This window comes from Setaria viridis, chromosome 1 (genome assembly GCF_005286985.2).
Source record: "Setaria viridis chromosome 1, Setaria_viridis_v4.0, whole genome shotgun sequence".
Taxonomy (NCBI): Eukaryota; Viridiplantae; Streptophyta; class Magnoliopsida; order Poales; family Poaceae; genus Setaria; species Setaria viridis.
This window is the reverse complement of record NC_048263.2, coordinates 35,585,642-35,857,152: the sequence shown is the minus strand read 5'-3', so window position 1 is coordinate 35,857,152 and position 271,511 is coordinate 35,585,642. Positions and strand designations below refer to the sequence as shown.

The following is a 271,511-nucleotide window of genomic DNA, read 5'->3' as shown; positions in this document are numbered from 1 at the left end:
CGGCGGTGCGGCGGCGCCATGGGGGGGTTTGAATTGGCTGCTGCTTTTATGCGTTGGGTCTCCGCAGGCCGCAACGAACCAAACTGCTAGCACAAGTTTCCTCCCTGTCATCGCGCTCGTCAGGTTGAAGTAGGTTGGCGATCGCTTTTTCGCCAGCTTAACACACATGGTGTTGGGCATAATCTAGAGGATTAGTAGAGATGTAAAGCGGAGAGGAGCACTCGAAATGGACCAATGGGTTTTTTAAAACGGCCGGTCGGCAGGCTTAGTTTCTATTTATTTCGAAAAGTCTCTCAAGTCTGAGCTGAACAGCTCCCCTTTCTCTTTCATCTAGCAGCTGGCAGACGCAACTTGCTGCTTCCCCGTAGACAAGTCGCCGATGAAAATCTTCGGGGATTTATCATTTTTCCCGGGTTTTGCAGGATCATCGTCAATTCGTCACCGGTCTTCTTACGTTCTCTGTGAAAAACTGAAAACTAGACTGTCTTCCGAACCTTCTGAACTACCGGAACCGGATATCGTGTCGCAACAGTACAGGGATGCAAGTTACCGCGCTGTTTCGCCGGCGACGAGGACGAACATCTGACAAAAATAGCAGACACGTCACAACAGAACGTCAACCAGAGCCCAATTTTCTTCCAAAACTAACACGCAGCTACAACACGCAAATAAACGTGCGCGCCTGATGACTATTAGCAGATCGAAGAAAGGGGACTCGTTCAACTTCGATAACGAAAGCGCAACGAGCCACGCCACGCGACCCGTTCGTCTCGTCTCGTCTCCTCCCATCCCCCGCCGCGAGATGACCGCCCAGCCACTCGCCCGCTTCGCATGCACATGCAGGCACGTAGCGGGCGCCACCACATGGCGGCCCACCCACTCGCGATCGCCCCGCTCAGAGCTCCCCTCCGGGGATTAGCACCCGTTAATCCCAGCTATAAATCCCCCACCCCGCCCATCCCCTCGCTTCCCAGGCAAGCAAGCAATTTCGAGGGCGCAGAGGCAAGCCAAGAAAAGCAGCAGCAGCCAAGCTCGCCGCAGCTCTTCTTGTTGCTCGCCTCCGTTCCGTCGTTTCGCAGAAGAAGGGATGGAGATGAAGAAGATCGCCTGCGCCGTCCTCGTCGCCGCCTCGGCCACCGTGGCGCTCGCCGCGGACGCCCCGGCTCCGGCCCCCACCAGCGGGTCCTCCGCCGTCGCGCCCGCCCTCGGCGCCGCGCTCGGGGCCGCCGTGGCTTCCTTCTTCGCCTACTACATTCAGTGAGCCGCCGGCCGGCCGACCGGAGGAGGAGGAGAAAGAGACGGAGGGGAGGCATGATGGCGGCCGCCGGTCTTTGTCTTCTTCTTTTTTCCCCCTTCTTCTTCTGCTTAATTTAACGAATTGATTGATGATGTCGCTGATGCACCAGTTTAATTTGGTGTCTTGTTATTTGTTGTTCAATCCCTTCGAGAGAGGGATCGACACATGTACTTGTCATTTGTTTGGATCAATTCAACAATTCGATTTAATCATCCTGCGTAGATGTGTGCTTAATTTTGCATAAATGTTCCCCCCTATGGTTGTTTCTTCATTTCATGGTATCTTGTTATGTCTTACGCGTGGTTGAGGATGTGCGGCTTGTGATTCGTACGATGCTATAAAGTGTTCTGCTTCTTAACCTAGCGCGTCTTCTTTCCGGTACGAATTGCCGCACAGGCAAAGTTCATAGGGAAGTAATACTCACTGTTACTTTTAGAACACCATTCCTCAAACAAGGTTGGGGAATGGACGATCACCTTCTAGTTGAAGCGACAGTGAATGAGGTGCCAGTACATGGTACTACAAAGTAATACTCCAAAAAGTAACTGAATTGAACGAACTTGCAAGGTGGTACGGCTGTGCTATGGAGACTCAAGTAATCAAACTCCTCACTGTACTCATCCGGACTCCGGAGAGAACTGCTGCAATTTCTGATCCCTGCAATCAGCTCGCGGTTGCAAAAATAAGTACTGTAAAAGCTGCAACATGATGGTTAATTAGAGGCACAGGCGATGCATCCAAAAAGGTATCGATCGCTGTGCAGATCGACTCTCAGCAGGGTCCCAAACTCCCAATCCACCCCAGCAGGCCCAGCTCCTTCATGGAGGAGAAGAAACTGCTTTAACATTCCACAATTACACGAACGCTTCAAGGAGTACTAACACAAAACGCTGTAAAAAAGCAGCACAGGATTTTGCAGAAACGAGAGAAGAAAAATGGAGAGGCGACGTGCAAAGCAACTCAGATCCAACAACTGCAAAAAGAATGGCAAGGTAAAGACGAGATACTCTGTCGCCAAAGACAAGTAGAAATATCTCACTACATCGACATTCCAGGCCGTATCTTACTTTGCAACTTGCACTTGCACGCACCGGAAAGGTTCAAGCTCAAGCTCACAAAAAACTCCAGAAAGGCTGCAAACCCGCATCCCCAAGTGGCCAGCAACACCCAACTTTGTGCGATGTTTCTGAATGTTGGTGTAAGCAGCATGTGATCGAGCATGGCCGCAAGTGATTTGTAAGCATTCATTTCAGAGAAAATTAGACACAGCATTGCAGCAACAATGCAGCATGACACCAACCAGATTCAGATGCAAATACATGTTATTTCAGGCACCCATGCCGGATTTACCAGCTGGAAAGAAACAAAACGCATTTTCCCAGCACACAAAGGAAAAGATCAATCCATAGATGCAGAAGATATAATATACTGGTCTGCATGTTGAACAGACATTAGAAAAGATCAATACATAGATGCAGAAGATAGTCTACTGGTCTGCATGTTGAACAGAGATTAAGCTGAGAAGGACAGACACTCAACAAAGATGAGTCTCACTTTCACGGACCAGCCAACAAACTTCCCCAGCTTGCAGCCAGCCAGCCACTGTGCCTTGGCCTTGCAAGGTCAAGAATGTTATGGGCATAACATAAGGATTTCCCCATCCTGGTGCAGGAAGAAGAACGTAGCAATGTTTGCATAGGCTTGATCCTATGCTCAAGGAGGTTAGCACAAATCAAAGAGTTGAAGAACTACATGCAGCGCTGAACCACTGATGCCCAAGAATGCATGTTTCCTTGAGTGAAAAGAGACCTGAAACTCAATGGACTCTGAAGTTGAGTGAGATAGGTGTGCATACTCCTTGCATTACAGGTGCCTATTTATAATGGCAAGAAAGAGCACCAATAATTGCCAATTCTTATCCAGTTGTTGACACAAGCGCTACGTTTATCCAGCAGCTAAGACAAGGCCTATTGGTGGTGGACAATGCTGCCGGTGAATCTGTACTATCCAAAAGCATGGTGACAAGCTATTTCACAGTGTTGTCTAAAAGAAGCATAAAAGGCAACGAAACCTACACAGTAGAGAATGCCTGGTGCACATCCTCTACAAAAAGCTCTGCTTGACCTAGTCTAAACAACAAGGTAAACACAGTGCAGTATTCTCTGTTTTTTCTTCTATTTCTTATCCTTGTCAGGTGACTTGAGGCCAGTAAAAGAGTGTGTGAGAAATGGGGCTCTTCAAATGAAACATCACTCTCTTCAACAGGAGAAGACAAATCCCTTTATTAATGAATTAGAAATCCATGGCTTTTTAAGAACCATCTGGTAAGAGTTGTATACTGTCATGTCTTAAACTACATACTTAGCTAGACCATGATGTATCCATCATGAAACAATGGACATCAAGTTAAATCCAAATTATACAGCTCAGCGATTTCAAAAGCATTTAGCCAAAAAAAAAATCCAATCGCTTAGCTCATGTCAATATTGCTAAAGACCGGTAATATTCAACTAAGCAATCAATCCAAGTTGTTATCCCTACAACAGTGTGAAAAAGAAACTTAGGTAAACAAACCCAAGAAGTATCTCGATTTCTTTAGCGCGTTCGTATAGGACCCAATTGATCTGTGAACTGGGGTTGTAATTTGACAAGAACATTACACTCATCTCTAGACTCTAATCACTTCATAGCAATCAATAAGATTGGGTGGTTATTTGGTTAGATTTGTCAAATGATTACAAATTGCTTATTGTCTTAAACTACATACTTAGCTAGACCACGATGTATCCATCACGAAACAATGGACATCAAGTTAAATCCAAATTATACAGCTCAGCGATTTCAAAAACATTTAGCAGAAAAAAAAAAGAAGCTTAGCTCACATCAGGATCGCTAAAGACCAGTAATATTCAGCTTATCAATCAATTCAAGCTGTCATCCCTACAAGGCTACAACAGCGTGAAAAAGAAACTTCGGTAAACAAACCCAAGAAGTATCTCGATGTCTTTAGCATGTTTGTAGAGGAACCAATTGATCTGTGAACCTGAGTTGTAATTTGAAAAGAACATTACACTTCATCTCTAGACTCTGATTGCTTCATAGCAATCAATAACACCAGGTGATTATTTGGTTAGATTCATCAAATGATTCCCAATGGCTGATTGGCTACAAGAGACACATATGCAGCAGGAAAGATAGACCTATAGAAAAAGTTATCTGACCTAAAAGATATTAAACTGAAGTTGGCTTGTCCAAATTTCATGAGAATTCACCTATTCAAAAAGAAGATTAAACAAATTTACTGGTTCAAAAAAAGACAAACAAATCTTTTCTACCATACTTGGGCATAAAATTGCCAATGCACATTAGAGACAACAAACTAGAGAAAAATGGTTTGGAGCATAGATGCAGACAATGGTGCTGTAATGCTTATAACAAAGGGTACAGCAAGTGGAGAAACACTGTATTACCAAAACAAAGATCCAGCATTTAATAGAGATATGGGTCTTTAAGTACCAAAATGAAACTCAAATAACTGCTACTAAAGCTGATTAAAAAAGAAACTTTGTGATATCAAATGTCCCTCCTTTCAAAATCTTGATCCAACTACAACATTACAGAAGCAAGTCAGGATTAAAAGTGGGTACACTAATGCAAGGATGTGGATAATATGCAGTAATGCAAGGGTGCTTACCTTCCATCCAGTTCTTTTTTTGGTAAAAATATAGATAATATATTTTGATGCCTAACTAGACAGTCACCAGTGAATCACCAACAAGATAACCGACGTTAACAAGCAGCAAAAATATTGAGTCCTGTTTGTTTAAACTATTTTTTCTTCTTGAACTGACAGGAGGACTGACACCATTAAATTAAGAAGGGATAAAAGAACCAAAAACAAGGTCCGAAGGCCAAGGGCCCAAAAACAAAAGAAAGAAGAAAAAAAGGAAAGAGAAAGAAATGAACAAACACAATCAGAAAACAAAAGAAAAATCTGGAACTAGATTTAGCGAAACTATTGAAAGATTATGATAAATCCATTTTCTCAACCATTAACAATGAAGGTAATCTTCGCAATAAAACACCACTCTAGTCGACTCCCAATACTGTATTTAATACAATGCTATTTCCATTTACCTCCTACTTACTCCTTGACATCACATATCTACATAAGGTAATCTTGGAGAAACATCTAAGAGACCAAATCTGACTTCTGAACTAAGCACATGCCACAACCAGTTTGCTCTGATCTCAGTATCAACTGAATCAGGAATAGTAGTCTTCAAGCAAAAGGTGATCATAAAACCTTGCCAAATCACAAAGGTCCATCTGCTCTCACCTCTCAGTACTGATTGAACCAGGAATTGTAGTACTCTAGCGTAAGATCATATAACCTTGCCAAAACACAGAGTTCCAAAATATAGTTCGGCTGTAAGAGGGTTAGAAGACGCTCCGCTCTAAGATGTAATTATTGGGGCTACCTAGCTTGCGCTCGAGTGTTTCAACTTCCCCTCACACCCGACCAACCGTTGGATCTGCATCTGACGTCTGCTGTTGTTTCTTCTTCCTCCCTTCTTCTTCCTCGGTCCTTCTTTCTCCTCCGAAACAAAACAGCGCAAGCTTCCTCCTCAACGAGTCAATGCCGGTGCCCCCACCCCACCCTCCTCCACCCCGTCTCCGGCGGCTCTCGCTGCCGCTCCCCACCCGCACGCTAACCACTCCAGATTTGGTGCCCCCGCCCCCACCTGGCCCAACCGCCATCCTCCACTGCCCGGCCAGCGGCGCCACCGCCACCGTGCCTCGCCGTCCCCGCGGCCACCATCACCGCCTGTCCGGCCTGCCACCTCCAGACCCCCCTCTATGCCCTGCAACACCAGGAACCCCAGGGCCTGAATCCCCCATCCCCAAACCCAAATCCCCTAAGGCCCTAACCTCTTGCCTTCATCGGAGCTCGCCGGAGATGGATCAGATGGAGCTGGGTCTTACCGGAGATGAAGAAGACGGATCAAATCTCGGTGAAGACGCAGAAGATGGGATGAGGAGAAAATTCAAGTGTGGGAAGCCAAAGAAATGCGCGAGCACAGTATAGCTTTCCCCTAATTATAACCATGTTATTAACAAACAGGATATCAACATGGAGCTGGTTCATCTAAAATCTAAGGAAAATGCTGAATTTCGCCCAACTGGTTCGATCCAATTGAAGAGGAATATCACTCACTGTACTAGAAATATCTCAAACAATGACAATCACATTATAATCTCCTTTGTTTCGTGTACAATGACCAAAACTAAGCACAGTCCAACATCCAAAAGCACCAAATTTTCCAACTTCGAAGTCTATTTGCCTATTAACAGTTCATTATTATTCCTCAGTTACTGATACTAACCATCCTTCTCGACGAGATCTGAGCTTTAAACTCACCGCATCAATATCGCAGCAACTGACGCGACAGACACCCCGAGAGCACAAGAGATGGTCATCACCCGCGTCCGGAGCAGCATGAGGTTAACGTTCTTCGTAGCCTGGAGGCACAGAGTGAGCACCTGCAGCCTCGCGTTGGCCTCCATCTTCTGGAAGAAGGCGATGGGCTTGATGGCGCGGCGCAGCACCAGGGCGACCGCGAAGGGGAACGCGAACGCCGCCACGCCCTGCACCGCGGCTGCGGTCTCGACGCCGAGGGGCGGGGCACCGTAGGCGATCCACGAGCCGGCGGCGAGGTGCGCCCCACCGAGGAGCGCGAGCGAGCCGCTGAGGCGCTGCACGGTGCGGCGGAGCGCGTCGATCTCCCGCCGCGTCTCGTCGGCCAGGGGCGACGTGTCGCGCTCCACCGTGGGGCCCTCGATCTCCTGGTGCCGCATCTCGTCAGGCGACGCGGGCGCGGAGCCGGGGGTGCCGGGGCCGGGCTCGGGCTCTGACGGCGTGGAGGAGGAGCTGGGGTATGCGGACGCCGAGAAGAAGCGGCGGCCCGGGTGGATGATCATGAATGGATCGCGCCCATGGGAGAATGTCTTGGGGAGGCGCGCCGCCGCGGCGGCCGTCGGGCTCAGGAGGCGGCGGGAGAGGTGCGAGAGCGCCATCTGAGCCTGACAAGGAAAGGTCGCGGGTCACGGTGGCGGCTGCTCGCCTGGTTCGGAGTAGTCTTTCTCCTGTTTCCCAAGTCAAGCGGAAGGCGTAAACATAGAATACGTTTTCTCCTCACGGATGCACTGAGCTCTGGGGTACGCTTTGCCAGCACACGCGGCAGCACAAGGAAACCGCTCGGGACACGCGGGCGGGAGGAGGTCAGAGTCGGGGACTCGGGGTCACGTGCCGACCGCACCACTCGGCCTCGCCGGCAGGTTCGGGCTGCCTTCCTCCCCACGACCCAAAAATCCAGCGGCGGCCGCACGGCTCGATCGGGCTCGGGCCCTACAAAAACCACCTCTCCTCCTCCATTCCTCCTTTCCTGCCTCTTCTTCCCCTCCTCGTCCGTCCTCGCCAAGTCGCCAGCCACCCCCTGGAGGCCCAAACCCTCGCCGCAAGAAAGAGGAAATCAATCAAATCCAGCCAAAACCCCCGCAGCCCCACGAGGCCAAGACCGGCGGCCGGCGCCATGGTGGTGTACGCGCAGGAGCACGTCTACCGGCACCCGTGGGACCGCGTGACGGCGGCGGTGTGGCGCAAGTTCACGGACCCGGCCTCCCGCACGGCGCTCTCCCACGTCGCCGACGTCCACACCCTCCACCGCCGCCTCGACTCGGACACGGGCCGCCTCCACGCCGCGCGCTCCATCACGGTGCGGTCCCCGCCGCTCCCCTTCATCCTCCGCCGCCTCCTCCCGTCCGCCGCGGCGTCCCCCAACGGCGCCGCGCTTTGCCACTGCGTCGAGACCTCGCTTGTCGACGCACAACGCCGCGCCATGGACGTTGTCGTGCGCAACGTCAGCCTCCGGGGCCTCATCGAGGTCGAGGAGAGGGCCTCATACAGGCCCCACCCGGACCGCCCCGACGAGTGGACGCAGTTCAGGCAGGAGACCACGATCCGGTGCCGCCCGCTCGCGGCCCTCGCCGCCGTCGCCGAGAAGGTCGAGACCCGGTGCGCCGAGAGGTTCCTGCAGAACAGCGCCAAGGGGAGGGAGGTCGTCGAGCGGATCTGCCGGTATCTCGAGGCCGAGTCCGCGGGCGCCGCGCCCTCCGCCGTCTGATCTGACCTCTGGTTTGCCTCTTTGCTTGATCTCATCGGATCGAAGGGTTCGCTCGATCTGTACTGCGTGCGCGCGGACAAATCGAACCTCGCCTACTAGGCGCTTGTTTTTCTTTTCTTCTTCTGTATGATATGATGAGCTGAATCCGGAATGGAATAAAGCTTGAGGACTTAATTCTTCTGTTAGCTGTGAAATCCATTTTAACCCCCTGATTTTTGTAATATGCTTTGCCAATTCTACTCTTGTTATGAAATCTCTGGTGCGTATTGTGCTAATTTGACAGATTGGGTAGTGCTCATGCTTTGATCGATTAGATTTATCTAGTGGGCGTCCTGATTCTTGGGAAAGAGCGAATGGTGAAGGCTATCGATGAACAATTAATGAAATTGGTCACATAGTTCTGTTGTTCTAGCTCAGGCTGTCCACTTGATTGATTGGTAATAATAGTATATCGTTCCACTTTATTGATTGGTAAGATCAGTATTGCATTGTGAAGTACAATGTTTTTCTAACAGTTGAATTGTATCTTGAGATTTTTCATGGTTCTTCTAAATCTTGTATCTATTAAATAATAGATACTGTGCCTAGTAGGTACTGTAGACTTTTTCTGTTGTCTGTGGAACCATTTGAGCCTCTATTGCGCTTGTCTTTGTGAATTTGAGCTATTGGACAATAGCGTTGCTTTGATCTATTGATGTCTGTGCTTTGTAGATGACAGGCAAAAGTCATAAATGTGTCATTCTTGAAGCTTGTAGTTCTGTCATTTTTTGCACAGATTGTCCATTTGGTTTATTGATAAGAGTGGCATGGCATATGTTGTGATTGCGTTGCATTCTTCTATTACAAATCTAGAGACTATAGTCAAACTGGATCATGAGTTTCTTCATGGTCTTTTAAATCCTGAATCTATTAACTAATATTCTGCATGTAGTTTGGCACTTTGTATACACTCTTCTGTTCCTTCATGGTCTGTGGGTATGAGGTTATGTTATTAGTCTGCTTGTGCTTGTTCAGGTGTGGCTAAGTAGTTAGTAGTTACATTAGTTTATATACTCAATTAGCATAAATTAAAAGTTGAGGTAAGCCACTAAGCCAGTCATAGCTTAAGTAACTAGAATACCTTTTCCAACCGTTCCATTATGCAGTGTTTGTTAATATTAAAACAAATATTGAATTCTGTCTGTGTTTTCGCACATCAGGAACTACATTGTTGTTGTCTTGCAATCACATTTTTACTTCACCAAGCCACTGCATCCCTTACATGTCAACATCTTTCCCTAAAGCTCCAACTTTCTTCTGACCGTTTATTTCACTCCATGGATTGTGAAGATACTTGAGATGATTAGATTCGCCATCTTTCAGAGCAGATCTAGTATCCTAGCTAATTCTCTACTGTAAACTAACAATGTGGTTGTGGGCAACTGCTATTTTCAGAAATCTGCCACAGTTCGGTCTATGTTGTCCTTATTCTTTTGGCAGGAAATTGTAACTAAGTCCTGCTAATTTCCTCTTCCTGCTGCTGGAGGCAACCTGCTTTCACTAGGCCCTTGTTTACTTCCCTCCAAAATTCCAACTTTGACACTATGCAAAAAGAAGATTCCCCATCACATCAAACTTGCGGTACATGTATGGAGTACTAAATGTAGATGAATCAAAAACTAATTGCACAGTTTTGTTGTATTTTACGAGACGAATCTTTTGACCCTAATTAGTCAATGTTTGGACAATAATTCATAAATACAAAGTCAATGTTTGGACAATAATTCATAAATACAAACGAAATGCTACAGTTGCGCATTTATGGCAAAATGCCAATTTTGCCACTCCCAAATTGGGAACTATAGTTTGTTCCCTGGCTATGAAATGGTTGCAAGAATATCTTTCCCGTACCAAATCTGTCCTCTTTGCTTGTTTATTATTTCTTGCCTAGCATATTTGATGCTGATTACATTTTTTTCACTGCTCCTTTGTCAACCCATAGGCTACTACTTCTTTTATCTCACTGATATTTATCAGCTAGTACATGTTTACATGATTGGTCACTGTGATCACATTTCTGTACTGGTTTTGTGGCGTGCAACAAACATTTGCTGAAACCCAAATAAAGTAATGTATCATGCTTCAATGCTACCTTTGGCTTGTTTGCATGTATGGAGTATTGCAATGGCAAGCGTTCTCTGGCCTATGCTGATGTCTATTGTGATTAGGCAATTATTAAGCCGCCGGTAGTGAGTCGTGACCATGATGTAATCGATAAGCTTAATGTTTCAGTCTTCTCAGAAGACCGACAGAGACTGACCGATATTTTTCAGTAGTTGGTCGAACTGACTGGTTTATCGGTAGCTGTTACTTGTCAAATGACGGGGCACACTGCGAGGGTCGTGGAGTTGGTCGTTTTTCGTAGCTTCCGTTTTCAGAAGATATACAAAAATCTGGTCATGTTCGCGTTGGAGATATTGAATTGCTCAGCTAAGGGTGATACTGTGAAGGAAGTGTATCATCAAAGCCAAAATAAGATCTCAATCAGCTAGCCTCGAAAGCGAACGTTTCCAAAAGAAAAAAAAAGCGGACATCTAACTCCCGCAACCTCCACTGCTACGTGATCACAATTCACAGCTCTCAAGCTTCTCACGGGCGGGATGAACAAGGTATCTGCAAGCATTAAAAAAAAGATGAAGAAGAGGAGGAGGAAAATGAGACGGTCTACTTAAATGGGCCTAATTCTGTACACATGGGCTGGTCTCGTATTCGGGAGGAGAGGCCCAAAAGGGTAGGGAGCCCTAACTCGCGCCGCTATAAAAAGGCGACCCTGGCGGGCGCGGTTAGGGTTTATCTCCTCACGCCGCAACCTCCCTCGAGCTCGAGCAAAGGAGAAAGGCGGACGCGGCGGCGGAGCGGAGATGTCGGAGAAGAAGCGCGGCCCCGGCACACGCAAGGACGAGGTGGTGACTCGCGAGTACACCATCAACCTCCACAAGCGCCTCCACGGATGGTATCGTCCCCTTCCTTCCCCTGCCCTTCTGTACCATTCCCAAACTTTGCGGTAGCAGCTGAGTAGATCTGTGTGTTGGAGAGTAGTATCGCTCTTCGACGACCTGTTCTGTGAGATGCTGGTGCGGAGGGTTACGGCCTGCGAGCACTCTGTGGGCTCGCAATTGGTTGGTACACCTGTTTGGATCAGTATCCTTTACCAGCTATAGTACAGTCGGAATCATCTGACCGAGCGGGATTAGATTTTTTTGGATCCTGCTCTTGTATTTGATCCCACATTTTATCTCGAGTTTGTCTTGTTTTAATTGATGAGTAGTGGTATGAAATAGCTATTTGTTTTCGTTAGTCCCGTTCTATTAGGTGCTTATCGGGTATAGTCAGGTGTCTGCCTTATCATTCTGTGGCTGCACACAGTTACATGCCCGGGATATGTAACCTGCTCATCGTTACACGTTTTGCTTCTCATCGTGCTACTATGTGTTCCATTTGGGCAGTACATTTTTCACCCATTCTAGCTTCCATGTGTAATTTGATTGGTAGTTACTGTATCATCTACATAATATTGTTTGCGATTTCCGGACATAGTCAGGTATCTGTCTTATACAATTGTGGTTGATACAGTTACATGCCCGGTACAAAGATGTCACTCATCGTTACTCATGTTGCCCTAACATGCTGTCATGTGTTCCATTTGGGTGCTACATCTATATAGAAGTTCTATGTTTTGCTGTTTTATGAATATGTTGCCATCATATGTTGGGAGTTGCATATCTGATCCATAATCATTTTTTGTTTGTCCGGACATAGTCAGGTATCTGTCTTATACAATGTAGTGGTTGATACAGTTACATGCCTGGTAGAAAGATGCCATTCATCGTTACACATGTTGCCTTGACATGCTGTCATGTGTTCCATTTGGGTGCAACAATCACACAGAAATCCAATATTTTGCTGTCTATTAATTCCTGTAGTTGAATCTCTTTTAACTCTCAAGTTTGAGAAGTCATGTATAGCAAATTGATATATAGTGATCAGTCATTGTAGTGATATCTAATCTGCCGTTGATTGTATACAGCACCTTCAAGAAGAAGGCACCAAATGCCATCAAGGAGATTAGGAAGTTTGCACAGAAGGCCATGGGTACTACTGATGTTCGGATCGATGTGAAGCTCAACAAGCACATCTGGAGCAGTGGTATCCGGAGTGTGCCAAGGAGAGTCCGTGTCAGAATTGCCCGTAAGAGGAACGATGAGGAAGATGCCAAGGAGGAACTCTACTCTCTGGTCACAGTTGCTGAGATCCCTGCCGAGGGTCTCAAAGGCTTGGGTACTAAGGTTGTTGAGGATGAGGATTAAGTCCCACCGTGGATTCAATCAGCTAGCACTTAGTGCGTATCATGAGAGCAAATTTGATAATGTTGCTTTAGCTTATTGTTATCTACTGTTGATGACTTATGTAATAGAAGATTGGAGACTTCGCTCATTTCTTTCAAGTGCTTGAAATTTTGACTACTTTGCCAAGTTAGTGGAAACCTTATAGTGTGCTGTGAACCTACCTACAAGCGTGTGATGAACCATCAGCATATGTTTTCTTGCATCAGTGAATGCTCGCTCTCTTCACAACGTGTTGTGGGTATCAAATGTCAGATAGTACCAGTTGTGTTTAAGCTGCATGTTGTGGTGTGTTTTAGGCTTATATAGCCTAGGTGGGAATCGTATCATTCTCTTCAGTTTAATGATGTCCAGCTTGGGTTTCTGTTTGAGTGCTCTTTCAGTTTGTTGCACGCTTCATCCTACAGCCTCAGCAAATTGCAGGCATAAGCACCTAGGACCTTTTGGTGGCACACGGCAAGCATTATGGGTCTTTCCAGACCCAAGGCGTGTCATCTTAACATCTGATGCAAACATCTGGATAGAGGGAAGCATTTCTTTGTGAACTCACCATAACATAGCAGGAAAGCTAGCAGGCCTGATAACTGTTGGAAATTTATCGTCCTTATAAAGAATTAGTGATCTTAACATCTGGTGCAAACATCTGGATAGAAAGGGGAAGCATTTCGTGGTGACCTCATAATAACAAAGCAGGAAAGCTAGCAGGCCTGATAACTGTTGGAAATTTATCGTCCTTGTAAAGAATTAATAGCTCCAAGGAAATTTCTCAACGTCAAAAACATCAGTAAAAAAAAAGCACAGCATATGGTTCATACAAATGCTGCCATGCTGAAATCAGAAATTTCTGGATGGGTCCCCAGAGCAGAACAAGCGCATAAGCGGATAAGCCCATCAATCTTCAGCAATGACTCTGCAACAGAAAATGGGATGGACTGTAAGATCTTAAAATCAATGAGGCAAAAAAGGAATTGTAGCAGCATAGAGCAGAAGTTTCAAAAATTCGACATTGATTTTTGAATAATGACACATAAAGGAAATGTTGTCAATTCCTATTAGCACAAAACAATGCTGCATCTGAACCTAGCCGTAGCTCTAGTAAGAAGAAAATAAGTGATCTGAGTTGGTAAGATGGCAGAAAGACAAATGTAACACGTTGTAACGCTAGGATAAATATCAATCTATATGAGTTAGGCAAAGGATGAGAAAACCTTAATTGGCGACCTCGTAGCTTGAAATAACATTTTGTATATGTAGCAAAACATTAGTCAGCATGCATGATAGGATTTTCATATGTCTGTTCAGTGGTATATGAATTATAATGGAATGGTAAAATGTAACAAGCTTAAGCTGCAAAACAGATTGACGGTTGAGAGCATATATAAGAAATGAGGTGTACAAATGACTGCACTGCACCAAACATCCTCAACTGGTTCAGTTTTGAACTCAAAACTCAAGTTTATCCTTAGTTCTAGAGCTCATCTTCCATCACCAACTTGAGCAAGCCAAATTAACTCCAGATACAGAATGGTACGCACATCACTGTTTGGAGTGTTTGCGCAATTGGTTCAAATGCATTTGAATCTTGTTACACCTATGCTGCTCTACTACAACCAAATGCTAGTGTATTTTGCCAACGATCAACTACAGCATTTCTTTCAGCACTTCCAGAGGAGCCATACCTCTGAAGTCTGGTTCAGAAGTAGACAGCCATCTGAACCCCCTTCTCCACAAATCCGCACTTGGCGTAGTAGGCGCGCAGCTCGGGTGTGCAGTCGAGGATGACCTTGTAGCAGCCGGCGTCCCTGGCGATCCCCACAAGGCGGCGCACGATGCGGAGCCCGAGCCCCCTGCCGCGCGCGGCGGCATCGACCACCACGTCCTCGACGTGCCCGACCTTGCCGCCGCCTCGCAGGAACTTGCGCTCCACGAAGAGGCACCCCGTGGCGAGAATCCTCCGCTCCGGGGCGGAGGGGTCCTCGGCCACCAGGATGACGTGGTCGTCGCCTTGAGCCGCGAGCTCGGCGAAGCGCGTGGCGAACTCGGCCGGAGTGAGGTCCGGGCAGGTGGAGAGCTGGGAAAGGAGATCCACGAAGCCCCTCTCTTGGTCGGACAGCTCTAGGCGACGGATTTGGATGGGATCGTTGGCATCCCCGGCGGCGGCGACGGCGGATTCCGGTGAGGTGGATGCCATTTCGGTCTGCTAGCTTGGGTGGGGACAGAGTTTCCCTTCGGCTTCGGAGATCTTCTTTTCTGTGCTACGCATCGCAGATGCCGTTGGATGCCGTATCAACGTTCTGGATTGACCATTGAAGAAAGCAGGGTATGGGTAGGTTTATGCAAGTCAAATGGTGTTTTGACCATGGTGAAAAACAGGTTTGCAGGCTCTTTAATGGTTAAAGCCGTAAAGGGCAAATTTAATCTCGGAGTTGCATATCAGGACACATGAAATTCACGTCAAATTTTCATGTATCGATTCGATTACTTGTTTTCGGGGCAAGAGATTGCAGGGACCGTATTCCGAACAGTTTAAAAGGTCAATCCAAATTCCAAAGTAATGATTTCAGCATAAGCAGAACTTGCTCGAATTGTGATGTTTGCTCTCATTTTCAACCATACTTTGCAAGCTTATAGAAATTCAAAAGCACTTTTAATGCTGCGATGAAGTGGATATGTCAACATCGCAACTTGCTCTGACGTCAACGAAGATGGCTAATTTATCTGCTTCTCCGTAATCCATTCCTACGATGTTATTTCTTCCCAGCGCTCATCCCGTAGAAATGGAATTTTCACGTCCTCTAGTACACCGCCATTATTGGGCACCGGCGCATGAACGCGAAACTTGACTAGCAATTACGCGTGGAAGCCGAGACGTATATTTCTTGGTATTTCCCTGTATGAAATGGACAAATGGTCACCGAGAGCAGTAGGCAACTGTTCATTTCTTTCCTTTTCATGACACCGGACTTCTACAATCCGTATACTGAATCTATATTATTATACACTTTTTTTTGTCAGACGGCGGCCTTTGATTGGTGGATCCATGTAATATAGAAATGCCACTTGATTGAGTGGCCGCGCAAGCTAGATCCACTTGGTTTGATGATTTTTAAATTTCACTGGACAAGGATCGATTGGCGTACCGTATCATGTACGGGCCATCCGTTTGAATTTCTCTTCCGGGATGATGTCATGGATATCCGACGACGACCTAGAAAATGGTATTTAGATTCATCGGCGGTGTTCGGAAAATTTTGGATTCGGCGGTGGCGGTATTATGATACTCGCGCGGTCGTACTCCCCCCAGGTCCTCCAATGAGAAGGCGTGAGCCGTAACAGACAAGCCTTGACCAATGGGTACAGTTGAGGTGGCGTTGGAAAATCGGGTTCGAGTCTTCTTAACAGGACAGATCGTGTTAAGAGCTGTGTTCAACATGTTGGTTCACAGTCAATGTAACACTGTGATTTCGTTTGATGTCCGGAGAATAAAGCCCGAGGGGTGTCCTGACGTGACACGAGCCCATCGAAGCTGCAGTGCCAGTGCGTGTGCCGTTGTTCTGAATTCCGATCCGGCGAGGCCGCCGGAATCGCACACCTGGGATCTGCCGATCAGACTTGAGAGGCACTCGCGCCGGCCGAGGGTCGAGCACTCAACGAAAATTCCGGGCCCGGCTCTTCCTCCCCACGACATCCACTCTGCTAACAACTTGTCTGACAACGGAGGGCGCGGATTCACCTACCGGGCCGGGGGGTTCTTTTCCGTCCGGTTCGACGCGTGGCCGTCGTGGCATCGTCCCAGTGACCATCACGCGCTCGGTCGCTTCCATTCCATCCGCACCCTCCTGGAAAGCGTCTCCTATTTCTACCGGCCGCCGCCGGCTCGGAAGAGGCCGAGGAATCTGCGCGAGGGAGCCGAGCTGCTCTGCTCTTCCTCCCGGGTCCGCGTCGCTCGAGCTGCCCTGCTAGATCCTCCTCCCCCTCGATAGATAGGCCACGCCCACGCTCGCGAGGAGGAGACACACAGAGAGAGGAGGGGGGGCATGCCCATGGAGAGCGGGAGGAGGCAGGGGGTGGTGGTGGCGATCGAGTGCGTGGCGGGCGGGTCGCGGGCGGAGGAGTGGGGGCCCGGGAGCAGCGAGACGGTGCAGACGGGGGACGTCGTGGAGGAGCTCCTCATCGGGGTCGGCGGCCGGGGCGGACCCGCCGCGCACGCCGCGCCCTTCAAGGGCGGCCGCGCCGCGCTGCAGAAGCTGCTCCACGCGGCCTTCAAGCGCGGGGACACCTCCGTCGAGGTGCGCGTGCGCCGCCACGCGCAGGGCGGGCAGCAGCAGCGGCTCGTCGCCGCCGGCGGGGATGACAGCGGGGAGCTGGCGGCGCCGGGCGCGGCCGCCACCGCCGCCAGGATGCAGGCCTGCATCGTGCCGCAGGAGTCCGTTGGCGGCGGCGGCGGCGGCGGCGGCGGGGGGATGATCGGGCGCAGCCGCCAGTACGTGCTCCGCTCCATCCGCGACCCCAACTACGCCGTCGGCCTCGTCGACAGCATGGAGAGCGAGTGCATCGCCATCAGAGGTAGCATCACAACCACTACCAAGCATATGCTTATCCTCTTCTCCGTGCAGATTGAATTTTAGATATTTTTGCATCATTTTTTGATCCACCCTTAGACCGTACATCAATTTGATTTAGTTTGTGGAAAGTAAAAGTCCGCGACGTAGTTTTCGTTGCATGCCGGGTTGGACTTGGGAAAAAGGATAGGTGCGTGCTTGTGCCCTCTGCATGCGGACTTTGGTGCACAGAAAGTTGAGCAAGTAGGCTGGCTTTGATAGGTGACAGGCGCTTTATCGTTTCCTAACATTTGGGCGTGTTCAGGATAGTGATTTTGGTTGCTTGGTAGTGTGCATAGGCTGGTAGGTAGGCATATGCTTGGATCGGCACAGACTACGACAGTCAAAAATGATCACTTCGAGGAGTACAAACATGATCCGATATTCGTCCTATCTGTGAATATGCTCAGAATATCCAGGATCTGATGGGATAGGATTGTAGAGGGTGCTTATATCATTGCTGCTCTTGTTTTGTTGACTGTTCAGACTGCTGGTTAATTTGTTGGGAAGTTTTTGGAGTAGCTTCGCCTGAAAAATTATAAAGGTAGTCTATGATCCAGATGATGCATACAAGCAATGCTATGTAGTCGAGCATATTCTTGGGAACAATACAAAAGCACTAGGTCTTGTTACTTCTCGCATTTGCAAGCTTGCTGAAAATACGATGCAGACTATGGTAGAATTCTAACCCGGATATTAGGTTACTGTAAGTCATAGTAGTAACTAGTCAGATTGGCACGCCATGCGCGCCTGCACAAAAATATTATTTTAAAATAATAATGAAAAGAAAATCTACTATACTTAAAATAGTACCGCATTTATGTTTTTGAATCAAATTTGAGGAACCACCGTAAATACGTTTTAGCATAAAATTTAGTAGTCTGGTCTGGTGTAGAAATTATATGATATTAAAAATTATGTAAAATTGATGTTAGAATAACAATTCAAACATGGCCCCTCGTAAGATATGGTGGGTAAGTACGATGAAACCTGGGAGGTCCGCATGCAATGTTTTAGATCCTGTCAGTAAAAAAATAAGAGTATCCAATTGCTTAGTCTAGCTCAAGATGCATACTTCCAGGCAACAGACACGGTGATGCACGTTCAACGGAATCAGCATTTAGCCAGATTCATTATTCTGCACCGCGAACCACTTGCTGATTGCTGAATATTCATCTGACTTAAAGAACCTGTCTCGAATTATTAACGCAATTATTAGGAGATTCCCCGGTTGACTTTTATCGGTCTGATCGTTCAGTTTTATTCTACTAAGTCAGAAACAAAGAAAAAAGACATGCATAATTTCAGAGATCCTGGAAAATCACTGATTTGAGTACTGTAACTCTTCTGCATTTCTTCAGGGTCGAGGAGCTCGAGGGTGGTGTGCGCGCTGAGCAAGGCGCAGCTGCAGGACGGCTACGTGTCCTACCCGTGGGAGAAGAAGATGCGGGAGGTGCTACCGATCCCCAACTCCAGCAGCTTCCTCTCCTTGCTCATCCTGCCCACGGCGCTCGACCGCGCCGGTTCCCGCTACAACTCCGTCGAGGACACCCTTGCCCGCGCCAACGCCTGGATGCTCTCGTCCCAGGCGGCCGGCGTGCCCATCGTGTTCTTGAACGTCCAAACTGAGGCCCTTCTCACCAAGGTATGGGTACTAATAATCAAGTCTGTATGAACGCTGTTTGTTCCAATCCGTGTGCGTTTTCTCCCATGATCTAACGTTCTTGGTGCAGATCTCCGGCGAGACAGCCTCCGCGACGGTCAACTCGGGCTCACTGGCCGACCTCCCGAACCTCGCCAACGCCAGCCTCTACGGCTTCGAGGACTACCACGGCGTGGACATTGGCGTCGTGAAGGCGGTTCGCGTCTGGTACACGGCCGCGGGCGGAGAAATGCCGGTGGAGATCACTCTCGAGGAGAGCGACACCAGGCTTGGCTTCGCCATCAGCCGTACCGAAGAGGTACACGCGAACCGTCTCGCACGCTATACAATCCTTTTTAGAAGCGGCAACACACGCTATACATTCTCCCAACCTGTCCTAGTGCATGTATTTTTATGTGCCTGAACTCTCAAATCGATTGTGACTCTGAGCAGGGATTCATCTACGTCTCATCCGTCATGGAGGACGACGGCGACCTCCAGTTGCCGTCGACGCGGTCGGGGCTCCGCGACCTCTACCGGGAGGCGAAGCGCGCGTCCAAGCTGCTGATCATCTCGAGGGTGTCGGGCCACAAGGTCCTGCCATGGATGGTGTCCACGTCCGGCGCCATCCGGTGCTTCGACACCGTCTCCCTCAGCCAGAAGCTGTCCCTGCACCGCCACGCCCTGCGCCCGATCTTTCTCCACGTGTTCATGTGGGACGGCAACTCCGACGCGAAGGCTCGGCCGGGGCGGGAGCCCTGCCCGCTGCCGCTGCCATTGCCGTCCCCGGCGTTCGACGAGTTGCCGCGGCAGAACTCGTTTGCGCACGTCGAGCAGCGGGTGCAGACGGAAGTGGACCCCGGGATCATGCACGAGAGGGACACCGCCGGAGACGTGTCCTTCAGGTTCCATAATTTCTCGCTGCCCAACAACTGGGTCTGATGAAAGGGGTACGGTATCCGAATTGGTCGCTGTACATATGTAGACTTCTGTGAGTCATTTGTGCTGAGAACGAGCAGCTTGCAGTGTAACTTATTGCTTGAGGTGTAATTTTGATCGAAGGAAAGACTTTTCTCATTCAGAACTACTTTAGACACTACAGATAATGGCATACTGCACTAGGAGGAGAATAACAGTTTCAGGATTGGTTTTCTGGAGGTCATTCCTGGGCAGCAAGATAGATAACACAGGCACACTTCATTTGCAAGCTAAGCATTTTTTTTTCCTTCAATTTCCACAACATCAGTGCGGTACACAATAGTGTATCCAACATCTTAACAAAGGGAAGAACAAGCATAGTTTATATTGACATAAAAGGGTGTGTTTGGAAGAAGAGAAGCACCCTCAGTATAGAATCATTTGGAAATGAAGACAAATGCCAGTTTGGATAATTTAGTTTTGCGTTATGATATCTGTCAGTCATGATATCCAGGTTTATCCACTGCATAGTCTACAATCCATCCTTTCCTTTCAGGTTAATCACTGAAAGCTCCTGTTCAACATAATCCCCGGCACATATTGGGGGATATGAATCAGCATTGGGTGTTTCAGCGAAGTGACCCAGTGGCTTTAGAATTGCATCTGAAGCAATGTGTGCGAACAACTGTTTTACAAAAACAGACAACGGGTTAGCCAATGACATGTCAAGCACATAGGATTTGACTGCCAACAACTTCTCATGAAGTTCTTGATCAAACTAACACGGTATGGGAGTCGATGGAACTTACTGTTGACGAAACCCGCCACAAGCTTCTATTTTGCTCCTTCGCTAATGCTATGGCCTCTAATGTTCTCTTTGTCACCACCACCTCGTGCATTCCAGCCAAACACTCACCACCAGTAAGCCATTCCAGCTGTGCAGAATGAAACAGATCTAATCAGGGAAGAGTAGTAAAGTACTTCTTTTCTTTATTTCACAGCCACATCTAAGATTCCAGAATTAGGCCCCGGTTCTCTCTTGTTTACCACTTTTGTGGAAGCATAAAGTATTTGATTTTTCAGGAAAAAAAAGAGTCATATATAACAGTAGGGCTGATTTCTATGATGACAACATCGTGGACTATGAAAACAAGTGCTCATAAGATAGAACAAAGCAAATATGATACCAACAAACGGAAAAAGGTTGATCCCCAAACAATTCATGACGATAAGTTCATTAAAAGTGGAAAAGCTAACCTGTTTCCCCGATTGAATGAGGAGGCAGCCAACAGGGACTTTCACCTCCATCTTTTTACCGTTCCTTAACCAGATGTTCAGGCCTGGAAATCTACTTCGGCCATGTATAGTCAAGAAATTAAGATCATAATGGAACCCAGCGAAAACAGTGCCCTCAGAACCATGATGCTGCAGGTCACTTCCAGTTGGGGCTAGAAGGTGCGGTCCCTAGTATCCACAAGAATAATTGAGCAATAGCAATCAGATTATCAAAGAACTTGAATCCCATACTACATCTTTTTAAGGGGAATATGGAGCAGACACTAAACCTTAGAACCCACTAGGGTACTTTTAAGTTACTAAGTAAACACAACGAAGGGACCTGGCATTTTTTAAGAGCATGCAGTTCAAGTAGATTTAAAAATTACAACAGAACTAAAAAACGCAGAGAATAGAGTAGAATAGTACCTCCTTCATCAAAGAAGTAAATGCATCCTTTGGCAAGCCAAATCCAATTGCAGCCATCTCAGCAACAACCTATGAAAACCATATGGCACAACTAAGTGATGTATGATACAGCAGCACCGTACAGTGTGCAAAGAATGCAGAAAACATAGATTTATTCAGAAAAGTTGCTAAGCAAAGCATATATCTACCTCAATTGCAGAAATCATCTTGGAACCCCAGGAATCCATGGTCTCTTTCCACTCAGGCAATCCATCAGGGATAACAGGTTCAGAGTTCAGCTCCTAAACAAGGATACTTACAGCTCAGTGACCAGAATAACCAAATCACCAGTTTACCATCCAGCACACAGCAAAGATCACAAAGGAATCTCGACCTTAAAGCAAGTATTTTGACATCGCACGGAAAAGGTCACAGAGGAATTGCAACCTTAAAGCGGGTATTTGCGGGCCGAGGACCAACTCTCCACATGTACCGCCATTTCGGGTCTGGGCCTTTAGGGGTGGCTGGCTGAAACTCCTCGGGCATACTCCTGATCTTCTCCTGCATGTCCTTGTCGACCAAGCTGCGAGGAACCTCCACCCCTTCTGGTGTCACGCCAACCTTATCAGGAACAGGGACAAATCAGGTTTTTCGGTTTTCACCACATACATTGAGCACAATCATAGGATGGATCGATAAGCCATAGGACGGATCACAGTCACGGGGATCACCCTGGTGGTCTTGATTCAACACAAGCAGTGATGATCCTCCTTGCCAGAGGCAGAGGGGTGAATTTTGGGTTCAGAACCTTCCGAATTCCCAAACTTTCGCCCCCGATCCGCACCAAACCGAATGCAGAGTCTGCCTAGTAGGATACAGAGAAGCGACAGGGAGGGGCTACCTGGTAGTGGAGGTGGGGCCGTTCCTGGAGGCGCTTGGCCTCGGCGGATCGGGAGAAGTAGCGCTCGACGACGTCGAGGAAGCGGTCGTTGTCGGCGGCGGAGCAGCGCGGGTCCTTCACCAGCAGCGCCCCCGTGTCCCGCAGGCTGGCGCTCACCGTCGCGCACAGGGCGCGCACCTCCTCCCCCACCTCCGCGGCCCCGCCGCCGGCGGCGGTCCCGAGGAACGGCGCGAGATCCACCACGGGGAGGTCCATGCGGCTGCGGCTGCGCGGCGCGGAGCGGGAGGGGCGAGTTGAAATGCGAGGGAGGATCAGGCACCCGCGCGGTGCAGCGGCGGTGATTGGTGCGGTGTGGTGTGGGAATGGAAAGCCTGGGGCAGGGGAGGAGTGATGCGTCAAGTAACGGATCGGAGAGGGAGAGCCGGAGCCGGAACGCCAAACCGGGTGCGCACGAAACCGGCTTGGAATTTGGATAGAGATCCTCGCGGTCTGGGCCGCAGCTGCACACTAGCGCACGCGATTGGAGGTGTGCGTCCAGATCGACAAAAAGCCTTCTGTGTATCCACTCGCGGTTGCTTTCTGACTTGACATTTTCTTTTTTCCAAAGATCAAAAGTATGCTGAATTGAAGAAGGAAATGCAATACATGCGCTAAAATTAAACATGTTTCCCATTCGAATAAATATATGTGCACTATCGATTGTCTCCGCTGCGTTGCCAACAGGCAATATCTTACATCTACCTACCGACGCATGAATCAATGTCGTTGTGAGACAGATAATTCTTATCCTAGTTAAATGGTGCAAGATCTGTCCAATTTATTATGTCATGGACCGGTAAAATATAGCTATATATAAATATACATGAATATAGGATACATAATACATGGATCATTATTCACTGCTCCCTCGGTCCCCAAATATTATTTATTTATATTAAACCAAATTTGTCATTTTTTCTAAATTTATAAAAAAAATAATATATACTAAAACAAATTTATTATTAAAATATCCTATAGTAGATTTAATAAAAATAATTTGGTATCGTAGATGTTATTGTATCTTTTAATAAATTTGGTTAAAGTTGGACAAATTGAACATGTGACAAACCTAAAGTTAATGATAATTAATATTAGGGCGGAGGAGTATCTTTTTAGCTCAAATAATAAAATATAACACAAGGTGCCGTAAAAATTTATAGGAGATGGTCAATTTTCGATAATTTTATATGTTGATTCTACAATCGATTTTGTATTTGGATGGATCTCAAATCATGTACTACCTCATTTTTTTTGAGATTAGAAATGTATGATAAAGTTCGGTCCGTTACTCCCATGGCTAGAACGTTTCTAATTCTACGTAGATTGAGTAGCAACACTAGATGCTATGAGAACCTTTTTTCTACACGTGTGGATTCCCACGCCGTAAGCCTCACGCAAACATTGGTACATCCATTCACACCATCCACCATCCGCGTACACATCCAAAACTACATTTACACATGACTTGAGGGTCAAGTTCCTAAACAGGTCAATGAAACCACCACAGGTGATGACACGTCAATAAAACCACCACAGGTGATGAGCATGTCACAGTTATTATGGCCATGTGTAAGAAGTAACGGAATCTACATAGCACACACCGATTGATTAGGGAATAAAAACAACCAATTTTAGTTCGATGCATAAAGCATGAGCATGACTTTCCAAAATATATTTTTCTCTGAATTTCTAATGCTATGCTCCTATATTGCCATGTACTCTTTCTATTCCAAATTTAGGTCGTTTTGACTTTATTAGATTTATAAATATTTATAAACGACCTACAATTTAGAACAAAACGAGTAATAAAAAGTTAGTCTAAGATGATCAAAGATGTCAACAAACACAAACGACACTACACTCACGTGTGACAAGATATTACAAACGCTAACATAGAAGAAGGCAATAGTTACTTGACATCTTCGTTAGTCAGCGTTCGCCAGAGTCTTTGAGCCGCCTAAACCCCACGCAAAACCCTAACAGCCCTCCTAAATCCCACGCCGAGGTGGGCTCCCACAGAAACTACCAAAATTACCCCTACCGGACGCCAGAAATATCACCGCCTCGCGTGCGCAGGCGCGGCTATGGGAAAACAAGAAGAGAAAGCCAACCCGACGCGACGGGAGCGCCTCACCGAGAGCCCCAAGAGGCCAAGAGGCCAGGTGCCCACGGGGGGATTAGGAGGGTCCGCCCACCCGTATAAAAGGAGCGGCCGGCGAGGGCTGCAGCCTCCCTCCTCCCGCTTTACCCAAACAGCCCCTCGCCCAATCATTCCCTCAGCGCCTCGCCCTCGCGCCGCCTCTCATCCTCGCGGAGCCGAAGCTTCCGTGCCGGCGGCGGCGGCGGCAGCGGCAGGTCACCCTCGATCCCCCCACCCGAATCCCCTCTCCGTGCATGCTACTTCGATCGAATCCGTCTGGTTCGCGCGTTCCGCTGAGCTCGAGGGGTCTCGATTTGGTGGGAGGGGTTTAGGGTTTTGATCCTGCTGCGGATCGTGCGCTCGACCGGGGCTTGGTTCCGTTGGGGGTTTAGTGGAGCTGGCGATGTTTCTCGGCCGCTTTAGAGAGCCGCGGTGTTTGTTGCGCCTAAAAATTGTATTTTTATGGGGGCTGATTAGATTTGCTATTGCTGGTTTCTGGCTTGAGCAGGAATATGGCGGGGAAGTCCAAGGGTGGGAAGAACAAGGGGAAGGCACAGGGCACGGGTCAGTCCGTTCCGGCCGAGCCAGAGCTGACGGTCACTGACGGCGGCGAAGTGGTCAATCCAGAGAATGGGGAAGTAACTGAATCCCCTGCTGCAGAGGGCGGTGTTGCAGATGCCGAGAAGTCGGAGGGGGATGCGCCAGTGGCTGCACAGCCTGCAAAAAAGCAAGCTGAAGGTGAGACCACGGCTTGTTTGCTTCACTGATGATACTGTCATACTGTAGTTGTATTGTAACACTCAATAATGAATAGCGATACAGTGAACACCTTGGTGTTCTACATGGATGCAGCTTTACAAGTGGCCCAAATACTTTTCATTTAATGATTATGTGATTTGGACTGAACCTATGCTAAATGAGTGGCATGTTGTATGCTGCTGCGATGCTTTATGTGGCTGTGCCAAAACTAACAATTCTGGATATAAATATATTGAAAATAGTAAGAAGTCCCTTGTACTAATATAATGGTCTAAAAATTTTCTGGCCTAGCTCTGTTAGAGTCGTCATTTTAATTAGATTACACATTCCAGTTGGACTATGTGAGCTTCTATCTATGGAATTTTAGCATTTTTTATGTGTTGTTTTTTGCTTTAAATTCCTTTCTTGCATGCTTTTTTAATGGAAAATTCCTGCACATATGCTGCTTCTTTAACAAGGAAATATGTTGTCTGGAGCAGGAGAGCTTTATCTGTACTCTGTTCCTGTCAGGACACAATCCGGTGAAAAGCTTGAGTTGCAGGTACTGTAAAAAGCTTTCTTTGTTTCTCTATTTTTCTTTACTAGTTCAATGTATTTCATTCTATGCTATTATTTACAGCTAAGCCCTGGAGATTCTGTCATTGATGTCAAACAATTCCTCTTGGATGCTCCTGAAACTTGCTTCTATACATGCTACGATTTGATCTTGCATACTAAAGATGGTTCAACTCATCAGTTAGAGGACTACAATGAAATATCTGAAATTGCAGATATAACTTCCGGTGGCTGTTCATTAGAGATGGTTGCGGGTATGTAACATGTTTCAGTTTCTTCTCTATTTTTCCATCAACATTTATTTCATGGAGCTGACGCAAATCTTCTTTCAGCAATATATGATGAGAGGTCTATTAGGTCGCATCTCCGACGTGTGAGGGAGCTACTATCACTCTCAAGTCTTCATGTTTCTCTGTCCACATCCTTAGCTCTGCAGCAGGAGTCTGCTCAGGGAAAATCTGCAGGTGCATCAGCTCCCACTTTTTTGGTCTGCAGGTTTACTCATATTTTCCATATTTGGTGTTTCACAACTGTAATGTTTGTTAGTGAAACTGTGGTTTGCATGCAAATCTTAAATGAACCTGATGTGGATGTTGACTTTGATTCTAACCCTGCTGAGCAGATTCTGAGAAAACCGTTATTCAGGAGCTTGATGGTTTAAATTTTATGGAGGATACTGCTGGTGCTCTCACTAATTTATTGGCATCTGCACAAGCAGAGATAAAATGCGTTGAAAGCATAGTTTTTTCGTCTTTCAATCCTCCACCAAGTTACCGGAGGTAATTCTGATGTCTGGCATTTTTATCATTGTCATGTTATCCTTGAATATCTTTTTAGACCCATTGTTATAATTTATAAAAATAAGTCAGCTAGGTTTCGTAGTTGGCCCGATTCAACGGTTACTTCATTCTGTTGTAATCAGTCAATGTGATCTGATCCTCTCACTTTCAATATAACTGTGCTGTTATCAAGCCATATAAGTTCTGAAAGTTAAGACCTGTTTGTAGAACTCTGGAAAGAGTACAATTAGCTTTTTAATCTATGCTACATTGCAATGAAAAGATTATAGCTAGTACTTTGGTGCTATATACTTTCTGTTTTCCACAAATATTGGAGTGCTTGATAAGTTAAGTCAGCCTTTAGCTTGTCTGCCTGTGCTTTACAATTTTATTAACCCAAAGGGTGAATCAAACTAGCATAGAAGCATCATTCAATATTTCCTTAAGTTTGGCCAACTCTGGGCATGTGGCTAAAGGTTTATTTGGGCTAGGATGCTTCACCTTCCTTCCTTCCTTTTTTTTGTTATGCAGTAATTCTGGATAATGTAGTGTTTGGTTGTTCTGTGTATTCCTTTTCTGAGGATGCATTTGTTTCTTGTTAATAGATGCATGTATGCCTAATGGGCTTAAGACCCTGAACGCCTGTAACATTGTCATAAGCTTGTCACCCTTGAGTAGGGATTTTTTTGAATTAACTCCTGCTGATGCTTTTCCTCAGGTTGCATGGAGATCTCATTTATATTGATGTTGTCACATTAGAAGGAAACAAGTACTGCATTACAGGAAACTCCAAATCTTTTTACGTGAACTGTAGCAATGGAAGTATATTGGACCCAAAACCTACAAAACAAGGTCTGGAGGCCAGCACTCTTGTAGGTTTACTACAGAAAATCAGTGCCAAGTTTAAGAAAGGTTTGCTATTAATCTAGGCTTTATCTGTAAGGTGTTGGTCTCACCACACTGTTTAATCTATGCTGACAATTGGACAAAACTTTTGAAGGTTTTCGTGAAATCTTGGATCGTAGGGCATCGGCTCATCCATTTGAGAATGTTCAGTCTTTGCTTCCAGTGACTTCTTGGTTAGGTGCTCATCCTGTTCCAGGTAATTTTGCCAGCAGATTTCCTTGTTGACCATGTTATTGATCACAACTCTAAAACAGCTATCCAATACTGTATTTTTGGATGCTTTGGTGCTGGCATGGCTTAAACTGTTATATATCCTTGCCTAATGTTACTTTCCCCCTACATTTCTGTGGCAAGAAATTGGCCAGATAGCCAGCCTTAGGCATGCTTCAGCTATAACTCTAGTATACCAAGCACTATCTATATCTTGTTTCAACTTGTACTTTTGGCTTTATAAACTACATAGGCATTGCCGCCATACTGATTCCTTTTCAGCCAGTGCCTGCCATGTCTTGGAACCTCTTACCCTTCTAATTTTCTTTATTAATGATATTTGATATTGATATAAATATCTTGATATAACCTTACTAATATTAATCTGGTATGCACTCATGTCTTATGAGATCTGAAGGCACTCCACATTCGTATGTGTAACAGAGCATAGAAGGGATGCCGCCAGGGCTGAGGAGTCTGTGGTGTTATCATATGGCACTGAACTGATTGGCATGCAGAGAGACTGGAATGAAGAATTGCAGTCCTGTCGGGAGTTTCCGCACGGGAATCCTCAAGAAAGGTTCTTTAGTTAATAGTTACTATTGCACTTTATGGATTGCCTGCTTTATACATGTAGGAACTCATTATTTATTGCCCATTTCAGGATATTGCGTGGCAGAGCTCTCTACAAAGTAACATGTGATTTTGTTGATGCTGCTGTGAAAGGGGCAGTTGGTGTCATTAATAGATGCATACCCCCAATTAATCCAACTGATCCAGAATGTTTTCATATGTGAGTAAATACAATAGCCTTCGAGAGTAGAATAATGTTTCTCATAGCACCTTTGTACCTGCTTCTGCCTTAAGATCAGACTGCTTGACCTCAAAAGATTATTTGCTGTACTGGATTAGTAAGTTTATAATCAGTTGCTGGCAATATACTTTTATATATGATGTCTGGATTTGCGTATGTTTTGATATGGGATTTGGGTACCGGTGTAATGTTGAGTTTATATATGATGATGATGATAGCGCGTAGTGGGCACGAAGCCACCTTGTTCCGATGTATATATGCCTGATCAACTCTTATTTGAGTAACTTGATAATATTGTTTTACTTTCTTCTTACCTGTTTTATTTTTATGTTCCAGGTATGTTCACAACAACATTTTCTTTAGTTTTGCTGTCGATTCTGACTATGAACACATTTCAAAGGATCAAAAGCCAGACTGCCAAAATGGGCCCAGCAAAAGCACTAAAGTTTCTTCACCGGATGTGGGGGCTAAGCCTGGTATGAACCATGGTGGATCCATGGAGGTATCCAACAGTGTTTCAGACATTAGTTCGGATGCATCTGCAGAGGCACAAATTGCAGATAGTGAGCAGGCGACCTATGCTTCTGCAAACAATGATTTAAAAGGAACTAAGGCTTATCAAGAAGCTGATATTTCTGGCCTTTACAATCTTGCCATGGCAATAATTGATTACAGAGGTCACAGGGTTGTAGCTCAGGTCTGTATAGTAAACATTTTCTGGTATATAACGCTTTTAGAATCTTTTGCTGTTTGAACCATGCATTTCTGTAATTTTAATATATTATTTTAAGATGTCATAAACGACAAGCTAAGCTGCTACTGATGTGCCTTTTCCAATTATTCTGGACTTGTAGAGTATCATTCCTGGTATTCTCCAAGGAGACAAGTCTGATTCCCTTCTGTATGGTTCTGTTGATAATGGCAAGAAGATATCTTGGAATGAATCTTTCCATTCAAAGGTAAATTGTAATGCAAGAGTGGACAATTTTCTCTGTTGAAAGAAATCTGAAAAGTCATTTTTAGTTTCTTTGTTAGGGGACTCAAAGTTTGGTGTGAACCTCAACATCTAGTCCAGTTCAAATTTATGTTAACTGATGCCGCAATGAAGTATTATGATAATTGATAGGAGTTGGTTTAAAGTACCAGCACCGCAACTAAAATTGCATGATATACTTAGTATTGCTTACTGAGTTACTATTTTGCCTGTTTCAAAATTGTTGGTGACTGAGTTCCTTGCATCTTGGGTTTTGTTGGGCATCTTTATTTGTTTCTGTTGAAGGTCTTTACTAGAATTTCATTAGCGAGTATAAGAAACTTGCAATGATCACACTTGATTCTTAGTTCTTTGGTGGTTATCTGTCATGGTACGCTACATATTTATTCTATTCTATGTACATGTTTCTACCCAGCTTTTGGCAATGGTTTTTTAATTCAACATTCCTGTTTACACTCCAAGCTTATATTAATATAATTTCAGTTTTTTTTGTCGTCCTTGTCCTTCGAGTATTTATTGTTAATTCTATGTTGGCTATTGCTGCTTTAGGTAGTCGAGGCTGCAAAGCGGCTCCATTTGAAAGAGCATGTGGTTTTGGATGGTTCTGGCAACCCTGTAAAGTTAGCTGCTACAGTCGAATGTAAGGGCATTGTTGGAAGTGACGACAGGTAATTTTATTTTTGAAGAAAACTGGTCTCTGTTCAAACATGAAAACACTTGTTACATTTTAATTTTTAATGCTTAAAAGGCTCAGCACTTGGTAATTACTTTTACATTTTTTCTACGAATGCAAGGAGCAGGTTGGGTTCTGGCAATCCTGTTAACATTACATGAACTGTAAACAATAAAAAATTCTCTCTCTCCATTTTTGTTGTTACTTTGTTTTTCTTGCGAGCTATTCCTTTTCCTTTTACACTAATAGCATGAGGCCTTGTAGTCATATCAATATATTTGTTTAAATTGTTTGGATTATTCCTTTATGTAGGCATTACATTTTAGATTTGATGAGAGTGACTCCGCGAGATTCTAACTACATTGGGCAAGAGCATCGCTTCTGCGTGTTGAGACCTGAACTTGTAGCCTCATTTGTTGAGGTCAGCTCATCACATATTCTTTTAACCTTATTTGTCAAGCTGTTGCATGGTTTCATTTGTGAAAATTTCTAATTGCATTTTATTTATATTTGAGCAGGCTGAATCGACCAAGCAATCCACCAGGCAGAAAGTTCCAGATGCTTCGGAAGAATCCAATGACCAAGTTGCGAGTACTTCTGATGCAAAGGTTTGCGCTCATAGAATCTAGTTGTTCTGGCTGTTTGCTCAGAAGCGCTGTACTTAAATAAGCTACTGATCATACGCAACTCCAATAAAGCAAGATCGTTGAATTTGTCTTATTTTGTGCTGTTCAAATGTCCCTCCAGTTTTGCATCCATGATCATAATTTGGTTATCTAAAGGTCACATATCCAGTGGTGTATAACAAATCACTGTTGCCAGTTTAACCCTTGATGATTATTGAATTAGTTTGTGCTCACATAGGTCGAAGGGACTAGACAAGATGAATAAAATAAGGTATTGTTTCACATTACATTTGTAAGCTGGAAATTTATTTCCATCATTTCAGGCTTCCTCTGTTGAAGATGATGACAAGTCTGAAGAAAGTTCTGCTCCTACACGTGAGGAAAATGACAACTCAAGTGCCGAGATCTTTTTCAATCCGAACGTGTTTACAGAGTACAAGCTTGCTGGCAGTCCAGAGGTTGGTCTTCAAAACTACTTTTTGTAAAATAACCATATTCCAATTTGATAACTTTCTACTGTTTTCTATTACTAGGAAATTTCTGCAGATGAAGAGTTGGTAAAAAGGGCTGGTACATATCTTTTAGAAATAGTGATCCCGAAGTTTGTTCAGGACCTTTGCTCCCTTGATATCTCTCCTATGGATGGACAAACTTTAACCGATGCACTGCATCTCCATGGGATAAATGTTAGGTACCTGGGCAAAGTGAGTCTCCATGCTGATCCAGCTGACATTGACATTACATTTCATCTATCCTGCTCATAGTATAATTCTTCTCTCAGATTGCAGGCATGATCAAACATTTACCACATCTGTGGGATTTGTTTTCTGCTGAGATAATAGTTAGGTCTGCAAAGCATGTGATCAAGGTAGTATATCTTTTCTTATTATGCTAGCTCCTGAGTTTGTTTCTTTCGGGGTGTTATATGAAAGGATTTGCTGCAAATTTTTATAAACATAGGAATGTGTAAAATTATAATAAATGTTTGGTTTTCTGACTGGCATACATCCAGTTAATGCTGTCTTACTCCTGTAACGTGAATGATTTATTTTTCTGCATAGTTTAGTGCAGGCTGCAAGATATATTCAATTTGTTGTACCAATCCATTCAGTTCACGTCATCTTGTTATAGTTATTCATGTCTACTTCCTTCTATCGTGGTCGACATCTACTTGTATGCTTACCCAATTGTTTTTTATCACTCAAGGAAATATTGAGGCAAAGCCTGGATCATGATATTGGACCAGCTATTGCTCATTTCTTGAACTGTTTTGTTGGGAAAGTTTTGGGTGCATCTACAAAGGGTAACCTTGGCAATGCCCAGTCAAAGAAGGTATGTGATCCCAAGCGTGGCAATCTTGTGACACTTATATCTGCAACAAACTCTACTCTCGAGTCTTGATATATCTTAGTAGATATGTTTGGTGTTTTAGCTCATATTGTAACTGTAAAACCTTTTGGTATTTTCAGGGTCATGAAAATAGCCAAACTCAAAAGTCTACGAAGGGCCAGAAACTAAACAATTCTGCTGCTTCAAGAAAGGGCTTATCAACATATTCCCATCTAACATCTGATGGAATTTGGTCTAGTATTAAGGAATTCGCAAAATCTAAATATCAGGTAATTCATTTATTTCAGGCCTTAAAAACTTTTCTATTTGAAGAACACACTAATTGTAATGGTTTTCGTTTCTTTTAGTTTGAAGTGCCTGATGATGCAAGGCTTTCAGCCAAAAGGGTTTCTGTTCTCCGCAATCTTTGCCAAAAGGTTGGTACCGTTCTACCTTGCCATGGTACTTCTGTTTGTAGCATTGTTATTGTATTTACTGACAAATTGAAGTAGTTTGGCATTCAAGGAATTCCAGTGTGCGTATTTTACTAAATAATGACCATTGTTATTCTGTTTATAGATGGCATGTTAAGATTATCATATGTCGCTGTTTGTACATCCACTAATTTCTGTCACTGTTTCTTCTACGCATAACAGGTAGGGATAACTATTGCAGCCCGCAAATACAATCTGGATGCTTCAACTCCATTCGAAGCTTCAGATATATTAAATCTCCAACCAGTTGTCAAGCATTCGGTTCCTACCTGTACTGACGCAAAGAATCTTATGGAAGCAGGGAAAGTCAGGATGGCTGAGGTATACCTCTTGTGGTTTTATGGTTTTTGCCAAAATTTACCTTTGTTTGTTATTCTTTTCTCATCTGTGGAAAATTTATTAATGCACTTGAGCATTTCAGGGAACCCTGAATGAGGCCTATGCATTGTTTTCTGAAGCCTTTTCACTGCTTCAACAGGTATGCACATAAGCTATTTATGACATCTGCAGAACTTCTCGTATTTACTTGACCTTTGAAATTGCAGATAACTGGTCCCATGCACAAGGATGCTGCGAACTGTTGCCGGTAGTATGCTAACTTCCTAATACATCGCTATTGTATTGGTATTGTTCCATAAGGAAGGCACACATTATGAGAACTTCAACTATCTAATGGATATTTTACGCTGCATTCTCCATTTTGTAGATCGTGCTATATGCCACTCTTTAGTGTGTAGTTGTGTACATGTCTACTGTTTTCACCCATATGAAGTGCCTTGTGCTGCTGTGCATGTATGTCCGAGGACTATTACATGAGGGATATGATGTCCAGTCACATGTAGAATATGTTTAGAAGTCAAGCAGTTACCACTTTTCTTTTCTTTTTTTCGCGACTCACTATTTGCTTTTATTGCTCTGTACAATAAGATTCAAATTCTTAAAAGAAATCTTTGTTCTCGTTTCGTTATAGGTACCTTGCTATGGTTTTGTACCATGCTGGTGATACAGCTGGAGCAATTGTGCAGCAGCATAGAGAACTCATTATAAACGAGCGATGTCTTGGTCTTGATCATCCGGACACAGCCCACAGGTATGTGCTGCTTTTTAATTCGAACATACTTCTAGAATTTTGATGCTGTCTTTAAATCTCACATTAATTTGATGTTTTCGTTGGAGAACTTGCAGCCAACGCTAAATCCCATCATTCGTACTAAATTGTGAAGGAACAAATGGAATTTCACTGAAAAGTTTCCATTAAGTTTGTTCTGGAAAATGAACATCTGCTAGAAAATTTGAATGTTTAGGTTAGTTGCTGGGCGAGTAGGTCATGCAAGAAATTAAGTTGTCAGATTTTTTTCAGCTTCTTCTTAGTGTTTGTGCATAACTTCCATGTTATATTTTTAATGTTCATTAAACAAAGAGCATACTATTCTTTATTCTTTGCTTTGGCACATGCATTTTACTATCTTTTATCGTGGAAGTCTTACTTTCTTTGGAATCCATATCTTTTGCAGTTATGGTAACATGGCTTTATTCTATCATGGGCTCAATCAAACTGAACTCGCACTGCGACACATGTCCCGCACACTGCTTCTTCTAAGTTTGGCGTCAGGTCCTGATCACCCGGATGTTGCAGCAACACTCATAAATGTTGCAATGATGTACCAGGATGCCAGTAATATGAATACTGCTCTTAGGTATCTCCAAGAAGCACTTATGAAGAATGAGCGGCTTCTTGGTCCAGATCATGTTCAAACAGCCGTTTGCTATCATGCCCTTGCAATTGCATTCAGTTGTATGCAATTATACAAGCTTTCAATTCAGGTTAGTTCTGACATAAAATATTGGCTTATACAAATTTATACAAGCATTAATTATTAGAAACTGTTGACCTGACGTGTTGGCTTTTCATGACAGCATGAAAAGAAGACTTATGATATACTGGCAAAACAATTAGGGGAAAATGACTCTCGGACTAAGGACTCAGAAAATTGGTTGGGTACATTTAAGGTTCGAGAAGAGCAGGTATAATTTCTGGAATTGTTTGATTAGCTAGCGTTCTACTTTTCTGAATATTGCAAAGGGGGGTGTATTGCATAATTATCTTTAGGAGAATGATGGATTGTGATTTTGGCTAAATCGTTCAGTATATTTGTGTTATGCGTAGGGCTGGGCATATTTACATTGACACAGAAGAACTGAACCGAACCTGAACCATTTAAGTTATCGTTTTTTTCGTGGTTTGGTTACCGTTGGGGTTCAGTGTTTTCTTCAGTTTTCAGCCCTTGAAAAAACCCAAGCACCGAGACAACCATTTCACACGTCAATTATACAACCTAGTTTTCTTCAGTTTTCAGCCCTTGAAAAAACCCTAGCACCGAGACAACCTTTTCACAAGAACTTGACAACATGGATCTCAGTGCATCTTCGTTGATTTCAGTGCTTGTACATTTTGGTTGCTGATGGGTTGTTTACTGGGGATTTTCTGTTGGCTCGTTTTGTGACAGAACTGGTTGTGAAAGGTTGTTGCCTGTTGGTCTTCCTGTTAGGAACCTTGGTGCATTTGGTGCAAACTGAAAAGCCTAGGTTTTTGCGATTTTTCCCCCAGCACGATCCATTTTCATTTTCTGGAAGCTGAAGTTTACAAACACTGGATACAGTTTATAAACCAACTGTCTAGGCCTAGTTATATAAGCTTTGCACTCAGCGAGAAATTTTACTGGTCGATTAACTTATGACCCTAAGATTCCTGAGTGTTTCCTAATATTCAATTATAATTGTACTGGTACTGCAAAATCTTTCCAAAAATGCACTGTTTTTAGTCTGATGCTCTGTATACCTTTTATATGCTTGCACGACCAATATTTTATCGTCTATTTGCACAGGTTAACGCCCAGAAGCAAAAGGGCCAGGGAACTGATGCATCTGATAATGCTATTAAATTCTTGAAGGTAAGCAAATTTCAACATTCCTTCTACGCTAACTGAAATTCATCTGGCTTTATTGCCTTTATCCATATGCCTCCAAGAAACCAGGACTGTTAGGTAGTAATGTTTGATCATAATCCTTGTTCTTTTTTACTCCCTCCGTCCCAAATTACTATTCGTTTTGGCTTTTCTAGGTCCATACCTTTTGCTATGCACCTAGATATATGGTATGTCTAGAAACGTAGTCAAAATGAACAGTAATTTGGGACGGAGGGAGTATTTTATATTACTATGCTTGTATGCTACTTCTACTCTGCATATATTATCTCATTCCACAATTTCTTTTTTAGTATTCCTGATGTGGATATCAATTCCAGTATTTTGATTTATGGTGGCATTGAATTTTTTCCATGCTGCATCTTCAGGCAAATCCTGCATTTTTACAAGCAATGAAGGCTGCTGCTATCCAATCAGGTGATGGATCAGCAAATGTCAACAGATCACTTAATGCTGCAGTTGTGGGAGAAGGTCTACCACGATTGAGAGGGGTTGATGAGCGAGCTGCTCGAGCAACTGCAGAAGCTCGGAAGAAAGCTGTTGCAAGAGGCCTTAATGTGCGCAGTGGGCCTGTTGCAAACAATGCATCCGATGAACTTGCTCAGATTCTCAAACTTATCAACTCAGCTGCTGCAGCGTCTACCGCCTCTGCCACTGCAAACACTCAAGAATCAGCATCGCAAGGTCAGGCATCTAACGGACCTGCTCAAAACGGAACTGCTTCAGAAGTGAAGGCCGCAGATACCAACGGGCCATCTGTCAAGTCAACTGGCAACACACCGGTTGGATTGGGGACGACATTGGAGTCGAAGAAGCAGAAGTCAAAACAGAAGTCATAGGGGCTAGAGAAGTTCTTTTTTTGTAACAGTTTTGGGCTTCTAGGGTGATTTCAGTTTTTACTTCCATAGGGATTGTCACGTCCACATGGTGGCAAAGAGTGAGTTCATTTATTTTGGCGAGGTTCCTAGGGGTTCAATAATCTTTACGAGAAACAACACAATTGTTTCGTCATTGATAGACCACTGATGTAAAGGTTAATCCATGCAACTAATAAGTTTGTAGTCGATACACATTTTGTCCCAAGGTTGTTACACAAAATTGTTAACCAACAGTGGCGTTACAATTTCTGGTTTCTATTGACTTAGCGTGTGTTCGTGAGTAACTGCTGCTCTAAATTACATGTGCCTTTCCCGTGCATAGTGAAATAACATTCATCTATAGGTTGTTAATTTTGGTAGTCTTCTTTTTAGCATTGGTATGCACAAACTTAGTGTTGTTAACATTGAGGAGCTTGCATTGTGTTGATGGTTTTAAGCTTGCCCTACTGCAATTGTAATTATTTATCTACACTGATGTCTGGCGTATCCGGTTCCGGCCATCGTCCATCTTCGTTGCCCTACATCACTGAGCTACTAAAAAAAGATAAACACTAAGCTACTAAAAAAAGATTATCCTAGAGACTGCTTCTTGTTGTCTATATCACTATTTATAGCCCGCTGTTTGAGGTTTCTTTTTTTTCCTACCAACTATTGATGATGAATTGTCATGCGTTCTTGTTCTGAGGCATTATCACAATAAAGGAGCTGCATTCCATGTTCTATCAAGGGGGAAAGTAGAGAATTACACATCATACTGCGCCACGTGCGTTTATACTGATCAATGATCACAAGAAAGCAAATCAAAGATTTATTCTGAGCGTTATGTTCGTCCCTCTCAAGCATCAGAGGCAAACAAGTTGCCATGGATTTGCAAAGGAACTAAGTGCATCAGCAAAACAGACATAAAAGCGCGCATCAACTTCAAAATTCACCGAGCTGATGGCTTGCATGATTTGTGCTACAAGTACACGAGCTTAAATCAATGAGCAGGCTTCTTCTCGGTTGTGTAGGCATAGTATTCTTTGCCGTTGTCCACTCTCGTAGTATTGCCGCCAATGTCCAGTATAGCAGATGTGAAAGCCAGGCAGGAGCCTCCAATTAGGGCAGACTGAATGCTCTTTCCTGCCAAAGAGGCATTTACAGATTAAGGTGGACATCAGACTTGATAGCCAACATAATAGATACAAGCACATGCTTCAGTCTGGACTAAGTTCTGTTGACAACTGACAGTTTTTTGCATTCCATCTTGACCAATAACTAAGTAATATCATAGAATTATAACCAGTTACAAATTTGTAGCATACCGTGGGCACCAGAATTTGTATAAACTATTCATCAACTGTTGAAATGTCAAGCTTCCATCAAGGAAGTTGGTTAGAATTATGTTTATCCAAACAGGGAGTTAATCCAAGCATAAGCATGACAATACTGCTACTATGAAACACATGATGTTCAGTTATAAGCTATATCCCTCATAAGATAGATTAAGTGCTTTGCAGCAGATGGTCAGATCACACCTATCGCTGTGTTAACCCTTATTGTCTAATTAAACCTAACTGATGCTACAAGCAAAAGCTATGGCATTATGCCAATTTATCACCACACACAATGATTCATACACCTAGGTCACGATTCCTTTACGAATACAGGCTGTAGCTCATGACTAGATTTTCCGTCGTGAAGCAATTCAGAATGAATAAATATCATACAAAACCAGCTCCTAGGTAAATATACATGCTACCGTTTTATTGTATGATATATTAATATGTAGGTTCCAAGCACTGCATACTTTAGCCTAGCTTGTAGCAATCACAAAAGCTATATTAATAGTCATTTCTCTTCCAAGAAAAAATGTTTATCCTAGCTTAAATACTTATGGCATGTTGTTCAGTGAGATCGCTGTTTAACCAAGGAACCCATTTTGTGAAGAATAGAGCAATTATCATGTGAAAGAAATGTTTGACCCGTATCTGTCCACACAATAACTCTTATTGCATAGTCACCAGAAGTCACTGGATATAGGAGCACAAACTATGCCATCATCCAAATTTAGGATGAACTAATCCAAAATGCTCCATCATATAAATCATATAATTCAATCAAGAGAATCGTTTTCGTTTTTCAAATCATGTATCTGTCATTTACAAAAGAAAATCAGATGCTCTGGAAGTGCATATGATTGAGCCACTGGGCTAGACATGCATAATTTACTGGGTAACTTCGATTTCCATTGTTATCTATAAATACAATGCTCATGGAACTATTCCCAAAGTATATCACTACAAGAACATGTTTTCTTTTGTGTGAAATTGCTACAAGAGGTGTGCCTATTCAGTGACATGAATATGGCATCTTTTCGAATCACTCAGAAAAAAAAGAGGGTATACTTAACAATGAAACAATTAATCCCAAAATCCCATTCCTTCTGATTTGAGCTTAAGACTCACTAGTTAAACCTGACAAGCAGCCAGAACCTAGCTTATGTATATCACTACATTATGTCAAACATAGCACAATGAAAAGACGGCGATCCAAATTCCCAGTTAATCCCTACTTGTCCGCACACCAGTACTATCGACCATAAGGAAGAAGGGTAACGCATTAGATTGAACAGAAACTTAAAACCAAGGGTCTCCGAGGTGCATTTGTTGCAAACGGTTGGAGTTTCTAACCTCTGTAGCCGCAGACGGAGGCCCCGGCGACGAACGCGCCGACGGCTCCGTTGACGAAGTCGTGCTTCTTGCGCTGGGCCTGCACGAGCTGCTCGACGCCGATGTAGAGCCCGCCGATGGTGGCGAAGGTGGCCCCGTAGGTCCCGCACATCTTGAGCGTCCGGATGAGTCCCGGCAGCGCGACGTGGCGCTCCACCCGCGGCACGTCGTACCAGGTGGCGACGACGGTGCCCCAGATGGTCCCCGCGGCGAGCCCCGTCACGGCGCCCTTCACCGTCTTCGTCACCGGCGAGTCGTCCTCCATGGCTCGATCCCTCCTGTTCCTGCGGACAGGCTCAGCGAATCAGAGCCGCGGCCGCGCGCGTGACGCTCGATCCGGCGAGCCCAAGGCTGGGCAGGACGGGATCGGGAATTCCAGGGATCTAGTGACGGCGTGCGTTCGGTTGAGGTCGGGGTGGGGGTGTCCCCCGTGGTTGGGAAGGGAGCCGAGTGGGAAAGAGAGTGGCTTACCTCTGGAGACGGCGCGGTGTGTGCCGGCGGCGGCGGAGAAGGTTGGATTCAGGGGAGGACGGCCGGAGGTTTCGGGGTGGAAATGGGGGAATCGCGGCGTGGGAGACTGGTAGGAGTGAGCCGGGAGAGGTGGGTGGTGCCCGGCCGCGGCGTTGATGTGGGCTCTGGGCCTGGTCTCGCGCGTGGGCTGATTCGGCGTTGTTGTTACGTGGGCCTTTCACAACAACAAATGACACGAGTGATCTTGTTAGCCCAACACAAGTTACGAGTCCGTCCGTGCTGGTCGAGTCTCCGGAAAATTGTTCACAACACACTTTCAAAAACACTCTAAAAATAATAAAAACAATTGCTCACTACACTGTTTCTAAAAAGTATGGTCAGTTTTCACTACACAGTACACGTAGTGTCAAGTATTTCACCATTCCGACCAAAAAAGAAGGAGATTTTGCCATCGATCTGTCTCGGGTGTGCAGTTTCATACATTATCGGAGTATCGACCTGTATAGCGCAGTAGCTGCGCAGCGATACGCGAGGTCACAATGTCAATCTCAATCACAGATGAACTTCTGAGTAATCAATAAAGTTCTCTACATTTTCACAAAAGAAAAGAGACTGATCCAGGTCGTGTGGACTCCCGGGCTTTGCTCGCTGGCCGGCCGTTGCGTTCGAGTGTGACCCAGGGGCCGGGGCCCGCGGACATGTGCAGGCGCCGCCCTGGACGACGCGTCCACTCCACTCTGCTCCACAAGAGCAAGGTCCCGCTCGACCGCACAACGCCCGGGCAGCGGCCACGAACCGCGCGGGGACGCGCAGCGCCCAGGCGCCCGCCCTCCGCGCGGCGGATGCGACGGACCGACGGTCACCCGTCACGCTCACGGCGAGTGCCTAATGATTCAGCGCTGGAACGAGCGGGCGGGCGGGGCCGGCCCCGCCGCGGGCAGACAGGCCGACGCGGCGCCATCGGCCGACCGACGATGTCGCGCGAGGCGCCGTCGGGCGAGGCGAGCGCGAGACCGCATGCGGCAGCCGCGCGGCGGCAGCGGGCAGCGGCAGGCCACCACCTGGGGCGGGTGGCAAAAGTGGCGCAGCTTTTTGCCGAAAGAGCCCTCTGCCGACCTCGTCCCGTGTCGGGTTTGAACAGGGGAGAGGAGGGGTGGATGGATTGCTGCGAGCTTGTTGATAAGGTGATCCAAGACAAGAAATCCATAGCCAACGAGTGGAGTCCTGTGGTAGTGCCATGCCACTCCATTCCGCATGTCAGGGACTCGGGATCACGATATGTTCTTGTGTTTTATACTCGTCCATAGAATTATAGGTATTGGCTAATAAAAAAGGAATTTCGTAAGGAAATATAATGCCCAGATTGCAGTGCAAGCAAACAGAAGCTATTTGACTTCACGATGGTAAAATTCCACCAAATATGGATGCCTGAGCTTGAAGCCTTGAAACAAGTCATCAAATTAAACTGCCATTTTAGTTTTTAGATGTGTTGCTTGTCTCGTACTCATATGGATACGAATGATCAAATCCGAGCATAGTCCAAGTTGAGCTAAGAGTGCCCAAATACACAAATGCTTATGCAAACAAGAAATTTCTAGATTAATATAACAAACTATCTCCCTTTTCACATTCGCTATGCATGACCCTCGTCAAGAGTAGACAGCTCCTGTGTTCCAATTTCATTTCCAGAACTTAATAAGCTACTAATAAGTACAGCAAAGCAAAGAAGAAGATGCACCAGACATATCAAAATTGCAGGAACACCTTCTAGTATCACCAGTTGTTGTAACAGAAAGGTAAATCTCTGCTACAAGCAGCTCAAAGTAGAATCAAGGCTAGAGCAGCTGAACAAGTAGCTGTACCATTAGTTCATACACTTTGCATCAAACGAAAAAATTGAGGCATGCAATCAGAACATGCTAGTTTACACATTTTTTTTCAGCACTGGGGAGCTACTAGACATGAGGATATAGCAAAATTTTGTAGGCTACCTGGTACTGAAGATCAGAAGATCGCAGGGATGTTTCACTTGCATTCTAGCCCTGCCTCTGCAGCTCGCCGGGGCTTGTTTTTCCTCCGGCTTCCAATCTGCCTGAACCCATTAGTCCTCGTTGATTCATCGCTGCTTGATCGAACACTAGAGTTATTCTCTTCTAGGACAAGGTTAGAGCCTTCTTTCAGCGGCCTGCCCCTCTTGTTACCAACAGATGAAGTGCTGTTCTTCAGCTTCACGTCATCAACTTCTTCCCCATCTCCATCAACCTTTTCGACTAAATTTTCGACATCTGTTTGATCGATCTTATCGGTGAAGCGCTTTTGGGGCCTTCCTCTTCTCTTCCTTGCAGGCACAACTTCTTCGCCACTGCTTCCTTTGTCCTCATGGCTCCTGACAATGGTTAGCTTCTTCCCTCTGCCTCTTCCTCTACCCATCGATTCGATATCAGCAGTGCCAATCACTGGAGCTGGCTCTGTCGATGCTGCTGCTTCTGTTTATCTTATTGCTTTTTTGTTGGAACTTGGAAGATGAGTATTTTCAAAGAGATGACTTGTGATTGAATAGTCCAGCCAAAAACATATGCTAGAAATCTGCATAAATCGCAGCAAGAGCATGCTGTGAATCTAATTAGTTCAGGACTAAAAGTATCATTGGAGCGTTGATGCAACAATGAACTTATTTATCCTTTGCAAGAAAGGAAAAAGTGGCAGTGAGAATAGACCACGAGGTCAGATGAGATCCATATCAATCAAGAATCGATAAATTCAAATCAAGCAGCAAACATATATCCAAACGAAGGCTATACAAAACAGCAAGCAATACGCATCTAATCAGATAAACTAAAACAAAAAAAAAAGAGAGAACCTTTATCAATATCTGGACGAAAACAAGAAACAGAAACAGGGGCCGATTCAACAGCCGACCGTTCCATAGATTAATGGATTGATGACGAACAAGAATCTGACCTTCCATAAAGCTTGCGTCGACTCCAAGCAGCATCATGCACCCCATTTCTCCAAGTCCGTTGGCGAAAAGATGGATGCTTTGCTGGTGCTGGAGGAAAAGAAATGCCTAGCACCCAATGGATCGGCGGCAATCTTCGGCTCGCGATGCCGGAAGTACCGCGGATCGGGAGGTCGCAGCAAAAGAGATGTGGCGTTCGGGACGGGAAGCGGGAAGGTTTCTATCAACGAACAGCTAGCGCTCTAGAGTTCTGGATGGTTGAGCTCCAATAGCAGCTGGGGCAGCCGCAGCTGCACACCGGCTTGGGGTTAGGGAGGAGAGAGAGATTTGGTTCCTGCTTCAGGACTTTTTAAAATATATAGCTTGTTGAGGGGTCATTTGCTGTTTGTTTATGCTTTTATTTACAGTCTACCAACCGTTGAAAAATAAGAGAGAGGGGGAGAGAAGAGAGTGCTTGGCCTGTTGCTCATTCAAAGAGATGGGAAGAACCGAAGAAGGATCCCTAGGGACGCGGTTAGCTTTTACCGTGATGGGATTTTTGTTCCATGGTGGAAGTTCTTTTTCACCAATAGGGCTACTTGCCTCGATACCTGACATCCTGACATCCTAGGCCATTGCTTCGTTCCGAGAGAAGATGGCAGCCACAGCTCTATCTGATGAACCAACCTCCAGGTCCAGGTGAACCATTCTCCTGTTTAAAAGGAACAGCTTTCTTTTTTAAAAAAAATGCTCATCATCAAACCAAGTAAATTTATATTAGACATCACCCATTTCTATAGCTCAACAAAGGCTAGCCTCTTAATTTCGAAAACTGTCAGAGGTTATTTATTCAGCGTTTATATTTTTAGAAAAACTCTACCCCTAGTGTAACCCAATGCTAGTCCTGTTCAATTTACCATGCTACTAGTGTTTAGACTCTATTGTAACTGATTCAACAGTATTAGTAAGTTACAGCGATTAGACAAAGCAAAGCCCACTTCAGCTATTTCGGCAAGTGGCCGTATTAAACTGTACTGAATCCTGACACTATGATTGTTTTTCCTGCCCTTTACTCTGAATCTGAATTCATCTTCTCCCTTTCACAACTGCTGTGTGCTGGCCCTGGTACACGAATTTACTTAAGGCCTTGTTTAGTTGGCCAAATTGGGATGTGCCAAATTACTGTGCTGCCACTGTAGCACACTGTAGCGTTTCGTTTGTATTTGTGAATTATTATCCAAACATTGACTAATTAGGCTCAAAAGATTCGTCTCGCAAAGTACAACAAAACTGTACAATTAGTTTTTAATTTCATCTACATTTAGTACTCGATGCATGTACCGCAAGTTTGATATGATGGGTAATCTTCTTTTTGCATAGTGCCAAAGTTGGGAGTTGAGGGTGAAGTAAACAAGGCCTTACAAACATGAAGGGTTATTTTATCCAGACCAAATGCCCCACCCCAACCAGGACGAGCTCTTGTCTGTGCCTGTAGCCCTGTACCACTGGCAGCTGCAATATGGCACTGCCGTATTTCTGAATGAATATACTGTATGGCATACTGTATACTGAGTATATCGATACGCTGTTTAATCGTTGCAGAAAATGTACTTGCTGCCCTTTGATGTCAGGTCCTTCCTCCTTTACTGGGCCATGTCCGTTTCTCTCCTAACCCTTGCTTGTGATCTGAATCTGATGTTCTGCTCATGCTTGATTGGACAGCTGTTGGTTGACCCAACAAAATTAATGGACATTTGTGCATCCTGCACTAATTCAGTACTGCAGCTGAAAGATGAAGTAACTTACACGAAATTCAACAGTGCTTTCGGCAGGCCCCGTTTTTTTTTCCCTCCAAGAGAAATTCATTTCCAGTTATATGCCAAAGAAAAGGCCTCTGTAGTTTGACAACTGTGCTGCATCAAAAATTCAGGAATCAGGATACATGGGATGAACAAGGGAAAGGCCTGCATGTCTCATCACTTTCTCTGTGTCTGCATGTGCGTTTCATCAGCGTGGCATCAGCTGGATGCAGATTACGCTGAGCCTGAGCAGAAGATTTTGCTAAAGAAAGCGAGACAGATTTGGACCACAGCCTTGAAGGCACTGCATTTTTTTTCACCAGCATGGCATCTGCCGACAGAAGGATTAAGCAAACCAGATCCAGCTCGGGCAGCCTATGCTAATTCACATTCAGGACGTTACCCTCTAGAATTTGATCATGTACTTGTGATGCAAGGATGGCAATGCAAGGAACAGCAGGATGAAAGTAACCTAGAAAGCTTCCCGGCATAATCCAGGTGTTCATCATATATGTTTCCGTGGTTGATGAAGCAATCCCTTAAAACCAACTTTTTAGCTGAATATATCGCTGTCTGTACCAGATGGTTCTGAAGAATATATTCTGGATTTACAGGGTTTTCTGTGCATCACAGTTCTTCAATCATCATCCTCCATGAAGGTCACTGCTCACCAGTCACCAGCTTGACAATGAAGGAACAAATCATGAAATACATTAGTATAACCTATGACAAAGGATCTCAGGTAATGAAGGGTTTCAGATTTCAGAGTGACAGACGGTATAATCCATGATGAAGGCCATACCTGAAACATGTAACATGCTTGGATCGGTTACCATAACACCATGCAGATTTGGACCAGTAAGGATAGTGACTGCTCACAAATAGAAGCATAAGTTCATAACCGTCTTGGCCATGAAATATCTGGAAGAAGTTGATGAGAATGATAATATTGTAGTACAAATAGCAACTAGATGACTATGTCATGATGAAGATGAGATTTTTTATATAAAGCCTGAATTTAAAGTCAAGGTTACATCAGTTTAAATGAAAAAAAAAGCAGAATACATTATAATACAACACACGGTGTACAACTGTACACCATTTCAGAAACAACAGACAGGGCACATGTGCAACATAAGAAAATACACAACAAGAAGGCACTAATCAAATACCATGCTTTGCTCATCACTACAACTTCTGCAAACTCTCATACAATCACACTAAATGCTATTTTGGCAAGGAACCAATGAATTTAACAATAAGATCTACCATCTGGGCATCAAAAGCAGGGCCCTCCATTTGGAAGTGCCCAGCTCCTTCAATCAAGTGTGTATCAACCCGTCCAGCTGCAGATTTGAGCTTGTTTTGCAACTGTTTCACGCTTGTGAATCCGTCTTTGGTTCCCATGATGAATAGCTTTGGTTTTTGAGACTTGAGTATAGCATCATGATGCCTGCCGAATAGGACCGAGGCCAAAAGACCAAATGGGTACCCGATACTAACATAACCAATCACCTCGTCAACCTTATCAACTGCAGACCCTGCAATCGGCGCACCTGCATCAGGAAAATACAGTTAGGTACATGCCCAAACACAATGCAATAGTCGCCACATCAATGATTTTAACTCCCTCTTGATCCTTCTATGCAAACTAAACTATCTGACTGATCTCTGTCCAGTGTTTCAGTCACAATTAGACTGCACAGGGCACAAGATTGGCATAGATAAATGAATACAGTGCACCAGCGATCCTTAAACTTTTTTTTTTTGGGAAGAGCGACCCTTAAACTTGTAAGGGGTGTCATACTGTCATCTAGGTCCCCAAACTATTAATTTGCAGTTTTAGGTCACCGAACTTGCTAAGCATGTAACTCAAGGTCCAAACCTCTAATATGTCTACTTGGTATCCAGAAGATGTTGCTCCTCCATCGCAGGCGTTGTTCGATTCATTGGAGATGAGAGAGAAGATAAATGGATGGATCGTTCCCATGTAGGTTGCTAGCATGCCACGTGGGAAGTTACTCACCAATGAGAAAAAAATTGGACCTTGAGTGACACACCTAGCAGGATTAGGGACATGGAACTGCAAATTAATAGTTTGGGGACCTAGGTGAAACCCTCGAACAAGTTTGGAAACGTTGGTGCACTTTACTCTAAATAAATCTTGACAGGGGTTTAAGAAACCTGACCGGGTACAAGTCAGTTAAGGAATTTTTTCTAGGAAAGGGCAGCCGTTTCATTAAGACAGGAAATGGAAACAAGTAAGCAAGAGGTTTACAGTAACCGGTTCGCCCCTCCCACAATCGATCCAGCTAAATAAACTGATTTAATGCTTATTTTACCTTAATCTAAGCCATCAGTAAGACGAAGTGAGCACAGCATTACCGAGACAGGAAATACACCACATTACTCCAAGGTCAGAACTAATCTTTAGTCTATAAGAATGTCGTTGAAATATGTATGGCACGTCTAGTGGCGTTTGGCAACCACTACCTAGACAGACATTCAAGCAATTCACAATTTCTACAAGGAGAATTTGCTGAAAATTATCTTTCAAAAAAATTGCTGAAAAATAGTATAGGTTGCTTGACAAGAGACCTTTTGACACTATGTTTCTTTAAGGATAGTTGGCATAGTTTCAGACCCCCAAGTAAAAATAAATGAAAGATCAATGCCTATCTGCTAACTCCAGATTCATGTTTGAGTATACGGACAGAAACACAAGCTCCATGATGCCAAAAGTTTGACCTTCCAATTTTAATGAAGCACATTCATCCAAAACTATTTGCTTACAGGCCCCAAAGAGTATCAAGTGAATTGTCATTTGCACATTCCATTTGACCGAACACAGCTTCGATAGAACTAAAATTGTTCGGTCAATTTGACTGATTACCGCTTCCATGAACTGAAAAAGAAAAAGGTACGGATCGCGACAAGGTTTCGCCTTGGGGAGAACTGGCGGAGTGGACCTACCAGCGGAGGATCCGACGAGGAGGATGCCGCGCGGCCTGATGTTCTCGGTGACCCACCGGCAGACGGCGGCGACGTCCCCGACCTCGGTGGAGCCCGTGAGCGAGGCCCGCCCCGTGGACCGCCCGGCCCCGCGCATGTCGAAGGTGACGGCGGTGTACCCCCGCCGCGCGACGCCCTCCGCCATCCCCCGCAGCAGGCCCTGCACGCCACCGAGGATGGTGTAGGGGTGCACGAGCACCACCGCCACGTCCCCCGCCGCCTCCGGCTCCTCCCCGGACGCCGGGGGCCTGAAGACCCGCACGCTGAGCTTCGCGCCGTCCCCCGTCTCCACCGTCGTCCACTCCATCTCGCTCGCCCAGTCCACCTCGGTTCAGCTCAGCAAGCTCCCTCCCCTGCCTCCTGTCTCGATTTGATCTGTCCGCTGCTCTGCAGCCCGGCTCGGGTCTCGCTCCCGGTGGTTCTGGTTCGGCTCCCTTCACTCCGGTTGGTCTCGGAGGGGGCGGGTGCGAGTTGCTGCTGCAGTTATTGCCGCATGGGCCATAACATCTGTTTACTGGGTCTCTTTGAGTTCGAGTTTCTTCTGTGGGCGCCTCAAGATTTTGGAAGAGGCCGGTCTTCTGGTGTGATTTGGAAATATGGGCCGGCCTGGCCTTATACAGGCTCGTATTCTGTGGGCCTGTGACTGTCGGGTAGCGGGACTAGTTGGGTTTTTTGGATGTGCGTACCCTCGTTTTAGGCCTCTGGTCTTGTAGGGCCCGCGCACTAGCAGGTGTGCCGGCGCCGACCTACGGTCCCAGTCCCAGACAGAATCCGAGGGCTCAGAGTCATTGGCATCCAGCCGAAGTGTAGCGACAGGTGCAGTGCAGACTGCTATATAAACATGGTTGTCAGTGACACAGGTGCAGAGTCCTGCAGCTATGTTGTTGCTAAACATGGGTGTCATCCTCCAGTTAACAGCTGCTACCTCGTGGCTCACAGCTGTGAATCTGTAATCTGTGCGACTATAGTGCTAGGTCTGCTGTACAATGAACCCCACCTATATTTTGTCTCTAGTTAGTACCCCACGCCAGGATTTATTTTAACCTCCAGATTTTGGTTGGTCAGCCAATAACACACGCAGGCTTGATACACACACATCGACAACCATGAGTCCATGACACGCTCAGCTCAAAATACCAAAGTTCGTCCCCTCTTGTCCGTCTCTTTTCCTCACTGTCGTTCTGTTCTCGGCCTCTCAAGTCTGAACCATGCACTCACGTTGGCGACGTCAACATCTTATCCACTTCGATCAGGGTCTTTTCACGGCGAATTCATCGCATACCTTTTGCCTCAGTCTCAGGGGTGGCGTCCAGGAAAGTTCAAAGGAAGGGAGCAACAAAAGTTAGGCATGAACGAAGAGAAGAAACCACACAACGCCGCCGCATGCAGGCATGCTAGTCCAAATTCAGTGCACTGCCTACCGCCGGTCCCGACGCCCACAGCTGCGATCCACACAACCTACGTACGATAGCAGCAGTACACTACACGGAGAGAGACCGACCGGGAGAGTGATCTGGATCCAGTGATAGCTTATCACTTTTGCCTCCATGCAGCGATCTTTTTTCCCAGCTCGGTGATGATGACCAGCCGCAACCGCAAAAAGTGCCGCCTTTCCGCCGGTCTAAGCGCGCGATGACAACAAAACCGAACTGTCCGTAGCGAGGCCTCGTCCCATTATTGCTCGTGCGCGGAGCCTCACGGTCACGGCCGCTCTCTGCTTGTATTTTCTGCGAGATTCCTTGTACCGTCACGATGGTTTGGTTTGGCAGTGATGGGTTTCGCTTTGGGCTCTCCATAGTACACGCTCACTGTCGCGCAGCGTGCTGCGCTACCGCCTGACGCCTAGAGCCCCTTAGACGCCTAGGCCACACCGTGCCGTCCGTGTCACCGACACGACAGCGTCCGGTGCGTGCGTGAGCTAGCTGTGCCGCGCAACACGCCGACGGAGGCCAGAAGAATAGTCTTTGCCAGCGTCGTCGTCGTGCCGTGTATGTAGTGAAGGATCATGGAGGGCGACAATGCATGGCCGCCCGTGTACGTAGTTACGTACGTGCCGTGAATCCGTGAAGCGCGACCCTTTTTCTTATTCCGGCAGCACCGTTCGTGTGGCCGTGCGTGTAGGTTTTCTGCTGGCGCGCGCCCGTCCTGAGTGTACGCTTCTGGAATATAGATAACATAATATAAGACGACATATGGCTGTCGGTGTACACGTCACAGTATTTATTTCTCGATCGACGTAGGAAGCCAAATTTGCATGAACTACTCGTAGTAGCTATAGTAATTCAACCTACCCGTAGCTTAAACTAGTAGTAGAACCAACAACTACCGACGACGGGGACTGAAAATATATGAATCCTCTTGACATTTTGATTTGATCAGCAATCAATGACACCACACCACAACCGGAGGAGGTGGCACACCGCTTGGATTTTCAGTTTTATTCGGGCACATTTTATCAAGTATATAACTGCTGTCTGCTGGCAATAACCAAAGCGGAGATACGCATCCCTTCTTTTCATCTTTTTTTTTTCTTAAGGGAAAGATACGCATTTCTTCTGGCAACACAGACAATGCGATACGCGGATCGATCGGATCGCCGCAGGTCGCCTGGCCTCTTGCTCGAACGTGTGCGCCTGTCCTGTATAAACAACTAATGCGCGTTCGCAGTTTGCCCGATCATCAGAGGATCGTATCGGCGCACAGCCTGGGGGTCTAGTCCAAGCATTCGTGCTGCCAAAAATATCGCTGGTGCACCTGTTGACTCCTAGCTAGGTCGTGTACTCGTGTGCAATACTGAATACTCCCAGCGATGATGCATCAGTATCACGCAGATACGCCTCGATCTGGACCTCACCGAGAGGACCAGAACCAGTACTACTTGCTGCAGGGATATATACCCACTGTATATACCTTAGTCTAGGATATTTCGAAGAATAGAATCCAAATTGGTAGCCACATGACCGCTCAGTCACGGCCGCGAACACGTCGTCGTCGCACCAAAGACATCCACATCAACGTACGCCCATCAATTGATTTCTCGTCTCCGGAAGCATCTAGCTCACCTTATTCTCACGTGTTCAGCTAGTGCTTACGTACTGTCGCGGCCTTCCTAGTTTCGACGGCTCGCGAGGGAGACATGGAGGACTTGAGGTACACGATCAAGGAAAAAAAAAACGCCTTTGACAGCGAGCAGGGGGAGTGGTGGAGCATTTTTCTCCCGGCCTCCCGAGCTTTTCTTTCGGAAACGGATTCTCGGAAGTACTTACCTCTCTCTAGTTGAGTCACTTACACGTGAATCCAACCCACACACATCAGAAGCTCAAGTGCAGCACAGTACTGCAGAGAAGGCTCATCACTTCTTTCCTCCCTACTAGCCTGTGTGGTTGGCCGGACAGTGACGATGGAGCTCCGGCTCACAAGATCTCCGCTTTTCCTAGGGGGGAAGAAAGGTGGGGTCAAAAAACAGCTGGCACGGCCCATGCATGCCGCCACATGTGTCGGCGCGCGCGCTTTCCCCAGCCCCGCCGCGCAGGAGGAAACGAAAACTGCCACCAACACCTACGGCGCGACCTGCCGGCCGGTCTCTCCGTCTCGTCTGGCTGCCCACCCTCCTCCGGCTCCCGGCCGGCGTCCATAAATATGCGGCCGCGCCACCCCCAAGAACCCCGCACCTGCTATCCATCCCTCCTCCAATCCTATCCCCTCCCTTCCCCTCCTCTCGCATTGCCGCCGGCGCCACCCGGTAAATGACTGGAGGCCTTGCTGGCGTCGTCGAGGTCGAGGTGCTGGCTCCGCTCTGGTTCGTGGCGTGCCTGTCGTCCCCGTCGCCGGAGCCGTCGTCGTTGCAGCGCGCTCGCCCCGGAGGGTTTATCAACGAAGGTATGCTTCATACCATGTACAGTACTGTGATCATTTCTGCCATCTCGGTCGCCTCATGCATCGTCATGATCAGTTCTTTGCGGTAGGCACAAGATAGAGCGAGACTAGTGTTCTTTTAATAATTAAGATACTTGTAAAAAGTTTCTACCTTAGGGAACTCGATCGGTGCATGCACGGTGTTTGTGGCATCCTTTGATGTCAAGCCTACATGCATGCGCACGGGTTACACGTACGAAGCCAAATTAAAGCTATGGCCTGGACAGCTTAGCTGCCTGTACCAGCAGCAGTAGTTTCCGATACGGATTTGTGCGGACCAGATCAATCGTGACAGCACGGAACGCCTATGTCACGGTACACGATGACCGTCCATACTTGGTTTTTAGCGCCTGAGGAGTAGAAAGTGAAGTTTTGCATGCTCAGCTGTTCCACTTTGATGATCATCGAGGATGAAAAAAATTATAACCTATGCTTTCGCAATGGATTGTTTAATTTGTTCATCCCTAGCTAACACGAGGTGTTAATGTAGGGTATATCACAGGCTAAATCTTGTTGGCAATATATACGATCTTTCAACGCTTCCATACAGAAAGACTGAAGAAATTTCTTAACAAGCTCCAGCGAATAGATTAAGCAAGCAAGGTATGCCGTCTGATTCTATGAATGGATTGGCAAATAACTGCAATAATCCATATGATTTAATGAATAGTTTTGAACTTTTAATTCTGCTAAATTTTGCCAGGAACTTGTGAAAGTCCCAAAGTATCGATTCTTTTAACTAACTGTTTTTGGATAAGGTCTTTAACTAACTGTCGGTTTATTTTCTTAATCGTTGATGAAGCAGGCTGAAAGCGAAAGTTCAGGAAACCCATTGGACAAGGTGATGGATCCCACTACTGTTGATTCGAAGTGGATGTCGCCCGTCACTGAGGACGGGTCCATGGATAGACGAGGAAAACCAGCTGTCAAAGCAACCACTGGAAGATGGAGATCTGCCATCCTGCTGCTAGGTAAAACTTACTGTTTTTATCTAAAAAAATCGCTGCGAAACATCTCACGTGTTTCAAAAATAAGTTGTGTAAACAGCTACAAAATATCGGTGAAAGAGCTTGTTTGCTGATGCCTAATTGCTTACTCTGTAGTCCGTAAATGATTGATACTTCCTCCATTTCAAATTGTAAGTCATTCCAACTTTTTGAAAAAAAGTCAAAGTATCTTAAGTTTGACCAAATTATACAATAAAGTACTAATATTTATGATACCAAATAAGTATTATTAGATTTTTTATTAAATATATTTTCATAGTATATCTATTCGGTGCTATAAATCTTTGTAGTCCTCTCTATAATTTTGACTCTCCAAGAAAGTTGGAACAATGATCTGCAATTTGGAAACGGAGGGAATGGAGGGAGTAGTTACTGATTTCAATTTGTAAAGTGCTCTAGAACCGGACTATCCAGAAGTGTAAATCCATCGATGTACAATTTACCATTTGATAGAAAAGGTCCGTTTGCCTGCCCATGTTGAGTGCAGTTCAGAATCCAAACTGGACTCTTCAGGTTCTGCACTACGTTTGGCCCTCTCGTCGATTTACTCCGCCACGAGCAGTAAACTCTGTTTATATTCTGAAGTCTAAACTCGGATGTTTTGGTTGCTGGGAACTATTTTTAAGCTTTGTGGTGAACTACAAACAAACCACATGAACCTCTGCCTTATTCTGTCAGAAAACTGCGGATCAGATAGATGATTGAAACTGACTCGAGATCACATCTCTTTTGCTTGTGTGCAGCTAACTACGGCCTGGTCACGTGCGCCTTCTTCGGCGTCGGGGTGAACCTGGTGGTGTTCCTGCGGCGGGTGCTCCACCAGGACAACGCCGAGGCGGCCAACAACATCAGCAAGTGGACCGGCACCGTCTACATCTTCTCCCTCATCGGCGCCTTCCTCAGCGACTCCTACTGGGGCCGATACATCACCTGCGCCATCTTCCAGATCATCTACGTCACGGTACGATCGATACCATCATCTTCAGCCACCGATCAATTATCGTCACAATCCTCAGATCCTCTTCTGTTGCTGCACTGTTCTTACTGGATTAATTAATCAACTGTTATTGTTTGTTCTTGATCATCATCAGGGCCTGGTGATACTGTCGCTCGCGTCATGGTTCTTGCTGGTGAATCCCACTGGCTGCGGCGGCGTCAACTCGCGCTGCGACGAGCCGTCGGCGCCCGGCGTCGCGCTCTTCTACCTGTCCACCTACATGATCGCCTTTGGCAACGGCGGGTACCAGCCTTCCATCGCCACGTTCGGGTCGGACCAGTTCGACGAGACGGACCCCGAGGAGGCCCGCTCCAAGGTCGCCTTCTTCACCTACTTCTACCTGGCGCTCAACGTCGGATCCCTCTTTTCCAACACCGTGCTGGTCTACTACGAGGATTCCGGCCGGTGGGTCATGGGGTTCTGGGTCTCGGCCGCCGCCGCGGCGCTGGCACTCGTGCTCTTCCTCCTCGGCAACCCCAACTACCGGCACTTCAAGCCGAGCGGCAACCCGCTGACCCGCATCGCGCAGGTGCTCGTCGCCGCGTCCCGCAAGTGGCGCGCCGAGGTGCCCCGCGGCGAGCTCCTCCACGAGGTTGAGGGAGAGGACCCCAAGGTCTCGGGCATCCGCCGGATCCTCCACAGCGACGAGCTCCGGTTCTTCGACAGGGCAGCGACGGTCACCGAGGAGGAGCGCAGCACGCCGGAGACGATGGAGGACCCGTGGCGTCTCTGCACGGTGACGCAGGTGGAGGAGGTGAAGTGCATCCTGAGGATGCTTCCCATCTGGCTGTGCACGATCGTGTACTCGGTGGTGTTCACCCAGATGGCGTCGCTGTTCGTGGAGCAGGGTGCCACCATGAACACCACCATCGGGTCCTTCCGCATCCCCGCCGCGAGCATGTCGCTCTTCGACATCCTCAGCGTGCTGGTGTTCATCGCCGTGTACCGCCGCGCGCTGGTCCCGGCCATGGCTCGGGTGTCGGGGAACCCGCGGGGCCTTACGGAGCTGCAGCGGATGGGCGTCGGGCTCGTGATCGGCATGGCGGCCATGGTGGTCGCCGGCGTGGTGGAGGTGGAGCGCCTGCGGCGCGTGGCGGCGCCGGACCAGCCGAGCTCCCTGAGCGTGCTGTGGCAGGTGCCGCAGTACGCGCTGATCGGGGCGTCGGAGGTGTTCATGTACGTGGGGCAGCTTGAGTTCTTCAACGGGCAGGCCCCCGACGGCGTGAAGAGCTTCGGGAGCGCGCTGTGCATGGCGTCCATCTCCCTGGGGAACTACGTGAGCATCATGCTGGTGAGCGTGGTCACCAGCCTCACCGCCGGGGAGCGGCGGCCCGGGTGGATCCCGGGGAACCTCAACTCGGGACACCTCGACAGATTCTACTTCCTCCTCGCCGTGCTCTCGCTCGTGGACCTCGCCGTGTACATCCCCTGCGCGGTGTGGTACAAGGGAATCAGGCTCGACGGCGGCGACGAGGTGAGGAAGGCCTCCGCGCACGTTTAAACACTGGGCCTGGGCCTTTTGCTGGTGTGCTGGTGGCTGGTTTCATTGAGAGAGACGGACGTGGGCTGGCCCGTATAGGAAATAAAATGCCACGCTCAGCGGTGGATGGCCCATGTTGTTCGTGTCAAGCAAGATTCAAGAAGCAGTAGTCTCTGACTCTCTGATCTCAATGTGAAGTACAAGTACCGATGCTACTACTCCTATGTACGACTGTGTGTATATGTTTAGGGTTATGTACGGATCTCGGCTGAAGTGGCATGCAACAATCCTCTAAAAGGCAGACTTCTGTTATTGTGACCGATCCAAAATTCCAAATGGAAGTAAAAACGCCCGATCCATGTCAGATTGCCATCTTTGGGTAAATCTGGCTTCCAGCACGCAACACTCTCGACGGGCGGAGAAGTGGTTTCGTTTACCCGCGCGGTGGCCGGACGAGGCAACGAGTTCCCCCGTCCCTCCGCGCCACTGCTCGCGCGCGTCGGACGGTCGGAGCACCACCGCTTGGGAACTCTGCACGCCACCGCTTGGCTGTCTCGCTCGCACCGGCGCACCGCCCCCGCCGCCGTCTGCTACCCGCCAGCGCGCGGCCGCATCGATCCGAGCAGAGCATCCGTTGGTGACACCTGCAGAGCATGCTCGCCACTTGTCAGTTCTCCCTCAGCAAGGCGCCAGCGCCGAGCTCGATCGCTTTGGCTGCTCTCGCCGAGGCAGCGGTAGACTGTCCGGTAGCTGATCTCTCGTCATGGGACGTGCGCTCGTTGCTCGTGCCGGTTGATTTTTTCGGAGAGCACGATGCGTGCTACATGTTGGCTTTGTTGCTAGTATGTGTGGCAGACATGAGACATCAGCTGACGAAGCTGAGAGCCGCGCCATGTCCGTAGATGGGTATCTTTCGGTTCTTGGAACTTGATTCGCAGGTGGGTGTCGCGTGTCTGCAGGACGGTTGATGTTGCTGGCGCACTTGGATCATCAGCGTCGCCTGCATGGTTGCATGCACCGTCACCTACTCCACTGCAAGAACCACGCCAGAGACATTTTCTGTTGCCTGTTTACATGACCTCTGAAGAGGAGGCACTGTGATGAGTGATGATTTAGATGGGGGGCTGTTAAAAGTGAAGATGATGGAACAAAACGAAATCGTGGGGAACACTAATCATCACAAGCGCAATGAGTCGATGACGTAGGCAGAAAATGGAGATCAGGCAAAGCTATAGTAAGCACAATATTTCAGCCACTGCACGGGGGACACAAAATCAAAACTGAATGGAGATGCATGACAACACTGCAGACAACACACTGACATTTCAGAATGTTGAATAGTAAACATCGGATTATGGAGAAGTGCCGGATCACAAAAAACGTTGAAGAATCCAATTGGCACCTCATATCAACAAGCGCTGTAGCACCGTTCCTTTTCTGAGCTGGCCGTAGCATCGTTTCGGATGAGAAGGGCTGGACCATCGCATTTCTTGTGGTCTCTGTTGAGTTTCTCCTCTCAGCTGCAAAGCACATGAGCTTGCGGGGATCACATTCACATGGATATGGATCATTGCATGAACATGCATGCATTTCTCGCCACATAACATGCTTGTTCCTTCGACACTGGTGGGAAACTTCGATCTTAGTAACGGTTGGTTTTTAACTCCGTACTTAGTATCGGGCTTAACGGCTAATGGACGAGGAGCCTCCCGTGATCTCCTTTAGTACCGAATGGAGGCCCCTTTAGTACCGAGTGGAGGCTTCACCCGGTACTAAAGGTTACCAATTAGTACCTGAGGACCTTTAGTACCGGGTGAAGTCTCCACCCGGTACTAAAAGCTCTCTCCTCTCTCTCCTTACCTCCCCACCCACTCGGCCTTATCCTTTATGGGCCTGTTCGCTTCAGCTTATAACCTGGCTGAAAAGCTGAAACGGCTGATTTGTTGTGAGAGAAAACACTGTTTGGTGGCTGATAAGCCGGCTGAATAAGCTGAAGCGAACAGGCCCTATCTCCCCACCCACACCACCAGCCTTATCTCCCCACTCTCCTCTCTCCACCAGCCACTCCTCCTTCCACACAGCCTCCTTTCTCCTCCCTCTCCTCTCTCACTACCGCAAGCAGGGGGTCTCCCCAGCCGCCGGCCACCGAGGGCGTAGGGCCTCCCCAGCCGGCCACCAAGGGCGCTGGCCGCGGGTGAGGAGGCCCGACGACGCTTGATGGCAAGTATGTAAGGAGATGCAGTGGAAGGCTCGACGGCACAGGCGAAGCTCCCGTGTGAACTCTATGTTTTTAATTTTTTATGTGATTCTTGTGAAATGTGTGATAGTGATTCTTGTGAAATGTATTCTTATGATTCATGCTGTGATTCTTGTGAAGTCTGTTATTGTGATTCTTACTGTGATTCATGTGATTGTGAATTTTTTTTTATTCTTGTGAAATCCATGTGCGCGTAAGGAATTTGTGATTGTGATTCTTGGAGAAACAGGTGCTTGTGATTTTTGGAGAAGCAGACGCTTTTGGAAGCTGGAGCAGTGGTATAGATAACCGTACTATAGAGGTGGTTTTAGTATCGGTACTAAGACGTATACCTCGAGTACCTGAAACCAATCTGCATGGTTTCTTGCCGGTCCTTTCACAACCATTTCATTTTTTTAGATAATCACCACCATCACCATTCCACATGGGCATATATGTGGTCGGCAGAAACATTTCTGATTACATCTAGGATACGGATGCATCGTGTGCCAATTCCATCCATGTCGCTGCTGCACTATGGCGACCCATACTGCTGCTGCTGTAAGTAACTGTTTTCTTCAGATTGGGAAATACGGGTTCAGACATTTTCAGCTACACCAGGGAGTAAAGGGCAGCCACATGAATTCCATAGACATACAAAAAAAATAATTTAGAAATTGCAGATTTCTAACAGAGTAACACGGTGCGGCACGGATGCCAATATTGACTCTCTGCGCACCTGCATGTTCGAACACTTTCAGCTCGAGAATATAGTCAAACGCAAGAAAAGAAAAAACATGGAGAGAAGCGATAGAACTAGAACCGCTTGAATGCATGTACAAGCAGCCCACGGTCGGTCCTGCACTGCGCGTGTAGTTCACTGACCATGCCTGTCTTCGTGCCTGCTCGTGGTACGGCTTGCTCCGCCTCTCTCTGGTCGACGATGCACCCACGCGTTAGGTTGAACAGCGCGCACCAAACCCTGAAGAAACCACACTAGTTGCCAGCACGAGCACGACTTTCTTAACGTTTCAATTCAGCGGCTTTACACCGTGCGCCGGTGAAGTTTAATTTTGAGCCTCCTCCTATCTGTAATATAATGGCCGGCCGTCTGAAGGCATAGCTAGCTGTAATCGATCCGTGCGAGTTCACTTGATTTCGTGCTGATTTCCCAACCAGTTGCGTCAACCTAGCTAGAGATGCCTGGTTAGTGCACCTAATCCGTGGGCTAACCCCCCCCCCCCCCCCCCCCCCCCCCCACACACACACACACACAATTTTTGTAGATGATCACGTCACATGCTTGATCCCCGTCACGGGTTGTACAACGCCACACCTCGCTGCCTGCTTCGGCCGATCGACACCGTGGGTTGGTAACCGGTGTTGCGCTACTGAACGAAGGTTATCCTGCATGGCTGCACCATATGCAAAAGATCAGCCAAAAATTCGCAGGGATTGAAGCTGCACAGGACAAGAATCTCTGCATGTACATGTAGCCGCCGCCCGACATCGGCGTTGCAGTTTTGTAATGCAAGTAGCCAGTTGATGGACAATGCAGCGGCGAGGCGAGGTATATGTGGTAGTGGTGGGTTGTAGTAGTTACATTTTTGTGGTGGTAGTTGTATATGGCAACTTGGGCACATGCTCACAAGTTGCCACCGATATCGTAATTTTCAAATCTCCAGCAAACCGGATATACTAACTCGGTGAGCTTTGTCCGGCCGCGAAACGGAAGAATATCTCCACCTCACCAATGGTTTCACGTCGACAAAAGCAGCTGAAAGGCAAAACCTCGCATGCCATCCATCCAGTAAACAAAAAGAACAATTAATTAACAGAGGAGGGTTTCGTTTTCGCATCTCGTCGCTGACCGCATCAGTGTTATCATCGGAGGGTCCCAATCAGTCGCCGATCACCATCAGGGTCTCTGAATTTTCTGTCTCGGCGTGCATCAGCCACCACTGTGACAAAACGGAATGATCTGTGGACGCGACGTTTTACCTCGTCGGGCGCAGTGAAAACACGAGCGGGCGCGCGGGCGGATTGCCCGAGGGCCGACGAGGATGCCGACCTCCCAGAGCATCCTGCAGCCACGTGCGCGCGCGATCCGCTGATCGAGTTCGCCACACGCCGTCACGTGCTTACGGCCCCCGGTTCACCGTCACGTCGAGGCGTTTAGGGGCGTCGGCTATTTGATAACTAAAAACTTCATGTCACTAATTATAAAATTAATTATCATATTATGGACTAATTAGGTTTAATAGATTCGTCTCGCAAATTAGCCTTCATTTGTCAATTTAGTTTTATAATTAATCTATATTTAATACTTCTAATTGATATCTAAATATTTGATGTGACATGAACTTTAAATATTTGATGTGACATCGGACTAACAGGCCTAACTTGCGTGTGCTAGAAACTAGAAAGAATCGCAAGGCTACTGCAGCAGCCCTACTATATCAGGGATGTAGCTAGGTGCGTGCAAACATGTAATACGTGTGTACAAGTAAACCAACCATATCTAATGAGAGTTCTTGTTTTGAAACCTCCATACCAAATACGATTGGGTTGACTCGTGGGGGAAAAAATATCTACACCTAACCACAAATGCTGCTACGTGTAGCTCAACGCCAACGGTCCTGCAGATGACGCTGCATTACACATTGTAAATCTTGAGAACAAGATTCTAAAAAATGCTGAGGCGCGCGGCCGTCCGTCGGATGCGAGGCACGGACGGCCCGCGTCCGCCGTCGCGCCATCCGGGTCACGCCCCGCCGGGGGAGCCAGCGAAACAGGGCGCTCCACGTGGACGGGGCCGGATTTCCCACCGTCGCCGACGTGGGTTAGTGCGTCCCATCTGGACAGAGCCGCGGGCGGGCCCACTCTCCAGGGGGGGTGGGGTGGGGGGGGTGGGGGGGGGGGGGGGGGGGGGGGGGGGGGGGGTGACGCTTTTAAATGGAAGGCGGCCAGGCTCCCTCCCCCCGCAAATCCCCGCACACCACAACTCGTTTTCCTCTCCAGGAGAGGAGGGGAGGGACGAGGGCCGCGGCGTCCGCCTGATCTGCTCCGACCCGAAGCGGCTGCGTGTGCCGTCCTCCTCAGTCTCAGGTGCCCCCCGCATTCGCCTTCCTCAATGAATTCCCCCCTGCCACTGTTTCCTAGATTGCTCTGATTCGGTGTGGATTGGTGAGGAATCGATTGCCTTTTCGTTTATCCGGAGTTTGGTTTTGGGGGCGTGTTGGGCTCGGGAACATGCAGCCGGCTCGCCGGCGTGGGATCGTGGCTCGCTGTCGATTCCGCCGGGGGCTGGCGGAGCTGGTCGTCGATCCGCAGCGTTCGGTTTTGGGGGGATGTAATGGGGACGCGGTAGTTCTCCGTGGGGTCTGCCGTTGGAGCTCGACGTCGATCTCGCCACCGGGCACCCGCGACACCTTCCGATGTAGATTGGCCCAAATGATTCGTGACGAAGCACGCTCGTTTCCCACCAGATCTGTAGGATTCAGCGAGCCATGCCGCTCCTCAGATATTTCCCCGCGGTATGGGACCATGATATCCGCCCCTCGTGCCGTTGCCACTCGTTTTGGGAAACCTGACATGCCACCTTTCGCCGCAAACTTTTTGCAGTTCCCGTTAATCCTGTGGAGATAAAAGCAGCTACCTTCACAACTTTTTTTTTTGGCCAACAAAGGCAGGCCTCCTTTGGTCCTTTCGCCTTGGCCCCTCCATGTTGGGCGTCAATGATGCTCAGCCTCTCTGTTTTTTTACTGATGACTGATGCGCTAAGCGCGGAGTTGGCGATGACTGCACTCAAAGAATTGACCTTTCCGCTGCACGAGCAATCGTCGCATCGACGAAGCAAAATGTTGCTTTGGTCATGTATAAAAAACTCTTATTTTCCTTGCCCTAAAAAAAACCTCTTATTTTCCAGACGAAAAAGGCATATGCTTTCTCGTGCTAGGAACTTTGAATAGAAAAGAAATAGCGGGTGTTTCTTTCAATCTCAGTTACGGCGTCACGCGCTCCGCGGCCGGCGGGCGGCGGCGCGTAGTACGGTGGTGCCTGACCTAGAAAAGATAGCATCGTGATTAACGACGCGCCGCCGTCAGATTCCGTTGGATGCATCTGGACGGTGGGGATCGTCTCTTTCCTCCCCGCGTAGTGCCAAAACCGGCGCAGAAAGATTCACCTACTCCGCCTCACTGCTACTGACAATAGTTGGATGGAGTACATTATGATATCGTGCGGCGTGCGCGCCTGGGCTCTGCCGGCGCAACGGTACAAGGGCGCAGGGGTCACCGCCGGCAGGGGTGGCAGTGTGGCACCGAATTCCGGGACCACATGATGGCTTGCCTCACCGGTGCGCGGATTTCTTTTTTGGCAATTCCCAATTGCTAGACCATTTTTAGCCGTAGAATAAAATAACCTAGCTGGATTCGGACAAGTGTCCAGGGGCGTGGATCAGCAGATCCTTTTTTTTTTGTTTGGAATAATTGATCAGCAGATCTGGGCGCGGTGAGATTTGAAGACTGCTGCAAGGGCCCTCTGGTTACTGGTGACTGGCCTTCACCTTGGCCTGGTCTGCAACTTGCTGTGCTATGCTGCCATACTGGTGCTGTGAATTGTGAATTTGTGATGCTCTCTACTATGCTAGGAAATGGCCATGGCAGCCGCCATGTGCCGTTTGCCATTTGCTCGTTTTGCCTCGCTCTTGCTGTCCAATCAGGAAGTTAGGGATCCTAATCAGTCGGGCGACCTCGTCTAGTCGGAATTAATGCGTAGGATCAGCACAGCCGAACGTCTCCATCGACAGATCAGATTTGTCTCCGCCTGGACGGCATAGTTGGCCGGTAGACCGGACACGTTCGAATCATTTTGGCCATGGGAGACAGACAGCATCTGAGTACGCCTTGTGGAGCACATGTTCACTGTTCACCATAACCATAGTGGATGGTGCACTACCAAAGGTTTTGGACAGGGACAACGATTTCATGAAGAAAGACTAAAAACTGAATCTTTCTCTTTTTTTTGCGCAGAAGCTAACGGTTTCTTAGATTTAGTAACGTTCCTTGATCTCAACCACTGTTCTGTAGCACCTAGTGAGTAGTTGCACGCGCAGATGAGTACTGGCTGCATCTGAGCTGAACTCTGAATGGTTGGTGGATAGAGAAATGAAAGCCTTAAGACTTCAGATTCAGATTTGCTAACTTGTCAAAACTGACCGCTCGTACAGGGGCAACGATTTCCTTGCTGCTGGATGGTTATTGGGCAGCTTAGATTTGACCATCCAATGTGTGTGGTAGGATTTGATGACCTTATCATATCAGATGTGGTACCATTTATTTTCGTCCCAACTTGCCATGAATCTCTTCTCCACACGTTTCTGGTGCTTGTAATATCTCTTGCGTGCTGCTTTCCTGGGGTTCATAAGTACTTTGACAAACAAAAAGCTAGCCGTCCAATTATGTGAACTTGTGCAGCCTCACATGTTTCTCAAGGGGATTTTAGGATTGGTCAGTGGCACGTAACATCACAAGTGACAAGGCCTTCCACTTATTTGATCGATCAACATCGTTTTTTTTACCATCCTGGGTCTTGTAAAACTTTTCATTTCGTTAGTTTTGTGCGGTATAATTCAGAAGTACAGCTTTAGGCAGATCTGAAGCAGAGCGCATGTGAACTCATGGTGCACTCAGGAAAGCGAATCTGAATTCTGAACAGAAGCCATGGGCTCAGCACATGCTGCTGCGATGGATGCAATCCCCAACTTGCTATGTCACGTAGGAATATTTTTAATCATGTTTAGCCAAGAAAGTGTCAGCATCGCATCATGTCTGGCATCCCTGCCACCTTTGTGGATGGAGACGCCCTCGTGCCTTGTTTTCTTTTTAATGTGTCTGTGTGGTTGATGCTCCTCTCGTGCACTCTTAGAATCTAAGCGACTAAGGGAACAAGAGCCAGGTTGCTAGATATTTTTCGTTCATGGCAGTTTTGGTTCGGTTGATGTCATTACAAAATTGTTCTTGATTCACACTTCCCTGGGCATAATTTAATCTCAAGTTGTCGTCTGATCATCTGTGTTTTGTTGTCTGCAGCAAAATGGGTGCTGGTGGCAGGATGACGGAGAAGGAGCGGGAGAAGCAGGAGCTGCTCGGCCGTGCTGCCGGTGGTGCTGCAATGCAGCGCTCACCAGTGGACAAGCCACCATTCACGCTGGGTCAGATCAAGAAGGCCATCCCACCTCACTGCTTCGAGCGCTCGGTGATCAAGTCCTTCTCCTACGTGGTCTATGACCTCGTCATCGTCGCTGCGCTCCTGTACTTCGCGCTGGTCTTCATCCCAGCGCTCCCGAGCCCTCTCCACTTTGCCGCCTGGCCGCTCTACTGGATCATGCAGGGCTGCGTGTGCACCGGCGTGTGGGTCATCGCGCACGAGTGCGGCCACCATGCCTTCTCCGACTACCAGCTCCTCGACGACATCGTCGGCCTGGTGCTGCACTCGTCGCTGATGGTGCCGTACTTCTCATGGAAGTACAGCCACCGGCGCCACCACTCGAACACGGGCTCCCTGGAGCGTGACGAGGTGTTCGTCCCCAAGAAGAAGGAAGCTATGCCGTGGTACACCCCGTACGTGTACAACAACCCCGTCGGCCGGCTGCTGCACATCGCCGTGCAGCTCACCCTCGGGTGGCCGCTGTACCTGACGACCAACGCGTCGGGGCGCCCCTACCCGCGCTTCGCCTGCCACTACGACCCCTACGGCCCGATCTACAACGACCGGGAGCGCATGCAGATCTTCATCTCTGACGCCGGCGTCATGGCCGTGTCGTTCGGGCTGTACAAGCTGGCGGCGACGTTCGGATTCTGGTGGGTGGTGCGCATCTACGCCGTGCCGCTGCTGATCGTGAACGCGTGGCTGGTGCTCATCACCTACCTGCAGCACACCCACCCGGCGCTCCCGCACTACGACTCGAGCGAGTGGGACTGGCTGCGCGGGGCGCTGGCCACCATGGACCGCGACTACGGCATCCTCAACCGCGTGTTCCACAACATCACGGACACGCACGTCGCGCACCACCTCTTCTCCACCATGCCGCACTACCACGCCATGGAGGCCACCAAGGCGATCAAGCCCATCCTCGGCGAGTACTACCAGTTCGACCCGACACCCGTGGCCAAGGCGACCTGGCGCGAGGCCAGGGAGTGCATCTACGTCGAGCCCGAGGACCGCAAGGGCGTCTTCTGGTACAACAACAAGTTCTAGCCGCTTGCGGAGCTGAGGCGATCGCCCATACTTACCGGCAGGAATGGGAGGAAAAATCAGGAAGAGAGAAGATGGTAATCGTCCTACCAAGTCCCCATCTACCTATCTATGGTTAGTCATCAGTCTTTAGACAGGAAAGAGAGCATTTGGGCACAGAGACGGCTTAATACTGCAGTGCCATTGCTAGATCGAGGTGCCATCAAGTACAAGTAGACGAATTTGTCAGTGTAGTGTGCGTGCCCATGGCGCTGATCTCTGGGCCGTCCCCGAGTTGTGTTTCCTTCTCCGTGTTCTAGTCGTCGCCGGCGTAGGCTTGCCGGCGGCCGTCGTCGTGGTTGGCGTCAGTGGCCGTGCCTATGCCTGGCCGCGCGTGCGTGTCTGTCATTGCGTTGGCGTCGTCTCTCCGTCCCCCCCTCGCGTGCTGTTGTAAAACCATGTCATGGTGCTTTTGGCGGAAATAACATATCGTCGAACGGCAACTTTTTGGGTTAGCTGACTACCTGTGGTGGTTTTCTGACTCGGCGCACATACGGCTCTCGTGTCGCGTTTGCTCGCTTCTGGGCTGCCTGCTCGCTAACTGCCCCGGCCAAGATTGTCCCGGCTGACCCCGTACAAACCGATTCACACAAAAGATGTGGCGAGCAAGGGCGAGCGTGCTCCTCTCTTTGCTCGGACATCATGCCTTGGCGCTGCTTGGCTGTAGTGCCAATTTGCAACACTGGTCCCATGCGAATTGTGTGGTTGGAGAAGAACTGATTTCCGTGGCAATCACCTTTTTCTGGGAGGACCAGTGTTGCTCTCGGCAGTCTCAACTGTCCTTACGGATGGAAAGCTAATCCAAAACTTGCACATACACGAGCCCATCAACGTGCTCTATGTTGAGTTCATCGCTGTACAGTATGTGTAGCTCATCCCGTAGTGTTACAAAATCTTGTGCCTTGGCATGAGATCCACGGAAAAGAAAAATCTGGATCGGTCTGCATCCGCCCGTGTTTCCTGCCGGAGGACCCGCTGAAAAGTCGCTAGCGCCTAGCAGGAGCGCTCAACATCATCACCGGCGGCCGGCGGCCGGTGCCACCCATCCATCTCCCGGCTACAGCGCGTGGCACCGGTGGCTAGCAGCAGCGGGCGCACCCTAGCCGTGCAGCAAACAGTGCGTTCCCATGTGAGCATTCGGTTCGACGCCATGAATTCGCGGGAATGGGCACATGGCCAAATCGGCCAATCGGCAGACCACACCCTTCGTCACAAACTGTTCCTTTCGAGTACGCGCACACGCCACTACAGGTGCACCGTGCACGCTCGTACTGGTCCAAGTACGAGCAACTATTCCTCCAATCATCGATGGTTCGGCCGGCATAGCACAGATCCGTTCGGGGCCACCGACCACCTGCCCAAGTGGAGTCGTGTCGAGCGATCAGATATTCTAATGGCGCACGGCTCGGTCGGCGACGGCGACACGACGTCGTGCCAACCAAACCAAACGCCCCGCGCGCGCGGGTGCGTTGGACACGAGGATGCCGTGGCCGGGCAAGCTGAAACCGGCTGCCGAGCAGAGGACCCGCGCCGAGCCGAAGCGCGGTTTGCCACTTGCCAGGATGGGCATGCTCACCCGCACGTACGCGCGGGGGAACACGACGGCAGGGGTGGGACAGATGCGGCCGGGCATGGCTAGTATGGTATGGGCGTATGGCCTTGGGCCGTGGCGCCGTGGCGGTGGCGCTCACGTGGAAGCAACGTTTGTCTAGCGCTAGCAGGTTTGTGCGCGTGGTGGGTTGGCTCCACGAGAGATAATGTACAGTACAGGGTCTCCTGCTAATGAACTGGGGCATTTGTGATGACCTCGACATGACAAATATGCGTAACCGATGTCGTACCTGTGCCATATAGTGTTTTGAAACCCGACACTTCCTTCACGAACGATCCTTTTCGGGGCCGATGCAAGCAGGCCCGAGTTGACACATCGGTCGTACGCCGGAACAGCGATAGCTTCCTTTCGTCTGCAAGAAACTAGCATGTGCAGCGTCTGAAAACTGTACGCTGTTGATGGCAATCAATTGCTTGTTGGCAACAATGTACGCATCGCTTTCTCTAGTTCCGAGTGGAAGAAAGGCGTCTCTTGATCTTTTTCTTCAAGCGAAGTTAACGAGCTGCCATACCTTTTTTTAAGTACAATAAGGACGCACACGACACAGCCAACACAGTTCACATGCACACCACACGCGCACACATACGTGCGGTCTATACACACGTTTGTGGAAGAGATTTGAAGGTCTAAATCTTCAGAAACACGCAGTTCCACTTATACACACGCGTGTGTACCCTAGCGAATTCAGAACTAATCTGAGCGCAATTGGAGCGCAATTGGAGAAAGGTTCCAGTAAGGCATCTAGGTCCGATGCGGGATCGAACCTAGGCACGCTTGGCGAACGCCCTCGCCAGCAGCGTCTTCACAAGCTGCCCATGCCTGCCCCAGCTGTTCATTGATGGGACGCATAGTTGAGTTTCTGGGCTGGGCCATTCCACCATCAACCACGGATCTCTTCCTTTTTCACGGGGGCCACGGCGGCAGCATAGACCGGCCCAACTGTTTTGAGGAAATGGACAAATCACTAGGTCCAATTGCTGTTATGACCGTTGTTGGCCCATAGTTTGAAAACGTTAATGGGCCTCAATGACAAAAAACCCCAAGCCCAACATTTACGGAAATCCGGAACTGTTTTATAATGTTAGAGCGAGGAAAAGACATGGCAAGGCGCTAGAGGACCGTTTGTCTCGGTTCCTTTTTGTCACAGTGATTTTTTTCTTTTTTGGGATTGACAGGAACCACCAAGGAAACATCCTCGACGAGGGAGGGAGGGTTCGACGCCTGAGCGAGCAGGAAGCTTGCCAAGAGGAACCCGGCGCTCCGGCCATCATTGCATATAAAGCCGTTTTCAAGCGTTATTTAATATTGAAACGTTGGCGTTTCAAGGATAATTAATCACTACCTAGCATACATGTAGGTTTATAGTTTTTTTTAAAAAAATCTTGGCGTTTCAAGCATAATCAATCACTACCTCTAGCATGCATACGGGTTTATAGTATAATATCGAAACATTGGCGAGTGTTAATAATCAGACCCATTATTCCTCATTATTTTAAGCTTGAAGAACCATGAAAATGTTAAACCTACAGTGGTGTAGCAAAAACTTTGACCAAGGTATATCTCACTGTGATCGATTCTTATTAAAACGGTTACAAGAGATTCATCATTCATGGTTCATTTCTATATTCAAGTCTACACATTCATATATCACTATGATATTTCTTTTGTGGTTGCCGTCTATTTGGCTTTGGAAATGTTTGCATGGTAATCGATCGACATTTCCATGAAGTTGATCTACCTAATGATTTGTTAACAGGGCCACAACTCCCCCCCCCCCCCTCCCAACACACACATAGTTCATAAAACTCTACAGTATGCATGAATTCAACTGCCTAGTTAATACACATAACTGAAGATTATACTTAAGATCCTGCTAATGGCCACCCCAATCATTTCATCCTGGCTTCGTCCCTGTTTGTTAATACAAATCTCATTAAGCCTAGAGATAAATCGATACAGGGGCAATATACAAGGTGTTATCACCTAATATATGCAAGCATGGTAGCCAACCCCCTTACCACCCTCATGAAAAAAACGAGTCAAATCTTGGCGCCGCCTTGGCAACATAAACACATGGCAATATATAGGGGAAATGCACGTGCGTGCATGGAAACATGTGATAAAAGACAAGCACAAAAACACATGGAATAAGCGTGTGCATGCCAACGTGCAATAAAGGACAAACATAAGGAAGTTAGTAACCGATAACGAATTAGAACTGCAAAATTTTTAAGAGAGTGTCATCATGAGGTTCAAATGGGCTAGAAATCAAAATACTTGGAAATAACGAGCATCTGTTGCTGAATGATACCGAAACATGTTAGGCCAGTTCTTCCTAACGCACAGTTTCATTGCATAGTTATCAAATGTGAGAACTTGGTAATTGTGCATAATGAAACTCCCCTCACATCTGATGAATTTGACAACCCATCAAATGTAGTCAACAACAAAAAAAATAGAATTTAGAACTATGTTGCATATGCATGTATGTAGCCTTGGAATGAAGAAACACATGGACACAAACTAAATACAATGAGCTAGATACATCATCACATGAAGAAATGAACATCTACTTCGAGGGGGTTGTGCATTGACTGAGGAAATGATCCTGCTAGCCTTGAGGAAATTAGCCATATGCTACACAAAAGAGTCCAGTGATGAGTGAAATAAAGATGAGATTCTCAGTGTCGAAGAATACAAATTTAAACTTTACTGGTTATTGTCAAGTATAGATTATCCAGTAACATATATAGAGAAAAAACTTGGATTTATCGTATAGAAATATATAATACGAAAGCACACATAAATATTTTATTTTATTACCATTTTTGCGAAATGAAGTACATAGCCGCTAACATAACATACTCGCACGTTCAGATGAATATCGAGAAAGGCATTGCCCAAGGTTGTTAGTCGCTCGATATGATCAACAAGAGCTCACTCCTCATCCACGGTTTGAGGCTTTGAGCGGCCATCATCGATCCAGTCCCCAAAGGAGGGTGACGGCGACTCCGGCCTGCCGCCGAGGCCGAGCCCCAGGAAGTCCAGGAGGCGTTCCAAGCCCATGCGGTACCTCGCCCAGAAGGCGGGGTTCGGATCAAGTGGAGCCATCCGGATCGGGGGACCAGCCACCGGCACCGGCGCCGGCGGCGAGTCCGGACGCTGCACCGGCGGCGACGCCGGCGCCATCACCATCGTCGTGCACGCAGATGAGCCCCCAAAGCAAAGCACAGCTCTACTCAGTACTCTCACACACAAAGATCGATTCCCACCTATACGGGCAAAGCCACCGAGCTAGAATTAACGGTGGAGCTCGCCGGGGATTCGCTCGCTGCGGCTGTGGTGGCCCGTTACATATAGGAGCGTCGCCGGCAGGGGTCGATCGGGAAGGGTCATGCGCGCCATGCATCGACACAGGTTACAGGACCACCCCACAGCGCGTACAAATTTTAGCAGGAGGCGAGAGCTGTGCTTATTTGTTGCGTGGGTAATTTAGCAGCTTTTGATGTCCGAGCTTATCTTTGTCATGTAACAGGGGCGGACTTTTCATGTGTGCATGTGACCACATTAGCTATTAGGATCATTTATTTTTGAATTAACGGTGAGATGAATCATGAGTAGGTTTGAAGTATAAGGGTAGGTGAGGAGATCAACAGTTGGATGTAGAGAAATCAACGACTAAGATAATGCATGTGGTCATATATACATATACATATAGGGCGTGCTTGGTGCCCGGCCATGGAGAGCCACGCATGGCCTGTGGCGGCGATTTCCACCGCCACAGCATGTGGCGTGGCGAGGCTAGGGACCAAACAGCCCCATAGTTTTACATTTTTCGTCATGCAACGTACGTGACTATTGATGACCACCATTCTTTTCTTTTTTAAAAAAAGGAGGTAAAAACTTTTCTTTGATTTTTATTGGAAGCTAGGGGTATATTAAAAATAAGAGTTGTTTCCTCAAAAAATAAAAATAAGAGTCAGTCTATTTTTTAATTGAAAACTAGTCCTAGAACCACATAAGGACAATTCCACGCAACTTCGGTGCCACGACCGTTAACTGACCACTCTCCAACACAACTAAGCCAACTCGGTCGAAATATGATGACCAAACAAACTAATCAACTCAACTCAACAACCGACTATACGGTTTTGAGGGGAAGAAAATTAAACCCAGCAAAACCCTCTTCACGAATCACGACTACAACTTCCTCAGGACCAACTCACCGGAACGACCACAACTTCCAGTCTTCCCTGGGAGCATGCTGCATGGCTATCGTTCGCCATGTCTTGGTGGCTCCTACCTGCTTTAGTTCATCTGTTCCTGAACCAAAGGGCTATGCGCCCAGGCCTCCTGTTTCCAGCAAGTACGTGTTTATGGCTACCAGGTGAAGTGGTAGGTTTTTTTCCCCGTGTGTCTTAGTTACTCAGAGGTTGGAATGATGATTTTGATTCAATCGTATCATTTGATGTAATGGTTTTAGACTCTTTATCGATAAAGTTAAGTCGTAGTACTCGTAGGAGTTACATAGGAAGAATTTGCATCCCATTTTTTTTCCAAATTAACTTGATGCCACTCTGAAAATAATAGACTACCAACCATAAATGTTTCCCAATAACTAGTTAACGAGGATATCATAATATTTTTTTTATTTTTATTGAAAAACTTGCTTTTGCAGTCGTCCAATAATCTCATCACAATACAACTACCGTATCAGGAGAGTCACAACTCATTTATTTGGGAAGAGTTGTGGTGAATTATTGGTTTATCCTAATAATTACTGGGAAAGGGGAAGGTAGATACTGTTTGACCACTCTCCCAATATGGAAGTTAAATTGGGCATTTGCTAATTTTTTTTGGGGTGCTCTAAAAGATTTTCTGATAATTGTAGCCTATTCTTTATCGTCAAATAGTCTAACAACCCTACGTTGACTAGGAAAGCACATCGGTAATTTATGCATAGATGAATTATCATATCAGTGTTTCTGTCTGTGGGTCGTATCTGAAATTTCTTGGGTGGACGTCAAATGAATCTTGTTACTATTGGGTTTATGCGTGTACAGCTTGATGTGTCAATGCATACAGCATACAATTAAATGAACAGAGAGACAATCCTCAATCGATGACCGATTTCGTCAAGACTCCAGTTATCATTTAGAACCCCATAGAGTATATTTCACCGATAAAAGCTGACAAGAAACATGGTAATGTCGCTGATATATAGTCCGATACATGCTTGACAGTCACGACTCGACAGATGGTAACAAACACAAATTGAAATTTGAAAGCTAAAAATTTGGAGACTGCAGAGACGAAGATGATGCTGATAACACTGAGATGACCATAGGAGTTGATTCTGGATAGCTTCTACCGCGCAAGAAGATGTTAATTTCATGCATGCGTTCACAAGCGCCACCGGCCGACGACGACGACTCCGGCCAGACTCCGCCGCCGCCTTCACCGCCAGCCAAGAGATAAATTTAGAGGGTTATGATTGTGACGCAAGCTGAGTTGGACCATGTCCTCGTCCCCGGGCATCACGAGGTTCCTGCTACTGCTAGCGCCAGCGGAGGAGGCCCGCGGCTCCGCCGCAGGACGCGCCGTGGCACGGCGACGCTGCTGCAGGCTACCACCGCCAGCTCCGCCCACGACGGCGGGCAGAACGCCCAGGGAAGAAGGGCGCCTCCACACCAGCGACGGTGCGCGGCGCGCGAGCCTCAGCATGGACATGGCGACCATGAAGTGGTGCTGATTCGAGCAGACCAGCAGCCGCGCCGCCACCGGCGGCGTCGCACTGCTCGGGCCCGGGAGCGCGCCGCGGCCGTACAGGGGCTCCACCGCCGGCAACGCGACAAGGTCGGCGGTGGCCGGCACGGGGAGCTCCGCGCAGACGTACCCCGGGGGAGGGATGAGCCAGGGGACCTCGTACACGCCGAAGCAGAACCCGCAGTTGCAGTAGGCGCAGATCAAAGGGAAGCCGCCGCCGCCGCGCACCGGCGGGGGCAGCTGGGTGTCGTTCGGCGGCGCGGCGGCGGCGGCGTTGAGGTCAAAGGAGTCTTCCGGGCATACCATCGGGATCCGGCCGCAGGCGCGCAGGTAGCTGTTCATCGTCCCCACCACCAAGCCGCGGACGCGCCCTCGGACCGCCAGCCGTTGCCTCTCCTCGGCGCCGGCCGGGTACCCGTCTTCGAGGACCGCGATGACCGGCGCGCCGTAGACCAGGGCGCGGAGTACCTGAAAGACGGAGTACGCGTTCCTCCTCGGCTGCACCGCCGCAGACGACGACGATGAGCCGGCGAGTCCCGGGATCGGCGCGACCGGCAAGTCGCCGGCCGCCGGGATCAGCGCGATCGTCAGGTCGGCGGCCGCCGGGTTGCTCCCCATCTCTTGCACCTCTTGACTCTTGTCACCGTGGAGGCTGCGGCTCGGGTGCCAACTGCGAATGCGGCCGGGGGCTTGTCGTGGTGTGGTGGCAGCTGTGCACGCAAGATATAGCGCGTGGAGCTCGCTTTCGAAGGGCAAAACGGCGGGCTCTCTCTGCACTAGTCCAAAACCAGATATCTGCGTGCAAAGCAGCAAATCTTTGCAAGTTCACTAGGCATTTATTCGAACCCAGCAGAGTGTCCAACGGGCCATATCAAATAAAAAAGAAATCGTCTACTACTCTAGGAGTATAATGTGTATAAATGAGCCATATCTTCTCCTTGCAAGTTCACTAGGAGTAAATGAGCTGGAGAAAATACAGATACGCTTTCTTTTAAAAAAATACAATAAAATAAAATATAGATACGCTTCGTCTCAGTGAAATGAATTTGTAGAGGCCGCCGGTTCGCGACAGCGCTGGACGCCCAAACGAAAATTTCGATAAAAATATCGTTTCCCTCCAGATAAACGGCAAATTGTGCATAGAAATCAAACGCAGCAAGTCGTCAATATTTACCCAGCCTCTCTTTTCACTCAGGTGTTCCATAGATGTCGTTTTACGTGTAGAAATGGTGTCACCTGGAAGCAAAATTACGCACAAGATTTCTATTTTCGAACAAGAACTCAACGACAGAAGTTCATTCTACCTTCGGCCAGTCAGGTGTCAACTCCTTGTTTCAAAAAGGAAAAAACAAGTTTGGGATTTGCAATATCGATGCTTGCTACCATCCATGAGATTGTTTAGACACAATGCATAGTCCAACGATCTTTGGATTCAATAACCAATTTAACCAAGTGAATCCAAATATTCCAATACAATGTTCAGGTCATTAACCATGCCATAGTATCCGTAAAAAACTTGTGAATTCACAAACGAATTGAACCTAAAAAAACTCTAGACATCACATGCCAAGACAGCAATAGGACTAATAAACCATTCAATCAGAACGATGAGCTATAGCAAAGCTCCATACAACATACTGTTGCAGTTCTAGTTTACAACAAATGCAGACAGTAAGGCATTGCCAGCTTCAAAACAGATACTGGTGTACTGGTCACACTGTCACGGTGACCCGAGAACAAAATGCTCTCTCATATACATCAGAACCATGCTGGGACACATGCCATCATACAAAATTGACAGAACATATTTATCCAAAAAGGCACTTGGAATCTCAAAATCTACTTGGCTAGCATCTTCTACAAGGTTAACCATTATCACCTATATTTTATAGTTCACTAAATAAGAAATCCAACAGAGTCCAAGCCCGTAAAACAAATAAAGTGGCCAACAATCACAATATATACAGTTCCCTCATCTGGCAAATCTTAATATTTCATTCTCTGGAGAATGTAGCTATTTTGACATGTAACATGCTGAAACAGTGCAAGAACTCATATTCAACGACATCCTATGCGATGAACCAATGACTAAAAACAGTGCAAATCTTAAGTTTTTTTCTGCTTTCAACATGGAAAAAACTATCTTATGTTTATAATGGTCTATTATCCAACACAACTAAAATCCAGAACACAACAGATATTTTTGGCAAGCAATAATCAGTCATAAGACCATTGACCATCTTCCACGGGATTGTATCTAATAAAAAAGAAGATACGACAGTGAACATATGCAGGCATTAACAGTTACGCTATGAAACGGCCATCCATTTCCTATGGGTTCCTACTAGTTGGCACATGGATGTGCCTGGAACAGTCACTGCATGTTAAAACAGAGGAACCAAAGGTCACAAGCTGTCTATAAGTCAAAAGAATTTATCAGTTATAACAATACGCAAACAGTCAATGATTAGGTATACAATAGCAGCACTAAATGAGTTTGAAAACAACAGCATGATTTTGTACTTCATCATGACATGCTTAAACAAATGCCAAAATCACACCTATTGTCAAGTTTTTTGTAGTTCTGTGTTCTGCCATCACATGTAAATCATTGTTGTGCAAGAATTTATGTGAAATTTCACAATTCAACCATATTGTTCTGAATAAAAAAATTGCATCATATAATTTTCTTAGAAACAGATGCTTCAAGTGCAGCAGTTAGGATCTAGAGATCAACATAGGTTAACTGTTGAGCCAAGGGCAACACAGACGAGCCAAGTGGGAAGTAGAAACCATCGGACATGCAAAAGTAAAATGTCAACAGTAGAAATTTAAACAGCAGATGATAGAGGATTAATCTTAGAGAGACATCACATGCATAGTGAATGAAGTCTGAAGTTATGGCTTAACAATGCTAATAACAAAGTCTTCTCCATTTTTTGACGCTACACCCAACACAACTAGTGTTACTGTATTAAAAAAAACTCACAAGACCAATTATTAGTTATAATGCCACTTCAATTCCAAAATTTAACATCCAGCAACTAGTATTGATTGGGCGCATCTACAATCCACTGCTCTGTATTTACATTTATAACTTAAACTGCTGTAAAAGCAGAAACCATCACAACTTTATCAAAATGTAATAGTACAAAAAAAATATCAATAATATGCTATCAATGAATGATGTGTTATGCACAAAGCTATAATGCAAGACCAACAAATGTGATCATGCAATGCCTAATATACCTGTACTCGATGCAGTCAATGATGTGTTATGCACAAAGCTATAATGCAAGACCAATAAATGTGATCACACAATGCCTAATATACGTGTACTCAGATGTCGTACCCAATAAGCAAATATAGCCCAGGAAGTTCGCAGGAACAAACTATAAAGCTAACCATACTTATATAACGTTAGTTCCGTTACAAACGGCAATATACAGCACGTGCTGCATCCTAATCACATCACTAGCTTTGCCCTGGCACATATAATGATACATCATGGCTTCTGTCATTAGTTATCCTTATCCATACATTGTGCTTCAATTATTTTATTCCATATGTTCTAATAACAAACTGTGCCCCGTGCACAAACTACAGTGCGGCCATGCTAAATTATCTGGCATTGCTTGTGCTTCAATTTGATTTCTATGACATTGAACTATTAGCAACTTGCATAGCCTCTGCAGGTGAACTAGCAAGGAAAAAAATTAACCCTGTTTCCAAGCATCAATAACATGTATAGACATAAAGGATCACATCAATAACATGAACAAAAAAATCAATAACATGGACAAAACACTAATATAGACAGCAACCACACAGCAAGATGAACTTAGTACTAAACACGGGTACTATTATAAGAATTCAAACTTTGCAATTTGCATCATCCATGACACACAACAAAAAGGAAATAAGCATAGAAAATATAAACAGAACTAAGAGTAACAGAGTAAAAGTATTATTCAGAACTAAAGCTAGTTGGGACTTCATCGCCTGAAGTGCCTATCACACAGCACGGATGACAATACAAACAAAGGAGTGGCACATAGCATATAAATCTCTAGCATTCCCCTTACCAATTGGACACAGCAGATCGGAGAAGTAAATAGGCCGTAATAACATGCAATCACCGTATACTAGCATAACAATGATAAGAACTGCACTTGGTAGCAAACTTCTGTACTGAGTTGAATCTCAAATTTTAGTGCTTAATCAAGTAACAACATTGAGAACTATTACTTGGTTTAACAGAACAACTACTTCACTTGGCGTAGATATTATAAATTCAGAACAACCTGAGCAACAGAGTTGCTCAATCCTAGAGAGACATTGACCATGTACAAGTGCATGAACATGGAGCCTACGACTTAATCATGTTAATACCATAGCCTTACCTGTGTTTTGACACCACATCCAACACTGAATTGCAGGAAGAACTCAGGAGAGTAGGAGACCAATTATTAGTTTACTAAAAATAACACCGCTTCAATTTAAAATTTGACATCTAGCATTTAGTGTCCATTTCTTGGGTGCATCTACAATCTGCTCCTTTTCATTAATGCCTATAACTTCTGTAAAATGTAGAAAGGCTGCAACTTTATAAAAATGTAGTGCCCCAGAAATTATAGTTCCAGACATGCTATTAATGACCTATGCGTATGCATGAAGCTATAAGCTTATAATGCAAGAATGCAAGAACCGGATATTAAATATGATCATGCAATGGCCCAACAGTCTTAGGCTGCTATATCCGACACAATCAAAAGCACCACTGCAGCACAGGAAATTCACAGTAACAAACTATAAAGCTTACTATAACAAGCTATTTTCCATTTCAAACTTCAACATCGCGTGTGCTGCATCCTAATAGCACAACAGTTTTTCCCTGGCACATATAGTGATATAAGTAACAAGAACATTATGGCTTCTACACTAGTTATCCACAAATTGTACTTCAGTCATTTTAACCAAAATGTTACTAACAAACTATGCCCTGTGCATGAAACTGCAGTGCTAAAGTTATCTGTCATTACTCGTGCTATAATTTCACATTTATAACATTGCACCATTAGTGATTTACATGGAATTTGACCACTCCATCACCTTTTGCACATTAGGGCTACATCCTTCTAGACTCTGGCAGGTGAATTTGCAAGGAAAAATGTAAGCCTAAATCTAAGCATCAATAACATGTATAAAAACAAAGGATCACATCAATAAGAAGTCAGAAACACTAATATAACCAACAATCAAACAGGTGAGTTGAGTTTGGTACTAAATGTGAATGCTGATATCAGAATTTAATTGTTGCAATTTGCATCGTCCATGACACATCACAAAAGGAACAAAGCATAGAAACAGAGGCAACAAGCTTATTACCGAGGAAACATAAGCTACCACTAACTTCTTCACATGGAAAATGAATGCCTAATTGCATATGTCACAGGATGGATGATAGAACAATTAAATGACTGATGCACAACAAATAAACCTCTAGCATTTCCCCACCAAATGGACAAATCTGATCGGAAAATTGAAAAAACTTAGTAATAGCACGCAATCACCCCCCATACTAGCATAGCAAATGATATGATATGACTCAAGCACCTGATGCTGCAAAAGACAAATCACCACTATTTTAATAAAAAAAGCTGGCAATATCACAAGTAAACAGTCAGCAGTCACACAAACAACATGCCATCACATCAAACCATCAACGACAGTACTAAATGGTAGCAAAAGGCCAAAAACTAAAGCAGGTACATAGCTAAAGCGAGACGATTACTGATGGCGCTGGTACTGAAATTATGCGGTTCAAACTCTGCATCAATCCATGATTCCATGACAACGACAAGCTCCGAAATCACAGAACAGATTCACAGAACCAACAGCATACTATTCAGAAGAGGAACAGGACAGGGCGGCATCCCCTTCACTCGGCCTTGGCGGCGGCGGCGGCGGCCTCCTCCACCTTCTCCTCCAACTCGGCCGCCTTCTCCTCGACCTTCTCCTCCACCGCGGCCGGGGCCGGCGGCGCGGACGGCTCCGCCGGTGCGGGCGCCTTCTCCTCCTCCTTCGCCTCGGCCGCGGCGGCGGGGGCCTCCTCCTGGTCGGGGTCGCCGGCGGGGTCGGTGTTGCGGGAGACGGCGCCGCGGAGGCGGTCGAGGAAGGGCTTGAAGGCGGTCTCCACGGTGACCCACGCGAGCGCGATCCCACCCGCGACGATCACCGCCGTCTTCAGGGCGCCGCCCTCGCGCGCTCCTCCTCCCTTCGCCATGGGTGCTCGCGGGCCGCGGGTGACGGATGCCTGGATGGGGTGGGCGGGCGGTGGCGTGACGCACGCGCTCCGTGCTGCGCTGTGTGATGGGTGTTTGCGGCCGCGCGCTTGGGGGGTTTGGGGGTTTTGTGCGCGAGTGGGGGCGGCGACGGAGGAGGGGTGGGGGAGGGGAAAGCGTTTTGGCTTGCACTGTACTGCACGAAAGGGAAAGCCGGAGGAAGAGGACAAGCCGAGGGGGCGGCGTGTGGCTCGTGAGCCGTGACCTGGATTGGGGTGGACCGCGGGCCGCTGCCTGATTGCTGGCCGCGCCCATGGGCTTGTGGGTGAGCGGTGACGTCTGCGTGAAGGACAGAGACCGCTTTAGGGAAAAAGTTGTTGGGCTGGATCTACCAAAGGCCGTGAAGATTTAAGGGATTGGGCCGGCGTTCACTGATTAGCCTGGCCCGATAAGAAAACGTCGGTGGCAGGCCGAGGGAGAGAAAAAAGAAAGAGGCAAGGTCGTCGTGTTACGCGTTTCCCATTGTGGATCGCCGCCCGCCGCCGCCCGCCGAATTTTCATGTCCTGGCTGGGCGCCACTGATTCATTGGACCGCGACCGAACGAACCATCCATGGCTCGTGGAGTCGTGCGTGGTGCACGGCACATCTGCAGGGTCCATCCAGACTCGTTGTCGTAGAAAAGGCACAGAATTGACTGCCTACCTGTTGACATGCGACGCTTCACCTCCTCTTCTCCTTCCTCCCTACTCCCGGTAGACAAGGCACAGCAAAGAGAAGAGTATGCGTCGTTCTAGTAGAAACGAAATTGGGGTGAAATCGGCGTTCGAATCCACGTCTCGAATACCATTGTCAACCCTTCCTACGACGAGAATTTTGCGTTCTAGCGATACGCCCAAATCGTGGACGAATTCACTCGTAAAACTGAAAAGTCTCCTTAGCTGGAGTATTTGCATTGACGACCATTTTTCGAAGCTTCTTTTTCCAGCTGTTTTCGAGCTGCACTGACCATTAGCTTCAGCAAACGCGTGCACCGACACCGATAGATGGCATCATGGCAAGAATGTAATGTTACAAGGTTGGTAGGTAGCCACAAGCCAGCCACTGACAAGACGTATCAGATCTGAGCAGGAACTCTGGAAGGCATCTTTCTTCTTCTCAAGAACAGAGAAGCACGGCTTGCATTAGTTTTATTTACCGCGGGGGGAGGGAGGGGGGCAAAAAATCAATAGGAGTACAAGATCAACCAAACATTTTACATTTTTACATCGACCAACCAACCCAAAAAAGAATATAAAGAACGAGAGTACAAATTCACCTCTACAGGACAGGGGGGCACTAGATCTACACAGAACAGAACGGTAATGCTACGTTTCATTTCAATCCTCAATTCACCGGGCTAAATTTCCACTTATAATCGTATTACGATATCTTCACCTGGAACCTGAATCTTCTTCTTTTTCGGGCATCTCTTCATCCCCATTTGGATCTCACGGAGATCGGTTGCGACGGCCATCGTCCGCAACCGGCGAGGGACGCTCTCCTAGTGCGCCATGGCGTGGCCGTTGTGGTGGAAACTCTGCCTCTGCACGTAGGCCAACGCGGCCGCCGGCTTGCACTGGGCGTTGTGCTGCTGCACCGCCGACGACGGCAGCGACGACTGCTTCTGCGTGGTGGGGAGGGAGTGCGTGGACATGACGAGCCGCCGGACGCCGGCGCGCACCCTGTAGAGGATGTGGCCCCAGCTGCCCCGGCTCTGGCGGCCGAGCGCGGCGACCTCCTCCTCGTTCATCTCGAGGTCCCCCGCGAAGCCGGGCTTCTTGGTCAGGAGCCAGCCGACGCCCCACTGCCACCACTGCCGCAGGGAGCCGCCGCCCGCGGCGAACGCGGCGCCGAGCGACGGCGCCGACTTGGAGCGCCGGAACGCCCACTCCGCCGACGCGGAGGAGATGGGCTGGATCTTGCCGGAGAAGGAGGACAGCCGCTTCCTCAGGCCCATGAGGTGGCTCTCCTTGCCTCCCCCGCCTCCGCCGCCGAGGCGGCCCTGGAAGGTGGGCAGCTCGTCCTTGAGCGGCCTGGTCGGCAGGAACCTCGTCTTCTGGATGTTCTCCAGGATGGTGGCCATGGCCGGCGCCTCAACCAAGCAAAGCAAGAAGCAAGAGAAAGAAAAAAGAGAGGAAACTCGAGCCTTCAAGTGACAATGGCCAACTCCTCTCCTCTCCTCTTCTCCAGATCTCCTCCCCTCCCTTCTCCTTTTGGTGTGGACAGGGGATGGAGGAGGAAGGCGAGGTATGTGTATGTGATGGCGCGGTGTTTGTCTCGCAGCCACAGCAGCCGCCTCCCCCGCCTGGACAGGCTGGCTTTATTCATGCATGAGGGGGACACGAACGAGGTGTGCGGTTGAAAGTTCGGGGTGGTAGCTTTGTAAAACATGTTAGCGCGAGGCGACGCGAACTGCTACTAGAACCTTTTTTTTTTTTTTGGGGGGGGGGGGGGGGGGGGGGGGGGGGCTTTTCCTCCTTTTTTTTTTTTTTTGGCCTCCAAGCCAGGCAGCTCAAATATACTGGAGTCGTGTTGGCAAAAATGATGGGTGGCAGCTGCCGGTGCGTGCGGTGTGTGCCTCTGCAAGGCCACCTGGCGCCTGGGCTTTGACGTCCACCAACACCCAAGTGGCGTGCTGTCCGGCCGTCTCTGACCCAGCTCAGCATCTCTCATGCCACCAACTCATGTGAACTCTGCAACAGCAGCCGTCTGATTATTCTGGTAAAGAAACCTTGCTCATTTGGGTTAATAGTTTGAACTTTGACATTGATACTGTCCTTCGATGTAATTAAATTGCATTGTTTTTAATCCTTTCTTTTAAGCGCGCCGCCATAGTTAGTTCTGAGACAATGTATCTTTCTTTCCTTGAAAATGCAGTGCCATCCAGTTCTGCAATTGCTACTCTTTCTACCGAAGCCTTGCCAGTTCAGGAAAAAAAAGGAACAGCTGAAGCTTCTAACGATTACCTCATGGATGGAATGAAGGAATGTGGCTGATTAACGTTTACTTAAAAATGGGTAGCTCGGCTGCGGCCGCACCAAAAGGATTCACATCACATGCGAACATGGGGGAGGAAGAGGAGTCAATCATCCAAATGGCAGCCCGGTGGCCCATAAACCTTGTCTGTCCGGCTGTACCCGCCTCCAACCGGAACATTTTGTCATGTTCCGGCTGCTCATCATAGGCTAGGCTTTAAGGTAGAGCTTTCCAGCAATGATTTTTCCCACGGCAGATGCACGCCAATCTACCTTCACGAGAAAAACGTCATTCAGAGTTTCAGACAATGAAAAACCTGAACTTTTACAAGGTTTACAAGCTACTGCTATTGCTACCATTTATATCCTGAAACTGCCTGATCAAGTTCACGCCTTGCTTTAAAGCTCTGAATTCCTGTCAAGATTGGCAGGGAGAGTTTTTTTTGGTCGAGAGGATGGGGTTAGGATTGTTGATGAAGAAGCGCAACAGGTGCCAACTCGGCAGTTCGTGCGGCTCATGTACATGGCTGCAGTTCAGCAGTCCAACTCCGAGCGTGACACTGCACTCGGCGCTCACCTGTTCCCTTCTCTTCCTTTTCCGGTTGCTTCCGCTCGCCGACACTCACTTTTATTGAACGCACGGCATGGTAGGTCGGGAGGTTGGTGGAAGAATCAGCAGAGCAGGCGGGAGTGGTGGAGCACAACTGAAATCTGAAGAAGCTGGAGCTCAAGCTCATTTTTTTTCGTGGCAGTATTCGGTTACTCCGTCGGCACCCCTGTGACATGCCTGTTCCAATGGCAATTCTCCACAGATGCTAGAAAGAGTTGGTGCAGATGTACATGTACTGCTGGCGAGCAAGGGAAACCAGATGTATTTTTGGCTTCCGCGATTATTATACAGTTCATGCTCAGAGTATATACGGTGCTAGATGTGCGACAGCCACCAAATTTCTGCTCTAACAACGACTTGCTACGTTACAGCTCATCTAGGAAAAAGACCTGCTAAAATTTCATAATTGCATCAGGAAGCATATGCCACCAGTGTTCGAACCTGCAACCAACAGATCGACCATGTGTTGCACGATGTATGTGCTTCCGTCAGAAAACAGCGATTACAGAGGCGGCTGGCTTTGCCGGTCTGCCCTCCTCCGATCACTGCTGCCTCCACTGCATTTTCCTCGATCCGCCATCGGAGGAAAGAGAAACATTTGATTTTGATTGAAACATTTTGTCTCCAAATAGGTACAGATTGCCAGATTGGTGACTACGCTGTGGCCACCGGTGGCCAGGCAGGCGCCGGATGGCAGGGGACCGTGGTGTGAATTGGCGATGACAACGCGCGGCGATAGATGATGGGCTGAACATTGGATTTGGTGGGCTGCGCAAAGTCCTCTAAAAGGGCCCACCATAAGGAGCATGGGAGGCCCAACTAAGGTTTGTCTTCGTCCCCACCGGTCTACCCTTCCGATTAGCGGCGGGTCGAACAAGTCTCCCATGTGACGGTGGTTTCCTTGCCTCCTTGGCAACCGACAATATTGGACTCGGACGTGCGTACGATTCTGAGCTTTTCCGTTTTTCAATTCAGATTCGAAGCAGATCTTAGCAGTGTAGGAGTAGGGATTGCGGCCACAGGAATTGAGTTGAGTTCAGATACGAATTGCAGGGCTCCAAGATTAGGGAGGACGGGACGGAGAGGACCACATAATAAGGAGTTGATGAGCGGCTGGACAACCAAGACTACGAGGAAAGAACAGAGATGCCGAAGCGGCCGGCCGACGCGCGTGGCGGCGGTGGCCGTTCAGCCAAGCTCCCTACTCGGCAACGGAGTCACCTCTACCTTGTCCTGGACGACTGGGAGATGGGAATACCTCCGGGCGCGGTGACGACAGCAGGTAACGGCGGCAGGACGATGGAGGCGAGCTTCACCGGCCGCCGCAGTTTCCCCGTCTGGGTAGCCGCAGTTTCCCCCGAGACGGCGGCGTGGTGGTGGGCAACGGGGGATTGGGGAATGCGGAGCGTGGTGGATTGGAGCAGGAGGGAGGGGGATTTGATCTCTGCGGGGTTTGGAATTGGCACTTGAGCGCGAGGAAGCACCGACCTACCGTTGGGGCAAGCGCAACGCGGGGCTGTTTGCGGGTCCACAAGTCAGTCACACAAGTCTGGTGGCGCCAGCCCATATAGGCACAATATCTATTTATCTTTCGCATTTTATCTATTCTTTACTTTGTTCGTTTGTTAATTAATTCCACATTATTATCTACATTAATTCACATATATGCATGTAAGTACTCACTCATGTTTGGTTACTCCTCCATCAGTTTGTAACATGTGTGTTCCTCAGTTCAAAAGGCATGTTCCCAGATTTCAATTCAAAGGCAGGTAAAAATATACAAGAATGGAAAAGGAGCTAGTATAATTTTTTAGTTTCCAATTCATGCCTCTACGGCTCTACCACACCTGCGTACGCTCAATACAGCTCGGACTCAGAGGTACTGTGCTAAATGTGCAACACCCGTTAAATTTCTGCTGGAGGTTTGAAGGCACCGCAACAAATAGAAAATGTCCTGCACACTGTGATTTGCTTCCTTGTCAAAACTCATACAAAAACATCGATTACAGCAGTGGCTGCCTCTGGTTGATCCGATCACTGATGCTACACACCTTAGAATGGACAACTTTTACAGCAGCAAGGAGCCAAATTAGGAGGTAAACCTCCTCAGTAACAGGTATCACACTAGAAATCACTATTACAGAATTTGCATTGAGAACGTGTGGTAAACAAAAAGTTACCCTCTTGCTCTCTTGAGAAAGAGAAAGAGAAACCCAAGAACAAAGGTTTGCCAAATCCGAAACCAGCCTATAGCATTCCTTGGATAAACCATTTCATCAATAACCAGGCATATATATGCCATAAATGACACCGAGCGAAAAACAAATAAATAGATGCCAAGCACCTATTTGGACGAGCCGACTGGTGGAAGAAGGCAAGCAGCAGAAAACAGAGTCAGCATCCAAATTGTTACATCCAACCAAGTAAATATGGTCGGCCATCCAGTTCTCTTCTCCTCCTTTCATGCCAATAGGACATGATTTAACATGATCTTGGGACAATGGGACTGATTCCGCGCCGCCGCAGAGCAGCTCCCCCGATCCCCACGTTGGCGCTCAGATGCATCATGCATCTCCACCCGTCTCTCCCTTGCGGGCCACCCACCGGGGACATGCGGTGTGGAGCGGATGAAACAAGGGTGGCTGCAAGTCGCCGCGCCGCAGCCAACCTTCGCCGGCTCTGTGTCGCGCACATTGATCGCAAGTGGCCGGCTCGTCAGCTCTGCCCAATCCGATCACGGTTCACGGCAGAATGGGAAACTTTTTACAGCAGTATAAAAACCATTTGCGGGTACATCTCCTCAATAACAGGCATCAAGCTGGAAATCACTGTTACAGAATTACAATGTGTATGTGAAAAAAAATCTACCCTCTCGCTCTCTTGAGCAGATACCGGAGAGAGAAGATCCCAAGAGCAAAGGTTTGCCAAAACCACCCTGTAGCATTCCTCGGATCGACCCTTTTCGCCAAGAACCAGGCATAAACGCCTTCACCAAAATGCAATACAACGGCTGTTGCAAAGACTAACCGAATCACCAACATTGAGCGAAAGACAAATAAATGGATGTCAAGCACCCATTTCAACGGGCCGATGGGTGCAAGGCAAGCAGCAGAGAATATAGCCAGCATCCCAATTGTAACAGCTAACCAAGTAAATATGGTCGGGCCATCTAGTTCCCTTCTCTTCCGCTCCTGCCAATACGAGATAGTTGCAGCCAGGCCTTCCCGAGGGCTCACCATGGGTACATAGCCGAGCTCCTCTCTTGCTTTCAAGAACGAAAAGTAGTGTGTAACACCAACCTGCCACAATTAGCAAGCAACATCAGATGTATTATTTACATATCCTTGAACAGCGGGACTAGTATCTTAACTTTTGTCCAACATCAAACAGAAGTATTATTTTGCAAGTCGTCAAGAGTAGTTCAGTAGAGATATCCCTTAAAACGGTCTGATTCCTAAAAATTAATGATGAAATTGGCATGACCGTTGCACTTGCATCTGACTGTTATATTCAAATTTCAAAATTCAAACTATGCTGGATTAGGTAAACTGGCAATATAAAAGAGAGTAACACAATTGGAGGACAAAGAGGCTGACCTTATACACTTCAGCAGGAAGAATTAGAGGCTGAGGGATCCATTTGCTATCAAGCCACGGATAGAACATTGTAGATATGAATAAAAATATTTTTGAAATGGAAAGGGCGACAGAGGTATCGAGCGTCACTCGAGGAACTGCATAACCCAAACTTCGAAAGAGAGGGCTGATGATAAATTCAAAAGTGTTGCATGGTGATCCTGCGAAACAGTAATAGCTCAATAAGGCAATGAAATGTATAATTGCATATATAATCACCGTGCTCTATATCATAGCCATTTGAAACAAACAATTTTTCAGGGATACTTCCCTTAAGGAAGAATAGTCTAAATCTAGCCTAGTTCAAGGGTTCAGAAATTACTGGGTGTAATCATATCTCATAGAACACTGTGTACTTGTATTGCAAATAATTATGTTATTCAAGTAATAGAATCCTGGAATACCTCAATATGGGGAAAAAAAAGAATTGTGTGCACTCTCTGTAGAGCATTAAACTTCAAACTTTTAGTGTTCAAAAAAAGTGAGGAGGAAAGTAGCTAAATAATTCACTTTTTTTTTGGCATTTCTGCAAACTTCAAGACAACGAACCACGAATGTCTTCTCTAACTAGACTCATCAAGAATTTTCCAAATTCAAGTAACAAAAAATTGGCAAAGATGGCACCTGCATGAGTGTCATTTAGGCCTTGTTTAGTTGCCCAACTTTGGGGTGCCAAAATTACTGTAGCAACACTGTAGCGTTTCGTTTGTATTTGTGAATTATTGTCCAAATATTGACTAATTAGGCTCAAAAGATTCGTCTCACAAAGTACAACAAAACTGTGCAATTAGTTTTTGATTTCGTCTACATTCAGTACTCCATGCATGTACCGCAAGTTTGATGTGATGGGGAATCTTCTTTTTGCCTAGTGTCAAAGTTGGGTTTTGGAGTGAACTAAACATGGCCTTAGTAACACATCACAAAGGCTAACAGTAATTACCATCACAGATGAAATACGCCTGACCAGCTGCTACAGGGATTCCCTTCCTGTCAGGAATGTCATCTAAAAGTCCCATGCTTGCCAATATCAGAGCAAGAACTAGATTGTCTATGTATACCCAATCTGTCTTCACATCTGGGCCCCCAATCTTGAAGAATGCTAATCCCAACTTTGCCATGGACATGATTCTTGGAAGATGGCGCTCTTCACCTGGCCCATATATAGCAGCAGGACGAATTGCACATGTATAAAGACGAGTACTTTTATCACCCCTGTAAGATTTCACTAAATCAGCAAGACAGACTGCATATTATCAAATGCCACTCTGAGTTACAAACTGAAACCAAATGATTGTTGTTATTGCAGGTCCATCATAAGGAGTGATTGTGCATGACATCACAATCTAAAGAATTGTGCAACGAGTAGCATTAGCATAAACTTTTGTTTCTAATTGTCGTTTTGGACGCCAACATGGTCTCCAACAAAATATAAAACATTTACAATACTTTTTCAACTGTGCACCCGCACAAGAATATTAAAATTATAATGATATCGAAGTACTTTGATGGCAAATCCATTAATATAAATTAATTATTAACAACCTTGGCTGCATGTATTCTAGGGTCTATCTATTTTGAGGAGCAGGTTGAATTTAGCTTATTGTGCACACGGCATTCAAGCCTAGCAAAGGAGAAGGGTAAACTTACTTAGCTGGCCGCCCATTACTCTTCAGCACCAACTGTTCAGCAACTGATTTGCTGCGCCCATAAGCGTCAACATGGTCTTCGATCGGGAAATAAGGCAAAGCCTCATTTCCATTGACAATTGGCTTTCCTCCAAACACCACGTTGTACGTGCTTACATACACAAGCCTTCTGACACCATGCTCATGGCAAGCGTCAAGTACATTGCAGGTCCCGTTTATATTAACCTCATCGGCCCTACCAGCCTGCACCATTTCCTTCCCTGACATGCCATAAGAAGCAAGGTGGAAAACACAGTCCACTCCACGGAAAGCCCTCCCCACATCATCCTTCTTTCTAATGTCCCCTGTAAAAAAGAGGACATCAGTTTAAGAGACTGATGGTTAATTTTCGGAAACCATGTATCGGTTACCAATGGTTGCTCAAAGTAAATATATGGGTAACCAATTGCATCAAAGGGGGGAAAATGAGAAGGTAACTGGGTGATTGTAGGCAAGACAGGATGGTTGATATTGATAGTGCTACTGTAACTATGTCCAAAAGCAACTAAGCAGGAGCCGCTACCTATTTAGATACACAGATTAAGCAGAGATTAAACAAGTAATACAGGCAGTGTTATCTCCTCAGCGTGGACACACTAATTGCAACTTGATTCAGAAGCGGAATTACAACATATTAAGGAATGACAGCACTCGAGAAGCATCTACTCTTAATAGCAATCCATCTGCAACTTAGGATGGGGGTAAATCACATATAGTTATCCTCTATGTATATTATAATTGCACTCGACTCACGGCCACAGCCACAGCCCACAGTGAAGCAAAACAGTGGTGATTTGGATTTGGTGATGCATCGATCTGAACCGAGGAGATGGGCTAAGGAAGGACCTTGGAAGGTGCGGACGCCAGCGTCGAGGAGCTGCCGGGACCAGGGGGAGGCGGCGCGGAGGTCCAGGGACCGGACCTCGCTGGCGCCGCGGCGGAGCAGCTCGAGGCAGAGCGCGGCGCCGACGAAGCCCTGTCCGCCGGTCACCGCGAACCGCACGCCCTCGATCCCCTCGTTCGCGCTCAGATGCATCTCCACGCGCCCCTCCTCTCGCTAGCGCGGCGACTCGTGCGCAGTGGACTGTGGAGCGGAGAAAACGAGGGTGGGCACACAAGTCGCCGACGACGGCAATCACCTGGACCAGCTATTCAGAAATAACTTTTTTTTTGCGAATATATAACTTTTTTGTTTTTATTAGAAAGACATCACACAACACAACCTTCGGAATTGGAAACTTTTAGAGCAGTAAAAAGCTTGGAATCACTGTTGCAGAATTTACAGTGTGTATATGAAAATAGTTCGACACAAATTCACTTTCTTGCTCTCTTGAGCAGGTACCGGAGAGAGGAGATCCCTGGAGCCAACGTTTGCCAGAACCACCCTGTAGCATTCCTCGGATCGACCCTTTTCGCCAACGTGCAGCGCGACGGCTACGGCAAAGACTACCCGAGTCACCAGCAATGAGCGGAAAACGAGCGAATCCACTTCAACGGGCCAACGGGTGGGAGACAAGAGGCGGAGAATATAGCTAGCATCCCAAGATCTGAAGCCAGCCAGGTAAATATGGTTGGGCCATCTAGTTCTCTCCTCTTCCGCTCCTGCCAATGGGAGATCGTTGCAGCCAAGCCTTCCTGAGGGCTCACGGCTCACCATTGGTACATAGCCGAGTTCGAACCACTGCTTCTCATTCCTGAGTGATTTTAGGCTCAGACGTATTTACTGATTAGTGCTACTATTGTTATGTCCAGAAACAACTGTGTAAGACAAACTGCTTAATTTGAACCACGTAGATGCGACAAAGAACTACGGAAATGGGCAGTTTCCTCCGAGAGAGCACCAACTAGCAGCTTGATTCTGAGCCTCAGAGGTGATCAGGTGGAACTGCATACTAAGTAATCTGAGCGTCTTATAGCAAGGATTGAGCAATCCAACGTGCAAAATCAGATGGAGTCAGTATAACTTCTTGCTCCCTCTGTTCCAAATTCCAAATTGCAGCTCGTTTTGACTTCTCTAAATACACTTTTACCATATATTAGATACCCACTCTTTCATAGATTCAGCTTCTGCCTCTGGGGAAGTGCTCACATCAACTCCAAATTATATCTAGATACATAATTTTTGTCGTGCGTCTAAAAATTAAAACAACCTACAATTTTAAATGGAGGGAGTAATACATATGAGGAGTACACTGCCACCAACCAATGTGATTGATGATGGAGCCAACTGAAGTTTGAGAATTTGGCGAGGGGTACTACCTTGGAAGAGGTGGACGCTGGCGTCAATGAGCTGCTGGGACCAGGTGGAGGAGGCGCGGAGGTCGAGGGACCGGACCTCGCGGGCGCCGCGGCGGAGCAGCTCAAGGCGGATGCACCTCGATCCTTGCGAACCACACGCCCTTGATCCCCTCGTTCGCGCTCAGATGCATCTCGTGCGGTGGCGGCTGCATTGGGGATTGGAGAAAACAAGGCGGAGTGACGAGTCGCCGGCTCGCTGCCGCCGACGACCAGGGCGCGCTGGTGCAGCGCAGTGGGCGCGCTGGTGCCACTGCGCTGCGCTGCTTCCTGGTGAGACAAATGTATGTATTTCGATTAGGATCGTATTCTATGGTTACGATTCTACCATAGAATATGTCTTTTTGATTTTGTCGTAAAATATAGACGCTTATGACCTCCCCTCTATGTCTTGCGGTAATAATTCCGCCAGCATTACGACCTTTACCACAACGGTACCGGATCAATTTATTTTGTGAATTGGATTTCACTTGCCTAGTTCTGCACTTCTGCACGATGCGGACGAAAACCGTAAAACGACACGCTTGTATTTTCTTTCTCTACGAGTGCCAAACACGTTCTTTGACGCTTTCACTAAAAAATCTGGAACGAAGTACCATTCTTTAAAAAATTCAGGAGATGAGAATATGAGATAAACAAGCAGCAGTTTGCATAGCATTGTGACTACCATGCCCCCCCAAAAAAAGTCGCACTCGCTCAGGAAGCTCAAAAAATAAAGGTCCCACCGAGATTTGAACTCGGGTTACTGGATTCAGAGTCCAATGTCCTGACCACTAGACCATGGGACCTTTGCTGCTAGCGGAAGAAAAAGAACTTATTTATCAGGAGTAGAGAACCGAGCCTGTTTTCAAAAAGACGTTTGGGTACGCACAAAATAGTTCCTAGATCAATCCTTCTACAAAGTTCAAAACAAAAACACAAAATGGAACCAAAAGAATCGATATGTGGTTGTGTGATGTCGAAGTCGAGATCTTATAGAATGTAGATAGGATTTTGACCTACCGCCTATGGCAGGGCCATTTTCACACGGAGAATATGGTAGGCCTAATTCGGACATTAGTACTCGACATTCCAGCCTAGTCCAGTGTTGCCACCATCAGGGTTAACCAACGATTGATTAACATATTGTTTGAGTAGCGCGTTGCTTTCGTGCAGATTACAAGATTGGTTACAAAATTAGGCCCCCCACCCCCAGCGTGTTGCATTTTTGACAGGGTAGGAAGCCATCGTGTAGATTGCACAGACGCCCTCCGGCTTCCCGGTGCCCCTCTTTATCCTGACGTACCCTTGCTCTCCCCAGTTCTTCCCCCATGAGTTCTTCATGACGATGTAATCCTGGCCGTACGATGAGCCATATCCGACGGCCGTCAACGCGTGGTCAAGCTCGTCGCTGCAAGCCCCGTCAAACACCCCCTGCAGTCAGACGACATGCACAAAGTTACTTCTATCTGTGACGTCATCTGAAAAATGCAGGCAGCCAATGTTGTTTACCCCTTTGTAGAACTGGAAGTCCCTGCTCCCTGCAGCTATCCCAACGCTGACAGGCTGATGAGCCAACGCTTTCAGCAGGCTGATCTCACTGTTCTCCGGGACATCCTCGTATCCAGTTATAGTGACCACACTGGCATGAGGCTAAGCACGCCAGAGCAAAAGAAGAACCCTTGTTAGAACTTCATGCGATGCAGTTTACATCTGAACATCTGATGAAGGAATTTTGCCCTGTACGAACCTGTCTTTCTTTGCAGTATCCCTCCTCCATGAGGTACGGGTAGTCTTCCTCGGTGTGGATGCCCTGGTTCCCCATTATGAAAGCGAATGCGAAGTCCATGATCCCCCCTCCGCAGCCATGATCCAACGTGGTGTCGCAGTCCATCAGCTCCTGCTCTGAGAGCGATACCAGCTTGCCCGTGTCGATCTGGTTGATGCCTTCAACTGCTGCCACCGTTGAGAAGGCCCAGCAACTCCCTGCAAGAAATTTTCTTCTTGTTATCGTCGAATTACTCTTGCTCAGAATTCACCACATTTCGGTTGAATTGGTACTGAATGTATGCTGAAAAAGGATTGTGTGCATTGTTCAGAGACTGGACTCACCACATTTTCCTTGGTTCTTGACCGGCGTCACAGCTCCCTTGTACCTCCAGTCCACTGCCCAGGGCAGGTCAACCGCATTCGCATACCTGAACGTTGTTGGAGGGCGTGGTGGTGCACCTATTTTTGACAAACCTGGCTTTAATCCCTGATAACTGGTCTTGAACTCCTCATGATCAATGTCGGCAAACTGATTCAGGCCCAGCCAGTAGCTCCCGTTCTTCCTGTTCGTTTCTGCAATGTGCATCAGGTTCTTCTTGAATACCTCATACCTCTTCACCTTCTCCTTCGGGCTGGCGTAGATCTTGCTATGCTTGACCGACCAGGAGGTGAAGAGTTCAGAGAGTCTGCTTGGCAATGCGAGATCCTCCTGAGAGTATCCGACGACGGAGGGGTCATGGTGGTGGCTGGCAGAACATGCTGCAAATGCTAGGCACAGGAAGAGCACTAGGAGCTTGGATTCCATGGCAAGTGGCTGCTGCTATTTGTCTATTTCTTGTCATGGAAGGTCTAGGATCCATGAACACATTTATACTCGTCATCTATGTTTCTTGCACGTAATTCACTGCACCTGATATGGCTCTTCTGGCTGAAGCTTTGGAAGAGCAGTGCCTTGCTTTACCAGGAAGCTGCTGTTGCGGGTATGCTTCTGTTCCACAAGTTCATATGAGAACGCTTGCAGTGCTTCTCCGATGCCTGTTATGATGTTTACATCATGATTTAGGTAGCATGCATGATGGCTTAGAATAAGGGTATCTTATGTCTAAATCTTGCAGCTATACACACCAGTTGGAGATAACTTGTTCGACCATGCAAAGCAGCTGTCGAATGGTTTTTTAGAAGGATTGCTAAGCATCTTTTGCTCGTGTGCTCAAGCCATCACCAAAGGAAAGTACATCATACTATTTTATTCTCTAACCAACTACTTGCATTTTTTGCTTTCACCCTGAAGAAGCAACGCAGGAAGATAATGGAATGGTGCTGCTTCAGTAAACGCATGGACGAGTTCAGCCGGATGGATGGAAATTGGAAAAGGCTGCCAGCAATTAGTGGGTGTTAATGTTTTTTTCTTCGGGTCAGGCATTTTGTGTTCTGTTTGGTACTGTCTTGTTGTAGGATGCTTTGCCTTTGCCTTTGCCTTTGCCTTCTTTTTCTGAGGTTTGTTGGTCGTCTGTAGGTGTGGTATCTTAATCAGGTTCGGCCCTCGGTGCTGCTTTCCTGATTAAGTGGTGGTAAGGTATGAAACTAAATTTTGGAGGTGTCTCGCTGTAATTTCATTACATGAAGTAATGAAATTCGGATTTGCCCGGAGAGAAAAAAAAACTGCTTGCGTTTTCTGGATTGACTTTGGTGTAAATGCCTATAGGCCAGTGACGAGATGCCAGATAGCCAGATTCACTGAAAAGAGTTGCCAAGTTCAAATTCCTTGAGCGTTGTCTGAAGCTTGCAGTTCAAACCCACAGTTTGAGGAGACTAAAATGTACCACCCGGCCAAATCAAACTGAAAAATAGAAGCTTGTTTTACAATAACCTGGATACCTGAAAGAGGCAAGAGCAGGGGTAGTGCATATGCAGGCTAGCTCCACATACCAATTACCTGGGTGCATCCATCGAACAGTAAATTTCAGGGCGACCAGGAGGTTTTGACTGCAACGACTTTCATGATCATTCATTCAATCTGATAGAAATTCATTAATTCAGTTGAAGCTCAGGTATATTGAAGCAATTTTGTAGTTCACAACAAAGCCCTAGTAACTGAAAGCTTAGGCTAAAGTACTCAGACAGATCAGGAAACTAAAGCACCGATCTTGCGCCCTTGAAACAGAAGTTAACACTGAGAAATACACAGATGTGAACATCCAAAGCCTGATTTTATTATCACATCACAGGGCTGTTTATGGAACCTTCAGATACTTCCACAGCAAACTTACTCCACATTATTTGTTTTCCAGAAACTGGAATGAACTCTTACATTTAGGTCAAACAGGAGCAGCCCATCTCCTAGTACCCTTTTAATATGATGGGCAATTCAAACCCCTCTACCGGTCCAAGCTCATATCTGAAGAGCATCCGCAATCGAGCCAGCAAGGCTCAGCACCTCAAATGGAGGTCTTTGGCCAATGGCTTTCACTGTGTGAGGGCATGAGTCCGTGATCCAGAAGTAAGCAAACTGGTCACCTGGTCCAGCTGCAAGGAACAAAATGATAAGCAACAAGAAATCTGCATGGCTGCAAAACTAGAAAATGCTAAGTTGCATGAACTGCCAATTACCAGAATTAGACGTCATGAAACGTTCATATGATTGCTTAGGGAACACAGCATGAGTCACATAAGCGCTAACTTTTGCAGCACCATGTGAAGCCAGAGCTTTCTGAAAAACATGACATAATTGGGGGAGAGAAAAATCAGTGGCAGGTAAAACAAGCAGAATATGAAATTCTTTATAGAGGGAAAAAAGGAGCATATGCCACTACTGCAACATCATTAACACTCAGAATTTATCAACATGACAGTATGATAAATTACAGTAGTAAAGATGGGACGCCAAGTCTACCAACAAAGAGAGTTCAAAAGGAGTGAAAAAAAAATACATGTTTGACAACAGAAGACACTAATGTTTCTTTTAGCTTTTTTTCAGGACTCCTAGTTTACTGGCTGCAGTGTTTAATGTATATTAAGGAATACATTATGTTTTTTCCTTTGCCAGATGACCCAAATAGAAAGAATGGCATGCAATGTGCCCCTCTGTCATTTCAATTATATGACACAATATCTCCTTCCAAACTGAGTATATACTAAGAGAAGCAGCTATGTGAGCATTGACATAATTGTGGGAGAAAAAAAAATCAGTGGCAGGTAAAACAAGCAGAATATGGAATTCTTTAGAGGGGAAAAAAGGAGCATATGCCACTACTGCAACATCATTAACACTCAGAATTTATCAACATAACAGTATGGTAAATTACAGGAGTAAAGATGGGACGCCAAGTCTACCAACAAAGAGAGTTCAAAAGGAGTGAAAAATGGGATCTTGTGAGATACATGTTTGACAACAGAAGACACTGATGTTTCTTTTAGCTTTTTTTCAGGAATCTTGGTTTTTCTGGCTGTTGTGTTTAATGTATATTAAGGAATACATTATGTTTTTTCCTTTGCCAGATGAATCATAGAAAGAATGGCATGCAATGTGCCCCTCTGTCATTTCAATTATATGACACAATATCTCCTTCCAAACTAGTAAATACCAAGACAAGTAGCTACGTAAGCACTGACAGCTACTATCATGAAGAAGCAATAGAATAACATATCCACCATACCTGGCATTCTCTAAGAGTTCCCCCAGATTGCACTAGATCATCAACAATAACAACATGGCGCCCTTCAGGATTTCCTTCCTTTATTCGAACTATTCTCTTGTCACCTTCACGAACCTTATTACAGACTATCTGTAAAATCAAACAGCTCAACATGAAATTCATGACAAGATCATTAAAATTGGGCATTTTCATGACTAAAGGCCCTCTTTAAAACAAGGCATTCAAAACTTGAGTAAGATATATCCAAGCGTGAAAAGGGAACCACTGACCATTGGAAAGTGTTGCAACATCTTGTGGAACCGCTTCCAAGCCCCATCATCTGGGAAGGCAATGGTGATCTGCACGCAACATGCCAACGGTCAGGACTGCCACAGGAATTTTCTAGCACAAAAAGTAAATGTTCGAATATGATAATGGATGCCACAACGCACATTGTCTGCGTCCGGGAGCTGGCGGAGGCGCTGCAGCAGGAGCGGGATCCCTGTCTCGAAGCACGGCAAGACGTCGTCCCCAAAGTAGAACCTCTCCTGGAGCGCGTGGATGTCGTAGATGACGACACTAGTCGGTCCACCGCGCGACTTGGGGATCATGGAGAGGATGCGCGCGAGGGTGAACGCGGTGGCGACGTCCCCTTCCTCCTCAACGCGCTCAAAGGAGCCCGTGGGGAAGAAGGGCAGCACGAGGGTGAAGGAGGCGATGAAGAGCTTGGGCAGCGCGAATATGACGGAGATCTGCTCGAAGATTACCGCCGGCGAGCTGAAGGAGGCCAGGAACGCCACGTGCTGCCCCCGGATGTCGTGCGCCTTGTTGATGAACAGGTTCGGGAAACCGTCATCGAAGCTCCTGGCGGCGCAGCGTCACAGAACATAAGGAATCAGTTTGTTATTTGCTCCGCGAAATCGGTGGAGCGGGAGGGGAAAGAGGAGGGGTCGCCGGGGCGGGGAGGGCGGCTTACCGCCAGTTGATGGACTGGAGCTCGATGGTGTCAGAGCTGGCGGCAATCTTGAGGGCGAGCTCCTCGCATTCGGAGCAGTAGAAGAGGTGTATGTGCTTCTTCGGCTTCTGCTTGGCGGCGGCGGTGGCGACTTCCATCTCGTGCCGGCGGGTCTCCGCGGCGGCGGCCGGGACAGGGGAATCCCAGAAAGAACGGCGCGGGGAGGGGCGGGCTCTGCTCTGACGGGACAGGTGGTGTCGGCTTTATCGAGACGCGAAGCGGGCAGGGCGGCGAATAATTTCCCTCGACTTTTTTTTGGGGGAGCCTACCGCTCTAAACCCTAGACCCCAGCCGCACTACGAACCGGAAACGGCCCGTGATGTGAACACGGAAACGTCGAGGCAAGCAAATTTTGGAAGAAGATGTTGCAATTTATAGGAGGACGCGACGGCGCGGGGATATGCTACGCCGAGAAGGATTCGGCATGGAGCGCGCCGCCGGCTGAAGGCGACGGCTACTTTGCTCGCGTTGTTTTTCCCCTGCACGGCGACCATCATGAAGCACGCAGCCATCGTCATATGTCAAGAGTCACAATAAAGAAGAGCCTTATCCCATCATGTTGAATTGTTAATCTTGAAAAGGCAGCATAAAGTATTGTTTTGCCCAGTAAAATGTTGCTTTAGATAAACTAGAAATGGTGTTTTCATTCGAATAAAAACGATGTACAAGGCGGGATTCAGCGGAAGGGGCTCAATCTAGTTTGAACAGAATATACAGAAACCATGGAAGCAATCTTAAGCATCAGGAACCTGAAACAAAGAATTAAACCTTGTACTGAGACATGGGGGCTGTTTATTCCCCACTTCACTGGTGGGATATGGCGATTTACAATAGCCCATCCTGTGTATGTATTATCCTTGGGCCAAAAACAATGAAGCAATCATAAGTTACAGACATGTGGTTAATCCAAAAGGACTACAAAATCGACAACTCAAAAGAATGCCAAAACTTTTGCAAGGCGCCAATTGCTTTTCGCCGATGGGAATCTGATTCTAGTCTCTTCAGCATCGACATCAAGGTAAAACTGATGGTCTTCTCAGTTCTCAGTAGCATACCTCCTTCCAGCCTGGAGCCAAGCTGTGAGTCAGGAGTGCGGAGGCCTGAGGTTCTCTACAAATCTTTTAACTCACACACTGGTCGGATGCCGAACAGCTAGTTTCCAAATTGAATTTAGGCTCACTGGGATATACAAAAACAGTCGCTGCTGAGGCTGAAGGAGTCAATGCAGCAGAATACCTCACAGAAGTTACTGTGATCTTAGGCAGCTGTTGGGAGCCGGAACCAAGCGGGACAAGCTTATGACAAACAATGTGCTCTGATTTTGGCAGAATGAAAGCAGCATGATTGTGAGCACCGGAAAAAACGAAATTCTGGGAATCCACAAGGGAGTACTTGATTTCTTGAAGTAAAGGCGTTGAATTGTGGATCTTCACATAGAAAGTGAAAGGGATTCCAAGGATAACATAGGGAGGGCATTCCATGCTCACAACAAGCGGTGGCTCCTCAACGCTGACCTCAGGTAACCTTTGTTTCATAATAACACGTCTCTCTTGAGCCTCGCCAGGTCTTGAATCCCTTGACCAGTTCAGGCAAATTTCACCTAAATGGAAGTTTGAATTGCTAGCCCGTGGATTGACTGAAAATATTCCTTTGTATTCTTCACTAGGAGCAATAACTGCATGTCCATTGGAAATTCCACTGACCTGTTGCACTGAGCAGAGCTGCTTACCATCATCATCAGGTTCAATAGTCATTGAGTGTAATCGTAAGGGAACCTCAGTGCAATTTCTAGCATTCACAATAAACATATTAGACTCATTCATAGCAAGAGAACATTTCTTATCACCGTCACCTAAGGATCTGATTTCGGACAGCAACAAGGGTTCTCGCCTAAATGGTCTCAAAAGCTGGTGAGTAACTAACAATGGGATCTGCCCTTCAATTTGTAGGCTTCTATGCACATTAAGCCGGTGCAGTGCTTCTTCTTCACTTGAGCCCAGGGAGTAACCAAGTGAAACATAGAGCATGACTGATTTTGCTCGATGCCATTTGATTTCTAATTTGCATGACCAGGAATCACCCACGCTCAATGTGGGAACAGATACAACCCCAAATGAGTACTGGATTTTTCTTATGCTATCGACCTCTTCCTTTGACTCTTTGCCATCTGACACAGTTGAGACACCAAGAAGTTCGACATGATGACTTTCAGATTCTTCTGCTTCCCTCGGACTCATCAACAAACCACCACCGCTGGCATCGACAAGGTTAATTTTCAGCTCACCAGAATGAACTGTGTGCCCTTTTGAAAATACGGTCACTGGTACAATAAATATCTCTCCAACTAATGCAGGACCAGCAGAATTTAAAACAACATCGACTTGAGCATCTGGCTCTTCAACTTGGATAAGTTTCTGCCCAGAAAAGGCAAGAACATTGTCCTTTGTGGGCAGTGTCTCTACTTGGTCCTCAAATTTCCATAATGGGAAGTCTTCCATCGAGGCAGGACTTTCAGCGTGGCAGCAAATCACAAGGTGTTTATTTATTGTCGCCTTCACTAACAAACATTCTAGCTTTCCACTCTGTCCTGCAGAATGTACTCGTAATATTAGCTCTATTATGGAATTAGTGCTAGGAAAACTATGACAAAAACCATATGCAAGGAAAGGTTCAGCTCAAATATTCGAGTACAAAGGAGCAAATACGCAAACCCCATGAAAAGAAAACAAAGCAAAAAAAAAAGAGCCATAATTGTGGTTTCAGCTTTCAAGATGGCATATAACACGAAAATCCTTGTTAGAGAATGCCTGCCTATTACTCAAAATGGATGTACCCCATTTTTACCGCAGCTAGATAAGTAGGCCACATATCGCATGGCTAGTTCCTCCATAGCTGACAGTTTAGTTCTATTTCCTCCCAAATTCTCATTCTTATACAATAATTTTAAGCACTTGTTCTCACCAGATTTCATTTCCAACATAGGTACGCCTTAGCATATGACTCGATCAAGGGGAGAGACGTCCCCTTGACTTTCACCTTAAGATAGGGGCCCACCAAACCCGGAAAGCAGGCAGGGATCTCACGCGCGCTCGCTTCATTGGCGGCCACGGAGTCCGCTGCTCTGTTACAGCCAGGAGGTGGGCGCACGACCCTGCAGCGCCAGGATTCGAACCCTGGCGGGGAGCGCCACACCTGCGCGCTCTACCATCACGCTAACAGCGCGTCTGCTACACCTTAGCATATGGGCATATGCAGACATCACATTGCATGCTAAGAGTACACATAGATGAAGATGATATACCTTGGCTTACACTATCATAATATACCATGGGCATGGAGCATGTTATTTTAGTTGTAAGGAAAATATCTCATCTGACTATAACCTACTTCCTTGCATCACAAACTCCATCCAGGTAACTTGTGTCAATCAGTAATGTCAACCTTATGATATCAATCTATATAAATTTTTAGATATCAATGGTCAAAGTTAAAAAAAATGACTTAGGAGAAACCTAGATGCAATTATATTTACAATAGGAGGAAGTATGGATTAGATCGCTCTCTTCAACTGACATTATATTATTTACTTTCCGTCTTACCCTGACTAATGGTGATTTTCATAGGATTTTTATTCTCCCCTTGACATGGGAAGTATGATCCCAAAAGAAATAACTTTGATTGAAAATAAATCAAATAATATTTGTGGGCTTTCTGATATTCGTTGACTAATGCTAAAATATACAAAGTATCTAGCTTTTGCTAATCCAGGTCTCCACATGGAGATTCTAGTCTCGCCTATTATATTAATATACAGGGTCAACCAGCACGATTTTTTACAATATATGCTAGGACAGCAAGTGGATAAACAGTTAATAAAATGAAGCATATATACTGATAGTACCTGATTTTATTTCACGTGTCAACCGCATCCATTTATTGGTGAAGAGTGTAAGAGAAGTGGCTTCAACAACTTGGCCATGCAAATTCGAATCCAAAGGAGGAGAATCTTCCTGTGTACTATGTATGACAAAGTTACAGTCAGATTGATTGAATTGAACCTCCAACTGATCAACCACAACTGGGGAAGGAAGATGAGATAACAGTGACACACTGATAAGAAGAGGTGAACCAGGTTTTACAGATTGATCATGAAAAGCAACAGATGCAGTAAGCACCATTCTGAGCGGACTTATTTGATCAATATCAAGGTGAGTGGTTTCTTCCATTGCATTACTAAACCCATCATCATTTCCTTCTGGTGGCTGTTTTCTTTCCAACACATTAACAACTTCCTGCAGTATATTTTCTCTCCTGGAAATGGTAGGAGAACCTGCAGGCCCGCTCTTAATTTTGTTTTCTCGAGTTTCCTCTACACTGCCAGAAAACAAAGGTAATGCAGCCATCTCTAGAGAATAACTGATAAAATCCTTCGGGAAATTAAGTTTCCTAGAGCACTCTCTCAAGTACCCTAGGTTCTCCCAAAGCAAAGTGGTCCAACCCTCCTGGCGGTACAGACCAGCAACACCATCAAAAAGTTGTTTTGCGTTGCTAAAGTCCCCAGCTGCATAATATTCTATGGCCATTCCACGACTACAGGAAGAAGCCATTCTTGTAGCACCTAGGCTCTGAAATGATTCATAAGCTTTTCTGAATAATGCTATTATCTCATAAGAATCTTGAAACCTTTCTGCTTCTGACAAAGCATAGCTGGTGTATTCAGTATCAGAAAGGCTGCAACCAGTTTGAGGTATAAGTATTCATATAAAAAAATATGTTATAATTTTCTGAGAACAAGTATCAAGGAACTTACGGTAGCACACTAACTGTATCTCCTTGCTCAAACAAGCGCACATACTGGCCAACATATACAGAAGGCATTACTGACTCAGGTATTCCATTAGCTTCCGTTGTAAGGTTTGCCGTTGACGATGAGCACTCAATGGCATACCTCTTCTCTCTCAAGTAAGTTGCGGCTAACTGTCAGAAGCAAATGTATGAGAAATCATTTATTAGTGCATATCAAGTAAATGGAGTGTCTCTCTGTCGTAGTACTGTGCAAAGATGTAGGTTGAACCTGATAGTAGTAAGCTGGCTGAAATTCCCACTCAGTCAATGCATTGTCTGCAGTACCAAATCGAGGAGATAACGTATCTGGCACAGTAGCAGATGTTGTTTCTATTAGCTCACCAAAGACGAGGAACTGCCTGCTAAACCATTCCCAATGAAGAAAAGCAACTTCTGGTGTTCCGACAACCCGTTCATAGCTTCTGATATGCTTACGGAACCACGTGATTGCTTCTACCACTTTCCCAGCATGAAGTAGCAAAGTTGATATCTTAAAGTGAAATTGCTCAGCAACTGCTTTGATCTCAACTAGGCGTTGGGTTGGAGGCAACCTTGTCGAAGTTCCAATCATCTAAATATGAGCACACTATCAATGGATGGTGCAAAGCAAATAGAAACTGCTTATGAAATGGTGATGGATCAACCAACTTTTTTTTGGATGAATGATAGCCCTAGTTTTTTTATTTAAAAAATCTGAGAGAATTGATTTAGTTGGACAATTGTTGATAGTGAATACAGATAAGGATAGGATCAGACCTCACGCAAAACGCGAACACCTTCCTCATAGAACTTTAATGCTTCTGGCCAATCCCTTCTAAACTCCGCATAGACAGCAACCTGGTGCATCAAAGTAATGAGGCAAATAGATAGATCAGGCAATGTGGAAAAATCACTGACTAAATTATCAAGCAACTGTAGGTAAAAGTTATGTATGTTTCCGTGCTTTTACCCTGCACCTAGAATGATTAACAGCACTAAATTGAAGGAGAGAGTGGCTCTTACCTTGAAGCAGTAGCGGATGCTCAACTCAACGGAAGAAAAGTTTCTCTTCTCAATTCGAGCCTTTATCCTTCGCCCTTCCTCTTTATAGAATGCTGAACATAACTCTGCAAACACATTCTTCAATCTGCAGATAAAGAATATTACACTAATTATTGTGCACACCTCCAAGAAAATCGGCATGTTGGCATGAACAAAAAAAAAGGTTATATTTGTTCTACAAAGTACATCAGTAGAATCACAGGAACAAAGAAAAGTTACAGACTTGCTGAGAGATCTGTTCCATTCTGCTTCATCGTGCTCAACCAAAACAACCAGGTGCTTAGAATCAATCTCCGCACGTTTTCTCAGCGCAACAGTAACATCCTCACTCAGCTCATCTGCAAAAATATAATTAGGTTGCAACTTAAAACCTTCACCATAATTGGTATTCAACTAGCCAAAAATAATCACAATGTCTGCTAGCCATTGCAAGAGAGAAGAGACAACACCAAATACTCTAAGCAGGCACTCCGTACTTACCACTAGCTTGAGCCTGTACCAGAACCACCACTAATTTAGTGTTTATCCCCTGAATTGCAGACCTGTGCAATAAACGAAAATTACTTGGTGTCAACTTCGGTTATATTAGCTGCTGTCAATTAACTGAGTGATGCTTCCTAAATTCCAAATGGTTGATACTTGATAAATTACCCATTTGCATCTTAAGACTCGTAACTAAACCTCTAGCTGTGCAAAAGTCAATTTGGGGTCAACAATGCAAACGATTCAGATAACATACTTGAGGTTCTCGAGATCGGAGCAGGCCTGGAGCCACTGGGCGGGGTCGCCCGAGACCTGGTCGGCACGGAACAGCGCGGCGACGGCGGCCGGGACCCGGGTGCGGTGCTTGAGGAGCCAGTCCTTCTTGAGGATTCCCGCTGGGGCCTGCGGCGGCGCGAGCGGGTCGCGGGCCTTGCCGCTGCGGGCCAGGATGGAGGCCTTGGTAAAGTCCGGCAGGGCCAGGGTGTTCATGGGCGGCTGCTGGGAGCTGAGCGCCGCCGAGATCGAGGGGTGTAGCTCTGGGCACCCCACGATGGACACGAGCGATAGCGGCGGCGTCCGCAGCTCCTCCGGGTAGTCCTCCATGGCCACCCCGCCCGCGGCCGAGGCAAGGCTACCGGTTTAGTGGCTCGGGCGTGGGTATGGGCGGCGCCGCGGCGGTTGTGATCGCCGTGGCCCGAGGACAGAGGGGGAGCTCGGATCTGCGGTGGCTGTTGGGTTCGTCTCAGAGGAACGGGGACGAGTCTGCGGTGGCTGAAGAGCAAGACACGTGTAATAATGAGTTCAGTAGGGGTGTTTTCTGCAAAGGTTGGAAGGACCGTCGTGTGATTTCAGTAAATAAATTACTGGGCTAAATAGCCAAACTCGTCCAGTTAAAGAATGTCTGCCAAATCAATTCGACCTAATTTGGTCAGAAATTATCACCTTGATCACACAAATTCTCACCTCCCAAACTCATAGAGTTTATTTGGTAAAATAAAGAAAAAGTTACTCTAACATTGTAATTTATCCACCCACGAGGCCACGACGCTTCTGTTCGTTCTCTTCTTCTTCTTTTCGAGGTGAAGTATACGCTGCCATTGCTGCTGACTGCTGAGTACTGCCGATGGATGACCAATACGAATTTCCATAGCATAATATGCGCAAACACATGCATGCATTGTCCAGTTGATTCAACCATTGCACTTTCACCATCAGGAGCAAGCTTCTTTTAACTTTCAACCATTGCACTTTCTCCTTGTATCTGAGAAGAACTTCCAGAGAAGAACTTTCAGGTTAATAGGGAGGATGTTTAATCGGAATAAATATAAATTATTTTCTTATTTCTATTTTATGATTGACCAATATAAACATAAATAACTTCAAATTGGACTCGTTTCCCTCAACAAATAAGGGCTTGGGCTAAAAATTTCCTACCTAACGGGGAAGTCGTTGGCGAAGTCACAAGGCCCTCCACTTTTCATTATAAAACCGATAAACCAGGAAAAGATGGATTGTTTTGCGAAATAATCTTTGGACCCATAAAAAGCGGAATTTGTGCTTGTGGAAATTCTCGAGCAAGCGTAGCTGAAAACGAAGATGAAAGATTTTGTAAAAAATGTGGGGTAGAATAGTTTATTTCGATTCTGCTTCATGCTCTGAAATACAACCAATGCCAACAAATGGCTTGGAATTTTGTTTCTCGTATTTAATGCAAGACAGTACATGCAAATGTGATGAAAAATTTCTCCAAACCAACTGATGATAGGTTTCATTTACACAGATGCTCAATATTACAAAAAGAAGATTCGGATGAAGGGTAATAGATATTGAAACTGCAGGCCTGATGAGCTAATTTACTAAGCCGGACTAAACTCATATGCTCATACATGCCCCCGTGAATAAAGTTGAACAAACACACTTTCAATACAGATCTCACAGCCATCAGAAGAGATCACTCTATAAGCCAAGCTGTTTGGACTGATTCCCATTGGCAGAGCTCTCCTTCTTTGAACCACAGAACTGCAAATAGGAGAGGAGGGTAACTTTAGCTCGTCATCTCATATTGCCACTTATAATAGCTAGCAGGCGTAAACAAATTTAGGTCCAAGCCAATATACATGCCATATCACTAAGTACATGACCCATTTATCTTAAGACAATTTAATCTCGCTCCTGATTGCCACGTTAAACACTCCAGTACTCAGTATGCTTCTCAAAGGTTGAAGATAAAATTTGTTTACCATTCAATGTAGTTTGTCAATTGTTTAAAATGATTATTCACTCAGAACATCACCTAACAGCAACATAGAACCATACTCAATTATTGCTGATCTTACCGATTTCACGCTTGCCATTATCAGGACTATCACTTCCATGGACAACATTCCTGAAACATATATTCCATCATAATTTATTTGATATATTGGTAAAACAGAGGTGCACTACAACTAAATATCAGGGGGCATGGTACAGTAATCACGTATAACAACATAAATACATGAAAGGGTGGAGGGTATCGACCTTCCTGTTTGAACTGCAAGGTCACCCCTTATGGTTCCTGGTTCAGCTTGAAGGGGATTAGTAGCTCCGATTAATTTGCGAGCTGATGCAACAACACCATCACCCTCCCAGGCCTTACAAGACAGAATAACAAAATTCGTAGCTGTGAACTTTGTATCTGGTCAAAGAATAGAGCTGCAGGTATGTCTAGTTCTTAACGAAAATATATACCATGCAAACAACAGGGCCAGAAGTTATGTAATCAATCAGAGTGGGAAAGAAAGGTTTATCCTTCAGATCCTTGTAATGTTCCTGAGAGAAAAGGAACGACAAAGAAGACAGTATATGAACAGCATTAACAGCAAGTTGATTCAACATAAAGAAAGGTAAAATAGATTTCTTTGATGTTTCCACAAATGGTGAATATGTGAAGTAGACGCAAAAGAGGAATGTGAGTAATGTATTTATCAATGATTAGTACAAAAAGAACAAAATAAAAGGCAGAGTGACTTACTCCCTCTGTCCCAAATAACAAATCATTATGTGATTCAAAATTTATCCCAAAAAACAAGTCATTATACTCAATCTGGCATGTGTGCATGTGGGCATGCAGCAGTCAATTAGCACCAAATATGGCTAATAAATAGGGGCAATCGAGGTCATTTTACTCTTTATTAATCTGTCCTAAAATTCATAGGATGACTTGTTTTTTGGGACAGAGGGAGTAAATAAGAAGATGTTTTGATGTAAGAATGAGATGGTTGGGACAATAAATCTTTCAGTCACTTAATTGATGTAAGAACGAGATGGTGGAGGTAAGAGAATAACTGCACATGAATAGCATAAGCACATGAATAAACATGAGGCACTGGAAAATATATTTAACCATAAAAGATGATAATCTTTCAAGTAATCAAGAAATAGACACAAATGAAGATAAAGACATGTTCCTTTAGAACAGTGTTGCCTAACACAGATTCCACCCCCCCCCCCCACACACACACACCTCGATGACTAACTCTGCAAGAAACACATTAGTTTCCCCAAGTTCATAAGCAAACCTGAGCCAAGTCTTTGGAGCACTGAAAAAGCTTTAAGCCCTTCAACAAAAAGCCTTTCTTCTCAAAGCGAGAAATGATCTCCCCAACCTATATGCACCAGATATGTTTTTTATCTGAGATCAAACTTGAAAGAAGGAAAGAAACTAATAGTTGGGAAAAGTAGGAAAATTAAGGCGTACCAGGCCACGCTGAACACCATCAGGTTTTACCATAATGTAGCTTTGCTCAACCTCCTACAGATAAATTTCTTGTCAAGAAAGATTTCATTTTTTATAAGGGTCTTGATGCATGTAGGGTCCTCAACTCCTCTTAATAGAGTCAGGGGATATTGAAATAATTAATTTTTTCTGACATGGCATGAGTTCTATGAAAACAGAAAAGATGACTGAGTTTCATTAAACGAAGGGTTAAGTGTGACATCTTCAAGCCTCAGGCACAGTATGCAATCCAGAGGACTACAGAAATTAAACATTTGGCAGGTTCGTGGTAAAGCCGCTAGCAGACAACAGTTATGATAGCGATTGTGGCATAGGGCTATGTTTGTGTGTTCTAAGCATGTTCACTAAGTTTGTTTCCCTGGGTATCTTTCTACTAGAGTTCAACAGCAAAACTGAATTAGCTGCCCCACATGAATTATTGATGATCTGAACCTGGAATTAGCATATCGTTTCCTTTATCATTTTCAACATTTCCATCTAGAATCGAGCCCAGCCACTACAACATTAAAGTAAAGCAGTCGAACCAAGCTAATTGCTCTCGCAGTAGAGTAGGTCCGAATCCTCCAACGCAGAACTGGAAGCACTGAAAATCGTCTGCTTTGCCATTTCCCCCGTCTCCTAGCAAATGCAAGTATCCAACAAAACATGCATAGGAACCAACCGCGGATGCGACGATGCCGGGAGGGACGGCGCGAGGCGCCCCGGCCGCCCTCCCGCTCCGCGCCCTTAGTCCCACCCCGAGCCGGGCGCGGGGCCTCGCAGAGGCGGCGCAGGCGAACGATAGGGACGGCGAATGACGCACTGCGACGGAGGTCCGGCGCCCGGTCCCGAGGAGCGGCGCCGCCGTTCTCGCGCGCACGGCCATGGTCTCCATCCTTTCCACTAGCCCGTCGGAGCAGAGCACGCGGTTTTTTGGATTCCAGGACCAGTACGCGGCAGGAGTACACCCCCTGTTCCGCTTTTCTTGAAGGTTTACGTATTTACTCGTTTCCGTCTTTAAAGCTGAAATGTAGCATTCTTCCGGAAAAACATCTGTTGTCGTTTATAATGGTTTGCCTCGCGAGAGTCTACGGGGTGCGGCTGTGTGGGACTAGGCCATCCTATTGCCACCTTGCCTTCTCGCACTGCACGAATATGGGTTACCATTTCGCATCATCTGCCCTATTATATTTTGGTCCCATATATTTAGATCCTCACCTGCCTCGCTTGCATAGGCATATTGTCTATGACGGAGAAGAGTGATGCTTTGGCAATAGTTCTAGTTTGTTTTCTAATTTTTAGTGGCATGATCGAACTTGAAATATGAGTCGACTCTTCTCTAAGGTAAGAGTTTGCTTTTGTAAAGTGATTACCTCCGGGATGTGGAAGTGACCTTGTCCCTCACGAGCTAGACGAAAAAACTAGCAACATTGTAGTCACGATTGGACGGTTGTGTCGTATGTATATAGCCACCACGCGGTGCATGAAAACAACATGCTATCTATGCTTAGAGAAACTTTATAATTTCGTTTAAACCACTTATTTCAACATTATTGTTTTATGAACCATTTCAGATAATTTTAGAATTAATTTAGAAATATGTTATGAAATATTTGTCACATGGATTTTACAATACTATTTCAACTTGTTCAACTGAATGTTTTACTTGCCAAATTTTTAACAATAAAACTGAAGCTAACACTTTTTTTTTAGCGGAGGAAGTATGAGCATAGGCAATCTTATTCGTCGGACAAAAAGCATAGACATTAGACAATCTTTGCAACCAAAAAGGCATATAAAGAGAAAAAAGGGCCCAGCCCAAAAAGGATTAATGCACAAACGGCCCATGGTTCATATTCCTTCCTCGAGCGAGGCCCAGGTTAGGCGGCCCGTGGGCGCGAAGCGGCGAGGGAAGAAGAATCCCTTCCTCCGCGAGCCGCGAGCCGTGGAGATCCGTCCCACTCCAACTCCTCCAGGCCATCCCCTCCGCCTCAGACCTCGGTGCAAACCTGCCGCGAAAATAGCAGCCGCCCGTTCGCTCTCCCCCCCTCCTCCCGCTATGAGCGACCCGCGGGGCGGCGGCGCCGATCCCAACCCCGACGGGGACGACCCGCACGACCTCCGTCTCGCCGAGGAGGCCAACGGCGACGAAGCGCGGCACACGTCCGATAAAGAGGCGGCTCCCGTGTCTGAAGAGACGGCCGCACGGGGTGGGGACACGACCCCGGACGCCGAACCGGAGAGCGATGACGGAGAGGGAGGAGTGGGCTCCCCGGATCAGGCGGAGCCCAATGCGGACGGGGAGCGCGCAGCGCCCGCGGCCGTGGCCGAGGAGCGGGAGGGGATCGTTGGCGGCGCGAAGGTGGAGACGAACGGCGAGGACGCCATCAGCCACGACGCCGACGGGGAGGAGGACGAGGATGACGATGGGGACGAGGAGGACGATGACGACGACGACGATTCCACCCCGGATGCGTCGCCGAGGGCCGAGGTGAAGGTGGAGGGCGAGAGCTCCACCGGGATGGCCCAGAGTGGCGCCAGCCACCGCGCGGAGCCGGAGCCGGACCCCTTCCTCGACGGCGACGACTCTGGGACGGAGGAGGAGCAGGCCGCGTTCATGGCGGAGCTGGAACGCTTCCATAGGGAGCACAGCCTCGAGTTCAAGCCGCCCAAGTTCTACGGCAAGGGCCTCAACTGCCTCAAGTACGCAACCTTCTATTCCTCTCGCTCTCTGAGCTACGCCAGTACCATCTCTTGTCGTCTAAATGTGCTTGCCGTCTGTACGCTCTGTTGGAATCCAGGTTATGGAGGCAGGTCGCCCACCTCGGTGGCCACGAGCAGGTACGGCTGATTTTTCCTTATCAGGTGCTTGATGCTGTAGATACCACGGAGTGAAATTTTCTGTAGTACCAAAGACATCCATCCTCCAGCCATTGAAATCACGAGCTAGTAAAATACTGATGATCTCTAACGAATGATGTTTCAGTTATTTTCATGATTGGCCGCAGAGCACTTTGTTTTCCTTCATGTCATAATTTGGTTTTCCTCCTTGAATCTGGACATTTGTTTCATTTGAATTTTGCTTATTCAGGTAACGATTTGTAAACTATGGCGTCAAGTTGGAGAGACTTTCAGGCCGCCGAAGTAAGGGTCTCTTTTCAGAATACATGTTAAATGCGACATGACAGAGGATTCTTTTTATGCCATGTAATTACTTTTGGGTCACATTCTTTTCCAGGACGTGCACTACTGTTTCTTGGTCGTTTCGAATTTTCTACGAGAAGGTGATGCGTTTGCTGCAGGATTTTTTTTCAAAAGTATTTTGTTATTGTTCTAGGAAGGTCTTTGTTTACTTTGTCCTTGTAGTGTAGCTGAGGAGCATTTTATCCTTCGACAGAACTTTAGGCACTCTCAACCTTACATCAGTTAACTCGCAGAACAAAAATTTACACCATTCAGACTTAGTTTGGTTTGTATATAAATATAAATTGTTTCTGGACTTTGGAGTCGAGAGTAGCCTAGCAAATACAAATATGGAGCTAGAGGTCTTGCATTTGTTAGTGAATTAATTTTAACCTTGAAGTGTCACATATTTTTTTATTCATTTGTGAGATGATGATACTTTATGCTGTTAATAGTTTAGATCCAAACAAATAATTTTTTTTTCTTTTCTTGTTGTGTGGGAACAAATATGACGGCTGTTTGACATGCTTTGATGCAAGCGCTACTTCTTTTACTCCTTTAAATCCTTCACGTCCTTAATGCTTTAGATGCTAGATTTTTTATTGAACATGTTAATAATCATTGCTCTAAGGTCTAAGCTCATGTGTTTTCATGTTGTATTTATTCATTGGTTTCCTTGGTCTGTTAACTGATCAATTTAGGCACTTCTTGAATACGAAAAATACAAAGTTCGGACTGGTCAGCTTCAAATACCACCTCCTGGTTTACCACAGCCTAGTGGTACTGACCGCGAGGTAAACCTTTTCCTTTTTCAAGAATTAATTAATAGGGCAGTTTTAACTTATGTAATATTTTTTTATTACTTTCTAGTTAGCACCTAGCAGATATCTATATGTTGTTCAATATAGATATTCATTTTTCATTATATGTGTAGAACTAGTACTTCAGTATCATTGAAGCTTAAGGTCATACTCAATCTAGATAGACCTAGCAAATTTAGTTGCTGGCTAGCTGCCTTGTTTCTAGCAGGAAACCTGGTGTCTGTTATTAATCTGGATTTTATTGTAATCCAAGGTTCCCATCAATATGTGTGAAACTGTGGAAAGTATTTTGTTGTTGGAAGGTGAAAGCGGCTGTATTTAGTTTGTTTTGACAAGTTCCATGATGGTTTTATAGGTGGTTGTGAATCAATCATCTTCCGCCAGAGTTAGAAGGGATGCTGCAACGCGTGCTATGCAAGGTTGGCATGCTCACCGCCTCCTTGCGAATGGCACTTATGGAGATAACATTTTGAAGGTAATGGAACCTTTACGTCATTCATTTTTTATTTGCTTACTATTTTCATTTAAAAATGTTAATCTTTCTTCAGGATAAAGATTCAATGCCACTTTCAAGTCGTGATAAAAACCTAAAAGGCTTTGGTATGATTCACGATTTTTCACTTGCTACTGTGCACTATACTATTTTTTTTTTCACATGTATTCTTCATTATATGTTTATTAGGGGTGCTCAAGAGAAAGAAAGCATCTAGTCCAGAGTATGCTCTCAAGTCGTCCCGCACGAAAGTAAATAAGTCACAGTAAGGCTTCCTGTCCAGTCATTTGGTTAACTTTAAGTATTGGTAGACAATATGTTAGATGAAGAGGGCATTGCTGTCGAACATGCTACTATGCAATTAACAGAAGATATCCTAAATCTTGTAGCATCATTTAGTGTAACTGAGCTCGTCAGGAAGAAGTTTTGTCCATTCAGATGTTGTATGGCAGTATCTTTGGTATGATGATTCCTATTCTTACATGCATTGAAATGCTTAATTTCAGGGAAGATTCTATGGTCATTGACGTTGGAGAACCAGCCGACTGGGTGAAGATCAATGTGCGGCAGACTGTAAGTTCAATACGTTTGTTTTGTTTAATCACATGGTGCACAGCATTATGGATATATTTTGGAGTCAGCCTGAACCATGAAATAATTGCATATAAGGTAGTTTTGCTAGTGAACTTCTGCTGAGTTCTGAACTGAAAATACGGCATTTGGTTGTTGCTTTCCTGCAGAAAGATTGCTTTGAAGTCTATGCGCTAGTTCCTGGACTTCTACGTGAGGAGGTGAGGAATTATGCTGCCATTCGTGTTGAGAGCATCACTTTGAATCTTTTCATTGACCTACAATAAATCCTTCCAGATATATGGCAAATAACCAGAAGGAATTTGCCTTATGAATGAGATCATGCCACAGGGGAAATTGCTAACTTTTTGTTCTAATGGTATCAGGTGCATGTTCAGTCAGATCCTGCTGGACGTCTGGTTATCACGGGTGATCCAGAGCAGCCTGATAATCCTTGGGGGATCACTCCATTTAAGAAGGTAATGACTTTGCTCTGAGCACTAACACAGGCACCTTTGGCAATTCAGTTTAAAAGGAAGTGACTTTTCTGTCGCAGGTGGTTAACTTGCCATCTAGAATTGATCCCCACCAAACATCAGCTGTTGTCACGCTTCATGGTCAGCTATTCGTGCGTGCACCATTTGGGCATGCTGATATGTAGATATGGTATCATGTTTACTTCAGTTCCCTTCCGACTGCAGTACCTCTTCGCCAGTGATATTCCTTGATATTTCTAGGTCCGTGATTTGTGTTCTTTCAGCCATTGATTGCTTCAAAACTCATCTTGTTTTGTTTGATTCCAAGTATCCTGTTTATTGTGCAGGGTCTATAGCAGTTTCTGCTGAGGAAATAGGATCTCATTTGAGCAGATACATGATGTCAAGCTGACATAGTAGAACCTCTGCAGTTGGAGGCCGGTGTTGATTTGTTATCATCTTGTTTATTATTACAGTGGTAGTCATAAAACTAGCTGGTTCATGCATGTATTTTAATTTTATGGTGAGATTTTTTTTTCCAGAGAGAGAGGAGAAATACAGTAGCGGTAGGGGGCTAAGTTAACATTATAGCTACTTGTTATTCTTTATTATTTTCCTCATATATTATAAATGCCTTTCTGTGTCACCCCAAGGCGCAATAGAGCGGCACTCCGTATTTGTGTGCATAACGCCGCGTCGCAAGGCACTGGTTTATGATGAAGCTATTTGCCGGCTATATTTGGTTATAAAAGTCCCAACTGTCTTCACTGCCTTGATTGTATATTTGTATTGCGTCGCATCAGCTTTGGTTCGTTAAAGAGCTTATTTAGAAAACTGAATCCATTTGTTAATTGAAAAGCTTATTTGGAAGGCTCATTTCTATGGCTGCAACATGGTAATCGCGAACTGATCCTTGTCTTATGTCTGAGAGCGTAGCTCACCAAGCTACAGTGATAAAATGTTGAATTGAGCAAAATTCATCATGAGCCCACCCGGACCAGTGGTCCGGGAGCTCTCAGAGCCCATTTGACTACTCGCCGTAGTACGGAAAATCCGGTCGGTCCGATATTGGTCCTGTTTGTTTCCGCTTATAAGCGACTTATCGGTAAAAATAAGTGAGAATCCCACCAAACGCTTTGCTTATTTCCACCGATTCTTGTTTATGTGGTAAGCCGCTTTAGAAATTTGAACTACAAGAAGCGACAAGCGAGAAGTAAGAAAATTTTCGTTTAGATTATAATCAAAGCGTGATTAGGAGAGCTCGGGACGACACCACCGGACACGAGGGCGAGGGCGCGAGGTGAGAGCGCATCGCATATTCGCCGCATTGGCCGATTGGCGTGGGCGAGGGGTTGCAGGCAGGGGTCGCCTCCGGTATAAAAATCCTCCCGCTCCGCACCCACATCTGCCCCCATCACAGTGCGCCACCCTCACCACCACCGTCACCAACAAAGCCAATCGGACCGGACGCTGTACCGGCGACGAGGAGCAGCGCTCGCCGGCGATGGATTCGGACTACGGCGTGCCGCGCGAGCTCTCGGAGGTGCAGAAGAAGCGCGCCCTCTACCAGCCCGAGGTCCCCCCATGCCTGCAGGTCCGCTCCGCACCCCCCCATTGCAACTGATTCAATACATTGCGTACGCCATTGCATTCCCTGCCGGCTCCTCGGCCCAGATCTGCTCACCGGCGGGTAGCGCGGCGCCAGATCCCGCGCTGCCTTGTTCGGTCGGCGCTGATGTTTACGGTTCACCGTTCACCTACTCCTGATTTGTTTTCGGGGGGTCAGGTCTTAGCGTGTGTCGCTGTCACAGATTGATGCGGCCGTCGCTTTCGTGGCGAGACTGGATCTGAGTCCTGGTGGACGTCACATGCGAAGTGCGGATTCTGTCCCCTACTCCCGTTCTGCAGATCGTTCTGCTTGCCTGATTTCTGATGGATTTTATACACCAGGATTTGAAAATAATAACGCTAGATTGCCTGACTAATGAGGGATTTTATACACCAGGATTTGAAAATAAGAACGCTAGATTTGCTGTTTTGATGTTGTCCTTGTGTTGTTAGTGTTGCAATTGGGAGTAAAATGATGTATTCGTCTGTAGCAATTATGGACCTATCTGCTTAGTTTTTATGGGTCATGGAATTGTTTATGTTTAATTTGACTAGATGATCCCTATCGAATATTCGAATAGACCTTTATCATGCTTAGGGGTACTTGCACTTTTTACATGTCCCTAGATGGTTTGAATTCTCAACAGCATTTTGGACGAATTTCTTGTGTGTTCTATTGTTAGTTAGCTCAATTCACACACTGATTCTATGCACTATATATAAATCAGGGCACTACTGTGAGGGTGGAGTACGGTGATGCTGCAATTGCTGCTGATCCTGCAGGCGCTCATGTGATCAGTCAGGCGTTCCCTCACACCTATGGGCAACCCCTTGCACATTTTCTCAGGAAGACGGCTGTTGTCCCTGATGCTAAGGTCATATCTGAGCACCCTGCAGTCAGGTATTACTCTATTGTCACGTTCCTCTCCATGAAAACCTATTTGCCTTGTAAAAGTTATCTTTCTGTCTTTTCTCTCACCACAAGCACAACAAAATCTAATCATTTTGTTCCATGTGCAGGGTTGGCATTGTCTTCTGTGGAAGGCAGTCCCCTGGAGGCCACAATGTCATTTGGGGACTCTATGAGGCTATCAAGGCCCACAACCAAAACAGCAAACTCATTGGTTTTCTTGGTGAGTAATTTGATATTTTGCATGCACTACCTAGGAGTATACGATCATCGGCTTTTTTATTCACTTGTTACTAGCAACTAGAGTTTCTGCTGATTAGCTCATGCTTGCATGTGAGCCCCACTAGCCCATTAGTGTGGTTGAATTTTCCTGGCAATTGCTGATGTTTTTGCTTATATTAATTACTTTGTACGGTAGTTACATTTCATTGTTTGCACTAGATTTGCAGATGATCAGCTCAACACTAATGTATCGTAATGAGGTTTTGTTGTAAATGCAATTATGTTTGAAGGTCTTGGACCAAACTTGGGTTCATTTCATCCAAACTACTTAAAGTCTGTAGCCCAAAACGAAATAAATTAGTATACACAACAAAATACCAACTTAGACCCCCAGTATTTCTTGCCCTTGCTTCCTGTTGTCTGCCAGAGCTAACATTTAGATGCATGCTCGACATGAACTGAAATTCTGTAAACATTTAATTTTAACATCTCTCTTTTTATGTTGAAACAGGTGGATCTGATGGTCTGCTAGCACAGAAAACCTTGGAGATCACCGATGAAGTTCTTTCTTCATACAAAAACCAAGGTGGTTATGACATGCTTGGTCGAACAAAGGATCAGATTAGAACAACTGAGCAGGTCAAAGGTGCAATGGCTAGTTGCCAAGCATTGAAGTTAGATGCTCTGGTAATCATTGGAGGTATGCAATAAATCCACAAAGATTTTTTAGTACACTGTACTTTTGTCTCACAAACTTAAATATTTTCAACTTATGAAGGTGTCACATCCAATACTGATGCTGCTCAGCTTGCTGAAACTTTTGCTGAGGCAAAGTGTGCAACAAAGGTATATTGAAAGATTTTCTTTTATATCATCACCTTTTCTGGATCCATCTTTCTAGAACTCTAGTGCAGGTGATTATTCCCTGTATGCGGATTAACTGACACCATCAATTTTTAACAGGTTGTTGGTGTTCCTGTAACTTTGAATGGAGACCTTAAGAACCAGTTTGTTGAGACTACTGTTGGCTTTGACACTATATGCAAGGTAGGAATTACTGAATTCACATCACTATGCATTTTGTTTATGCCTTTATGGCACTTCAATTATTTCTATAGTTTGTATGATGTTATGGTGGATTATGGCCTTATGGGCAATTAATTTCAATTTTGAGGTCATCTTTGACTTTGTCCTTGATATATATGTTACTGCATTTGGTAATAAGTTCATTTTGTTGTCATGTTCCTCCATATAATATTTAATATATTATTTCGAAATTGTAATGGCCCCTTCAACTTCTTTGTTGTTCTATCAGGTGAACTCTCAACTTATCAGCAATATGTGCACTGATGCTCTGTCTGCTGAGAAGGTAATTATAACACATGATAGATAGCATTGCAGGCTTCTGTCTTGCACCTTGTTCATTCTGATATATTCCTGGCCAAATTCTACGATTTACCTATGGCTCATTCCTTTTTCTTTAGGCAATCCATACATTAGAAGTAGTTAGCGTTAACGGAAAGGAAACAAATGAAGTTCTGCTTAATGCTGTTAAGTCTGAGTACAGAAAGAATTATTAAAAGTGGAATAGGATAGGCACTATTGTTGGTTCACCCCTTATTGTAGCGATTGAGCCTGCATGTCAGGTCCCACATGTGAGATATGCTGTATACACAGACTTGACATAGGTTTTCAAGGATGCAATCATGCAATGCTAGCTGAGCATCCAGCACTGCATCACTAGTGTCTGTAAATGCTATGTGATGTATGTATTTGAATTACTGAATCCTATTTCTGATCTTTTCTTGTGTCTGTAAATGACAGTATTACTACTTTATTCGCTTGATGGGACGGAAGGCTTCTCATGTGGCATTGGAGTGTAGTCTTCAATCACATCCGAACATGGTTTGTATTTGCTTTCTGCCCGTACCTGCCTATTGACCTGTGTCGCAAAATGTGCTTATGTTCTTTTGAACTTGTATCTATGCACAGGTTATCCTTGGTGAGGAGGTGGCTGCATCCAAACTTACAATTTTTGATATTACAAAGCAGATATGTGATGCAGTTCAGGCGAGGGCAGAGAAAGGTAGGTCTCTATCTCTTGTTTATGAGATGGTGAGACATCATGTAGCATTATGATCTTTTAAATGACAATCTGTTGATGTTCCCCTCATACGTTTTGCAGACAAGAATCATGGGGTGGTTCTTATTCCAGAGGGCCTTGTGGAGAGTATTCCTGAACTATATGCTTTGCTTCAGGTACATTTGCTTGTGTCTTCTGGCAAACCAACAGCAACAAAATCCCAAGGAAGTTAGGGTAGGCTAGTCTTATGGCAACCCATTTACAATTTTTCTGACTGAAGCTACTTGTTTGTAGGAAATTCATGGCCTTCACGGTAAGGGTGTTTCCGCTGAGAACATCTCTTCTCAGCTTTCACCTTGGGCATCTGCACTATTTGAGTTTTTGCCCCCCTTTATTGGGAAGCAGGTATGTATCGATTTATTAATGCTAGCATATGCATAGTTTACATCAGATTTCAGTTGCTACAACATCATTGTTTCTCTGATGCAGCTACTTCTCCATCCTGAATCTGATGATTCAGCTCAACTTTCTCAGGTACAGTAGAACATGGAACCTGTAATTGTCCATCTGTTTAAATTATTGCTTCTGGTTGGTCTCAGCTTGTTTTTCTGTGCAGATTGAGACTGAAAAGCTTCTAGCCCAATTAGTGGAGACTGAGATGAACAGGCGCTTGGTATGCTTCTTTGAACTTTCTTGTAGCTTCCAGTTTAATTGAGAGGCATATATGCATGTCTTTTGATGGAGCTAGCAAATGGTGTTTTATCAGAGCGCCAGTTGATAATGTTGACCACTTTTGCAGAAGGAAGGCACTTACAAAGGAAAGAAGTTTAATGCAATCTGTCACTTTTTTGGCTACCAAGCTAGGGGTGCACTGCCTTCAAAATTCGACTGCGATTATGCCTATGCAAGTCCCTGCTCAGTTCATTTTTTAATAAAGTTAATTGCCTGGTGGTGATTAATCATGTATGTTGTTGGTTTCAGGTTTTGGGGCATGTGTGCTACCACATCATAGCTGCTGGTTTGAACGGTTACATGGCTACAGTGACAAATCTGAAGAGTCCAGTGAACAAATGGCGATGTGGTGCGGCTCCTATTTCGGTAAGATCTGTGTTAATATGACTATAATTTAGGATAAGTATGACAGTAGCACCTAAACCATGTCTGTATCCCTGCAGGCTATGATGACTGTGAAGCAGTGGTCACGTGGCCCTTCTGCCGCTCAAATTGGCAAGCCTGCTGTTCATATGGCTAGTGTTGACTTGAAAGGAAAAGCATACGAGTAAGTTTGTGAAATGCCTTGTGCTAATGAATACACGCACCATTTGGGCCCCTGCCACAGCTTATCTGAAAGTATCTTGTGGCGATGGCCTTTGATCTCAACTACACTTGTATTTTGCAGGCTGTTGAGACAGAACTCTTCCAGCTTTTTGTTGGAAGACATCTACAGAAACCCAGGCCCACTCCAATTTGAAGGACCAGGTGCTGATTCAAAGCCTATTTCGTTGTGTGTTGAGGACCAAGACTACATGGGCCGGATAAAGAAATTGCAGGAATACTTAGAGAAGGTAATTTAATGCTCCTGATTTTTTTTGTCCATAACCACAGAGCCTCAAATGTAACAAGCTTTGCCTTGTTTGTGTCTAATTCTTTTTGCTACACGCCATGCAGGTGAAAAGCATTGTGAAGCCTGGATGCTCACAGGATGTTCTTAAAGCTGCCCTGAGTGCCATGTCTTCTGTGACGGAGACACTGAACATCATGACTTCATCGTCCACTGGCCAGGCACCACTCTGAGTTAAACAAAACCATTTGGTGTGGGATTCACATTTTCCATGGTCGACTGTCACTGTTGGGGTTAGAAACAGCGGCCCTGCTATCCCACGGGCTATTCTGTTGTAGCTTTTGGGGAGTTCAATCAGTTTTGACTAAAGTAGTTCCGAGGGTTTGTTGTTTGATTGAGCTTGCACTGGAATAATTTTTCAAACAGGCTGATTATGTTGCGACCACTTAATAAACTAAATTTTGTGGCAACTGTTTCTGTGGTGTAATCAGTTGAGAAAATGTCAAATTTGGAGGGCCAACGATTTTTGCTTGTGGTTTGCTCGATGCTGACTAACGCCTTGCCTAGTTACTGAAGGGTTGAGAAGTTGATGGCCTGGCGAACAGACGTTCTGTTTTGACTTCAGAAGTAGCAGAAAATATTCTGTTTCTGTGGGACTCGAATGATTTGTCTCACTGTTTGGCGATATAAGATGGGGCACGACAAACCTATCTTAGCTTGGACCCTGATGTTGTCTGCTTGCTGGAGCAGTGCACCCACGCTGAGATGAAGCGCGCAAGCAGTGCCCCCGCCGCAGCGTGTCCTGGCGCTCGGTGATCTGAAGGAGCTCACGAGCCACGACCGGCGGACAAAATAGGCCGAATGGGACGGGCACGGATTAGGCCCATTCGAGCCAGCGGGCCACAGGAATGGTCAATTCTAATGACTTTCCCCGTCTGACTGAGAAAATCTGAACTTCTGAAGCGTGCTGGACATCTGGACGCTAGGCAATCCGCTATGCTAACTTGAGGCATCTGGAATCTTGTCGGTGAAGGCCTCGCTTTTTCCTCGTCCTTTCTGGATGATTTATTTTGAAAAACTTGTGGATGAAATTTCAGCAGGTAACCTTTTAACAGTACCAACCTTGTGTTATTTTGGTGATGAAGGATCCTTCTGTGGTTCTGCCTCCGTTGACACAAATTTCTCTGAACCGAACCTCTGCAATTTGCAGCTAGTAGTCCTTACGAAACCACAATGTTGTCATGCATCACGTCACTGTTCACGAAACCACAATTGAATTTGGCGAGCGATCGTTTTCTGTGGGATCCAAGTGATAGAGTCGTGTAGCGCTGCCGATAAGGATGACAGCAATGGATGTTCAACATCTCCTGCCAACTCTCTTATTGGTCTCCTCTTTGAACATCTCAACCTGTGGAAATTCTAGTTGTCACAGAATAACGTCGTTTGTCGCTCGCGCTGGTTCTTCACTTCACCACGGTTTTTATCACTAGCTGCGACTAGCATACAATCCAGTCCCGGGCTCCCGGTCCGGCACGCAAAATTTCTACGCCTTGCCATCGCGGTCGCTAGTTCTCACTTCTCAGCCTGCTCGTGCTGCCGCAGTTGTGAGAGTGTCCGCGCCTGTGCTGCGTGAGTGAGCGTTCGGTCGCTCGCTCGTGGACCGCGTGACGACCGACAGCTCCGACGCGACTGGAGCTCCATCATTCTCCACTGTGAGATCGGGTGCCTTGCTGCCATCCCAACCACGAAGACTTTCCCCGGCAAATCTGCGATGCGTCCCGCTCACATGCTTCATTCATTCCATTCGTTGTCATGTTGTTCTGGCGACGACGATACCAACCTCGCTGAAATGCAAAAATCCGTCGCGCTCTCGCGATGGCATCGAGCATCGGATCGACAGAGACAAGTTTCGCCCATGCCCGAAACACCGAGACGCGACGGCCACGCGCGAGGATCCACGACTTTCCCCGTGATCCCCGTGCGCGGGGGCCGGTCCTGTTCGGCTCGTCAGCTAACGGTCTCAGATCAGATCGGCCGCTCACCACACCAACCGCAGGCAGCGAGAGACTGCGAGACCGCTGCGCTGGCAGGACCGCAGGAGGAGCCACCGCGGAGAGGGAGGAAAAGAAATCCCGGGGAAACACGTCGGAACCAACCACAACGCAGTCGGGCGCGAGCGAGGGAGGGAGGCGGACCACGCTAGAACCCTCTCTACGCCACCACCAGCAGCACAGCACCCCCTCTTCTCCGTCTCGCTGCCCACTCGAGCTCGACGCCTCGGGGCTCCCGCCGGCGGGCGGCCCGATCGATGGGGGCGGGCACCACCACCAATGGCCTGCCCAACGGCGCGGCGGCCAAGGGGGAGCGGGCAGGGGACGGGACCGCGGTGTTCCGGGGCACGGCGTACGCGCCGCTGCGGACCACGGTGGCGCTCGCACTCTGGCTCGGGGCCATCCACTTCAACGTCTTCCTCGTCCTCGCCTCGCTCTTCCTCTTCCCGCGCCGCGTCGCCGCCCTGTAAGCCGCCCCTCCTCTCCCTCCTTCGACCGTGTGCCCACGTCAATCGACGCTAGCTCTTCATCCTTGTTGCGCTTGTGGTGCTGCAGGGTGCTGGCCACGCAGCTCTTCTTCATGTTCGTGCCCGTCAATGATAAGAGCAGATTGGGCCGCAAGATCGCCAGGTTCTCCCCCGCCTCTAGTTGACTAATTCGCTTCCTGTAGTATATTCTATTCCCCCTGGATTGCTGAATCTCACATTCGGGTGACGCGCGCCGCATCTGCAGGTTCATAAGCAGGTACGTGATTGGGTATTTTCCCGTCACTTTGCATTTGGAGGACTACGACGCCTTCGATCCCAGCAGAGCTTACGGTGAGCTCATGTTGACAATTTTCTTTCCGTTTCCGGATGGTCGAATCCTCGTACTGGCCTTTCAGTATATTCCTAAAGCCTTATAAGAAAGAAAAGCGAAAGTTGGGTGTCTCTAGCACAGCCAATGGATTGGTGAATCGCTGTTGTGTGTTTTCAGTGTTCGGCTATGAGCCTCATTCTGTTTTGCCCATCGCTGTCGGGATCCTCGGGGACCTTGTTGGATTCATGCCGCTACCGAAGATGAAGATTCTTGCAAGCAGTGCGGTGAGATTCCACCAATGTTAGCTTGCAAGAAGTCATTTTCAGTGTCTTTCTGAATTCGATTACTTATGATCAAGTAGTACCTCTGTTCTCACCTGGTAGTTTGGTTAGTTTAGGTGTTCTATACCCCGTTCCTTAGGCAAATATGGACGTGGTTGGGGTTGGCTCCTGCATCAAGGAAGAGTTTCTACTCCTGCCTTGGAGCTGGTTATAGCTGTATCATAGTGCCCGGAGGTGTGCAGGAAATACTTCATATGGATCATGATTCAGAGGTTTACTTTCCATTCCTATTGTATTTTTATTAGTATTTGCATTCTATCTTTTATTCTGGTTTCACTACTTAGTGCCAAATGAAAACATATCTTATTAACTGAATAACAAATTATCCTTGCAATTGGCAGGTTGCTTTTCTTAAATCAAGAAAAGGTTTTGTTAAGATAGCTATTGAGATGGGTTGCCCTGTAGTCCCTGTTTTTGCTTTCGGACAGGTAACAGCATTTCCTTAAACTTGTGATATGCAGTATTGCAATATATTTACTCTGAAATTCAGTCTCCAAAGCCAAAGCAAGCAGCTAATGAAAAATGAATTCTTAAAAACTTAAGAGGCTAACCTTAAAATGTCCATTTCGATATTCATTGCTCCTTTCAGTAATTCAGAAATTCAATTTTTGCTCATGATTCTATTTCCTGTTCTTGGGCCAGAGTTACGTATACAAATGGTGGAGACCAAGTGGCAAATTAATTGTCAAGATTGCTAGAGCAATCAAATTTTCTCCAATTATCTTCTGGGGAAAATTGGGGTAATTCACTGCATTATATCTCTCTTTGTGTTTCCTCCTGCATATTTGATTCATGTAGCTGTAATAGATTTTCTGTTTAATCGTTGCACTGGTATTCAAGAGTTTTAAGAGTACTGTGTAATATAATGCAGAACTCCCATACCTTTTGCTACACCAATGCATGTGGTTGTTGGAAGGCCAATTGAAGTTGTAAAGAACCCTCAGCCTACCACCGATGAGGTAAAGGAATCTTTTGAGCAACTTACCTAGGAAAACTTTTCAGGAAATGCTATACATAATTTAGACGTGGAGAACTTACTGAGAAAAAATAGTGAAGGTATTCTAAAGTGCATTTTGCTCTGGTTTTGACAGATCAATGAAGTCCACAAGCAATTTGTCGCTGCAATGCAAGAGCTATTCGAGAAATACAAGGCCAGAACTGGATACCCCGACCTTCAGTTAAGAGTTCTATGATGACATGCTGTTCCAACCAAAAGTTCTTACAAGCTGGGTTGAAGGGATAAAATCGCTATGCAGGCCCATCAATTCAATTGCTCGTACCATTGGAGCTGTGTAATGTTTCAACTGAAGAAGATCTCTCAATCAGAATCCAGTAGCATCAAATGTACTACAAGTTAGTAGCAGCAGCTTGGCTGGATGTCCGTGTGATGTGCTCCTAACATCTTTTGGTGCCCTCGAGGCTCCGATGCAAATATATGCATTGGTTTGCATTTGTTTACTAACAGAAAAAACCTATAGCAGATTTAGGTTCATTGACCTTGGAGCCTGTACGAGAAACTTAAAGCTTTCGTATGGCATGCCGCTTCAGATTGGAGCAGCACAACAGACCTGAATAACGCTTTGTACACGAAAGGCTTCAGTACACGAACCCTGCTGCATTGATATTAGCAGTTTACTATTGCTTAATCAAAAGGAATAAGAGAGTACACATTAACACTTTAGCACACATCAATTGCGCCAACATCATGGGACTATCATCCGATGGCTTTATTTTGGAAGTACGAGAAGGGGAGCTCTGTACTCGAACCACCAAGCACAGAGCACTACATAACTAAACCACACCTCCTGACCTTTTGGGACATGCAACACTAGAAATTCGGTACAGACGAACGAGCATCACTGACTACAAGTTGGGTAAACAAGCGGAGCGGAGAGAGGCCTCAGGAAAGCACCACAATTAGGTCCTCCAGAGTTAGCTCCAAAGTCTGGTGAATGCAGACAACACGATGATGGCTGCAGACTGGTACGGGACTAGATACACTTCTTGGGCAAGGGCACGGTGACTTGGGACATGATAAGACCACACACAAACCTGATGATTATTTCAGATGAACAATCATCTGAAGGCCAAGATGGCTAATCCCCAATGGATTAATCCATCTTACAGATGCTGGACTCCATTCCAGCATTCTCTATGTCTTCATGAAACGTCAGATACAGGATCAACAAGGCTGCATCTGTTGCTTCATGCTCCATCACGATCAGACACATTGGGACATAGGATTTAAACCGAGCGAAACTGCAAGAGCAACCGTTGCTCTTGGACCATTTGCCCCATCCACAGGGACAACCTCATGATTTCCAGGTACATCTGTTGACCATGATAACGACAACCTGCATGATATTTCATCACAAACACGACCCATCAGTACTAGTCAAATGCAGGAAAGGGAAGTCTGGAAATAGAATGACAATTGACAAAAATAAAAAAGGGCACAAATCTTGGTAAAAGATCGGTAGTCCAGATGAAAAAAATTCCATTATTGTAGCAACAGATTTTTCATAAAGAAACCGATTTGTTAAGCTTCAATTAGCTCCACACTATCCATGGAGTAATTAAGATAGTTCTCAGTAAATAAATTATACATAAGCAATGGACTATATCTACAGGAGCTAGGAGAGATGGGTAGCATTCTCGAACTCTAGTTCCTTTCCATCATCTAACTCCGAGTTAAAGACTTTCCTTATTTCCACAATCATGATAATGGAAATGGGATGTAACCTCATTTTAAAAAAACACGGATACAAAGAATGGATTTCTATCAAATTGATTTGGATAAGCAACCCACATCTTGATTTCTTGCTAATAAACTTTTTTCTGTTTTCTTTTCTTTTGGGGGAATCCCATCCAACTTTTCATTGAAAACAAAACAAACATATCCTAAGGAAGACTTAGCTTGGCATTTTACCGGATTACAGAGTCAAGCAATGAGCATACAAGGGAAAACATGCAAAATAACGTCTATGTATGACACCTCTGGTAAATTACAACTAACAGGGAACCGCATGGCCCATTTTGATACTATATGCAGTTAAGGATAAGAAAACAGATAACAAGGTTGGTACCTTATGAATGCAAGGATGAGTTCTTGCCAGGTAAGAGCATATGCTGCGAATACAGCAACACTGCTCTTTTTAGTCCTGCTGCAATCTAAGGGTACCTGCCAGGAACAATAAAAAATAATCCCAGTTGTTGCATCTGTTGCCTCATTGTCAAAAGCCAAAGAAGATGGTAACAGTGCAAACAAAGCAAACCTCAAGGTACAAATGCTTGGGTGCACAGTTCAGCTTGCTCTTTGGTCAGAACCACTAGCTTGTGTAAACTGAGGTGAGTGGGCTGGAATCATTAGTTGTGGGTGTGCAGGAATAGGTGCTGCTGCAAAAGCCAATTAATGCAGGATTATTCACAAACGGAGAATGGAAAACCAGAAAACATTAAGAAACATATACAATTTTGTTTGTTTTAGCATGATGATTCCAGTATAAGAGAAATGGATATCTTGCTTGCTGAATTATATCTCTACAGAATCATTGTCTCATTCCAATTAAATAAACAAGCACTACACTACAGGTACAGGTGAACTTAAGTCCAAGGGGTGGTTTAAAAAAACCTGATGTCATTGGTAAAGAACCAATTCTACATCTAGGGATGCAAAACAATGATCTTCCTATGTCAAGCATGTTCCTATGCTTTTGACCTTTTTGGACCTTATGAATTTAGCTTGAAAACTGTTAAGTAAAAATTTAACAATATCATTTATCAAGTAACTACAAGGTCCAGAAAGATCGAAAGCAAAGAAGCATGTTAAGAAAACTGTTCAGAAAAGAATTCAGCCTTATTTGTCATGTAATTAATTTAGTCAAAGAAAGAATTTGTAGAACAATTACAAAATAAATGTTTCTAAAAAAGTTTACGACCATAAAATGACAGAATGTAGACAGGTCAGCTATCTTCTTGGTCCAAATATGTACTCAAGGTAACAAGAAATATGATGGCTAGCATGAGCATGTGATGTTGCGTACAAACTTAACACTATCAAGGATGCACACAGGTAACATAAGCTTTTTAAGAGGTGCCCAAGCATATCATATTTTATAAGACACAAAGCCTATGATACTGCAGCACGGAATGAAGGAGAGCACATTACCTACTAAAAAGGGAGTCTGAATGGAAGGCCGAGCTGTTGGTGATGCATTGCTGAAGTTCGATCCAGTGAGCTGCACATATTGATTGCCAGGCATGTTGTAACCATGAACCGACAAATAGCCATTGCCCCCACCAGAAATGGACGGGCTCAACTGGCTAAATGGTTGGTTGGTTGCATTTGCTGCAGCTGAGACTCCATAAATCGGAATATATTGCTGACCGGTGTATGGGTTTAATGTACCCTATACAAAGAATAAGAGAACATGTGTGAGAATAGGCAATGGTCTGTGAAACTCTTATGCTCCGCAAGAGCGTTAAAAACTGGTAACTTTTCACACTTCAACCTGTGGATAGATGTATTCGGTCCCATATGAAGTGTAACTGCAAAAGGAAGAAAACAAAAAACTGAATGCACTTCTATTGGCTTTCAAACAGTCATATTGTGTTCCATGAACATAGATGGATGAGATTATTTTATCATTTCAAAGGGGAGATACCATGCGCACAAGCTAAGTAGATACACTGTATATCATGCATACAATCCAAAAGGAAGTGCAGGCCATTTTAGCATTTTGTTACAATGAATGCTACATTAGAAAGCTTAATGAGTATCTTACCTGTACTGGGGAACTGGGAAACCTTGGTAGTACCCAAGTGGAAGTGGTCGGTGCTGGCCATAACCCCCTAAATAAAAGCCCCTTGGAACTGAGACACCAAAATAGGACCCAGCTGATCTCGGCCGCCCTATAAAAAATATTGCATACTGTCATTACCAAAGTTGAAACACATATAAACATGGTCACCTCAAGAAGAGTGAATGAGTGACTCTGTTAATTGGTTAATGTGCAACTACAAGGAAATAATTGTACTCATGACATGCCCCTGAGAATAAGCATATTGTAAGAAGTAGCTAAATACTCTGTTAATTGGTGTAGGCACTTCTGCTAACAAGTACTACTTTCTGCTTGATATATAATGTGATGGCAGTAAGCAAGGTGAGAAGGCTTAGCTCTTTCCCTTCCATAATTGTCTTGCTTAAAATGGACAATTGCAGTGAATCAACTCAGTTCATTTAAAAAAAGTAACAGCACTTCTACACCAGTAATCCAGTGTATTCAACTTGCCAGCTTTGAATACTTTTGACATGGTAATTACGAAATGTGCTTGCAAAAAAACAAGCAAAATGCAAAGCAGCAGTGAGTAGAAGAATACCAAGGGGCACGGGATGCTGGGCTCGACCAAGCGACGCCAGGTTACAATTAGCGCGCCTGCCGTCGATCACCGGCGTCGGGTCCTCGCAGGCCTTCCTCGCCGAATCGGGTTCACGGAATGTCACCTGGGGAGCAGGAGGAGAAAAAATCAACACAACTCCTCACGGTACCAGCAAAAACCAACACCCAGAAGCAAAAATTAACAGCGTAAAGGAGTGAGATCGAGGCACCGACGAATCCGTATCCCTTGGAGCGGCCAGAGTGGCGGTCGGTGATGACGACGGCCTCGAGGATGTCCCCGAAGCGCTCGTAAAAGCGGCGGAGCCTGTCGCTGTTGGTCTCCCAGGCGAGCCCGCCGACGAAGACCTTGGTGTGGGTGGTGTCCGCGAAGGACGAGGGCGAGGCGAGCGGGTGCAGCCCCGAGCTGGAGCTCGACGCCGACGCCGACCCGGACGCCGACCCCGCGTGCTGCTGCTGCTGCTGCAGAGCCATCATGAGCGGATCGGAAGGCTTGGGAGCGGAGGAATCGGAGGGAATCTTCTCCGCCGCGACCCCCGCCTCCTCCTCCCTGCGGCGCGAGGGGATTGGGGGTGCGGGGGGAAGGCGCGAGCGGGGTGAATCGGCGGGTGGGAGGTGTGGGAAAAGGTGGACGACGAGGCGGCGGCGGCGGCGGCGAGGGGAAAGGGGATTGCGATTGGGGCCCGGGGTTTTCGCGTTCCGCTGGCGCGCTGGTCTGCTATGCTACGGGAACCCAGCTCATTTTTGGCTGCCGGGACCGGGCGGGCGGCATTATTTTCTGCGGAACGACGACATGATCTTTCAAACGCATCGCGCGGTTGTAGCAAAAGCATTCAAAAGGGCTGAATTTGAATCACAGTGGGCACGCAAGAAGTGCGCATGTCCTGTTCAGTGCTCCATTTCAATCAATTGTGATGGAGCTACAGTTACTTCAATTATGTTTAGCTTGGCTAGGCAAATTAGCTCATTTGACCTAATCCGCACTTGCTTTTTATGTAATTTGATTCTACTAAGACCGGAGGAGAATTACATGTTGATTGCTCGTTCATAGTTCGTACTAGTGAGACCGAACGGCTAGGTTAGGTTACCTCGCCCCATAAGGCAAGTTTTTTTTTTTGGAAGTTCCAAACGCAACGCATGTCTAGGTAACACTAGAATGGTTCTGAAAAATCATTGTTAGCTGGAATCAGACTTCTACCAGATAATTATTCTTGCTAAGCACGCTCACTATTATCCTTAAATATATGTGTTTCATCTAGGCCACTCCCACTGAGAGTTCCGTTCTTAATTAGTTGCATGTCATCTAAGATTTTCTTATGATGTGAAGAATTAAAGAACAGAGAGAAAGGAGCAATTAGTTATAGTAGTTTCCAATTTATGATGGATCATAAGTTTAACGTCATAGGATCCTATGAAATAACAAGCTAAAATAATGCATTGATCAAGTCTAATGATGATTTTATCACTATCTTACCAGCACGATACTCTCCTGGAATCAACAACATAATATCTTCTCTTGGGATGCTAGTATGCCATTGCAACTCTTTACCATGAATCACCTTTCGATGTAAAAATAAGAACACGTGATTCGGATAGCGGTATGGTGTCTCCAATATAACATTTTGACTTGTAATTTTTTAAGAAAAAAATATCATTTTGAATAGAGGAAGTTATGTATTAGAGAGAAAAATCAATAAGCTAGCAACATCGATCAACCATGTACTGTCAATTTATATAACTTTCATACTTCGATCGATTAGTTAAATTAAAGAACTCTAATCAACTCGAATTCTAAAACCAACCTGAAACTGAGAGAGAGTGTATTACCATAGAATATCAATATGCAAAGGGAAATCGAGTCAGTTATTTTCCGCTTTTTAATAACAGATGAAACTCGATTGCTTGTTTCTAACGAGTGAACTACCAAGTACCAACCATATGAAACTACCAAAAATAAAGGCTGGAGACCAGCAATGGTAACCCAACAACGATGAGAACAGTCATGCGTCTTGCGTCACGCGTACCAGACGGCCGGGCCCCACCCCAACAGCAACAGGTGTCATGTACGCTGGTCGCCGCACCCGCTGCACCCGCGCGCGACGACTCGTGTAGCCCCATGGCCATGAAGGCGAGACCCAAACGACAAGTCTGACCAAACCTCCCCCGCCCTCTGCTTGCGAGGAAAGAAAGGAAACAGCCGGCTTCCCCGCGGCGGCGGCGCAGGCCCCGTGCCCGCCCCCCTGTCCGCTCGTTGCCCCTCACGCCGAACATCTGAGCCCCGCGTTCCGTGCACGCACACCAAGTGCAAGAACCCCGCGGCCCCCTCGCGAGTCCTCGTCCGTCCGATCCACACCCCGCCCCCCACATCAACGGAGCCGGGCACACCCACCGCAGGCCGCAGCGCCGGCCCCGCACCAGCAAGCAGCGCGCGCGATCGCACGCGACCCTTCCGGCTCGCACTCGTAACCCCCCACCCCCCTCCTCTTCCTCCGACCACCGCGGCGCCGGTGGCCGGATAAGCTAGACCGCCCGGATGGAAGTGCGACGGTTCGTGGGCCGCATCGCGGCGGCGCGGAGGGCGCTCGCGGCGGGGGGCTCGCTGCCCGTCCCGGTGCTGCGGATCACCAACGGCCTGGCGATGATCTCGCTCGTGCTCTCCTCCTGCGACCTGCTCCGCCTCTGCAGCGACAGGGACCGCCCGCTCCGCTTCCCGCTCGGCGGCCGCGAGTTCGCCACCGTGCTCTGCCAGCTCGCCTCCGTCGTGTACCTCCTCAGCCTCTTCGGCGGCCCCTCCTCCGGGCAGCCCAAGGCCCCCGCCAGCGACGACGAGGGGGGCGGCTCCCCACGCCGGGAGCGCGCCGCCGCCACCGACACGCCCGCGCCAATGCATGCCGGCGTGGAGGGCGGGGACGATGAGATCGTCGCCGCCGTGGTGTCCGGGGCGCTGCCGTCGCACCACCTGGAGTCTCGGCTCGGGGACTGCCGCCGCGCGGCCAGGCTGCGGCGGGAGGCGCTCCGGCGGATCACGGGGCGGGGCGTCGAGGGGCTCCCGCTCGACGGGATGGACTACCAGGCCATCCTCGGGCAATGCTGCGAGATGCCCGTCGGGTACGTGCAGGTGCCGGTAGGGGTCGCCGGCCCGCTGCTCCTGGACGGGCGCCAGTACCACGTCCCCATGGCTACCACCGAGGGATGTCTGGTTGCCAGCGTCAACCGCGGGTGCAGGGCCATCGCAGCGTCCGGTGGCGCCGTCAGCGTGCTGCTCCGGGATGCCATGTCTCGCGCGCCCGTCGTCAAGCTGCCATCCGCCAAGAGGGCAGCGGAGCTCAAGTCGTTCGTCGAGGCAGCTGCCAATTTTGAGACACTAGCTTCTGTCTTCAATAGGTAGGCGGTCTTCTCCATATTAGTTATATGTAGATTCTCGTGCTTACTTAAAATGTATACGAAATTGCTTGGCTATTTATATACATGAAGCCTGTGATTAGTGATACTATGATAGTTAAAAAGGTCTTCTTTTGGTGCATCTCTAAGTTTCTTGTGCTGTTTGAGTAGTTCTGATGTTGATGTCCAGAATTTGCATGGCCGCATTAGTATTTTAAGGTCAGGTGATTCCCCACAGAAGCAAGTGTCCTTTTCTTATTTGGTTGATGATAGGATGGAGTCCACAGCTTATTAGCTATGCACTGGGGCAACAGCGGGTTCCTACTATTGTGGTATCAACAGCATTATGGTTCCTTATTTTCCGGGATTCGTTATCGGTTACATGCGAATGATGCCCGTTTATGCTTTCTGAAATGTTGTCCTTGAATTGTCGTGTTGCGTTCACCCAATCGCAGGATATTTGCGAATGGTGGAAATTTATACTTTCTGAAGTGTTGACCTTGAATTGTCGTGTTGCGGTCGTCGAAACCATAGGGAATGCCAATGGTTTGTCGGTCGCGCTGTTTGAACTCATGGCATGTGAGCTCAATGTCATATGGTTCCGTTACTAACTAGTAACTGTCAGTATATCTTCTTAGAACGGCATTTGATCCTAGTAACCGGTTCCGTTCCTTCCTAGCCCTAAATTACTATTGGTTTCAGCAAATTATAAATTATCTTTGGACATTTGTCGTATTATGTTGTTCGAAAGCGCTGGTTAATTGCTAGTTCATGTCACTAGTAACTTTTGATGCTGTTGTTTTGTACACTGGAGGAGCTTTAGGTTATTTTTGGTTTACATTAGTCCATAACTCAGGTTTCCTTATATATGTTGTGGTTCTGTGTTGTTCCAAAATTGAGATCTATGGAGGTTATTTTCTCGATTTTTTTCTTCAAAATTATGGCCATGTGACATCCTATGTACATATTGTACATTAATATTTGTTGCTTGGATAAGCATTCATGGGTAATCTGGTGTTTCTATAACATTTAGTGATTGGCATATCAGGAATGTTGTGTTTTGGTATTTAAATTGCTGCATCTTTAATTAAGAATGAATCTCATTCTTTTTATTGTTCTTCCTCACATTGCTTTATGCCAAATATGTAATTTCATTGCTAAATTTTTTTTATTGACCCATTATCTTTTCCTCCACTTCTCTATATAGACCTTTTTACTTCAGTTTTTCAAAGTTAGTTAAATGGGCGCATGTTCATCTTGTTTGAAGCATAGGTAGTACTGGCTGTTTATTCATCTTATATGCTTATTTTCATTAATGTTGTAGGATGCTGCACAATTTTTCACTCTTGAGGTATATATTGAAACGGTGCATTGCAGGTTTGCACCTTTTGAGGTCGCAGGCAATTTTTATCAATCAAGCTGTGCACTTGAGACTTAGTAATGTTATAATATCATCTGTGGTCGTAGAAGATGACGGGCAACCTGTTTGCATTTGCGCGGTTGTTCCTATGACATTTGCTGATTTAGTACTTCCTTTAGAAGACTGTTTTTTTTATGAAGCCTAGCTGCTGAGATTTCCACTGTTAGGAGTTTTTCATATGTTATCATACTATTTTCATATCATACTTTCAATTCTGCATGAATCATATGCATGGTTGTATGAGGGACACGTCCCTTCGACAATTATTCAAAAGGAAAAGGGGGATAATTATTTTCTTGTTTAATTGTGCACTCTTGTTTAGTTGTTTGCATCCTTCCAATATTGATGTGTCCCATTTCTTCCCAATACATTTAATATAAAATATACTATCTTTATCAGATAGAGGTGACATCCAAATTATTTGATGTCCACAGGTCTAGCAGATTTGGGAGGCTTCAGGGTATTCGGTGTGCACTAGGTGGTAGGAACCTTTACATTAGGTTCACTTGTAGTACTGGAGATGCTATGGGAATGAATATGGTGTCAAAAGGTGTTGAGAATGTTTTGGGCTACCTGCAGAATGATTTCCCCGACATGAATCTCATCAGCTTATCTGGTTCGATTCTTACCTTCTGTTATGGCAAAGAAAAGCTAATTTTGCACTCTTTTCAGTAAAGCTAGCATATCATTTTATCAGACAACTAAACACAATGTCAGTTTGAACTCCTAAGTAATGTTACATATGAATTGCTGAAGGAAGTGTTTCATCGATGAGTGGAAAATACATATTTTTTTGTTGGTTGGTTATGTGCCAGTGTCACCTAAGAACGGAAAGTATATTTCACCAGATTGTTTGAAGCTTTCATTTTGCTGTCGCTCTCTGGAGCTCAAGAGTATAATACAAACTGCTCTTCTCACGAGGCAGTAGTGAGTGTGCTAGTTTGCATCCGACTCGGAGCGAACTTGTTCTGAGGCTGAGCATACCACGTTTTCTTATTCATGCAACTGTAACTTAAGGAGAGTATGTTTCTGTACCACATTGCTCTGAATCCAAAATCTTCATGTTGCTATCTATATTTTCCTATCCACTCTCTAAAGCTCAATTGTAAATGACAAACTTTTTTGCTTATAGTAAAACAGTAGTGAGTTTACTAGTTTTCATCTGACATGGAACAAACAAGTTGTAATCATCTTGAGCTCATCAGCATTTTTTCCCCTGTCATGGTACGCACACTGACGATTTTTTTTTTAAAAAAAATACCAGGTAACTATTGTTCAGACAAAAAGCCCACAGCTGTCAACTGGATAGAAGGTCGTGGAAAATCTGTTGTTTGTGAGGCTACAATCAAAGGAGGGGTTGTGCAGAATGTTCTTAAGACCACTGTGCAAAAACTTATCGAGCTTAACATTATCAAAAATCTTGCTGGATCAGCTTTAGCAGGAGCTCTGGGAGGTTTCAATGCCCATGCAAGCAATATCGTAACTGCCCTATTCATTGCTACAGGGCAGGATCCTGCACAAAATGTTGAAAGCTCACAATGCATCACCATGTTGGAGGCGGTGAATGATGGAGATGATCTTCACATCTCTGTGACCATGCCTTCCATTGAGGTACTATGATTTAGTATGTGCTGTGTGTTAGGTTATAGCACAATCTACATTAGTATAAAGTTTCATTAGGATTACGAAATCATTGTTTGTCTTGATAATCATTCCATGTTAATAGGGTTCACACTTTTCTCAGGTAGGTACTATTGGGGGTGGCACTTGCCTTGCCTCACAGGCCGCTTGTCTGAACCTGCTTGGTGTGAGGGGTCCGAATCGTGACTCACCCGGGGCAAATGCTAAGGTTCTGGCTACCATTGTCGCGGGCAGCGTTCTCGCGGGCGAGCTCTCTCTTCTGGCGGCCCTTTCTGCTGGCCAGCTTGTCAAGAGCCACATGAAGTACAACCGATCAAGCAAAGGTGTTGCGAGTGCTGCTTCTTGAGCATATATAAAGCAGCTCTATTGGATCTTCCAATGCTCCAAGTGACATGTTTAGACAGCAATCGCCCATGTGAGATCGTTGAAAAGCAAATCAGATAAGTTGAGATCGATTGTACAGAGGGCTGATAAGCGAGCAGGTCCTAACAGCAAGCGAAACCTGTTCCGACTGTTCTGTTAACATTATGTTGAAGAAAGCACCTGACAGATTATGCAGCTTCTGACTGTAACTTTTGTTTGTAACCGTTCAAACATTTAGCTCCTTTTTCTCTTTTCTTTGGATAGCGGAAGATCAGATTAATTCTCTGTTCCTTTTTGTGCAGTATAGTAATTTGCCTGTTATGTTTACAGCGTGAGAATTGTTGTGTTGTGCATTCTCTGCTCGATATCTGCCTTTTTGCTTACACCCCCGATTCTCAAGCTTCCAGACGCTGGTTTCCTGAAATGGTTGTTCTACCTGTTGTTTTACATGTTGATGTTAGTGGGGCGCTAATGGAGTTAACAGAAGTGCCTCCTGTTGCCACTTGCGAGAAACGGATTTCAATAGGGGAAATTAAACATGGTCCAATTCATTCAGCTCACAGAATTCAAGCCGAACATATATTCCGATACTTGCTGTCGTCGTCAACAAATATACTCCCCCACTTCTCAGTGCCCATGTTCCTTCTCAAGCAGCACAAAGAGCAAGTTGAGCGATTCTTCTGCTTCTTTTCCTTTCCTTTAGAAAAGAAAAAATAAAGATAAAGTGACCAGGAGTGCACGTAACTTCAAGAGACGCCGAAAGGTGGAATAAATCGAGCCAGTCAGGCTCAATCAGATCCATCTGCAAGCAAGAATTTCCATGCCGTTCCTCCAGAAGCAACTATGCTCACCACCACACCCTTCCAAAGCTCGAATCGCATAACGGCCCATGTGGACTCAATCGGGCCTTTTTCCTTGCATGACACCAAAAGGAGCTCGCAGCGCTCTAATTGGCAAAGTGCAGCCCAACAAAGCTAGCCCCCACCGTTCACAATTTCTTTTGTTCCACACCAAACTGCGCTCGTATTTCGCCGTCAGAATCATTTCATCTCCAGTTGCAACTGTTTGTGCGAATGCGACAGCCGAACGTTCAGCGCCCCAAACTACTATAGGATGGATCAGGCATCATCAGACGAGCAGAGCGGCGGCAAGGAAAAACAGCCGTCACTTGACGCGACGGGGCGCGAGCGACCGCGGGCGGGCGCGCCTCCCCCCGGCACCGTCACGTGGCCGCGCGGCCCGCCTCGGCTCTCGGCGCTGGCCCACGGCCCATGGCAGCATCATCAAAGATTCGACGCGACGTCTCCCGGGCATGGTGCCAGTGCAGCGGTTTGCGGGGGCCGCTTCCCACGTGTGCGCGCGGCCCCTCCGCACGGCCCGCTCGCCTTCCCACGTGGCCGCCGCGGGCCCCACCCTGGCCTGCATGCCGCATCGGCGCATCGCAAGCGAGAGCGAGCTGGTGGTGCAACCGGCTGCTACTCCCCCGGTCGACACGTGTCTTCCTTGGCTTCGCCTTAACAGCGTGGCGCATAATTGCATGTTCTTTTTCCCTTTTATCATCTGCTGGACTTTCTTTGGCGGGGCATCCTCAGCTAGATTAGCTACTCCAATGTGTTATGCATATACAATATGCATTATTGCAAATAAAAGTATAAGACTGAAAGTAAATTATTGATCAAAGTCCTGATGAACAAGCAGCAATAATTATACAATGCTATGATGCTAAATTAACATTGACATCTCGGAGAGGGAAACCCTGCAAATGGGCTTAGCCATAGCACACTAGCTTTCTACTAATTGCAAGTTGCAAAATAATGCGGCCTCTGATTGTGGCCGGATTACATGCACCTAGCCTCGATTAGGTCATCGCAGATTAAGACCGGCCGGCCGACGGCGCCGGCAGACAACTGGGCGAGCGCATCACATATCATCCCGATCCAGTCCCATCCGATAAAGCAACGGCCGACAAGAGACTGCATAATGACAGGTCATTAATAATTAATCGCCAAAGTCAGACGCCCCCCTCAATCAATATTTTTTTAAAAAGAGAGAGAGAGAGAGAGAGAACATTATCATCCCTGTCGACATGCACGGCGGCGGCGGGCGCCATGGACGGCCGATCGGAGGAGGGAGCGAGCAAGCTCATCGCCGGCTGCCGCTGAGGATCGGAGCCCGGCCGTCGGTCGCTGGAGATCGCAAGGCGACAAGCGCGGGGGACGAGCACATGCCCGGCGACGGGACAGCGCGCCGCTCAGGGGGATTATCTTAATCCCCGGCTAATCTAATCTAATCGCGCCTCCCCCCACTTGCATGCGCGCTACTTTAATCCGTCTTTAGCCCGCCACTGATTTTCAATTAGCCGGCCGGCCGGCCATCGGATGCTTTGCTTCACTGTAATCAATCAGCAGCAGCCAAGCTCCTATTAATTTAATCAAGTACGGGAGCTAGTTTAATAATCTCTTGCTGGCCTGTCCCTCCGATCCGAGCTGATCGAGATGAGCTATGACTATGAGCTAGCGCACGCAATGCGCCTCGCCAAAATGAAATTCAGATTCGCTTCGATCGAGTAAAGCCGGCGTTTTTATAAGCATATTGTGAGTGACGACGTCCTTGATCCGGCGAAGTAATTGTCCCAAAACGGATCGTGTTCTTTCCTCCCGAAACGATCCGAATCCGGCCGTGATGTCAGTAGTTAATAATTAATGAACCATTTATATTTGCATCTAGTACAAATTCTCTGCTTGAGCATGCAAGCACGTACGGAAGGAATCGATCGGGTGTCGAGAGGAAAAAAAGATGGGAGAAAGCTATGAGTTTCGCCTTTCCAAAGACCATTATTCTGAATCACAAGCTAGTGATCGCTTTCTGGGCTGGCTAAACCGGAGAGGCATCATGACAAGCTTTTCTTGATGTTTTCGTTGATTATTACTCATCAGCACTGCAAGCTAGCTATAGCTGCTTTAGGAACGGTGAGGCAGACAGTCTGTAAAGAAATGGGCTTCCCGGCCTGAGATTGAGGTCGTGATTATATTGGGATGACCTAACAGGGCAACATCCCAGATTGCAAAAAGCAATAACTCATTGCTCAACTAGGGAAGGAGATTATGTAAACTATGTGTTGAACTCCTCGGTATAGTATTCTTTGTGGTATATCCATATCTGAGCCAGAATAATGCTTGCTAGTGGGCATATTTCCAGAAATAGTTAGTTCGTCTAATATTTCAGATTCTATTTGAAATATATATATATATATAGATATATATAGATATAGATATAGATAGATAGATAGATAGACACACGGTACAAGGCCCGGTTTGTATTATGTAACCAATTGGATAAATAACACAATATTAATTCAAGCTGTTCGATCATGCGACGGATAGATTGTAATCTTGATAAAGCAGCCAAGCAATCATTCGTCAGAAGAAAGAAACCAAGACTTTTTTTAAACAGGCAGAGGATCGAGGCAAAACTTAAATTAGGAACATCACCAGTGAATTAGCTGCACGACTGCATCTCTGACTGATGATACAGTTATAAAGGTGTGCAGGACCTTTGCCACATGCTAGATTGATCTGTTCACAGCATGGCAGCATGCATCTGGACTGGTAACCTATACACCCACTTGGGGGGCCTATTTTTCTCTAATCAATCGCGCGCACTACGACATTAGTACCTGGCTCGATCCGACTGATCAGGATTTGCATTAGTGACTGATGAGGATTTGCATTAGTTATCATTTCTTGTGGAATTGAGTAATTTAATTACAGAGAGAGATTAAATATAACTTGCGCCTGGCATGCAGTAGCGTGCGGGACATCATGGTAACATGCATTATTCTGTGTGATACGTCAGTTTTCCCGAATTTTATTGGCGCACCGTACGCACAATCATCAGTAGATCGCTGAGCAGCTATACAGCCTATAGATATATCCATTTTGGGAGCGACTATGCGTTCGTATAATCTATATATTGTCGCACAGACGCCAGGTAACTTTAGATATTTGTAGCTAGCAACTTGTTATATAAGACTCCTTCAATTTGTTACGTTCTTCCATGCATCTTATTCAACGTATGTGCTGCAACTAGCAGTCATGTTTTCTTATCGTTAACCGTTTGCTCATTGAACTAACTAGAGTTCGTTACATCTTCCAGCGACAAAAGTATGCGTTGAATACATGAACCAACACGTCGCTTTTGAATTGGAATTTTGGAATAATATACATGCTCTAACGAAGGTGTCTACGAAGGCTATGACGATATACTCCAAAAATGACTCTTAATTAGGTCATGCCTTTATCCATGCATCCAAGTAGTTGACTTACAACTAACTGAGATAGCTCATCATACGCTAAACTAAAAATCCTGTTGCACACCGTCAGGTCGTCTCTCTTCCTTCCCATGCGCATAAAAAAAATAGGCATCTCAGTACTGGAAAACTCAGCATTCGTCCAAAGACTTAGTACCTATTGCATTTTAGCCCGGTACTAATGTGAGCATTAGCACCGGGTCTAACGGCTAGTCCCCAAGGAGCCCCTCATGACCCCCTTTAGTACCGGGTGAAGGCTTTACCCAGTACTAAAGGTCACCCATTAGTATCGGTTGAAGCCTCCAACCGGTACTAAAGTGCCTGAGGACCTTTAGTACCGGGTGGAGACTTCACCCGGTACTAATGACCTTTAGTACCGGGTGAAGTCTCCAATCGGTACTAAAGGGGTACCTCCCCTCACGCGTCAGCCCCCCTTCTCTCTCCCACCCCATGCTCACCCCCCTCCCCACACGTACTTATCCGCTCGTCCCCTTCATCCAGACTCTCACCCGCGCCTCTCTCTCTTCTTCTCCCCGTTGAATCCCCTCTCTCCCCCACACAGATCGATCCCCTCACCACCCCCCTCCTCCTCCCGCCGCTCGCCCCTCACCTCTTACATGTGGCGAGGAGCGGAAGCAAGAAGGGAGGGCGCAGCGAGGCGGCGGAGCGTCGGCAGGTGTGGCGGAGCAAGGAGCGCGTGGATTTTGGAGTAGTGGCTACCTCTCCCTCAGATCTAGCGGTGGCGGCAACCGGCGGGCTGAGGAGCAGTGGCGGTGGCTGAGCAGCGTAAGTACGCTACCTCCCTCCCTCTCTCTTTGGTGCGGGGCTTAGGTGTTGTGCGGCCGGGGCGGACGGCGGCAGGGTGCGGCCGAGACTCCGATCGGTGAATTTCTTTTTTTTATTTTTTAATACCCCTTTAGTACCGGTTATTTGACCTGGTACTAAAGGCCCCCCTTTAGTATCGAAATAGCAATACCGGTTACACAACCTGCGCTTTCCAACAGTATCTCTCTCTACTCTAAACATTGATGGTAGACCTGTACACGTAGGGCTTCCCTGATCAGCTGCTATAGTTTAGTTGTTTTCTACTTGACCTAATGACGAACCAGCAGGGGAACGAATAACAATCAAGCAAAAGCATCACGCAGCCTATATACAATGCACACAGCACCAACCACCAACTGTACAGCGAGGAGAGAATTAGGTCATGGCATGGAAGGCGTAATTTGTCGCCACACGCCAGGGGCCGTCACATCAAGGGGGCTTCCAAGTGTAGGGGACGGAATTGGCCGGGCCTCTCGCTCTCGGTAGCCCCCAATTATATACTCCCCCGGATAACATAATCATGGGGCTTCAACACATAAACAAATGGGGTTTAGTTGAGGAAACCAACACCGTCAGACCTCATCGGTCAGTATCCTAACGCTTTTGCAGGAGGAACTGCTAGGTGATGCTCAATATTTTACTGCCAGAGCCAGCCAGCGCACTGGAATGAAAGATCGTCCATTCCGTTCCCACGCTTTTGTCCACCACCCATGCAATCTTTTGCTCGATCTGTTAGCAAACTTTTGCTCCTCGGCCTAGCTCTTGTTCGCTCTGTTGTCCCGTACCAAACCATTGAATTCAGCTGCACGATTGCACACACAACTCTATAGTTTAATCCTTGTGCTGCAACTGCAAGGCAACAAAGAGCTCGAGATCGAGAAAGGACGCGCATGAGGTCACGAGCTGTTTGGACCGGAGGTAGCTTAACAAATCAACAATCACTCTGCAGGGAGCTGGTTGCAAAGGATAATGTAAGTTTTGAGCTCATCTGATCTCACCCACCCAAGAACAATCCACAAAGTATAAGCACACAACGAAGATGACAACGGCGACCTGGATAGCACCAAGGAAACTAGGGGTGTTTGAATCCGTGGACTAATTTTTAGTTCAGGTTATATCGGATGTTTGATACCAGTTAAAATAATTAAACATGAACTAATTATAAAATTAATTGTATAAGCCGTGGCTAATTCGCAAGACGAATCCATTGAGCCTAATTAATCCATGATTAACACATATTTACTGTAGCATCACATGATCAAATCATGAACTATTAGATTTAATAGATTTATCTCGCGAATTAATCTTCATTTATACAATTAATTTTACAATTAATCTATATTTAATATTTCTAATTAGTACCTAACCTTCGACGTGAGATTAACTAGTTCTATCTTCCGTACTCCTCCCATATAAACAATCCAGACGTCGCTGTTGGCGTTTTGACTTGCCGCGCTCCCGGCGGTTTACATGCAATAACTCTCCGCATGCGGAGCGGCCCGGCCGGGGGCTTTATTGGCAGAGGACGTACCGACACGGATCGCCGTTTTGTTTAATCGGTGATGAGAGCGTACGTACTTACGTACGTGCTCCTGCCTTGCTGTGCTGTGTGCTGTGCAGGATTAAAATACTGACGCGCATGCATGCATGTGTGAGACCGAGAGGGTCAGTGGGTGGGTGTGGGTGTGTAGGCTGTAGCTACTAGGATCGTCGATCAGAGGAGAGAGCGTGCAGTGCAGTGGCGATGATGTGATGTGATGTGATGCGCGCGCTTTAACGTCGCTTGTGGCGGCAGGAAGCAGGGGCCATGGATATGCGGCGATCATCGATGGGGTGCGAGACGAGACATGGCGGCATGGCGCGGGAGCGGGGAGGAAGACGACATGCATGCATGCGGGCGCCGGGCGGGGCGGTGCAATTGATCGGAGAGAGAGTGAGAGGAGGTGTCCCAACTCACAAGTGGAGTTGCTGCAGCAGCTCGAATGCTCGATGATACAGTACATCATATAGCGCGGCGCCCCTTACAGCTAGCTCGCATTGCTGCTTTTGGTTGCAGGAGGGAATGGGAGGACGCTGGACGGAGGGATAAGGGGTGATCTCGGAGGCCGGGAAGGTGGTCTGAACGAACTACGGGCTATCGCAAACGATTTTAGGTAAACTAACGTTGATATTATATCACCGTTGGTTGTAAAGGAAATGGCGTTGTAGGAGGTGAAAATCGGCCATAAAAATTATCATCACCGTCGATTTGTATTACGAACCGGCGGTGATAGTTGGCTCGGATACGAAATTTTCACCAACTTCAATATTGAGAACAACTCGTGTGCGGCCCCATGCCCACCCATCTCGCGCACCCTCTCTCTTGGGCCACGACGGAATATCCTCCCCACCCACCCTCTTCTCTCACCTCTCGCCCTCTCCACTCCACCCTCCCCACTGGTCGAACCTCTCCGTTCCACCCTCCCAGCCAGCCGTATCTCGCCCTCCACCCTCCTCGCCGGCCGGATCTCCCCTCTGCTACCCCCTCCCCTCCGCTCGCCCTGGCCTCACTGGCAGCGGGGCGAGGTGCGGGAGTAGGACTCGGGGCTCGGCGGCACAGGGCAGCGCGTGTGGGAGCGGCGGTGGCGCAGGGTAGCAGCATGGGGGAGCGACGGCGGCAGGGTGGCTGCCCAGATTTGCCTCTCTCCTCCCTGCCAGGTCTAGCCGGTGTAGGGGTCGAGGCGCGGCGGCGGGTGAGGACCGGCGGCGCAGTAGGCTGACATGGGCACGACGAGGACCGGCAGCGACGACGAGTGAGGACCGGCGGCGCAGCGAGGTGACATGGACATGAGTAAGGCACCTTCCTCCCCCCTCTCTCTTTACCCTCCTCTCCCTCCCTCTCTCTCTGGTCGAGGGGGCGTCGAGGCTCCACGCGGTGGCGGTGCGCAGCGGGGCGGCTGCGGTGGCGGCGCGCGGTGGGGCTGGGGTCGGCCTTTTTTGGAAGGGTATCACCGCCGGTTCTAGAACCAACGGTGATGGGTAACTCCATCACTGCCGTCTTTTATATGACGGATACAAAACTGACGGGGAAGAACATTTTAGAGATGAGGGTGATAAAGTAGTGTGGAGTAGTGGAAGCTCGAAGCCATCGAAGGCAACGAGGCTCAGCTCGATGATGGCGGCCGGAGTGAGAGGGAGATCACATCATCTCACGTGATAGAGGGGCCAGAGCAGCGTGTGCGTCGCGGTGCATCGCATGGGCGTAATTGCCGCGCGCGTGAGCCGATGGATGGATCCGTCGATAGATCGCGAATGATTTGCTATCAAATCGCGGGTGGGCGGGGCGGGACGGGCGAGCTGCGCCGCGGGTACTCCACGCGCCCGGCGCCACCACCACGTGTCTGACAGCTGTACGGCGGGGCAGCGGCCCGCGCTCCTTGCTTTGACTGCCAAAAACCAAAACCAAACCCCTTGACCGCACGTGAGCGCGCTCGATCCACCCGGCCCGGGCCAACGTGCCCCCTGGCCGTCGATCGAGCGGTTCCCTGCTTGACGATGTTCGTTCTCTCTGCTTGCCTCTCAATTTCTCATGCAATCGCAGTATAGATCCTGTGCTGTGGCGATTTGCATTCGGCCCTTGATCGAGGGCGATACGTATAGATTGTGTTCTTAATTGCCCGTTGACCCGTCGAGTAGTAATCTCACTGCAGCACTGCAGGACCTCTGTGAACAGTAGTAATTGCCTTGCAACGGCACAGAAGATACGAATCTCGGAGTAAAAAAGTGTTACGATGTCAATGTCCTCTTTGGAAGGGAGAAGAAACAAGAAAGAGTAAACCACAGAGAGAAGTAAACGAGGAGAGTCCAAGACATCCCTATCATGGACTGAGCTTCAAGCGTACTTCATCCTCTCGCTCGGCTGCTCGCGAGCCACTGCACGGCGACTCGAGAGTCCTCACGCACCCTCGTTTATTTGTCGCCACCCGATCATTATTTGTTGGCGATTGCGGCCGTATATTAATAAAACCCACGCAGCTGCGTCTCGAGATCCAGCCAATCAGGGCCTAGTCATTCAAATTTGTTTCGCTCTGTGCGTCACATGATAATGACTCGCGGCTTAAATAATGGCCGCAGTGTCAGCCTGTCAGGCCCAGCAAGGTGCCAAGGTCAGCCATGTCCACCCAGGAAAGCTCGATCACAAATTGGAAATCCCTGGTTTCCTTTGTGCCCGATTTTCATATTGGCTGATGGGACCCCGGGCACTGACACTGCCATACTGCCATGTAAAGAGAGCAACCCAGCTGATGATACAGGTATCTTGGGGAGTTTGATCTTTAGTCCGGACTAAAATTCATGTCACATCGAATATTTGAAGGTTAATAGGAGAACTAAACATGAGCTAATCTAATTACACAGATGGAGGCTAGTTCACGAGACGAATCTATTAAGCCTAATTAATCCATCATTAGCCCATGTTTACTGTAGCATCACATTGTCAAATCATGGACTAATTAGGCTTAATAGATTCGTCTCGCAAATTAGTCTCCATTTGTGCAATTGGTTTTGTAATTAGCCTATGTTTAATATTCCTAATTAGTATCTAAATATTCGATGTGACAGGAATTTTAGGAGGGCTAAAGAAACAAACACCCCCTTTGTCCTTTTTTTTCCCTTCAACACAACGCATCTAGCCTAATGGTTAGAGCACCTGAGTAACACTCAGCAGATCTAGGTTCGATTCCTCGTAGAAACAAAATAAACTGGTTGGAATTAAAAAAATTATAAAAAATAGGTTGGGGCTTCCCCGGCTGACTTTGACCCTCTAAATTTGAGTCACCATCATGCGAGGTCTATCATATTTGAATGTAGGTAGAATCGAATTAAACGGGTTTGGAATAAAAAATTATAAAAAATAGGTAGGAGCTCCAAAACTACAGGAGTCAAAGTTAGCTGTCTCTTTACCTTAACTACGAGAAATGTCTCGTGAGTCATGACCAAAGTGTACCATCAAACTAAATATTCGACGTAGAGAAAGTACAAAATTTGTGAGCTAGTATAATAGTACGATTGGTTAGTTGATGACGACCTTGCTGTTAGCACCGGCATGATCATTGGGTCTATCATATTTTGAATGCACGTAGAAACGAATTAAACGGGTTTGGAATAAAAAAATTATAAAAAAAAAGTAGGCAGGAGCTCCAAAACTATACGAGTCAAAGTTAACCGTCTCTTTACCATAGCTACGAGAAATGTCTCGTGAGTCATGACCAAAGTGTACCATCAAACTAAATATATTCGACCGTATAGAAAGTATAACATTTGTGAGCTAGTATAATAATACGATTGATTAGTTGATGGCGATCTCGCTGTTAGCACCGGCATGATCATTGGATAACCGGTGCGGTTGGAATAATGGATCGCGCGCCCAACCGCAGCGCCACATCATTGGAGTATCAATAGGTACGGGTGGGGTGCAAGGATGATCACACGCATGGAACGCGAGGCTCTCTCCGAGACTCCGAGTCCCTGTTTTAAACACGTGCACGCGTACGTCACCACCCAACTGCAACTCCCGTGCTAAATCGGCCTGTACAACCGGACTCCTCGTGGTTTTACGCGTGCGCAACGTCCTTGTTATATAGCCCCGTCGTGTTCTTCCCGATCCTCCTTGCTTGAATGTCTGTACTTGCGGGATAGGCCAAAGGCATCGTCGTCAAAATCACCAGCGGCCGGCCACGAACAGCAAACCGCCCATCATTGATCGCTCGCTCTCGCTCTCGCTGTGTCCAGCGACCTGACGCGACGTGACGAGCACCCTATGCCGCGCCAGTAGCTGTGGACACCCGCGCGAAATCGACAGCTCCCGATCCCACGCTCCGCACGTACACCGCAAGCCGCCGCGCGCAGCTAGCCGGCGTCTGCACGTACGCTCTCGGCTAGCGGCCGGCTGCTGCGGCGCGCGCGCGCGCGCGCGACGCGAGGCCGGTGGTCCAGCCGGTACCGAGTCGTACGCGCTGGTACGAGACGTCTCGCGGTCGCCGCCGCCTCCGAGCCCGGCCCGGCGGCCGCCCGGCCGCCTGCTGCTGCTGGTCGACCCGGCGGCCCCGTCGCGTGTTCCTGTCTTTCCGTTCAACTAACGCGACAAATGAGTCCACGGCGTGTTGCTTTGCGGGTTTTCCTTGGCGCTGGCCCGCCACGGCCTGGCCTACACGTACACCCACCGCTGGGCGCCCAGCCCGTGCCCGGCCGAGTAAAAACGGGGGGGGGGGGGGGGGGGGGGGGGGGGGGGGGGGAGTTGGTGGGTGGGAGAGGGGATTGGATCATTGGACCCGGACCGGGAGGCGGTACTAGATAGAGAGGGGCAGGGAGGGAAAGGCAGGGACCTTATCAGCAGCGCCACCCCCCATCCCTCGCCGTCCCCCTCCGTCCCTCCCTCCCTCCCTTCTCGCTCGCCTGCCTGCCCGCCTGCCTTTAATTCGGGGGCCGCGCACGCCGCACGCTCTGCCGTCTCTTCTCGCCTGCCTCAGCTCCCTCAGCGCCGCCGCGCCGGTACGGTGGCTCTCTGATCCTCCGTCCCCGTGCCTTCATTATATCAGCCACCGTCCAGCCTCCCGCCGCCACGTCTAGACCCAGTCTTCTCCTACTAGATCCCGGCTGCGACTAGCTCCTGCGCCTAGCTATAAACGCACGGCCTCTCCTCGTCTCTGCGTCCTCTCTCGCTTGCTGCTGTCGATCGAGAGGCCGGTTGTGTTCTGCGGTGCTGCTCGTTTAGGATTGGAGGCAGCTAGCCGGCGAGGTTGCCAAAGCTACAAGCTTCTGCTGCACAGCGTCGTCGAGGAGAAAGCTCGCTTCTGCCGGAGGTAAAGAACTTTACCACTCAGTGCATCGCTGCATCTGCAATTCCATCATCGCTAGCGTCCTGTCTCAAGACAAGTCAAAACGTCGAGGATAGAGGAAAGGAAAAGATCTCTCCCATTTCGTGCTGTTCCATTCCATTCCATGTGAAGCTGCTAGCTCGCCGTTTGGTTTTCGACTTGGTTTCGCGCTCTCTGATGTACTGTGGCATGCAAATTAAGCTGCTTTATAAGGGGCAAAGGCTCTGTGTCCAGGTCCAAGCAGGTTTTAGGCTGCCGTGCAGCGGCGGCGGTGGTGAGGCGAGGAACGGGAAGAAGCTGCTGCTACCTAGCTGCACGCGAGGAGCGCGGCGCCGATCGAGACCGTGAAGCTGGCGGCCGGCAAGTGGTGGGAGCGGCCAGATGACGCGGCCATGCCCGGAATGGACCCCGGCGGGGGCGGCAGCTCGCGCTACTTCCACCAGCTGCTCCGGCCGCAGCAGCCATCGCCGCTGTCGCCCAACTCCCACGTCAAGATGGAGCACCACAAGATGTCCCCCGACAAGAGCCCCGCGGGCGAGGGCGCCGAGGCGGGCGGGAGCGGCAGCGGGGGCGGCGCCGGCAGCGACCAGCCGTCCTCGTCGGCCATGGTCCCGGCCGAGGGTGGCAGCGGGGGCAGCGGGTCGGGCGGGCCCACGCGGCGGCCGCGCGGGCGCCCGCCGGGCTCCAAGAACAAGCCCAAGCCGCCCATCATCGTGACGCGCGACAGCCCCAACGCGCTGCACTCGCACGTCCTCGAGGTCGCGGCGGGAGCGGACGTCGTCGACTGCGTCGCCGAGTACGCGCGCCGCCGGGGCCGCGGCGTGTGCGTCCTGAGCGGCGGGGGCGCCGTCGTGAACGTCGCGCTCAGGCAGCCGGGCGCGTCGCCCCCCGGGAGCATGGTGGCCACGCTGCGGGGCCGGTTCGAGATCCTCTCCCTCACCGGCACGGTGCTGCCCCCACCGGCTCCGCCCGGCGTGAGCGGTCTCACCGTCTTCCTCTCCGGTGGGCAGGGCCAGGTCATCGGCGGGAGCGTCGTGGGCCCGCTGGTGGCCGCGGGGCCCGTCGTCTTGATGGCGGCGTCGTTCGCCAACGCGGTGTACGAGAGGCTGCCGCTGGAGGGGGAGGAAGAGGAGACGGCCGCGGCCGCCGGCGGAGCGGAGCCGCAAGATCAAGTGGCGCAGTCGGCTGGACCCCAAGGGCAGCAGCCGACGGCCTCTCAGTCCTCTGGTGTGACTGGAGGCGACGCGGGCGGCGGCGGCATGTCGCTCTACAACCTCGCCGGGAATGTAGGGGCCTACCAGCTCCCGGGAGACAATTTCGGAGGCTGGAGTGGAGGCGGCGGGGGCGGAGTCCGGCCACAGTTCTGATCCATGCCTTGCTACACCGAATTCTCATCAACATGAAGAAGACGTACATCACAGAGGTTCAAATGGTGCAGAAGCTAGTCTAGCTATCCGGAACTGAGAGCTGAAGCTAGCCTTGATGGAACTGAGGTCAACACGATATGCATGCTGGATGGTTCATTGGAGAGACCTTTCATCTGGGTGCTATAATATAATGCATGTGTCTGCACATGAGGAGGAAGCATTGGAAATCATCAGGTGTGTTAAAAAAACAAAGTAGTGGTGGTTAATCAAGGGACAGGAGGAAAGCTAGAGATGGATTCATGCAAGAGCAAGCTCAATAAACTAAAGGTCAGTGAGATCTGATGTTTTGTGTTTCCAGCGTTTCTTTTTTCTCCATTTTGATTTGTAATGTGGTATTATATTCTGATTGTATCTTGCTGTAGAATGATGTTTCTATTATAACCATTTGCTTCTCTCCTCTACCTGTGCAATAGCAAAAACACTTTCGTGGTCGCTTTCGCATGTGTTTTCAGTTTCACACACAACTTGCTGGCGTGGATAATTTCCAGTCAAATATTGAATGTTTCAACATAGCCAAAGTTTCAAGCCTTACCTAGGTCAAATATGTTCGCTTATTCCACCATCTAAAACCTAGGTCAGTGGGTCTAGACGACTAGAGCTATATCTTGATCATGTGCTTGGAGCATTGTGGTCTTCTCAGTCCGTTTAGTTCTTCCTTCAAATGTAGACCAAAGGTTTTTTACTCGGTTTGGCAGGAGAGGCCCAGGGGGGAGAGGAACAAAAAAGCCTTCTGTCCCTCCCTACATTTGTTTCACCTGCAGTACTTTAATGTCTTCTGGAGTCATGTGTGTGAGATTACATGTAGAGCCAGGAGACTATACGGGTAGCTAGCCAAGAGATATAGATCAAAAAATAAAAATTGAAGTGGCAGCGACTCAGTGATGCCGCTGCAGTGCGCTACTGTATCGTAAGCCTGCAGTGGGGGACACTGGCCAGAAGACGCCAAGCCCAAAATTGACGCTGCCTGCGACCGTCTGCGACGTACGAGATCCTGCACCTTGCTCCCTCCAAGTACAAATGCACAATTCTGGAAAGGGGGGTCCGTTTGTTGCAGGGCCTTAAATGGAAAAGGAGAGGAAGCTTTCGCTTTTGCATAATTTGTGGGGAGAGCGCGAACGCCTCCGGCTTTGGAACTTGCTCATGGCTTTGGAGTTGGAGTCTTGGAGATGCCAATGCGCCAGGCCAGAGCTGGTCAAGGCGTTCTCTCTCTTCCCGATATCCACTTGTCGACCCGGTACAGCATTGCTCAACCAGTGGTATTGCTAAGGGCTGTTTGGTTCCTCCGGACTAAACTTTACTCCACTATTTTTATACACTTTTAGTCCCTAAACATCTAAACAGGTGGACCTAAGTTTTTAGTCTTCTAGTCCACATGAGGTGGACTAAACTAGATTAAAGTATGTTGTGGACACCCCTGCCTCTCATTTAATGCCCTCCCTCCCGTCCGGCTCCCTCCCGCCGCCTTCTTCTCCTCAGTCGTCGCCACCTCCACCTTCTTCTCCTCGGCCGGCGCGGCATCGGCTGCAACATCCGTCCCCTTCTCCTCCTTCCCCTCAGCCCGCGCCTCCTTCTTCTCCGTCGCGGCCTCCGCATCCGCGGGGCCTAGCGCCGCCTCCACCAACCCGCCGACCTCCGCCGACAGCGACCCACTTTGTCTGCCCGCTGCTGCGCCTCTTCCGCCTCCGCTCGTGGCTTCCCTGCCCCTTGTCCCCTTCCGCCCGCTGCCGCCCGAAACAGGGAAGCCGAGGTGGGCGGCCTCCTCATCCCCGCCGTCGCCGCCGCCGCCGTTCACCCTGCTACTAGTGTGGGTGCTGCTGTTCGGGAAGTGCAAGAAGTGGTCGGGCTGCGGCAGGCGCGTCCCCGCCCTCCGCAGCCTCGCCGCCGAGGAAGCTAGCCGCACCTGAGATGCCCACCACTCCCTTGGGTACTAATCTGAAATTCTTGATGATTCTCGATGATGCTAATGTGAAGAATCTCTATGTAACTTCTCTGATTCATGACTTGGTGCCAGAACAGGGGTACCAGGCGTGCGGCGGAACAAGGTGGGTAGTAGGGGTAAAAGGGTCTTTGTTCAACTGTTATTGGTGGACTTTAGTTCATGGAACCAAACAGGGTAGTGGATTCATGGACTAAAGGAACCAAGTACCCACTAAGATATGCATTCTCTATTTTCTCCATCATGAATGTATGGCGTTAGCTCTCCTCGAATACATTCTGCATATACGGAGAAAAATATACAATTATAATTTGCTTGGTGTTCCCTGGTAAATTTCATGCAAAGTATTTCATTGAATTGGGCCCTTTATTGAAATCCATATATCAATTTAAATGATTTCCATTTATTTGTAGTAAGGGCATTGTTGCATGCAATATAAATGGTCAGTTTTTGTCATAGTATCTGTTTTTATTAGACGCTTCTGGGTGAACTAAATCTAAATAATATAAAACCTATAGTATGTAAATTGAATTGAATGTCGGCTGGCAAGGAAAACACATGATGAAAGCTTTAGTGCGATGAATTATTAGGGCTATGGTTTTCCTTATAAACTGGACCAATTCATTTTTTTTAAAAAAAGAATTTCTTCTAATAATAGTACGGCAGTCGGCAGAGCTCTTTGGGAAAAAATTGTTAGGGTAGCTTGTCTTGTTGACTGCGGCCATCGTGAGGCGAATCTAGACTGACACTGTACCTAGAAAAATTGATAAACTATTTTTGCTTCTACCAATTTGTATAGCAAAAATGTAAATTAAACATAAAATATCAAGGGAAATGTTCATATAATAAGTTCTTGCTTCCTAAATGAATTTTTAGAAGAATACAATTTGATCAGTTCCGCCCTTACTCCCCAGTTGTCTGATTAATAGTGTTCTCGCTTCGTCTAGGAGGAAAGGTGAAATAAATACTCCCTCCATCTATATTTATAAGGCATGGTATGACTCGACACGGTCTTCCAAATAATACTTTGACCGTTCGTTTATCTTATATTATATTGTTTACGTTTATAAACTTGTAATCATTGTAGAGGATATATGATTATGAATGCAACCATATAAAGTTGATATTATAAAAATAAAAAAATAATACTCAAAATTATTGTCAAAGATTGTAAAGTTTGAATTTTGATATGCGTGTGCACCTTACAAATAAAAACGGAAACGGAGGGAGTATATGCAAGTATATAAAAAAATCTAATATTATAACCAATAGGTCACTTCATTCACATCAAATAAATTTAAGGTGAAATCAAATCTATATGTGTTACAAAATACTAATTAAAGAAATCTACAAAACCTCTTTTCCAAAGGATTTAAACGGATTGAACTTTTCCCACACACACGATGCATCGGTCCATTTCTTATTTTGTTCTTCAATTTAGCCAGCTGAGAATGTAGTTGTTGGAGTGAAAATCCATAAAGTGATTTATGAGTGATGCTTTATGAGTGATGCCTGTGACATTGCGATATCCTATATGTGCGACGACTGTTATAAGTATAATTATGGCATCGATGAATTCCCAGTGGCGTCGATCTGGATAACAAGATATTATGGACAGAGCATATGTACTAGTTGCGGTTCAAACACGGTGAACCATACTCTATGCGCCTTGTCACAACATTTAAATTTGTCTCAACTCTCCAGTGGAAGTGCATCCATGATCGGGAATAGACTTGTAATATCTGAGTGCTGAACAGACATTTGACTTGGATAGGAATTTCAGCTGAGGCAGCGGAACAACTTGGCCACTTAAACCTAAATAAGAAACATGTATATGATGCTACTATCAACTTGGTAGACAATTGCATTGGCCAGACATTACTAGCAAGACATTTCTTAATTTGGAACACATTTTCTTAACAGTATGAGATCACAAGAATGCTCTGGCTGTTGCATCTTATGGTGTAGAAATACTTCTACTCCCAGGTGGCTGTACGCCACACTCCCGCTTCATAATTCTGCAGCGTTGAACGCTAGCTCTCAGTTTGCGCAACCCGAAATACACTTATTTACTTCAATGGACTCAAAATACAGCTTTGGTTCATAAATCATATGGGAGGCACCTTTAATTGTAACTCACATATATAAGTGAAGGATAACCTAGCGTCGACTAGTCACGAGAAGTCATGCGCCAAGATGTTTAGACTTGAGCGCTCTCTCGGTCTAGTTTGGAGGGTATTCTTGTAATCGGGGTCACAGATAGTTAAATTCCCACCTCCCTTATTGGATTATCAAAGTTAGTAAACCCCAGCCATCGCATTGCATAGACTATCACCCTTCATCATGTAATATATATCATCATCAATACTTCTTTAAAACATAGTTCTTAAAAAAATTGCATATAGATCTTAAACTTTTTAAATGTGTACATATTTCACGAATCAATAAAAACTTACCAATATGGGAAAAGCTCAGGGACGAACCAAAAGAGAACCTAGTGGGGCACATGCCCCCACTCTAAATTCTCATGAACTTAGACTTTATTTCGAGAAGATGGTTAAAGTGTTGGATTCAATCATCCAACTTTATTGAAGCATGTGGTGATCACCCCCTCCCCCCCTCTCTCCCTCCCCCCTCCCTCTCCCGCCCCCGCTCCCCTTCCTCCCTCCCTCCCTCTCCCGCCCTCCCTCGCCCTTGCCCTCTCCTTCTTCCTCTCCCTCCCTCTTTCACGTGTGCGTCCTCCCTCCCTCCCTCGTGATCATGCAACTATTGAACGAAGGAGAGTGGTAACCATTCAAGATCGCCTCAGTGAGAAGGAGTCAGCTTTGAAGATTGGTGAGGGTCCTTCACCCCGAAGACGATCAAATAGATTGTATTGAATGTGGCATATTCTAAAAAAGTTTAAGAATTCACATATGCATTTTACGATAAGTTTAAGTGCAACCAGAGCATTTTATCCAATTTTATGCATTTCCGAAGACGAAACCCAACTTCTATGGCCACTATTTGATTCATTTTCTACTGCATACTCCAAAAATGTACGGTTGATCTAGTCTGTATGCGTACGTAAGTTACCTCACAAAATTAACCAGTGTAAAACTTCTGTACAAGATCCCTACTGTTAATGCCCTGACTTGTGGCATGTATGGAGCGGTCGCCACTCTGGATAGAGTGGATATGTCAATGCAATTATCTTTATTATTTGCCAAGTAGGGGCGGATCTAGCGGTGGGATGGGCGGGGCTCAAGTCCCCCTACCGTCGCTCGGACAATGGAGCCCCTTAGGTCTTTCTATAATTTTTAGAAAAAATAAAGAAGAAGAGAAGGGAGGGAAGGAGGAGGAAGAAGAGAAAGCTCCCCCCTGCATCCGGCAGCACCAGCTGATCAACAGGGACAAGGACGAACCGGCAGCATCACAAGGATGACGAGTGGGGCATCGGTTTCTACCGCCACTGCGAGGAACCCAACGAGGCCAACCCTCGGCCCTCGGGCCCTCGGGGACATGTACTGGTAAATGTTCCACACAGAAGTAAGGGCGAGCCCCCACACTTGTGCACGGGTAGCCGCACGAGCGCGTACGCCCTCGCGCGCAACTGCCTGTCTGGTGGCGATAGCGGCCACGTCCCAGCATGCGGTGGAGAGCAGCGGCATGTAAACCGCAACGAGGGCGAGAGAAGCAGAGGGGCGGCGTACGCGAGCTGCCCCGGTTACGCCACGACCGTCGCCGGCGTGGCGAAGGCAGGTAGGCGAGCGGCACGGCGAGCGCGGCCGACCGAGGCGCTCAGGCAGCAGCAGGAGCACGGAGGTGAGCAGCCCCGGCTCGGCGATGCCGTGCGCGGCGAGCGGGTAGGCTCGGGTCGGCATGACGTCGCGGCGAGGCGGGAGCGTGGCCCCGCTGAGGAACAGGAGGCGGAGCGGAGCGTCTTGGCGGCGGCCAGGAACCTCGTCAAGGGAGGCGATCAGATAAGCAGGCGAGAGTCCTGTAGCGACGGGCTGAGGTCAAGGATGCGGCGCAGCCGGCCCTGCCATGCATCCGGCTCGTAGCTGACGAGTACGAACGACGCCGCGGCGATGGCCACGGCCGCGAAGTTGGCGCCGCCAGCAACCGGCGGCAGCGTGAGCTTCATTCCAGGCCTCGAGCGCCTCCGCGACAGCGACGCTGGCCTGCATTGCTTCCTGGCCGCCGATCTTCACAGCGGTTGCTGCCACCGCCGGCGGCGAAGCCCGGTATGACGGTGCACTCATTACTGCAGCAACCAGGACGAGAGCATGGTTGCATGTCAAATTGCATTGGAACGCTGGCGTCAGTATGCATGCAAGAGCGAGACGACGAAGAAATGCGAATCAAACGAAGTAGCAGTGAATGGGCCGCAAGGATTTTTTGCCAATTAGGTGCTGATAACACTGTTCGATAACGATTTGGCTACCGCCGTCTTAAAATAACTAGCTTGCCGTCAGAGACATCCAAACATACAGTTGCACAGTATCAGTGTGCCTGCACTGACAGAGTTGCACGTAGGTTTATTAGTTAGAACCCAAACCAGTTGCATATACAAGTTAGTTTGATCCGCATAATGAAAATGGAGTACTAAACAATATCTATTTCACAGTATTTGTTACTCTATTTCACTTAGAAAAATTTATTTAGGATACTAAAACTAAATATCTATTTCACACTTTCAAAATGCTCTACTTGCTTGCTTTTTGCTCATGATTCTTTCTAAATTATGATTGTGGGCTGCATGAAATCGGAAATCCCTGTGCCGCGCGCGAGGGAGGAGACCATGGGCTTGTCAGGGCCGGTTGTTCCAGATGCGGCCTGCGTTCGCAGTTGATTTTTGTTGGGACTTGGGAGGGCCCTCTACGGCTCCACTGCTTTGACATCCTAGCCCTGGGACTGAAATATGCGATACCGAAAGAAAGAAACTGACCTAAAAGCTAGACACTGATGTAGATGGTCAGATGAGTTAATCATCAACAATCGGTGTTAGCAAAGAGTGGCACGAACAACACGCTGATTCCAAAGAGATATCTAAAACGATAATACAAGTTCAAGCGTAAGTAAATACGAATCAATTTCGAGTACATTGATAGTTCCCTCGTTCAGACATCCGAATACTAATGAGAAGAATAGTGTGCTATACTGATAAGCAGCACAAAAGTCCAAATTCGATCATGAATACTCATGGCATAACGCACATCAGAGGGTAGATTTCAGCACCGGCAAGTGGCATTCTGATTGGCTGGTGGTTGGTACACCAAAATATAGTCAATCAGACTTGCCCTCCTGCGCACCGACCTCCTGCAGATAGTGCTCAGCATCCAGAGCGGCCATGCACCCTGCACCAGCCACAGGCAAAGGCAAAATTAGATATTGATCAGCTGAAACCACTAAGCGCTAGTTTCCTAGATTGATCTCATCAAGACAGTGAGGCACAAGCACCATTCATAGACTGGCGACACATGCAGTAGGGTCAGGAGGCCAGAGCTAATCAAGCTTCTACTAGCAAGAATTCCTCACGGATGCACAGTTACATTTGCATGCGAAAAAAAAGTTCATGCAGAACTTTCAAGATAAAACAGTTAACTGTTAACTCTTCTGAAGCAAATGTTGAGTAAATAACATCAGGTGTTGAGTAAAACCAAACCAAAATCAAATGCGTGCATTTCGTTTTAGGTTAAAAGATAACATAAGCTTTTGCAGAAACCAGATGCATTTCATAGGTAGATAATCTAAATAAAACAGGTAACTTTTAACTTTTTCTGAAGTGTGTCTCTGATACTGGTTTGATTCTGCCTTTTAACAAACCAATAAGCCTCAAGTGGACATAGTCATTTGTGCAGTTCATGAACCATATCAATGGAGCATTTTGCCAAGTAGATATTATCATAAATTCAGTCCTTTGATTTAAAGCAATTAACAAAATCTGATACTCCCTCCATTCCAAGAATCTTGGAGAGTCAAAGCATCTCAAGTTTGACCAAAATTATAGAGAAAATTATAAAGATTTATGACATCAAATAAGTATACTATGAAAATATAATTGATGAAGAATCTAATGATACTTAGATGACATCATAAATGTTACTATATTATCATATAAATTTGGTCAAACTTGAGATAATTTGACTCTCCAAGATTCTTGGAATGACTTATAATTTGGGATGGATGAGTATATCTTAACTTAAGCATTTATTGGCAAAACGGGTTCATTTTGGCTATTTCTCAACTAACTCTACATGCTAGTGTTCAGCACAGCTCTTAGTTTCTAACTTTTATGCCCATCCAGAGCTCAAAGTCAACAACACAGGGAAGTTGAACTTGGAACTTATCTGTTAACCTCATCCATGCATGCGATAGGTTCATATGCTTTGCGAACAATTACAATACATATCAGTCCTTTGATTTAAAGCTGTTAACAAAATCCGGTATATCTTACGACTTACATTGAAGCATTTATTGGCAACATGGATTTATTTTGGGTATTTCTCAACTAACTCTACTTCCTAGTGTTCAGCATAGCTCTTAATTTATAACTTTTATACCCATCCAGAGGTCTAAGTCAACAACACGAAGGAAGTGAGCCTAGCTCAACTGGTTAGAGTGGGAGGTGTGGTCGTGCACTCTAACCACCCAGGTTCGAGTCCCCTCTAGCTCGAATTTGGGTGCCTATTTCTTCTTAATGAAAAATCGCCTAGCTCCTCCTAGGTTGATCTTTTTTTCTTTTGTCAACAACATGGGGAAGTTGAATTTGGAACTTTCTTATCAAGAAAAAAACTTGGAACTTATCTGTTAACCTCATCCATGCATGCAATAGGTTCCGACTTTACTGCTTCATATGGTTTGCGAACAATTACAATACATATGGGACTGCTCAAGTAAATGAAAATTGACATCCCTAAAAATTCATCAACTCGGAAGAATTACAATAGCAAATGTTAATATGAGTCTGCCAGAATGAAGTTCCAATTCCTAGGGATCACAACAACACTAACCACATGCTCAATTGCACTATATTCGATAATCTTTTGGTTAACTGCAGCACTAAAAATGACTCTTTTTTCCTTTTTTTATTCGATGTTTTTATAACCAATTTGTGAAAAGCTATCAAGAATGGACATGTGGAAATCAAAACACCAGATTTGTAATTAAACTATAGTATTGTTTGGCATTAATTCCTCGTATTTAGAAGTTACAGGGGTGATTATCAGAGTGACATCTTGGATAAAGTTGCGAGATATATACAGAAATCGAATTGCTGCCAATCATCAAGGGATGCATCTGACTATCACTGGAAAGCAAGAATAACTATTTTGTACCTTAAGAAAGATCCTCTTTGAAGCATCATACTCTCGCTACATTGCTAAAACATAAACTAAGCTACTGCCTACTGAATGTTCATGGTTTCCAGTGCAGTGCACATGGGAGTTCCTCCCCTGTTTAGACATTGATCACTTGCAACACAAAATCATTGAATCATGTAGCAGTAGAGTAATACCTGATCCAGCAGCAGTAATGGCCTGGCGATACTTCTTGTCCTGCACGTCGCCAGCAGCGAAGACACCCTTCACACTGGTGTGAGTGGAGCCCGGCTTGGTTGCCACATATCCATCTGAATCGAGTTCGAGCTGCCCACCGAGGAACTTGGTCGCCGGCTCGTGCCCAATAGCAAAGAAGAGGCCGGACACTTGAAGATCCGAGACCTCACCACTCACCAGGTTCTTGACCTTGACGCCAGCCAATGGGCCACCGCCTGCGCCGCCATAGGCCTCAACAACCTCCGAGTCCCAGATGACTTGGATTTTGGGGTTTTCGAGCGCCCTGGCCTGCATAATCTTGGAAGCCCGGAAGGTGTTCCGGCGGTGGATGATGTAGACGTGGGAGCCATACTTGGTGAGGAAGTTGGCCTCCTCCATGGCGGAATCGCCTCCGCCTATGACGGCGATGGGCTTGTTCCGGAAGATGGGGGCGGCGCCGTCGCAGACGGCGCAGGCGGAGATGCCGCGGTTCCAGTACGTATCGGAGCCGGGGAAGTGGAGGCGTCGGGCGACGGCCCCCGTGGCGACGACGACGGCGTCGGCGAGGACGGTGGTGGAGTCGGAGGCGACGCGGAAGGGGCGGGCCGCGAAGTCGACGGCGGTGACGGTCTCGGAGAGGATGTTGGTGCCGAAGCGGGCGGACTGCGCGCGGCAGCGGTCCATGAGGTCGGCGCCCATGATGCCGTCGGGGAAGCCCGGGAAGTTCTCGACGTCGGTGGTGGTGGTGAGCTGCCCGCCCGCGGCGATGTCGTTGGCCATCCAGCCCTCGAAGAGAACGGGCTTGAGCTCCGCGCGGGCGGCGTAGATGGCCGCCGTGTGCGCGGCTGGGCCGCTCCCGATGATGCAGACGCGCGTGCGGAGCGGCGCCGCGGCGGATCCCTCCATGGCTGCTTGCTCGGCTTGTTGACGGCGGCGGCGGCGGCGGCGGCGGCGGTCAAGAAGGGCGCCTCTGAATTCCGAAATTACGCTTCGCCCCTCGTCGGTCAGACTGAAATTGCTCTTTCAGGAAGGCTATCAGCCAATCAGTGGCCACGATGTGTCAGTGTCTCATTGGCGCCACCAGTGTTTTTTTTTTTGGCGACCAAGGCGCCACCAGTGTTGGTCTGTCGGATGTGGCTAGCATAAAACTAAATTTAGCAGGACATTGAATTGAAATTTTGATTGAAATTTGAAATGTCAGTAATTATTCTTTTTTTAATTATTACAGGATGATGCACGCGCGCGCACTACACCCTTATTACTCCTACACCACAAAAAAATCGCTAAAATCACTCTCACAATTATATGGACTGGTGCTACTCGTTACGACGGTTCATCGTGACACCATTTGCACGCACCATTGGTGATGAGTACCATTAGTGGTAGTTTCCTTCGTGTCTAGGATGGAATTGCAACAAGGTCAGCGATCAGAAGGTTCCACGGCATGGCACAAAAGCGAGAGACTCACGAGATACGTCTCATTGTTCTTGCGAATTGCGACCCATATCGTGCACTTTATTGTGGCGATGGTACGCGTGTTTGTTCAATTTTTTATTAGGGCCCTCTAATGATGCACTGCAACTTTGTTGAACGAAGTAGTAGCTCGTCATGCTTTTTGATTCAGGAGATTGCAGAAGCACAAACACGTTCATAGGAACACGCAGCCGGCTGTCCACACTCTCCCCTTTTGGCTCACGGAGCAAAGGTTCAAAGAGATGATGGTTCGGGTGCAGCGTTTTGTTGGAATGGACCGGAATAAACAAGACGATCCTGTGGCCCATCGGTTCATCACCTAGCTAATCCACGATCTGAGCTGCGCACTGGGCTTTCCTATTTCTAAGGCGTGTGGGCCTGGACTTGTGAGTCCCACCCGATATACACCTCCGTCACGAGACACGACTGGAGTAATTTGCATATTTGCAATGCCTTTAGAAAGGTTGGCGCGCGACGCGCCCATATACGAAGGTGTTAACCTAAAATAATGATAAAATACAAATTTATTATCTTATTATGCTCAAAGTAGTATCACATCGAACCAAATAAAAAATATATATAATCTAAAATCAAATTGATCGCATTCAATATTAAATTCAAATAATTTTTTATTATAATGGTCATCTAAGTATTGTATAACTTTTTTGCTTAGGAATTTATTGACTTTTGGGTGTTAGTAGATATAGCTAATGGATTGATGTGCTATGTTACATTGGTTCTTGATTTTCATAAAGTTTAAAGATAAAATTAGCAATGAATGAATAATTCAATCATGTTTTGCGAGATTATGAAGTGAAAACAAAGTTCAAAAAATAGTAGGCCTACCGTAAATAAACGTAGTATAGAAAGTCTAGCTATTATTTTCATACATTGAGAAAAATAAATATATTTTACACTTTCAACTGCAAATAATAGAAAAAATCGCCACCGATAATTCTTGAAAAAATGATCACGAGACCTGCTTAGTGTACCGTGTGTCCTACCAAACAATACGTGGATCCCACCTAATAGTACGTGGGTCCCAAATAAATAGTACGTGGGTCCCATATGAGTCCCATCGGAATCATGTGGATCCCACGTGGGATCAGGATGTATGAGGAGGCTTCAAAGCTAGGAACTTTTAAGTATATATATATATATATATATATATATATATATATATATATATATATATTAGGGCTATAGTTATTGTGAAAACCTAACATCACGTTAGTCTACCGTTTCTGGAATGTGTCGTACAGTGGCACCGATTGGAGTCATGCCAAATCGCCAACTATAATCCTGATGTACTAATCCTGACCAACAGAGAGTACCTAAGACCAATGGGAAGCCAGCGTTATCCACGACACTCACAAAAATTAATCATTCAATTGTTCAAGAAAAAAAACAGTGTGCTACTAACAGAGAGTGTGAGGAAGAGATATGTTAGGCCAGACTCGTTATTCTTTCTGGAATTTCTGAAATTGGTCGGAAACCACCCCATTCTTAGCTCGGCAAACTCACTCTCGTCATCACTTGCTTAGCAGAAGAAAAACAGGCACCGGACAAGAGGAAATTAAGAATGGCGCCAGCGTCGATCGTACTATATATCTCCTACACACGGCGTTGAGCTAGCAAATTTTGTTTGAATATTCATCGATTATTCCCGTCCTGTCCTTTGCTCCGATATTTAATCGCCTGGACCTCAACGGTGGTTCGCTGAAATAACACTCGCATCAGGAATTAAGGTCTAAATATTCTGGATTATACACGGCAGATGGGAAAATGTGGTAACGTGCGCGAATGAACATGTCAAAAACTTCAACATTTGCAACTCTAATTTCAAACACCCTATTACATCCGTGTGTACGTGTATGTATCAGATTCACATCTTCAGGCTCCATTTGGAACACATATAGCTTTTTTTTTCCCTTTTTGCTTCGATTATGTTTCGTCCCAAAACGGAGCCTCTAATGCCTATCTCCTGGCGCTGACGGTGCCGTAGTCCTCGACGGGCACGGAGTTGCGCTTGATGAACTCGAGGCAGTCGGCGATGGCCTGCGAGTAGAACGAGTTGGACCGCACGAACGGCGCCGCCCTCCGCGGCCCCTTGCTCGCTGCCGCCGCCGCCGCGTCCTTCCCGCCCCCGACGAGAACCCTTCTGCTGCCGCTCCGTCCGCAGGCGCCGTTGCCGCCGCCGCCGCCGCCCGAGGTCGAGAGCCTCCTGACGAGATGGCGCACGTAGCGGCCGACGAGGCCGAGGAACGTGAGAAACTCGGCCCGCAGCCGCCGCACGGAGAACCGGTTCCTCGGGCACAGCCGGAACCCCCTCGCCCCCGCCCGCCGCCACCGCCGGCCCTGCAGCCTCACGTAGCTCTCCTGCGTCTGCGACTGCAAAGAACCCATAAGCTGGAGCAGCTGGAGCTCACGCGGCGACGTCTCTGCTCTGAGCCTCTGACCTCTTCCTGGTCCTGTGTCTCGTGTCCGAGCAATGCGATGCGTGCGTGCGGCCGGTGGTGGTGCTGGTAGTCAAGTGGCCGGGGCAGGCGAGTGCCTACTACATATAGGGCGCGCTCGGGGCCAAGGGAACACGGCAGGAAGGTAGGTTTGAATCGGGCCTTTTTGCGAAAGTGACGGGGGATCCCGGGACACGATCACGCGACAGGATTAGCTTATGGGGCTAGCGCGATGGGGGTGCCGGGGCGAGCGCATTACGGACAAGCAAAAGCCGGGGACAGTGACCTGGCCGTGTAAAATGTGAATCGGGCTCGTGCAGACTGCCGTTCTGCCAAATCTGCCGCCGTCGCCTTCCGCGTAACTGGTTGGGTGATCGACGACCAACCCCTCTGCAGTATGCAGTGGGCGGTAGACAGTACAGAAGACATCTATGCGTGCGCCCTCCTTTTTGTATAGCTCCTTTTACGCGCCGGCAAGCACGCTACGTACGTAACTGCATCGCGTATTGAATAGTGCTTGCAGTTTGTTCGGTTGCGTGGTCAATGGAGCACTGTTCTGACAAAAAGTAAGGCGCTCAAGCTAACCATGGTGGACTACCAGTTACCTGGCAGAAGTTTGTTTGGTGGCTGACCAGCTAAGCTCGACTTAACTAGTGCTAACCATTGGGGATTTGTCACGAAATCGCTGGGCATACGGTATATGAGGACGTGGTTTTGTGCTGAGAAACAGGAGCGAGCTTGTTTCTTTGTACCGCCTGCCCTGCAGTGCAGCACCCTGGTGTCGACAAGCTAGATTCCCTTGCCTGATTGCCTCACGGATGAACTGGATATATTAGGAAGCTTATTAGCATCTGATGAAGTGGTGTGTGTGTACGGATACGCGATTTCCAGCTGGGTTTGCCCTTGTCCTGACCGGTAAGCCAAATATCCTGGTGGGATCGCTCTGCTGCTGCCCCACACCGTCACGTATATTCTTGCTCAACGAATTTGACACCAAACTACACACGTCCGGTACCTGAAAATCGCCCTGATTGACATTCGACGCCCCCATTCTGGAATTTTCAAGCGCATGGCAAATCCTAGGCTAAATCAGCACTAGTCAAAACCGCAAATCTGTGAGGCCACGGCAGCGCCACCACGCCGCGGGGCCGCCCGGGCCAGCGTGGCCGCTCGCGCGACGGGAATTGTCACCGAACCGAAGGGTTGGAGAGGGTTAGGTGCTGCGAGGCCGGAACACATGGCGCCCGGCGCGCGACCGTGCCCCCACACGCAGAGGTGAGCGCGAGGGATTTCTTAACCCCGGGGGTCGACGACCACGACGCGCGGCCGAGACTTCTCACTTCGGGGTCGCGCTGCTCGCCTGCTTCCTCTCCCAGACGCTGCGCCGGAATCTCGCGGCTCGGCACGACCGCGCGTGTCCCGGTGGCCACCTACGACCGCGCGGGCGCCCTCGCCCCCGTGTGAAGGGGACACGCCATCTCGGAGCCCGGGGACGAGGAAAAAAGGAGAAGCGAAGCGAACGGGGGACGCGTGCGGTGGTGGCGCCACGTTTGCCGTTCGTTCGCTGGGTCCGTGTGGGTTGTTGTCTCGTTAGATAGAAGAAGGTTTGTTAATGCGGAGCAAAGCATCACGTGTGTTTTGCGGGCACGTGGTGGTGTACGATTAACAATGACAGTTGTGGTTGGGGGACTTTGGTTCAACCGGCAGGTGATCTGGCCACTTAAGTAGAAGATGCTAGAACCTGCATCCCCGAACCATGTCTCAGCCTCTCAGGGAATGTTACTTGACAGAGTAACTAGCTAATCCGATAAAAAAGAGAGAAAACTAGCTTATGGTGAAATTAAATGTAACCTACTGAAATAGGAGAAGGCCATGACATGCGCATGCTACAGTAACAGTAGAGCATCTGCGCTCTGCAGCGCTGAACTTGCTAGAGCGTTGTCCGTTGTAGTCGCCGACTTTTGCTGTTTGGCAAGCAGCGATGCCTATCGTTGGATACGGTCCGGCCCTCGAAGATGGGATTTCTTCAATCTTCATGAGCCGAAAATGCCGGGTAGTAATGTTTCGAAAGAAAAAATGCCGGGTAGTCTACTAAACTGTCTATCTACACTTTGGGCCTCCGGCAGAGTGCCAGCAGGCCATTACACACGGCGGACGCCCAAAAACGTTTCGGGCCGGTCGGGTGTCTACATGACCAAAAGAAAGTGAGGCCTCACATGCGCGGAAGCCCGATACTTCTCGAGAAAATTCCCTATACGCCGTTGAAAATTTAAATCATCCCTTCTATACCATTCAAATTTAAATATTCAGTGTTATTGGAAATTTAATTACATCCCTTGCGTGTCATTGCTGTCACATAAGAGCTAGATGTCTGTTAAGTGAACGTAGAAAAGACAATAATACCCTAGAAGAAAAAAGATGAACAGAAAAAGCAACACACAAATACATATGCATTGATCATACATGTTTATTGGTTCACTGATTTTTTTTCTGAAACTAAATTGGTTCACCGATACACCGATCAAATCGAAACACATATCCAGAGAACAAGCACCCATCGACAGGCAAGCAAGTATCATTGATGTCCATACAAAGCATCCATTGATGAACTTTACGGAGTACCTTGCAGGAAGTTCAGAAGTTTCAGGGCGTTGCCATCCTCACACGTGCCGGGTAGATGCAGGCTGATGGCTCCACTGGATTGAGGGGCGCCCCTGCCTCCTGTTCCGAGGGCGCCGGCCGGAGAGCAGGTGCACTGCTCCAGGACGGGGGGCGCAGAAGTGAGGGCGGAGGCGGCGGGAGCGGACGACGAGATGCGCCGATTCTTCAGGGTGGGCGGGATCGAGGAGCGCGTCCGCTCGAGCGAGGACGCCGTCCGCTGTTGGGCTCGTCGCCCCTTGCGCCGATTCTTTAGAGCGGTCGTCTGGGCGGCCGAGCAGCGGGACCGAGCGGAGGTGCGGGACGTGGCCGCGGATCGAGGATCCCCGCACGCGGGACCTTGGCGCCGCGCTCTGGCTCGATTGAGGGCCCGCGGCAGTGGCTCGACGCCGGTTGGGAAACTGCCGATTTGGGGGAAGAGGAGAGATGTGTTGCCGACGGTGTTCACTGTTCAGGATGAGGAGGGGTAAAATCGGGAAATCAGTGAATGATGGACACGATCTAAGGGTGATACGGAACTTTTTCACGTCAAATTTATATGGTAACAGTACGTAAGGGATGAAATTAAATTTTCAATCGCACGTCACCTAAATTTTAATAGCATACGAGAGATGAGTTAAATTTTTAATGGCATATATGGAATTTTTTCATACTTGTTTGGGCAGGTCCACCAACACTTGTTGGGCTTGGCAGGAGGGATCTGTGTGTGCTCCTCCTGCCACGGGGGGCTACGTGCCTACGACCCACGGCCCTACTGATTTGTCTGCAAAGCGGAGCGTTGCGTTGCGTCATTCGTCTTCTCCAGTTTCGGCGACCATGGACGGCGGGGGTTCCCGGTTCGGAATTTTGGATTCTCCCGACTACGGTTGCACGGCAGGGTTTACCGGAGGCGGAGGAGGTGTGCTGAAGCCTGCAGGCGGGTGCACTCGACCGCTATTAGCAATTAGCACCCTAATTGCTTCCGATCCCCCTCTCCTGCCTCGATTTTTTCAGTCACTGATCTCCATCCATGTTGTTAGGTTCCCCGAAGCACGACGTGCACAGCTTGGTGCCACGCCCCTCCGGTGTTCGCTGAATCTCCTCAGCGGGGCCCGTGCTTTACACCGAGGACTCCTTTCTCCGCTGGCTCGCCAGCACGGTCAGTCTCCTGTCCTCCTCCTCCCTCTTCGATCGATCATTGTTTATCTGTCAGCTTTCCGAAACAACCATTGTTTATCCTGTCCAGTTGCGCCTGCGGCCAGCTTATGACAGTGTATGATTGTCCGTATCGACCGAACTCTGCACTCTGATGCTGGGCTGTCATACATAATTCTCTTGCAACCATACGGAATATGAATTCAGTGCATAGTACCACTGAAGCATGTTTATCTTATCTCTGCGTTTTGAGGTTGGTCCCGCACATGAGCCCGTTGACTTAAGTCTTTGCAACTTTGATTCCTTCAACTTTTTTTGGCCACATTTAGCTACGAATTGACATCAACTTTTATAAATTCTGAATAGCCTTTCACCTATTGGTCAGTTGACTCAACTGCTCAGTTGTTAGTGACGACTTCCTTGTGAAGCATTAGGTGACGTACACTGCAAATTGGGTACGAGCTGTTAGCACAATACAAGCCCGTGAAAACTACTTTTAACTGGGATATCTTGTATTCATGTAATGCACCAGCCAAATGCTATTGGGACATGCAAGATATCAGTGCTGGCATTTCACTCTAGAATAGTGACACTGGCACAATTCACAATTTTATTATGCTCGCAGCTCTTACATAACATCACTGTTTTTCTGGTCAAAGTTGATTCGTTCAAAGTTGAATACACGTGCTTGCTCCCTACTCTCTTCTATACTTCCACTTGACTGTATTCATTTCTTTCAAAAGATAATGACGATGTACAAACCTATGTGACTCTATTTGTTCTCCCTAGCTCTTTTCAGCTAAAACAGATCGAATACCGTAGTCTCCATGTTTTCCAAATTTGCTTCTCACAGGCTCATCACCTCATATAAAGGAACATCTATTGCGTGTTCTAGGTAGTTTTTGTCTCTGTATTTAGCTTGTCTCTAATACCATCAGCCAATCTAAGGGAGCATTCTGGCGACACGTATCCGTACAATTTCGTATATTTAAATTATGCACCTTTTCTCTCAAAAAAGAAGAGACTAAAATCTTTTGCACATTCCATTTTATCTCTTGAAAGTTCTCTGATAATTTTTCTTTCAGGAAGCACCTCTCCCAATAAATATTTGTATGCTATCATAGCTGTAATTCTACTTGCAACAAAATGACTTGATAGTGATAGTATCGCTGAAACATTGTACCTTTATTGTTAGATGCCAAAAATACTATATGACTAGCCCTTGCTCAGCTAGGAGTCTAATGAGTCAAGTAGACATTATCATTTCTCAGAAACTTAAGTTGGCCTCATGGTGGGACCTTTTGTTCAATCGGTCTCCTCCTGCATGCGAAACCAGATGAATCTCAATATAAGATTGTTAAATTTCTTTTAAGAATATTAGGCTTAAAATGCATATATATATATATATTATTGAACACAGGGAAAGTGTTAGGCCAAAATGATCTTTTCCATTCCACACTTCCACAAAGTGCAATTTGGGGTACATATAAGCCAACCATGGGTAGATGGCTTAGAAGCTAAGAAAAGCATCTGAAGAGAATCTAACTAGATAAGAGCATCTAAAGCAGTAATTGGTGATAAGGTGCACGTAGGCACGAACCACCCACGATACTAGTGCTCACAGGCACTACTAACACATTATTTTATCACCATCAGGACTTAACTCTAACATTCTCCCCCTAAATCCTGAATGGCAAACGAACCATCCCAAGTCTGGTTCCGAGTTCCTGGAACTTACTCTTCCTGAGTGTTGATGTGGCTGCCTTGACGCTCCCTTCCTCCATGCAGCCGCTTCATGGAAGATAGGGTTCTTCGCCAGGGCTTGAGCAGACTTGCTATCTAGCATCCATCTACATCGCGGCGCGCCAGGCCGCGTGTCCCTCAGCCTTAGCGAAGGAGTGAGACTCGCCGTCATCACGCGTCAGGTGAAGCACAACCTCGAGGTCATGATGTACCCATCCCGGCACTAGCTGGTTGCGAGAATGTCTGCCATGGTGTGGTACCGCAGTGGCTCGTCATCGTGGTACGCGTCGACACTATCCTCGTCGTGAGGGAGTGGAGTGGCGAACTCCAGCGAGCGGGGCTCATCGTGAGCCGGTGTTGACGAAGCAGTGCTCGGAGGAGCGACCGTCGGTGCTGGAGTGTGTGGCGTGGTCGGCTGTGGTGGTGGCGGTGGAGAGCTCGCCGCGCCCGGAGGAGTACTCGTCGGCGCTAGTGAAGAGCTTGCCGTAGTAGGTGGAAACCCGGGGACTAGGGTAGCTACGCTTGGCAAAGAAGAGCTGCCCACTCCCCCAGCTCCCTCGAAGTGGACGTAGTCGCTGTACGTCGAACTCAAGCCACCGTCCACCATCTTACCCTACACCATCTCCTTGGTGCCGAGCTATGCCACCTTCGCATAGAGGACGTAGAGGTTGTTCTTCCCCTATCCACCTTGGCAAGGAGACGACGACGTCGATCCCAGATGCGGAGCACTTTGCTGTCGATCTCCACGCGCGATCCGTTCTCATCTAGCTGCCCGAGGCTGATGATCGAGTTCCTCAGCGTGGGAATGTAGTAGACACCGGTGAGGAGCCGGTGCTCGCCGATCTTGGCGACGAGTACAATAGAGCCGACGCCCTTGATCTCCATGGCCGAAGAGTCGCCGAACTTGACGGAGCCGCGCACGTCGACGTTCAAGTCGAAGAAGTACTCCCAGCGCCTGATCATGTGGTGTGTGGCACCACTATCCAGGAACCAGCCGTCAATCTTGTCGTCGTTGGTACTATCACCGAGGGAGACGTATGCGCATGGCTCGTCGAGGTGGAGGAGAGCCGTCGCGGCTGGTGCCGCGGGAAAAAGCTCGATGGTCCCGTGAGCCAGGAAAAGAACCTTGCGCCTCTACGGCGAGTGCAACGTGGGTTTGGCCGCGCCTCGGCTATCGGCACTCCTTGGCCAAGTGGCAAATCCTGCCACAGTTGTGGCAGGTGTCATCTCGTGCGACCTCGTGCTCGCTGGCGGCAGCACCCTCGGCGCCTCCTTGCGCCTTGCGCGGCTTGTCGCGCTTGCGGCCGCGTGTCGAGCCACCTCTCCTCAGTGAGGTGGAGTTGACCATCATCTCCTCGCCAGAAGAAGGCTCGTCGTGGTCATCGATCGCCTTGAGCTGCCTCGTCAGCTCCTCGATTGACAACGATGAGAGGTCGAGTAGCGTCTCGATGGAGATAGCAAGCTGCGAGTACTTCTTCGGAATGACGCGTAGGAACTTTGCAACGGCTTTCTCCTCATTGATCTCATCATCATCGTACCGCTTCAGCCGCTGCATCAGGCTAGAGAGGTGAAGTGCGAAGTTGTCGACGTCCTTGCCCGGCTCGAAAGCTAGACGATCCCAATTCTGCCGAAGCTTCTGCAGAGTGGACTTACGGGTGCGGGCGCTGCCAACTCGGGCCGCAGCAATAGCGTCCCAGGCGGCCTTGGAAGACCTCTTCCTCGAGAGGTTCCCCGCCATCTCCATCGGGACTGCGCGAGCTACGCCTCAAGCGTTCGCTGGTCCTCGTGGCTGTTGCCGTCGCTGTACTGGATTGTGTTCCACATCTCCCGCACCTGGAGTTTCGCCTTCATCACCAAGGACCATTGCATGTAGTTGGTCTTCGTCAACATGGGCCATGGCGTGCTGCCAACGGACTCCCGGATGATGGTCTTCACGACCTTCGGGGGTCAGTGCTTGGAGTTGAGGTCGGACTCGTGGACGGAGCTGCTTCTGCTTCGAGGATGCCCGCCGTCCGTGCCTCAACATGGTTCCTAGACCCACGGGTCCACTCCTAAGTTCTGCCGTCGATCCGCCTCCTCCAGCTCGGGACGGTCGCCCTGCGCCTCACGCCTCAGCTGGCGCGTCGCCTCCACCTCGTCGCGGAGCCGGTCCGCCTCCAGAAGCTGCTGGGTCGCCGCCACCGCTGCCGCCTGTGCCTCCTCTACGGCAAGGGTGGCTGCCTCGGCTGCGCGTGCTGTCGCGGTCTCCATGGCCGCCGCGCGCGGTATTCGAGCCACAGCCGCCTCCTATTACTCGGCGTTGCGCAATGCTGCCGCGCGCCGCCACTGCCTCATCCTCACGCCGCTCCTCCTCCTCGACCGCCGCCCAGCGGCGCCGCGCCCTGCTCGTGGCTGAGCGGTGGGAAGAGGTACGGGAGGAGCCCCTGGAGCTGGCCGTGAGTGCCGGCACCACGTCGGCCGACGGTGGCGCACCGACCACCAGAGCCATGGGGCTCGCGCCGCCTGCGTCACCCGCGACCGGCGGTCTCCTGGAGCCCACCATGGAGAGGAAGGGGTTGAGGGAGAGGGAGCTGCCCGTGCGCAGTTGCTCTGCTGCTGCCACCGATGCCCGCAGGCGCCATGCTACCCCGATCCGCTGAGCTTGAGAAGCAGCCGCCGCTGCTTTGCGCCGCCGCCCCTACAGCGCCTTCACCCGCGTCCGCGCACGCGTCACGCCGCTGCCCTTGCACAACTGCCTGCGCACCTCGCCCGCCGCCGCTTGCGCTCGATCCGCACCAACCCGTGTCCAATCCGGTCGCAGGAAGGGGTGGAGGAGGTCGGTAGCCGCCGAATGCGTCGGAACAGTAGCGCCGCCGCTGGCCTTGGTGGGCCCGGTCGGGTGCTAGGGTTTCGGAGGTCACAGGCAGAAACAGAGAAACTCGGGTACGGGGAGAAAGGAGAGAGGAGAGGGTAGGTGGGAAGGAAATTAGGCTCTAAATATCAATTGTTATTCCAAAATGATTTTTTCCTTTCCACACTCCCACAAAGGGTAGTTTGGGGTACATATAGGCCCACCATGGGTAGGTGGCTTAGAAGCTAAGAAAAGCATCTAAAGAGCATCTAAAGCAGTAATTTGTGATAAGGTGCACGTAGGCACGAACCACCCACGGATGCCAGTGCTCACATGCACTAAGTGCACACAAACACTACTAATACCTTATTCTATCACCATCAGGACTTAACTCTAACAGAAAGAAAGATGCTTTGTTATTCTAGTATGAAAAATTGACCTGCAAGGTGGTCTGTGGTGTGAAATATAGTATCACTTTGGAAAAAAGGACTAGTTGATACCTGATAGTTGATGAAGTAGTTAGCAGTCATCTAAATATGACTAGTTAGACTAAGCTATCATTGCTGTATTCGCAAGGAAAACTGTCCCTTAAAAAATCCTAATACTCGACTATCTGATATATGTTCGATGCTTCTAGTAGTGTTAGATGTCTGCCAGCAAAGCACGTATCATTGCTGTTGCACATTTGAGCTATTGATTCTTTTTTATGGAAAGAATATACAAATCTCCCATGTATTCTAGAACACAGTGTCAATGATTGTGTTGAATGGTAAATCATCTAGTAGTGTGTTTCCGATTTGTGTACAGGTACTTTGAGAAACCATGGAAACTCTATAGACATTTCCTGATATTAACTGAAGCTTGTCGTCTTACAAAAAAAAGGAAAAAGAAATGTTTACCTGGTAAACATGACTAGGCCGGTTGATTTTGATGTAAACAATCCTCCTGGTTTTAGGGGCTTGCTTGTTGGTATTGAAAGTATGCTTGAGTAGACTAATTTTAAGCAATCGACGCAATTCTGAGTTGGCACTGAATTATTATCATACAGTTGATAGACTTTAAATTGTTCTTTTGCTGTCATGCAGGAGCAAGGAAATGATTTCGGAGAGTCCATTTGTATAAAAGAAAAAGCAGCATCGTGAATTTTGGGCCGATGCTGAGTCATGAACAATCTGAAACATGATAAGTTTACAGAGATATTTGCTCAGGTCACCTAACCAACCAAAGGGATCTTTTCTACGTTATGGGAACCAAGGTACGTTTTACCCCTGATAGCAACCTTACTTTCTAAATTAGTGCATGGTATGGATTTTGTCAGTAACAGGTCTTTTCAGAGTTCCCTCGCAAAGAGTAGTTTCTCATAGATCAGCGCTAAAAGAATTATGGTTAAATTCTTGTGCCTTTAACTAACCTCTATATTGATCCACTCTTTCCCTATACAAAGTAGCTTGCCAGCGTTTGGGCCTGCCTACACCCACAGTTGCGTTCTAGAAATAGTATCTGAAAAGGAAAATGGTATAAGTTCAGGCTAAACATGGTGGATTGCTTGTTGGTAGTGTGAAAACTGAAAACAGGGTCTGACGATGCTTTCTATACTGCTGTTTCTGCCACCGTCCATTCGTGATTCGTCCTGCTTAAGAAATGGTATGAAAGCTCAAGAAAACTGGATAAGCAAGCATCTGCCGTGAGCTACGTCAGATTGCAATTTTTTTTGTGCAGCTCCGCTGACGCAAGCCTGGTGCTCTGGGGACGCGCGCGCCCGGTGAGAGTAACCTTGCGGGAAAACGCCACCCGCTGCAGGCTTCGCAGAAGGGTCCTTCCATGTAATTTTCCTTGCCCAGAAACGTTTCAGGTAACCAGTCACAGTCCAGTTCTCTGATGCTACCTTCGGTCAAGTCTTCTTTAGCAACTAGCAGCATGGCATCTCGCTCGTTTTCGGAACAAGTTCCCAATTTGGTAGCGTTCAAATTGTGATTTTACCATAAATACGCAACTGTAGCATTTCGTTTGTATTTGTGAATTATTGTCCAAACATTGACTAATTAGGCTCTAAAGATTCGTCTTGCAAAGTACAACAAAACTGTACAATTAGTTTTTGATTTCGTCTACATTTAGTACTTCATACATGTACCGCAAATTTAATGTGATGAGAAATCTTCTTTTTGCATAGTGCCAAAGTTGGGATTTTGAGGGGAACTAAACACGCCCTTCGTCCACAACTCACGAGGGCTACAGAATGAACAGAAGGGTTAACGTCAAGCACCAGTGTATTTCCTGTTGTAGAAGCATCTATGCCGCAAATTTAGGACTGGTTGCTGGGCAAATGAGGGGGGCGAATTTTGATCATCCGTCCATCCTTCCACTCCTGTACATGTCAACCCTTCATTTTCACTCGAACTCGCTTACCCCCGCGACCAAAAATTCGAAACGGCACCCTCAGGGGCGGGCCATTGCTTGCTCGTGGGACAGAACCTGCTCTGGCGTTGAGGTTCTACCAAGAGGGATGGTGAACGGGGAGGGTTTGACCGACGGCGGGGAATCCGCAGCGCAAGGCACGCACGGCACGGAGAGATGAGATGGGAATTCAACCATTTGACCGGGCCACCGGGGATTAGAATAGAGGTACAATTTTCCCATCTATTCCGCATGGGAACAAAAACATCGCTAAAGCACACCTGCACCCCTCTCGTGACGCAATATTTAATTTGGTGTGAAGGGAACAAACGGGGCCATTCGCCTGCCGGTGCTTTGCTTTTTTTTTTCTCGCGCAAGCTTCTTCTCTGCCTCTGTTCTGTCCTTTGTATCGAACTCTGAAATGACCGCATGGAAATTACCTCTCGTGGTCCACCCGTTAATTCAGCAGCTCCATTTCACATCCGTGGGTGACAGGGGAAGTGAGGCGACGGATCGGCCTTCTGATTTGGTTCTCAGTTTCTGAACGTGGTCACTGTCTCGGTGGGTTATTTTGGTCTCGGGCCCTGTAAAGTCCACAACTGTTTCATGGGACTATTTTTGTATGTCACCGGGTGAGATATAACACGGTTCCCACTTCACAATACTCTGATCACAGGTTAGGCGCGTCACTAGGAAGGCCATAGAGTTCTGGGAGCAGAGAACCTGATGCGGGGAATATGTGAATAAGATAAGCAAGATAACACCAAAAATACAGTTCCAAGGGAGGGAGGGACTCCATTGATAAGTTGAAGTCCGAACTGAGACGAGCCCCTTCTTGCCCTGCCCCCGGCACATCACCAATCGTCCCCTTCTCTCCGCACCTCGCCGTCCCCTCCGCCCGTCTTCTTTTGCAAGCTCGAGCCGATGGGGGGGCCTTCGCCCCGTGGCCGCCGCGCCACGACCAGCCTCGCGCTCCTCCTGCTCCTCGCGGGCGTCGCCGCCTGCCCCATCCCGGCTGTGCGCGCCCAGGCCACGGTGTTCACCGGGGACGTCAACGGCAGCGGCAGGGAGATCACCAGCTTCTCCTTCCCCGGGTTCGGGAATGAGCTGCAAAAGCTCGACAACCTGACGTTCACGGGCAACACCAGCCTCACCCAGCGCTCGCTGCAGATCACTCCGGACACGGGCAACAACCCCGGGAGCTTCCTCGTCAACCAGGCCGGCCACATCTTCTACTCGAGGAAGTTCGTGCTCTGGGAGGACAACGCGTCCAACTCCACCGCCGACGGCCGGCACGTCGCCTCCTTCTCCACGGTGTTCAAGGCCAACCTCTTCCGCTCGAACAAGAGCCTCAAGGGAGAAGGGCTCGCGTTCGTCGTCGCGTCCGGCAAAGACGGCGGCCCGCCCCCCGGCAGCTACGGCGGCTACCTCGGCCTCACCAACGCCTCCACTGACGGCAACGCCACCAACGAGTTCGTGGCCGTGGAGCTGGACTCGGTGAAGCAGTCCTACGACCCGGACGACAACCACATCGGCCTCGACGTCAACAGCGTCCGCTCCACCGTCACCACCCCGCTCGCCCGTTTCGGCATCGAGCTCGCGCCCGTCCCCAACGCCACCAACGACGGCAGCATCTACCTCTGGATCGACTACAACGGCACGACGCGGCACATCTGGGTGTACATCGCGCCCGCGTCCGCGAACGCGAACATCAGTAAGCCGGCGACCCCCGTGCTCAACGCGTCGCTGGACCTCTCCACGATCCTCCTGGGAAAGAAGGGCTACTTCGGCTTCTCGGCGTCCACCGGCGTTGAGTACCAGCTCAACTGCGTGAACATGTGGAACATGACGGTGGAAGTGCTCCACGACGACAGCGCCCCCAAGAAGGCTCCGTTGTCCGGCTGGAAGCTCGGGGTGGCCATCGGCGCGCCGTGCGCCGCCGCGCTGGCGCTGGGGCTGCTCGCCGGCCTGTACTTCATGAAGAAGCGGAAGAAGGTCGGGGACGACCCGAGCTCGGTGTTCAACAACGCCACACTCCTGCGGAGCATCCCGGGCGTGCCCAAGGAGTTCGACTTCAAGGATCTGCGCAAGGGGACCGGCAACTTCGACGAGAAGATGAAGCTGGGGCAGGGCGGGTACGGCGTGGTGTACCGCGCCACCGTGCCCGGGAATAACGGGCAGAGCGTGGAGGTGGCCGTGAAGCAGTTCTCCGGCGCCAACACCAAGGGCCAGGAGGACTTCCTCGCCGAGCTCAGCATCATCAACCGCCTCCGCCACCGTAATCTCGTCAAGCTCGTCGGTGAGGAATTCTTCGCCTCATGCCCTGCTCATTACATCCGATTTCTTTTAAAGTATAAACTTCTTACTATCATCATCTTTGTCTAATCTGCCGTGGCGTTCTTATCATCAGTGATGCCAAAAGTAGTCACATTTGAATTAATTTAGGTAGTGTCCAGGATATTTATTTCCAATATTCCATCAACCTCTTGTCTTCACTGCAAACGCCAATCCAAATCAGAATATCGGCACGGGGCTTAGCTTTCGACCTTTCACAATAATGCGGCGGACAAATGGTTCAGCGGGATGCTTAGCGCGGGGGTTTTCTGGTCTTACCCGTAATAGAGACAGCAACTTAGTCGTAAAATGCAGTGCTTTACGCACGTTGTTGTTACATGCTCGACAGCCATTTCCTTGGATCGTTGCGGCGTGAAAACGAAATCCTTCCAGGCTGTCGGTGTCGGATATGTGAAACGCAGCCTGTAAATGTGCACAACGTCAGATTTTTCGTGCGCACCTGCATTTGGGGGTAACGATGCCAGGGGGCGACTATTTGAATTCGCATTAGTCTATTTGAATTCGCACACGTAGCCGGTGAGGATAAACAATGCTGTAGAACAGTTCGGTACCAGTTGGCGCCTGGCTACAGAAATAATCTAGGACTAATTCGTGGTGATGATTTGGGCTGTGTGCCTGTGTATCGTCTTAGGCCTGGTTTGGTTCCTCTTGCTTATTTTTAGCATCCGTCACATCGAATGTTTAGACGCTAATTAGGAGTATTAAACATAGACTATTTACAAAACTCATTACATAAGTGGAGGCTAAACGGCGAGACGAATCTATTAAGCCTAATTAGTCTATGATTTGACAATGTATTGCTACAGTAAACATTTGCTAATGATGGACTAATTAGGCTTAATAGATTCGTCTCGCCGTTTAGCCTCCACTTATATAATGAATTTTGTAAATAGTCTAAGTTTAATACTCCTAATTAGTATGTAAACATTCGATGCTAAAAATAAGCAGAGCGAACCAAACAGCCCCCTTAGTTTGGGATTTGCGATGATGATTGGATCAGGGGCAATGTGCTGGCATATTATAAGCCGGGATGACATTTTGACAACGCAAAATTTGACCTGGCTTGCCCACTCATGTTCGTTGGGAGAAAAATATTTGGTAGTTGTAGAACGGCGTGCCTGGCAAACACTCATCTGCCGGCTCTGACTTTTAACTGCTGAGCAGCCACCTGCGATTTTCTCCAACTCATCGTGCATAGTACTTCATGTTACGAAGCAACAAATGGACTGACAGTTTTGAATGTCACGTCTGCATAGGCTGGTGCCATGACAACGGCGTGCTGCTGCTGGTGTACGACTACATGCCCTACGGCAGCCTGGACCGTCACATCTTCGGCGGCAAGGACTCGCCGGGGCTGGACTGGAGGCAGCGCCACACCGTCGTGGCCGGCGTGGCGTCGGCGCTCAACTACCTCCACCACGAGTTCGACCAGACAGTGATCCACCGCGACATCAAGCCGTCCAACATCATGCTGGACTCCTCGTACCACGCCCGGCTCGGCGACTTCGGCCTGGCGCGCGCGCTCGAGTCCGACAAGACCTCCTACACCGACAAGATCGGCGTGCCGGGGACGCTGGGGTACATTGCGCCCGAGTGCTTCCACACGGGGCGCGCCACGCGGGAGTCGGACGTGTTCGGCTTCGGCGCCGTGATCCTGGAGGTGATCTGCGGCCGCCGCATCTCCTGCTGCAACCCGGCCGGCTGCAGCCAGCTGCTGGAGTGGGTGTGGAAGCTCCACGGCGCCGGGCGCGTGCTGGAGGCCGTCGACCCGCGGCTGGCGGGGGAGTACGACGAGGAGGAGGCCGAGCGGCTGCTGCTGCTGGGCCTGGCGTGCAGCCACCCCAACCCGCGGAAGCGGCCCACGGCGCAGGCCATCCTGCAGAACCTGCAGACGCGCTCCGTGCCGCCGCTCCCCGTGCCCACGTCCAAGCCGGTGTTCATGTGGCCCGTGCCGCTCGTCGACGGGGAGGTGGTGGAGGAGGAGGGGGAGTACGGCGGCGAGGAGACGGCGGGGACGTCCATGTCGCACAGCGAGCTCACCAGCTCCGACGTGACATCGTCGTCGCACTACGCGTACGCGTCGTCGTCGGGGTACACCACCCAGAACTACCCGGTGAGCAGGGATGCGGCGGAGAGGGACGTGTCCACGGTTTGAGCGAGACGGGATCGAGCATGCAGCCGCCGGCAGGACGGGTCAATTGTGGCGGTGGCGCACGTGGGCGGGGATCAAGTTGAGCCCGGCACGGTCGGATTTGGCGCATCGACGAAGATTCGAAGGACGTGGAGCTGGTGGCAACGTGGCGAATGAATTGGAGACGATAAAAGGCGTCAAGAACGTGCAGGCGAAATCGCGGACAGGGTTTTCGTTATCAGAGAGCTTTTCCATTGTTACTTTGTGGTTAGTCAGTCCTTTTTGTCTGCAGTTGTTGCTTGGTTTTCTTCCTGGAAGCCATCACCTCTGTATGTAAATAGCCGTCGTCTCTGCGTGTCACTTTTGTCGGGCATTTTCACCATTAAGTGACCTATTATGTGCAGTCATATTTCCAGTACCAGCAGCAGCATGTTTCTTGCTTGCGTTGATTTTCGAGGATGTGCCATGCAGTAGCAGTGTCGGAGATAGGGAACGCATCATATTTCTCCGTTCTGCTTTAATTTAATGCTATACCCGTCACTAAATATATGATGTTTATGACAACCTATTTAGTCCAATGGATGGAGGGAGTATAAAACTACTCTTGCGGGCAGGTTTGTCCTACCTTGCAACCGTTGCCGTTGGTCATCTTTTTATTAAAAAAAAACAGCTACAGTTAATGCTAGGCATGCGGAAAGTGTAAGCACACTAGCACGAGTGAGCAACGAGATTACAATGGTGCCTAGTGAGCACTCTCCCCACCCTTAAAAGAACCTCACTCTTGAAAAATTTAGGCTGATTACCAAAAGTATAAAATGGCCTTACTAGTAGTGGTGGAGACAAGAGTTAGACTTAGGGAATTAGAGGGCGTCTTGCTTCTTCTTGCTACTCCATTTTCACCCCTTCTTCTTCTTCTTGCTCCTTTGACCCCGATAGATTTTGTTGGAGAGCTCTCCAAATCTACCACTGGTTACTTGCCCTCAAATTATTAGCCGTGTTCATGCTAATTAAATATCACATACACCTACTCAAAGGGGTAACAATGACAAAGAATTATGTGACAAATTTTGAACCACATGATGACTTTCCCTTTAGGTTAAAGAGAGTGTCCAGTGAGCTAGTAAGCCCATTCTTCTCCTTGAAAGTAGAAACAATGCAGCTAGTTGTTGGTCTAATCTTGCTTTCCCTCTCATTCCGTACAATTCCGAGACGAGTGAAATACATGGTTGTCCTTAAACTTGTCATAAAGTATTATATAGGTTTATAAAATTTGAAAATGCATATTCATGTACTTAAACTTTTCAAATGTGTCATCTAGGGCCAAAGTTCCCAAAATATCCTTAAGCTGCTAGCGTGGCACACATTGACAAGTAAAAACCATAGGGTATTTTTAGCATTTTCTATCTATAAGACCTACCTTAATAAGTTTATGGACCCAGATGCATATTTTCATAGTTCTTACTTCTTAGTCCTTGATTGACACTCTATTAACAAGATTAAGGACTGTCCGCGTGTTTCACTCTTAAACGGAAGTCTCCAATGTTGCTTCGAGATGGGCCTAGCACTCTTTCCTGTGCTGTGACACTCAATGGGTTCAAAAGAGGCGGCTGTATGTGAATGGCAATGCAGATGGTTAACCAACGAGCGGCCCACGGCGCAGGCCATCCTGCAGACGCGTTCCGTGCCGCCGCTCCCCGACTCCCCGTGGCCACGTCCAAGCCGGTGTTCATGTGGCCCGTGCCGCTCGGTGCTCGCCGCCGGGGAGGAGGGGGACTACGGCGCGGACGTCCATGTCGCACAGCGAGGTCACCAGCCCCGACGTCACCTCGTCGTCGCACTACGCCTACGCGTCGTCGTCAGGGTACATACAGCACCCAGAACTTCCCGGTGAGCAGGGACGCGGCGGAGAGGTACGTGTCCACGGTTTAAGCGAGACGGGATCGAGCATGCAGCCGCCGGCTGGTCGAAGCGGCAGGACGGGTCAATGGTGGCGCGCGTGGGCGGGAACATCAAGTTGAGCGCGGCTCGGTCGTCGGACTTGACGCACTGATGAAGAGTCAGAGGCCATGGCCCATGGAGCTGGGGTGGCAACGTAGCGAATGAACCAAAGACAATAAAGACGTCAAAATGGTGCCCGCAGAAGTGGAAAACTGCTTGTACGGGTAAATATACCCACTATCCTAGATTTTGAATTATCAGGCAAAATCATCGTCCTCTATATATCTTTGTAGAGATATATCTGTGTAGAGATATTTGATCTTTTCGATTCACTGACCTACTCCTACGCTGCTAGCAGCCTCTGCTCATAATAAAGCAGCTACAACGAGTAAGACATAAGATCAAGTTGACCTCAAGTCCTCGACTCAAGGCAGAAAGAGAGAAAAACTACCCTCCATTCCAAATTATAAATTATTCCAACTTTTTTGGAGAGTCAAACTATTTTATGTTTGATCAAAATTATAGAGAGAATCACAAAAAATTTATGGCACCGAATACATATATTATGAAAATATATTTGATGAAGAAACTAATGACACTTATTTGATATCCTGAATGTTAGTACTTTACTATGTAAATTTAGTTAAACTTGAAATGCTTTAACACTCAAGAAAATTAAAATGACTTATAATTTGGAATGGACGGAGTAGTTAGTAGCTACCCATAGTGAGTATTCAGTAGAGCCCGCATCAACCCATCCAGCCATTCTTCTTCTTCTTTTGAGCTGAGAAGAACTCTGCCATTGCTCTCCCCTTCCATCATATTAGTTTCTTTTCTTTCTTTTTTAAATCAGTCCATCATACGTAGTTTCCCGAACAGACCAACAAAATTGCTGCAAAGAAAGGCCTAACTGCGAGAGGGCAAAGCATCCTGCCAAACGCTTACTGTCAAATGGGCAACGGCTTTCGACTTTCGTTTCTGTCAACGGTTTTTCGAGAGAGAGAGAAGCGTAGGGGCTGGCAGACGTTGCCCATTTGACAGGATGAGAGAGATAGCGGTGATGGGCCTAACTGGGCTGGCGCTCAATGGGCTCAGAAGAGGCTTTGCTGCTAGAATTGAGCTCGCGAGTCCCGCGACCTGATCGTGGAAGGGCCAGCATGACAGCATCCGGGGAGTTCAGTTATGTTCAGGAAGCAAGCTGGCTGACACGCTAGTGTTGCTTGCTTAGCTTCATTGCAAACTGAAAAAACGCGTCTTCTTTCTTCAACGGGGGCTGAATGTGAATGGCAATGCAGAATCGCGGATGATGGTTAACCAACGAACGGTTGACTCCTGTTTTGAAGGCAATTCTGACGTGAGTACGTGACGATACAATAGTAGTATGCCAGTACAGCACCGCGAGTCCGCGACATGATAGTGGAAGGGCCAGCATGGCAGCATCCACCGGTGTTCAGTCCCAGCCAACACTGACTGCCTATATACTGCATCAAACCCCAAGCGAGGCGAGGTGCCCAATGAGGCAATGAGTCGAGTATGGCCACGTTTGCACTTTGCAGCACGGAAAACCAGAAAAAAAAACATGCGAAGCCAAACGGATGGGGACTGATCGTCGAAAGGATCCATGGGCCATGGGATGGGAGCGGGGGAGGCGCGCACCGGGGCCCAGCCCGCGGAAGCCGCCGTCACGTGCCGCGAAATGCCAACCGCTGCCAGTAGCCCAGTAGCCGTTGGGTCTGGCGACTCTGGGCTCTGGCCCCGCCGGGCACTAGCCGTGGCCGCAGATTCACCCTCCCTGACCCAGTGATTCCAGTGCAGTGCACCTGCCTGGCAGCTTCTCTCTGTTCGCGCCCACGTCGCGGCAGAGCGCTGAGGCCCGGAGGCATGGAGGGTGGAGGCCTCGCCAGTTCGCAGTCTGCCATGCAGCAGGATTACGATCGTGATCCTGGGCAGCCGAAGCGCCTGTCGGTCCGTATCTGATGGGCCGCGTCGCGATCGATCCGGTCGCGTCAGGCTGGTTCCACTTCCACACGCGCTCCAGCCTCCAGCTTGCGCTTAGAGCCTTTGGCACCATGCCACAATGACTCCGTGAGTTCATGACAGCTAAACGCCTCCTCTCTTCTCCCCACTTGAAGACAGAGGCTGGCTACATTCGCTTCCTTCTCTGTCGTTATAACAGGACGCGCAAACCGTGGTTGGTGAGGCATCGAACATTCGGATTTACAGCAATACAGCATGCTCCTCTCTCTGTTGCTTTCCATTCTCCCTTGTATAGCAGATTAGCAGCGGTTGATGGCCCCGTCACCTCTCTTTTCCTACCGCAGGACATGAGCGTGACGTTTCTCGTCTCTTTAATTTGCCACCTCAAGCGGGAGTAGCTGGCTTCAATTCAAGGATAGCAACCATCGAACTAAATATACCTGTAAAAACTGCAGCGCCAAATTAAAACTTTACGAGGTCCATTGCGTGTGAAACTTGCGTCTCAGCCCAGTTTTTATTTGTTCTTTAACCACTTGATGCTTGCTGTTCATTTCAGTCACGTGCCATTGGCGCCTCCGTGGCAAATACTATTCCTAGTTCACACGGTGTCTTCCGGGTATTTGGATCTTTAGTCCAGACTAAAATTCATGTCACATCGAATGTTTGGAGGCTAATTAGAAAGACTAAATATGAGTTAATTATAAAACTAATTACACAGATGGAGGCTAATTCACGAGACGAATCTATTAAGCCTAACTAATCCATCATTAGCACATGTAAACTGTAGCATCACATTGTCAAATTATGAACTAATTAGGCTTAATAGATAATTCACACAAATTAGTCTCCATCTGTGCAATTGGTTTTGTAATTAGTCTATGTTTAATACTCCTAATTAGTATCTAAACATTCGATGTGATAGGAATTTTAGGAGTGAGAACCAAACACCCCCTTCGTTTATGGCATTGCAATGCTCTTCAGAGCAGTCAGAGGATATAGTCCTCTTGTCTAAACAAAGGAAAAAATGTGAATTCATGGAGCCATTAATAACAAAGGGAAACTTACAGACTGGGCCATGGCCGTCCCATGCTGGTGCACGGGTTCGCAGGCTGCTGCTAACCGACAATGTGCAGCTCTAGCTACGAATCTATCACCGGCAAGTGGGATGCATTACTCTAGCTAGCCTCTCGCCGGCTTTCCTTGACCAACAACGGAACGTACAGCGCAGATGCAGAGCTAGATTCCTCGAATGGTTTCTCCCTTAGGGACTTGGACCCCACACCATACGTCCCTGTCGACATGGACGCCGAAACCACCGTATCACCTGGTAGATCTATCATCTACGGCGGAGCTCATCCTTTACTCACACGTCCATCTCTCTACATTTCTAGACCGCCGCGCAACGGTTGTCAGTCGTGCATAGAGGAAAAAAAAACACATGTGTTTCGTCAGTCACATAGACCACGATGGCACGATTAGATCGGTGCGGTTGCATATGAAGTTACCAGTGTGCACTAATTACTAGTAGCAGCAATAATTATATACGCAGAGATCAGACGGGCGGGGTATTGTTTGTTGGGTGATAGCTGTAGTTTGAACTCTGCACACGGGAGCGGCGGGATCCGGCATTCCAGCTCCGAGAACGCGATGGCGAGGGGGGTTTGCTAATTAGCGCGCGCCACGAGGCTTCGCAATAAGCGATTTCGGACATATATTTATGGCAAGCTGCTGTTTTGTCGGACCGCTCCCCTCTTTCTGTTTGTGAATCATCGGTGTTCCCCTCTCGTACAAATTTGCATACAATGTTTAAACAGATTTGTAGACAGCTATCTCAAGAAATTTATAAAAAAAAATTGGAGAAAAAGGTTTGGAAACAAACATTGAGGTCAGAACTTTAAAGAAAAACTTAGCACACAAAAATTTGGGGACAAAAAATAGGAATAAAAGTTGAAACAAAAAGTTATATACAAAACTTTGGAACAAAAATTTTCGAACAAAAGTTATATCAAAGGGGAAAAGAAAAGATGAAAAATCCAGCAAAGACTCCGACGGTCCGACCGCCGCTGCGTGCCGGCCGCTCCAGTCGCGGCTCCTACGACGCCCACCACCTTGAGCTGCGCTCTCTCTCTCCCACCACCACCCGCGGGCATCGCTCCTGATGCACCCTCCCACTCCCATCATTGCTCCAGCCATGCTTGCTGCCGCTCCTGTCGTGCCCATCGCCGCGAGTTGTGCCTACGCATGCAACTACCGTGGCTGCCGGCCTGCTGCACTGGGAGCTCGCTGCACCGTAGCCCCGAGCAGGCCACCCGCTCCCACACTCTCTCCCCTCCTCAACACCTTCTCGAGCTCGGTGATTTCATCGATAGATCTAGATCAGGTGAGGGAGGAGAAACGAGGAAGAGAATGAGAAGGATGCAGACACACAGTTAGCCAGCCGTGTGAACGGGGAAAGAGGATAAGTACGTGGAATAGTTGTGGATCCATTCACATGGAAGGTTAGAAAGGTGGGAAGCGGTGGACGCGGTCCAAGATCGAGCGTCGGGCCTAGTTTAGCTTTGCGTAATGAGGGGCATCTGGTGCGAACTCTACCGGATCAGGTGATGCGGTGACGGGCAGGTACTTGGTACTCCCTCCGTTTATCTTTATAAGGCACACAAGATTCAAACTTTACAATTTTTATCAATAATTTAGCAAAAAAAATTATAATATAAACTTGATATGGTTAGATTCGTAATCAAATGTACTCTTCAATGATTATAAGTTTATACCTATAAACAATATAACGTAAGATAAATGAACGATCAAAATGTAATTTAGGAGATCGTGTCAAGTCATATCACGCTTTTAAAACGGAGGGAGTACTCGTGGATGCTGCTTGCACACCGCCCACGCAGCTTGCAGAGGTTAGATCGAATCATTAGGATCCACGTCAGGTTACATGCACCGAGGATACCCCCGCCATTTGCCGGGATCTGGCCTCCCCTGAACACAAACTGCCGGCTCGTTTTGTTTAGGCACGGGTCGATGGTCGTGCTGTGATTCGGCTCGCCCAACCGCACAACGCACGGCAGACGGGCGCGTAGGCTGCAGAGGAAGGTTAGGAAAAGGAGAAATGATACCGCGAGTGTCCTGGAAAGCAAGAAAGTCGAAAGGCGGGGGACCCTCGCGTGTAAAGACGCGGCCTTGATGGGGGGTCGGGATGGCGACCTCTGCTCGTGCATGGTACAGGTGGAGGCGCTGCCGCGCCGGAGGCGGGGCCAGGGAGCCCGCGAGGAAGACGGGTAGATGGGGATGATGACGGCGGATGGCTCGTCTTCTAGGCGGAGAGTCGATGGAGTACGTGTAACGCGATCGTCTGACACGTCGTGCTGGGTTCGAAAGGTGCCTGGGAGTTGTATATGGGGAGCCGCGGACGTCGTTTGCTCATGTGCCGCCGAAGCGAAGCATCTACGCGGCTGGTGACACGTCGAGGGAGGCGGCGCCGATTGGGTCGTGGTCCGTGGAGGTTGTCCGAGTAACTCGGCCAGTCGGCGGCGTCGCCGTTAGACGAAGCCACGGCATCCACGATCTCCAATTCTGCATCCTCGGAGGCTCGGAGCGGTGGTCGTGGGGTTGGCTACTGCGTACTTACCTTCAGTTTGAAAAAACTACCGAGGACTCAGAACTGACTACTAGTCTCGGGCGGTCTGCGTCGGTGGCAACGTAACCAGGCGTGTGAAAGCTCCGTTTTCACTGAGCCGGAGCTGGCATCCATTTCTACCCGATTTCTTCCTCTTCGATTCTTCACCAGGCACCGCCAGGCTGCGACCACGGCTTACCAGCAACGCGTTTGGTGGGGACGCGTCGCATTACGCTGGCTGCGTACAGGACTTGGTACCGCACGAAGCGGCGCGGCGGTAAACGGCAGCCCACCAGCCGCCATTTACGGCTGCCCGACCCCGAGCCGGGCAGAGCAAGCTGCCATAACTCGGAAGCCAACCGGCCTTGACTGTTGCTTCGTGGCGCGGCCCCCATCCACCACCACTCGGCCGGCGCGCGTCCAGAAGCATCCCTCCGCCTCCCGTCCAGGCAACCCATACCGACCGGGACCCGACCGATTCCCGCACCACCACCAGCCTCGTCACCTTCTTTCTCCATCGTCACCTTCCATATTCTTCGCATCCTCCCATACTTTCTCGCCTTTTATCGCCGTCGATCCGGGCGCGTGTTCGGTGTTCTTCAGTGTCCGGGGGGACTTTGGAGAGCAGAGGAGAAAAGAGAGAGTGCTGCGGCGAGCTCCGGCCGTGCCTGGCAGCGTATCCGGCCGGTGCATTCGCGTTGGTCGCTACCCCGGCTGATAGCGCGCGGCAGCAGGGGAGGAGCTGCAATCGAGGTTAACCATGAAGTATAACGCAAGGAAAGACGCGGGCGGCGGCGGCGGCGGCGCGCCGTTCGCCATCCCGTGCGTCGACGTCAAGTCGTTCGTGGCCTCGCTCGCCTTCCTTACGCTCTTCGTGGCGTTCTGGCAGCTCCAGCCCTACGGCTCAATGCTCACCGCGGCTCGCACCTCCGCGTCGTCCCCTTGCTCCCTGCTCGCCACCACCGCCGCCGCCGACCTCCCGTCTTCTAACGCCACCGCCGGCGCAGCCGCGGACACGAAACAGCCGGCGGCGGTTTCAGGTACCACCACAGCCGCTGCTAATGCCGCCCACGTGCGTCTGGCGCGGCCGGCGCGGCCGGAGGATCCGAACAAGCGGGTGCTCCGGCCGTACGGCAGCGCAGCGGCGCTGTTCGTGCAGATGGGCGCGTACCGGGGCGGGCCGCGGACGTTCGCCGTCGTGGGGCTGGCGTCCAAGCCCACCCACGTGTTCGGCACCCCCTACTTCAAGTGCGAGTGGCTGCCCAACCCCACCGCCAGCGACCCCTCGCCGCGCCCCGTCCGGACCAAGGCGTACAAGATGCTCCCGGACTGGGGCTACGGCCGCGTCTACACCGTCGTCGTCGTCAACTGCACGTTCCCGTCCAACCCCAACGCCGGGAACGCCGGCGGCAAGCTCCTCGTCCACGCCTACTACTCCACCGCCTCCCGTCGGTACGAGCGCTTCGTCGCTCTCGAGGAGGCGCCGGGCTCCTACGACGAGTCCCGCTTCAGCCCGCCGTTCCAGTACGACTACCTCTACTGCGGCTCGTCGCTGTACGGCAACCTCAGCGCCAGCCGGATGCGCGAGTGGGTGGCATACCACGCTCACTTCTTCGGGCCCAGGTCGCACTTCGTGCTCCACGACGCCGGCGGCATCAGCCCGGAGGTGAAGGCGGTGCTGGATCCGTGGGTCAGGGCCGGCCGGGTCACCGTGCAGGACATCCGGGCGCAGGCGGAGTACGATGGATACTACTACAACCAGTTCTTGGTGGTGAACGATTGCCTGCACCGGTACCGGCACGCCGCCAATTGGACCTTCTTCTTCGACGTCGACGAGTACCTTTACCTGCCTAATGGGCAGAAGCTCGATGAGGTGATTGGCAAGCTCTCGGGGTACTCTCAGTTCACCATCGAGCAGAATCCAATGTCCAGCAAGCTCTGCGTGGAGGATCCAAGCAGAAATTACTCAAGGTTGGTATTCCTGTTTCCTCGTACCACATGCTTTACGTTGGTTTGATTCATACATATGCAATTACATTTTGTATTGAAAACTGCCCCAGTTGCTACAATCATCCTAAATTTACGCTTGTTTGTAGGCATCATGTTAGGGCCACAAGGAAACAATTGTTTCCTATTTGAGTAATCATACAGACATCCTCTGATTGGTTAAGAAAGCAAGTCGGTGGCTATTTGTTTATGCAATCTGTTGACTGATTTGGTAATGTGTTGTTCTTTGTGACCTTGCAACCCTCACATGGCCTTAGTTAGATTCCAACTGTGTTCTCTAAAGTCAGGTGCAAACACTCAGTGCATTTGTCCCTACTTAACCGAAGATTCTTGTGCAATGTTCACGCCGGAACTAAAAATCGTAGTAAGGCATTTGTTAGGTTAATATGTTTCAAATGACAGTGTGATGATATGCATAGCAAGTTGGTCATAAAAAGGTCATCTTTTAGTTTTTACAAGCTGAAAATGCTGTACAGATGAAATGTTTCTCATCACTGACTGAAAAATTAAAAACAACCTCAATTGAAAAAGGAAAACAGAAAAAGCTCTGCATACGTGCCTTCTGTACCACTTTCACTAAAATCAGAATTGCTGCTGATAAGTTTCTATCGCAGGTAATTATTTGATTCCAAAAGTTAAAAAACATTTTTTTGTCTTGCATATTATTTTGCTTCTCTCTACATGAGATTTTTTATTCCTTTGTTTCCAAATTGATAATTGATAATCCAGTAGGCCTCTTACTGTTCCATGCTAAAGCATCTTACACGTGTGCCCATTGATATGCAGAGAATGGGGATTTGAGAAACTCGTCTTCCACAACTCCATCACCAAAGTTCGCCGGGATCGCAAGTACGCCATCCAAGCTCGAAACGCTTACTCAACTGGAGTGCACATGTCGCAAAACGTCCGCGGGAGGACAACGCACAAGACGGAGAGCCTGATCAGATACTACCACTATCACAACTCCATCAACGTCATGGGAGAGCCGTGCCGTGAGTTCGTCCCGATGCCAGTTAACGGTAGCAAGATCATGTTTGAGAAGACCCCCTTCGTGTACGACGATAGCATGAAGCGAGTGGCGGGCGAGATCAAGCGGTTCGAGAAGGAGACCATCGGATCAGTTCAGACATAGTAGCAAGCTCGGCAACTGAAGGCTGACGGTACATATATACATTGACATTCTTTGGATGCTTCGGTTCATGCGGACCCTCGATCTGCTGCTGCTATTGTGCGGCGTTGCAACTTCATCTGGCCGGTCAATGGTGGATGGGCCTGTTAGGGGTGGTCCAAATGGTGTAAAGTTTTGGTCTTTATTGGCGTGACCTCTCTACAGAGTCGCTGCTGTTGCTGCAATTTCTTCTCTTTACCTTGTTATCCCTGTATCCCTCACATCTGTTTATAGTTCTTCTAGCCTTTTACTCCTAGATTAATTTATTCCAAATTCAGGAAGAAGAGGCATTTCTGATTCCTTCTCAACTGTGAGTTTCGAAAGGGTAGGGAACGATAAGCCTTTTCCCCAAGCGAGCATTCCTGTCAACTGACGGTTACTTGAAACTAGATTGCACGGTATTGTGCTTTTGCAGCCTCTGGGACACGGGGGCGGGCGGGGCGGGCGGGTCGGCGCCGTGCTTGCAAATCAGTATCATGTCGTGCATGCCGGGATGGGCTAGGCATCCAACTGACTGCGACTTTGCGAGTGATGGGAGGATGACGTGAAACGGAAAGAGTTGGGCGAGGGAGGAGCAGGAAGACAATTCACGCGTGACGGCTTGGGTGGCTCCATGTGCTCCCACGTTGGATTTGCCTCGCGCGCTGGCCGCTGGGCATGTCGGCCGTCGGTGGTCGCGCTGCTTTGTCCATCTGTTTACGAGCACTGCATCCTCCAGGAATCTGGAATCGGCTCACAGGTCACAGCGTGCATGCACTGTATGTACTTCAGAGAATATCTGAGCTCGCATAGTCAATGGGTGTTTGGATTAAGGTAAAAGTTTAGTCCATATCAGATCAAATATTCGGAGGCTAATTAGAAGGACTAAATATGAGTTAATTGTAAAACTAAATACACGGATGGAGGCTAAACGGCAAGACGAATCTATTAAGCCTAATTAATCTATCATTAGCAAATGGTTACTGTAACAGCACATTGTCAAATCATGGACTAATTAGGCTTAATAGATTCGTCTCGCCGTTTAGCCTCCATCTGTCCAATGGATTTTGTAAATAGTCTATATTTAATAATTAGTATCTAAACATTCGATGTGATAGGGGCTAAAGTTTAGCCGCGGGAAACAAATGGCCCCTTAGAGGTTGTTTGGATCTTTAGTCCGGACTAAAATTTAGTCACATCGAATATTCAGAGGCTAATTAGGAAGACTAAACATGAGCTAATTATAAAACTAATTACACAGATGGAGGCTAATTCCCAAGACGAATCTATTAAACCTAATTAATCCATCATTACACATGTTTACTGTTGCACCACATTGTCAAATCATGGACTAATTAGGTTTAATAGATTCGTCTCGCAAATTAGCCTCCATCTGTATAATTAGTTTTGTAATTTGTATCTGTTGGAGGGAAATATTAACGACCTCCTTGTACCCCTCAAACAACAATCATAAAGGCTCAGACCCACTTACGGCAATAGCGACCCCCGCCGACCCGGCATGGGCAAGGAGCATTCCACTCCGCCTCGCCCGACCCAAGGTCCCAGGGTCGGACACGCCCGACCCCTCGCTGGCGAAACTCCGCCTCGCCCAACCCACGGTCCTAGGGTCGAGTGTGCCCGACCCCTCGCCACAGGGCCCCCGCCTCGCCCGACCCCGGGCGTAGAGGGTCGGACTCATCCGGGCCCACAAGACAAGGATCCGCCTTGGGCGCAGACCAACAGACGAGGGCGCGGATCTCGTGGGCCCCCATGAATCTCGCCATAAATGCGTCGTGGCCCTAGCGCGCAGAAAGGCGCCCGCGCCCCTCGACGTGACCCGCTACAAGTACCCGGGCGGAACATTATAGCCACGACCGCACAGGCTACAACGGTCGTGGCCTCCCCTGATTCGCCGTAGGGTACTCATTGCATGCGTTGCCCGGCACAGGAGGGCGCCGCCCGTTCTCGCGCTCAGCTTGCTCGGCGACAGGGACGCGACGTCCGTGTTCCACGAGCAACACGCAGGACTACAAGGGTCATCCGTCCCTCACGACGCGCACGGCTAAGGCGGCCGGGCATCATCATCATGCCTGGCGGCAACGGTCGACCAGAGAATCACCGACAGGATCCAGCGGCAGCCGCCCCCTTCCGACGGCCACGCTGACGGGAGACAAAGGTTGGAGAGGAAGGCAGCGACCTGGGAACTCGCTCCTTGTCCCCGTGTTGTACCTTACTTAGCTTATCTCTTTTACTTCTCCACACGCCTGGCTCGTCTGTAACCCCGGTTACCTCCTTGCGCTATAAAAGAAGAACCAGGAGGCCTGAGACAGAGGAGGCTCGAGCCAACAGAACCTACACACTCTCCTCACGAGCATCAGTGCACACCCAAGAGACTTGGGACCGGCTCCCTCTCTCGCCTGTTTGTAACCCATAATACAGACCACGCGTGAGTAACACGAGTAGCTTCTCATACTGGACGTAGGGCTATTCCTGCCCGAACCAGTCTAACCCCGTATCCTCTCATGCCACCATCCGAAGCCTTACACGTATAAAAGAAATTTATTTGCCGTAGTCTTGATCCGCTAATCTCGACAATAACAGTATCTAAACATTCGGATGTAATAGGAATCTTACGAAAGGAGCTTCTAAAGAACCTTAATCTATATCGTTTTGCCCCGATGCGCGTTCAGCAGTGCCATCTGTCACACTGATTCGGCTTCCCGCTCACCTTAACACCGTCATCAAATCCGTGCGTTTAGGTGAGCTAGTCAGCATGCTGCAGCTCACTACGACAGGTGCCCTCAACGAGCGTTCCATCTAGCTGCAGCTGCATATAATTATGCACCACAGAAATGCTACGCGACTATCAAATGGAGCCGATGAATTTTACTTCTGCTCAACTATAGCCGTCCCAGACCACGGCGGCATCTGAAAAGCAACGTAAGGCCACCGGCAGAAGGATTCCTTATTCTATATCTTCACCTTTCCATCCTAAAACCAAGGCAAATTATTTTTTGGAGAAGACAGGCAACTAATCAGTTAGAAGTCCAGAACAAATCTGCCAGGGCCTGGAAATTGTGGTCCCCAAACAAGCCCATGGCCTGCATAATTGATTCGAGGCCGAGTCAATTTCGAAGTAGTCTGCCTGTTTAACTAAACCAGCCCATGAGCCCACGGCCTGCTTAATTAAATTGGGCCTAATCCCGCGACTCTCGAGGAAAATATCTTCTTCGCCCACCAGCAGGCATGAGGGGCGCGCGTGACTTCGGCCGTGGTCTTCCCCTCCCGAAATCTCGTGCGCACGCCAGCCAGCCAGCCAAGCTCCCAAGTCCGCAGCGCATTCACCACCAGCTCCACTCCCAACTTCTTCCGCTGATCTCATACTCACCTTACACCACGTCAACATCCCGGCCATCCCGGATTCACGTCGCCCGCGTGATGATAAAAATCCTCCTCCGAATCGGAGCCTAGCCCCTAGCCCAAAACCCTAAGCGGCCGCCGGAGAGGCCACTCGAGCCGAGCCGAGCCCGCCGGCCGCCGGACCGGAAACCAGATCGCGGCCGGCGATGGAGAGCCCCGCCAAGGAGGAGGCCGGCAGCGAGCTGGCGATGGAGATCGAGTCGTCGGTCACGGCGGAGGACTGGCGCCGCGCGCTCTCCCGCGTCGTGCCCTCCGTCGTCGTCCTCCGCACCACCGCGCCGCGCGCCTTCGACACCGAGGTGGCGGGCGCCAGCTACGCCACGGGGTTCGTCGTCGACAAGTCCCGCGGCATCATCCTCACCAACCGCCACGTGGTCAAGCCAGGTAGGAACTGCTGCCTTCAGCTCCCATTCTCACGTATCCTCGATGTGTATTCGTGCGACTTGTGAATGATTTGTTTGCTGCTGCTGCTGCTGCGATTATCGCGGTGACAGGGCCTGTGGTCGCGGAGGCCATGTTCGTGAACAGGGAAGAGATCCCTGTGTACCCCCTGTACAGAGATCCTGTGAGTATATATTCTGCTCGATTCCATTCTGTTATGTTTTATTGCTTTCCCAATACTAATGCCACGTGTTAATCCAAAATTCCCCCTCTTCTCTCGAAACAGGTACATGATTTTGGTTTTTTTCGCTATGATCCAGGTGCCATTAAGTTTCTTAAGTATGATGAGATTCCGCTGGCACCTGAAGCAGCATCAGTCGGGCTAGAAATCCGGGTTGTTGGAAATGACAGCGGCGAAAAGGTTCCCTGAGTTCTATCCTAATCTCTGACTGTTTTTTTCCTTGAACACGCAGGAGAACTGCGTATCATTGTATTAATAGTAGAAGATAATCTCTGACTGTTACGTCCCACCTTGTAAAGTACGCCGCATAAATTTCCTTGTTAGCCACTACAGCCCACAGCATGCCTATGTTTTATAATTGCTCTTGATCAATCCTTACTGCCTTAGTTTTTTTTCCTATTTCTGCACTGTGAAACAAATCTTCTTTGCTTGCAATATCCAGAACTTATGCAGCTAAGGTCCCATGTCCGATCCATTTTATACTGCATCAAAGCCTATTTCGTTAAATCTTAATTGTGACATGTTGACATTTCAATGAAATAATTAGGGAAATGGTTTACATACTTCAAGTTTCTCTTACAAATGCTTTGCAAACAATGACGTGGTAGATCATAATTAAATCTCATTTATCCTTAACTTTCCCTGCGGTTGAGAGTTATGATTGTATTGTTTTTTGTGACAAAAGTATATTACGTGTAACACCTCAGAATTATTGGTGAAGAGAAATGTTTGGTAGCATGCCTTTGTATTCTCTTATCAGGGAAAAAGATATGGAGTGGCTGTACCTCTCCCCCAATTTTTATCCATGTTTGTTTTAGTCTTCTTATTTTGCATTATGACTGTGATGATATGGTTCTGAGAGCTCGGTGTGTGAACAAAAAGGGACAATGCATGCACTGGCGCTTCTCATGCTTTGATGCCTGCACACTCTAGGCCTGACCACCTGCCCAGATTGACATGCGAATGCGTAGAAATCTGTTAGATGAATGGCATTTGGAATTGTAAATACACATTTGTTTTCCATCTTTTTTTAATTCTAAGACAAGGCCTTTTCACCATGAAGTAGTTTCAGCCATTAGCATTGGTTGACCCAGAAGACGCTTATTTGACAAGTTGGCATGCAAACATAATATCAGGTAGTGCCAAAAAACCATGCAAACAAAAATATTTGGTATGCCAAGCTGAAAGAAAGACCTTGAGCAAATTGGTTTCAATCGGGATTCTGACATGGTTTTAATGTCATGTTCTAGGATGTGGGTTTCTACTTCTTAATAGCACCAGATAGTTTTGCACTGATGCATGCTTTCAGGCCTAGACATTGTTCGTTCTTGGATGTAGATCTAACTGCTGAAATTTGTCTGATAAATTCCTTGTGTTTTGTAATGTTTTCTTATTTATTTTTAATGGATGCAGGTTTCAATTTTGGCAGGAACACTTGCTCGACTTGATAGAGAAGCACCTTACTACAAGAAGTACTCCCTCTTTTTTATCTCTACATAGCTTGCTCCTTTTGATTACTATTTATTTTATCACGGCATCCCTTTGTACATAGCGCATAGAAAAAGGAGACAACATAGACAAACTTCAACTCTCGCACTTGTTGGTTTCTATATTTTTGTGGCAACAAAGGAGATTTGGAATAGTCACGATAACTCTATACTGTAGTGACACCTCTGTTTGCTATCTGAACTCTGAAGTGAAGAGATGAGGGGAGAAAGAAATGAAATATACAATCTCACTCCTGTTATTTTACCATTATTTTTTGAAATATCAAACTGGCTCTGTAGACTCCTTGATTTCTGTTCTCTTCATCCAGTTGGAGCTGCTAGCTATTTTAAGCTTGTAAATGATATGTTGGATTATACATTATATCTTGGTGCTAATATTATATTTTTTTTGTTTTAATTTCTTGTCAGGGATGGATACAATGATTTCAATACGTTCTATATGCAGGTAACTTTCTTTGGCTATTTGATGTTGCATGCATCTTTAGATAGTTCATATTAATCTGCTCACAATGATTTTGATCTTCTATTGACTTAATAGAATAGTGTGCTACTTTTGTTTTTATGTTGTTATTGCTTGTAAGCTAATGGATCATTTGTTTCTTTAGGCTGCATCTGGTACTAAAGGTGGTTCTAGTGGTTCCCCTGTTGTTGATTGCCAAGGAAGGGCTGTTGCCCTGAATGCTGGAAGCAAATCTTCCAGTGCTTCTGCCTTCTTCCTTCCATTAGAACGTGTAAGTTGTTTATAAATGAGCATTAGCACACTACAATGTCATGCTATATTAGATGTTCCAAAATTGTTGAATTTAGTAGAACTCCATGAAAATTGGAAGGCTTCCAGTACATAACATTTGTGTCTAACAATACAAGGCTTTACAGAAGCAGTTTAGTTGGCTAACTGGAAGTTTTTCTTCGAGTCTATTAAGTGAGAGAACAAATGTGAAACATTTTTATTTGGAATACTAACCTTTTAGTAATGCATTTTTACTGTGCCCTTTGAGAAATTAGGCAACATAGAGCTAGAAAGAGCATGTAGAAGTTAGAAATCACAAAAAATAAGATCATGAAGATGGGAATGTCATTACTATCTAAGTTCCTTTCTTTGTTGTGGTGCCGTTGTTGGTTGCAAATTATGTCTAAACTATTTCAGGTTGTTAGAGCACTGAATCTGATACGTGATAGTTGGGATGCATTTGGTACCAAGCCAGAATCCATTTATATTCCACGTGGTACACTTCAGGTGAGTAAGCTGATCCCACTGTTTTATCATATGAGGCATTTCTTTGTTGTTGGGATAGATTAAGAATAAGATTGGCTAAAGATTCACTTTGTCTCAAATATTCATGCATTCAACCTTGTGGTACTAAATATATTCTTGACGCTACGTGATTTCTCTTCATTGTTGTTACTGCTTTCGCTGTGGTTCTTGGGCATCATAGTATTCCTCTTTTTTTCTGTTGCTTTGAAAGGTGACCTTTCAACACAAAGGATTTGAAGAAACTCGTCGTCTTGGCCTCCGGAATGAAACAGAACAGGTATATTCTTGCACATTGTCTGTTTCTCGCTAATTGACTAGGTAATTTGTGATTGCTGATTTTTTAGATCTCCAACAACTTTTGTAAGCTTGTTTCTCCATGGTATGATGAGAATATATTTTCACTTGTCAACCTCCATGGTCTAAGCTTAAGAACTGCAACTTGCTTTCTCTACAGATGGTGCGCTTAGTTTCTCCAGCAGGCGAGACTGGAATGCTGGTTGTTGATTCAGTGGTAATTTCTGGTGCTTACAGTTATAAGCATGTTTTAATCTACCACTTATCGTGCTACTTATTGTATAATGCCATTCTGTAACTTGCGACTGCTGAAACCGGAAGGCTGTGTGCATGCAGGTGCCTGAAGGTCCTGCACATAAACATTTAGAACCTGGTGATGTTCTAGTTTGCATCAATGAGGAGGTGAGTACTGCTTTTAATTGCCAGATATATATGATAATCCACCATATTTGTCTGTTAAGTACTGAAGACATTAATAAAGTAGCATATACATTTCATGCACAGTTTTCTAAATACCTAGTTCGAGCGGTTGAAGTGAATATAGCGGGCTATGTTCAATTGTTCAGAATGAATCTATGCTATGGACTATGCTTAGGATGCCTAAAAAGTAGCCAATTTTATGCTAGAAAGTAGAAACTGTCATCGCAATGTCATTCTACGGGTAATATTATAGCGAGGAAATGCTACTTTTTTTTAGTAAAGAAAAGACATGCTTTCACTTATGCACATGACTGACTCACTGTTTATTTACTTTTGAATAATTCATGGGCTATGGTGTAAGGTTGATTTTATATTAGCAACTCGACTGCTACTATTTGCTGTTGGAAATATCAGCTGTGAGCATGTCAGAACCTTTGTTCTCATTTAAGCATACAGGAACATCTTTGATTACTTTTAACTACTCCATTCTTTTTTGTTTATCATTCTAGCATGGTATTAAGAAAATGCACAAACCTCTACTCATTAAGTTAGTTGTCTCCTTAAGTACCCATGTTGACCGATGTATAAATGAGCTAAATCTTGGAAAATGTAGCAAACACTAAATGAGCTAGGGGCGTATAGCTATTTCTCTTCCTGGAATCGTATAATGGCAAACAAAAAAGAACGCTCTTCGCAAGCTAAAACGGGGAACAAAAGTATGTTTGATGCTGATTTCCTTTGCCATGGTCCATAGCACATATATTTTTGACTCTAGGATGCTGTTTAACCATTTTTAACTGATTGCAGGTTGTAACACAGTTTCTTAGACTGGAAACTTTACTTGATGATAGTGTTGGCCGGGAGATCGATTTGCAGATAGAAAGGGGTGGTGTTCCTTTAACAGTAAAGTTGCAGGTATTTGGCAATTTTGATCTACCGTATCTTTTTTTTTATAGTTATATCTATATTACATCTATTGGATGATATATTGTCTGCTCATTGCCGCCTTTACCGTTCCTATATTTAAGTCAGCATGCCACATCTTTTGAACCTTTTAAGAAGTACCACCTGGGCTCTGCAGGTTGAGGATTTGCACTCTATAACTCCAAATCATTTCTTGGAAGTTAGTGGTGCTGTCATCCATCCACTTTCATATCAGCAGGTAAAGTATGATTGAACCTTCATCTTTACTTCTACTACCCTTATTAAAGCACCTGAAAAATAGACAATGACAACTGTTCCCCCTTGTTTTAAAATAGTTGAGTATTTTTTTTTGTTTATACAGCCTGAAATAACCATTAAGTTAATCCAAACAGTTAGACAAACATTTATTGCTTTAAGATGCTTGGAGGTGTCTGCCAAAGGAAAATCACCATTTCTCGCCATGTAGGATGATAAGATGCTAATTTTACAGTATCACTAGTTGATGTGGCATCAATGCTGAACTTGTACTTGTGCATGTAACTACCTATTTCTAGTAGATAATGCAACCATTTAAGCACCTACTGGAGGTGCTCGCATAGTCACATTTTATGAGGGAGGGATCTCACTGAGAAGTGAGAACCTGAAGTGAGCTCTCCCACCATTACATCCGTAAATCCCTTTCTGTGGAAAGAAACCCCCTGTAACTTACTAAAATGAACGAATCTTTTTGAACTTCTTACCAGAAATGGTGCTCTCACAACTGTATCTTATGCTACATAATTGAACAGAAACGGCTCACAACTCTATCTCATGCTACATAACTGAACACAGTCAATTGTTTCTTACATCATTTTCTCATGTTTGAACTTAGAATGGCAACATCAACGTCTACACCAATAGTATTTGTTGAACTTTCAAAATTTTGCTAATCATGCTTTTGTCTTGTTTCAGGCTAGAAACTTCCGATTCAAATGTGGTCTCGTATATGTTGCAGAAGCAGGGTAAGAAATCCAACTGTAACATAGCCTCTGATGTTCCATTTCCTTAAAGAATGATTACCTATTTGCTGTTATTGTTTCCAGCCTTTCATTTATAGTAACGTAACAAATCCTTTGGAAGTAGGCTGTTGGAATTGCCTTGTAGTTAAAAATGGATTGCAAGGATTAATAATGGCAATTGGCAAATGGCCTTTTTAACATGGGGCTTTGAAGATGTACATCTGTGATAGTTTGTTAAATGTTGATTTGCTATCCTTGCATAAGGTTGCATTTGAACTCCAACAGGTTCCCAACCAGCAACTGATCATAACCTTCCTATTGTGGTTTAAACAGCAATACATGCTGTATTTGTTCTTTGGGTCTTCATTATTTTTTTACCTACACAGTTTACTCCTTCAGTTTGCTAACTGATATCTTTTCTAACGAATATGATTGATACCAAAGCAAACTGGCCATTTCTTCGACCTATTTAACACTATGCAATGCAGGTACACGCTCTCTCGAGCATCTGTTCCACGCCATGCAATAATTAAAAAGCTTGCAGGAGAGGATATTGTGCATTTAGATGACCTTATTGCAGTTCTTTCAAAATTGTCAAGGGGATCACGAGTGCCTCTAGAATATGTAAAATACACTGATCGTCATCGGAACAAGGTAAGATTCTTGAATAGCAGGTTTATCAGAATAAGCAATTCCTTATCTCCTACACATCCTAGTAGAAACTTGAGTCTTGTTTTTCTAAGTAAACTGATTATTTTTATTTACGTGATCAGTCTGTACTGGTGACAATTGATCAGCATGAATGGTACGCGCCACCTCAGTTATATACTCGAAATGATGCAACTGGCTTGTGGACTGCAAAACCAGCTATACCATCTGAATCTCCATTTTTAGCTTCAGCTCACCATGCTAGTCATGTGGACACAAACTCAAATTCTGTTTCATCTTTATCCGAATCTAGTCCTATGGATCTCAAGTGCCAGTATGATTCTGAGAATTTGGCAGATGGATGCATCAAAGTGCAAACTGACGATGAGATTGTCGTAGATGGATCTCACTCTAGTGAAGATTCTGTCATTGAGAAAAAAAGGCGACGTGTGGATGAGGAAATTGCTGCTGAGGGAACTTTACCATCTTATGGAGATCTAGAGGATGTGAAAAGTGGTGTTTTGAGGCATCCTTCGAACGCAGAAGGCTCTGACCTTGCTCGAACAATATCAAGTAATGCGTCATTGGCAGAACAAGTAATTGAACCAGCCCTTGTTATGTTTGAGGTGAGGAATGCATGTATTTTAATGGAACATGCGCTTTATAATCATGATCTGTCATGTAACACTCTGAGAGGCTAGGGTGCTAGATTTTGTATTGCCGCAGGCTAGCACATATAGGCTAGAAGCTGCATAAGCTTTTCTGTGAGTTAGGCTGCGAACAGTGTTCCAAAAGCCCAAAAGCTTAGCCAAGAAAAACTAGCTTCATTTATTTGACCTTTCTTGGTATGCTGAAGTTGAAGTTACCCAAGGTATTGCCACAGTATGTTGTCCTCTGTTTTGATAGTATGGGCATACGAATAGGATTTAGGCTTAACCCCAAAAATAAATTTCCTGACAAGTTCATCCTTATGTTTCCAGAAGAGGCTGAACCCCCAAAAATAATTAGGCACCGTAAATTTACACTGGTGGAGCATTTTATTTATACTTCAATCTGGGGAAAAGTTAAGAACTTACATGTTATGGAATATTGTGCTAATGTCATATTTTCAATGTGAACTTTTCAATAATGAAATGTGCTTATTTTGGCTGTATTGACACTATTGGAGCCAAAATAAGAGCTTACCTGTTTTTCCTCGCTGACTGTTAGACTATTTTCTATATGATCTCTATTTCCTTCACTCCATTATTTTCCAGTGCTTTGGGAGCACTCCTGCTAATTGTTGAACTGCCCTGCAATTTAAGCAACCCGTATTTTTGGTTTTGACTTGCTCTAGTGGCTTTTGTGTCTGTTACTCAAAACCTTCTGTCTTCTCTATTTTCAGGTTCATGTGCCGCCAGTTTGTATGCTTGATGGAGTGCACTCACAACATTTCTTTGGAACTGGGGTTATAATATATCATTCTGATAATCTGGGTCTGGTTGCTGTTGATAGGAATACAGTTGCTGTATCTATCTCTGATATAATGCTTTCGTTTGCTGCATATCCCATTGAAATACCTGCAGAGGTATGTTTGTTCTGTTCGCAATTATAAAAGCTAAGGCATACAGAATTTCAACTATATCTTATATGTGTGTGTGTGTGTGTGTTATTTTTCAGGTTGTTTTCCTGCATCCTGTTCATAACTTTGCACTGGTGGCTTATGATCCTTCTGCACTAGGAGTTGGGGCATCTGTTGTCCGGGCTGCTAAGCTTCTACCAGGTTTGCCTCTTTTAGAGTTTCTCCATGTTTTTCCAATATTATCTGAAGAAACTGGCTTGTGATTCATTTCACTTTATTGAATTAAATGCTGAGCTTAATCATGCCATACCGTTAGTAGATAGTTGCCGAAATTTTCATTTCCAGTCAGCATGCCTTACTTTATCGTACCACTGTTAAGAATAATTATGTTATACCATTAGAAAAGAGTACATAGCAACTGAACTTTTCATTTTCCAGGCACCTTGCCTTTTTCACAAAAATGGTCCATTTATATATGTTTAAAAAACATTTTTTTTTGTGTAGAACCTGCTTTGCGACGAGGAGATTCTGTCTATCTAGTTGGGCTAAGTAGAAGCTTACAGGCAACATCAAGGAAATCAATCATAACTAATCCTTGCACAGCTGTTAATATTGGCTCAGCTGATTGTCCACGATACCGTGCAATAAACATGGAGGTCATTGAGCTCGATACTGGTACTTCCTATAGAAATTTCACTGGATTCGATATTTGGATCATGTTTGAATTTTCAAGGTTGACTATATTCCAAATTTTTTGTTTTAGATTTTGGTAGCGCATTTTCGGGCATCTTGACTGATGAGCAAGGACGAGTTCAAGCATTGTGGGCAAGCTTTTCCACTCAGGTTAGTTTCACGAGTTCTTTCCTTTGTATGTTTCTTAAGTAATGATGCTGGCATGTTCCCAGGCACATACACTCAAAAGAACAAAGAAAAGAACAAAACGACGGCTTACGCGCAAGGTTAGCCGCGTGATGTCTCTAACATCAAGTAAATAACAGTAAACTCATATGGGCTACTAGTAAAATAATCCCAACAGTTTTAACTAAACCGGATAGACTTTGTTAAAGTACCAGCCACTTCTACAGATTACCTTACTATATGGATTTTATTAGTAATTGACAGCCATTACAAGTCTTACCTAGAGATGCATCTAATTCTTGAATGGTAAAAGCTGGCCATTTACTCATTCTTCTGTGTATTTAGTACTACTACTGTACTACAGGTGTATAACTCGCACTTTGTTTTCTCCAGCTGAAATATGGCTGCAGCAGTTCGGAGGATCATCAGTTTGTTAGAGGCATACCAATATATGCAATAAGCCAAGTACTTGAGAAGATTATCTCTCGTACTCAAGGCCCTTTTCGACTTATCAATGGAATAAAGAGGCCAATGCCATTTGTCAGACTTTTGGAGGTGGAACTTTATCCAACTTTGCTATCCAAGGCGAGAAGTTATGGATTGAGTGATAACTGGGTGCAGGTAATCATTCTTTTAAAGTTTTAAATACTCTGTATTCTGCCTGATCTGCATATGCGATTATATTTTTGCCTAACATCTTTTGAGCCACATTGCCTTGTACCACCACACATTTTTTTACCAGATAAATTTTGATGATCAATTTGCTCTTTCTTACTAATTCAGATGCAGTTTGTCTGTTAGTGAGCAACTCAAATAGTTGTCAAATTTAGTGTATGGTCCCTTTTGTCCTGTGTTACCTGCAAATAGAGAAGTTTTTGCTCACATCAAACTTTTAATATTTCATTGCGATTATGCTTCCAGGACCTTGCAAAGAAGGATCCTGTTCGTAGACAAGTCCTGCGGGTGAAAGGGTGTTTGGCTGGATCAAAAGCTGAAAATCTTCTAGAGCAGGGAGATATGATTCTTGCTATCAACAAAGAGCCAATTACATGCTTCCTTGACATTGAGAAGGCTTGCCAAGAGTTGGACCAATCCATTGGATCAGATGGAGTGCTGAACATGACAATCTTCCGTCAGGTTAGAATGACATAACTGAACTTTTTCGATATAAATGAATGCAAAATAAATGAGCAGTGTAGATTGTAACTCTTTCAACATTTGAGCAGGGAAAAGAAATTGAACTTATTGTTGGAACTGATGTAAGAGATGGCAATGGTACAACCCGAATGGTTAATTGGTGTGGATGCATTATCCAGGATCCTCATTCAGCAGTGCGTGCACTTGGCTTCTTGCCAGAAGAAGGTCATGGAGTTTATGTTGCTAGGTGAGATTACCTTACGAACTTATGTATACAATATTAGAAACATCTCTAATCCATAAACTTCTCATCAACTTAATGTTTGAATCTGCGAGCATTTACTGACTAAAGATTTGGATTAGCAATCATTCTGGTGACTACTATCTGACGTTAGAATTGTAAAGAACTTTGTTGCGGAGTGCTCATCAAGTTCGGCATGTACGGGGCTTCAGTTCATTTATGTGAGCCCGGAAAAAAATTAGAAGAGCTTAGAAGAGTTGTGAGTGAATGTCATGTGGTTAGGTATAAACAATTCTATCATTTGGATAAAAATAAAGGGCTGGCATCTTATTTTGCCTTTAGGGCGGAAGTGGCTTAAAACCAACCAGCAATCTAGCATACTTCATGTTGCATATTTCTCCATGATGAATGTAATTGGGTGGACAGGGTCTGTTATCTACATAATTGTATAGATGTTAGACTCTGAGCAATAGCACATTTAGATATGACCGGGAATGAATACTGAGCGCCAATGATTTTATGCAGATGGTGTCACGGAAGTCCGGTACATAGATATGGTCTCTATGCTCTCCAGTGGATCATTGAAATTAATGGGCAACCAACTCCAGATCTGGAAACCTTTATACAGGTGGTGAAGGTACGTGCAATGCTATGCATCAATCGTTATTTTCCTGTCTTTTCTTATTTGGTTATCACTATATTGCAGTATATTGATAATTAGATATGGTTTTACTATGTTCCTCCACCATTTATGTAAATTAATATGGCTTAATCATTCTTTTGGTTAGGGCCTGGAAGATGGTGAATTTGTTAGGGTAAGGACCGTCCATTTGAATGGAAAGCCTCGTGTACTTACCCTAAAGCAGGACCTTCACTACTGGCCAACCTGGGAGCTTAGCTTTGAGCCAGAAACTGCCACATGGCGGAGGAGAACGATAAAAGCGTTGCAATCAACTGCGGCGTGATCTAGTCTGTTTTGTCGTGAGCTTTTCATGCTTTCAGCGTAGCATGGAGATGAGGAAATTAGAGGGTCATGCTTTTGTTTGGTAAGCTAAAATCCTGCCTTATGCAGGTCGAAGTTATCCTGTACTTTGCAGGATTAGTGGTGGGCATTAGCATAGATGGTGCTTGAAGGAGATATATAGTATTCATAAAAAAAAACATATGGATTCATTTGTTGTGGCAATTAGACCGCGGGATTTACCTTTTGTATATCAATCTACTCCTATTTTGGTAAGAAAAAAATCGTTAGCTTTCAGGCGGCCATTTCGCTTCCAGATATGTAACTTTTCTTGATGATAAAGTTACCAAGCCACAGATTTATGGGTATCGGATTCAGGGATCAAAGTCCGGTGGCCGCTTCCATACTTCCATTGTTCTTCGCCAGACTACCGCTGGTATGAGCTCGACTACGTAATTTGTGGAATAAGTTTTTACTCCTGCTTCATCGCCTACTTTTTGTTCATGTTACTTTTTGTCTCAAAAGTTAGCTTACCTTCCCACATTAAGCAGCTGAATCTAAGTTGCACGGTGAGACTCGAGGCGGGAGACGGAACGCAAGCAGTGTAACAGAACAAAGTATATATCTGCAAGCTCACCGCGACCTTTTCTGCTGCGCACGACAAATGTGAGCCATGCAGACACCGTTCTTCCCTCTCATGGGCGGCGTTTTCCGCAGGAATATATTCGGCCACCACTTGTTCGCTCAAGCTTGTATCCACGGAAACGAGGACCATCCCTTTATATGTCCTGCGCCACTTCCGCCGATGCCTTCCGCCGAGAGAAAAAGAAGCGTGTTTTTAGGTACCAGATCATTGTTGTTGGATTCCTTCTCTCCTCGCAGTGGCACCACGGCAGCACCAACCAAACAGGTGGCCTTCTACTATAAGGCCCGTCCCTTCCATTCCGTGGCCGCGTACTGGAGTGGAGGAGCTAGCATGCATCCCGGACGCGAACGGGCACGGGCACACACGCGCCAACGGCACCACCACCACCACCACCCGGCGAGGTAGTGAGGAAGGGAGGGAGGGAGAGACATGGGTTGCTATCCTCCCTTGGAGAAGATCGTGTCCAAAGCGCTCGGAAAATGTAACGGTGCGTACAAAAGTCTCTCTGCTTCACTCGTTTTTTGTTTGTGCTACAATTCTTATAGTTGGTAGTTTCTCGTGCTCCTAGTCGAGCATGAAGCCGTTGACTGTTGAGAGAGGGCTGAAGGTTGCATGGTTCACGGGTCTGTCATGTTCTGCCCTGAGTGCTTAGAGTGTACACTCGAAAGTGCCGCACTGCCGCTTCTTTCTTTTTGTCAACTGCTCCGTATAATCGAGTCCTCGTTGTTTCTGATCAAATGCTGTCATTGTAATTGAGCTAGCTCGTCTTCCAAATAAGGAGGAGGTAAAATTAAATTCGAGTTGTAGACATGTTGTAGCTAGTGTTAGCTCTGGCTTGTGTCAGGTATGTCCAACAAACCTTAAACTATCTTGCAAAGTTTCTGAGTGGTGACAAATTACGGCTTGCTCACGTGCAGGGCGCGACAGATGGAGGAGCGATAGATGGAGGAAAGAGAGGCTGGACTACGCCTTGGCCTACCCGCCCGGCGCGCCCACGGAAATCCACTACGTTCGGCCGGTGGTCAGCAACAATTCCATCTACGTGATCCCGCCGTCTCCGCCGCCGCAGCCGCAGCAGAAGCAGAGCCCACCAGAGCCGCCTCAGCAACCTCAACCGCCGCCGCAGCAAGAGCCCGAGCCCGAGCAGCACCACGACGCGCCCCAACCCCAACCGCAAGCCGAACCGGAGCAACCCGCCGCCGAGGCCGAGCCACCCGCGCAAACGCAAGACCCGCCGCCACCGGCCGAGCCGAAGCCTCCAAAGGCGCCGAAACGAGGCAAGAAGAAGCACTCCGGCCGCGTCCGGTTCGGCCCCGAGCCTCCCCCACCGCAAGCGCAACAACAAGGGGAGCAACCGCAGCAGGAGGAGCACGACGACGCGCAGGGCCCGGGCGACAGCGGGAGCGCGCCGGGTCAGCAACAGGGGCCTCACGGCGCGGCGCCGTCGCCGTCGCCGGCGCCCGCGCAGGGGCAGCAGGGGTACCTGCACCTGCTCCGGTACACGCCGTCGCCGCTGCCGAGGTGGGAGGCGACGCCGCGGCGGCACGAGTACTTCTCCGGGGAGTACCGGAGCTACTACCCGACGCCGGTGCGCGAGGGCATCTACCGCATCGCCACGGACGCCAACAGGCTCACCACCATCTTCAGCGAGGAGAATCCCAACGCCTGCACGATCGTCTGAGAGAGCGACGCGACGGGGAGAGGGAATAAACCGTTTCCATTCGTGCGATCGCTTTCCTCTCTTTTCTTCGGCTCTTGGCTGATTATCGGTGCAGGAATCGTGGGCCAAGAATCAGGTTCTTCTTGTAGGTGTTGTAGATAAGAAAAGGAGAAAACTTTCGGTTCGCCTGGTAATGATGATGAGTTCAAAACATTCGTTGTGCTCCGCGCCTTGGATTGTCCTTGTCCCCTTTCGTTTTGATACTCTTCACAAAATACGTAGGAGATTAGTCAGACATGGCTGCCGGCTAAAGAGAGATGATGAATAACAACAGGCTGTTGTCTCAAGTCTCAACAGGCTTGTGGTGTTTGCGAGTGAGAATGCTTTGAAAGCAATGCAAAACACACTCCATGATCAATCCTCACTTTCTTTTCTTCTTTCCGACTGGCATCACAAAGAAAGAGAACATTCTACTCTGAGCGTGCGCTTTTGATTGATACATTCGAAAAATTAGTGAACTGCTCGCAAATACTATTTCCATGTAGTAATTCACTAATTATCTTCTCCAGGACTTCACTTTGGATTTGTGAATTCATCTCGTAGAGTGAGACATCTAGTGGGAGATCAAGAAATAACATTGAATTGAATAGGCGGAACCTACCTACTCACTGGTGGTGCTCACATTTCGGCTATTTATTCATTCAATCTGCAAGTCGACAATGTACTATGGTCAAGAATAGAGTGACAAAAATTGGATGGTCCTAGGTTAATTGTTGAACCAAAACAGCATTACAGAGTTGACATAGTTCACAAAGTCGGCGTTAGAGAGATGAAGAGCAACACTGTAACAGACTAACAGACATGGGACGATGTTTGTGAGTGCGAACGCACCAAAAGGAAAGGAGACATTGCACGATCAATCTCTCTTTCATTTCTTCTTTTGGAATTGCTAGAAAACGAGCATCTATTCCCTAGACACATATCCGAATCATAAAATCATGACGCGCACATTTTGCCCTAGTTAGTGGACCATCCTTTTTGCTGATACCTTGAAAATACTGATATATGTGTAAGGCTAGGAATATTTGAAGTTCTAGATGAAGTATACCTAGCATACAAGGCGTAGGCGTCAGCTCCAACCAAAGGAAAATGGGTGTCAGCTCCAACTTGGAGTGGTGTATTCCTATGCATACAGGAGTTTTTTTCTTCCTGACGGATCAAACACGTTTTTTTTTTCGTCCATTTTGGAGCGAATCAAACAGACAAACACGCACTGACCATTGAGGAGGAGGCGCATGTTCTTACCGTCGTGGCCTGAAAAATGAGCCCACGAAAATGCTTCGACCGTGCTACCTGGGCCGGGACCGCATTGACCAAAGGGCCTGTTCCCACAGGGAGATTCAACCCATCGACGACACGCAGTCACGCGAACAGCGACGGACAAAACGGCCAAACTCGAGCCGATCTGAATCGGAGATGTTTCAGTTCAATTTCAACCGTTGCCAAACACTTGACCTTAAGTCCAAAAGTACTGTTATCTTGGCCATATCGTACTTTTTTTTTTTGCGGGCATCGGCCATATCGTGCATGAGCCGAGTAGAATGGACACGATTGACTTGGAGTGGCTCCTATGTGGCCAAGGAAGCCACCAACGCCATGGAACACAGGATGACAGGACTGGCAACAAGACAAGCCTGCCAGATTTGATCGCGACTCCAGCTACCCTCGGTCTGCGGCCTTAGACAAACGCAGCCACGCCCTGCCCACCGAATTGTCCCTCGCCACTGACCGGGATCCCGTAGCAGGCGTTGAGTCAACGCCGGCCGGCCGTCACTGGCCACACCATAAATTAACAATAACCTGGCTACTCTAGTAAGCATTTCAACTCTCGTCAGTCACTCAATCCCCAATCCGCATCCCAGCTTTTCCTAATTGGCGCGCACTAGTGGCGCGAACGCGACTAAAACCAGCCGTGCGCCTCAGGCCGAAAGGCGGTCAAACGCACCGAATATTTTATTTCCCCTGCCTGTCGCGTCGTTAATCCTGCGACGCCCGTGGCCGCACGCTCACTAGCCGGTCGCTGTCAGGCAGGGGCGGGAGTGCGGCAGAACACGGGAGAAAACTACTGGAGATCGAGCAAAGGCCATGCACCGACCGGCACCGCGGATGGATGGACACGCTAGTTCCCAGCAAAAGATGGCGTCGCGTCTCATGGCAGCTGTGCGCTCGGGAGCCTCGGGCAAGGGGCGGCGCCCAGGTTGTATGCGGTGGCGGCCGCGCCGTGGTGGGTTTCGCGGCCCTGGCCGAGGTCGGCGCGCGCTGGGAAGTGGGAGAGGAAATCACCGTCCGCTTGCCGATCAATTGCGGCTGGAGCACGGCGCACTGAGACCAATCTGGCAAGGGATGACACGACCGCTACTCGACATGGATCGCTTACGCCACCCGACCCCGACGCATGCGTCCTCCACCCGATTTGAATTTCTCAGTAGTTGATTTGATAACAGCAACCTCTTTCGTCTCGTCTCGTTTTGTAGTATTGCATTACCCGCACGGCCGCATTGAACACCTTGCCTTGCTACAAACACCAAGATTCTTCCGGGGAAAAAAAGCACAAAGATCCTTGCTTCTTCTTCCCTGCAAACAACGACTTGGACTAAATAAAGTTAAATGCGGTAACGTAACGAAAACAAACGTGCACCGAACTTTGCCCATTGCATTGCAATGCGCGCGGACGACGATTCACGGTGACGGCGATGGCATCCAAGAATCTCCAACAGCAGGGTGCTGGAAAACCCTCCGATCGCAAGTGCATTTGGTTTGGACCGGAGAATCAATTGGCAACAGTTTGGCACTTTGGGCTATCCTTTACGAGCAAGTTACACCGTTTCAAATGCATGTTCATGTACGGCGGTCGGTACTGTCGCCTTCTGTTACATCATGATTCATGCATAATGCTACCCAACAACCTAATGTCTAGAGGAGTTGAGAGTGGACTCGCGCCTTCATTTTGAAAACAATGTTACGCTTAAGTTTGGGATGTCGACTGATCACCTCACTGATCCCTGTTCATGCAACATGGTTACACTCGCACCTGTCGTAACAGAGTAACACCCAACTGTGTATCACGTTTTTTTTTTCATCAAGAAGCAAGATTTTTGTCGCAAATATCATTGCAATCGCGTCGCCTGAGATCGATGCACGAACAGTAGAAAATTAAACCCAAAATATCTTCTTACGATCGTATCGTTTGTGCTCCGTGCTTTCACGGTCCAGGGGGCGCAAGTGCGAGTGCGAACAGGATAGACACCACGTTGCATGCACACCCTGTCACCACTCACTCGCCGCCACCTACCTTGCTAAGCGGAGTACATCAATAATGGACAACTAGCTAGTAGCTAGTGCACTTGTGCCCAGTACGTTCCAGTGGGCATGCTAATAGCAGCATGCCAGCACGTGTACGAGTCACTTCGCGAGACCAAATTGCACACCATATTGACGCACTCAATTTCGAGCCGATTTGGTAGCTGATTATAGATGTGATCTCAAAAAGATCGTACGACCCCGGTGATCATCTCCACCCTTTACAGGCAGCCAAAATGATGGCAGGCAGGGCCCTGAAGACGGCGGAAAGATTTGCCGAGGGCGTGAGTGCGGTAGGGCGTCAGTGGACTAGATCATTCCTCCACCATCCCACCAGCGCCGCCATGGCGCGCAGGCAACAACTTCCTTTGGGGGCTTCGAGGTGGGAACGCCGAGCGTTTGTGCTGTGCGCCGCCCAGCCATGCGCCGCGCCCGTAGTGGCCGGCCGGGCAGAGAGCATCGCGTGGCGTGACGCCAACCGGATCGGATCTGACGCGCGCTCGCCAAAGCTTTCCACCCCGGCGCGCACAAGGCCACGGGTTCGTGTGGTGGTGGTGGTGGTGGCCGCCGAGGCACTAGCTGCTGCACGCATTATTCTTGTCCTGTTTCCGGGAGGAGGTCGGAGGCGAGGTCATCGGTCGGCACTCGCGGCACCCGGCAGCGCTTAAAAATCTCAGTAGGTGGACCTCGCTTAGCAATGATCTGCGATGGTGTCGAGACTAGACTTTGTTAGTCTGCCTGATCAACTTTGGATTGCTAATGCAGCGTTGACATTCGGGTTAAGGAGCACCTAGTTGACCCGCTGGTTCCCTGTTCCAATAGGCCGTGCAATTGTTTACTGGTCCGGTGCTTCTACTTGACCACCTCAACTCCACAGTTGACTCGAGAGTTCCTTCGCATATCCGCATTAGCACACTGACCTTCTTCTCCTTTTGGCTGCTGGATATACAGGAATAACGTACAGTTGTAGAACCATGGATATTCTCGTTTGGACACGTCATATTCCCTTCCACCGGCAGAGTTAATCGCCTGACAACGACAGAGAGCGCCTCCCTAAGCACACACTACTGACACGTCCCCGAATTCCTCACGGCCTCCATGCAAACTGCCTGTCAAATTACCCCGTACTCTCGCCATCTTCGGAACGCAAATCTTCCTCGGACAGATACATACACACAGCGAGATCTTAACCAATTGAAAAGCACCCTTTCATTTCATCGCTCCCTCCATCTTTGGAATGGAATATTCAGCGAAATCCCCCTCACAATCAAGAACGCTCTCCCCTCGGCCGTCTCCGTCCCATCTTTCAATTCACCCAACAACACAGTGCAACCGTCCTCTTCAACTCCGTGCTGCAGTCGCTGTCGCGCCCCACCTTGAATCATATCTCGCTGATGGTCACCGCCACATCGTCGGTTCCCATCTCCGACATCTTCCGCTACGAGAAAAGTTGGGCGCCTGACCCCAAGTTCCAGCGGTTCATGGCGTGCGTCTGGGCCCACCCCCAGAATCAGCGAGGGAACATTCCGATTGCGTTTGCCGCAGCCTCAAGTGGACGCGCGCCATATGCAAGAAGTGGGCGCATGGCCGGCAGCGGCCGGCGGCCGTCATGGTGGCTTGCCGCACGGTCCTCGAGCTCCTGGATCTCCTAGAAGAGCGCCGCCCCCTCATCTCCGCCAAAGCCCTTCCGCGCTCCCTGGTCAAGGCGCGCCTTGCACGCGCTGTTCGCGAGCACGGCCTCTACTAGCACCAACGCTACAGCATCAAGGCATGTAAACTCAGTGACCGAAAACACCGCATTCTACCACGCTTCCGCCTCCGCGCGACTCCGCAGCAACAAGATTCAAGTTTTGCATGACGACAGCGTCCCCGTCTCCTCCCACGCTGGCAAGGAGCGCATTCTGCACCGATACTATTCGAGCATGCTCGGTGACACTGTCCCCAACTCCCCATCACCTTCCCAGACGGCGTTGCGCGGCTGCTCCCTTCCCTATCGCACCTCGATGCCCTGGAGGCTCCGTTCACCCCCTCCGAGGCTAAGACGATGCTTTGGCACATGCGCACCGCCAGTAGCCCTGGCCCTGCCTTCTTCCGCCAGTTCTGGCCGACCGTGGGTGACACAGTGCTGGTATGGCTCTCTTCCTTCCACGACGGCACAACACACCTAGTGTGCGTCAATCAAGCTCACATTGTGCTCCTGCCTAAGAAGCCTAAGGTCGTCACCGCCGACAGCTTCCGGCCAATCAGCCTACAGAATTGCGTGCCGAAGCTCGCTGCCAAGATCCTCACCAACCTCTTGCAAAGCGTCATCCCCGCGCTCATCTTCGACTACCGGACAGGCTTCGTCAAGGGGGGCTTCATCACGGACAACTTCCTGCTCACCACGGAACTTGTCTAGTGCTACCGCGTCCAGTACGTCCCATCGTAGTCCTTAAGCTTGACTTCCGCAAAGCTTTTGACTCAGTTAGCTGGGAAGCTCTCGACCGCGTTCTCGAGCTCCGCGGCTTTGGGAACGTGTGGCGCGGCTGGATGCGTAGCCTCCTCTCCACCGGGCGCACGGCAGTGCTCCTCAACGGCATCCCCGGGCCTTGGATTCAATGCCGGTGTGGATTGTGGCAAGGCGATCTTCTCAACCCCTACCTTTTCATCATCATGCCTCTGGTTTCCCAAAGCTTTACCTCAAATGACTCCCACAATACTCGCCATCAATCCTACTCAACATTACGCAATCATTCGATCTTTTCCTCCCATGTGTTGTCACCACACAAGAGTAATCACACTGACTTCCTACACACTACTAAGATATATCCGCAAGACATAGACTAATCACCACAATTACATCTATTCCTACTAAGAACATACGCTAGCTAAACATATGAGAATAAGCATGCGACGTAGTAGATCAAGTAAGCATAAGATTAGATTGATATCACCTCGTGTGTACATAAGCCTTGAAGATCACAAGGCTCAGCTCCAGAACTCCACCATGACTTCACCGCGCAAGGACGACCATGGCAGCTAGGGTCTATCCTAAGCCATCTCATAGACAACCTCGAAGACTTGCAGCGGTCCTCAGCTTATTCTGGTGTGTGTCCCTCTGTTCGTCGACTTCTAGTGGATCCTCCCGGACTCGGTAAATTTTCAGGGTATTTATAGTTTGAAAAGCTCGTGGGTTAAATTGGAAGGCGAACAGGCGAAGGAAAGGGGTAGGCTGATTGGCCCGGAGGGGTCCAGGCCGATCGGCCTGGTCCTTCCTTTCGCCAAGTCTTCTTTAATGTCTTGGAACCTTATTTTTTATGCATGTGGGCCTGACACGTCGGTAGCTTCGGATGAGATTGATCTTCAATAACTTTCCAAATCTCCACTTAATCTTCTTTGATTCCTCCTTGATCCCGGGATCCTTGCCATATCTTCACAAATTTAGCCCTTAAGTCATTTTGGAGGACTGCTTGTTAAAAATGAGCGTCGGTGGAGGCCAGAAGACCTCAGGCCGATCGGCCTTAGGGGCACTAGGCCGATTAGCTTGGGCCCTTTTCTGCCTCTAGTCTTCATCTTTCTCTGATCCACTGCTTGTTCAAGGTTTCACCAAAAATGCATATTTAGCCTAATTTCCTGCGAAAACAGAATGTCCTCCAGAATATCTTGCATATGCGAAAACGAGGTTATTTCAGGTGCCAAGTGGCGGGTTAGTATAAAAATATGCATAAAAATACTAGTTAAATAGCAATAAAAGTGTATCAATAACGAGCGTCAACAACTGCTTCATCTCCCCCCTTCTGCAAAAACATCATCCCTTATGCTGGGTTGTAAAATGGAAACCTGCCAGCTCGAGCCAGGTATTTGAATCAACGTTCAGGTGGACCCCTGTTGCACCTTAGAAAAAAAACCGTCCAGTGGCGCACCCGCAACCACGCTCATCCCAACCGCCAACGAACACACGCATCTACCAGGACGGCCACGTACTGCGCGTCCAAATTCCCCGCCACCCACAGGCGTAAACCCATCGCTTTCGCCTCTTCAATTCGCTCGCAGTTGCGTGCGCTCCGGGAGCGAAATCCCTCCGGAGACCGGTGATCTTATCGCGCCACCTGCGCAAGCGCCCCAAATCCACCACTGCTCGCCCAGCCCGGCAGCCCGCCAGGGCAAGGAAAATACACTAATCAATCAAATCCGATGGGTCGTGTACTCGTGGTGGTGGTGTGATTAGCAGTAGCCGGCTTAATTAACCCAACCGTCCCGACCGGCGCGTCGCACTCGGACCCGCCCGCCCGATCCACCCCTTCGGCGCTACAAATACCCGCGAACCGGCGGGCGCAGCGGCCGGGCACTCGGCAGGGAAGCGCGCGCGAGAAGCCTTCCAAGAACAGAGCACGAGGGAGGGAGAGAGGAGGCGGCGAGAGGGGGTGAGGATGGGGATGAGCCTGGCGCAGGCGGTGGCGGCGCTGGTGGGCACGTGCACGCGGCGGCTGTCGCGGGCGGCGAGGCGGCTGCACCACCTGCGCCCGCGGGACGGGGTCGCGGCGTCCTTCTCGTCTCGCGCCATCGTGCCGTTCCTCGGCGGCGGTGGGGTTGTCAAGAAGGCGTCCTCGTCGTCTTCGTCCAAGTCCAAGACGAAGGGGAGGAAGGCGGCGGCGGAGGAGCAGGCGGATGACGGGGTGTGGAGGAAGGAGATCATGATGGGGGAGCGGTGCCAGCCGCTGGACTTCTCCGGGGTAATCTACTACGACGCCGAGGGCCACCGGCTCGCGCAGCCGCCGCCGCCGCGCTCGCCGCTGCGCAGCCCGCTCCCGGCGTCCGTCAAGCTCGCCGCCAACGCCGGAGGATACTAGGAACAACGCAGCCGTCTGTAGTGCCTCGCTACTTGTAGTCAGTGTACATTTTCTTCTTGCCTCTGCTCTGTTTTGCTCTGCTTCTCCTCTTCCTCTCCTCCTATAATAATAGGCCTCTCGTTTTTCTCTATCGTTTGAGACTAAGCAACAGTGTAAAATTTTTATCGAAACCTTAGCTTGCTCCTCCAGAATTTCTCGCTCTCGTTTCTTACGCAGCTGTTTACTTCAACGTATCTCTGTTATTTTCTTGCTTTCCCCTTTGTAAACAAATTGTTTTTTCTTTTACCATCGTTTAAGCTTTTTGATCATATCCACCCATATGAATCTTTTACGATGAATTTGGTCGACCCTGATCCAAAGGTCTTCCGCAAGTTTAGTACACTGACCAAGCAGTACCTGAATGGAATAGCAGTACCTCACAAACCGGCCGTTCCAACCTCATTTTCTTCCACTGTCATCATCGTCTTCTTTTCTCCCAAAATAGGAGGAGCTTAACTTGAACGGGAAGAGTTGGTTGGCAGAACGAGTCATCAGGTGGAAAGTGGAATGTGGAGCTACCCATACGTTCTGAATGTTTGTTGTAATCCAGCGGGCTCAAGCAAAGCTATCCACCATCCGGGCTCATGTTTCAGCTAGAATTATTTTGATTGTTATGTGTTAGCTGAAATTAATATCCTCAAGAAGCGAATTCTGCTCTATTAAATAATGTGCAAACTCTGTGCAGTGGCGTAAGCATTCACTTGTGAATGTCTTGGTCGGATGTTTTTTTCCTTTATCTAAAAGAATGTTCAAACTCTGATTATATCTACACTGCAAAACAGGCCCTTTCTTTGTGGGAAACTACGGAATGGACTCAGTGATTTCTACGCACAACCCTAAACACACATGAATTTTGAATATGTGCGATAAGGAACCATTTTACTGCAGATCAAGTTCATTATTACTCTGCAAAACGGACGCTTAGGCCTCGACATCACTGTGCACAACAAAAAAGAAAGAAAGAAAGACACATGCATCTTTAATATGAGTGAAAGGAACTATTTTACGTACAGATCATGTTAGCCATCATTACTTTATTTTAGAAACAACTCGATCATTACTATATGAACATGAAATGATCATTACTAAAGAAATGGGGGAATTTCTGGTTCAGGCGGAGACGACTGGGAATGCTTTGTTTGTGGGCTGTGCCTGGTTTCTGGCAGTATCACGAGTTTATGTTCAAGGCCCAAGAACGTGAGCTCTCAAAGCCCAGGCACAGCCCACAAACAAAGCACCAGGCACAGCCCAGGCAGCGGCAGACGAAGCCCAGCGCATGGATTCAGCCCGGATCGGTCGTAACTGAGTGATTAGCTGCTTAATCCAGCTGCCCCGACCGGGCTCGTCTGCGTCGTCCACCCGCTGGCCGCTGGGCGCTACAAATACCCGCGAAAGGGCGTGCGCAGCAGCCGCACAGAAAAGCCATCCAAGAACGGAACAGGGAGACGGGGAGAGCAAGAGGACAATGGGCATGAGCTTCGCGCAGGCGGTGGCGGCGCTGATGGGCACGTGCGCGCGGCGGCTGTCGCGGGCGGCGCGCCGGCTTCACCTGCGGCCGCCGCGGGAGGGCGTCGCGGCGTCCTTCTCGCCGCGCGCCATCGTGCCGTTCCTCGGTGGCGGCGGAGTCATCAAGAAGGTCCTCTCGTCGCCGTCGTCCAAGTCGAAGAGGAGGAGGAAGGCGGAGGACGAGCTGAGCTTCGAGTGGGAGGACGACGGCGTGTGGAGGAAGGAGATAATGATGGGGGAGCGGTGCCAGCCGCTGGATTTCTCCGGGGCCATCCACTACGACGCCGAGGGCCGCCGCCTCGAGCAGCCACCGACCCCGCGCTCGCCGCTGCGCAGCCCGCTGCCGGCGTCCGCCATCATGCTCAAGGCCAACGCCGGAGGGCACTAGATAGCTAGGGAGCCGTTGGCTTGGCTACAAGTGTACATGGATTCCCTTCCACTGCCATGTTTTTTCTGTTCCTTTTCTCTTCCCTTCGGAGTGTCCGCGTGTGTAGCGAGAACCATGGAAATTAATGGAAATTTGGCTTGCTTGCTCTTCTGCACAAGTTGGCTTGGCCCGCCTCTCATTCGATTTTTCTCTCTGATCGACCATCGCCTACGTTAGTTTCTGTTGCTTCCGCACAGCCTTTTGGTAATGCACTTTGTGCAATTTTAAAATTCTAAAAAAAATACATGAATGGGGTAGGACATAGACTTTGTGTGCAACTCTCGATTGCTCGGCCAGCGCCCTAGATCGCTGCGGCTCAGAAGTCGCCCTCCTCTGCCCCTACACGAATGGAGTAGCGCTACCCGACTTAACGGTCGCTCTAACTTCTAACCTCAACACAGTCCAAGTTGACCTAAGCTTCCTTAATCATTTATCATCATCTTCCCTCTCCCCAAAAGCATGGGGCTTAACTTAAACGGGACGAATCGGTTGACAGAACAGTTCATCAGGTGGAACCACCTCATGCCTTCTCAACGTTCGTTGGGATTCAGATGGTTCACGCAAAGCTGTCGCCCAACGTCCCGGGACCTGGAATGATTAGCACACTGCGACGACCTTTTCTCCGACATGCTTCAGCTAGAATTATACTAGTCCTTTCCTGAGAGCAGACTAGAATTATTTGTAGCAAAGTAAAGAAATGACTGTACGTCTGCTACCTGGTTAATGCTGGAATTTCCAGCAAATCCATTGTGCTATCCATCTCTGAAAAGGTAAAAAATGCCAGGTGTTTTTTGGAGCATGCATTACAAAAATTTGAAACAACAGGTAAGCTCGCCATGACGCATGGACCAGTGAACAGTGGCCGTATATCTGTTCATTTTTGGCAGCATGGAAATGGCCAAGGAGCAAATAATCCGTGCGAAAACGATGGCGCTACCACCCTGACCCTGACGAAGGATCTCGCATGGCGCCACCGCCAACCGTCTCACTGTCACGCCAGTCGCCCAATACGGCATGCTGTGCCCCGCTCTTGCCTGCTGGGGATTCCAGGCCGCAGCCTGCGGACGAGACGTCAGTGGCCAGAGCTGGAGATGGAAAGCAATTGAAGAACAGCGTTCAATGTGGCGCCTACCCATCATTCAGGTTCTCCTCCTCCGTCCTCTCCGATCGTCAACTATTGTACGTGATTCTGATTTCGACACTCGAACGAAAGCGACACAAATTGGCGAACTGCTCTCGTCATAACATAAACCTCAAACTACCGAACCTGATGAAGCAGAGAATCCGCCCATCGGCAGCGGGGCTTCTCAGATGCCGGCCGGCGACCAGAGAAGAACCTATCGAGCAGCACGCGACAGGGAGCCAATTGAGTGCATGTCTTTGTTTTCTCACGGAGTTCTCGTAAATCGTAATCTCCAGTTTGTAGACGCAAGCACACTCTGGTTGCACCTGATGCTTCAGTCTAAATTAATTTGCCACAATAGTAGAGGTGGGACTTGGACTAGATCGCGCTATGGCCGGACGGACTAATCAGATTTACGGTCGTTCGGGAGAAGCCTTCCGTACGGTCGATTTCAGACCGTCTGTCGGAACTGCTCCCACGTGCAGATCCGTCTCACATTTTTCTAAACAAAAAATCTAAAAAAATTACATACAAACTTTTGAAAATAAAAATTGTCGCAAGCGTTTTACACAAAATTTTTAAATAGAGAATATTTTCATACAAATTTTGTGAAAAAATGTTTATGTAAAGTTTTTATAAAAATCGAGACAAAAACCTGAATTCAAAATATTGGGATAAAAATTTTCAAAAAAATTCAGAGAAAAAATCTAACAAACTTTAAAAGAAACAAAAAATGTCAAAAAAAAATCAAAAGCAACAAAAGTTTTATGAACAAACTTTACAAGAAAAAAATGAAAAGAGAAAAAAAATGCCTCTGTATAAGTTCAAGCACGTCCTATTATAACACGTCTGTGCCATGCCAGTCCAAGATCCGACCCTATTATATTTATTGTCAACCATAATTTTCCACATAATTTGGATGTGTAACCATCCAATTTGTTTTAGAAGGGTGGAAGTATAAAAAAAAAGGAAGAAAGAGAAAGGCTAAAAGAGATCATTATACTCATGTTGCCATCCTAATCGCTTAAAATATCACGATATTGTGCCGTGCCATGCCACCTGTAATGCTACACTACATGACCAAAAATTTATCATGTCATGCCGTGTTATGGTCGTGCCAAAATATCGTGCTTCAGATGGTTCAGAAATTACAATTCCTGTCTTTATAGTAGACTGCTAATAGTTTATAGTTTGTTTGGAGGATATTGCGGTACACCTTAATTAAGTAGACACTTCACAAAGTTCCTACCTGCCAATGTGCTATTGCACATTTATATTGTAAGCAAAGAATCTCAAACTCTCTAACAATTTTCTCTCACAATGTGCCAATTTGACTCAAGATTGCGAAAATATAGACAACTTTGATCTTCATCTATCCTAGGTTCCAACCAAAATGGTTGGTAAAAATATGTATTATTTTGATAATAGTATTATTTTGACGTCACCGCAATAGTATTATTTTGACAATGGATCCCTCTCTTTTACTCGCGGAGGACTGTTTTTGAGGAAGAGTTGAAGCTAGTAACTATTAGAGCAAAACCAACTATTGGTAACAAATTAAAGGTTTGGCTGAGTAATCTATAATTTCCTTATTCCTTTTTTTTCTATTAGGTATGCAACACTGTAAAATGTACATATTTTCTTTTTCATATATATACAAAATGGCAGGGGATTCCACTGCTGATTCCCTTAAAAAGAGCACCTAGCTAGGGGCTAGGGCTTGCTCTATGGGTGGGGAAACGATTCATGAACCACTTTGACTTTCACATTTGTTTGCTAAAATATGAAAAATGATATGATATTATCGGAAATGACCTTGTATTCTACTAATGTATAAAAAGACTATTCAATCGAAGGTACATCAATAACAATCGAAAACCATCAATGATATTTCAAAAACAATAAACCTACCAAATTTCAGAACACGATACCTGCCATCTAAATTGGCCCATCTCATACAATAAGTATTAACAATTACGACATTAATCTCACCATCCATGACAGTGTACTGGGGCTGAGGTAGTGAGAGTTTTTTTTACCAGTGGATTGGGTCCATAGTCACATGAATTCGGTTGACCACGCCATGGGTTGGGGTCATGGTAAACGAGACATGGCGTGCTAAAATCTAGATCGAAGCTAGTAGTTCTGAATGAGTGATCCTGATTACATATGGCCTTGGTCGAGAAAACTAGTCATTGAGCTTTGATGTCACATGCACACAAGAGCAAGGTCTTGGTCACCCCCTTTAACTAAGAATAATTATTGAAAAAACATACAAAATGAAAATTTGTTGGAAGAGAGGCGGTGAAGTGCTAGTCTTGATTTCTTCACAACATTTTATAAAAGCTTTTATTTTATTTTATTTTATTTTTTATATAGCTATGATTAATATTATGGTCATGGTACAAGAACTTATGTGATAGCCGTCTCGTTCCTTTTAATGTAGGAAATAAAGATATCGCAAGCACAAACTAAATAAACTTTAATGTTGGAAAGTTTAATGCATGCTCTATCAATTTTATATGTTGGAGTCAATCACTTATATTTTTTTCCTAAGAGGAGCATAATTTTATCTTTATTTACAGGCACTTATGTAAATGAGGTATAAATTTATATTCTTTTTAAAAAAATAAATTTGTTTAAAAGATATTGGTTATGCAGCAAGAGTCTATAGACACTTGTTTAATTCTTTATAAGTTTTCATCTTAAATAAATACCTCCAATTTTGCTATTAGAAAAGAATATATGTATATTTTATATATTTATTTTGTTATGCAACATGAATTAGGATATGCTTGGACGTAAGAACCTATTTCCTTAGTTCTATGGTAGATATCTTCTCTATTGTATAAATTAGGGCATACAATTATGTCTTCCCGATGAAATAAAAATTTCCTTATGTTCAAAGTCAAACTTCTATGTTTTGTTGTAACCTTGTCACCTCTATGCCTTTATGCTAATATTTTCTAAATGCACCCCTAATTGCTGGGTGCGAAGCTAAGGAACCAACTGCTTTTGGTTATCTATTGGCTATGTTTGTCAACCTTTTTGAAAAAAGGTGACCACGGTTGGGGAAACACTTATACTTCCTACCCCTATTGAATAAAATGCTCATCACAATTATAGTGCTTGGCATTATGGTACAATACGTGATGGAATTAAATACTACCCCTTTCTCTTTTAATTGTCGATAGACTCCCAAAATGTCTTAAAGGCAAATGTTGTATTTGCCATAACCTTCTTATGAATATAAGAAGCTTCACATGGGAAAAGAAAGGGAAAAAGTATTATCACCTATTTGTCATGTCCTTTATGTCTCACTCTAGCAGAATCTTGGCTCTCATCTACCTCTTCAAGCTGGAACTCTCTTGCAAAATGGCAAAACAAATTTAGATTTAGAAAATCACAAGTAATAAACTCAATCACAAATAGAATAACCTCTAAATAGTAGGAGCATGAGAAAAATAATATGTATTTTATTGGTCAATATTATACAATAGATCTCATTTGTTGTTAGAAGGCCGAAGTAGTCAAGAGGATAGAGATAAACAATATAGTAGTGACTATAAAACATATACAATAGTATCTCATCACATTTGATGATCTTATCAAACAATAGATACTTCACTGCACTCTTAGACAAACTCTACATAATATACAGTAGATTATGTGTACCAATATAAGAAGAAATCCCTAGAACGATTTTGCCAGTTTGACGGACTATCTTTGTTGTAGATTCTCGAATAGGCAACAGGGTGGGATCGTCAAGGCATGAATTAGGTACACGATGAGTGAGAATTAACAGTTTCTTGTGCTGCTCTACAAGTAGATATGTTTATCATAGGAGATCAACAATTATGCATTATTTACAGTGTCTATTGTGTTCTTATGCCACGCAAAGAGAAGAGGGGGAGGGAAAGGGGATCGAGTAACATACAAACATGTTCATCATAGGAGAGCAACAATTAAGCATTGTTTACCATGTCTGTTGTGTTCTTATGCCACACGAAGAGAAGAGGGGAAGGGAAAGGGGATCGAGTAGCATACCTAATTTGGTAGAGTATTTCTCTTCCTCTTTAAAATATAAGCATCATCAATCGTCAGGTCGTACATCACCTTGCCGGCAAAATCCTTGACTTCGGGGATGAATGGGCATCGAAGGGGAGAGTTGATAGTGGAATAAGCAGCGTACGAGGTGGACTGCTCTGCGGTAGTCATGTTAGAGACCTATTTCACGGTAGCAGGATCTGAGGCTACCACCGTCGAATCCTCCTGGCTGTGTGCCTTCATCCTCTTGATGGACTTTTCATCCTCCCAACTCTCACCGATGGGCCTGGACCTCGAAATTCACCGCTTGCTTAGCTGTGTTGACGGTGATTGTTCCAACTGTGTCGACCTTGACCGGGTGATCATCGTGCCCACGGGGTGGCTCTCAGGGGAGCGTTGCCGCTACGTCCCTACCGCAGATCTGATCCCCCATCCTTAGTCCGCGCCATATCGCTAGAGAGCAATACCATGCCGCCGTTTCGCTTCCGTTGTGGTGATGATTTGAGGGCTGAGAGAGTAAGGGAGGGGGATCCAATCTGTCAACCTGGAAGGAAGAAAGCTAACAATGATATGATGTATTGAACAGTCTGACAACAACCTATTAACCGTTGCAAGGAGCCCAATCGTCCAAACTAGTTCGCATAACCATGCTTGTTGTGTGCGATTTTTTTCTCTTGATCTTTTTCCTACCAACCACGCTTGCTTTGTGCCGTGGAGGAAACGAGGAAGGCTCCATGCTCAACCATGCATATGCATAGATGTTTTTTTCTTTTTTTATATTTTCTTTTGTTTAATCTACTCCAATGATGATGGTATCCCATAAGGTTAGTCCAACAAATCTTGGAAGCAGAGTGGATATCTATCCAAGATTCCCAGCCCAAGGCCTCTTTAATGCAAGCCGGCACAAAATTTGCTACCACACATTGAAACATAACATGGTTAGCAGTTTTAGGTACTCCGCAAAGCACACAGTTGGCCTCGCCTTTCCATTTTCACTTCTTGAGTGTCGCCCCCGTTTGCAGCCTGTCTAGAGATGTTTGCGAGACCAAAATCTTGAGTTTCAGTGGCATTCTATTCCTCCATAGTTTTTCCATCCTCTTATTTAGTACTCCCCTGAATAACAAGAAGCAATACATCGACTTTGTGGTGTACTTCCTTGACTTTTCCAGTAGCCATTGCGCCTCATCCTTGTCTTCATTCAATTGAACTGGTTCTAGTTTTCACAGCAAGGCCTCCCATTCTATGATTTCCTCACGACCAAAAGTTCTTCTAAAATCTATTGCCCATAAATCCACATCCCAACAGTCTTTCACCATGCACCCACTCCCTACAGCAAGCAATTTTAGAATTTTTAGCTCTTTTGTCATGCTAGGAACCTGGGATAATATATTAAGTTGTGACTCTCAGTGAGAACTTGATCTAATTGTTTTTTACATGCATTATGCATATAGATGTATAATTACTTAGATTTCTTCACATGCATAAATATGTATATTTTGGAGAAGTACAAATCCGTTTTGATCGTTAATTCCATTTAAACGCCGCTTCAACAATATAAACACTAAATATAGGGTGACCAATTGTTTACCATTTAGCATTTAGGATAACTTTGATTAAAATAAGAACTCTATTTTGATCTATAAACTATCATGAAAGTTTAATTCGTAAACAACGTTAGTTCAATCTCATTGCGACACTTTCTTTTACATTTCATGTTTTCATTTTCAGACCAGTGTCTTCTTCTTTCATTTCTTGCCCTTTGTGACATGATGAGAAGAGTTAGAGGGACAAGATTTGGTTATGATGAAGCAACCAATTTTGATGCAAATGGAATGAACTGGAATTATGAAAAAGTCGCTCATTGTCGAGTTGGAAAAATATCTCAGATTGTTCGTGATATGGTCAAACCACATCATCATCCAACCATTGAAACTATACTTATAGCTGCGTGTTACTATGGTGTTTCTTATATTGGCAACATGCAATATGATTTGCAGTCATGTGATCAGCCTTGTATTCGTGTCCCACAATGGACATTAAATGTGAGAAGCTGGTAAGTCTTATTTTTTTATACAGTCGGTTGGTGAGTTGGGGGTGGTTGTTAGTTTCTCAATTGTTTATTGTTATTATTTTATATTTTCTTAGGTTTCGATAAGGTATTCCATTGTTAGTTGTTATTCCAACTGGAATATTATTTGACTATTTTGATGAAGAAGATATATATTATGCACCGGAATCTAAAGGATAGAAAACGCATGTTGTTGTTGTGCTCCACGACTCTGGAATTGCAATGCCATAGGAAGCCTGTACGAGTTGGGCAATGCAGCAGACTGTTCAGTGTGTGAGGTCTTTTACCGGTGTTGAAACTCGCATGGTGAGAATGCACATCCAAGCATTGAGCATAAGGCAAAAAAGGAGCTAACTTTAAATTTTGGTCGTTGGAGATGTTTATATAATTAATTTGGCCGATTTTGACAATTAGAGGTTTGTTTCTATCTCTACTAACTCATATGAAGCTGTGGGAAATCAATTTTATGACCCCTTTTGCAATCGAGGAATGCTATCTAACCTAATATGTTATCTTATCAAACAAGCTCATTGGGTATACGCAACTTTTGTTGGTTAGTCAACAAGAATTGGCGAAAACACTTCAATCTTATTGTTGGTGCTGAATTGGAAACCAACGAGATACAAATTTTGACATGTAATGTTATGCGAGGGTTAAGACGTCGAAATACTATTTTTTTCAATTAGTACTTTTTGTCACTGATTGAATTACTATTTTTTTCAATTAGTACTTTTTGTCACTGATTGTGCAATGGGTTCAGTCTTACTCCGCAACTTAAATTTATCATTGATTGTGCATGTATATTATTTTTTTTACCGTAGTCAACGGGGAAGTTTCTACCTATTTTTTTATAATTTTTTATTCTAGAAATTCGCTCGTCGAACCGAGCTTGCTGGTACTACTGAGGTGCTCTAATCACTGGGTTAGAACCCTTTCGCCATGTATATTACTTTTTCCATGAGGGCTATATGAGGTTGTATTTATCTACTCATATATGATATCACGGATGGATGTGAGCTATTAATATGTGAAAATTCTAGATTGATCTTTTTGGATTTCTCAATATTTGTATTTTTTACACAGTTTTCTTGTTGAAATGTCTTGTACCGTTGATATTTTAAGTTAATCACTTGAGCTTTAAAAAATTTCCAAGTTTTGTTTTTGTCTTTTATTATGATAGTTTTTTTAATGGAGTGCTGCTATACCTTGAAGTCCCATGTGGATTCAGACTCCGCGCTGCCACCTCATGGTCACAGCACCCTGATCATTTTGACTTCTCCGCACAATCCACCTATCTACATTGATGCTAATGCACTCACCGAAGCATGCAACGTCTGATCTGCAGCGGACACCGCGTTCAGCTGGAACATCAAACCACAATCCGAATCTTGTTACAAAAGGAAGCATTAGAATTTACAGGTCACCACGGTCACAAATCCAACGAAGAAATTCAGTCCAAGGCTATTGTACAAACACGCGAACTACTGTACAAGCACCCAAGCAAGCACACGAATCCATGTCCTCCTACTGTAACATTGACGCGAACGCACGCTTCTGGCGATCGGCCTCGTCGCGGTCACGTCAGGGCTCAGGGCCAGAACCTGCAGCACACGGGCTTGTTGGCGCCGTGGTGCCGCTTCTTGCCGCCGCCCTTCCGCTTGGGCACGGTCACCGTGAGCACCCCGTCCACCATGGCCGCGCGCACCTCGTCCGCCGCCGCGTCGTCCGGCAGCCGGAACTGCGTCTCGAACGCTCGCGCGCCGGGCCTCTCCCTGCAGTGCCACCTCACGGCGCCGTCGCCGCCCTCCTCCTTCCCTTCCCCGTGGCCCGGCACCGCGCCGTCCTTGTCGGCGGCGGCGGCGGCGACGTCGTCCCACTTGCCGCCGCGGACGCGCAGGATGCGGCCGTCCACCAGCTCGACGGCCACCTGGTCCTTGGCCAGGCCCGGGACGTCCATCCTGAACACGTGCGCGTCCCGCGTCTCCTTCCAGTCCATCGGTGGCCGCGCGTCGCCGACGGCGCCGGTGTCGGGGAAGAACCTGTCGATCAGCATTCGGGACAGCGCCAACGACATGCTTGCTGGTCCTCGCCTTCTTGCTGGACAGTTGTGCTACTTTGACTGACAAGAAGCGTCAAGCTGGATTAACAAGTTGCGTAAATGTGCCTCGCAGAATTTGCCGAGAGTGCTCGTTTAATAGGCGCCGGCGCGGTGGCCGGAGAAACATCGAGAACGCGCCCCGGCTTCTCCATGCTCCGGCTTTGCTTCGTCTGGTTCTCTCTAGATGGCCGCAAAGGGGAAAGTCGCCGCAGGGCACAGCGCGCGAGTACCAGTTTCTTCTCGAACCATCTCATCCTCTGATCCTCAGATGACCTGGCGCCGAGGGGTGCTGACTGCGATGCCGTTCGAACCCTATGCCGCTGGGCCCCGAAGGCCAGGGAGGGAGAGGGCTCCGCGTGGAAGAAGGGCCCGTGCTGGGCGTTGAATGGTCAACCTTCATTGGGCTCCGGGGTGGATACCGTCCACCCCCTCAACGCACGCCCTTCGTTTCTCCATCAAAACTCGGGCAATAAAATCCGAGAACAATCACGGAGATAGGTATCATGCTCAGACATAACCAATGGAGGGAGGGAGAACTAAGAACAATGGAGTACTGCTGCTAGCCAGAGCTTCAGATTCAGATCCAGCACTCTTCTTCAGAAAGAGTAGAACTGTGCGGTTTCACTCTGCTTAGAACGAACGAACACCACAAAATGCAGACTAGAACCAACAAGCAAATCCGATCTACTTCTCATGATCGGCGGCAACTGCCGATCTGAAGTGGGGGGCACAAATCCCAGCCGGTTCTGGTGAGTCTGCTACCGGATGCTGACGATGAGGTTCCTGTCCACGAACTTGGCGCCTCCGACCTTACCCTGCATCGCCGGTGGTAATTTTATGACCCGCCTCTGGTCTCCGGCTTCGATCAACAGTTCTGATCCGCCTCTATACTGCATTTTTCAGTCAAAAACAGCAGATCAATAACTCAGCGTCAGCATGAATAATTATAACCAATTAAATTCAGTGATTATTTGTCTTGTTTAACAGAGTTTCTGCAGGACATATCTATCACCAAAGATTGCCAGATGACTATGAATGTATGTCCTAAAATGCAGATAGGATGCATCAGGGTAACCACATAAAAAATCTGTTCAAGAACATGCTGCGCATGCAAAGGGGTATATCTGCTTGCCCATTCCATTTGAAATTGAATCTTTCTAGAGGTTTGTAAAGACTGGCAGATAGCCAGATCGCAGCATTAACAGTAAATTTATTATGCCACTTCTAATGAATAGCACTCACTAAAATGCTTGTTGATAGAAAGATTAACAACATTGCAAATGAAGCCACATGAAGACAGCGTGAATGTAGCAAATGTAGGCTAACTTCTACACAAACGAGGCACACTTTACCAATAAAAATGTGGCTTCATCTAAACATTATCAGGAAGGTTAGATCTCAAGTCTTCTTTTCTGTTATTGCTTATATAGTTAAAGCGGCATGATCTCGGGATAGTTAAGACTACTAGTGATTTTATTGGCAGACAATATAACCTAACCAATTTTTGGCACAGTAAACACAACAGATGCAATAGAGAGATAGATAAATTGTCTTACTTGATATAGCTTGATTTCAGACTTATCAAAGCCTGGCATGAAAAGGGTTACTGATTTCTGAACAGCATCAAAACTAACTGAAGGATACACTGTGGATGTATTCATCAACTGTTCCTTTGTGTTTTGGCTCAATGAGCTTAGTGCTCTGCTCCAATCTGCAGAAGAATCATTTGAGAAAAATGGCAGAAACGAGAAAGACAATGGCAAGAACTTTCGAGCAACTTCTTGGTGCATTTCAGAAGGGTCTTCAGTATAACCAAATGCCCCACATATTTGGCCGCCAGCTTGAGTGGTACAACCCCAGTATCTTAATGCAGAGGATACAGATATTGATCTCCTAGGATCCATGATAAGGAAGCAAGCAAGGTTTGAAGGATCGGCAAACCAAACCAAGACTCTCTACATGATTTAGCAACTTTTAGATAATATCATAAAATGTATGCACTCGGTTTTAACTAAATTCAACTTTGGAAAATTACCTCAAGAAGCTGTTCGATTTCATTCCATATCTCTGTACTCAGTCTCCCCTCACTAGTTTTACCATTTGGCTTTGCAGCATCATATATTAGTTTTAGTAATGAAGGAGAAGCCAGTCTTCCCATGTCAGTCTTCTCAGCTAGGTCCCTCACATACCTCAAGTAAGACCTATCTTTGTGTAGTGCAAAAAATAAGTTTAGAAAGTTTAGAAACTTGACTTTTCTTAAGCAAATTCAGAATCATGAATGAAGTAGAACAAGTACCTTGCCCTGTCAGTAGCACCTATTAGCCGTAGAATTTCATCCGTATTGTTGCAATCATATACTACCACATCGAATTCTGGTTGTGAGCTACTCCTTCCAGCTGAAAATAAGTTAAGGAGCTTCTGAAGAGCTAAGACTGAACAGATCGAATCCATTCCAGGTAAAACTCCAAGCTCCTCTCCTACAATCTATCCCAGGGAAAATCAGCAACCAAAAATGAATGTTTTATCCTCACTAGAGATGTTGTTATTCACCTACCCCTTCAAGGACTCCTTGAGTAAAATTGACCTGAGCATCTACCTTCTTCAATCGGTTTAGGGGTTCAAGCAACATCTATTATTTAACAAGAAAACATTCTTCAACTTCAAGGCATTCCAGCATACAAGAGGAGAATTCTTTCAACAAAGTATTTTACCTTACTAGTCTCTAGCTTTATGGTTGAGAGATTGGCCCTGCACTCAGTCAGAGAGTTCCCAATCTTACAGCCCATCAATTGCTCTGCGGTAGGATCCTGGGACTGTGTAACCAAGCATGTCTTGAAGCCCTCGCTTGCATAATACTGCAACATGGGGAAGAAAATAACAGAGGCAATTTGTTCATGAGTCATGACCGATATATTGGTGAGATGATTCATACAACACAATCGAAAAAAACTCTAATGTATGACCCTGACTTGTAATTTACAGTATATTAAGCTCAACACTGTTATCCACAGCAACATTGCAGATTTGCAACTCAATTTTTAGCATCCATCGAGGCAGCAGCAAGCTCACGCCCAAACTACAATTTGCCACAGATACAATGACGAAGACGATCACGGGAGAGAGCAATTTGTCACCTGAGCAGCGACCGCGGCAGCGGTAGTCTTGCCGGAGCCTCCCTTGCCGAGGAAGGTCACCAGCTTCGGTGGCGGACCGGCGCCGGCGGAAATGGCGACGACCAAACGCCGCCTGCGGATTCTCCGGTGGGTCACGGCGTGGGTATGCCTCGCCGAGAAGACCAAGGACGGCGCCATCGCCGTCTCCGCGGCTCGCCTCAGCGGTCTGGTTGGGATTTCGGAGGTTCCACCTTGGCCTTGACCTCTTTCGCTGCAGCTGTTATAAGGTTATAGGATAGGGCTTAGGACATAACCACAGATAAAGAAACCCCACCTCTGCCGCCTTCTCCCCGATCCCACCCACCACCGAGTCCCCGCCGAGATGGCCGACCACCGGGGCAAGCGGCCGTCGGAAGCCGCGGCCGCGGCGGCATCGCCAGCGGCGAAGCGCGCCCGCGACCCGTCCGCACCGGCGTTCCCCACGTACAAGGAGGCCCCGAACTTGAAGATCCAAATCCTCGGCGAGATACTGGCCTCCGCCTCCTCCGCCGCCGACGTGGACGATAAGCTCACCAAGGCCAATATCGGCGTCACCACCGACGACGTCGAGCAGGTGCTCCGCTTCTCCTACGCGCACCCGCGCGCCGCCGCCGCCTTCTTCAGCTGGGCGGGCCACCAGCACCTCGGCCACGAGCACTCCCCTTACTCGTGGAACCTTGTCGTCGACATCCTCGGCAAGAACCGAATCTTCGAGCCCATGTGGGAAACCGTCAGGTCCATGCACTCCCAGCGCCTTCTCTCGCTGGCCACCTTCGCCTCCGTGTTCTCCTCCTTGGCGGCCAGCCCCGGTGGCAACCCGCTCAAGGCGTTCGTGGACATGCCACGCTACGGCATGGCCCGCGACACGACGGCGCTCAACTCTCTCCTCTCCGCGCTTTGCCGCGCCAACCGCCTCGACGACGCCCGCGCCGCGATTCCCGTGGCTCGCGCCGAGGCCGGCACGCGCCCGGACGCCGACTCCTACGCCATCCTTCTCGAGGGCTGCGAGGCAGCCGCTGATCCGCGGGTTGCGCGCGAGGTGTTCGACGAAATGGTGCGTGACGTCGGCTTTGATCCTAACAACGTGCCTGCCTATGATTCCTTCCTTACTACACTTGTTTCAAGTGACTCCTCCACGGCGCTACCGGAAGCGATGGATTATCTGGCAGTCTTGAGCCGGCGCGGGTGCTCGCCAGGAGAGAAGTTCTTCCATGCCGCTCTTGTTGCACACCTTGAGGCACGCAAATTGCGTGATGCAATGGCGCTTTGGGATGACTTTGTTGGACATCGGGGGCTCGTCCCGGATTTGGAGATGTACAACACAATGATCATGCTGCAGGGCAGTCTTGGGCATGCTGAGGTGACAGTGGAGTATCTCGACGACATGGCCTTCAACGGAGTGTTCCCTGACGCTGGCACATATAATTTGGTCCTCCAGTTTTTGCTCAAGGGGAGGAAGCTCCGGGAGGCAGCAGCGATCTTTAGCGAGATGGTCAAGAATGAGCTTTGGCCAAATGAGGAGAATTGCTCATTTGCACTTTGCATGTTCTTGGATACACGTGATTGGGAGATGGGGATCAAGGTCTGGAACTGCATGGTGGAGAATGGCCTGCCACCATTGGAAGAGAGTGGGAACATGCTGGTATCAAAGCTGAGGGATGACAGGCTGCCCGAGGCATGCAAGTATGCTGAAGACATGATTGACCGAGGTATCAAGTTGAGCTCATCGACTCTGTCAAAGCTGAAGCAGTGCCTGCAGAAGATTAGGAAAGGAGAGATCCATGATCACCTACTTAAAAAATGGAAGGCACGCTAGCTTGTTGAGGTCTCTTATGCCAGTTAGTGGGTTAGCATGATTAAAGACACGTGAGATCGTTTCTTCACTCTTTAGCGGACAGATTTATTGGCTTTTGTTGCTTGGAAATTTAGTTTCTGTGCAGTCTCCAAAAAATTTAGGTGAACTGTGTACGATGTAACATATCAGTAGAGGATGGTTTTAGTATCTTAGACTTGAAGCTCCTAACATGTCTTCTGTTTTGGTCCATGAGATTCTTCCTCGGTGCTTTTAGTTTGATCTTTATTTTGAGCTTTCTCTTGCCCTTTTGATATGGCATGATAAATTGATAATTGATATGACGTTTTTGTGTCTCGAGTAAAAATGATATCTTGGTGACTAGAATGAGTCATCGGTGAGCAAGAAGCTAAATCCAGTTAGATTTGACAGTAGACTTGTTTGAAAACTTCGATGTCATTGTTAAGGTTCATCCGGGAACGGCATTGAGCTCCAAAAGAAGTGCGCCGGAATCTGCATAAATGAATTCTCATGTGCTGCTACGTTGTTGCTTGGTTCCCAGTTTCCACTGGTGACGATGAACATCGAACAGGGATGATTATATAGCGCGCCAGCAAGTCAGTATTGGGTCAGGAAACATGTTTTTTTATGTTTTTTATTTCTGGAACGCATGTAACATGAAATTGACAATGCACATGCCAGGGAATACTGGCTACATTGCTGGTGCATTTTAGCAATAAGGAGATGATGCTGAAGTGATGTTTAATATGTCAGTACAGCAGCCTTGACAATGCGTTTTGTTTCTTCAGCTTGCGTATTTCAGAGTGTGAAACATTCTGTGGAATCAAATGATTTTGCAGTTCTCTAGTAGGACCCCGCGCTACTTCGGCTGTCAGCATGCCCGTTCAACTGAGATGTATTTTTCTCTTGAAAAAGGCACAAAACTGCATTTTGATATGTGAAATGGAGTACTTTGTAGACAAACAGTGGAAATATTGTCGGGGAAGAAAAATATTCATATTTGGCACGAGGAACGGTTACACAGCCGCGCTTTCACTCACTGACAGCCGGGCCCAAAGCCACTCGCGCACCCAGCCTCCCTCCGTCCCTGTCCCTCCAGGCTCCAGCGAAAGCGCGGCCGTGCTCGGCGCCAAACTGCTTCTCGGGCCGCCGCCACCGCCTCACGGCCTCAGCAGCAGCGCCGCTCCTACCTCGGCCCGATCTCTTCCACTGCTGGTAAGTAATCCTAGCTAGCTTGGATGGGTTCCTTTGATTTCAATCAAATCCAAGCCTCCGTGCCTCTCAGTTCGGGATTTGCACGCTGCGTTGGGCACTGCGAATAATTAACCCCATCCGTTCATCATTCCATCAGGTTATTTTCTGTCTTCAGCGCACTGGATCGATCCATCGCTTGTTGGTACCTAATTTAGGTGCGGATGCAGTTTATTCTCAATTTTTTTGTGAGGTTGTAACTTCTCCCGAGTTAGCGTCCGAGCAAGGTATATTGACAACTATGCCTCCTGTAGATTTATTCATTTATACATATTCTTACTGATATTGTGCTTTCTTCTCTTATTTCACGTCAACAGGATGTTCTTGCACCAGCAAGAACCTGAGGCTGATTAGCATGCCCAGCTTCAAAACAAGGTCAGCAGGCTAGCAGCATGGAGGATAAGGATAAATCAGACGGCTGGGATGAGGATTTGGAAGAAGCTGATGAGTTGGCGTGTGTGCAAAAATATCCTGTTAGCACCTCTTTCCTTGCTTCTGGAATAAGCAGAAGTATGTTCTCTCTTTTCTGGCTAAAATTTACTGCACCTCCTATTATACAGATAATGCAGGCTCTGGTATTTCTTTGAGCAAAGGCGGACTTTGTTATGTTAAACTGTCCCTGGTGAATATTCTTATATGGGTCCTCCTCTATTCTCCACTGTTGCAGGGAACAAAAGTGAAAAGAAACCCAGATTCTCAATACGAGGACATGATTTTGTTCCATATGATGTAAAGACAGAAATCTTGCATATCAGGGGCCATGAAGGTACATATGGAGTGCCATCAACTAAACTTTCACAAACTATGGTGGCTGAACGGTTGGAAAATATCGAGGAAGAATCTGAAGATTTGACCCCGGAGCTCCCCCTTCATACCAAGAAAGCAAATACTTCAGTTTCAGAGCTTCTGGAAGATTTACAGGGTAGAAGTGGTTCCTCTGTGAGGAAACCATATATGGTGTGTATCTTCTATTGTTGTTGTGTTGTTATTTCATCGTTTGGAGTGCTACAATTTCCTAGCTTCTGAATATTCCAATGCAGTTGCAACAGCACACGCTGAATATTAGAGAGCAAGAAGTTTCATCCAGAGTGCCACCAGCTAAAGCTTCACAAGCTTTGATGGCTGAACGTTTTGGAAATAGCAAGGAAGAAACTGAAGATCTGCCATCAGAATTTGCTCATCCAATGAAGAAAGCAAATCTTTCGGTTGCTGAACTTCTAGAAGATCTACAGGGTAGAAGTAGCTCTCCTGTCGGGGCAGCATCGGTGTGTTTCTTATGGTGTTGTTTCATGATTTGAGGTTCCTGGATAGCAATTGACGTTCCTCTAAATATTTTTAATTTTAATGCAGTTGCGCCGACACACGGGAGCTAAAGATTGGACCGCTTCCGAGAAGAAAACTCTAGCTATTCTGGGAGAGAGTATTGACAGTGAGGATCCCTTGGAGCATATAACTGATGGAACATCTAGTGAGGAGGAAGTATGTTAACAGTTAACACAACCAGTTACTATTAGTTATTGCTCTGTTGGACTATTCAACATATTTTCTGTTTATCATGGAATAGGATGTTACTGAAAACCACTTGGCTTTGGTGAACAAAGATGTGAAGCACCAAACTATGGCTGACCTATTCCAAGAAGTTTTCGATCCATCAAACCTGGAGGTTGCCATGCTTCCAATGAGATCCACTGGGTATAGTTACAATCTGAGTTGCTGCCAATTCTTTGTTAAATGGCCATCTAAGTGTCTATGGAATTCTGCTTATTTATTTATTTTGCTCTGTGGCAGGGCTGGTTATCATGGAAGGATGCAACAGATTATGCAGATGGAAAAAGATAGGCATGCAGAGTTCTTGAGACAGTTTAATATAGAGAAAGGTTATTTAGGTGGTGCTGAATTAGCTGTTATGAATGTCTATGGTTTTACTAGTAGTAGCAGTTGGTACCACTTCTATGCTCCATAGGCTTCATCTGTTTGTACACATGTATTTCAGAAGTACTGACAGTTCATACTTGCAGGTGATTCAAAGGGAATTACTGTTCAGATTATGTCAAGGTCGTTGGAAGGAAAGCTAACAGTCTGCCACTGCTTGTTCCAGGAAAAGAATAATGTCTGTCCTCCATCTCTCGAAAACTCTTTATCTTCTCTATTTTATTTGGTCTCATCGCAGGAGTGCTTTTAAATTAGTAGTATTTTGATTCTCATGCTGCCAAGATGAAGTAACATTTTCCAGATGATTCTGTAACAGTTGCTTATTGGGAGCATATGCTTTATGCAAAAAACATGAATGTTGGATGACTTTCCTTATGGTGATAAACCATTCTTTCTGAATTGGCCAATGCAATGAGGTGCTACTGCTACCGAATTAAAGCTGAAAAACATTGTGTTGCATCTAGATTATTTCCTTTTTCTTTTCTCCATCATCAAGCCAAAAAGTATCGTTTGTTTTACACAAAGTTCTAGTTTGAACATGAATGAAGTTTTCCCAGAATTTGCGACATTGATGCTTTCATGGCACTTGTGTTTCATGCAGTCTACCATTACACGTGAAGCCTCAACAGACCATGCTATGTGTGAAAGCAGAACTATGGGGACCATTATATTTAGTCCAAAGATATGTGACAATGTGGATCTTCTGGTAGGAAACATAATTCGCATCTTCCCACCATGGTATGCTTCTAATTCATTTATTTATTCTCTTTGTCTGCTCGCTGTGGCTAATGCTAGATTGTATTTTTTATGAGCAGCATTAAGTTCCTTTTCTGACGAAACAAAACATGGCAAGGGTGAAAATGGTGCTAAATGATTTTATAGAGTACTAAAAGTTGAGGTGTAACAGACTCACCAATGGTTCCTTACAAATACGTTTGAAGAAAATATCATGCCCTAGGCAGTAAGACTACCTAAAGTCAGTCATTTAGGAATGCAAAACTTTGGGGGAAAAACATTGAACATGAACTGCGTTTACTTGTCTGTCATGTCAATAAGTTGATTGGTTCATGCTGCACCATGATCTGCCTCTTTTTTTGCTGGCCTTAACCCTAGTAACAATTAAGTTCAGATTTGAGAAGTTGACAATACTTGCTTTACCTTGACAGGAAGGAAATTAGATTACAAGAGGAGGACGTGATCCTTTGCACCTACTTTTCGCATCATGGGGCATGATTGTGGAGATTCTACTGCACTGCGAGCCGACAAGCTTAACCGTGTCTGAAGTCATGGTGGTTGCCAATCAAACGCTGCCTGCTGGTTGCTTAGAACCCTTAGATGTTGTTCATGTACTAGGTGATTCGAACAATCGGTACAGTTTACAATCCGAAGCTGTTGTATTGTTGAGCCGTTCATCCCTGACGAGCGTGTGGAGCATAGGTGCTGATGTTGATCTCACTGTGGCTTTCATAACAGAGCCTGTTTGGCTGTTTTTCCTTCATCCTGCTGAGTGCTGATGGATTAATGAACCCAGACCCTCTGTCAGCGTGGGCATCCGCCCGCCCGCCCTCCCCTCACCTGCTGCGGCAGCACCACTCCGTACATTGTCTGTGTCTCAGCGAACTCACCGACGATCTCTGGCCACCGCGCCACCTCCCCGATCGACGGCGCCGGCGCTGCCGCGGAGGACACACCTGTGGGTGAGGGAAGCACGGCGGGCTGGAGGTAGTGGTGGCACGAGACCGATGGGCAGGAGCGCGGATAAGGTCGGTGGTGGCCGGCGAGCGGCACCGCTGCGCCGCCGGATGCCATGTCCGCCGCCCCAGATCGTTTCGCAGAAGCAGCCCCGGTTCGTGATCCAGTTATTTTCAATTTGGCCCCTGCGTTTTACATATACCCCCCTTATTTGGATCGCGATTATTAGTCGCGATCCTAATATTTTCAAATAGACCCATTATGTTTATAAATACCCCCCTAACTGGATCGCGATTATTGATCGCGATCCAAATATTTGCATACGGGCCCCTGCTTTGGTTTGTATCGGCGCTTCCGGCTTCGGTCTGCCCGCCACCGCCGCCTCGGTCAGAATCGTGAAGCTCCGACCCAAGTCCAGGGAACCAAAACAATTCGCTCCATTACTCTGTGGGAGGGGCGCTCTCGACTCATCATCATCGCCGCCGAGCCGAGCAAGCAGCACTGCGCTTGACTTCACCGGCGGTTGGCCGGCCGTGGGCTCGTGGCGGCTTCTTCCGTAGCGAGCCTCGCCGCGAGGGTGCACTCCGTATCCTCAGGTTGTAGGTCGGAGATCGACGGTGAGGGTCCATGGCACCTCTAGTTCGCTGAGACGGCGCCTGCGCGCGCAATTCCTGTTCTCTTCTTCTCAGGCTGCCTGCTGGGTTCCTCTCATTCGATCTGCCACAGACAAGGCATGGGCGGTCGACGAGGCGGTGCGAGCTCGACGACCGCGTGCATCGTGGGCTGCGACGGAGGCCTCGGCTGCTGCTGTCAGTCTATTCCAGCGGGACTTTAGGGACTACTGAGTACTGACTACCGAGCATGCATTATGTATGTTTGTTCGTAGAAAGGATTGACGTAAAATTTGTGTAGCATTCCTCATATAAAAAATCAAATGAGTTCAGTACAGCAATGCAATTCTTGGTCCTGAACTGCACCTTTGAGGTGCCTAACGTACATCACCAGAGAGCTGCTATACAGCGATCAGAAACTATAGATCAACATCTAGTGTTCATTAAAATCCTACATAGCCTTGTCTTTTGGTCACCGAACAAAACTTGAGAAAATTTGAGCAACCAAAATTTAGACTCAGACTGCCTTCTTTGAGTATATGCATATTTCCAACCTGTTCTACGGCGCTCCATAGTTGATTCACGTACTCACAACTCGTCGTGAGATCCAGGTTCCGAATAACCAGTCTCGGGTGATGCTGGCTCACCTTCCGTCGCTTTAGATTCCTGAGATGTTCCAGTAGATTCATTCTCATTGGCAGTTTTCTCCTTATTAGCAGGCTCTTCCTCTTTTGCAGGTTTCTTTTCAATCTTGGGTTTTGGTTTCGGAATTCTATTAATACTCGCAACCTGAATAACCAAAAGGTTATCCGTTATATTGACTACTTCCGACAGGTGTGCAAATTGTTATATGATGCTGTACAAAACACTAACCTTATCTTGTAGGTCCAGAATTTTGTCAACAACTTCTTCAGATGTGAAAGCAGGTGGACTGTGAGCAGGGGTGCTGCAATGCTCAACAGGAGTTAGCCACTTAAAAGACTATGAACTCGAGAAAGAAGTGAGCACGAACAGGCATACCTTTTCTGCAGGGTTTCCTTCTCCTCCAACCAATCTCTTACTTTCTCCGCATCACTTACAACCTAGAAACAGATAAGCATTTACACAACCAAAAAACGAGCATTGTACAAAATCAATCAAAACTTCATTAAGCTCACAGGTTTACCTCATCTACTCTTTTTTTTGGAAGCCATGGTTTGTTTGTCTCCCAGTTCTTGACAATCTGCAAGTAGACCAAAAGGTACACTGAATTGAGAACAGAGTAACACATCAACCATGCACTCGATCAGTCTAAAATTGTTAAACTGAACAGTTCTACAGCATATATAAAACGGGTGTAAAACAAAGGATTAATTCTTTACTAGAAAAATGAGAAATCCATTGTATAATAAACTTTAGCCTTTCTTCTGCTGCAGTGTTTGTTGCACCATGTTCGAAAGGAAATTTATTTCATTTCTCAAAGTTTCCGTTTTAAACAATGATCTTCGAAAAACATTAGTAATTGTGTTCAAACTGTACAAACTCAACAGAGTTATATACTGGACAAAATGAACTGTCTTGTTGAAAAGGGACTCTTCATGAGCCTAAAGAACATAAACTGTTGTAGTTAAAAAATTGTTTTACCAGTTCTCTATTTCGATACCTTTTGCAGCTCAGAAAGATACAATCTGGCATTTTCGCAGGCTGCTGGTCGGGCTTTCAATTCACTCAATCTGGAGAACAATGAAATGGACAATCTCAGTCATTCACCCATATATGAACTAAAGAGGATAAATAACTAATTACCTGAAAAGAATCGGGTCACCGATGGCCTTAAGTTGATCAAGGCGTTCTTTGAATTCATTTGCTTGAGCATCTTCACCATCCATGTATAACCAATCCTGCACCTGCAATTTGTCATAAAAGAACTTCAGCATAAGACTTATACTTGAAAACTGAAACTAAAAGCATAAACTAATAATAACAATAAGCTAACCTCGTTAAGTTTCTCTGTAAAGGATTCCCTCTCCTGTTCAGTTGAGACAGTCAACATATCTGTGCTTTCTTCCAGCTGTCATATGTCAAATGGTAAACAGGCAGTCAGAAACAAAGAGTGGTCATTTTGACACGTCAAACTTTTTTGTAATTGCCTAATTTGTGTAGATTAAATCAAGATTATCAAGGTAGCTTTGAGGTTCATATAAAAATTCACATCCTCACAAATTTCACATACATATTATACGGACAAATAGAGGGATCAGCAAACTCTGGGGAAGATTACCAAAATGAATGAGGTTAATGAACCTTCTTTATGAAATTTCAGTAAAGTGTAAACAAAGAAATGATAAAAAGAAAAGGTACCTTTTCCTTCATAGAGTATATGTATGACTCTAGGTTATTTTTTAGTTCAGCAGTCTTCCTCCGCTCAGCATCCTTCTTATCAAGTGCCTCCAACCTACTTTTTGCTTCAGAATACAACTCCTTCGAAAGAATTGTTCCAGCACCGGTCGTTTTTTCCACAACCTATATTGACATACAAATTAAACAATGTTGTGACAACATTAGCATCAAACTATGGAGCAACCATAGCTTACCTTCAGTGGGACCCTAAATGTTCTTTTCTTGAGCACCCTCTCTGTAATAGCTTCTTTAGCATTACTCTCATCAATGGGAGCAGTGGAATTAGTATCACTATCAGAATTCAGATCCTCCTTACTATCTGTTGTACTATTAGCTGCCCCTGCTTCAGAAGATGAATTCTGATTTGTGATGTTACTCTCTAGTGTCACAATCTTCTTTGGAACCTCCACCCATTCAGTTATCTCAATCACTGCTTCTGCTCTATCAAGAGAAACAATTCCGCTTCTACTCAGAGAAAAATGTATATTTGCTTTGATGGGTGCCGATAAATTACGGCTTGAATACCTGATTGAAAAAAGAACTTGATTAAGTTTAGCAATGAAGTTACATATAGTGGGTACACATGACATGATAGAAATGGCATTAGCTTAATAAATATCAATCAATTTGTGATAAGTTTGAATGATTTTATCAATATGGCAATAACACATATGGTTCGCATAGAAGGATGAATTTCGTTCAGGTTGTTTAGTTGTCTATGAACAAGACATTGAAAAAAACTAAGTAGTGCTTACTTTTCGCTGGCATCTGTCAAGCCTGATACTGAATACTCCGCGAACTTATGTGATGGAATGCCTGGAGGCAGTTCGTAAGCTTTGTCATAGTTAAGAGAGACATCAAAGTCCTTGGTATGTCTGATGGACCTAAACATCTGTAGATAAGAAAAGGATATCAAGCTAGTTTAGACATATATCTTTCCAGATACAGGATGAAAAGTTCGCCCACAATTTTGAAGAAAAGAGTGACGAATTTACTAACCTTTATTGGCATTTTCTTCATCCTTGGCACCAGAATTTGATCGATGCTTCCATCCTTGACATAATCGGGGCCATCTATTTCAAGCATGAAAGCATATGTAGAGCCGTCAATCATCCCCAATTTACGGTTTAACTTAATCCCGTCACTCAGGTTAGCAGCATGCAGTGAGGCGCCCAGAACGATTGCTTCATCAGCATCAAGATGCTTATCCAGTTCGCGCCGACCTAGAAACTCCTGCAGCTTAGCCTGTAGATGGAGAGTAATATTGTTGTTATTGAGACAAAATGTTAAGTCATACAGAATGATGGAAAATGTATTTATTGCATAAAATAAAATTATATGGAAACAGAATGAAGTCCAGCATGTGTGAAAACAACGGTTTACAACCCCTTTGAGGTCACAACATATAGATGTACAATATTGAATTTGTGCTGAAAATCTTATTTGAAAAGAAGGTAAAAATTGAAGGCAAAGATGCGTGTCTGCCATGTTACTAGATTAATTTCTAGGGAGGAGGTTTGGGGAAATGCTCAAGAGCATGCGGAATCCAATTACACCACTTGCATTAAGGGAAAGTTTGTTGGTGCACTGTTGTGCTGCAAAAATCTAGTTTGCTATGGGAATAATTACTTTCAGTAAGATTTGGTCATTTCATTGTTACTGACCCTAAGAATATGCTTCTAACTAACTTCAATATCCAAACATAAAGGCGCTTTAAATTTTTTAAAAGCCACCGCAATGCAGAACAGAGCTCAAGTAGAAGTCTAAAAATGGTAACCAAATTTATCAACCTGCAATTTCGGAACCCGGGTAGCACCTCCTATGAGTTCTACAGCATAGATATCATCAATCTTCATGTCAGAATGTGCGAGCACTTCTTTAACTGGAGTTAGAGCTTGCTCCCATAAATCTTCACAAAGCTCTTCAAATTTCTCACGTGTTATGGTGCTCCTGTAACAAAAAGTCTTGCATAAGGCCACAAGCACAATACACTAAGGGCTAAACTGAGGAAAACTGAAAGCATGAGCTGCGAAAAAATCTCAACTATTGTAGAACAAAATATAAGCAGTAGGAACTAAAGACTACCCTTGCAAATATTGGTAATGGTCAATTAGGAAGAAAGTGGGTTCTACAGTATCTAGTCTCCCTATAAAAAAAAAGTTCAACAGCGGACATGGAACTTTAGTGAAGTAGGAACTACCCCCAAGTGATGCAAACCGATAGACAGCCTTTGTTTGCAACTCCAATAATTTTTATTTGATGAGATTGTACTAATTGGCTTCCAAAGGAAAGAAAAATAATCAAATTCAATCTGACACATGTCAAGACACTTAACAAACAAGAGGTCTGCAATTCACGCTAATCCAAACATAGCAGGTTTGTCCCGGGCCACGTTGTGCAGAAGTTTTAGTTTAAAAAACATGATTTCATACTTTTTTAGTATAATAATAATAATAACCTGACAACATTAGGAACCGAGCCTAGCTCAGTTGATGGAAGGTGTTGGTGCACAGCTACACCACCCAAATTCAAGTCCTCTTCAACTATAATTTAGGTCCCTACTTCGTATTTCTTCTTATATACAGTGCACCTAGTTCCTCCTAGGTCAGTCAAGTTTTTTTTCTGTTTTACATCCATATGTCCTGACCAAATGTTATGCGTCCACAGTATATAAGAGAGTAGAAAAGAACCTGAAATCGACATCGTCATACAAAGATTCAACTGAAATCGGAGCAGCAGTGTTTGCACTAAGAATTTCTTTGGTGCGCTTAACTTGCTTCTTCAACTTAGCCATTGCCTTGGGAGACTGACGGATATCAACTCCGTTACCGAGCTGCTTATTGAATTGATCGGCAAAATAGTTCACCAGGCGCATTTCCATTTCAACGCCTCCAAGTTTGGAGTTCCATCTAACATCCTTAACCTGCAGATAATTAGTGTCAGACAGCGGAATATTTTGAAGTCATCATCTCATGATAGTGGCGCAGCTAAAAAGGTCATATTTTCTTCAGATCTACTGTATCATTCTATCCATGAGAAATCACAAGTACCAGATAGTCGCCGAAGAAATTGCCAGCAGACATCTAAGAGAAGTGCAATTGAACAGCTCCCAGAAATGCTAGGAGAGGAGTTTACCTGGAACTGGTTAACGGACACCGTCTTCCCGTACTCCTTGGCGTTGTAGGCCGAATAGTACACCAGCGCGGCGTAGGTGCTACCGGCGCCCATATCGTAAAAGATGACATGCCGCGACGCGTTGGAGAAGTCCTTGTCAATCCCGTACTGAAGCGCTGCCCCAGCGTGCTCATTGATGAGAGCGAGCACATTGATTCCAGCCAGCTGTGCGGCCTGTGTCAGCGCCCGGCGCTCGGCCTGCCCGAAGTAGGGTGGCACGGCGACCACCGCGTCCCGCACCGGCGCCCCGACGTGCGCATCGGCAAGCCCCGCGGCGTAGTGGAGCACCATCGCGACGATCTCCTCGACGGAGTACACCTGCCCGTCGTCGCCGCGGACCGCGGCGGCGCCGCGCGTGTCGGGGACGAGGTCGTAGGGGAGGAAGAGGGACTCCGCGAAGGTCTTCACGTAGGGGAAGGGCTTGGCGAGGAGGTCCCGCGCGCGGGCGAACACCTTGGACGGGTGGCGAGCCGTGATTCCGGCGGCCTCCTCGCCCGCGAGGCGGTTGCCGTCGGCGAGCGCGGCGAGGGCCGGGGACTTGCGCTTGGACATCTCGTTGATGGCGACGGCGATCGGCACGCGGCCAGGGGCGAGGTGCACGGCCGCGACCTTGACCCACTCGGAGCCCAGGTCGATGCTCGCCACCGCCGCGGTCGCCGGCGGGACGGCGACGGCCGCGGCGACGAGGACGGCGAGGAGGATCCCCCAGGTGCGCGGCTGCGCCATGGCGTGTGGCTACCGCTACCGGCTACTGCTCAGTGCAATGGCATGCGGGAGGGGTTAGGGTTCGGAGATCTGGAGTGCGGAGTGGCTGGAGGAGCACGCGGGGGGCAGGGGAGCGGAGGAGGAGGGGAGAACGATCTCGAGGACGGGAAGGTGGAAGGGGCTTGTTATATTTTCCCGATTCCAAAATTTTTCTTTTTCTCTATTCTTTCTTGCAATCAGAGATTTTTGTCTATGGGTCGCTGTATGTTTTCAGATTTATGCAATGCAAGACTTGCCACTTCACGAGAATAGTACTGCCAAAGCCTTTTGAGGAAATAAGGGGGTTAGCAAGGGTGCATGTGTAAAGTTTCGGGAAATAGAACGGAGAAGGACGGGCGCGAATTGAGTCATCGATCCAATCAAAACAGGCCACGTGGAAAAGTATCCACGTGGCAAACCATGGTGAGCACGGTGCGTTGGACGCGGGAGAGGCTCAGGCGCCTTGCTGCTCACTGCTCAGTCCTCCATATGGTTCCCGGAAGTCACTGACATGTCGACCATGCCTGAGCTTGCAGCCTGCAGGTGGAAGACTCTACGGAAGACTGAAGAGTGATGACCACGTCAACAGTCAACCTTCGCATGAAATCGTGCTGCTTGTAACTTGTTGCATGCGTTGTGGCCTCTTCCTGAACGGAAGTGCCCCAATTTCAAACTATCCAAATATTGTTTCCCCTTTCAATCCATAGTCAGGTCGAGTTTAGAGTAAAATGTAATAGGAGTCCTTAAACTTGTCCCACTCAGTCCATGTACTCTTACAGAAGGGACGTGGCCTTATTTTATTTCCTTTTTGTATCTAATTGCATTTAGTTGTTATTTATCCTCGCAAAAAAAATTGTTACTTATCACATGAGGTCCAAAAACACAAGCATCAAGTAATTATATATATGAAACTTTACTTTTACTTGGACAAAGAAACGTCCCATGCTCTACTGCATACCAGGTCCAGGTGTTGTGCGAGCTAAAAATAAATAAATTTGTGTAGATTGTCGATTTGATCCTCAAGTCCTCGAGTGACATATTTAATGACTTCAAAGACCTATATGTGCATTTTAAGAGTTGGGCGTACATGACACGGTGGAATAAGTTCCAAGGGCTTTATAGGAAGTGGAATTTGCACATTTCGACCTTAGGGAAGCAGTAGAGATATTTAAAAAAAAAAAGCCCGCCATCAAATCCTAGGGCTCAACCTTGGATAGGCGGCGAAAACTACCAAGCTCAACCTTGGATAGGCGGCGAAAACTACCAAGCTGGAGTACGGTAGAGGTAGAGAGAATTTCCGGTGGAGCGGTGAGATGCATTGAGATCGGAAAAAACACCAACGGCGAAAGCATTCTCGACCGACACTGACACCGAGAGACGAAAGCTAGGGAGCAAACGGGATTAGAGACCCCAGTAGTCCTAGCCGTAAACCATGGATACTAATTGTGTCGTTAGCAATAGCCAACCATACACAGTGCACGCCTTTGCTCACCAGATGGCATGCCGGCTTTGCCAACAATGCGAGCAGTACTACTATATCTACATGCAAACTAAGGCTGCCTATATCTCCTCTTTGAATCGCTTGTCACGCCTGCATAGATCAATCTCCAAGAATGCACAATGGCTGCCTCATGCTGAGCTCCACCTTCAGACGTGGATACAATGCTAGATCGTTGCTTGCGGCCAACACTTTCTGCATTGTACCCCCCAAAGAAATATGTTACTTCTTTAAAAAAAAAAGAAATATGTTACAGGACAGTGAATTCAATATGAACGGGAACACGTTTAAAGGAAAAAAATTTAGAAAGTTCACGCCTTCACAAGAACTTACCAATGCAGCATGATGTGCCTCTTGAAGAATACCGCCATCAATCTCCAGTCTAGCTATTGGGAATTCCGGAAGATGGCCAGACTGTTTTTTGCCAAGTAGGTTCCCAGGGCCACGCAGCAGAAGGTCTGCGTTAGCTAGGTAAAACCCATCAGCTGATTTCTCAAGCACCTTGAGCCTTGGCAGTGTGCTTGGCGTGGAAGCCAGGAATATGCATCTGGATTTCCTTTTGCCGCGCCCTACTCTTCCTCGCAGCTGGTGCAGCTGAGCGATTCCAAATCTTTCGGCATTCATGACAACCATCATGGAAGCATCAGGAACATCGACCCCAATCTCAATCACTTGTGTCGATAGGAGAATGCGTGTTTCTCCGCTTCTAAAACTGCCAAGAGCTTCATCCTTCTCATCGCTCTTCATGCGGCCATGCAACAGCCCACAGGGATAGCCTTTGAATTTTTGTTTTATGGAATCAAATTCGGCTGTTGCGGCATGGAGTTGTGGCAGGTGCTCTGACTCATCTATGATAGGGTACACAAGGTAGACCTTGCCCCCATCTATCAGCTCATCCCTCATCATCTGCAGACCATTCGATTAAAAAGAAAAGTATAAGAAACATAGAGCTAACTGCATCTACATACAACCAGGACACAGAACAAACAAAAGTTTTAGATCCAACAGAAGAAACAAAAGGCAGAATCATGTCATCACCTGGAAAACAGTTTTGAACCCTGCATCATTGCCTTCAAGAGCAAGGGTTTCTATAGGCTGCCTACCGGGAGGCAAGTCCGTGATCTATAAGAAAACCATGTGTCAGTTGTGAAAATTAGTAATACCTTCGAACATGAAATTTACTAGATGCAGTAAACCAGCTTTTGCATATTAACTTCTAAATCTGATTTGTTAAGTTTTGAAGTAGCAGGCCCCAGATGTCTGGATGAGGACAGAGTTGGTTGTTTAATAATATATTTGTATTAATCTTGAATTTCCAGCTTTATGTTCGTTTCGGACCTGGTACCCTATGTACTCCGTATAATAACATCCAGTTTCCTAAGTATTGAGCAAGAACAAATTATGTGGAAAACTTAACATATCTGCAGCAGCATACCTGAGTAAGAGACATATCACCATATAAAGCAAGTGCCAATGTTCTTGGAATTGGAGTAGCTGACATTGCAAGAACATGGGGAGCCATAAATGTTTCAGAATCAGAAGCCTCATCTGAACTTGTATTTTCATCACTCAATTTAGAGGAAGAAGTATATAGCTGTAATGAGATGCAACAATTTGGCTTAATAAACAAAACTAATGTTGTCAACTTTAAACGAAAAGAGAATGGCATAAATGAACCCCTTAAGTAATCAGCGGTAGGAGTTTGATTTTGACAAATGATGATAACAATAAATGCACGTCCACAAGACACAAAACCAGAACATGTATACATCAAGGCATCAAATAAGGTATAAAAAGACAACATGAATCCTGGTAAGCCAAGCCTATCCTTAATCAAGAAACTTCTCCCTAAGTCCAACAGCAAGGATTACAGTTTCCGTGCCAGTACTTGAACAAAATAGCATGCAGAAAGGAAATGCATGGTTAACATTTAATGCGAACAGCAAAGCTCACTCATTTACCTTACTATTAAACCTGCCTCTCTGTACAACTCCAAAGCGCTGCTGTTCATCTATAACAGAGATACGTAAAGCTGAAAAATCAGTTTTATCAGCTATTAAGCTGTGTGTTCCAATGACCATGGCTATCTCTCCAGTTTTGAGACCCTGTGATAGATAAAATAAACAAATAAATAAAAGATATTATAATATGCATATGGAACCTGGGAGAGTGAAAGGAATAGGGAGAACAGCTTGCATTTCGTATTATCCTTGACTCCCTTGTGGAAGTTGAACCAGTTAGCAAGGCAATGTTTGGTTTATCATCTCCATCAAACTCATCCAGCAATGAAGTTAGGTGTTCATAATGCTGGACAGCAAGTACCTCCGTTGGAACCATGAAAGCAGCCTGGAAAGAAAAGTAACAGGTGAATATATTGAACTGTATATCATGGTAAAGAAAGTGCCACAGGGACAAGACAGTTGGTTTTCTTGTATCTTCTGTTTGCATCAACAATTTACTATAACTCAGCAAGCAGGATGCCATTGATAATCCTGTGATATAGAGTAAACAAGGCAAGAATGTTAATGGGGGGTAGTATCAATACCTGAAATCCTGAACTAACAACCTCCATACATGCCAGGAAAGCAACAATGGTCTTTCCACAGCCAACATCCCCCTGTTACCAATAAATAGAAAAAACTTGTAAGATTTAGCAATATTCATATAAGCCGCAATGAATGAGTAACACATTTGCAAATAGTGTATGCAAAATTCCAATAGATCCCTCAACTAGAAAGCTACAATGGCTTTTTTGAGTAACAATCAAAACAGATAAAGACATTTTTGTAATGGTTCCCCAATCTTTATTAAGCAAAAAAACACAACATAACACCACCCCACAAAAGTTATGTGCCCATTGTGAACAGTGAACAAAGGAACTACATTCTGTAAAATGTAGAGCAAAAATGACGTAGTGGCAATTTAGGTAGGAAAGTGCTCATAGAACTATTATAACATAACCTAAATGAGAACAACTTTAACTCCTAGAGCACCAAATAAAAAGGGACGGGATATCAGATGTAGAACGTTCAACAGAAAGATATGGTATTTATCATACTACTGTTTTTGGAATCATAAGATAAGGTGGTGCATGTTTGGAAAGCATTTCAAACATTTCTACCAAACAACTCCAACCAAATTCTTTAAAACAAACAAGACTGAAACAAGAAATATACAAGTGATATGATGGCCACAATTTAGTTGAGTACGAATAGAACATCTACACTGATGAACAGGTCTAGAAACAAGAGTGAAATGTTTGGTTAACAAAACTATACTTACCTGCAAGAGTCTGTTCATGGGAACTGGTCTCCTGAGATCCCATATAATCTCTTTAACAGCATTCAATTGACTAGGAGTAAGTGAGTAAGGAAGAGCCTTCAACAATTTCTTTGTAAGAGGAGACCAATCATCTACACCAACAGTATTTAGCTCATGATTTTTACACTTATATAACAATTCCTCCTTCTCAACCCGTGTACCAACTGCTTCAAGCATTTGAAATAGTCTTCCCAACTGAAATAATAGCAAACGTTGTTGTGAGTGGCACATTTTTATTTGCACAGTTAAAAAAAATTATGAGCGCAAAAAAATGTGGACATGGCATTTGCTGAAGATTACAATCTAGAAAAGGCATCGATATCCATGGTTTATCAAATCAACATAACCAACCAAACATGACAAGCAAGTTGCAAAGATAGTAGCAAATATAATAGGACTGAAATTCCTACACATATACAATGAGCTCTTGCACAAAGGCCACAACGATTTGGATTAAAACCTTTAATATACTTTTCACACTTCTTATGAAGCAAATGGCCTGAAAGCAACAATGATACCTGGAGGTAAAAGAAATCATCAAATATAAGCCTTCTTCGAGCAAAATCAGCTTCATCTCGATCCTTAGGTTTGTGAATTCCCATGTAAGCCTAAAATTAATAAAAATGTTATTGAAGACATTATTTAGCAAAACAGAAACATGACAAGTCATACAATACTCACACTAGTCTGAAAAAATGTGATGCCTTTTGGCTGCCCTAAAAAAGATGTCATTTACACAGTTCACAGAAAATAACTTTTACCATCAATCTCTATTGCAATATACTCCATCCATCCATCAACGTAAGGTGAATTTTGATTTGAAAAATCAAACTGATAACTTTTGACAAATCGAATTATATACATGTTTAGTGTACAAAAGTTGCATAATATATTCTAATTCAAAAAAAATAAAGATGATGTTGATTTCGTAGCAATTGACATTATATTGTGAGAGAAAGTTAAGGTCAAATCTAATTTAAAAGACTTCTTAAAAAAATAGTTTGACTGCCTGAATCCAATTAATAAATTCGCATAATACACCATTTGTAAAGTTTAAAATAGTTTGACTGCATGAATTCTGACAACAGTATATTTGCACAGGAGCGATTATAGTGGAAGTTCAAACTGGTAAACTACAGCTGAATAAGTTATTGCTCAGAATCCAGTAGTTCATTATACAGCATTTTACAATAGCAGCAGGAGCAGGCACGTTGGAGTAAGCTAGAGACGAAATGAAACCCAACACATAGTGAATTCAAAAAAGGTTGTATCTAGTTGATGAACATTCCTTTACTAAATGATAAAAAACTAGAGTTTTAGAGAAGGAACGTGTCTTTTATTATTTAATATATAGTTGATGTACATTCACTTGAAGAGATCAGCATGCAAATTGGTTAACACATAGAAATCCAAAGACAATGAGGAGCAACATTTGGTATCTAGGTTCATACTGTAGTTCAATGTGAAAAGGTTCCAACAACTGGTGCAAGAAGAACAATTATAAGAAAGTCATGGTGCAACTTACGTCAAAGAGATTAGGCAAGTTAAATTCAGTGAGAACATCGGGAGGCATAGGATCGACATCTGGGTTCAGCATCTTCAAGGCCCTGTGCGCAATTGCAATTTATTAAATAACTTGATGGAACATCATAATGTGTATGTAAATACATTACAAAGAAGGTAGAAGTGGTTAACTTCTTACAGTTAGCAGTCATCCCATAAAAATGCTGACATAGAGTAAACCTGGGGCGCTTTGATATTTACTAGACTTGTGCAGAAGTTGAGGGGATAAAATGGATTTCTTCCTTTTAAATTTAATCGAGAAGCAATTTATCACGGACAAAACCATCAATCCACCTCAGCATTTTCCTTTTTCCATTTCAGTAGATTTCAAATTTTGGCTTAGTCATATTTGCAGGTTTCAGCTTAAATTTGATGATGAGCATAATAGCATCAAAATTATGGTCTACTTAAAAGGAAAATCCCTTCAGGCCCTCTACATTCGAAACACACACACATGCACACAGCATGCACTGACCTAGAGATAGAGAGGCCCAGCAGACTTGGTTTTAATCCAGCTTTTGATGGGTATATAGGGTGTGGTTTCCTATCAAGCATACTGCTTTGTTCCCCCTCTCCTTCAAGACCATCAATAGTGTATTCCTTCAACTCATAATGGCCATTAGAAAGTGCCTTTTTTATCTGCACAGACAGAATCAGTAGGTTATTCACTTATTCATTCATCTACATATGCTGTTAAACCTAGCTATTATTCCCCAAGGGTTCAAAAGAACTAGTTCTTTACAAGAGACAATATTGCACAATAAAGCTGCATTATGGCAATCCTTACAAGTGCACTTGGACAAAGAACAAATGAGTTTTTAAGGTTACATATCGCTTTGCATCGTGGCATTACCAAACAATATCAGAAAGAAAGAAAGAAAGAAAGAACAAAAAGACCATCCTGCAGGCATGCTTCATGATTAGGGAGAAACACCAGAAAGTGGAACAAGTAGCATGCAACGGGTAACAAGATTTCAATTCACCAACCTTACCACTGACATAAACAAGATCCCCTTCTTTGTGTTTTGCTGACATACAGTTAAGAAAATATTGAGAAGAGAAACGTGTGCCACTGAAAAATTTCTTGAGGTGCAAATGAATTGTCTTCTGCTCTGCCCCGGTGTGACTATTCTTAACTGAAGAGCTTAATTCAGTGTCAACTATGGAACAACCAACCACCACCTCAAGAAAACCTAGAGTGGACTTAACCTTGATTCCCCTGAGAACACAAAGTCACACAGTATTTACAAGAAAGCATAGTAAAAATATCAACAATTATGTACTGCTTCCTCCAGAAAGTGATGGTCACAATAGAGATCTTTGCAACCAATATGATTAGTATATAAAGGTAGCTATCTTAAGATTTGTCAACACAGGGAATACGGAATTTCAGAATATCCATTAAAGATGATATTATAATTCATTTTTTGGGTGCATACTTAAAAATCAGTTGGGCTCTTTCAGTGCTTTCTACATTTTACTCAGAAACCAACAAGACTTGAGAATTAATTCTTCTTTAAAAGAATAGCTATCGTCTTATTCTTATCTGCCCGATCCAACGCACGCCCACAAACATGAATTTGCTTGCTGAACAAAGCAAATCCTTTATAATTCATTGTTTTAACCCCTTCAAAAAATTGTGCTGTAATAGACTAAACAACACTAGCTGAGCAAGAACAACGTCATGGGGTATTTCTGAAAAATGTGCTATAGCATAAAACCGCTGCCATCTCAAGGCAGTCGAGTGAACTAAATGTTGCTGAGGAAATTAAGCCGTGATATGAGAATCATGACCAACTTCAATGAGTATGAAGTGCAGGAGTTGGCAGCAACACTAACTAAACTAATATTTAACTGTCTTGACAAGCCCATACCCAAATAATCCTGGAGGAAACAGTCCATTGAAACTTCATGTAACTAGATAAGTCATCAAAAGATTCCAAACATTTTTCATAAAAGCTTCTTCCTTTTCCATATGATCCAGTTCATAATATAAACCTGTTCCAGACTATTTGACAGACTTTGTACAAATATACCAACTTTAGATCGTCATTCAAGTTTCTGTTATACTGATTACCTGTTCATATGGATTAAAGAGCCCAACTGATTTTATGGATTAAACTGTTCATTCCTTTTCTCTTAACTTTATTCACCTCTTGCATGATATGTATGGCTCTAAACCTCATATGTGTGATATTTAATTACCTGGAAGATATAACAGTACCAAATAACATAATGTACTGCCCATCTTCTATGGGACCTTGAGGATTTTGCAGATCTGCATAAGTCCGAGGAAAATGCTGCAATAATTTGCGGACCTATAAAAGAGACAATTGATGTGAAGAATTTTATGATTTTACCAAATCAAAAGGAAAATACAAATTTAGTGACTGCATTGCTTATACCGTATGGAAACCGCCGTCCTCTAGTTGGCGATACTGCCTACTAGTTGTTCCAAGCAAACACCTGATACTTTTATCCAGTATGCTATTGTCAGATGTTATAGCATCAGACAATGTCTCAGGACAAGTTTCCTTATCAACTGCTGGTTCCTGAGAAATATGTTGTGCCATGAGAGAGTTCTCTCCACTAATTGAAATATCATCTGCAGTTGTGGACGTTTGACTCAATGGATGACATTCATTAGGAAGTTCATAAACCGTCTCCAAATTTCCACCTGAGTCTCGGATGAAATTTGCAAGGTTTTCAGAAAGCACAGTTTCTTTGCACTTCATGTTAGTAGAATCCTCATATAGTTCAATAGGTGATGCGTCACCAATTTTTATGCAAGGAAACTTTGCAGAAATTTCTGGGAAGTCAATTTCTTTGAAGACACCGATCAACTCAGTAGCAGATTCTCTGCGGGCTCTTTGTTGCTCAACTAAATCTTGTGCATTAATGTAACCCATCAAAACAGACACCTGCAATATATTTCAGAGTAAGCTCTCTATTTGCAGAAAGTGAAGATGAACAGTAATAGTTTGTTAAGTGCTTTATGCTTCACGCCTGAAATGGGAGTTGGGCAAATCTTAAAGCAATAACAGTGGTTAGTACTTAGTAGCTGGAGTTGATCCTTGGAGTGTGCTTTAAAATTTTACAACTCTTATAGGCTGCAACATGCCAAAACCTCTAGTAAAAAAGTAGAAACAAACAGGAAAATGCACAATCTGTAAAATCAAAACAATTAAGTAGGGCCTAAAACCAAACAACAACGCCTATAACAAAACATATAGACATGGCAAACAAAGAACTTGTTTCTCTCTTGTTCTTAGTTGTAGGTCTGATATATGCAGCTAACATCTCCAAGCATTTCCAGCTAAAGATAAATAAAAGGATCAAAAGACAGCTAGTATAGAAGATGTGGGAACAGATGAGTAGACAAATGAAACATATCAATGATGAATTGCAAAACAGAAGGTTAAAATTAACACAACAATAAATTGCTAGTGAGCCATGTACTTTCTTAAGGAGCTTTGATCTCTCCGACGTGCCATCTACCTCCAACAGCTTCCGAACAGATGTGTGATTCTCACGTGAACACCACTGAAAGAGCCTATAACCGAGAGCATTCCTAAATCTGCATCCCAAGAGACTCAGCAGGTATCCTCGTGAATAATTTATACTGACAAGTCAAGTTTCAGGCACAATTTTGCAGAAAAGTAGTGGGAAGTCCGAAATTTTGGACAAAACAGTACCTCATTTTGGAACCAAACCTTTTAGAGCGCCCCCTCCGACACTCCAATGAGATTACCCTCGCTAGATTATTATCGCTGCCACACTGATGGAAACCGACTAGATTTAAGGTATGATGGGTTTAGGGTTTATTAGAGTTAACATAACAGGGGAGATAAAGCAGAATACCTTAAGCCAGGACTGCAAGGAGGAGGAAGCGATCATGGAGTTGGACCCAGGAGAGACCCTTCCCAATTCGCCGCGGCGCCCAACTCGTCAAGCGTGAACACGAATACCATTAAATTTCCACAGCGCGAAGGATGTGGAGACGCACGAGACAGCGCCCGCACGACTTCCGAGCCGTCCAGAGACAGCGCCGGGTGGGTCTCCACGGCACGCACGGCGGAGGAAACCAGCGAGGAGCAAAGGGAGGTGGCGCGGAGCGGAGCGAGGAGCCTGCACCGCCGTCTGCTTCGCCTTTGCGTAGGGGAGGAGCCGGCGAACACTCTCGAGGCAGCAATGGCGGCCGAGTGCAGTGGGGAAGGGATGAAACGGGAACTGACCACCCATTCAGATGTGGGCCAGATTGAGACGAGAGGCCCATGACAGTCCAACGCGTTCTGGGCTGATCGAGCCGAGCAATCAACAAACAGCGCAGTTTGGTGCAGCCCATTGGCCTGACCATCTAGTGGTGCCGATTCCTCTCAAAAAAAAATCTAGTGGTGCCGATTTCCCTAAACGCATCATCATGGTCACTACTCACTAGTCAGGCTTGTTCCTTCATTTTTTCTGACCGTTTTCATTGGTATATTATTGACTATTGTACACAATATACAACTATAATAACAATAAGAAATTCTATATTTAACAATACTTGTTTCAACAGTTTGGCAGTAGCTCGAAATAGACTAATTCAGTATTTTTTTTAATTTCAACATTTTACAAAACCTAATTCAACATTTTGCACCGTGCCACAGCCTAATTCAACATTTTCGAAATTTGTTCCAACATTATACACACGCTGGTTTAATATCTTTTTTAAAACCCAACTCAACATTTTTAAATAAAACGATTCAACATTTTCAAACTAGTTCGAAAAATTTAAAACTCTAGTTCAGCACTTTTATCTAAAACTCTAGTTGCGTTGTTGTTCTGCATGCTTGAATCTCCGGTTGCCAATCTCTTCTCCCGCACAAATTTCAAATAGTTTCTAGTGTGGAAATCCAAATCAGGAACCCGATGCATAGGATTCCTGTAGCAGACGAGCACATAAATCTCCCAGTTTATTCCTTTTTGGAACTGCGAGCCTCAGGTATGGTGCTTAAAAATTATCGACCTGTTCGCTTCAGCTTATTCGACTGGCTTATCAGCCACCAAACAGTGTTTTTCTCTCACAACAAATCAGTCGTTTTAACTTTTCAACCGCCTTATAAGCTGAAGCGAACGGACCCTGTATGCAAGGATAGTTTAACATGCAATTTTTCACCTCAGGACCTTTCTACCATTGACGTTGGTATTCGATGGATGAACCTTTCTTACCAACAAGAGTCCACCAACCTTCCTCGCAAAAAAAAAAAAAAAGAAAAAAAGAAAGAGTCCACCAAACCATTCATGGTATAGCCTCAGCCTCGCTTCGGAGATGATGAGTTGGTTAATGAAACAGACCAAAATCCACTATCTAAAAAAACGAAATAGACCAGAATGCTCGACAATATCTCACGTGTAGATGTCTCCATATGCATGCAGTGATGCAGCCATGGACGGAAAAAGTGTGAACGAGGCGGAGATTAACCATGGTTGGCTAGATGCTTCTATAAAAATCTATACATATGATGCATGATCACCCTAATATGATCATATTTTTTTCTTTAATCGGTGAGTTTCTCCACTAGGTAAAAATTATTCCATATCAGCTTGTGAGTGTGCGATAAGTTGTCTCTCCTCCCTACGTATACCGATGCCGATGCTCTTATCAGGTACGTATGCGCCAACTGCCAAGAGGTCAGATAGCTCCAGTCCTCAGCTGGCCACGACGATATATACATGGAATTAACAGGGAGCAACGCGAACTCAATGAACGAACCATATGCCATAATTAAATTCATCAATAAGCCAGTGCTACAGCGAGGAGACAACACGGAAGCTCATCAGAACGGCAAGCAGCAGAACCAGGTGGAAGCAGCAGGCGCCAGACGTGCCGCTGGCGGCCCCGTTGAGCTGCGCGTACTCGGCGGGGAGGGGCATGTCGTCCACGGGGAGCGAGCACGCCGCGGCCGGGCCCGCGTCGGCCGCCGCCACCGCGACACCCGCGGCGGACGCCTCGTCGACGGCCATCAGGGCCTGGATCACGGCCGTGGCCGCCGCGCCGTAGCGCGTGGCGTTGCGCTGCAGCAGCCACATGAGCCCCATAAGCTCGCAGTCCCGGTCGTCGCTCTCGCTCGACCGGCCGGGGCCGGCGGCCTGGCTCTTCCCCTTCACTGCCTCCGTGCCACCACCGGGAGTATTGGGCTTTATCTGCAATGTCCAGACTTGCATCAGACGTGATTAATCCACAGGGACTCTGTCACGGTAAAAAAAGTTTTGGCACGATGTAGTACAGAACGATGTTAATCCACAACGTACAGGAACAAAGGCGGTAAAACTTGAAATTTACCTTCCGTTAGCAGACGGCATTTTAGTACAAGCCCGCTACTGTTGGCACACATGGATTCATACGTGCCGAACATATTGCGACACAGACACCTCTGGAAGTAGCAGGACACTAAGTACCAATCTTTCATGTGCTTACCGCGACATGTCTCGAAAACCAAGCCTAACTTGTGGCCATGCATGCATATGGCTCGGTTGTTGATAAAGCAAAGCGAGCCGAGCTCTTAGTTGTTAGAAGTATAGAACGACCGGAATGATCATATCTGTCCACAAAGCAAATGATTCTTGGAATGACACCGAGACTTTTCAGGGAAGAAAGGAGGTTCGGAGTTCATCTCTGGGGCCAAATGCATCAGGCAATCAAAGTGGGCAGCAGAGAGGGAGTGGAGGCATGTTCCAGCAAATCATTCTCCAGGCCCTACCCAACAGGCCAATATTTCAGATCTCATGATTCCTGGCCACTCATCACTCATTCACGCAGTCACACCCCAATCATGCTAACAACTAGATATAGGCAATGCCGAGCCTGTGCGCCGGGACACTGGCTACTGTAGCCCCGTGGGTGCAGTCTCGATCCGTCCAAGACTTGCGTTCGACGCCATGTCGCCTCGAAAGCATGTCAGGCAGGCAATAGAATATGGCCAATGCGCAGTTTGGTTGTGTCTTTCAGGCGCTCAGTCTCAGTGTGATCAATGAAGCTTGGCTATCAAGGTGGTGTGCCCTACGGCCCTACCTACTGCTAAGTCCTACGGCATCGTCTTGCTAGATCACGGAGATGAAAAATCCTTCCATGGACGCTGACTGTCCTTCTGAACTCGAAATGGAAGTGAATGCATCATTTAATGAGTAGTGACCAGATTGAAACAGAAATACCTGTTCCGTGTTTCGTTCTGTGCACAAGTACTCCTAGGTTACGGGAATGGTAAAATGTTCATGCAAGAAGGCTTTCAGGCAATCAGGTTTCGGGTGATCATGCATTCAGGTCAGCTATTCGATCTCACCGTGGCAAGAGCACGAAGGCATTTGGAGCAGCCGGGCGTCCCCGCCTGCGCGCAGTCCTTCTCCAGCCTCCTCGCCACCTCGTCCGCCGGGGCCCACAGCCCGCCGTCCGCCGGCGCGGGTCCGCACGCCAGCCGCCTCAGCCTCACCCCACAGTAGCAGAACGCCACGTCGCACGTCCCGTTCCCGCCCGGTGGGCGCGGGAGCGACGCGCCCCCCGCACGCAGCGCGCGGTCGGCGGCGCCGGCGCACGCCTCGGAGTCGTCCGGCGGCAGCGGCATGTCCACGGCGGCCGCGGCCGGGGTCGACCTCGCGGGCGGGCGCTGCGACAGTGCGGTGGGCGCGTAGGCGGCGAAAAGCCACGCGGCCAGCGCGGGGCAGCAGCGCAGCCTCGGCGGGAGCTTGCCGTCGTCGGCGTCGCAGGAGGACCGCACGGCCGGGATGAGCGCCGGGGACGGGGCGAGCGGGCACGTGGCCGAGGACCCCGCCAGGGAGTCCGACTGCTCCGGGAACGCCGGGATCGTGCCCCCGGCAATGGCGGCGGCGGGCTGCACGGGCGTCGCCGAGGGGAAGATCAGCGCCGGGTCGAGCGGCGCCGGGTCCGGCAACCGTGCCGCGGCGGCGCGGTGGGTCGCCGGCGCGCACGGCAGGAGGTGGGAGGCGGCCACGTAGTGGAGGAGGAGCAGGATGGTGCGCGCGCCGCGGTGGAGGGGAGGCATCGTCGCGCTCGTGGCGCGCGCGCGCGTGCGCCGGTGCACGCGCGTGGGTCGGGTTGGTTTGAGAGGGTGGCGGACTGGCGGAGGCCGAGCGAGAGAGTGACCAGTGATCAGAGACAGGAAGGTCTATATGGAGGGTATGATGAGAGGATGCTGTGCGCTTTGCGGTTGTTTCTGAGCCAGAGAAGAGAAGGGCATGATGACATGGTGGTAGCATGGTCCTTATAACGGCCTCCCGGACGGCAAACCAGCTGCAGCCTTTTGCAAAAGCCCGTTCCAGCTTTCGGTTTTTTAATTTTTTTTGAGGATTTGCGTCTGGTGATTTTTCTTACATACAAAATCATACGCGTACTCTAAAATTGTTGACGTTGTTCTTTAGCGTCGCACTGGCAGTCTGCAACTGCAGCCCATACGTCTCTCTCATTTACGAGGATCTTAGGCCATTTTTTGTGATTGTTTTGTTAGCAGATCGCAGCTACTCGCCTTGTACAGATGAGTTCTTCAACCAGCCTGGAGGAAGGACCCTGGACCGCTGGAAGGACACGGATATTATTATGGGACAGACTAAAATACAGGACAGGATATGGTTGTGGATAGTATAGAAAAAAGAGGGTTCAGCCACGCGTGCCTGTGTTTCAGTCCGTGCACAATACTCATCCCGTTCTAAATTGTACATCATTTTAATTTTTTAGTTCATATATATTATTATATATCTAGATATAGTATATATCTGGGTGTATAAGAATATCTATAAATTTAAAAAAGTTAAAATGATCTACAATTTAAAACAGAGGAAATATGTCAGTATCTACGTAAACTATGCAAAGCGGAAAGCTAGAAGTACGCCATCATACGCGCCTAAATACCTAGGCTGACAAAAAAGTGGGGACTAGAACACCTCTCATCCGGTGATAATGCACGCCGCTTGCTTCCTCTCACTACTTTAAGCAACACCCGCACTTGTACTAATCATGGCATCCATCGTCTTCTCGTTTGGTAGTGTTCTGCGAGCAAAGCGTATTCACCACGTATGTAAAGATGACGTCCGCCAAGGACGGTGAAAAAGGTCGAAGCGAATGGAGCGACAGGAAGAAACAAGGCAACCCTGACTCGGAGAACAGAACGCGGCGCCCAAGATGGCAGCAAGCGACGGGAGGTCGGAAGCACACGGGCGGGGCGTGGAATCAGCAAGATGCCGCGAGCAAAAGGAGCCGGCGCGGTGCGCGACTGCGCGCATCCGAGCAAAACCTGCAGCGAGCCACGCTGCCGCCGCGGCGGAACCACGCGGCGAAAGCGACACGCCGAGCGGCCCGAGCCTGCGGCGGATACCGTCAAGCACAGCGTGACCGGCGCGTGGCAAGCCACGCTGTTCGACCACGTCAGCTGCAGCATGACTCGCTATCTCCCCCCTCCCTCGTGGACTGGCGACCATTCAAAGCAGCAGTCCGAGGCTATGAGCTACTACACAAACTAGCCATAGTAACACCTTGTCCAACTTTGGACAACCAAAATTACGCGTTTCGTTTGTATTTATGAATTATTGTCCAAATATTGACTAATTAGGCTTAAAAGATTCGTCTCGCAAAGTACAACAAAACTGTGCAATTAGTTTTTGATTTCGTAAGTTTGATGTGATGGGGAATCTTCTTTTCGCATAGTGTCAAAGTTGGGATTTGAGGGAACTAAACAGAGCCTAAATAGTTTTTTTTTGACACCGATGACCAATGCACCGGAACTACCAGACAGGATACTATTAAAGCAGCAGCATCAAATCATCACGCCGCGGGAAAACAATATCAAAATAGTCCTGGACCGAAGCACACCCTCGACACCAACACTCCAGCCACAAAAACAGGAAGATCATGCCTTCTCTTGATCAAACTTCTCCCTGCACCCCGTCTTCAAATTCCAAGCACGAGCAATGAAATCTGCTCCTCGCTGCCTTTTCTAAATCAAAGCAATAATTGTTTTTCTTCTTCAAATCATTAGCGCCAAGCACCAGAGCAGGGCCAACACGCCATGCTTCTTGCTGCCGTGTGGAGCTGCGGTGGCTAAGAATGGCATAGATGCATCCCTCAACCCACCCCCCCACCTCCCCCCCCCCAGTCCAACACCTCCGCCACCAGACGGCGACAGTGACATGCACCAATCGGCGACAGTTGTAGTGTTGGAGCTAACGTGGCATGACAGCGTGGAGTGCCACGTAGGACGAGAGACAAGATTGAACCCAAAAGAAAAGTTTGAGGCCTGAGACGGCCACTTTAGTAGTTCAGGGATGAAATTGAGCTTTGACCCATAGTTGAGGGATGAAGGTGGCTATTTTGCCTTCTGGAACGGGAAGCACGCTTGCGTGCGCTCTCGCGTGTCTTCAGCAAATCAGCTGATCCTTTCTCACCCGGCGCGCGTGATGGCGTGACGGCGTGAGACGGGAGCGGTGAGACCGGCCGGCAGCCGCGGGCGTGAGCAGGCAAGGCGGTGCGCCGGGGCGGGTCCGTCTTTAAAAGCCGCACAAGCCACGTCGCCACCGGCTTAATTTTTTGCGCGTGGACGCCTGCGGCGGCTGTCGGTCACGGGCGCAGGCGCAGGCGCTTCAAGCGAGACGGGAACGAGACGAGGCCGCACGGAATGTTTTTGTTAGTTGTTGCCCTCCTCCATTTTTCTTTCTGCAGATTCCTTCGACTTGCTTCCGTCAAACGACTCACGGCTACTTCATGCTGTTCCTTCCATGCCACGGCTATCCGCTCCAGCCAGCAAGCAGCGACATGCCGGCTCATGTGTCATCTTCCTCACTTATTAAAAAGGACAGGGACGGTGCTGCTGCCTTCTTGTTTCTTTCCTTTTTTATCTTGTCCATCCAGACAAGATCGCGGGAGACCCAAGCGAACCTGAACACAAAACTGCAATAAGACCCGCAGCAAGACTAAAGTTGGAACTGGGAGCATGTGACGAACTCAATCTGAATTTCAAGGAACCGGGGTCAGGTGACACTAAAAAAACAACTTGGATGGATGTGCTGAGAGAACTTTATGAAGGCCAAAAGCCAACTGGAAGCCCAACCCATAAAACATGGTTTGGGTCCATCATTGGTGGGTGCGTAACCGGATGGGCCTGCCATAAAAGATGGTTGGGTCCATCAGGTTGTTATCAATCTAGTTGGGCCAGAAACTACTGGTTCTTTCGATACGGTAAAATTCAGGGCGCCGGGCCTCTGGCACTGCTGTGCTTTTATGCTCCTCAATTTTTTACGTGTTTTTTTTCATGTACAGCTAGTATAGCTCATTTTTTTCCGATTCGCACAATACAACGCTCACATAAACGCACGCACACTTACCTTTACGAATACACGCATATAACCCTAACGCTATGAGCACCTCTGAAAGATTGAGCCGGCAAATCCTCAAAATTGTCGAAGTCACCATTAGTACATCGCTGTCACGGACACGTCACCTATGACTGAAAAAATAGCGCTGGTTAAATTTTAAAATAAATCTAGAAAAATACAAGCATTGAGTCGAGGATTCAAATCCTGATGAGCAAGATCCCACAATGAACCTTGCCAGTTTACGCTCAGTTCGCTATAGTTCATGACGTTTTTTTTCCAGAGATCTGGAAAAATCTGGGAGCTAAATGAGATGCGCATCAATAAGATTGTGTGTTCATCGGCTGCAAACACAGAAGAGCTGCAGAAGGCCTTCGAGGATTGCCAGCTGAAGAAATAGACTAAACTCTGTCTAAAAAATAGAGAGAGAGGAGCAAATCAGAACTCTGTCTCTGACATTGTATATTTGTATCCGTGGCGCGATCTCGTTGCTTCGCGTCGCACGAACCGAGTGCGTGCGCTTTCCTTCCCCCTGCTCCTGGAAAGGGACACGAGAGGAAACCGAAACACTGTGCTCCGACCTCCGGCTCCGTTGCCCCGGGTAAAGTCAGTAGAGTAGTAGACTAGCGGTGGCCGTCAATTGCGGCACTCATCGGCGGCCAACCCGGGCTGGATTTCAACCGGCAATCATGTGGCCGCTCCGCCACGCCACGCCACACTCAACAAGGCAAGCAGCCAAGCAGAGAATAGCAGGGAGATAAAAGAAGAGGGCGTGTGATTGGCGAGGGCGCGCGCGCGCGCGCGCGAGCATATAATCTTTCTGTCCATCGATCGCGATCGCGCAGCAGAACGACGGGCGAACCGGGTAGGTGCACGGGCGGCCAAACTGTCCTTTTGACGTTCACATCGTTCCTCCGCTTTTGCATGCCTCCGTGTCCCCGCTCGTGCCCCTCGCTAAACGTCGCGCGTGCCCGGCCTGGCCTGGATCCGCATCCCGATCGATTTGATCCAAAAAGTCGCCGAGTTTTAGGCCCCGTTTGGAGCGCCGAGATATCTGCAGAATTCAGGTGGGATCGAACTGCTTCCTGTTCCTAATGAACTGTATTGCTACGAAGGCGAAACGCAGTTAAGGCGCGCGGCGAAGAGAACATGCGAGGTCCCTTTCCGTCCCGGCCGGACAATCAGCGTGACGTACGCCTGAGAAGAAGCTTCCACGGCCTCGACATATGTCGAACTCCGAACGATCTCACACACAGGTCGCCGGATCCAGCACGAGCAGATGATGGCGCCGGTGATGACTCGGGGCGCCGTCGGCCGCATGCGCCGAGGAGATGCCGACGAGGACGCCGCAGCCGCCTGAACCGGCAACAAAGTTTTTTTTTTAATCTGCGCTTTTTACACTGCGCAGGGCGCGTGTGTGGACGGGCGGCTAGTTGGAGTAGGTGAGCGTTGGTCGCGGGCGGTGGCGTCATGAGGTCGTTAGGCGTGAGGGTAGCTCAACAAGGAATTATTCTCAGCAATGGGGGTGCTACTTGTATCCTCTGAATCTCTGATGGTGCGCGTGCTTGGATGCTTGCGGATTTTTCTTTGACGATGTGAGAAAACAAGGCCAAGTCGGCACCCGTCACTTCCTTTTCTTGTTATCCTTTTTTAGTTGGACGCATCAATCAATGGTGCCACCGTGCCACTACAAGTGAAAGGATATGTGTAAGCTCTGCAGTGTTCACCCTTAATTTACCAAGGGATGGGACCCTTCTCTTTGTAAATTCAAAGCATTTTCTGTCTGAATATGTGATGGTTCCACGATTTCCCTGGAATAAAGGATGGATGCTTTTCTGTGCCAGTACAGCTCGCCAGATATTTTCTCAAGCCCACACACAGTACTCCATCCGTTCCAAATTATAAATTATTTTGATTTTTTTAAATTCATAGACTTTGTTATGCACTTAGATATACCATATGTCTAGGTGCATAATAATATCTATAAATCTAAAAAACTTAAAGCGACCTATAATTTGGAACAGAGGGAGTAGTATATACAAGAGGCTTCGTTGCCATTGCTCAAAGAATGAAACAATCTTGCCTTCCCCCAAGGATTTTTAAACCGAGGCTGCTGGTTTCTCAACCTCTTCATCGTCCTGCTATGTGTGCGTGCATCTCAACTTTCACCTTTAAAACTCATCAAAACTCCAAGGGAAAAAAAAAAGACAGAGAGACAAGGCGATTAAGCTCGTCATCGTGGCTCGATCATGGAGATGGACACTTCATTGACGGACTGCGTCTTGGTCGTGTCGGTCTTCATGGCGAGCGAGAACTCGGACACGGACACCTTCTTGAACCTCGCGAACAGCGGCGGCTGCGCCGGCGCCGGCATCTGCGTCTGGTCGCTGATGAGCATGAGCACCACGTTGGACATGGTGGGCCGGAGCTCCGGGTTCTCCTGGACGCACAGCAGCCCGACGTGGAAGCACCGCCACGCCTCGTCCCTTGAGTACGACCCCGCCAGCGACGCGTCCATGAAGTCCGCCGCCCTGTCCTCGTTCCACAGCTTCCAGGCCTGTCGTAACAAGTTCAGAGAAAAAAATTGCCCTGTTCAGGATCGAAACGAACAGAGTTTTGCCATTGATTCGAGAGAACGGATGGATTTGGGGAAAGGATTTTACGTCTTGGATAAGGGTGTGCTGGTGCTCCTGAAGGTACATCGAGCCGTTCCGCTGCCCGCTGAGGATCTCCAGCACCAGGACACCGAAGCTGAACACGTCCGACTTCACCGAGAAAACGCCCTCCATCGCGTATTCAGGAGCCATGTACCCACTGCATTTTTGCAAAACTTCAGGTCAGCTCGATCCGGCAGAGTTGACGAGTCACGAGAAATCGTGCTGATTGCTGCGTTGCATCACATATTCACATCACACTTACTATGTGCCGACCACGCGCCCGGTGTTCACCTCGTTGCTCTCCTCCTCGAAGATCTTGGCCATGCCGAAGTCAGAGATCTTGGGGTTCATCTTGTTGTCGAGGAGCACGTTGCTGGCCTTGAGGTCCCTGTGGATGACCTTGAGGCACGAGTCCTCGTGGAGGTACAGCATTCCGCGAGCGATCCCCAGGATGATGCTCTGCCTCATCTTCCAGTCCAGCTGCCCACTCTTTCTGGTATCTGAACACGCACAAATTTGGCTCAAGTTAATCCATCATCCCTTCACAGTTTCAGTTCCAGAATTCTTAAATTGGACCAATGAAGACCTGCTAGATCGATTAACACCACCAACCATTTAGAAATTCTGCTACACGCATGACGCAACACGATTTTTCATGCTAGCACAAAGCTCCCCATTGACCTATTTCGCGGTCGATCTAGTAGCGTGAGTAAACCTAATTGGACTCAAAAACAGTAAACTACGCAGAGTTCAGAGCCCAAGAGCTGAAAACTTGGTGTAACCATGTGCACCTCCCATGGGCACGCGTATCAGTTTCAAACCAGCCATCGACCAAATCTGACAGTCTGTACTCCGTATATTCTACCATACCAACCAAACCAATCTCATCCACATTAGTGCTCCACGACTAATCTAGCACGAGGAATTCACGGAGGAATTGGCGGAAAGAAACATCCCAGAGTGTGACTGACCGAAGAGGAAGGCGTCGAGGCTTCGGTTGGGGAGGTACTCGTAGATGAGCATCTTCTCCTCCCTCTCGACGCAGCAGCCCAGCAGCCGGACCAGGTTCCGGTGCTGAAGCTTGGCGATAAGCTCCACCTCGTTCCGGAACTCCGCCGCGCCCTGCCGGGACCTCGCCGACAGCCGCTTCACTGCGATCTCCGCGCCACCGCTCAGCACGCCCTGAACGAGGAAACCAAGTTGAATCAGCCCCCATGCAATTAATCTCATAGCACAAAGAAGAGTTTTACTGCAACAAAATCAGCAAATTTGACAGTGTTCTAAGTTAGTTACCCGATAAACGGGCCCGAAGCCGCCTTCGCCGAGCTTGTTCTCCTTGGAGAAGCTGTTGGTGGCCTCATGGATGGAGGTGAGGTCCATGAGGGGCAAGTCTGAGTTGGACAGCGGCCGCAGGCTCTCTATCTGAGCTCTCCTGACAGCTGCAAGGACCATGAGATGATCTCGTCATAACTAACATGACAACAACTGGTACAGCTGTACAAGAACAAATGCAACAAGTGCGGCGCGGCATGAACTACTGGCTGAAGCTCACCGTTGCGCTTCCTCCATCTCCAGCAGTAGACGCAGTAGAAGAGAGTGCAGATGATGACCACCACCAGGATCGACACCATGATGGTCATCCCCTTGGAGCCGGAATGCCCTGGCCGGAACAGCAGCAAGAACACAATCAACAACTCAATCGCCCCAATTCCAGCCTGAACTGGACAACACTGACATATCTGCAACAAGGAAGAACTCCTGGATGCACATGTAGTACCTGAGTCGCTTGGGCTTGCCGGCGCTATGTCCATCAACCGGCGATGCCGAAGAAGGTACGGCGGTCCGGCCATACGTTCTCCCGGCTCCTCCATCGTCCTTGGAGCTCCGGGAGAATTAATGGCGGCCCTCAGCCCTGTCTGGATATCTCTTGTAGGCTGCCAAATGTGGGAGTTCACCATGCAGGGACCAGCGTCTAAAAAGAAAACCTTTTTGTTATTATGTAGGTGGGGGACTTCTCTTTTGTTTTCCTGACACGGGACGGCAGTTTTTGTTCCCGTCCCTAGCTTGTTCCTCAATTCAGTTTCATTATTATTCTGATCCGGCTGCATAATCTAACGACGCACTTGTGGTGTGATGACGTGACCACTATCATTTTGTTATTAAAGCCCCTCCAAAACAAAATCCACGCGTCCTTATCCGCAATTTGGTTCCACCAAGGGGGGTGCTAATGCAATAGAGCACCAACTCGACGCAAACCCATTGGTTTTTTTTTCCTGCCATGTTTGAGACGTGCGCGTGTGAACTCGGCGCGCTGGAACCTGAAAGGCAGCGGCAGGGCGAGGAGGCCTGTCACCGAACCCAATAATGAAATGCGTATCGAGCAAAGGAATGGGAGTGTGTTATGTTCCTTTTGACGAAACAGGATACCGCGCATATCATCACAGCTAGGGGATCGGGTTCAGTGGGTGTTTGGAGCCTTGCGTCGAATGGTCAAACCGCCTTGGCATATTTTGTATTCAGGCGATCCAGGTTGTAGTGGTGGTGGTGCCATGGTGCGCGTTCGGCATTGCCGGTGGGCTCGGCTCGGCTCTGCTGGAGAGTGGAAAAACGGAGTACTTTTTTTTAAAAAAGGTGGAAAACGGAGACGGGACAGGTGCTCTGCAGAGCAACGTCTACCCTGATAGCGGTGGTCTCGCGGTCTCTGACGTGTGGGTCCGATGCAGTCCGTTGCCGTAGGGTCCTATGTGACGTATCGATCGAGCGCTGCTATGCGTACGTCGCTGCGTTTGGATGGAGGGGACGAGACGAAACAGAGTCATCCCTACTTTTTAAATGAGATAATTCCACTTGATATTTGGTTGGAGGGATGGGGTCATAGAACATCCCTGGTTTAGTGTTTAGTTGGAGGGATGGGTGAGAGATGAGATGGACGGTGTTTTCGTGCCATTAACTGTGGATCCAATTGTCATTCACTCAAAAACTGCAGGACCCTGTCAGCTGCTCAAAAACTGCTCGCCCTGCTCCGTCGCCGCCTGCTCCACCACCACCTCGGCCTGCTCCGCCGCTGCCGCTCGATCTCGGCCTGCTCCGCCGCCGCTCGGCCTTGGCCTGTCCCGGCGTGCTCCTCGGCCGCCCCGGCCTTGCTCCATCGTCGCCCCATCCCCGCGCCGCCCCGGCCTTGCTCCGCCGCCGCCACCCCAAGATGCCATTGCGCGAGACGGCGTTAGCGCCGTCTGCGAGGGACAGATCGGTCCGACCATTTTTGAGGGACGGATTCCTCCTACTTTTTCGAGAAATATTCCACTTTGATGTCATCCTCGTCCCACCGTCCCTCCAACCAAACACCTGTAAAAATAGGATGACCCCGTCACCTATCCCATCCCTCCATCCAAACATACCTAACGCGCCACCTGATCAGGGCTGTCCTTGGATTATTTAACGGCTTTGCGTTTGGAGGAAGCGTTTTGGTAAGCAGCGTGCGGCGGGTTGGTCAAGCGAGGGGATCGAATCCCCATGGTCCATGCGAGTCGCGGAGTAAACAAGTGGATGGAAGCCGAGATGGGAGCACAAATGTTTTGACGCGGATCACCATCGGAGTAGTTTAACTGTGTGTCTGTGTTCTATTAGGAGTTCAGACGTGCTGATACTATTTCAAAGTTGTTCTAAGCTAAGAGGGGCTTTGGTGGTAAAGAGATCAGGGTTAGCGGACTAGCGGCTAGGCAGAAGACAAGAATGAAGCTGCTCCACCTCGCAAAAATAAAAGAACGATGCAGCAGCTCCATGTACAATTGTACATTAGTGTCCAAACGAACTGCAGGGCAAATCAAAATGTGGTTGATCTTGATCCGCTACAGCCCAGCACATGATGTTGGGCTGATTGCAGCCGCGCTTTTCTGCCGAAGCCCTACACAAAAGTAGAGCTGATAGCTGGCTGAGGCTCCAATTGGCCCAAGCCCATTTTTCTGTTAGGGAAGCCCATCTCTCTTCGGCAATCCTATCCATCTTCCGAAATTGTCTTCCAGTGTTTGAGATTCGTGCGAAGAAATGAGATCCGTTAGACGCATCAAACCTAAACCCTAACTCCCACCCCTCCTTTCCCTACCTGCGCCGCCGCCTCCGCGTGGGGCTTGTGCTGTCGTCGCGGCCTGCCACCCCACGCCGCTGCAGCCCCCGTGCAAGCTCGGTGGCCGCCGGAGCCGACGAAAGAAAAAAAATCAAGAATTTTTTTAAAAATATTGAAACAATTAAAAAATGTTGGATCAATTTTTTTTAAAAAAAATGTTGGTGCAACTTTTTTTCCAAAAAATGTTGGATTCAACTTTTAAAAAAAATGTTGGCGCAACTTTTTTCGAATAAATGTGGTTCAACCTTTTTCAAAAAAATGTTGGTGCAATTTTTTTTTCCGAAGAAATGTTACTTTAACTTTTAGAAAAAAAATGTTGGTCCAACTTTTTCCAAAAAGTGGGACCAACATTTTTTATCCAACATTTTTTCAATGGATCATTATCAAATGGGAGGGTTAGGGAAGAAGGCGGTAAAGAAGAAGATAAGATTGAGATGGACCTTGGTAGGCGGTAAGTTTCAACTCCTATCTATCTTCCACGAGGTAGATAGGAGCCCCCATCTCTCTTTCCTTAGTTTTTTTTTCTTGAGAAAAGAAAAGCAAAAGCCCATCTCTTTTAGAGAAGCGAATCCGTTTCCCAAATTTGCGATCCAAAACCAGAGCGAGCATATGAAAATCAAGCTATCGTGTGAATGCTTGGAAAAAGCCTACTCGATTACGCGAGAACTCATGGTTATTTTCATGCATTTTCAAATATCATGGGTTCAAAGTCATACTATCGTACATGGTTAGTAACATGTGTAGAGAGAATTTATTTGCAGATTAGCAAATTATTATAAATACCATATTAGCAAACATTGGATTATAGACATGCTAAAATGTATTTTCGTTTTGATGTTCGCCTTTTGAATTTTATACTACCAGATTTTTTTTAAAAAATAATGGACTAATAATTCAATAGTTTTAGTAGGGAGACACCTCTCGTTTTAGTATAAAAGGTTTACTAATAGTTCATGTTCTTACAATGTGCTAAAAGTTTGCTTTGTCTGAATAACCCAACTAGCACAACATGGAGAAAAGGGGCAGTAGTAGTACACATGAAGAGAATTACAGGGATTAAAGCCTCTCTTCCACATAATCAGTTGGGAAATTAAAAAAGAAAAAGATCAAATCTACAGTAGTGCTTAATTATGAATTTGCCTCCTTATTTATCTTCGAACGAGGTGGTTCGTTATTAGTAACTTCTATCATATATCATTATTATGCGTTTGCTCCTTCTCTTTCTATCATATATCATTATGCGTTTGATCCAGAGCTATGTCTTGTCTCCTAGCTAATTCAGTTGTTCCCTCTGCGACGCCGACGACAAGATGGCGTCGAGCGCCTCCCTGACTTGGGAGATCTCCGGCGCCTTTCCTCCCTGCGCCGGCCAGAACTCGTCTGTTGCAAGAACCTGCAATTATATGTCAATCAAAGAGTTAATAATCGCAGCACTGCACTGGCATGAACATAATTAACACCATGCATATGCCCTCTAAATTGCTCATTAAGCACGAAGTACCTTGACTTGCAACTGGAGGAATTTAACGTAGCTGATGGCCTTCTCGAGCATGGTGACCATGTCGACCTTGGTGCCGTTGGGCACAAGCTCCTGCAGCGTCCGGAGCCGCTCGCTGATCCGCTCCCTCCGATTCTGCAGCAAGGAACACCTCAGACCAACGTCCAACGGAACATCCCAAAGAATTGGAGCGGAGTACTGGAAGCGCCGAAGCGGAGAAAACTTCAATTTTGGGCACCGAAGTTAGGTTACCTTGGCCGCGAGGCTCTGCGGGTCCTTGGTCGGGACGGTGGGCGCCGACTTGGCCTTGCTCGTCTTCCTGCCCGCGCCGCACGGCTTCTTGGCATTGACGGCCTGTGGCAGCGCATCCTGCACACGCGCGCGCGCGAACTGTGAGGAATTCTGTTCGAGGGAGCTACCATGTCCCGAGTTGTGATTGCGCGGCACGTACCACGTAGGTGCGCTTCCGCGTGGCGCGCGCCGGCGCCGCGCGCTCGGGCGAGCCGACCGACGACGACGTGCCCGGGAACAGCAGGCCGAACGGGCGCCCCGCGTCGCCGGACGGCGACGCTCGCTCCGTCAGGGTGAAGCACCCCGTGGCCGCGTCGAAGCCCACGGACGCCGTCGTCGGCGCGTGGCGCGCCTCTGGCGCCGCGGCGGCGGCGGCGTAGCTCTGGTCCATAGCGTCGATCCACGCGTCGCATTCCTCCTCCTCCTCCTCCCCCACAGCCGCCGCCGCCGCCGCCGCCGCCGTGGCGCGGTCGAACGCCAGCATGGACGCGGAACCGGTGCTCGCCCAGGCGTTCCTGCCGCCCGCCACATAGGCCGCGCTGGCAGAGGATGTCCCTCCCCCGAACAGCGCCGCGGCGTCAAAGCCCAGCAACGCGTTGTCGTGGCCGTAGACGAGAGCTTCGAACGCCGTTGCCTCGGCGCCGTCGAAGCCTCCGTACGCCGCGTGCTCCCTCACTAACGCCATGATCACGATCAATGCCCTCTGTTCCTTAGTTGGGAAGTAGCAACTCTACACCACACACACGGTTGCTATCGCTACGCTCTGGTGCGTTCTGGAGGAGTGTGCTTCGTTCCCGCCATGGGGTGTGGCTTATTATATATACGCGACTGGGGAGTGATGAGTGGTGACGCCATGCACATGGGGGGCAAGGAGGATCTCCAGTTCTCCACAGATGCAGTGCAGCCTGGTGCATTAATTGCGCGAGGTAGCTAGGCGGTCGAGCTGCCGATCAAATTAGGGATAATCGGAGGACAATGTGCTTCGGATACTGTTAATCCCCTGGCTTCGATGCTCGGTAATGTGCTTCGGATACTGTCAATTCCTGGCCTTGATGCTGGTTGCTGGCAGTGGCAGATAAAACTCAGGGGGGACAACTCCCTGCTGTTCTTGAGCTGCTTGTTCTTGGCTTGTCTGCAAGATTAGAAACTCAATGCCCTCTGATCTTTCTTTAGTGCATGCGCACGCTGTGATTAATGCAGCATCCGTGGGTGTAATTAATGCTGTCGATAGTAATTCCCCTCCGCCCTTCCTTGCTGAAGGGTTGATCCGAGAGTGAGGCAGGTCCTTAGGCTTATTTAGCACCTGTCATATCGGATGTTTGATACTAATTAGAAATATTAAACATAGGCTGATTACAAAACTAATTGTACAAATGGAGTCTAATTCGCGAGATGAATCTATTAAGCCTAATTAGTCAATGATTTGATAATGTGGTGCTACAGTAACTATTTGCTAATGATGGATTAATTAGCTAGATTCGTCTCGCGAATTAGCCTAGAGGTTCTGCAATTAGTTTTATAATTAGATTATGTTTAGTCCTCCTAATTAGCATCCGAACATCCAATGTGACATGGCTAAAATTTTAGCATCCGGTATCAAACACCAAATCCTTATTTGCGAGTCAAGAGCAGCTAGCGTGCTTGCACGTCGACGCGCGGAGAGCGAGCTCAATCTCCTTCCTCGACCATGCACCGATTCCAAGTTCGTCAGCGCATATACGATCTCCATCCGATTGTGTGTTGGTTTGGTTTTGGCACATGTCATGGTTAATCTGTTTCCCATTTCACTTTGGCCGAAGCTTAATTGAGGAATGTGTCTATTTTGGGCAAGTTCAACTTGTACTCCTTTTTTTTTAGCTAAGAACTTGCAATCCTATCGGTTAAGCAGCTACTGATGCTAGTGACGTGTGTCGAAGCTCAGTTACTGTTACTGTTAGGCTAGTTTTAATGGGAATGTCATGGGATTTCATTAGCATTAAATCTCATGCCACATCAACAAAACTGGTGACTTGACAGACTAATTATGAGGAGAGAGGAGAAGAGAGTTTCATATTTTCATCTCCATGAAACCCACTACCAAGTCCATGAAACCCAGTGAAACTTGCACTGAGCATGTTATGGTTTCATAACATGATATATTTGATCATAACACAACGTAAAAATTGTGCAATAAAACTATGCACTGAGAGTGACAGTTTCATTTCATTAAAAAATTGACATGACACTCTTAGTAAGAGTGTGATGGACGTGCACTGAGAGGGTATTACCGGCTGCTAGACGTCACTCTAATGACTTTTACTGGTCAACTAGTTGATATATAAATTCACCTCAAACCGAAGGAAGAAAAAAAAGAGAGACAAATCCGTCTCGGCAATGTGTTGTAGGATTACGCAATTAATGCTGCGAGATTATGCCATTAATGACACCCGTGCCAGCCCAGTCATGTGGAGTTCATTAATGAAGGCAACTTGCTTTAGCTTGCTGACCAACCAGCTACACCCCCAGCTGCCTCACCCGACAGTTGACGTGATCTTCCGTTTCTCCCTGGCCAGCACCCAGGCGCAAGTGCTCTGTCTCCTCTCCTCCTCGATCCATCTCTAGGATTCCACTGCAATGGCGCATGCAACAATGACCAGCAGCAGCTGGGAGGAAGAAGAGGAGGCTAGGAATGAACCGACCAGTTGACACAAAACTAACCGTGCGGCTCGGTTGGTTATTCCTGGAGCGTGCGGCATGCTTCAGGGCGTTCCCGCGTGCACACGTGCATCGCTGACATCTGGGGCTAGGAGCCTTAAGGACCACCCACGGGCGACGCGATGCATGCATTGTAATGCGACTGCATAGGGGATCTAGCTTGCTGGTTAATTCGTTCTGTCAATGAAGCGCCCAGATACAAATCTACAGCGATACTGCACAGTAGGGGTAAAACAGTATCAAACGGTAAAAAAGTCGCTCAGATTGGATCCGGTGGTCCAAGGTGCGATCGCTTAAGTTGCAGTCGCTGCTGCATTCCGTTCGCGTGAGGGACAACATATACAGATAAGTTGATCGGGCCATCGGGCAGGCCTGTCACACAAGGTAAACTCTCTTCCCGATTCCACACCCACTTCAAATAGGCAGGGTGTAGGTAGAAACTTATATATCTATTAGAAATGAGGAGGGTATAATTAATCAATTGGATAATTAATTGGATAAGTATATTTATATGTAGGACAAAATTAATTATCCATTAGATATAGATGGGATTAGGGAGGGTAAGGGATAATAATTATTTAGATTTGAGTGTGAACAAGAGTGTGTTTACCTATACCCTCCTTAGTGGCAGGTCTACCATCAAGGCTAGCTGATGGTTCATCTGGATAAAAGAATAGAAGATATTACTGCTTTCTTTACTGCTCTTATTACCGCTACTAATACTAGACGCTGAAGTTGATTGTTCTGCCTGCTACGGAATATAGGGTACTAGTATTACCTTCTTGGGCTTGCGACAAATTACACTGACGCACCGGTATAAGAGCCACACGCTCGGAGCGCGTCGTGCGAGGCACGTACTACTGCTCATGAGCTTATCTATTTTTATAAGAGCGGCAGCTCTTGACTTACCCGATTTGCACATGAGTACGTTATGGGTTAGAGTTGGTTTGTCTGTATATGAAGCGCAATTCATTGCCCAATATGTCAACCTTGAAGCACATCATTTGTGGAGGTAAAATCCATTCGTTTTTTAGTAGGCTCACCAGTAGAGTTTTTTTTCCTTTCAAAACAACATGCAGGTACTGCATTGCAGCCTACCGAAAACCAAAACAACAGAGCCTAACAATGACTGCACTCAAACAGCTTGTGAAGGTCAAAACAGAATAGATGACCTAGCCACGTTCATGGATTTCATCTCTTGCAAGCCGGCAGCTCCTCTGCTAAGCACTCCACCGAGAGTTAACCCCATCCCACCAGCTGATACACACCCCCAAACAACCACAGTGCAAAGAAAGAGTACAGCAAAATTCAACCTGGGCAAAGACACGATCCAAATGCCACATCAGGTGCTTGTAAGTAAACTAGGAGAGCTGTCACCTAAAGCAAAAGACACAAACAATACTGATGCTAATCAACTTGCAAAACATCTTCCGCAGCCACTCAATGACATGAAGATGGAGGCGATCAGGACCCTGGTGGAAAAAGAAAATCAGCCCAAGAGCAAGAAGCGGAGCAGCAAAATTACTCCAAGCCCGGCTGAAGCAGGACATGCTCAGGAGGTCTAGAAGATCACCAAGTTGCTACAGTAGTTGCTGTTTCCACTATGTTAGACAAGAGACAACTAAACTTGTTCTAGTATGTAACCCTAAAGGGCCGGCAATTTGGCCCTGCGGCTTCAACGATGTGCGGTCTACTAGCCCAACACCGACGTCCTCGAAGCTTGCCAAGCGATCATCCGCGTGGGCCTCCTAGTTGAGCCCAAGTAGTAGGAGCCCATTTTGTGCAACACCTGTATGCTCTACGCATGATACACAAACTATCATGACACCTATATGCTCCGCACATGCTATGCAATCTATCAGTAGCAGTTGGATCGTCAAGGTTCGTGTCGAAAAAAAATAACATTTTGTGTTGGAACGTCCGAGGACTCAATGCAGCCTCAAGTAGAGCAACTGTCAAAAACGTAGTTTACTCATCCGGAGCGACAGTCATTTGCCTACAAGAAACCAAAATAAATCACTGGAACTCTCGCTTAGTGTCTGAAACCTTCGGACCAAAATTCGCCACAAATTTTACAGTGCTACCAGCAACAGGTACTAGAGGGGGTATTCTTCTAGCGGCAGCTGAACAACATTTCAATATCCAGAATGGCTCCACCACAGGACACACCGTTTCTGCCACCATCCTCATGAAAGATAACAACATAGCTTGGACACTGATAGGCGTTTACGGGCCACAGAGTGAACAGGACAAACTAGCTTTCCTGGAAGAATTGAAGAGTCTAAAAGACCAATCCCACCCTGAATGGCTAATAATAGGGGATTTCAACCTAATCTATAAGGCAGAAGATAAAAGCAACAGTAGACTAAACAGACACCATATGAATAGTTTTAGACAAGCCTTGGTTGAGACCCAGATGATGGAGATCAACATGTGCGGCAGGCATTACACATGGAGCAATGAGCAAGACAACCCAACGTTCACTAGGATCGACAGGTTCTTTGGTATGCCAGAATGGCACCTCCTCTTCCCAAACATGGACCTGCAAGCACTATCTACCAGGGGCTCTGACCACTGCCTGCTTTTCTTAATCGGAGATGTCGAAAGACAAAACAACACGGGTTTTCCGTTCGAATCATACTAGGTAACCATACCAGGATTCACAGCTGCCGTGCAGGAAGCATGGAACCAACCGGTTAACACACAGGATGCCATTCTGCGCCTCCACGTGAAACTCATTAGAATAGCGAAAGCAATGAAATTATGGAGATGAAAAAACATAGGAAATCTGGCACTCCGGCTAGCCATAGCAAACAAAGTCATGGCATTCCTTGATGCAGCACAAGAGCAGAGAACTCTCACAGCTGAGGAATTGGAATTCCGCAAATACCTAAAAGCAAAATCGGTTGGCTTAGCGGCGATCCAACGTGCTCGAGTGCGACAACACTCTAGACTAACATGGATACGTAAAGGAGATGCATGCAC

The 271,511-nt window shown here is 47.1% G+C and overlaps 42 protein-coding genes, 1 non-coding gene and 1 pseudogene across 55 annotated transcripts; 19 read left to right on the top strand and 25 right to left on the bottom strand.

Moving 5' to 3' along the window:
* Window positions 1–2,601: 2,601 nt before the first annotated feature.
* On the bottom strand, window positions 2,602–7,452 carry LOC117835816 (uncharacterized). Its single transcript, XM_072294937.1, has one exon. It carries the CDS (start codon window positions 7,373–7,375, stop codon window positions 6,716–6,718), a length of 660 nt encoding a protein of 219 aa, XP_072151038.1. The 5' UTR covers window positions 7,376–7,452; the 3' UTR covers window positions 2,602–6,715.
* A 167-nt stretch (window positions 7,453–7,619) lies between these two features.
* LOC117835828 (uncharacterized) lies at window positions 7,620–8,756 on the top strand. The gene has a single exon (XM_034715146.2). The coding sequence runs from the start codon at window positions 7,891–7,893 to the stop codon at window positions 8,479–8,481; it is 591 nt and encodes a 196-aa protein (XP_034571037.1). The 5' UTR covers window positions 7,620–7,890; the 3' UTR covers window positions 8,482–8,756.
* Window positions 8,757–11,303: 2,547 nt separating this feature from the next.
* Window positions 11,304–12,983, top strand: LOC117835805 (large ribosomal subunit protein eL31). Its single transcript, XM_034715128.2, has 2 exons — window positions 11,304–11,473; window positions 12,548–12,983. The coding sequence occupies exons 1-2, from the start codon at window positions 11,382–11,384 to the stop codon at window positions 12,825–12,827; spliced, it is 372 nt and encodes a 123-aa protein (XP_034571019.1). The 5' UTR covers window positions 11,304–11,381; the 3' UTR covers window positions 12,828–12,983.
* Window positions 12,984–13,545: 562 nt separating this feature from the next.
* LOC117835796 (probable glucosamine 6-phosphate N-acetyltransferase 2) lies at window positions 13,546–15,127 on the bottom strand. The gene is made up of 2 exons (XM_034715118.2): window positions 14,543–15,127; window positions 13,546–13,773 (listed from the first exon to the last, which is right to left on the bottom strand). Exon 1 carries the CDS (start codon window positions 15,052–15,054, stop codon window positions 14,557–14,559), a length of 498 nt encoding a protein of 165 aa, XP_034571009.1. The 5' UTR covers window positions 15,055–15,127; the 3' UTR covers window positions 13,546–13,773; window positions 14,543–14,556.
* Window positions 15,128–16,600: 1,473 nt separating this feature from the next.
* On the top strand, window positions 16,601–20,268 carry LOC117835775 (uncharacterized). Its single transcript, XM_034715101.2, has 4 exons — window positions 16,601–17,429; window positions 18,826–19,109; window positions 19,198–19,425; window positions 19,560–20,268. The coding sequence occupies exons 1-4, from the start codon at window positions 16,901–16,903 to the stop codon at window positions 20,046–20,048; spliced, it is 1,530 nt and encodes a 509-aa protein (XP_034570992.1). The 5' UTR covers window positions 16,601–16,900; the 3' UTR covers window positions 20,049–20,268.
* A 38-nt stretch (window positions 20,269–20,306) lies between these two features.
* LOC117835785 (uncharacterized) lies at window positions 20,307–23,032 on the bottom strand. The gene is made up of 7 exons (XM_034715109.2): window positions 22,609–23,032; window positions 22,155–22,328; window positions 21,917–22,009; window positions 21,729–21,797; window positions 21,282–21,488; window positions 20,834–20,959; window positions 20,307–20,709 (listed from the first exon to the last, which is right to left on the bottom strand). The coding sequence occupies exons 1-7, from the start codon at window positions 22,861–22,863 to the stop codon at window positions 20,557–20,559; spliced, it is 1,077 nt and encodes a 358-aa protein (XP_034571000.1). The 5' UTR covers window positions 22,864–23,032; the 3' UTR covers window positions 20,307–20,556.
* Window positions 23,033–24,842: 1,810 nt separating this feature from the next.
* On the top strand, window positions 24,843–37,050 carry LOC117835729 (clustered mitochondria protein). The gene is made up of 29 exons (XM_034715062.2): window positions 24,843–25,002; window positions 25,296–25,525; window positions 26,026–26,087; window positions 26,166–26,355; window positions 26,434–26,565; window positions 26,724–26,880; window positions 27,599–27,792; window positions 27,881–27,982; window positions 28,441–28,576; window positions 28,661–28,789; window positions 29,147–29,507; window positions 29,665–29,769; window positions 30,354–30,472; window positions 30,790–30,898; window positions 30,996–31,085; window positions 31,427–31,561; window positions 31,637–31,807; window positions 31,885–31,971; window positions 32,310–32,435; window positions 32,573–32,722; window positions 32,801–32,869; window positions 33,089–33,247; window positions 33,348–33,404; window positions 33,472–33,512; window positions 33,897–34,016; window positions 34,441–34,750; window positions 34,844–34,951; window positions 35,812–35,877; window positions 36,279–37,050. The coding sequence occupies exons 2-29, from the start codon at window positions 25,300–25,302 to the stop codon at window positions 36,747–36,749; spliced, it is 4,182 nt and encodes a 1,393-aa protein (XP_034570953.1). The 5' UTR covers window positions 24,843–25,002; window positions 25,296–25,299; the 3' UTR covers window positions 36,750–37,050.
* Window positions 37,051–37,570: 520 nt separating this feature from the next.
* On the bottom strand, window positions 37,571–40,128 carry LOC117835749 (outer envelope pore protein 16-3, chloroplastic/mitochondrial). The gene is made up of 3 exons (XM_034715080.2): window positions 39,971–40,128; window positions 39,461–39,783; window positions 37,571–37,910 (listed from the first exon to the last, which is right to left on the bottom strand). Exons 2-3 carry the CDS (start codon window positions 39,762–39,764, stop codon window positions 37,768–37,770), a joined length of 447 nt encoding a protein of 148 aa, XP_034570971.1. The 5' UTR covers window positions 39,765–39,783; window positions 39,971–40,128; the 3' UTR covers window positions 37,571–37,767.
* Window positions 40,129–41,714: 1,586 nt separating this feature from the next.
* Window positions 41,715–43,335, bottom strand: LOC117835760 (uncharacterized). Its single transcript, XM_072294930.1, has 2 exons — window positions 42,932–43,335; window positions 41,715–42,556 (listed from the first exon to the last, which is right to left on the bottom strand). Exon 2 carries the CDS (start codon window positions 42,398–42,400, stop codon window positions 41,996–41,998), a length of 405 nt encoding a protein of 134 aa, XP_072151031.1. The 5' UTR covers window positions 42,401–42,556; window positions 42,932–43,335; the 3' UTR covers window positions 41,715–41,995.
* Window positions 43,336–45,690: 2,355 nt separating this feature from the next.
* LOC117835740 (uncharacterized) lies at window positions 45,691–48,297 on the bottom strand. Its single transcript, XM_034715072.2, has 2 exons — window positions 47,681–48,297; window positions 45,691–46,263 (listed from the first exon to the last, which is right to left on the bottom strand). The coding sequence occupies exons 1-2, from the start codon at window positions 48,024–48,026 to the stop codon at window positions 45,935–45,937; spliced, it is 675 nt and encodes a 224-aa protein (XP_034570963.1). The 5' UTR covers window positions 48,027–48,297; the 3' UTR covers window positions 45,691–45,934.
* Window positions 48,298–51,246: 2,949 nt separating this feature from the next.
* On the top strand, window positions 51,247–57,576 carry LOC117858422 (protein NRT1/ PTR FAMILY 7.3). 5 transcript variants are annotated; one of them, XM_072294921.1, is made up of 5 exons: window positions 51,247–51,598; window positions 52,137–52,237; window positions 52,437–52,605; window positions 53,385–53,602; window positions 53,733–57,576. In XM_072294921.1, the coding sequence occupies exons 3-5, from the start codon at window positions 52,479–52,481 to the stop codon at window positions 55,137–55,139; spliced, it is 1,752 nt and encodes a 583-aa protein (XP_072151022.1). In that variant the 5' UTR covers window positions 51,247–51,598; window positions 52,137–52,237; window positions 52,437–52,478; the 3' UTR covers window positions 55,140–57,576. The 5 variants fall into 5 exon arrangements, with proteins under 5 accessions (XP_072151022.1, XP_034597557.1, XP_034597634.1 ...); XM_034741666.2 differs by having other exon boundaries at window positions 52,125–52,237; XM_034741592.2 differs by having other exon boundaries at window positions 51,248–51,598; window positions 52,440–52,605.
* A 2,728-nt stretch (window positions 57,577–60,304) lies between these two features.
* LOC117835694 (fatty acid desaturase DES2) lies at window positions 60,305–65,105 on the top strand. Of its 2 annotated transcripts, none has more exons than XM_034715035.2 (2): window positions 60,305–60,462; window positions 63,447–65,105. In XM_034715035.2, the coding sequence occupies exon 2, from the start codon at window positions 63,451–63,453 to the stop codon at window positions 64,612–64,614; it is 1,164 nt and encodes a 387-aa protein (XP_034570926.1). In that variant the 5' UTR covers window positions 60,305–60,462; window positions 63,447–63,450; the 3' UTR covers window positions 64,615–65,105. The 2 variants fall into 2 exon arrangements, with proteins under 2 accessions (XP_034570926.1, XP_034570931.1); XM_034715040.2 differs by lacking the exon at window positions 60,305–60,462 and adding an exon at window positions 60,497–63,312.
* Window positions 65,106–77,648: 12,543 nt separating this feature from the next.
* LOC117835710 (uncharacterized) lies at window positions 77,649–78,486 on the bottom strand. Its single transcript, XM_034715049.2, has one exon. The coding sequence runs from the start codon at window positions 78,312–78,314 to the stop codon at window positions 77,970–77,972; it is 345 nt and encodes a 114-aa protein (XP_034570940.1). The 5' UTR covers window positions 78,315–78,486; the 3' UTR covers window positions 77,649–77,969.
* A 972-nt stretch (window positions 78,487–79,458) lies between these two features.
* On the bottom strand, window positions 79,459–80,711 carry LOC117847004 (uncharacterized). The gene has a single exon (XM_034728171.2). It carries the CDS (start codon window positions 80,433–80,435, stop codon window positions 79,854–79,856), a length of 582 nt encoding a protein of 193 aa, XP_034584062.1. The 5' UTR covers window positions 80,436–80,711; the 3' UTR covers window positions 79,459–79,853.
* A 4,000-nt stretch (window positions 80,712–84,711) lies between these two features.
* On the bottom strand, window positions 84,712–88,750 carry LOC117835679 (uncharacterized). The gene is made up of 5 exons (XM_034715025.2): window positions 88,104–88,750; window positions 87,220–87,562; window positions 86,513–86,784; window positions 85,534–85,733; window positions 84,712–85,236 (listed from the first exon to the last, which is right to left on the bottom strand). Exons 1-5 carry the CDS (start codon window positions 88,291–88,293, stop codon window positions 84,802–84,804), a joined length of 1,440 nt encoding a protein of 479 aa, XP_034570916.1. The 5' UTR covers window positions 88,294–88,750; the 3' UTR covers window positions 84,712–84,801.
* Window positions 88,751–90,268: 1,518 nt separating this feature from the next.
* TRNAQ-CUG (transfer RNA glutamine (anticodon CUG)) lies at window positions 90,269–90,340 on the bottom strand. The gene has a single exon. It is a non-coding gene; the product is annotated as a tRNA-Gln (tRNA).
* Window positions 90,341–90,654: 314 nt separating this feature from the next.
* Window positions 90,655–92,163, bottom strand: LOC117835658 (cysteine protease XCP1). The gene is made up of 4 exons (XM_034715010.2): window positions 91,644–92,163; window positions 91,282–91,517; window positions 91,044–91,184; window positions 90,655–90,965 (listed from the first exon to the last, which is right to left on the bottom strand). Exons 1-4 carry the CDS (start codon window positions 92,104–92,106, stop codon window positions 90,729–90,731), a joined length of 1,077 nt encoding a protein of 358 aa, XP_034570901.1. The 5' UTR covers window positions 92,107–92,163; the 3' UTR covers window positions 90,655–90,728.
* Window positions 92,164–93,492: 1,329 nt separating this feature from the next.
* Window positions 93,493–96,299, bottom strand: LOC140223288 (ribose-phosphate pyrophosphokinase 4). Its single transcript, XM_072294907.1, has 6 exons — window positions 95,913–96,299; window positions 95,389–95,800; window positions 95,227–95,295; window positions 94,958–95,086; window positions 93,912–94,011; window positions 93,493–93,827 (listed from the first exon to the last, which is right to left on the bottom strand). Exons 1-6 carry the CDS (start codon window positions 96,047–96,049, stop codon window positions 93,694–93,696), a joined length of 981 nt encoding a protein of 326 aa, XP_072151008.1. The 5' UTR covers window positions 96,050–96,299; the 3' UTR covers window positions 93,493–93,693.
* A 386-nt stretch (window positions 96,300–96,685) lies between these two features.
* On the bottom strand, window positions 96,686–103,097 carry LOC117835669 (uncharacterized). Its single transcript, XM_034715018.2, has 9 exons — window positions 102,577–103,097; window positions 102,318–102,379; window positions 102,061–102,175; window positions 101,799–101,922; window positions 101,553–101,633; window positions 101,026–101,367; window positions 100,762–100,928; window positions 99,853–100,682; window positions 96,686–98,538 (listed from the first exon to the last, which is right to left on the bottom strand). Exons 1-9 carry the CDS (start codon window positions 102,921–102,923, stop codon window positions 97,073–97,075), a joined length of 3,534 nt encoding a protein of 1,177 aa, XP_034570909.2. The 5' UTR covers window positions 102,924–103,097; the 3' UTR covers window positions 96,686–97,072.
* A 954-nt stretch (window positions 103,098–104,051) lies between these two features.
* On the bottom strand, window positions 104,052–107,032 carry LOC117841400 (uncharacterized). The gene is made up of 7 exons (XM_034721760.2): window positions 106,760–107,032; window positions 106,060–106,113; window positions 105,881–105,967; window positions 105,051–105,131; window positions 104,841–104,953; window positions 104,657–104,706; window positions 104,052–104,339 (listed from the first exon to the last, which is right to left on the bottom strand). The coding sequence occupies exons 1-7, from the start codon at window positions 106,970–106,972 to the stop codon at window positions 104,272–104,274; spliced, it is 666 nt and encodes a 221-aa protein (XP_034577651.1). The 5' UTR covers window positions 106,973–107,032; the 3' UTR covers window positions 104,052–104,271.
* Window positions 107,033–108,041: 1,009 nt separating this feature from the next.
* On the top strand, window positions 108,042–112,266 carry LOC117835609 (AT-rich interactive domain-containing protein 5). The gene is made up of 13 exons (XM_034714963.2): window positions 108,042–108,780; window positions 108,879–108,918; window positions 109,169–109,221; window positions 109,316–109,361; window positions 109,962–110,054; window positions 110,437–110,556; window positions 110,630–110,681; window positions 110,764–110,839; window positions 111,081–111,147; window positions 111,315–111,365; window positions 111,531–111,623; window positions 111,701–111,881; window positions 111,968–112,266. The coding sequence occupies exons 1-12, from the start codon at window positions 108,137–108,139 to the stop codon at window positions 111,803–111,805; spliced, it is 1,440 nt and encodes a 479-aa protein (XP_034570854.1). The 5' UTR covers window positions 108,042–108,136; the 3' UTR covers window positions 111,806–111,881; window positions 111,968–112,266.
* Window positions 112,267–112,959: 693 nt separating this feature from the next.
* LOC117835598 (pyrophosphate--fructose 6-phosphate 1-phosphotransferase subunit alpha) lies at window positions 112,960–118,474 on the top strand. The gene is made up of 18 exons (XM_034714956.2): window positions 112,960–113,214; window positions 113,957–114,129; window positions 114,249–114,361; window positions 114,872–115,060; window positions 115,139–115,206; window positions 115,324–115,407; window positions 115,676–115,729; window positions 116,185–116,265; window positions 116,353–116,446; window positions 116,546–116,619; window positions 116,738–116,848; window positions 116,933–116,977; window positions 117,060–117,116; window positions 117,243–117,347; window positions 117,425–117,541; window positions 117,619–117,722; window positions 117,843–118,008; window positions 118,112–118,474. Exons 1-18 carry the CDS (start codon window positions 113,125–113,127, stop codon window positions 118,235–118,237), a joined length of 1,851 nt encoding a protein of 616 aa, XP_034570847.1. The 5' UTR covers window positions 112,960–113,124; the 3' UTR covers window positions 118,238–118,474.
* Window positions 118,475–119,528: 1,054 nt separating this feature from the next.
* On the top strand, window positions 119,529–122,652 carry LOC117835620 (diacylglycerol O-acyltransferase 2D). The gene is made up of 9 exons (XM_034714972.2): window positions 119,529–120,521; window positions 120,611–120,685; window positions 120,788–120,873; window positions 121,031–121,137; window positions 121,251–121,406; window positions 121,536–121,622; window positions 121,837–121,934; window positions 122,066–122,153; window positions 122,286–122,652. The coding sequence occupies exons 1-9, from the start codon at window positions 120,313–120,315 to the stop codon at window positions 122,385–122,387; spliced, it is 1,008 nt and encodes a 335-aa protein (XP_034570863.1). The 5' UTR covers window positions 119,529–120,312; the 3' UTR covers window positions 122,388–122,652.
* Window positions 122,653–122,886: 234 nt separating this feature from the next.
* On the bottom strand, window positions 122,887–127,333 carry LOC117835631 (uncharacterized). Of its 2 annotated transcripts, none has more exons than XM_034714990.2 (8): window positions 126,807–127,333; window positions 126,574–126,697; window positions 125,979–126,105; window positions 125,706–125,742; window positions 125,363–125,603; window positions 124,470–124,587; window positions 124,281–124,375; window positions 122,887–123,548 (listed from the first exon to the last, which is right to left on the bottom strand). In XM_034714990.2, exons 1-6 carry the CDS (start codon window positions 127,065–127,067, stop codon window positions 124,499–124,501), a joined length of 879 nt encoding a protein of 292 aa, XP_034570881.1. In that variant the 5' UTR covers window positions 127,068–127,333; the 3' UTR covers window positions 122,887–123,548; window positions 124,281–124,375; window positions 124,470–124,498. The 2 variants fall into 2 exon arrangements, with proteins under 2 accessions (XP_034570881.1, XP_034570873.1); XM_034714982.2 differs by having other exon boundaries at window positions 124,470–124,590; window positions 126,807–127,330.
* A 1,436-nt stretch (window positions 127,334–128,769) lies between these two features.
* On the top strand, window positions 128,770–133,722 carry LOC117863085 (3-hydroxy-3-methylglutaryl-coenzyme A reductase 1). The gene is made up of 4 exons (XM_034746674.2): window positions 128,770–129,974; window positions 131,826–132,007; window positions 132,656–133,002; window positions 133,136–133,722. Exons 1-4 carry the CDS (start codon window positions 129,124–129,126, stop codon window positions 133,376–133,378), a joined length of 1,623 nt encoding a protein of 540 aa, XP_034602565.1. The 5' UTR covers window positions 128,770–129,123; the 3' UTR covers window positions 133,379–133,722.
* Window positions 133,723–144,838: 11,116 nt separating this feature from the next.
* Window positions 144,839–147,242, top strand: LOC117857355 (AT-hook motif nuclear-localized protein 25). Its single transcript, XM_034740024.2, has 2 exons — window positions 144,839–145,368; window positions 145,618–147,242. Exon 2 carries the CDS (start codon window positions 145,776–145,778, stop codon window positions 146,748–146,750), a length of 975 nt encoding a protein of 324 aa, XP_034595915.1. The 5' UTR covers window positions 144,839–145,368; window positions 145,618–145,775; the 3' UTR covers window positions 146,751–147,242.
* A 4,603-nt stretch (window positions 147,243–151,845) lies between these two features.
* Window positions 151,846–152,915, bottom strand: LOC117856302 (uncharacterized; annotated as a pseudogene).
* An 845-nt stretch (window positions 152,916–153,760) lies between these two features.
* On the bottom strand, window positions 153,761–157,273 carry LOC117837904 (thioredoxin reductase NTRB). Its single transcript, XM_034717716.2, has 2 exons — window positions 156,245–157,273; window positions 153,761–154,085 (listed from the first exon to the last, which is right to left on the bottom strand). Exons 1-2 carry the CDS (start codon window positions 157,167–157,169, stop codon window positions 154,015–154,017), a joined length of 996 nt encoding a protein of 331 aa, XP_034573607.1. The 5' UTR covers window positions 157,170–157,273; the 3' UTR covers window positions 153,761–154,014.
* Window positions 157,274–159,522: 2,249 nt separating this feature from the next.
* On the bottom strand, window positions 159,523–160,320 carry LOC117835649 (uncharacterized). Its single transcript, XM_034714999.2, has one exon. It carries the CDS (start codon window positions 160,140–160,142, stop codon window positions 159,714–159,716), a length of 429 nt encoding a protein of 142 aa, XP_034570890.1. The 5' UTR covers window positions 160,143–160,320; the 3' UTR covers window positions 159,523–159,713.
* Window positions 160,321–171,656: 11,336 nt separating this feature from the next.
* LOC117835558 (probable L-type lectin-domain containing receptor kinase S.5) lies at window positions 171,657–175,858 on the top strand. Its single transcript, XM_034714917.2, has 2 exons — window positions 171,657–173,250; window positions 174,563–175,858. Exons 1-2 carry the CDS (start codon window positions 171,876–171,878, stop codon window positions 175,459–175,461), a joined length of 2,274 nt encoding a protein of 757 aa, XP_034570808.1. The 5' UTR covers window positions 171,657–171,875; the 3' UTR covers window positions 175,462–175,858.
* A 7,458-nt stretch (window positions 175,859–183,316) lies between these two features.
* LOC117862135 (galactan beta-1,4-galactosyltransferase GALS1) lies at window positions 183,317–186,457 on the top strand. Its single transcript, XM_034745955.2, has 2 exons — window positions 183,317–184,945; window positions 185,768–186,457. The coding sequence occupies exons 1-2, from the start codon at window positions 183,735–183,737 to the stop codon at window positions 186,111–186,113; spliced, it is 1,557 nt and encodes a 518-aa protein (XP_034601846.1). The 5' UTR covers window positions 183,317–183,734; the 3' UTR covers window positions 186,114–186,457.
* Window positions 186,458–189,431: 2,974 nt separating this feature from the next.
* On the top strand, window positions 189,432–201,280 carry LOC117835458 (protease Do-like 7). Of its 2 annotated transcripts, XM_034714814.2 has the most exons (25): window positions 189,432–189,932; window positions 190,043–190,113; window positions 190,216–190,350; window positions 191,584–191,642; window positions 192,087–192,123; window positions 192,284–192,409; window positions 192,826–192,915; window positions 193,145–193,210; window positions 193,388–193,444; window positions 193,564–193,629; window positions 194,455–194,562; window positions 194,729–194,809; window positions 195,523–195,572; window positions 196,058–196,223; window positions 196,343–196,843; window positions 197,602–197,784; window positions 197,877–197,979; window positions 198,283–198,453; window positions 198,542–198,621; window positions 198,684–198,737; window positions 199,030–199,257; window positions 199,558–199,773; window positions 199,863–200,020; window positions 200,540–200,651; window positions 200,803–201,280. In XM_034714814.2, the coding sequence occupies exons 1-25, from the start codon at window positions 189,695–189,697 to the stop codon at window positions 200,977–200,979; spliced, it is 3,333 nt and encodes a 1,110-aa protein (XP_034570705.1). In that variant the 5' UTR covers window positions 189,432–189,694; the 3' UTR covers window positions 200,980–201,280. The 2 variants fall into 2 exon arrangements, with proteins under 2 accessions (XP_034570705.1, XP_034570718.1); XM_034714827.2 differs by lacking the exon at window positions 198,684–198,737 and having other exon boundaries at window positions 189,433–189,932.
* Window positions 201,281–201,432: 152 nt separating this feature from the next.
* LOC117835492 (uncharacterized) lies at window positions 201,433–203,506 on the top strand. Its single transcript, XM_034714835.2, has 2 exons — window positions 201,433–202,108; window positions 202,539–203,506. Exons 1-2 carry the CDS (start codon window positions 202,051–202,053, stop codon window positions 203,300–203,302), a joined length of 822 nt encoding a protein of 273 aa, XP_034570726.1. The 5' UTR covers window positions 201,433–202,050; the 3' UTR covers window positions 203,303–203,506.
* A 7,280-nt stretch (window positions 203,507–210,786) lies between these two features.
* Window positions 210,787–211,661, top strand: LOC117841758 (uncharacterized). Its single transcript, XM_034722240.2, has one exon. The coding sequence runs from the start codon at window positions 211,051–211,053 to the stop codon at window positions 211,468–211,470; it is 420 nt and encodes a 139-aa protein (XP_034578131.1). The 5' UTR covers window positions 210,787–211,050; the 3' UTR covers window positions 211,471–211,661.
* Window positions 211,662–211,816: 155 nt separating this feature from the next.
* Window positions 211,817–213,560, top strand: LOC117841746 (uncharacterized). Its single transcript, XM_034722236.2, has one exon. The coding sequence runs from the start codon at window positions 212,975–212,977 to the stop codon at window positions 213,401–213,403; it is 429 nt and encodes a 142-aa protein (XP_034578127.1). The 5' UTR covers window positions 211,817–212,974; the 3' UTR covers window positions 213,404–213,560.
* Window positions 213,561–222,042: 8,482 nt separating this feature from the next.
* LOC117835391 (17.8 kDa heat shock protein) lies at window positions 222,043–223,172 on the bottom strand. The gene has a single exon (XM_034714754.2). The coding sequence runs from the start codon at window positions 222,752–222,754 to the stop codon at window positions 222,269–222,271; it is 486 nt and encodes a 161-aa protein (XP_034570645.1). The 5' UTR covers window positions 222,755–223,172; the 3' UTR covers window positions 222,043–222,268.
* A 143-nt stretch (window positions 223,173–223,315) lies between these two features.
* LOC117835383 (ATPase GET3D, chloroplastic) lies at window positions 223,316–226,217 on the bottom strand. The gene is made up of 7 exons (XM_034714745.2): window positions 225,913–226,217; window positions 225,490–225,633; window positions 225,333–225,407; window positions 225,075–225,262; window positions 224,814–224,979; window positions 224,335–224,733; window positions 223,316–223,668 (listed from the first exon to the last, which is right to left on the bottom strand). The coding sequence occupies exons 1-7, from the start codon at window positions 226,087–226,089 to the stop codon at window positions 223,537–223,539; spliced, it is 1,281 nt and encodes a 426-aa protein (XP_034570636.1). The 5' UTR covers window positions 226,090–226,217; the 3' UTR covers window positions 223,316–223,536.
* Window positions 226,138–228,022, top strand: LOC117835345 (pentatricopeptide repeat-containing protein At5g15010, mitochondrial). The gene has a single exon (XM_034714708.2). The coding sequence runs from the start codon at window positions 226,274–226,276 to the stop codon at window positions 227,744–227,746; it is 1,473 nt and encodes a 490-aa protein (XP_034570599.1). The 5' UTR covers window positions 226,138–226,273; the 3' UTR covers window positions 227,747–228,022.
* A 762-nt stretch (window positions 228,023–228,784) lies between these two features.
* Window positions 228,785–232,424, top strand: LOC117835352 (uncharacterized). Of its 6 annotated transcripts, none has more exons than XR_004635941.2 (11): window positions 228,785–228,958; window positions 229,095–229,221; window positions 229,312–229,504; window positions 229,662–229,951; window positions 230,035–230,259; window positions 230,345–230,473; window positions 230,559–230,686; window positions 230,783–230,871; window positions 231,013–231,104; window positions 231,243–231,342; window positions 231,528–231,665. XR_004635941.2 is itself a non-coding variant. In XM_034714723.2 (11 exons), the coding sequence occupies exons 3-11, from the start codon at window positions 229,387–229,389 to the stop codon at window positions 232,157–232,159; spliced, it is 1,284 nt and encodes a 427-aa protein (XP_034570614.1). In that variant the 5' UTR covers window positions 228,786–228,958; window positions 229,095–229,152; window positions 229,312–229,386; the 3' UTR covers window positions 232,160–232,424. The 6 variants fall into 6 exon arrangements, 3 of the variants coding, with proteins under 3 accessions (XP_034570614.1, XP_034570620.1, XP_034570608.1); XR_004635940.2 differs by having other exon boundaries at window positions 230,783–230,880; XM_034714723.2 differs by lacking the exon at window positions 231,243–231,342 and adding an exon at window positions 232,093–232,424 and having other exon boundaries at window positions 228,786–228,958; window positions 229,095–229,152; window positions 230,783–230,880; window positions 231,528–231,664.
* Window positions 232,425–233,510: 1,086 nt separating this feature from the next.
* LOC117835336 (heat shock 70 kDa protein 17) lies at window positions 233,511–239,649 on the bottom strand. Its single transcript, XM_034714697.2, has 14 exons — window positions 238,744–239,649; window positions 238,299–238,531; window positions 237,399–237,558; window positions 236,608–236,853; window positions 236,364–236,500; window positions 235,803–236,133; window positions 235,570–235,731; window positions 235,205–235,279; window positions 235,015–235,115; window positions 234,872–234,941; window positions 234,395–234,451; window positions 234,250–234,311; window positions 234,103–234,175; window positions 233,511–234,018 (listed from the first exon to the last, which is right to left on the bottom strand). The coding sequence occupies exons 1-14, from the start codon at window positions 239,506–239,508 to the stop codon at window positions 233,818–233,820; spliced, it is 2,673 nt and encodes an 890-aa protein (XP_034570588.1). The 5' UTR covers window positions 239,509–239,649; the 3' UTR covers window positions 233,511–233,817.
* Window positions 239,650–240,911: 1,262 nt separating this feature from the next.
* On the bottom strand, window positions 240,912–250,119 carry LOC117835325 (ATP-dependent DNA helicase homolog RECG1, chloroplastic/mitochondrial). The gene is made up of 17 exons (XM_034714686.2): window positions 249,770–250,119; window positions 249,604–249,686; window positions 249,368–249,485; window positions 248,314–248,829; window positions 248,114–248,226; window positions 246,896–247,127; window positions 246,384–246,547; window positions 245,871–245,952; window positions 244,864–244,953; window positions 244,307–244,540; window positions 243,570–243,641; window positions 243,221–243,370; window positions 242,986–243,129; window positions 242,460–242,618; window positions 242,063–242,146; window positions 241,358–241,930; window positions 240,912–241,219 (listed from the first exon to the last, which is right to left on the bottom strand). Exons 1-17 carry the CDS (start codon window positions 249,803–249,805, stop codon window positions 241,127–241,129), a joined length of 2,943 nt encoding a protein of 980 aa, XP_034570577.1. The 5' UTR covers window positions 249,806–250,119; the 3' UTR covers window positions 240,912–241,126.
* A 1,531-nt stretch (window positions 250,120–251,650) lies between these two features.
* LOC117842730 (uncharacterized GPI-anchored protein At4g28100) lies at window positions 251,651–254,133 on the bottom strand. The gene is made up of 2 exons (XM_034723237.2): window positions 253,231–254,133; window positions 251,651–252,094 (listed from the first exon to the last, which is right to left on the bottom strand). The coding sequence occupies exons 1-2, from the start codon at window positions 253,945–253,947 to the stop codon at window positions 251,699–251,701; spliced, it is 1,113 nt and encodes a 370-aa protein (XP_034579128.1). The 5' UTR covers window positions 253,948–254,133; the 3' UTR covers window positions 251,651–251,698.
* A 5,160-nt stretch (window positions 254,134–259,293) lies between these two features.
* LOC117842190 (cysteine-rich receptor-like protein kinase 44) lies at window positions 259,294–261,916 on the bottom strand. Its single transcript, XM_034722563.2, has 7 exons — window positions 261,698–261,916; window positions 261,473–261,580; window positions 261,214–261,359; window positions 260,892–261,102; window positions 260,183–260,420; window positions 259,927–260,077; window positions 259,294–259,820 (listed from the first exon to the last, which is right to left on the bottom strand). The coding sequence occupies exons 1-7, from the start codon at window positions 261,876–261,878 to the stop codon at window positions 259,497–259,499; spliced, it is 1,359 nt and encodes a 452-aa protein (XP_034578454.1). The 5' UTR covers window positions 261,879–261,916; the 3' UTR covers window positions 259,294–259,496.
* Window positions 261,917–264,982: 3,066 nt separating this feature from the next.
* Window positions 264,983–266,599, bottom strand: LOC117835719 (uncharacterized). Its single transcript, XM_034715057.1, has 4 exons — window positions 265,993–266,599; window positions 265,794–265,910; window positions 265,545–265,676; window positions 264,983–265,436 (listed from the first exon to the last, which is right to left on the bottom strand). The coding sequence occupies exons 1-4, from the start codon at window positions 266,515–266,517 to the stop codon at window positions 265,317–265,319; spliced, it is 894 nt and encodes a 297-aa protein (XP_034570948.1). The 5' UTR covers window positions 266,518–266,599; the 3' UTR covers window positions 264,983–265,316.
* Window positions 266,600–271,511: the final 4,912 nt, after the last annotated feature.

Coding starts and splice junctions, on each gene's coding strand:
- LOC117835749 (XM_034715080.2), bottom strand. CDS start 39,764: ATGGAGGACGACTCGCCGGTGACGAAGACGGTGAAGGGCGCCGTGACG. Junction 37,911..39,460: donor CTCCGTCTGCGGCTACAGAG/GTTAGAAACTCC, acceptor CCTCTTTGGCAG/GAAAGAGCATTCAGTCTGCC.
- LOC117841758 (XM_034722240.2), top strand. CDS start 211,051: ATGGGGATGAGCCTGGCGCAGGCGGTGGCGGCGCTGGTGGGCACGTGC.
- LOC117835669 (XM_034715018.2), bottom strand. CDS start 102,923: ATGGAGGACTACCCGGAGGAGCTGCGGACGCCGCCGCTATCGCTCGTG. Junction 102,380..102,576: donor TCCGATCTCGAGAACCTCAA/GTATGTTATCTG, acceptor TTTATTGCACAG/GTCTGCAATTCAGGGGATAA. Junction 102,176..102,317: donor GGTACAGGCTCAAGCTAGTG/GTAAGTACGGAG, acceptor ATATTTTTGCAG/ATGAGCTGAGTGAGGATGTT.
- LOC117835679 (XM_034715025.2), bottom strand. CDS start 88,293: ATGCATCTGAGCGCGAACGAGGGGATCGAGGGCGTGCGGTTCGCGGTG. Junction 87,563..88,103: donor TGGCGTCCGCACCTTCCAAG/GTCCTTCCTTAG, acceptor TCTTTTTTACAG/GGGACATTAGAAAGAAGGAT. Junction 85,237..85,533: donor TTCCTGCTGAAGTGTATAAG/GTCAGCCTCTTT, acceptor TAATTGTGGCAG/GTTGGTGTTACACACTACTT.
- LOC117837904 (XM_034717716.2), bottom strand. CDS start 157,169: ATGGAGGGATCCGCCGCGGCGCCGCTCCGCACGCGCGTCTGCATCATC. Junction 154,086..156,244: donor CATTACTGCTGCTGGATCAG/GTATTACTCTAC, acceptor TGGCTGGTGCAG/GGTGCATGGCCGCTCTGGAT.
- LOC117835816 (XM_072294937.1), bottom strand. CDS start 7,375: ATGGCGCTCTCGCACCTCTCCCGCCGCCTCCTGAGCCCGACGGCCGCC.
- LOC117835620 (XM_034714972.2), top strand. CDS start 120,313: ATGGGGGCGGGCACCACCACCAATGGCCTGCCCAACGGCGCGGCGGCC. Junction 120,686..120,787: donor TTGGGCCGCAAGATCGCCAG/GTTCTCCCCCGC, acceptor CCGCATCTGCAG/GTTCATAAGCAGGTACGTGA. Junction 121,623..121,836: donor CTGTTTTTGCTTTCGGACAG/GTAACAGCATTT, acceptor TTCTTGGGCCAG/AGTTACGTATACAAATGGTG.
- LOC117835352 (XM_034714723.2), top strand. CDS start 229,387: ATGGAGGATAAGGATAAATCAGACGGCTGGGATGAGGATTTGGAAGAA. Junction 229,505..229,661: donor TGCTTCTGGAATAAGCAGAA/GTATGTTCTCTC, acceptor CCACTGTTGCAG/GGAACAAAAGTGAAAAGAAA. Junction 231,105..231,527: donor TGTTCCAGGAAAAGAATAAT/GTCTGTCCTCCA, acceptor TGTTTCATGCAG/TCTACCATTACACGTGAAGC.
- LOC117835775 (XM_034715101.2), top strand. CDS start 16,901: ATGCCCATGGAGAGCGGGAGGAGGCAGGGGGTGGTGGTGGCGATCGAG. Junction 17,430..18,825: donor CGAGTGCATCGCCATCAGAG/GTAGCATCACAA, acceptor GCATTTCTTCAG/GGTCGAGGAGCTCGAGGGTG. Junction 19,110..19,197: donor CTGAGGCCCTTCTCACCAAG/GTATGGGTACTA, acceptor TTCTTGGTGCAG/ATCTCCGGCGAGACAGCCTC.
- LOC117835719 (XM_034715057.1), bottom strand. CDS start 266,517: ATGGCGTTAGTGAGGGAGCACGCGGCGTACGGAGGCTTCGACGGCGCC. Junction 265,677..265,793: donor CGCAGAGCCTCGCGGCCAAG/GTAACCTAACTT, acceptor TCCTTGCTGCAG/AATCGGAGGGAGCGGATCAG. Junction 265,437..265,544: donor TCCTCCAGTTGCAAGTCAAG/GTACTTCGTGCT, acceptor ATATAATTGCAG/GTTCTTGCAACAGACGAGTT.
- LOC117835383 (XM_034714745.2), bottom strand. CDS start 226,089: ATGGCGCCGTCCTTGGTCTTCTCGGCGAGGCATACCCACGCCGTGACC. Junction 225,634..225,912: donor CTGCCGCGGTCGCTGCTCAG/GTGACAAATTGC, acceptor CCCATGTTGCAG/TATTATGCAAGCGAGGGCTT. Junction 224,980..225,074: donor GGTGCTACTGACAGGGCAAG/GTACTTGTTCTA, acceptor ACACAAAGATAG/GTCTTACTTGAGGTATGTGA.
- LOC117835694 (XM_034715035.2), top strand. CDS start 63,451: ATGGGTGCTGGTGGCAGGATGACGGAGAAGGAGCGGGAGAAGCAGGAG.
- LOC117835729 (XM_034715062.2), top strand. CDS start 25,300: ATGGCGGGGAAGTCCAAGGGTGGGAAGAACAAGGGGAAGGCACAGGGC. Junction 27,793..27,880: donor CAGTGCCAAGTTTAAGAAAG/GTTTGCTATTAA, acceptor AAACTTTTGAAG/GTTTTCGTGAAATCTTGGAT. Junction 34,751..34,843: donor TATACAAGCTTTCAATTCAG/GTTAGTTCTGAC, acceptor TTTTCATGACAG/CATGAAAAGAAGACTTATGA.
- LOC117847004 (XM_034728171.2), bottom strand. CDS start 80,435: ATGGCCACCATCCTGGAGAACATCCAGAAGACGAGGTTCCTGCCGACC.
- LOC117835492 (XM_034714835.2), top strand. CDS start 202,051: ATGGGTTGCTATCCTCCCTTGGAGAAGATCGTGTCCAAAGCGCTCGGA. Junction 202,109..202,538: donor AGCGCTCGGAAAATGTAACG/GTGCGTACAAAA, acceptor GCTCACGTGCAG/GGCGCGACAGATGGAGGAGC.
- LOC117835740 (XM_034715072.2), bottom strand. CDS start 48,026: ATGGAGTGGACGACGGTGGAGACGGGGGACGGCGCGAAGCTCAGCGTG. Junction 46,264..47,680: donor CCTCGTCGGATCCTCCGCTG/GTAGGTCCACTC, acceptor TTCCTGATGCAG/GTGCGCCGATTGCAGGGTCT.
- LOC117835649 (XM_034714999.2), bottom strand. CDS start 160,142: ATGGGTTCTTTGCAGTCGCAGACGCAGGAGAGCTACGTGAGGCTGCAG.
- LOC117841746 (XM_034722236.2), top strand. CDS start 212,975: ATGGGCATGAGCTTCGCGCAGGCGGTGGCGGCGCTGATGGGCACGTGC.
- LOC117835796 (XM_034715118.2), bottom strand. CDS start 15,054: ATGGCATCCACCTCACCGGAATCCGCCGTCGCCGCCGCCGGGGATGCC.
- LOC117863085 (XM_034746674.2), top strand. CDS start 129,124: ATGGAAGTGCGACGGTTCGTGGGCCGCATCGCGGCGGCGCGGAGGGCG. Junction 129,975..131,825: donor CTAGCTTCTGTCTTCAATAG/GTAGGCGGTCTT, acceptor TGATGTCCACAG/GTCTAGCAGATTTGGGAGGC. Junction 132,008..132,655: donor GAATCTCATCAGCTTATCTG/GTTCGATTCTTA, acceptor AAAAAATACCAG/GTAACTATTGTTCAGACAAA.
- LOC117835785 (XM_034715109.2), bottom strand. CDS start 22,863: ATGGACCTCCCCGTGGTGGATCTCGCGCCGTTCCTCGGGACCGCCGCC. Junction 21,489..21,728: donor TTACTTCTTTGATGAAGGAG/GTACTATTCTAC, acceptor TGTGGATACTAG/GGACCGCACCTTCTAGCCCC. Junction 20,710..20,833: donor TGTGGCGGGTTTCGTCAACA/GTAAGTTCCATC, acceptor TTTGTAAAACAG/TTGTTCGCACACATTGCTTC.
- LOC117835336 (XM_034714697.2), bottom strand. CDS start 239,508: ATGGCGCAGCCGCGCACCTGGGGGATCCTCCTCGCCGTCCTCGTCGCC. Junction 236,501..236,607: donor TGAAGAAAATGCCAATAAAG/GTTAGTAAATTC, acceptor TCTTATCTACAG/ATGTTTAGGTCCATCAGACA. Junction 234,452..234,871: donor ATCTTTCTGAGCTGCAAAAG/GTATCGAAATAG, acceptor GTCTACTTGCAG/ATTGTCAAGAACTGGGAGAC.
- LOC117857355 (XM_034740024.2), top strand. CDS start 145,776: ATGCCCGGAATGGACCCCGGCGGGGGCGGCAGCTCGCGCTACTTCCAC.
- LOC117841400 (XM_034721760.2), bottom strand. CDS start 106,972: ATGGAGACCATGGCCGTGCGCGCGAGAACGGCGGCGCCGCTCCTCGGG. Junction 104,954..105,050: donor CTGGCCCTGTTGTTTGCATG/GTATATATTTTC, acceptor CTGTCTTGTAAG/GCCTGGGAGGGTGATGGTGT. Junction 104,340..104,656: donor TAATGGCAAGCGTGAAATCG/GTAAGATCAGCA, acceptor TCCTATTTGCAG/TTCTGTGGTTCAAAGAAGGA.
- LOC117835598 (XM_034714956.2), top strand. CDS start 113,125: ATGGATTCGGACTACGGCGTGCCGCGCGAGCTCTCGGAGGTGCAGAAG. Junction 116,266..116,352: donor TTCAATCACATCCGAACATG/GTTTGTATTTGC, acceptor ATCTATGCACAG/GTTATCCTTGGTGAGGAGGT. Junction 118,009..118,111: donor TGCAGGAATACTTAGAGAAG/GTAATTTAATGC, acceptor CACGCCATGCAG/GTGAAAAGCATTGTGAAGCC.
- LOC117835458 (XM_034714814.2), top strand. CDS start 189,695: ATGGAGAGCCCCGCCAAGGAGGAGGCCGGCAGCGAGCTGGCGATGGAG. Junction 197,980..198,282: donor GGCTGCTAAGCTTCTACCAG/GTTTGCCTCTTT, acceptor TTTTTTGTGTAG/AACCTGCTTTGCGACGAGGA. Junction 199,774..199,862: donor ACATGACAATCTTCCGTCAG/GTTAGAATGACA, acceptor ACATTTGAGCAG/GGAAAAGAAATTGAACTTAT.
- LOC117835558 (XM_034714917.2), top strand. CDS start 171,876: ATGGGGGGGCCTTCGCCCCGTGGCCGCCGCGCCACGACCAGCCTCGCG. Junction 173,251..174,562: donor TAATCTCGTCAAGCTCGTCG/GTGAGGAATTCT, acceptor ACGTCTGCATAG/GCTGGTGCCATGACAACGGC.
- LOC117835658 (XM_034715010.2), bottom strand. CDS start 92,106: ATGGAATCCAAGCTCCTAGTGCTCTTCCTGTGCCTAGCATTTGCAGCA. Junction 91,185..91,281: donor GATACTGCAAAGAAAGACAG/GTTCGTACAGGG, acceptor TGGCGTGCTTAG/CCTCATGCCAGTGTGGTCAC. Junction 90,966..91,043: donor ACTTCCAGTTCTACAAAGGG/GTAAACAACATT, acceptor GTCTGACTGCAG/GGGGTGTTTGACGGGGCTTG.
- LOC117862135 (XM_034745955.2), top strand. CDS start 183,735: ATGAAGTATAACGCAAGGAAAGACGCGGGCGGCGGCGGCGGCGGCGCG. Junction 184,946..185,767: donor CCAAGCAGAAATTACTCAAG/GTTGGTATTCCT, acceptor ATTGATATGCAG/AGAATGGGGATTTGAGAAAC.
- LOC117835760 (XM_072294930.1), bottom strand. CDS start 42,400: ATGGGTAGAGGAAGAGGCAGAGGGAAGAAGCTAACCATTGTCAGGAGC.
- LOC117835609 (XM_034714963.2), top strand. CDS start 108,137: ATGAGCGACCCGCGGGGCGGCGGCGCCGATCCCAACCCCGACGGGGAC. Junction 108,919..109,168: donor ACCTCGGTGGCCACGAGCAG/GTACGGCTGATT, acceptor TTGCTTATTCAG/GTAACGATTTGTAAACTATG. Junction 110,840..111,080: donor ACGAAAGTAAATAAGTCACA/GTAAGGCTTCCT, acceptor GCTTAATTTCAG/GGAAGATTCTATGGTCATTG.
- LOC117835828 (XM_034715146.2), top strand. CDS start 7,891: ATGGTGGTGTACGCGCAGGAGCACGTCTACCGGCACCCGTGGGACCGC.
- LOC117842730 (XM_034723237.2), bottom strand. CDS start 253,947: ATGCCTCCCCTCCACCGCGGCGCGCGCACCATCCTGCTCCTCCTCCAC. Junction 252,095..253,230: donor GCCTTCGTGCTCTTGCCACG/GTGAGATCGAAT, acceptor TGGACATTGCAG/ATAAAGCCCAATACTCCCGG.
- LOC117835631 (XM_034714982.2), bottom strand. CDS start 127,067: ATGATGGCTCTGCAGCAGCAGCAGCAGCACGCGGGGTCGGCGTCCGGG. Junction 126,698..126,806: donor GCTCCAAGGGATACGGATTC/GTCGGTGCCTCG, acceptor CCTGCTCCCCAG/GTGACATTCCGTGAACCCGA. Junction 125,743..125,978: donor TTCCCAGTTCCCCAGTACAG/GTAAGATACTCA, acceptor TTCCTTTTGCAG/TTACACTTCATATGGGACCG.
- LOC117835805 (XM_034715128.2), top strand. CDS start 11,382: ATGTCGGAGAAGAAGCGCGGCCCCGGCACACGCAAGGACGAGGTGGTG. Junction 11,474..12,547: donor CACAAGCGCCTCCACGGATG/GTATCGTCCCCT, acceptor GATTGTATACAG/CACCTTCAAGAAGAAGGCAC.
- LOC117858422 (XM_034741743.2), top strand. CDS start 52,479: ATGGATCCCACTACTGTTGATTCGAAGTGGATGTCGCCCGTCACTGAG. Junction 52,606..53,384: donor ATCTGCCATCCTGCTGCTAG/GTAAAACTTACT, acceptor GCTTGTGTGCAG/CTAACTACGGCCTGGTCACG. Junction 53,603..53,732: donor TCCAGATCATCTACGTCACG/GTACGATCGATA, acceptor GATCATCATCAG/GGCCTGGTGATACTGTCGCT.
- LOC117835325 (XM_034714686.2), bottom strand. CDS start 249,805: ATGATCGCTTCCTCCTCCTTGCAGTCCTGGCTTAAG. Junction 247,128..248,113: donor GGTACTGTTATATCTTCCAG/GTAATTAAATAT, acceptor TTGTGTTCTCAG/GGGAATCAAGGTTAAGTCCA. Junction 243,642..244,306: donor CCATGAACAGACTCTTGCAG/GTAAGTATAGTT, acceptor TATTGGTAACAG/GGGGATGTTGGCTGTGGAAA.
- LOC117835345 (XM_034714708.2), top strand. CDS start 226,274: ATGGCCGACCACCGGGGCAAGCGGCCGTCGGAAGCCGCGGCCGCGGCG.
- LOC117835710 (XM_034715049.2), bottom strand. CDS start 78,314: ATGGCGAAGGGAGGAGGAGCGCGCGAGGGCGGCGCCCTGAAGACGGCG.
- LOC140223288 (XM_072294907.1), bottom strand. CDS start 96,049: ATGGAAGTCGCCACCGCCGCCGCCAAGCAGAAGCCGAAGAAGCACATA. Junction 95,801..95,912: donor CTCCAGTCCATCAACTGGCG/GTAAGCCGCCCT, acceptor CTGCGCCGCCAG/GAGCTTCGATGACGGTTTCC. Junction 94,012..94,957: donor GAACTCTTAGAGAATGCCAG/GTATGGTGGATA, acceptor CATGTTTTTCAG/AAAGCTCTGGCTTCACATGG.
- LOC117835391 (XM_034714754.2), bottom strand. CDS start 222,754: ATGTCGTTGGCGCTGTCCCGAATGCTGATCGACAGGTTCTTCCCCGAC.
- LOC117842190 (XM_034722563.2), bottom strand. CDS start 261,878: ATGGTGAACTCCCACATTTGGCAGCCTACAAGAGATATCCAGACAGGG. Junction 261,103..261,213: donor GCTTCGGGCCCGTTTATCGG/GTAACTAACTTA, acceptor TTCCTCGTTCAG/GGCGTGCTGAGCGGTGGCGC. Junction 260,078..260,182: donor GGGCGCGTGGTCGGCACATA/GTAAGTGTGATG, acceptor GCAAAAATGCAG/TGGGTACATGGCTCCTGAAT.